The sequence below is a fragment of the Pelecanus crispus genome, chromosome 3, assembly GCF_030463565.1.
Source record: "Pelecanus crispus isolate bPelCri1 chromosome 3, bPelCri1.pri, whole genome shotgun sequence".
In the NCBI taxonomy this organism is placed as follows: domain Eukaryota; kingdom Metazoa; phylum Chordata; class Aves; order Pelecaniformes; family Pelecanidae; genus Pelecanus; species Pelecanus crispus.
In genome coordinates, this window is record NC_134645.1 from 71,366,138 (window position 1) to 71,613,578 (window position 247,441).

The following is a 247,441-nucleotide window of genomic DNA, read 5'->3' on the forward strand; positions in this document are numbered from 1 at the left end:
TTTTTGTAATGTGAAGATATCTCAAGTCATTTTTCCTCCCAAAGTAAATCTTTAATGGACCTGTACCTCTCCCTAAAACTGCAGGATGGGGTTGGGGTTTTTTTTTTTGGTCCCTCCCTTCCTTTCTCTTTCCCCCAAAAAACCAGCCACACACAGAAACCAGATATTTAATGAAATCTGCAGAGGTAGTTGGGTTTGACTTTTTTCTTTTTCTTGGGTTATTTTTTTGTAGAGAGAGTAGAAAACTAGTTCTGTGGTTAACAGCACTTTGGAGATCTGGACACAAGCCATGGCTCTGCCATAGATTTTCCATGTAATCCTGGATAAGTCATAAGGTCTCTGCTTTGGATCTACTTCTGCCAAATGATGCCTCAAACTGAGTATGAAAGATAGAGACTAGCAATACTTAATATTTGCCTAGCTGTTGGAATGGTGAGGGTCAGTCAAGTGCCTGGATATGTGGGGTGTGATGCCATGTACAGAGATATTAATATTCCCATGGAAACACTGAGTTCACGTTCTGTGCTGTTAAATAAAAAGCAGGAACACTAGTAGGGAGTCACCTGTGTGGCCCATTTTGTATAAACACCCATTTTGACAGGTTCCTTTTTGTATTGGAAAGGCCCCAAACTCCCATTGTATTAAACATTTGCATTCTACTTTATCTTCAAAATACTTTATAAACACTTAAGAATCAATCATCTTAATATATTTATAAAGACAGGTAGCACTAATTAATAACTGTCAATAGACGGGGGAATTTTTAGCTTGAGATTTTGAGTCCATATTAGTGCAGAGCTTAGAAATCTCAGATCATGTCCTTCTCTCTGTGGTTGAAAAAACACATTAGTGGAGCTGCCTGCCTATGCAGCACTTGAACCTTCAGGGGTTTGAGCGTCCAATTCATACACAGTGCTAAAACTTTAAATGTATTTATTAAGACCATGATGTTAATCACACTTACCAACAGATGGAGAGAGAGTTCTGGAGATATATTTCCTATAGTTTACTGACATGTGCAAAGCAATTACTCTTTGTTGAAGAAACTTTGGAAAAATGCATGTCAATATTCTTTGCAAGACTGCGACTTAAAATGCCATTATCAGCAAGGTGTTTCTATGGGAAGCCACAACAAACTGAAAGCCATAACTCTTCCTTATTAAGAATCTACTCCAACCTCTATTAAAATCAATGGAAAGACCTTTCTGACTCCAGTAGGTACAGAATTGCTCAATAAAATGTAGAAAATACCCACAGGTTATTATTGTTCAGTCCATAAAAACAGTCAGCCAAAAACTTACTATTTTTCAAAATGTAATGTGCATACATGTGCTTCAGTTCTTTTAAAAACACTGGGGGACCCTGGTTCTTCAATAGCCTGTTCACTAGAGTGAAACATTGGCAAATAACCCTCTGGGCTCAGGAGCTTTTACTAACAGCCTTTTGTTCACACCTGCCAAGGCATTTAAATTTCATATGAAGACCACGTCTAAGATCTCTCTGCTGAGCTGTAAGGAAATGTCAAAGACTCCAAAACGTAGTTCCTGAAAACGTAAAGGAGAGTTCACAATACAATCGCAGGGCATTAAAATGTTCCAAGATCCTAAAGCCAGGAGCCATCGCAATTCATTGAGGTGACCGCCTGCTTTGTGAAGGTGTTAGGATTTTCAACCCAATCATTTTTGCACCAAGTCCAAAAACTTGGAGCAGAGCAAGATAATATCTTTAGAAAAGCAGATTTTATCTTTATCTATGGGCTTCAGCTGATGGTGAAATAGTATAAATTTCTGTAGGTAATCATCCTGGCTCCTTATTTTAAATTTCAGCAGGATCTTGCTATGCCTTTGTCTGCAGGATTAAAAAGTCCTCTACCCAAACTGACTCATCGTAGGGAGAGTATAAGCGGAGGCTGCCTGTGGAAGTAGGAATGTTAAAAAAGCCCACATCTTTCTGGGGTCACTGAAATATGCTGTGCAATGAGCGCTTTATATTTTAAGGTGAAATTGGAAGCAATTGTTGCAGGTGCTGGAGGATGAGTTACATAAATGTTAGGCTAACAAAGCTAGGTTACTTTGGAAGGAATGATTTCAGTGTTTAAGAGATCATCATTTTAGCTTTACTGGGCAATTGATCCCCATCCACCTATACATACAGAAGCAGTAGAAAGAGCCTGTACACAAAGATCCATCTATCATGTTGTACCCCATGTTACAACAACTCATGTTGTTGTTTAAATTACATCTTTAGCCAATTCGGTCCCTGTCTCTCTGGCACAAATCCAGGGGTACCATTGCAGGGGTTGGATTTTCTGCTTATGATGGGGACAGCTTGTTCAAGCTGCTGATACCATCAGTTTACATCACAGGGGCCATTAAAAAGGCATAGTTTTCTGTTGAATGTCAGGTGCTTCTTGAGCAGGTTGTACAAAACCTGAATGATCCTACCAGAGCCGGTGCTGACTGGGAGAGGGAGATCCCAGCTCTGGAAGTCTCTGTAGCCTCTTTTCATGCTGGTTCACCTCTAGAGCAGTTTCAGTATAGCACTGTTCAGCCGATTTGATTGAGCCAGTAGACTCGTATAAATGAAGGGTGGCACTACAGCTGATCACTTATAGGAATAGATGACCTATCTCCCTTTCTTTATCAGAATTGTTCTTGCTGGTGTCCTATAGTCCTGTATTTATTCAAGGCCTAAACATCCTACGTTGTTCCCTTGGGAGATTATTGCACAGCCCAATGCACCAGTGTCAGGGAGGATTTCCTGCAGTTTAGTCTGACTTTATTTTTAATGACAGGTGGAGTTGCCACCTTATGCTGGAAAGAATACGTAAGTGTATTGCACTTCCTGCAGTACCTCAAGTTTGATTCAGAAGATAGCATAACTGTTCAATATAAAGCTCACTCACACCTGCCTCACAGGGCTTGGCTGTTCCCTATTTCCCTAAAGCATCCTCCTCTTTGGAATTACAGTTCTGCCAGCTCAAGTATCAAATACATTTCGTTTGTAAGCTCAATAAATGGGGCATATCTTCCCGTAGATGTAACTCCCGGTTTCATATTTACAGGGTCGTTTTAACGATTCCCTTCAACCAGCTCAACTAATGGCTGCATTTATCTGGAGAAAGGTCTGAGCTTAAAAAAAATAATCACAAACCTTTGCAGGCTCAGAACTGATTTTATTTGGAAAAATTGAAACCCATTATTGGCTTCCTGAAAGCCAATAAGTAAAACGAATGTTCATCAGCATGGTAGAAAAACATTCTTAGAAACAGTTTTCAAAATTCTGTGTTTTACCCATTTGTCCATTCATCTGAATTAGCTAACCACTACTTTTCAAGTATATTCCCCTACAGACAGTTCCTGGGCACCCCCCACGGAGAATGAGCAGGGGCTCTTCCATGTGGGGAGAGGTGGGTCCGTGTTTGTGTGTGCCTTCCAGAGCATCCGGAGCTGCCGACACCGTGGCTGCATGAGAACTCGTGGCTGCTTCGGATCTTACAGATTTCCATGCTTGGCTTGACATTCACCCCGTTGTTGGCAGGAGGGTATGGAGTGGCCAAACCGAATGTTACCTGCAGACTCCCACAGGACATCATAGGTAACATGGAGGTCCTGATAAGCTCTTTGAGAAGAACATAATAAACCAGAAATGGAGGTGTGGTAAGAAGAGGTTTGTGACCTCTGTTCTTTCAGTATGGAAAGAACAGGCTCAGATTGTGCCTCCTCCCAGTACAGTATGCATGCATTTTTTTAGCGGCTTGTCTTAATCTTCAATAGTGAAACTTGGACCAAGCAAAAGGAATTTTTCCAAGTCAAAACCCTCCTGAGGATTTAATCTCCAATAGGATAAAGCCCCAAAGTGTTCCCTTATTACTAGGAGTCCATGATGATGGTGTGATAATCTTCCACTCCAAGGTCAAGGATGGTTTGGAGATGGCAAATTATTTTTCCCTGCACTTGGCATTGCACATCAAAGTGGAAAAAGCTCCTGCAGAGCATTTGGGAGAACAGATCATGTGAGCAGTGGATAGTGTTCCTGATTTGAACAGCAATTTCAGACGAGTGTATATATAGTTCCTTCATCACACCTTAGATGGTTGGTATTATTAGGCTGTGTGATAAAAAGCTGGTCCCTGTGCACACAAAGGAGCGCAGAGGAACACCAGCGGGTGGGGGAACCGCAGAGGTATGCTGACCAGAGTATTTCCAGGCATTTTACAGGAGACCCACCAGCCCATCTCCCCACTGAGGAAGCACAGGGGCACAGCACCAGCAGGGCACCCCAGTAACCCATCAGAGGAATGGGGCCCTGCCCAGAGACCCCCAGGGCATCGCAGGAGGGTGATCAGCCCCACGAGCTTGGGCATGACACCCACCACATGAGTGGAGGGGAGAGGCTCTCTGGAGCACCTTACAGACTGAGGAGGGCTATACTTAGAGGTATGGGACTCACTACAGGGTGCAGGGCAATAACCAAGTACATTTTACTATGGGATGTTTAGTGGGGGGAACCGAAGGTGGGGAAAGGGTGGGATCAAGGTTGTTTTGGGAGGAACAGGCATGGGAAAATACAGGGCTTAAGGGGATAAAAGAGGCTGGTCGCCCACAAGCAGGCTGCTGCACAGTACATTTGTCTGGCCATGCCCTGCACTGTATCAGCGCAGCCTGTCCTGGCTTCTCATTCAGCTCCATTTCTGGTTATTTTCCTATTTTTTTTTATTTTCCTATTTTTTTGTGTGCACACACATGCACGAGAGTGTGTGTGTATATGGGGGTCTAAGTGCCAGCAGCTGGAGCGAGAGACTATGGGTCACAGGGCTGTGTGGGTGCCAGCAGGTCAAGAGGCTCAGAGCCAGAGGGAGGTCTGTGCGTCCATGTGCTTATGTGTATTAGAAGGGTCTGTACCAGCCGTTGGCATGGGGTTCTGCACCTCGAGGGCTGCTCACATGCCCATATGCCAGCAGGATCAGTGGCCGGTTACTGGGTGGACTGTGCCTAAGCCCAGCTACCAGAGGGATGCGCACTGCACTGTACATACATATTTCACATTAACAGACCTTCATCTGGCTCAGCCAGAGAGGAGACCAGGATGAGGCCATTGGTGCTTGTGTGAGTGCTGTGGTTTCTGTCTGGATTGATCTGTGTGGCTGGCAGTGTATTTGCGTGTATAGGTGCTGTATACGTGTGTGCGCCACAGGCCTACTGGGAGCACATGCTGCGGGTCAGCCCTGGGAGCACAGAGCTACAGCTGCCTCCTCCATGCTGTTGGGCTGCTGGATTCAGCAATATAAACCAGGGTTTTTTCTGATTTTCTTGTACAAAATCCATGCCTGTTTGTACATTTACTTTGTTGGATTCAAGTGATTTTGAAACCAGTTATTAATTTTTATGTGCGTTTGCAGTCCATGTTAAATGTTTTTTGTGGTGGTGTTCCTGGCAATCTTATCAAAGTGACGAGCCAAATACAAGTGAATTCAGGAACAGTGGAAATGGCCTTAGGGGCTCTTTATCCATAGACCAAAACAATGTGGACAGGTAAAGCCCAGCTGCTGGCACTGACACAGTACCTGACAACCTTGGGAGCTGGTACATCAAGAAAATTGGCTTTGATTTGCTAGAGTTGTACACATAATTTTTAAACATATAAAGATGTCCCACTGAAATAGCTGAAACTACTCACACATTTCAGTGCTCTGTACCCTGTAAGAACCAGCTTTTTACAATATGGGTCTTTTGATTACTACCAAATGTGTGTGATTTCCCCAGCTCTTTCCCAGATCAATTATATTTGCTTAATTTCAAGTGTGTGTTGTTGGGAGGGGAAAATGAGGGATCTTTTGTGTTAAAACAGTTGATGAGTGGTTGGCTGTGCATGTTCTCTAGTTTGGCTTTTACTAATACCTGTCATTCCTAGACCCAAAGTCCTGTTATTCATTTGCCTGCAGCACCTGCAGCGTTAGCAAATGGCAACAGTGAGCTCTGCACCTGCAGGCTCCCCGCTTATACAACCTATTTCACGCTCTCTGGAGCAATATTTGTTAAGACCAAGTTAACAAAGTCTTCAAACTTGTAGTTGGCTTGGCACCTCAAAGGCCTGGGCACCCACTATAAGCTTTTTGGGTTTTAATATGTGAGGTTTTTAATATGTGAGTAGTATTGTCTCCTGTAAGTTATTACATATAGATGAAATGCAGCTGCTGAGCTTTTTGAAAATAAAGAGTTGGTTATCTCGCTCACCGTTTTGTCACAACGTCATGCTTCCTACTTTCCCTGACACCTCAGGGAGACAGGAGAGAGGTGTAAGGGAACATGAAATCACAGTCACTTCAGTTTTCCTAGTGGTCTGGGTCTGCCTCTTATTTGCTACGTGGTCTTGCTCTTCAGAGGAGTGCTGCTGCAATAACAGCACTTGATCAGGCTCAGAACAGCAGAGCTGGGACCAATGTGGTGGGTTTGCCCTCAATGCAGTCTAATTTTCACATGGTGCTGGGCAGTAGCCTCTTAAAATTCATTCCCAGTTGCAGCATCTCAAATTCAAAGCACCTCAAGTCACTGGTGACATTAAAAAATCTTGGCCATTTTGCATACCAACATTGTGTTTTAATGTCCATTTACATGACAAAGTTGTTTGTATTCTATTTGTATGTCTTAAATCCAGATACAATATTTAAAGCAGCAAAAAGCATCAGAACAAAATGGTTTCATTTCTTTTCTTCAGCGGCTGTTAATGGTTTTGAAGAGAACAAACACCAAAACATTTTGCCGTGCTCCAGGAAAAAAAGAAAAGCCCACCAAAACCACCCAGACATGATTGCCCATTTTAGGCAGGGCTGATATTCAATACCTGCTCTTCACAGGGTCAATAACCATGACCGACGAGATGGAGGTTTGTGGCAAATCCCTATGCCCCGCCCCGAAGCCCAGTACCCACAGAACCCCCCCGCACCTCTCCCAGCCTGGCGTGGACTCTTGGTGGGTGTGGGTACCCCAGCCCGGTATCAGGGCCGTCAGCTCAGCATCCCCCCACCTCACCCCACTCCAGCTGCAGCCGTGGGAGGAAGCAGCCAGGGAGGGGAGGAAGCAGAAGTACCTCCCCGTACCGCTCCTCCCCTCTGCTGCAGAGCCCCACGGCTCTCCCAGGCACAGCATGCACCAGGCTGCAATTGTTGTTGCCTTCAAAGATTTTCACTGGTCTTTACGTGCCAAACCCACATGCTGCCTTGCTGCGGACCATGGCATCTACCCTGGAGAAGTTCATTCATTCTCTGGATCCCAGAGCCCTTCCCAGGGTTCTCCAAATCCAGTCAGGCATCTATTTCGAAGGTGAGCATTGGGTGCTTTCTGGCGAGGCTTTGCAAGGCCATCTTTGACATTGGGTCCACCTTGGGACTGGGATGGGGGTGATGCAGAGGGAGGATGCTGACAGAGTTGTCTCCCAGCAGTTTTCCACCAGCTGCAATTTTCCCTTTGAAGAACCAGTGTAATGATAAGTGGCTTTGGAGATGTCTTTAGTATGGTGTGCATCTGGTCTTCTCACAGGCAGTGATGAAGGACCTGTAGATACTCCTCATCATATCCTGGAAAGAGTACTGGAATGAGTCATGAATTTGCTTTGCATTCACATGGAGCCATCAATCCAGCAATTACAAATCACCTCACTGAGGTTAATTGATTAAACCTAGCCCTGCTCTTCTGGGGTTGGCATGGAAAGGTACTTTCTGTCTCAGAAATAAAGAACCAGAACATCTGGAAAGTGACTGTGAGGGACCATAAAGTTTTCCTGAAGTTCTGCCCTGTATTTGGGGGTACTTCAGATGTGCAACAATATAAAGGGATGGGTATGAGCCAGACAGGAGCATCAGAAGGGCAATGTTTTGCTGGGTTTTCCTGCAACAGATGTTTTTATGGTGGTTTTATTGCTGGGCTCTGCTTGTGCACAAAACAAAGTGGAAAGATAGTAAAGACACTTGCACTGGAGGGAAAAATTCTGCACTTGGTCAGCGTATGGACTTTAATGACAGTGAAAACACCATGTCAGGCCCATGTATTAGTTTAGAAAAAGGAAGTTACTTACCTGCCACTGCAAGGGAAAACGGGGTCACGCTAGGTAAAACTGCAGGGGCTTTATGAGATGAGATGAAGCTTGCTTCAGCTGAATACCTGCTTCAGGGTCCACAATACCTATCTTTACGTTAATCTAAAAATCCCCATGCTGCTCCATAGTAAGATGAGAGAAGAGGTGGCTGCCTTTAGCGACCATGGAAAGCCTGAGCTGTGATCTCGGTGCTGTGGCTGGAGTGTGCGTTTCTTCCCTCTGGAAGAACAGCCTCTTGAGGAGGAAAGAAAATGGGAGAGGGCATACTTAAGCTGTGATGGTGGCGTACTGACCATGTTCTCCTGATTGCCCATTCTAACTGCTCTGGAAACTGCCTAGGACACATGAATAGTTCTCATGCACAAAAAGGCATTCTGGGAAACAAACTTGGCCAAAATTACCAGAAACTTTTGAAAATATGCTTTTTCTGACCTTTGATATATGGCCTGTTCAAGTTTTACATGTTAAAACAGCCCAAGAACTTGAACTGAATTAAGTTCTTGTAAAGGAGGCTACGACCTAAGTGATGAAGAGTGGAATTTAAACTAAAAACGAGAAAATCACCTCCTTAAGTTGGTGTAGCCACCATAGTTGTCTCTTTCCACACAGCTAGGAAGCAGAGGTAATATAAATACAAGTTGTATGTATATTTACATGTATGCACATGTACACTTATATGTGTATATCTATGCATGTGTATGTGTACACAAAATACTGTGAGATATGTATATATATGTATATACAAAATACTACTATAAAATTAGGGTAACCCAGCTGTCAGCAGGTTTCTGAGCTCCTACAGTGTGCATCCTGCTGCTAGTGGATGTTAAAACTCATACCAATACATCTTTGGAGCCAGGGTATTTCAGCTTGTGCTTCCATTTACTGTGTAAACCCCTCCACACGAAGAGAAAAAACAGTGGAGACTTAAGCCACAGACCATCCTGCAGCAATGTCTTCACATGTGAGAGAAAGAAGCTATTAGCTGATGACTATCTATAATAAAAGAGCCTGCACAGCCTTGGGAGGGGGTGATATATGCTATAGACACCCAGGAATGTTTGCACTAAAAGCGAGATCCTTGTGCTGCTGTGATGTTTCTTCAGTCTTCAGCAGCACCACCTCTTCCTGTCCTCTGGTCCCGGCGGCTTCCTCTCAACTGCGTGTGTTCCCCCCAGCAGGCTAGATGCAGCACTAACATACATGCAGGTGTTTCTTGCTTATACAACGAGCAAGGCTGATACAGATGTGCTGCTAGGCTCCTTCCCCTCACAGGTGGCACATCCCCAGACTACTTGCAGGTACCTAGAAACACCGATGTCCACTTGCAGGCTTGCGTTGGTTCCTCTCTCTTCTTCTTCCTTGCTTCAGAGGAAGCTAGAGATGCTCGAGACACTGTGCCTGAGAGGTCTGCAGGATCTAGGGCTATGAAAGCTGAAAGTCTGGCTTCTCGGGCCAGACTCTCCCTTGCTCTCCCTCCTTCCTTCCCTCCCTGAGCTCTCTGTCCACACCAGATCTCTCCTCAACACTTTGCTCCCCTCCGTACCTGGCAGCGGGGGTGAACACACTGTTCTGTGATTGCATTATGATTTATGTTGCATTTTCTGAAGCAAGAGTAGTGCTTCAGAGAAAGTCTGAAGTAACTCCTGTTACATTGCTAAACAGGAGAGTGGACCACTTTGTGCACTTTGAATTTCCATTAGGACAACCATTCTTTAGCCATTCCTCAGACAGATCCTCCCGCCCCCCCAAACAACCCTTTTGATTTCTCTTACCACGTGCAGTACACCAGCAATCACATTGAGGGTAATGGCAGGTCTATTGACAGGGAACATGGGTTTATTGCTATGGGTGCAGGGACCAAATCAGAGCATTTGTGCACTGATTGTAGTAGCTCCCAACCATCTACAAAGTCAGCCTGGTCAGCTGAGTCCTACTCGGATTAGCAGTTTTATGGAGTTGGATTTCATAGGAATCTTTAACCACTCTCAGCACAACACACAAATAGTAAGGGAGAAGATTTATTTTTAAAGCATTACATGGAATTGTTTGATAAATCACAAAGGATGATTCATTTTCTGGTGTAAGAATGTAAAATAGCAAGAATTTGTACTTATGCACAGTCTATGTATAATCCCCTCTCCACAACCCCAGAAAAAAGTGCAAGGTTTCTGAATGTCAGCTTAACAGGTACGTAAAATGGCTACTGGAGTAAATAATGATCTACAGAATCCATTAGAGCTGTCACATCACAGCTGCAGCAGCCAACCAATGAAAGCTACAGCTGTCTAGGCGGTAAGGAGATGATGGAGCTTAATTCATTCACTTGTCTTCTGTGGTGCACTGTGTGCTGCCAGGACAAAACTCTTCTTTTACTCTATCTGCAAGCAACATTTTGCACACACTGCACTTAGGTCTAGATGGTTTTACAAGTAAATATGGGACTTGCAAATTAGCCTCACTGCTCTTGACAGAGTTTCAGTACCTCTTGAAGCATAGGGAAAGCATAATGCTATAAGTCTTTGTAAGGACAGATGGTTTTTTTTTCATGTCGTATTTTTATTAGAAGCTGCGAAGTCAAGCTCCAGGGAGAGAGTGGGAATTTGCTTGCCCTTGGGCAAAGTAAAAGCTCTAAAAGATCCCATTCTGCCTTCATACCCATGTAGCACCAAATGCAATCCAGGTCTGTTTTCGGACCCAAGCCTGCTTGCTGCAGTTCCTGGTGGAGAGTAAGTTGAAAACATATGCTGCGTGCACCCATTCCACCGTTAGTCTCCCTACTAGCCTATAAAAAATTATGTTCCTGATGCTATTAATGGAGTTGTGATGTATTTAACTGTAGCTCTCCAAACTGCAAATGGACAGGACTTTACAGACCCTGTTTCCATTCATAATACTTTCAGCTAGAGAAGCTACGGGCAATTGAACTTTTGCTGTTGGTAGTGAATGCTACGACCTAGACACCTTTCTGAGGAAGCTTTGTTCTTGTTCACCTCTCTGTTCCTGGCCTGAAGCAGAGGGAAGGGTTTCCCTGGCATGATATCAGTGTTTTGCATGCTACACCTGGACTTTGGGGTTGATTGAAGCTTTACCCAGTTTGCCTCAGGCAGGATAGCCAAGGTGTGAGGAGCTTGTTCATACTCCCGTGTTCCCAGTCCCCTTTCCCCTCCAGCAGTGTGCGGCTGCATAGTCAGAGCCCCAACCGTCTATGACTGTCCGACACCACCCAGAGTCAGGAACACGGGGTTTTGGTAAATAGCCCTGAGTTCTTCTAAAGCGCTTTTCAGTCATCATGCTCAAAGGACCATACAGAAGTAGAGAAACTTGTTATCCCTGGTTTGAAAACAGAAACACAGGTGAAAGGAGAGAGTGGTTCTGCAAACCCCAGGGATGCCTCTCAGGGCACTTGTTTTGGACTCTGCAGTCATAATATCATTGCTACAGAAAGTGGACTGTTGAATCTCTGAAGGGAATAGGAAGGCTGATGATTATAAAATGAGACCAAGTTTGCCAGATACAAATATCTTGGTAATCAGCACTGATTAGAAAGGAACTACAGTGCAGACTGAAGTACATGACAATTTAATAGCTCATTAAAATATGTTATTAAAAAATTAAACTACTGAAACTCCATTGGAAATGGATTTGATTGATTGACTATTTTTCTTTGAACATTTTAGTAAATATTGATGCTTAGTGAGCTAAGTACTCTATGACCGCTGATTTTTACAGATAGCATGCAAGTATGGGCTTTCATCTTTATGTTGCAAAAATTATGTCTGTTTTAATAAGGCTATAATTATTTTATGGGTAATTGAATTTAATATTCTTCAGGCTTAATTTAACCAGTGGCAGGACAGTAAAAAGTGTCAAACTTTAATTGCGAAAAATGTAGAACTGCTCAAGGCACCTATTCTGTTAGTGTTTCTTGCCACTAGCCATGTTGCCTATCCACAGCCTTCCCATTTTTGCTCTGCCTAAATAGAAATCCCACATTTAATCCCATCCTTTTTTAAATTCCCCTAAAGTTAAATGTACACATCAGCAATGGGATTAGGACCCCAAGGACTGGGACTTGCCAGATTACAGGGAGAGTTGGTAGCTCCTCTCTGCAGTTCAGCTGTTCGAAAGTAGCACGTGTTGTGTGAATCGTAGCACCAGCGTATCTCCTCTTTATGACGGATCTGTGAAACTCGTTGGGAAAGTTTATGCTGTGTGCTCTTTCTGTAAGCCAGCAGCCTCCACCTCGGCAGGGGAAGCAGCACGCTGTAAGGGTGGTGCTCCGTTTTGCTCCCTCTCCTGGGGCTCCAGAAAGTGTCAGGTCTCTCCACAGAAGATGAAGATGGTGGGAAGAGGCAACAGTGGGGACACACATACATCCCTGGTTAATGCCCTTCCAGACCTAAGGGAGTTAAAGATGCTCAGTATTGCCAGGTGGGAATGCCCTCGCTGGGTGGCTGTTTGGTGCTCTCTGACAGATGCCTGAGGGGTGATGCCAGACAAAGCCCTTTGGGATTTGCCCCTTCTTTGGTGAATGTGAATAGGTCCATTGCTAAACTTTCTTTAGTGAACCATAGAGAACATGAACATGGTTAGGCTCATGGTTCCTCTTGGCTCTCCTTTGCTGGCTGCGTATCCACACCTGCTCGCTGTGTCTGCAGTTTCAATTTCACCCTTTCTGCTTCTGTTACTGGAAAATGGCATCCTTCCAGCCTGCGCTTCTGTGAGCCTTTCAGGGGAGCGATGGGTTCAGCGGGCCAGCCACAGAGCACTGGAACCACTTACGAAAAGTCCTGTTAACCCCCTAACTGCAGCTAGGCAAATTGGATAAAAAAGGAATCCTTGTATATCAAGTCTCAGCTGCTCCAAGTCCTAATTTAGACAAGAAATCGCTCTCAACACTAATAGTTAGAAAACCATCATGTAGGATGGAATAATTTTTTACTGCTTTTAAGCCAACCTAGAGGGAACAAATCCTGCTCCGTTATCAGTGTGAAAAGCCAATGCGTCCATGAAAGCTAGGATATGCGGTCGGTAATATGCATGAATAAAACAAACAAGCTGCCTCTTCAGGATTAACAAAGGCACTTTTTCTTATGAAAAGCAATAAGACAATTTAAACAGAGGCTAAAGCATGGACAGCTTTGAACAGCTTTGATGAAGACAGTTAGGGTGGTATTTCTCAGAGGTGGAAGATCAATAAAAATGACCTGCGCATTTACTGGCTAGAGTCTCATTTGAGTGCATGCCAAAGGGAGCATCGCATGTGAAATTGGTGAAAATTGTAGTGCAGTGTATGCACTTACTAATTTGTCTCATTTTTACAGTGATGGAAGCCAAATCTGCCTGTAAAAATGGAAGAGTTCCCCCCCTTGAACATAGTTGTTTCCCTTCCTCTTGACTGAGCAGTTAGGAGCAAGAGCCCTAGGTACAGCAGGAGTAACAGATAGTTTGGATTCTCTTTTGTGGTCAGCAGACAGAGCATGTTAGCAAATTTTCTCTATTAATATGTACCACTGAAACTCTCCTGTACTTATTCAGGCTGTTTCAAAAACATGTTTTATTCTGAACAAGAAGGAAAGTGCCCTTCAGTGAATGTAATATGAGAAAAAAACCTGACTTTTATGGGTCAGATATTGCTCATTTTATTCATGCAGCTGCCCTCAATGGGATGACTCATCCAGACACAGTGAGAAAAATCTGACCCCGGGTAGCTGGCACTGAGGGCAAAGCTGTTTCGAGGATCTCCTTGTGGGGATTGTCTTTGCATGACATTCAGCTCCAAGCCTCTCTGTGGGTGGCACAGGAGGTGGGCAGAATACCCGAATTGCCTGCCTTGTCTCAACACAGGGGTCAAGCCCCTGCCTTGACTTGCTGAAGCTGCCCTTGACGTGCTGGTTTCCTGCAGTGGAGAGGGCTCCCTGGCTGTTGTGGTGCTTGGGCTTGCAGGGGTGTGAGGAGGAGGTCTGCAGCAGGAGGAGCCTGTTTCCCTACACATGAACCTGCCATCCTATAAAAATACCAAGACAATTTTCACAAACTCAGGCTCCAGAGAGGTCAGGGGACAACTATAGCAAATGAGAAGGGAGGGAAGATCCTGGGATAAAGTTATCATGATACACAAGCCCATGACCATGCTCCGTTGCTGAGTTGCTTTCATGGAGTATTTTGTCTTCCAGTAACTTGTGATCTATGCACGAGGAAACATGGCATTAGTCCAGGTTCGCTGTTTCTAGTTAGCTCCGTTGGACACACGGTAATGGCACAAGGGGCAGCGTGCTGTGATCTCAGTAGGGGAAGATGCTTAAACATGTTTCCAGTTCTGGGCTTTACTGGTGAAGTGCTCAACACTCTGGCCTGATCCCACAACTTAATTTAAGCAGACTTCTTAAACCCAGTCCTGCAAAGCACAGATTTGCTGTTAAACATACACTTCAATGAACATACCTTAAGTCAAAGTCATTAACATGGCAAAGAAAATTAATAAAACTAAATAAATCACGAACAGCTAAACCAGTGATTAATGCTGTTCAAAGGCAGCTTTCGGCATTCTCTTCACTGCTTCAACAGTTCTGACTCGTGTGGGTAAACCCAAACAAAAGGTCAAAGATGTTGCCTCTGGAGCTGTGGTTTCACTTGCTCTTTCCATTATAGTGGGTGCTGCACACACAAAACTCTGCTGCCACATGCAGAGTGTGAGCCTTCCGGATAGATGAGAATTGGAAGAAAGTATTAAAAAAAAAAAAAAAAAAGCCATAAACCTATCAGGAAAGGAATAAATCAGACACTGCAAAAGTAATTTTTTAAAAAATTCCATTATGATTGAAATGGCTTAAAGCACTTGACATTTAAAGTTTAACGTTATATGGTAAAAGATAAATCTTACAGCTTTTGTTTTTTGGTGGTTTTGTGCTGGCAAAAATCAGACCCTCTGCAGCCTAATTAAGTATGATCAAGATAAGATGCCCTCTTTGCACAGAGCCTTTTGATGGGAGTTTACCTCCGTGGCAATTCAGCAGCTGAACTCCTTGGAGGATTTGTGTCCCAGACTGCTTAGGACACATTAAAGAGAGAAGAGCTGTTACAAAGCCCAGTAAGTTGCTCTGCCACTTGATAGAGGATCTTCTACGCAAAGTCACGCTGCCTTCGTGGCCATTGCTACCCCTGGGCCTCTGAGCACTGTGTGGGCACGGGGGGACCTGGGCTCACCCGCTCTCAGTGGCTGCACCTTCTAGGGGTAGGAAGGAAGGGGTGGATAAAAGCCATACAGGTGTTTTATACTATTTGCAGCCACTCTCTCAGCCTGGGGTTGGAGAGAGAAGCTGGGGCATGCTTCCTTCTTCGCCTGCCATTGTGCATAAGATTTTCAGCCTCTTTGTATCTTCCCCACGAGTTGTTAGTTTATTTGTTTAGTGGCGAAAATCCAGCATGCTGATTAGGATCTTCAGTGCTCAGGAGGTATTTGACTGAAAAAAAAAAAAACCAAACCAAAGCCACCTAACTTCTCACCATCAGAAATTGGTTGCTTTTCCCTACTGCTTAATCAGAGTATAACCTGATTAAAGTTGTGAAGCAAAACTCTCCTCCCCACAACTTTAAAATAGATCTCTCTTCTTGCCAAAGAGCATAAACTCTGAACAATTGGCTAACCCCCAAATAATGCCCATAAAGAATGATATTTTTTTATTGACACTAATTATAGATACATTATGCCCTTCATACTACTTTGGGAGCCTGCAGCAGCCTTAATAAACCTGTGATTTCAGCTGAGCTATGTCGTAGGGGAAAGCAGGCTGTTGTAATTCTGGCTGAATGACTGCCCCAGGGGGTCATGCCTTTATGTGAAAGCAGAATCATTTCACCAGCTCCTGAAAGAGTCACCTCTGATCTGGGAAGACAGCACCCATATGGGCAACTGATGACAACATAATAGTGGAGAAAGGTGCTCTGGGAAAAGGACATTGGGATGAAGTTCTACTCTTTCAGGACATACTGGGACATCTTTCACCTCCCTGCAAAGCAGCCAGGTTCCTGGTTCTTTGGATCTTCTTTCAAAGACCTCTCAGCCTGCCAGCTGCAATGAATTCAGTGGGTGCTACTGAGAGATGAAGGGAGAATTTTTTTCCTTCGAGGATTCAAACTCATAGGGCTAGGGAGTCAATGCCTAGTGTTTGGCCTGCAAAGTAATTTGTTTTTGTTAGGAGAAAAGCTTGGTCTTTGTTTTAAAAAAAAAAATAAAAAAGATGGGGGGATAGTTAGAAGTGCTTAGCAGCACCCTGTGGCAGACAGATGGTTAGACTGGGAGTCAGCCAGCCTGGGCTTGAGCTCCAGCCCTGCTGCATGGTCCTCTGTGCCACCTTAGTCAAGCCTTTTGTCTTGTTTGCATTGCTCTCCCTAGCCCGCCTTGCTAAACTGCCCAGGGGGTGTGCGACAAAAGGGACTTACATACGAGTGAGGTATTATTGCTGTTTAGTCATGGACCTGATTTTGAGCCATACTGCCTATCAGCATCAGTGAAGCGTTCACTCCGAGAGCAGTCACTGAATGGGGCTTTAAGTTGCTGGGAAGAAAAAGAGAAATATTACTGAGCTATTTGCTGTTCTACCTTGCATTATGCAGTATTTCTCTCAGTGGTACTGTCATCTGGCCTGACATGAAGAATGTCATTCTCCGTCTCTGGCATACTCTATATTTATATTTTATACTGTTGTTTTTAATACAAAAAGACTCTTCTCGTACCTATAATGAGAAATAAATCAAATAAAGGGCTCATGTTAGGGAGGATGGTGGTGTGGCTGCTTAGCATTTTAGGAAAGATGGAGGAAAAAGATATTGAACCAATTGTTATGGTTGCTTTGATGTGATCACAGCAGTTGCTAATATGGATTGTCAAACTAGAGATGAGCTTATGAAAGGATATAAATGTGTTTTTTATTGAACAAAGTAACAATCCAGAAAAGGTGGATTCAAAGGCAGCAAGCTCTTTAATTACAGCTTTCAAGGGCATTGTTTGATCATTGTAAATAAGCTGCTTTATTCTGGGTTCTGCTAAAATTTTTTTTGCATTTATTGCATACATCTTTCTCAAATCAAAAAGATTCAGTCCTTAAGGTTACTTGATTTACATTTTCATCATCTTACACTTACTTTGTGGCTTGAGTGGGGAAAATGCAGTTACTATTGTGCAACAACAAATACATGTACTAAAAGGTCCATTTTAATTTTATTTTTCAATATATTTTGTGTGTGGGTCCGCATCACACAGCTGAAGTAAAATCTTTCAGGGTTACATTGTCACACAGCGGGTATTTTCACAATGTTTTAAGACTAATTATTGTGGTTTTTAAGGGAAAAAGAATTTTTATTGTCCCTTTTGAAAACCATGCAGTTTCCCTCCCTCCCTTTTATCAGCACAAATATTTGCTGCAAATGCCTAGATGACAAATCACACAGGTAACATTTTTCTTGTTTGAATGTAATCTTCATTGTACTATTCCAGGCAAACCGCCAAGCAAGGGCTAAAACCAGGGCTAAGGCAATCTAGTTGCAGACAAATATGTAATTACAATCAATACTGTATGTGCAATTGGACCCCCAAAAACGAATCTGTTCTTGTATGGCTAGCAGAGTTTCATTTTTTTAAATGATTTTTTTTATCCTGGTATCATTAAAAATGAGGCTTCTGCAATCACAGTCTCGGTCTGTTAGCTATCCTCCTCCCAATCTCTCACCCTCATAATCTTTCAACCTCTTGGTCTCTTTCAAATGAACCTGATAAAGGAGGAAGTAATTAAAGTCCTACAAGTTGCCCATGAAAATGGTCATTTACGTAGGTACTTATCCACATACATACATGCACATCTGTCTGCCTATCCACTCATATATGTAAGTTTTACTACTGATAAGCTGTTGAAGTTTGGTCTCTGACTTCCTTAATTGGATGGAAAATGTGGTGCCGTACCTCCGTCACTCAGTGGTTACATGAGCAATTTATCCAACTTCTCTTCTGGGATGAAAAGTATTGTCCTATGGCCACGAGTCCCAGGGTACTTGGGCACTCTCCACTTCTACTCTGCTAAAAGCTTTCCTCTCTTCTAGAAGACTTAAAGCATCCTTCCTAGCTGCTTAATACCCTTTCCCTCCTTGACGATGCCAAAAAATACATCTTTTTTTCCTTCTTCTTCTTTACTTCAAGAAGGGGTTCACTTTCCTTGGTATTATTACAAAGCATTATCTTTGCCAGATGATTATGTACCCATGTAATAGTTTATTTCTTTAATGGTAGAACAACCAGCACCCTGATTGTCTTTCTTTTTTAATTTTAATTAAAACCATTACTTTGTTTTTAGGTTTTAATTTTCATCTCACTTTTTCCTAGAACTGATGCTTTTAGATGAATGATCCATTTGTTTTCCACAACAACGTTATGTTTTATTCTGATGAAAGACCCTGAGTGTTAAGGTGCTGTGACAGGCCTGTGTGTCTATTCTGCGCACACTCTTTTGTGGCTTGCAGTCAGGCATTTATAATCCATCTTTTTTTCTGAATGCATTATCTTGGCCCTTGATGTTTCGAACAGAGCCTGCAGCTCCATGTAATGCTTTTTGTAGACTCCAGCTTGAACTCCATATGCTTGTCTGCCTCAGGTACTTTCTCTCTTTTACGAGTGCAGATTTTCTTTTCTTGTGTATTTTGCCCTTTTCTTGTAGTGTTTTAGATTGTCTGCCATCTCTACAGACCCAGGCTACTGTTTACCCTGTGTAGTTGTTATCTGCATTTCTCATGTTTTGCAAACTTTGATTGCTTTGTCAAAGGCTAATTTTTGTGTCATCCAATCATCTATTTTTGAGTGTTTAGCAGAGCTAGTCTCTTCTCATGGATATTGCCAGACTGGGTCTTCAGCCTTGGACCCATCACTAACTGATCAGTGTTTTGACTTTTTTGCAAGCTCCGTTTATACTTTTTATTTTGTGATGGAGGGCAGGACTTCTCAAACTCTCTGCCATACAATTTGTAGTTAAGCTATTGTGCCTGAGGAAAAGCAAACCTGATAAAAGTAGTAAGTCCTTCAGAATTAGCCATGATCAGAAACAGGGCCCTCCTCTACTCCCCTCTTTATTTCTTGGTGGCACCGCTCTGCTGCAGATATAGACTGAAGCAGTGGTTCAATCTTCTTCAGTCACACCATTTTTTGGAGAGGTTCAGCCTCTTAACTGCTCCATTCTTCCCCTCAGGGCCGTTGCTTGGTTTGCTCTACTCCAGCTACCACGTTAATTGGCAATCGGCCGCAGCCAGCGAGGCCACCCACCCTGCGTGGCTCGGTGCGGGTGCTCCTGTGGAGCAGCACTGCCTGCATGTGGGTGCACGCCGGGGCCTGGCTGCGTTGAGGGGCACACTTGCAAAGGCTGTCTAGCAGAGATGAAAGCGAATGTGCCTGAAGCCCATAATTAGTCAGTGCAGTTACTTTGATATGTTAAATGGTCTCTAGGGGTCTATTTTCAAGTGAGGTAATCCGGAGAAGCTGGATCTAAATCTGCACTGAAGAAAAAAAGCCTCTACAAGCCATGAGCTCCCATTTTGAGCAGGTTTTTGCAAATATTTGTTCGAGGGTGAGAAGATTGGAATTCTTTGCTCATCTTTCTATGTTTCTATAACGTAGAGCTCATCATGCTGGGTCCTCTGGGATTCCCTGTATCTAATAATATCATGGTTGCTTGTGATCTCTACTGTGTCTGATGTGAGGAGTGAGGTGGTTCAGCACAAAAGGAGTATTACCCTCTTCATGGCTGCTCAATGTTTCTCTCCCTCTCACTGTAATATGAAATAAGTATTGCACATACACTTTTCTGACTGTCATAAAATATCCTATGGAGCTCAGCTAAGGCAATGAGAGCTATGATAATTCCTCATGAGTTTATTAGAGCAGCAGCCAGCCTACTGATGGGAGTTGTAGCAATATCCAGTGGAGACATCTGAGTTAGTCAATGTTGAATTGCTCAGGGACTAAAGGGAGAGCAAACAACAATGCACTATCTTTACAATAAGAAAACCAGATTGTTCTTTTTTTTAGTTAAAGGGCAGCAGCTCTCTTGGTCGTCTGCTTAGTACCAGATTGGTTGAAAGGATGCGTAAACAGCATGTTCTTTCACCTGACTGTGGTTGATATTTGTGTGGTACTATAATCCGTAATGTCTCTGTGCTAATGATCACCCTGCTGTGCAACAGAAAGGCAGCAGCCTGCTGGGGCAGTTTAGAGCCTAAGTGCAAAAGTGCCCTTGATCCTATGTAGGATTCTCAGCAAGGGAAACAGGCAATGTTGTCATATCTAGCCTGCCAAAAGCATCTGCCACATGATTTTTTAATTATTTTTTTAACCTAGATTCTTCTACATAGGGTTAAAAATGTACATCAGCACCTGTCGTCTTCAGGGGAGCAGCTGGGGATTTCCTGGCATCCATCTCAATTGTGAGAGCATTGCACAAGCAACAGACAGGTTTGCCTGGACATGTCTTCACAACAGGGCAAACTTAACCAGTTGCTCAGTGTTGCTTTTATTCATCTTCCTGTCCTGACACAAACCGGTTGTTCTGTGGTGCTCTACTGAGGCTTTGGGCTTAGGCTACAACCAGAGCAACTTTTGCACAGGCTGGTGTCCCAGTGACTTCCAGCGAGGCTGAGGTGGTAACCAAGTGCTTGTCACCTGCAAGCGCTGCAGCAGAGTAGATAAATAGAACTCAGTAGGAGATGCTTATTAGCCCAGGCTATGGTTGTGACCAGAATTGGTCTTGAGTGAGCATTAGGAAAATCGCTCAGCTAACAGTTGCATTTCTGATATGACGCCTGGGGAAAAAAAAAAAAAAAAAAAAAAAAAAAAAGTAGAAAGCTCCCCCGACCCTGCCCCAGCTACAAGGACAGCTGTGGAGTAAAGAATGTTACTTTTTGTGGGAAGTGAGATCTGCAGGCAATGGCAATATTTCAGTGCAGGCCATCTGAATTATAGCCAGAGGTCAGGTTTTAAATACGTTTCATTGCCCGAGACCATTCTGGTTACCTAGGTTAGAAGTTAAAAAAAAAAAAAAAAAAAGACTTTAAACTGAACAAGATGCAAGAAGCGGCTATTAGAGGAATTCTAGGGGGTAAAATCTGTCTTCTCAGAGGAGGTAAAAGGAATTAGTTTCTTCTGGATTTTTTGTCAAAAATGTGACCAGAGAAGGGCAAAATTAACCTTGCAAACCTTTTGGGGAAGGAAGACCTGGAAATCACAAAACATAGTATTTTAAATAGCAGAGCAATGTTAGTAGCAGAGCAAATGAATACACTTACCAGTGCATTGGGAGTGGAAAGGAGAATAAAGTTTCTCACCACGAGGGAAATGAAATTCTGAGATGGGATTCCAGGAAGGGTACTTCCACATCACTTCAGGATGGAGTTTGGTAAGTTCTTGGAAGGAACTGCACAGCATCAGAAGAATGGAAGCTGGCATTAAAGTTAACATTTCTTATGTTCTGTGGTCAATGTAATTCTGTCTACAAATGGAACTGAAAGGTGACTTAATCAACATGTGTTTGCTGCATTGCCTTTATATATAATTAATTAATCCCATGCCTCAAAGCTTCTACTTATCTCCTGCAGGGACCAGGAAGTATTTTCCTTCTTCTGCATAACTTGGCTTTTGTTTTGGCTTTGCTTTTTTCTTCCCTGCTGCCCCTACTTCTGAAACAGCAGAGATTGAACACAGCAAGAATGGAGAAGGGAGGGTGTTTTTGGCAGGGCAAGCTGCAGTTCCAGGTTTTGCTGAGGAAGCTCTGAAATGCTCGGTTGGATTGCCTTGTTCCCACACTCAAACTTCTGAACATAACAGACAAAAGAGGAATTTTTTTCCTGCCAGGTCAGAATCAGTAGGCTCGTTTCAGCATGGGGGAGGGATTACCACTGTTAATTTGCCAGTTTTCCAATTTCTTGTACTTTCTTCAGGTTTTCTGTTACTACAGAAATCTCAAATGCTGTTTGCACTTTGATGTCTCCTGGCCTCTCCCTGGGCACCTTCTAGGGTCTATGGTTTTTTTCTTTCTGCTATAGTCACTTGTTTCCTATGGGATATGCTATGCTCTGTGCCACACAGAGGCATCTTTCCTGCCTGAGCTCCACTACCTGCTGATTTCAGGAGCAGCTCCCGATGACCCAGGTGATCCTATGGTCTGTCTCATTCTGTTTTCATCTAATAACTTAGAAAAGCAAGTTCTTCAAATCTCATTCTCCTTACGTGCATCTAAGAACAGTGTACACATAGAGCTGATCTAGAGATCACTGAAGTCACAAGGTGGATTTTCTCGTGACACCAAGGAAGAAAATGAAAATTAGGCTTAGTTATTGCAGGATAAGTATTATTTCATATAACTTTTTTTCACATATTTCTGCTTTCATTCAAAGAGGTGAAGACACTTGACAAAGTGAGAAAAAGCTGAATAACGCTTTTCTTTCCTTTTGTATTTCTTTTCAGGATCCATCTATGAAATGTTTGGAAATGAATGCTGCCTGTCAACAGGAGAAGTCCTTAAAATTATTGGCTTCAAAATTAATAAGCTCATAGCAAGTATCTGTGAGAATAATGAAGTCAGCCGGTTTTCAGCCAAAGTGGAATTACCACTAAATTTTCCTGGTATAGTATTTCATGAATACACATTTTTGAGGAATTATAACCCTGACTAATCACCTCTGTTCATTTTATTGATTTGCTGTCTTGATTGATATTTGTTTGAGGTTGCAACTCAACTGTCAAGGATACAATTTTATCAGACGGCACAAGACACAATCAACTCATTTTTAGATTTCAACTCTTACAGTTCTTTTTCAAGCTTGGGTAGAAATTATTAATGTTATAATGTTTGGTAGTAATGCCTTCTGTACTTGAGGTCACTGAGTGTAAGAATTATTACAAAAGTCTTCTTTTCAGTTACTTATGACTTTGCCAAATTTTGTCTGAGCTGAAATCTTCCTTGCTGTGCACTCAGACTATAATTTATTTACTATTATTACATTTTTATTTTATTATTTTGGATATAAAGTATTTTGAATACTTTGTTACATTTCGGTTTTATTTTAATGATTTATTTTAATTCCAGCGGCCAAAGTGGCTGCTCCATGCCTGGAAACAGGATTAGAGGAAAACAGATCTGGTTTTCTGCTTAAAAAACACTTTAACTGTTCTACAGAGAAATCCCAAAATAGCCATATTTTGGGGGATGGACTTGAAATTTGTCATGTGGTACTGATTTGTTATTTGAAATGTATCTTCCTCTGTTCATGTGGCCTTGTTAGGGAGAGCTGGTCAAGTACTGTACCCAGGACAGCTAGTTCCTCACATGTCATATTTATGAATTTTTCAATTCTGCTCTCATCTCAATTCCTTTACTATTAGGGCCCAGCTGTGTTAAATAGGGAAGTGATATAGAGTGCATATCAGAAGAAGAAGTGCTGGACTGTGAGTATCCATGTGTGGGAAGTGGAGGAGGCAAACTAGGTTAGGAAACTGATAGAAAAAGATCGGACCTCAGAGCAGGGCAGAAGGGTGATGACTTGATATGCAAAGATTGAGGACTGGAGACAGCACTGGAGGTGGTTACCAGCACCAGAGGAGGACTGCACCTGCACAGAAATATATATGTAGGGCATTTCCTACTCTGGGAGTCTTACAGGCAGCAGAGGTAATGGGAATCCCTCAGGGAGAGGAGATGAGTGGGCTGGAAAACAGCAGCAGAAGGCCAGTGGGTTGTGGGAGGGAGCCTGTGTAGGTCTGGGAGAGAAGTTACAGGATACCTGCAGGTAGGAAGCACAGGAACAGAGCACGCCCAAGGACACAGCAGCCCTCAAGAGCCTGAGATCACGTCCAGGACTCACTTTGCCCAGCAGTCTATTTAATGCACTGAATAAGACTACAGTTTTGTTGGGGGGGGGGGGGGATATATATATAAAAACATTTAATTAACACTGTATTGTACTGCAAGCACATGAGAGGTTAAATTGATGCTGCATGGAGAAACATATTATGGGTGTTTTCTTGTGTCTGAGTGCTTGAATTAGTAACCTCATCGACGTTCTTCTAATGTATCGCTGAGCGTGTGAGAATGTGTGCACATGCATATATATGGTTTAGGTTATGCTAGTGCCCGAACTGGGATGTGCTTTTTCTGCAGAGGGAGGCAAGACACACTTCTTGAAGCAAATAAAATGTAAAAGCACATGGGAATGCAATATTTCATCTGAATGCCACAGGAAAATATCTTCTATCATGCCTTCATTTTCCATCTCCAAAATACAGATTTCTCTCGGAAACAGTCCTATATATAATTTTCTTTCCCCCCGTAGAACATCAACTTACTTTCATGTTGTATGACCACTTATTAAAAGACTTTTTTTGGAATGCCATTTTCAAGCACCGATAGGGCCCAAATGTAGTGATCAAAGACATTTTAATTATCTGTGGCTATCTAGAGATATTGAAGTACTGCTGTACTGTGAACTCTCAAGGTACTTAGTATTTTTGTTGAAATCCAAACTTCTTTGCTATTATTAAAATTTCTTCTATCTCTAAAATATTTATACATATAGGGAGTCATATTCTAAATCTTGATTGGCAGGTGGGTTTGAACATTTGAATCCTAAAATATCCAACACCATTGAGTGATAAATGTAATCCTATATTTATTAATGTTGAATCTCCTGATTTTTAGAACAGAACGACTTGTGATTTCAAATGCTTGAACCTGGTAAATCTGGATTTGTTTGCATTCAAGTAATCAGTTTTACAACCTGGCATTTGGATGTTTTTGCCCTGTAGAGCACGTTTTCGAATTCGATCTAATCACTACAATTTGCATGCATACTTATGAACTCTCCCAACCAGTGTTCTAGAAAACTGGGTTATTTCACTAGAAAAATAAATTCAAAGATAATTTTTCTGAAATGTATCATTATTATTCTCCATATGGTGGGTATTACTGAACAGCAGCACTGAAGAGGGGCATAATGACACTTCTTACTAACCCAACAGGGAGCACCGCTCTCTTGTTTCTCTCTGTATATGTACTCTTAGGCATTCAAAAGCTTTTTGGTAAGATGTAAATTTGTCATTTTTCTAATTTAGTTCTTAGCTGAAGACTGATTCAGCTTTACAAAGTCAGGATGTCCCAGCCTCTGCTTTTTCTTGACCTTATTCCGTTTCACTTTATTACATACACATGCTACGCTCCAAATGAAACATCATATTAGAGTATTGCTGGCTTGCCCCTGTCTCCAGAACAAAGCACAGAACCAAACTGCAGATGATCTTTTTCACACTGCCATTGACTGACTTCAGTAAAAACATCTGCAGGTCTCTAGGAGTCTAGCACTGTATTTAGATTGTACGTACAATGCTCACTTGCCAGTCTTGATGCAAAGAAATCTTTTGCTTTGATGTTATTTTCCATTTCCTCTGTCATGAGTTATCATTTGCATGCAATGAGCTCATGTATCCTTTCTGTGTGCATGCTGGCATAAATAAGCAACCCTTCTATTTAGGTTACTCTGGGGACAGCATCTCTGTGAGTGAAGAACTGGGCTCATTGGCTTTAAACGAGCCTTACTCTTTGTCTTTCTGAATGTATTTGCAGTCTACAGAATTCCTTTTTTCTGCTCTGGCAAATCAGATCCTTGATAAAGGCCTAATCTGCCCTTTGCATTAGAGAAACCGCTGCAACCGCAAGTTCACTATCTGTGTTATTTCGTTTTATCCTCATTCTAATTTGTTCTTTTTCATGCCTCAGAGGGCCAGGCTATTCTTTCTATGCTCATACACTGGGTAAAAAAAGAAGTCTGCTGTTACTCTAGACACTTCAATGGCTACATCTAACAGCATTTTGAACTACAGTTTTCACTACTAACAAGTTAGCAGAGACAGGTAATTTGCACAACACCTGAACTGTGTGCCAGCACAAATGATTTCATTTTGTTCTGTTATATTCCTTCTTCTGCAGAAATATTGCTGGGCTGTCCCTGTTCTCAGGAGGTCCCTGACAGTTGCTGCTGCTAACTCCGGTGTAGTCTGACAGACATGTAGCTGGGCATGACTGTCCCTTTGAGCTCTCAGCCTCTGCGAGCCACAAGACAGCAGACTTGTCTGTGGCCATGCAGGACATGCATGGAAGAACAGGGGTTAGGCACCAGAAGGCTCATCTTGATAAGAGATGATTCAGAGATAGGAGAGATGGCCTTTGGGGCAGGATGGCGAGAAGAGGATGCTGGAGCAGACAGAGCAGAGGAGGTAGCAGAGTGGGTGGTGGAGGTGAGGGAAAAAAGGAATAGCAATCAAGTCAGCGCCAGAGAAGTTAGGAGCTGAGTGTTTCCTAGTCTTCTGCATTACCTTGGTGTCCTGGTTTCAGCTGGGATAGAGTTAATTTTCTTCCTGGTAGCTGGTATAGTGCTGTGTTTTGGATTTAGGATTAGAATAATAATGATAACACACTGACATTTTAGTTGTTGCTAAGCAGTGCTTACACTAGTCAAGGACTTTTCAGCTTCCTATGCTCTGCCAGGTGCACAAGAAGCTGGGAACAGGCACAGCCAGGACAGCTGGCCAAAGGGCTATTCCATACCATCTGACGTCGTGCTCAGTATATATATATAAAAATATAAACTGGGGGGGGGGGGGGTTGGCCAGGGGGCAGCGATCGCTGCTCAGGGACTGGCTGGGCATCAGTCAGTGGGTGGTGAGCAATTGCATTGTGCATCACTTGCTTTGTATATTCTTTTATCATTATTATTACTTTCTCTTCCTCTGCTATCCTATTAAGCGGCCTTTATCTCAACCCACAGGTTTTACTTTTGTTTTTCGATTCTCTCCCTGACCCCACCAGTGGTGGGGGGGCAAGGCTATGTGGTGCTTAGTTGCCAAGTGGGTTTAAACCGCAACACTTGGCGAACAGACTGCTAGTCTGGGACAGGAGGTCTTTCTGCTACTTTTTTCCTTGAAAGCTACTTGCTGCTCTACTAGGTGAGCCTAACTACTGGTTTTCTCAGTTTTCTGTGGGGGAAAGAAGAAAAGAGACAATAAAAAGCATACTCCTTTCCTTCAGGACTCTAATTAAGACTGAAAATGGGAAGTCTGTAAAGCTACAGGGAGGTACACTTTATCACTCTATAACCAGTAAAAGAGACCTGCATCTACTATTCTGTAAAAAGGTGGTAAAAACATCCCTCTGTCAAAACACGCTTTCCCACAGGACTAAATAGGTGATCTCTGGGCTATGTTTTCTCTCCCATACCAGTGAAAATATTTTTTTCAGATTCCCAAACCCTCTGTCTACACCAGTGTGTACATCAGTGCCTAAAACTTTTCTTGAAAATGGTGGGCTGAATAGGTTTGGGGCTTACTAATTATCATATTAAGGCTAGGGTGGCACCTCACGTAGTGAAATGCTGCTAGGTGCAGAGGATTCAGGGACTGTGACAATGGTTATACATTCCTGTAGTTATTATGTATGTATAATTATTCTTGTCCCTATCTGTGATCTTACCCAAAACTATTGGGCATCAGTGCACTTTGGTTGTAGACCAGATGACATTTAGAAAGTAGATCTGTAGGAGCAATAATGCTGGCTCTCAATAAACCAGCTGGACTTTTTTCCAGGTTTGCTATTTCCATCTGTCTTTTGCCCCAATGGTCCACCAAGCTCTCTTAGGAAAGCTTAAGTGAATTTGATTCAGTCATTTTATGATTTATGAAAAAGTACGGAAATATTTATATTTGACCTCAAAATGTCCGAACTTTATCATCTCAAACTTACCATATGTCTCCTACTCTGGAGATTTCATTGCTATCTTAGGTTTGGAAAACATTTGGTTTCGTAATTTGATTCATAGTGATTTTATAAGGTTCTGAATGGTTCTAGATAATCTTGTTTGGTTTTTGTGTTTGGGTTTTTGGTTTTTTTTTTTTTTAATATATATCATAGCAAGGAGAGCATTTAGGAGAAGATACCATGGCAGATTATGGCAGTTAGATAGGAACGACAGTGGCTTTCACCCATCATACCAAAAGAACTTTTTATGTATTCACCTCTTTTCTATAGAAAGAGAAACATATGGAACTTTACATACTCATAAGCATAAACAGGTGGCTATTAGGTGCCTCTACTTCATGGGTCTCATCAATACAGAAGCTAAGTATGCAAGGCCACATGGCTCTTCAATTGCTTATGCAAGCATTCTGTTACCAAAACTAAGATAACCAGCAGCACGGAAGGTGAAGATTTTTCTGCTCCCAACCCTGACAAAAATCAGTCTGCCTGGGCCCGAGGGGATAATCAGTTGTCTAGTTTTGTATGAGATCTGGTAATTATGCCTCCATACGAAACCTGCTTTCCAACCCAGGATGCTAGTTAGCTTGTTGCTGAAATAGTGGGCTTCCAAATAGCTCTGTAGTCCCAGCAAAATTTGTGGAGACTGAGTCTACTGTCAAACTCATAGAGGAGAAAAATGTTTCTCATACCTGTACACTGCCAAATATTTTCAACTGGGAATGGCTTTTTAACGTAGTTTGTGGAGGCTTTTAAATGCAATTCTAGAGGTTTTCTGGGGCCAATGTGCATGCGCCTGTATCATAGATGGGTAAACATAGTTATTGCCTTTGGGATATATCATATGTACTTTGAATACATTTTTTTAATGAAGAATATTCCTATTTGCTTTCTCCCAGCACTGCCAGGACATGACACTCATCTTGTGCTTGGAAAGCATGACACTGGAACACTGTTTGGGGGATGCTGTCTTTTCCACAATTTCAGTTTATCATTGGTGCCTTGTCACTGTGATATTTTCTGAATGCTGATGAACCAGTTTGTCTTGATCTGCACTGACAGCTCCAGCAGTGATTAGGACTGGGGTAGCTACTTGCTTGTTAATAATCATGTTAAAAATGGCTGTAAGAAACAAAAATACTAGAAAAGTGTGTTGAAGTTGTACTTGTGCAGCTACATTCATGGATATGGCTTCCTTGCAACCCAGAAAAAGGCCTGAAGGCTTTCCTGTAGTGCTGCAGTGAGGACATATATGTAGAGGATGTATTTGCACAGGCATCCTAATTTCACATAGGAAAAGCTAACTGTCATACAGACAACTAGGAAGGCACAGAATTGCAGAAAGCAGTTACACAGATGCAACTAGTGACTATCTCTGCAGTAGATCAAATAGGCTGTTACCATTTAGGCTGCTGACAAGCCCTCAGAGCTGTTAGTTGCCACAGATCCTAGTGGTCTCATGGGATACCTAGAACCAAACATGCCCAATCTTCAATTCAGTTAAAAGCTACTCAACAGACAGAATCGTAATAACACCTCCTTTAACAAAAAAAAGTACTAAAGCTATGAAGTGAAAGTAGTGGGGTTTGTTACAGCAAAACAAGAATCACAGCAATTCTGTGGAAAAAAAAAAAAAAGGCTGTTGTGAAGGGAATGTTTTGATATACCCTTTTTAAAGAATACAATCTCAAGGAGCCCCTGCTTCCATGCAAGGCCCCCAGTTGTGTTAATTGTGTTCAGTGGGTGAAACTCGGTAAGGGAAAAGGTGTGGGAGAAAATAAGCAGTTTGGAGGTTATTTTTATCTGAAGCAATCCCTCAATCTAATTTGTTAAACAATCCTACTACCAGAGGAGGCCTAGAGAAGGGAATGAATGTCTTCCCAATCATCCAACAGGAACTGAGAACCTTGCTGAGACCCAGGTATCTGCTGGGGCATCCTGCCCTTTTCTCACACTCTGATTCCCACAAGAAGGGAGTCATAGCCAGTGTGGACTCAGTTCCCACACTAGACAGCTTGGGGCAGGTGGATGGGACACTTAAACCTTTGTAGACATGGCAGAAACCGCTCATGAGGTGTTGAGCTGCCATGAAAGCGTCTCTAGTGGTGCCAAGCAGCAGTCCTTGAGTCCCCATCCCAATGCTCCATAACTGTCAAGGTGGGACTATTCCTTTACCACAAAGATACGGTGCCTTTTGTGTGGTCCAGAGGAGGCAAAAGTGGGGAGCAGTGAGGCACATAGGGTTTCTGCTAGTTGGCTTTGGGGGAAGGAAGGAGAAAAGGCACTGCATCTCCAAGGGAGCTTGGCTGCTTTGTCACTGTAGCTGTAGCTACAAGTTAATTTGTGTGGGTCCCCTGGCTTGCAAACTTGGCTTAGGAATAACCTCTATGTTCAGTTATATTCACTTGGAAGAGAGCCTTCATCGATGCCTGTCCCAGGAAAGTACAATGTAATTCCACAAGGCAGCATTCACACTGCTGTGCCTGGGGAAGAAGACAGCTGAATTACAGAGTTCAGCTAAACCCTACTGTTTAGTCCTCTAAACTGTCCACTTCATCTTCCTCTATAAAAACACTCACGCAAATATAGATATGTAAATATTTTTCTTGCAGTGTGGACTCTTAATGAGACAGCTCCAAGGGGCATGATTAACATGAAATAATAATGTCCCTAGGGGATAGGGAAGCTCAGATGCAGCTTCTGCCTTGCAGTACTTCAGCACTTTAATTGCCTTGTGATGGCCACCACAGTGCTACAAACTTTGAATTACTCCATCTGGTGGTCTGGGCTATCAGATATGCTAAAATCAATTTCCTTTGCTCATTCTTATCTGTAGGTGCTACTTTTTCATTTGTGATGTGTCTTTAAACATACTTGGTCTAGGAATCCCCAGTCTGTGTGTGGAAGAATACATAGTACAATGTTTAGCTAGAAACTTTATCCTGCATTTCACTGATCACATTAGCGTTGCTCTTCCTCATACCATGTCTGCATTTTTTTCTTAAAGTATGGTTTCCTGAGAAGACAGATAAGAATTTAAGATAATTTTTCTTTTTTCTGTAGCAAGGAAAATAACTTTTTTCTTTTTTTACCATGGATGTAAAAATTTTGGATATCAGAAATTACCTGCAGATTATGAAGGGCTAATTCCAGCCACCTATGATTTCTATCATGTAGTTGACATTATCTTTATAGACTCACATTTCTAGCAACCAAACTATCAGCTATGAATTGTTCGATGTGCTTTGCTCCCCATTTTTATTGCATTCACAGTCTAAAATTTGGCATGGCTTCCTCTATATATTTCCCTTTTTATAATGCAAGTTTTCTGTTCTTAGGTCTTTATAAGGTTGTGGCAGATAAAACTCCATACGTCAGCATCGAAGAAATTACAAGAAAAGTCTCTATTGGGCCAAAAAGATTTGGCCATCCATGTTTCTACAGCCCTGAGGATATAAAACTGGCAAACCTCACTATCAAACATGGTGAGCAGATCACCTTCAACTCAGTGGAAGAGGTCAATGGAACGATGGCTGTGAACTGTGGCATGGTCAGAAATAACCAGTCTCATTCCTTTACTTTGCCCCTTTCACAAGAAGGAAAATTCTATGAGTGTGAAGATGACCAGATATATACCCTAAAAGAGATTGCAGAATGGAAAATCCCTAAGTGCAGAAACCGGATTGTCAAACTTTCCAGTCCTTTGCATACATGGGACTCTTCTAATCCACTTCCTGAGAATTTTGATGGCTGCTTGATTCTCACGCCTGTCTATGAAGTGCAGGCAGTAATGAAATGTAAGTAGGAATCAAAGTCAATATTCTGTTTCTCTCAGCATAGCAAAGTACCCTTAAATACATAAAATTTGCTTAAAATAGGCAGGAAGGATTCAGTTTGGTCATGAATTCCTGACCCATATTTGCCACTGATGCAAGTTTCAAAGTGAAGAAAGATAAAAGTAATATTTCCTTTTAATATTCCTTCATCAGCTGTTAACTCAGTAAGTAACTTGCATTTCTTTCTGTTGCCATTTTATGGCAATTAAACTACAATTAAATCATTGTTGGAAAGAAAATATATTGCACAGAGAAAAAGTGAAGCTTAGGAACTCTGTTCAGTTCTCAGATTCTCTTTCTTTGTGTCTCAGACTTTGGCCATGGAAAAGCCACTTGATAATTTATGGCTATGGCTAGGAGGAAGAAAAAGACTATAGACATACATGTTGTAACACACTCAACTACCATTTATTTTTCAGAATGAGGATGATGCAGAAACCAAAGCCATATTATTTTACCCTATTGCAGAAACAAATATCAGTAGAATATAAACAGAGAAGACTCATGGAAAATTTCTGAAACCCCTAGATTTGAGGAAACAGGAAGATATTAGAAAAGCAATATCTCTAAAAGCTGTAATTTGTGTTACAAGTTTTTATTAAAAAAATAAATTATTTTGTCCATGGCACGTTATTACTGTTCTAGTTCCACCAAAACATTGAAACTGCTGCGTTCTGTTCTTACCAATGTCAATATTTATGCCTTACTTTAAACCTTTTAGTGAAATTAGTCACGGGAATAAAATTAGAAGGTGTGCAAGGGTGAATAGCACACAGTGAAATTCTCCTGAGTTATGGTGACTTGAATAGCCGAGCTGCAGTAATGACCCAAGTGTGCATGCATAGCATACCCTCTCAGAACTGAGATACCTACCTAAGCAAAAAACCAGCTTGAGCTAAAATGTTTGACCTTGCTTGAGGACAGCCCAGGCAGTAGGTGGAAACTCATTGCAATTCTACTTGTTGATGCACCCATCCTGTTAAAGTCTGCAGGATAGGAGCTTTTGGGAAGCTAACTTTTGGGAAGGTTTTGCTGCCTGTTGCCTTGACTAGAAACAGACCAGTGAGCTCCATAGAAATGAAATCCTCATAGAAATATGTCGTTCATGAGGACATGAAGCAGGAAATCTTTTCACAGTTGAAATTTCTCTAATGAATGATGTAAGTAAACGGATAAAAGAGAAAGAAATAAAAGTGAGCAGAGATTGTTAGCACGGTATACTATAGTTGTTAAAGGCTTGTCGTGAGATATTCAGCTGTGCTTGCTATGTGATTTAGTATGTGAGTTCGGGAAGTATATCTTCATGAGATAAAATACTTCATTTTCTACAACTCTAGCTAGATTTGGGAATCTAGCCCATCTCCTGAAGCTGGATTCACTTAGGTGTATTCCTATACCCACTTAGATATATATGCAGAATCAATAAGAATTTAATGTTTCTAAAAAGCTTTCAGAAGATTCAGAAATATTTGGTATTCACTTGTCTTCCAATCAGATATTCCAATGAGAGTTGTATTTGTTGGTTTTATTTCATGCCCATTTATGTTTCATAGTGTGCTCAACATTTAAGAAGCATTGACTATGTCCTAAGTAACTATTTAATACAAACTTGAAAAGTAGGCTTCATGGTACGTGATTAACTACTTTCTTGTGGGCCATGCAAAATGGATTTTCACCATTTTTAGAAGAACTATAAATAGACACAAGATAAAGTATGAGAAATACTATCCACAATTCAATAAAAAAGATTCCTGATAAGAGGGATAGCAGATTACATTTTCATAGGCTGTGGGCAGGAATCCTCTATAGTTCTCATTCTTAATAATAAACAAATTATGTGTGGATGTGGTGGGCTGACCCTGGCTGGATGCCAGGTGCCCACCAAAGCTGCTGTATCACTCCCCCTCCTCAACTGGACAGGGGAGAGAAAATATAACAAAAAGCTCGTGGGTTGACATAAGGACAGGGAGAGATCATTCATTAATTACCGTCACGTGCAAAACAGACTCAACTTGGAGAAATTAACTTAATTTATTACCAATCCAATCAGAGTAGGATAATAAGAAATAAAACCGAATCTTAAAAGCACCTTCCCCCACCCCTCCTTTCTTCCCAGGCTTAACTTCACTCCCAAGTTCTCTACCTCCTCCCCCACAGTAGCGCAGGGGGATGGGGAATGGGGGCTGCACACATTGTCTCTGCCGCTCCTTCCTCCTCAGGGGGATGACTCCTCACACTCTTCCCCTGCTCCAGCGTGGGGTCCCTCCCACAGGAGACAGTCCTCCACGAACTTCTCCAACATGGGTCCTTCCCACAGGCTACAGTTCTTCATGAACTGCTCCAGCATGGGTCCTTTCCACGGGGTCCAGTCCTTCAGGAGCAGACTGCTCCAGCGTGGGTCCCCCACGGGGTCACAAGTCCTGCCAGCAAACCTGCTCCAGCCTGGGCTCCTCTCTCTCCATGGGTCCTGCCAGGAGCCTGCTCCAGCACGGGCTTCCCACGGGGTCACAGCCTCCTTCGGGCACATCCACCTGCTCTGGCGTGGGGTTCTCCCCGGGCTATCTGGGGATATCCCGGTCCTCCCCGGGATATCTGCTCCACCATGGACCTCCATGGGCTGCAGGGGCACAGCCTGCCTCACCATGGTCTTCACCACGGGCTGCAGGGGAATCTCTGCTCTGGCACCTGGAGCACCTCCTCCCCTTCTTCTTCACTGACCTTGGTGTCTGCAGGGCTGTTTCTCTCACATATTCTCACTCCTCTCTCTGGTTGCAGTTGTGCAGGTTTTTTCCCCGCCGCCTTAAATATCACAGAGGCACTACCACTGTCACTGATGGGTTTGGCCTTGGCCAGTGGCAGGTCCATCTTGAAGCTGGCTGGCATTGGCTCTGTCGGACATCGGGGAAGCTTCTAGCAGATTCTCACAGAAGCCACCCCTGTGGCCCCCCCACTATCAAAACATTGCCACGCAAGTCAAATACAGTGCAGCTCCCCCAAATGCTCATAGAAAACTTTAATTTTCACTAGTCATTCCTCCTTCATTGACTTTCCCTTGTGGTGCTTAGGATGTTTGTCACCTGAAGGCATCAATGTGACAAAAAGAGAGCTGGAATAAACAGATCCTGAATCACTGTCATAAAACTCTATCATATAAAATACATCTGATACCGACTTTTAGGTATAAAATACTGGCATGTCCTGCTACAAGGAAATGTGAATCCAGGTTATACTATCTTTGTGTGCAGGTTTATGCAGAATAAGTCTTATTGAAAAGAGTCATTAAATATTATTTGCTTGTTAAATTTTACTGCCCTGGTCAGTGATCTGTGATGTCACTGATCTGGAGCCACATTCTTAAACAAGCCTTAATTGCATAGTCAGCTTTGTACTTGGAAGTTTTGCTTCCAAACTTTTGCAAGTTCCTCTGTGATAAAAGAATTGTTGTTCCCTGACAAACTGTTAAATGCAATGGCTTGGTTCTGTGAATAAAACCAGATGCCGCAGAAGAAGATGCAAGAGTTCCACAGAGGACCACTGTAGTAGATATTTCTTCATTCATTAACAATAAACTTAGACTTTGTTGTACAAAGGTTTTGCCTTTTTTTTTTTAAAGTTATATTATTTTCTAATAATTACAGATGTTTTCATTATTATTATAAATACCAAAATATCTTATTTCTCTCAGATTTGCCACAGCAACAGCAAGTGTTAATGGGTTCAAATGCTATTTATTCATTAAAAATGTTCCCCTACCCATTTCTTCAGAGAAACCATAAGTTACTATGAAATAAAAGAATAGAAATACATCTTGTACTCAAGAAAAAGAGTTTGATAAGGTAAATAGCTGATTAAACTTGGAGGTGCTGTGAGAAATATAGTGAACTAGATTTTTTTTTTTTCCCTTTCTTTTTTCCTAAACTCACGTTCACTTGGATACCTTGTTCTCACCTCCTCTTGTTTCTTTCTTCCTTCCTTTGTGAAGTCTTCTGCATATCTGATAGCCATACATCTCAAATTAAAACAGTTAGACTTTGACTGGCCTTGTTAATTTTGCATGTTAACAGATGGAGGTGCACACCTTAGGGAAGGTACTTTTAGTATCTGGCCAACAGGACACGTATATTTTATTCCAATGTCAGTATGAAAACAAAAATCAATGTATTTCTTTTTCTTTTCAGTTCGAAAGGACATAGTTCATATCCTCTCAGATCTAGATGTCGAGGTCAAGGATATAACAGACTGTTATGATATTAGCTCTTTCCTTCAGCCATTGTCTTTGGAAGATGTATTTGAGAGAACAAGCAAGGAATTTCCTATGGTTGCTGAGATAATGGAAGGGCCTTCAGGAAGTCAAAAACCTTATAACTTATTGCCTACAGGGAAAGAGATTATCATCTACAAAAAGTACCAGGCAACAAGAGTCCTAGCCTCTGAGATCAGAAGTGATTCCCCCAAAAGACATTTTTTAATCCCTACGAGCTACAAAGGAAAGTTCAAGAGAAGACCTCGGGAGTTTCCCACTGCCTATGACTTAGAGATAGCAAGAAGTGAAAAGGAACAGCTTCATGTTGTAGCAACTAAAGCCTTTGATTCCCCTCATAAAGAGCTTTTTTCTGTTTCCGTTGGAGACCAGTTTCTAGTTCAGCAATGCCAGACTAGTGAAGTTCTGTATGAGGGAAGAAAGAAAGTCATAGACGTTTTAGCTTGTGAACAAATACTAAGTGATGCTTATAAGAAAGTGCTCCTCCCTATGTACATGGAAGGTGGCTTTGTGGAAGTGATTCATGACAAGAAACAATACCAGCTTGCTGAGATTTGCAAAGAATTTCGTTTGCCTTTTAATGTCAAAGTGTCTGTGAGGGACCTTTCCATTGAGGAAGATGTCTTGGCTGCTGTGCCTGGTCTGCAGTTTGAAGAAGAAATCACAGACTCTTATTTGCTGATCAGCAGCACCAGCAGTCCACTGGAGAGCTGGGAAATTCCTGTATATCGCTTAAACATGTCAGTCCATTTGCTCAGCAAAGATGTCCAGACAACTGTACCTCCTGCGACTAAGACAACAGTGGAAGAGATCAGCGAAGAGCAATACTATATGGTGCGAAGATATGAAAACCAAACCCTTCATCCACCACCCAGGCCTCCCAAAAAGCCAACAACACTTGCACCAAAACCTGGTTTTGCGGTACCTAAGCAAGGTGTGTCTGATGTACTACAGGCTCCAAAGGTAAGGTATCACACCTTGTCTTTGCATCTCTTACAATCATAGGTCACGTTCTGTCAGTATACAGTCTCCATTTCACTGGTGTATCTTTATGGCATGTACACAGATGGCTCCCAGTTCTCTGTAATAGGCAAATTAGCCATTATAGACAGCAATGGCTAAAATCTCCGGTGTGTGTTAATTGATCCATGAAAAACAACAGAACCATGTTGACTCATAGCAGAAAGCTTGGCCATATAATTTTTCATGGATAATCCTTTACTGCACCAATGAAAAAGTGAAGGGAGAGACTTGAAGTGGCTGTATTTAAATCTTTATTAAGGGGAAGCATATGTTTCATGATGTAAAGATAATTTTGCTCAGCTGGAAATGGCAGAATTAAATTTACAGAAAGCAGAAAGTCAAGTTGTATAGATATTTTTGACTGCATGGTTTTGTACTTACCCAAGTGGCAAATAGATTTAGAATAAAAAGGGCAGCTGTTTTAGAATAGCTTTTGATGTTAAAAAAGAAGTACCCCTTCTAGGACAATTTTCTTTGTGGTTAACCTAAGGCAGTGCATTTGTTCATTAATTTTTGTGCTGGGTCTGGCTGAGTTGGTGGAGTTAATTTTCTTCACAGCAGCCTGTAAGATACTGTGGTTTGGGTCTGTGACTAAAACAGCGTTGATAACACACCAGTGTTTTGGCTGTTGCAGAGCAGTGCACCCACAGTGTCAAGGCCTTCTCTTTTTCCCAGGCTGCTCCACCAGCAAGTAGGCTGGGGGTGGGCAAGGAGCTGGGAGGGGACACAGCCAAGACAGCTGACCCCAGCTGACCAAAGGGATATTCTATGACATATAATGCCGTGCTCAGCAATAAAAACTGAGGGGGTGGTTGGTCTGGGAAGGTAGTCATAGCTCAGAGACCGGCAGGACACCAGTCTGCTTGTGGGAGGTAGTGAGTGACTGCCTTTGCATCACTGGTTTTTTTTTCCTCTTTCCTTCACTTATTAAACTGTCTTTATCTCAGCCCATGAGTTTTCTTGCTTTTGCTCTTACTGTTCTCTCTCCTGATGAGATGATCATCATCCTGATATCAGGGGGGAGTGAGCGAGCAGCTGGGTGGGTGTCTAGCTGCTGGCTGGGGTCAACCCACCACAATTTTCTTGCATATATTGAAAGAATCAAAGAAAGGCACCTTGATGGATTTTAACAAGAGAGATTGTCCAAGAGGTATTTAACTTAGGTTGCAGTTGCTCTCATGTGCAAATACAAGTTCCCCACAGGAGAAGAAGGAAAAAACATGGAAATACTTTCAGGCCTCTGCATTGTGATTATGCTGCACTTTAAATGCAATGTAACTCATAGAATTATGTTTTGGGGGTTCAGGGAAAGTTGTTTTTTTGTGTTGCTATCAAATTAAGGTCCAGCTGTAACCACCCTGGAAGGGGAGCCATTGTGAGTACCTCTCCTTGCCTGCTGGAGGTGTTCATCCCCCCCAGTGCCAATTCCAAGACCACAGGCAGGTCCACAGCTCCATATAGGTCCTGGGAGGCGGTTACAACAGACCATAGGAGAAGTGAATGGGTAAGGTGAGTCCCTCAGATAAGGGTAATAGAGCAAAAAGCTGTGTCATTTTCTTCGGTCTTTACCTGTACTATGGAAACTTCTTTTCTGCTAGTTTGTACAGTGACCCTTGCAGCAGCTTAAATAAGCCACCCTGTTAGGCTAAGGAGGGTACATGAGAAACTGGCCCCTGGAGCTAACAGTCAAGCCGTCAGCCTGGTACTGGCCTGGGGGACAGAACTGGGGAAGAATTCCCTAAAGTTGTGTTTCTGGTAGCCCCGTACCCTTGTCAGGAGGACTCAGACCCCCGGGCAGTTACTGACGGCTGTGTGTGGAGAGCAACAGGTAGATGCTGACTCTAGACTAGATTTGTGCAGAAGACAGTATTTTCCTGAAGTGAGGAGAGACCAATAAGTGCAGGAGAGGGATGAGCTGAGGTTCCTTTGCACATTCATGAGTGAAAGCGACCTTAGACTGCAGCTGTCCAGACAAAGAAACGCATTTAAACAGACTGTTCCAGAGGACATTTTTTTGTCACATGCTTGTTATAAATAAATAATAAACTGCAGTCAGAATGCTTAGAGTTATTCAGATTCATAAGTCTCCTTCCCTGGAAAGGTGAATCAAGAAGAGATCCCTTATTCATAAGATTAAACATCCTGAGCTGTAACATAATAGGTTTAAAGTCGCACAGGATGCATTATCTCTTCTATCCCGAGCACCATGAATCCTCTGAGAGGATGTGGATCGTAGCGGATAGGCTCTGCCTCGGCCTCTCTGCCAGCTATGGTGATAGGGGAGGCTGCATTTTCTTCTACACGTATCAGGGATGTCTGAGGGTTCGGAAAGTTGGAGATTGTGCCAAACTGATAAATGGCCCTCTTTGCATATTTTGTGACTATGCATAGACTTATTTGCATAAGTAACAGACGAACATCCTAATGAGCCAAACTTAAGCCTGACAAGGTGGCAGCCTGGAATAAGTTTTATTGCTGCATGAATTGCCATGCTCCTCCTGCAGGCAGCTCCCTGTCTGGTGCTTAGGGAGATCTGGCTGCTTGCTGGAGGGTGGTGAACAGCTTCCTTGCCCCCCAGCTGGGAAGCTGTGCTTGGCTTGGTGCTCCAGGATTAAATGCTGCTGCTGCATGAGTCCACAGAGGACTAAGATCCGGCTGTTTTCTGCCAATGCCTGAGGATGCTCTGCAAGGGTGGGTCACCTCTAGCTACGGCTTGTGCTTTGATCGCCTCTTAGCTCACAGCAAGCCTGTGAGGGCAGAGAGGCTCCAGCTGTCTTTGCCTGCTGTTCCCTGACCTTGGTAAGGGAACACTAGGGCCAGGAGCAGGACTATACAGTGTATGTTTCACCATACTTTCAGTTATGTTAGTCACTGAATTGTATGAGATTAGCAACCAGTATGGACTGGAACCTCGGAGTGCAAGAACTGCCTCTGCCTGCGTGCCAGGTGCAATGCTGCAGAGACATGGATGTTTGCACAGTTCAGCAAAGTCCAGAGACAACAGATGAATTCTCAAATATAATATAGTTGCATTAACCAAGCACTCTGCCCAGTCTCCTCACAGGGCTAATTAAGTTGGCTTGGCTCCTGCTGACACAGCTTTCACTTCCAGAGCCTGGGGATCTCTCCTCTCTCCTCTACAGTACAGTGCAGACTTTTCCTTTCCCTCTCATCTGATGATTTTGTTTGGGTAAGAAACATCCAGACCACATATGTTTGCAATTTTTTATTATTTGCTAATTGAATAAACAAAGACAAACCCCAAGAAAATATATGCAAACTAAACAAATGAAACAAAATAACATGTGTTGAATGATGAAATTAATGTGTTATTTCAGATATCAGATATCTATCTAATATCAATATCAAATAGCACATATCTATCTAAAAACCAAATCACCTCTACCCACAAGCATCCCCAACTGAGGACAGTAATGAGAAAACAACAATTATACCCTTTGTCTAATGGCAAAATGCAGGATACAAGCAGTCATTCACAAGAAATCCACATTTTTCCTAACTGGAGTCATTGGAATAAAGTCCTCAGGGGGCTCTAACTGCCATGTTGAAGTAAATAGTTTAAGCCCTTCAGTTTCTGATTTGTGAGCTTAGCTCGAAAATGAGAATGACCTAATAAAACCCTAGAAGTTAATGCTACTGATCTGAGAATGAAGCACCTCACTCTCACTCCAAGTTATTCCTGGAGAGGAGTTCCCATGGGAGGAACCAGTCAAGACCTCACCTTCTTGAAATTAAAATTCATTTAAAAAGAACAAGCCAGATGTGCCTGTTCTTTCCACAGTTAGAACCACCATGGTGAATACAATGAACCAAGTTTTCACTTAGTAACTTGAGAGTAAGGTTTCAGGTGGGACCCTGAACAAAAGAGGCTTGAAAATGGTTTCCTAAAATTTTCTTAGGCTTTTTACCTGCTATGTCTTTTTTCCTCCCCTTCAAGGGGATTCAAGCAGCTACAGTTTTCTAGCTTCCTTTTTGCCTATCAGTTCAAGCAGTAAACACCCTACAGATTTTAGAAGGTGTTAATATATGTCCCTCAATGGCTTTGTTTTAAATTGAAACAATCAAAGAAGACCCCTTTCCAAATATTGCTAAGTGCATGTTAATACTGGGGGAACAGTAATCAAGGCATGGAAGGCCACAGTTTAGTCCCTATAATCCTAATACCCTGAGGGCACTAAGTGCACTGCTTAAGGAATTAAAAAAGGCAGTATTTGTCTCATGATAAACAGTAAGAGAGGTTAGCTCCATCTGATGCTATTTTCAGTTGTCTTCTCTAGCCTGAACAACAGTAGAATCAGTAAAATACTCACCAGCTTCAAGTTAGGATTGCTGCTAAATACCTTTATGAATGTGGAACTGGAAGAGTCACTCACAGGCAGTAATCTGCTCACCTCTGGCAAGAAAGCTGAGAGAATTCCAGCCAGGGAAACTGGTATTTAATAAAATAGTAAGTATCAGGGCATGATAGTTAATCGTCATTCTGTGTTAAGGTCCATTATCCTTCAAAAAGTCATTACAGTGTTACGATATCAGGAACTTTCTTGCTTTCTTGCTTTTGATTTCAAAATTAAAATGAAAGAAAATGATCACTTCCATCTGGTTTTGCACTTCTACAAACTGAACTATTGAAATCTGCCATTAACATGTTTATCGCATCTGTCTTCACAGCAAAATGAAGACTTATCTGGAATTAAATTGATAAGACATAAGCTGCATTTTTCAGCAAATGAGTTTTCCTGCAGTGCCTCCTTTCCTTCCTCCTAACTATTTCTTTTCTGCTTCCAGAGCATTTTTCATAGTTTTAGGGCCTTTATAGAGTAGATTTAACACAATATTTCTGCTGTGGAGCAAGAAACTAACCTTCCTAAATAAATACATATTAGAAAATGCATGCAGGACAGCCAGCATGGAATAGGTAAGAATGGACTTCAGGAATTAATAATCTTTTGGCACTAGAAATGAAGGAGGAAAGTGTGGTTCCTTAGCAGATGTAAAAATGTGCATATGCAAATGTAAGAGGGTTTCTCTTTGACAGGTACAGCATTGTGGCTGCTGAGGCTGCAGCCATGCTTCCTCTTCCTCTCTTTTTCTCTGCCCCCACTGAAGAAGACATTTCTCTCTCCCTGGAGTCTCACCTGCTACCCTTTCTCTCCCCCTCCTTCTCCACATCCCACGTACTTTGTCTCCCTGTCACTTTCCAACAGTTTTGTAAGTCCCTAATAAATAGCATGGGAAGGCTGGAAGCGCAGACCTTACAGCTTAATGACCACCCCATGTCATTGTGGCCAAGTTCTTGAAGTCTCTCAAAATCCCATCTCTACTGCAGCCTCGCCCCAAATCCCTCCAACTCCTTGCGCTGCAGCTTCTTGCTCCTCCGAGCACCGTGTCCAGACTGTGCCACAGGGTCTGTTTCCTCCTAACACCCATCCTGTGCCTGATTTTGCCCAGACCCACAGGTCTTGGGTCACCCCAGCACCGCACTTGTCATCTGCCCTTCATCTGCCCCCCAACTTATATGACCTTAGTTCCCCAGTCCTCTCTACTGCTTTCAGACAGGCTTGTCTTTTCCTCTTCCTTGTTTCTTCCCAGCACATCTCCCCACTTGCTCTTCTCTCATGCAGTCAGCTGAAGCCAAGGCCACAGGCATTATCAGCTAAGACCTGTAGGGACATCCCAAGTTACACATGGGTTTTCATCTCCTTCCCCAGCAGCACCTGTTCCATACCTCAGCAGAGCATCAGTCTTCAGCTAGGTTTTTAGGAGCAAAACTGGAGCAGGCTGTAGATGCTGACAAGTGTCAAGCCATTTAATTCTCTTATAGGTTGAACAGTCCAACCTGAAGGACTTTGTATTGGTGCTCTGTCGCAGAGGTCCTTATAGCTATGTCCATACCTGGGGGCCCATAACCATTTTCTGGAAACCCTATATGCATCCTGATATCATGCTGGACTGAAGCCTGCATGTGTGCCATCCCACCTCATGTCCTGGGTTTTTCTTCAAAAGAAACCATGCAATGCTGGCTGGAGAAGCAGTCTAATCTGGATGATGGGGGACAAGAACTGCCAGGTGCCCTATGGACTCTGTATGAACCAAAAGGAAGGAGTTAGAGGAGCTGGAAATCCTAAAGCCCCAGCTAATAAATGGAGTTTTCCTGATATTCTCAGTATGGAGAGCTGGCATTAAGACCTCTTTCTCTTTTAAACAATACTAAAAGCTTAAAATTTCCACAGAGAAGCATCAAGTCTGTAGTAGGCACTTCCTCTGAATTGATGTTACTCTCAAAACCAAAATACAATGGGGAAGATAGCAATGTGCCTGCCAAAAGGACAGGCAGTAGATAATTGCCTGAAAAACTAGCAGGGCAGTCTGAGGTATAAGTCTCATTGCAGAAAGCCATTACTGCTACAGGAAATGCTGATATAGTACATGAAATTAAAGAAGGTACAGATGAACATTTGGACATGCTGACTGACAAAAATGCCAACTGGTTAAAAGCAAATTGCTTAATTTAGAGCTAAAAATGAATTACTTGGAGAACAAAGAGAAATCTCAAAATAAAAAGGATGCCCAGAAGAAATAAAAAACTGGACCACATGGAAATATGGAACCCTTGATAAGAAGAAGAAAAATCCTGCACGGGGTGTTTGAGCCAACAGCCATTGATGTCAGTAAAGGGAGAACTGGCTGGCACATTTTTTCTCTCTTGCAGAAAGTACATAACAAAACACGTAACATAACAAAAGCGTGTAATTATGTATAATTATGAAGCAGGACAAAAAAGTCTTAAAAAAATCCAAAATTCTAGTAAGTACTGTAGCAGAATAACTCTCTAAAAATATAATTTGAGTGGGGATCTGAAATGGTTTTTTTTTTGCTGGGGTTCCAAGCAGACTGACTTCCCACAACGCTGTTCTCCAGGCTGCACTCTATCATTTGCTCTTCTCCTCACAACAAGAAGGTTGGAAAATTAAGTTCGTGGATAGCTGGTTTTTGAAGTGCTACCTGTATTTTGGTCTGTTTGGAAGTCACCAAAGAGTTTTCCAGTTTAAACTGGCCAGAGTTAATCTACACCGCAATGAATTTCCACAATTCCTGTACCCCTGCGACGCCCACCTGCAGGACCGGCTGCGACCTGCCTGGAGCTCCAGAGGCTCCCGCAGAGCCAGCTGCTGGGAATCCAGGCAGCTGCCAGGCTCTCGGACTCCCTCCCTGCTTAAACATCTTCAGGGACTTTTCTGGGCTCTGAGGGCCAACTGGCATGAGGTGGCTGATGTCTCTGCTAGTAACCCTTTTAATCTTCATATCTGTGGGGCTGCTTGCAAACTGCTTACTGGGAGGGGGCTTTGGGGTGCTCTAACACCCAGATCACACCCGGGAACTCTTTGGGAAAGCACTAGTTGGCACAGGCTGAAACTGAGCCCAGGGATGTTTACAGGCGCTGTTTAATCGACTAATGTTAATGCAGCCTCTGGCAAAAAAGAAAGAAAAGAAAAGAAGGATGCTAATCAGAGTCACTAAAGTGTTGTATGCGGTCAACGTAAAAGAAAGCACTGACATTTCCCATTTACATTACGCCTTCCTTCATGAAATTCAAGCTTTTGCAGTACTGTCAGAGCTGGGCATCCCAGAACTGGAAGCATCCCAGAAGGTTGGGATTATGCTTTGAAATATACTGCCCCATGAAATGAAATGAGAGGGTTGCTGTCAGTATGACAGCAGGATCAAATCCCAAAGGACTTGTAGGCATGACTCACATTTTCCAGAGAGTCCTTGCAGTGAGGAATTGAGTGATTATCAGGAAATAGAGTGCTGTGGAGAGACTCATCAAATCCATTAAAATTCGTAAAGACAGTCCAAGTACTGGGCTTTCCCCCTCTGCTTTTTGAAAGTGTTAGTGCATAGACATGACATAAAAAGCATGGTGATAATAAAATGAATAGTGAGGTTTATAATTATTATATAAGGGAGCTTTTAAAGACTGAAAAACAATGTATTTAGTGTGTGTACTGAGAAAATTAATTTCCCTTCTTTATGGATAGATGTGTATAATTTACACTGAACAAGGTATTTAACAGCATTATGTTCTTGTTCTACCTCAGGACATGAAATAATATGACTGGTAAATATTTTAAATGGCAATATGTTGTGATGCTGTGGTTCAGATTTTCCTCCCATGGATTTCTTTTCCTCTTTTCTTTTTTTAATAGAAAGTAACCAGGGGTTTGAGGAGGCACAGGGTGTTCTATTCTGTTGTGATTTCCATGGTGCCACTGAAAAATCAGAGCAAGGATCTCAGGCTTGCTATGACTGTAGGCAGTGGCTTGTATCAGTGGTCCACCAGAAGGAGTGTGATGGAGTCCAGTAGAGTATCAGTTGATAGGGGTCACTGGAGGAAAAAAGGAAAAGAAAGAAGCCTTTTTGCTAGTTTGTGGCATGTCATGCACCACTCTGGTGGACAACACGGTGACTAGACTTCTTAGACCCTGCAGTAAATTGGACTCTAGATTAGCTAGAGTCACAATCTGATAAATAAAACAGGATAAATCTATTCCCAATGCCTCACTTTTTTTTTTTTAACTTTAAATTTAGGAGTCTTTGAAAAAGTAAATAATATTTTATGTGTGAAATGAGGAAACTGTATGTGGAAGCTACTTTTACCAATCCATCTGTTTTACATCAGTGGAATATGCAAGTTCTGCAGTATTAATGAGGAAAAGAGTGGCTGAGTTTGCTTGTGAATTGCTCTCATTTGAAGGGAGATGTGCCAAGCAATTGAACAACAGCTCTACAAGAAAATTCTGGCCATGGGAGGAGTTGGGTTTGCAGGAGCTCGGTAGGTCTGGTTTACATTCCCACTTCTGTCACATACTGCTTCGGTGACACCAGAAAAATCACATATATATCATTGCCTCAAGATACATGAAGAAACTGCCATGTGTGAAGAGAGAGTGTGGATTTACAGCTCATTAGTTACTTTATATGGATGCTGAATCTCAGGTAAATGCAAGATACATTGCCTTGCTTTCAGTAAGGGTCAGAGCTACCTCACATTTACTCAGGAGCAATAACCACACAGACAGTTGCCATGGAGTAGTTAATGAGCTGTAAATCCACGCTCATTTACTTGGTGGCAAATTGTTCATGTAGCTGTCTCTTCTGTCTATGAAATGGGACACAATACTTCGTATTCACATCTTGGATATTTATAGAGACAAGCATCATTTTTGTATCTATGCAGCATTTTGTGCATTGGCTACCCCGACAGGAACAACAGTAACAACATAAAAATAACAACAACAATGAAATTCCTGGACACTAGTACATTTTAACTTTGCTTAACAATTTTCAACTGAATGTTAATTTACAGAAGATGTGCAAAGAGCAGGTGACTCTTGTCTGGGATGGCTGGTTTCTGAAGTGTGGATATTTGAAAGAGGAAGTAACAAGAAAGATGAAAGGTGTGAACTTGTCCCATTTAATATTGCAAGGTGTTAACCTTGAGGCTCACTAACACCTTTGTAAGCTTGGCTTTTGTAACCACTTCACAGTTTATTCTTATAGTAGACATTAGCCTTTGTGCTTGCCTTCTGCATCTGCTGTGGTATATCCAGTACCTTAAGCCTTGTCTTCACCTGGCAGCTTACAGAAGGTAGCAGTTAGTTTGAAGACATGAAGGGTTATGGATGGAAACTCAGACACTTCTTAGAATGCCTCCATAAGTTTCTCCAGTTTGTGGGACTTTGACAGATGATAACATTAAACTAAAAGTTGCATGTTAAAAGTTAGTTTGTGCAAGCACGCAAGGTGTCAACAAGGGGAAAAAATGAGAAAAGAAACCGCTACAGTATGGGTTATATATATATTTTTATTGATAGAACATATTTGGATAAAAAGTAGTGGGATGTAACTGATGATGTATAAATGAATGCTGGACTGAAAGGCCATTTTTCGAAGTCAACCCTAGCACACAGCTTTTACAGCCAAATCATTTATACTACTTGCAGTGATGGAGCAGCACCACCATTTGGATGGAAGAGCGGATTAAGGAGGTAGGCTAGGAAAGTGAAATTGAGAACTAGTGAAACAGAAAAATGGGATATCCAGTTATCTTCTATCAAGCTGTGAAATGGGAAGGGAAAGTAGAATTTATGTAGGATGGAGGGAATTGCATTTTCGTTATAAAAAGGCTTTTCCGAGGGGGAGGCTTTTTCTTTGTAAATATGTTCCTTTCCCCTTGTGAATATCCTAATTCATAACTATCCTGCCCTTGTTGTCTCTCCCATAAAAATGAATAGTAGTGTACTGTAAAAGAAGTCTGCTCTGCTTGAACCACACTCAATGATTTTAAAATTCGTACACACACGGTACACACACGGTGGTTAACATGAAATATGTGCTGTTTATTTGCTGCTTTGCACCTCACTGAACAGAGACGGACCGTAGAGGTCCTGGTTTGCCTCCTACTCAAACGATGTGGACACCCAGGCTACAAACCTCCTACACTACTGATATCCCCTCTCTGTTCTCATGGTTCAAGCAATAAGAATGTGGATATGGAAGCTGGGAGGAAAACAAAAACTAGGTCCTTAAACAGCAGGCTTAGATTTTGCATAAGGCTTTTTGTTAGTTTGCATCTTCAGAAAACACAGAGATAAAATCCTCTCATGAAATGTTGAAACCATTTCTGTCCCATATGAACATCTGAATGTAAAATATCTCCCTCTACCCTCCAAAATGGAAAGTAAACCTTCTTATGAATGTTATGAGTTATTGAATAATAATATGCCAGTGGTCTGATGCTGCTATTGTTGAACCTAAATGAAAAACCTTATTAATCATGGATTTGACAGCTCATTCAGTTATAATAATGTTTCCTGTCAATCCAAGCTCTCATTATAATTGGATCTTACTTAGAAAGGAAGATGCTCCATTGACTGCTCTGATGGAGGAAAATACAGGTTTGAAAATGAAAATATCAGTCTGAATTCTGTTTCCAGGGAGCCTGCTTATGCATGTACAAGTTGGATAACACTTTAATCCTTGCTGTGTGTCACATTTGGACGTTGCTATAATAAGATTCTCTCACTGACTAAACACCAGCTCTAGAGTCATGACAGTGAAAGCGAAAGCAGGAAGAGTAAATGAAACTTCTTCTTGTGGATGCTGGTATATCATCACTACCACCTAGTTGCAAAGAATTAACTGAAATAGGTGGCTTGTCTACATAAAGAAGTGTGCTAGGCTGTGAATTTGCAGTTAATTTGGTTTTCTGCATGTCCTCTTTTGTGGTCACTCAGTATGCAGAAAGTATTAGATATTTCATGTGGCATTGAGACAGAATTAAGATGCTTCAAACTACGGAAATTTAGTGTGCTGTAGGAGTGTTTGCAAAGAAAGTAAGTGGCAAGGAACCATAAATTCATACCCTAACTTACTGTGCACTATCTTTATAAACAAGGCCAAAGACAGGACAAGCAGCTGAGAAGGTTATAAAGGCAGACGAATATTCAGGCTGAGACTGAAAGCACTTGGAAAAGCATCTCAAATAAATGACATTTAGAAGAGACTCTGTGGGCAAAATCTAGAAATTGCATACTGGAGTCCTCGATTCCATGGATGTTGCAGAGGGACGTGATGCATTTCCTTGCAGGCCACAGTTCGTTAAGGACAGAAGCCACAGGGTAACTATAACTTAGACTCAACTTAAAAAATAAAGCACTTTTTTAGGGGAGTTGAAAGTATGATTCCCAGAAAGTGCCCTTGTTCACTGATAAACCAATGTGGTTACAATAAATGGGAACTTCAAGTAGCTTTCTAATAAGTAGCATAATGCCAGCGAACATAGAGACACCAAATTGTTTTCACTGCCTTGCAGGACAAGTAGCAAATAATCTGGTAACATCAGGCCTATGTACAGAGCAGCAAATGGTTATGAACCAGGAAAGAAACTTGTAATTTATAGATATGAATTGTAAGCACCCTTTACAAGAAATCATAGGGGGACCTGAAGGGGTAATTTTTGATGCAACTTGTTTTGAGGAAAACAGAAGTTGGAAAAACTTACCAGTCTGCTCTGGCAGAAAATAAAGAGAGGCAAAGTAGCTAATGGGAAGCTGTTGCAGATGGTGTAAAGAGTATGGCAAGGCCTTTTGCAGCTCTCATTTTGGGCATGCATGTGCCTGGTTGATTAACTGATGGGCAAGCAAACTTATGTCAACTTCAAGCAGCCCCAGCCCTCCTTCAAAACACACGGTTTAGGGTCACCAGCATGCTGGGATATCAGAGCCATTTGAGTATTTGTAGTAATGGCAGTGAATGCTTTCTCATTATGTCTTAAGAGCTTTTTATTCATGACATGACCTATAAGTGTAGTGGGGCTAGAAGGCAAGTAGTCCTAACTGCAACAAAGCCAGTTGTCTTCTTGAGAAAGCTGTTGTTGAGAAAGGTCTTCCTAATAAACCAAATGATAAGAAGAAGTAGTATTCTAATGCAGAATTAGGATGAATTTGTGGTAAACTAAATGCGCAATAATGCTGTTAACATCTAGTAGGCTTTGCATGTGAAAAAGAAATCATAAAATTAATTTAATTATTTAATTATCAGTTTTCACCCAAAACGTAGCCAAAATTTAGGAATATCTAGTATTTTGTAAATTAATATGCCATTCTTGGAGCTTCATGTGCAGCAATAGATGAGAGATCTATGTTTCAGAGTACACACGTACTGTATCTTGTGAGGCTTGTGTAAGTTTAGTTTAATGGAATTCTTTGCATGAGTGTAAGGGCTTACTGTTTGTGTGCTTGATCCTACAGCAGATATACACGCTGGAAAGAAGAAAGCAAGCAATCTTTTCTCCCTCAGTTGCTCAACCAGATGAGGCACAGAAGGGACAATAGGCTGCAACCCATACCAGGATTTAGTAGCCGTGCTAAGACAATATGCTTTCTTCTATTATTTGTTTTCAATCATTGCAGCTCAGCACTATCTTTTACTTTGCTTTGTGCCAAGCAGAGACAACTTAGTCTTCACTGAGACTGCAGTGCCTGAGAGAAGTAAGGACAAGGCTAAGAGTGAAAGTGCTGCAAATGTGAACAGGAATAAAATTCCAAGTGAAAGTGGAAAGTGCTTGTTTTGTTTTTGTTGTTGTGAATTCATTTTTGAAGTTTTATGCATGAGTAGCTGACTGAATTAATCTCTGAATGAATAAATAAAAGTCAAGATTAGTTTCAGGTGAAGAGTTAATATCAAAGGGGATTTCTTGTATTGTCATAGACCAGAAGTCATCATATGCCTCTAGAACCACTCACGTACTGTAAATTGTAGAGGTTATGCAATAGTTTGTAAAGTGCCTATTAACATAAAAAAAACCCATAAAATTTACCATGGAACTGTGCAATTCATATGGTGGACTAATATTTCAAACAATACTTTTCACAATATAGATCTTCATCAGCAGCAGTTGAATGCATTAAATTAATATTTATATTCATGGGATATCTGTGAAAAGGTCAAGTAGGAGACATTTTAATCCATGTTTTCAATTTGTGGCTATATGTTTAGAGCAATAAATCATAGCAGCTTTCCTATGGGGTGTAGATTAAACTAATTTGCTTTTCCTGAGCATCTAAACACATTTTCTTTATTTGTTGGTTGTGATCTCTTATGTAATTACAAGAAGAGATTTGACACCTAATAGCATAAAACGTTATGCTAACAATTTCAAATTAATATAAACTTGCAGCTTATTTCAAAAGACACATTGCCAAGCACTGCCATTGTTTTTTTCATAACTTTTTCGAATATAAATACATTTTTAACTGTACAGATGTAATTTGTATTTACAATTTTCAAGTATAAATGCAACTTTTCACCCTGATTGCAGGTACAGTACAGTTGCAATAACATGACAGTCTGCGACACTAATTTGTTGATTTAAAAAATTCTTTACAAACGTTTTACATGCTTATACATCGTATGCACCCCTAACCAAAATGTTGTGCTTGGGTTTCTCTCAACATGTAGTGTCGTTCAGATGTAACCACAAAGAAACCTCTGCTCTGATATGAAAATGCCTGTCAGAGCATTTGGTTTTTCTAGCTGACGCCCTTCATTAGGCAGTGCTAAATGGTTTCCTTTCTGAAACCCGTACTATGAGTGCTCTTTCAACTGCTCTACTGTTTGTCTAGCTGCTCAGCTGTGACTACATTTTGACACCTATGTTCTGCCTTAGGCTGTCTGTGCTCAGTTAGATGGACCTCATGGGACATATGTAGACTTGGTTTAAGGAAATACAGCTCTTTTCACCTGAATCGGATTGAAACTTCTTCCAAGAAGTGTGAATTTGGAAGATTTGTTTTGGGAGAGGAAGATGGCATGTGTGTTTCTTCATGTTGCAGTGACTGATGGGCTGGGGCAGCCCAGCTCCAAAGGTGCATCTGCTTAGGTGGCCACATGTGTACGACGTCTCTAAGCTCCCGTTATGGCCTGTACTGTCAGCGGCGCCTAGAGAGCCAAGCAGACAATTTGCAGTTAGCTGAATCACTTTTTAACTGTATTGATGAGGTTTCCTGGCTGTAGTAAGAACAAGGACATATGGAGCATGTAGATAGGCACATGTAGTTATGTGCATTTTTGTGCCTTGATCTGGAGCTAAACTCCACCCATGGTCTAGTAATTAACCCAAACTGAATGATAGGCATCTCTTTTCCACGACAGAGCTGTGATTAGTGCATTTGAGTAGGGAAAGGATCACAATATTATGGCTGCTTGCATGCATGAGGCCCATCAGAGGTTCAAGTGAAGCCCTGATGCCATGGCTGTGTTGACTTGGACACTGCAGGGCTGTGCAAGTACAAGGTCTGACAGACGAGGTGCAACCCTGGTTCAGAAGGAAGTGCTTTGGCAGGGAAGGATGAGGCTTAGGTGTCCCTGTGTCATCCAGGAACCTACAACACACCCATCTGTAGAGGAAAAAACACATTCTCAGAGGACTGTTTTCATCCCCAGCCTATGAGCTGCTCTAGTGGCTTGCCTTTTTGTCTCTCCCAGGCATCTATCCTAGTCTCTCAGCCTTGGTCAGGAGTCTCATGGGGTCTGGAAGTTTGGCCATAAGCATATCAAGGATGAAGTTCATTCCTGCACAGAAACAGGCATAAACATAATTTAATTTACAAGTAGATCCTCAAAATAAAGGTGACCAGCCGGGTTAGCTCAGTTGGTTAGAGCATGGTGCTAATAATGCCAAGTTCACAGGTTCAATCCCTGCTTACTGCAGGGGGGTTGGGCTCGATGATCTCTCAAGGTCCCTTCCAACCCAAAGCATTCTATGATTCTATGACCAGCCGGGTTTGAGGATCCATGCTTTCCTGCTGTGCACATTTCATTCCTACTGAAGTGCGAAAGCATTCAGTGAAAATGTATAAGTAAGCATTTAATGGAATTACTTAGTAGGGCTGGTAAAATTTTGTGTTTTGCAGATTTGTTTTCCTTAAATAAAACGAAATATTGTCATGTCAATTCTCTCTGGACAAAGAAGTAAAGTAAGAATTCAAATGTAAGCTAGTTCTCCTGTTTCCACAGCTCTTGCAATGCCACTAATTGAAGGGCATACTGGATTGTAGGATGTCTAACAGATCCTTGTTTTCATCCACCACTTTGCTTTTGTAGCATTTTTTAGAGCAGGAACTAGGGGCACAGATGAGAAGATCCATGCATGTTTCAAAGGCATAAGAAACACTGACCACTCAGAAGTGATAGCTGTGGCTTTTTTTCCACAAACTCTTACTTAAAACTGGTTGTGTTTTGCTTAGTGGTCGAATCTTTGTTTGAAGTCTTGAAATTCTTGAAGAGTGTCCTTTGCTCTCTGCAAACATGCACACACACACAATAAGTCAGAAAAGATGAAAAGTGTTTATTTTGACAGTCTAAGCCTAAAGCATGCCCTATGCTTTTCTTACAACAAGAAGAATACTGGGGATTTCTGAAGACTTCATCTTCACTGCTGGTGAAGATGTAAAGTACCAGCTTGAATTAAAGAAAACAATTCCAGTAAGTTTTTAATACCTTTGTTGTGACAAAGAAAATTTTAGTTACATGAATTTCCATTTGAAAATTCCATTTACATTGGAAGAAAAGTGTAAGGTTTGTACTCCTGCCATAAATTTTGATTCCTATATACTGAAACATTGCACATGTCAATGTATCTGTTCAGCTTCCCTTTCAGGTATAAGAAGTACCCATGTGTTGTGGTTTTCCATTCCTCATTGGCACATATACTGTAACAATTTGCTAAAACTCTGCCCCACACATATAGTGTTGTATAATTGAAAAGGTACTTTCCCTGTGCCTGGACCTGTCCCTCTCCCTCTCCCTCTCTCTGTCCCTCTCCCTCTTCTTCCTCACTGGATACTGCCAAATGTAGCATGACAGCAGTACACAATTTTTGAGCTTTCCTTTTCTTTTTGAATATTATCAAGCCATTTCATTCATGTTTATTACACAAGCATCTCACTGTATTGAACTTCTGTCCTAGATAATTTTCAATGGCAGATAAAAGAAATCATCCACAGAACAATTTAGTACCGAAATTCTTTTTTTCTTCAGTGTTTAATAAATGTGTCCCCAGCTACTAATTGCACAGGGTCCATATTTTCATTAATAGGTGCAATAAAGTAAATTTATTTCTCTTTCATGTTACTTTCTGATCTTTATTTCACTAACATTTCTCTTTAATCTGGAAGAGGCATGTGAATAGATTTAATTTATAGAGAATTCTGATTTACAAAACACCACAGCATATTTGGAACCCTCACCTAAGGCCTAATAAGTTGGGTTTTTCTACTACTTTACCTGAAATGATCATAGCTTACAGACTGAGATAACCTTGGACAAGACTTTTTTTCAAATCTGAGGGGATTATCTACTGATATACAACCAATAAGAGCATTTTTGTGCACCTATCATTGCATTACATTTAAAAGTTTGTTCAGTTAAGGAAAGATGCCATCTCTACTGCTTCAAACAACACTTTTGTGAAGAAAGAAACCAAACCCAGAAAAACCACACTTTTTCATGTTAGCATTTGATTCACTTCTGCCTAGTCTAATAATAAATGCAATATTCATCTGTAAAAAAAGGTTTTTAAGCCATTTAGCTTGTGCTCTACACTTTACAGTACATGGAGTGATACAAAATCCCCATTTAATAAATTGATCAGTCTGGGAAAACACCACCGTCATTCAACCTGCAGAACATGACTGATGAGTAAAATGTTCTTAGTCAAGTATATTTGGTAGAAGTTCAGAGGACAAAGCACTTGCTAATGCCTCTGTTCAGAACACTACCTAGTCTTCTACTACCACAAATCTTTTTCTCTTTAAATAATTAAGTGTATATTTCTAACTTCACATACTTCTTGCTTTTTTGATTTGCTTTTTGTGGGCCCATTTGGGTATATTCTTTGAGAAGAGAGAACGCATCAGCAGCATTTTTAAATAAATTGAATTAGTGGTGAGACAACGGGAGCATAGTTGTTGGCTTCCCAACACTCCCAAGGGATATTTCACAGCTAAACTGTCTTGATGCACATCAGCAGGTAAAAGTACTATTACCTAATGTCTCCTGAGAAGTGTGTGTGTGTGTGGGAAGCAATATTGTATCACCTTTGAAGGACCATCAATGTATCGCTGAAATATGAATAGCCCAGTTGTAGTCCTTCTCTTTGAAGGGATCATAACCGGTTGCAATAAAGTACAAATGCTTTGGCTCCAAGGCAATGCTGAATGCAGCCATGTCATTGAGTCCAGTGATCTTGATAGATAGCATCTCAGATTCTCTTCTCTAGGAGTTTAGAGGCACAATTCCTTCTGGCTGTAATTTGTATTACTTTAATTTTTTTTTTGGACAAGGCTTTAAATTCCATTACAGCGAAAGTTAACTTTTTACCACTCTTTTGTGACTGATATGCATTCAGGCAGGAGATTACATCCCATGTGTGGATGCTAACAGCACATACCAGTGGCATAAGGAGCGTGCTCATGCCTACTCTACTGCTTGTTACTTTTTTTTAGAAAGATTTAAGTTCTCCACCAAAGGGACCTGAAATCTCAGAGAATACACTGGATCTGACAATAATTAATCATCAAGGAATTTTTTTTTGCTTTGAATGTGAATATATCTAATTTTTATGACCTTTATGACCTAAAGGCATTTGTGGCCTTAAAGCAAAAATTGCAGGAGTTTCAAGCAAGCAGTCTAGAAATCTTGGTTATAGAACTCCTTTGTTCTACATGGCTTACCTCTGTGTTTCCTCTTCTTGAGAGCTGAAAGGCCTGTTCCTATCGTTTTATGAATCTATATATGGATTCTCCAGATCTACAAAAGTTGTAAAGTCATTGAGTCACTGGAGATGCCCAGAGGATTAATAATTTAAATAAAAACAATCAGCACTGAGTTGGTGTTTTAGAGTCAAAAAATGTTTTTTCCCCATGCTATTTCACCTTCTGGTGCATAACTAATTCCACTAGCATTAGTGGAGCTATGCTAATTTACACCCACAGAGGACTTGGTCTCAAACGTCTAATTTAGATGACAACATTGAAGTGCAAGGACTTGCCATTTTTATTTGTATGTAAAGTACCAGGCACTCAAGTAGTGGTGTGTCATTAAATTATTTCTAGAAAATAAATTGCCATTTGGAAGGCTTGCTCTTGGGTGAAATTATATCTTTTTGTATGACTTAAGACAGATGCAGTGAGTTAATTTGAACAGCTCCTCTTCACTTCTCTAATTTTGTTCTATCTCCTATCCCCCATGCTGCTGAGCATGCCTTGTTCACTACATCTGGCTGAAATAAATATATCTTTGGGCAGTAGCTCATGTACTTCATTGCAATGTTCCCCCTGTTCTGAAGGGTCTTGGTAAAAAATGAGGTAGTAGGGCATAAAAGTGGTCGATATCAGCTGTAGCTCCTGGGGCAGCTAAAGTTGGATGATAAGACGACTGTTTTAAGCCATCACAGCCATTAAGCCAAAACTCTTTCTCAGCTGTAAATTTTTTTTGCCCAGCACAGAATTTCACCCTAGGGTTTTTGACTGAAGAGTGATGGATTTGATAACAGTCTCACCCGCACACTGAACATGTAACCATTAATGGGGCACTTCATTTCAGAGGAACCACGCAATTAAGACAATTGATGTGCTTCTACTTTTCAAGTCTCATGTTAGTAATTTCTTAAAAGCTGTATTCTGTTTTCGGCAGTCAGTTTTCTCCTCAGCATTAATTGCTGCAGTATTTGCCTTAGTGGTACCTGAGGCATGCTTCCTTGTAGCCCTGGTCTGGCTTTGACGCTGCCATGCTTGCACATTAGCCTTTCCTTCTGACAGAATTAATTTGGAGGCAGGACAGCCATATACATACGTAAATGCTGCTAAACATGAGAGAGGGCTGCCTTGTTTGCAAACAAAAAAAAAGAGATGATCCTTGCTGAAAGAGCTTGCCATCTGAAAAAACAAATCTGCAGAAAATACTATATCAAGGTTAAGGCTGGTGTTAAAGTTGAGGTAACAGAAATGGAAAGCTTATGTGGTCTGTAAAGACATTATGGGCAGTGGAGGAAGCTATGAACTGATCCTATGGCTTACTAGTATTTGATTCTGTGCCTGTCATTTAATCTCGATATTCATCAATGCTTACCTGCCTCACAGCCCAGTGGAATACAGTGTACTGCATTCTGCTTTCTATTTTGTGTAAGTCAGGTCCCCGTGGTGTCTCAGATAACACCATGAGCTGGCTGGTAGTTATTGTCATGGTGACCAGAATATACGGTGAACCCTCACAAAAGGCAACTCTGTCTTGAGGAATCAGTTTTACGCTTTCTCAGAGGTTTTAATATATTGGGGTTCAGATAAACACATTTCTGCAAGGACACCATTTTTACATTATAGTATGTACAGAGATGAGAACAGTTTTCTTTATTGCTAGAGTATATTTAAATCAACTCATCTTTGCACCCTTAACCATAACTTAGTGGAATTTTTCTGACCTCAGACCTCTGCTTCATTTAGAAGGTTTTCAGCATTCATATTCCATATGTATATTTTATAAATATATAAATATTTGTGCGTACATGTGTCTATTTTGTCAAGACAAATGAACTAAGGCAAGCTTGATTTTTTTTTTTCTATGCATTTTTCATGTTAGTATTGGCTGTACAAGAGGGCTGTATAAGGGTGATATGAAAAGAGACGAGAACAAAACACTACTGCTAGGTATAAGGATCCTGGGGAGGTATTTAATACTATTGCAGCTGTCTGTAGCTTCAGTTTCTAGGTAGCTGGAGGGCTTCTCACACCTGGGGACTTGCCTTGGCCAATCACTGGAAAATAAGAGGGGGATATTTGGATGAAATGAAATTCCACTAGGAAATGGTGTGATGGTGAAGATCCCTTGCACGGGTATTTACAGTAATTGTATCACCTACAGGCCCATGTGGAGGGAGGGTCTTGGGGTCTCTGAGCCCTGCAGAAACATGCAGTGAGTGGCAGTCCTTGCAGAAATCCTTATGCTCTAAAGAGACAGAGAATGCATGGCAGAGGGAACAGACAGCAGATGACTTGCCTGCAGTCACTCAGCAAGTTAGTGGCTAGGTTTCTTGGCTAGCAGACCTGTTTTGTCCTGAACCAAATCTCTGGACAGAAATTTTTCTCTGCAGTTTTTGGGGAGAAAAGTAGACAGAGATCCCAGATACAAAGATCAGCCTACAAACTGCATTCACAACAGCTGTAGTATTAAGTCAACAGTTTGTCGTTCAGGTTGAATTAATGCTGTCCTTGGAAGAATGCACTTGTCGCAAGGGTGTAATGTGTCCCTATACATCGACATCAAAGCCGAGCAAAAAGCTCTGTGTTAGAAAAGCAGTGGGAAAAACTATTAGGTATTATTTTTGCAAAATGATTCTGAAGTAGTTGGAGATCATCAGCAGACAGCTCTTTCTTGAATGCCGCCCACTTTTGTACCGATAGCAGGAATAAATTTGCCACCTTTCTCTCCTGGAAGCCCCTCCCCTTCCTCTCTTTATGGTGGAAAGATGAAATATAAGCAGGTAAGAAGAAATCCTGGAGCAAGTGACTACTGTACTCAGTTCTCTGGAGTAAAATCCTTAAGAGACCCTTTTTTGACAATGTGTGTTACAACTGTTTCCCTGGCCCAGAACATTAAATTCTGCCATGGCTATGAGAGAGCTGAAGTCAGAGGACTACATGAAACGTAGGATTTTGGTCAGGAATGAAATAAATGTTTTTGAAAGGGTAATTTTAAAAAGAAATATTTGAGATGGGCAAAAAAGTTTATTTTAATAAAGGGTAAAGTCTACTCTCCTGTACTACTGCTTTAAATCTTTAAATGACTTTGCAGGCATTGATAATGAGCAGCAGTGACAAAGCATGTGGCTCCATCCCTGCCTCTATACGTTATCTGTTAAAATCTGATCAGGTGCTGAGGAACAATATTGGGGCTTGACCAGCCTCTTGATTTTATGCGACTGTAATGCTGCCATGTTCAGTAAAGTAACATCTGCCTACATTGAAAATCCACTATGGACCTTCGGTTTTGCTTTGTCTTCCACTTAGGGTTGTGACCTAATAATTACTAAGTGAAAGCAGAAAGATACTGGTTGATTTTATCAAATGCCCATGTGATAAATTTCTAACAAACAATAAATAACTAAATAAACCTTTTTGTCTATAAGAAAAGCATGACTGATCCTGATGCATTTACTTGAACCTGGGTTTGATTTCTGTTTATCACTAGCAAAACAAAGTAGCCATTGGGTGCAAGAGATATGCAAGACTCTGGAAGAAAACAGAGTATATTAATGAAATGTACTCAGCAGAGTATCTGCCCTCTTTCCTGTGACACTGCAGAGCTAAAAGTGATTGATAATAACCTTGTAGTTACCGTACAATTTGCCTACAATTTTATAGTTGCAGTCATGGCATTGATCTACAGTTAAATGAGATAATTCCTGTGTGCTATCTTGCCAGTCTGCCAAGAGCAATGTACCAATTGTACCTGTGAAGTCACAAAAAATGAATACCTGCTTGAATCCAGGGCTTTATATAGAAGTTTTAGATAGCTACATTATGAAATTGTTATAAAGAATATTCTTAAGTTTGTAAGAGAAATGTGATGAGGACTATTTAAACCTAGAAATTTCTATCAGTAACACTGCTTTTATCAGCAGAGTATTTTATAGCCTCTGGTTTCTTCCTCTCACTATATAAATCTTGCAAACCATTTTTTTCTGGAAATAAAAAAGGAGACTTTGTAACTGCAGTCTAACTAAGATTAAGTTCTAAGACATTAGAAAACATTTATGCAACATTTACTAAATGAATCTGCAAAACTGGTAGACTAGTGAAAAGATTGAAATAAACTGGTTTAAAATACAAGATCTTTTCTTTCTGCTTTTTTTAAAATTTCAAACTTATGTAAGATGGATCAAAATTCAAGCTCTTAGAAATTTTACTGGAAAATTCCAGTGAAACCCTATTCTGGGCTAGAAACCTGGCAGTTCAGTGAAGACTTCCTGAAGCTTTCGAAGATATGTGTAAATGTTTCACCCAATGTCTTCTCAAATGCCTTCTTTCACGCAGCCCCCCAGAATTAAAACGAAACTTTTGGGTCACAAAACCACACAGACTACTTCCTGCAAAGGTTTGCTAAAACCAGAGCATGGTGAAACTCACTGGCTTCAAAGAGCTTTACACTGCAGGTGTGGCTTCTTACTCCTCCCTGTGTCTAGCTCTCACTTGCATTGAAGCTTCTTTTTGCTATGCCAGTGTAAAATGGGGCCTTAGAAGGGAGCCAGTTACTGTCACAGAGGGGTATGTTTCCCTGTTGCTAACATGCTGGTTATAGAGGTGGCCAAATGGGCTGGCAGGAGTCAGGAGTTGCTGACCCGATAAATTCTGGCTCGGAAGGAGGCATCGGGGTTGCCTCAGGTTGCCTATGACACAGCTTTTTAATTCACAGCATTTTGTTTCCATGATTTCAGTCAAGAATGCAGAATTTGGGACTGTATGTCTTAGGAAATGAGTAGTGCTGAAGGGAAGGCTTCTGCTGGCAAGCGGGGTTGTGTCATCCACAAACTTGCTACATCACAGATGCTCTCTGATGATCCATGTGAAATTAATGAGAGATTCTAGTCCAACTCCAGACAGATTAGAGAATTTTCTCCCAAGAGCCATTGTCACATGCAGTGTCGCCTGCTGTTGATCTTATTAGTTATCCAAGAAGCTGAAATAAGTGTTGGAGGGTGAGGCTAACCTGAGATCTGCCTTATTTATATAAGCTTTCAAATGTCACCAGGCACACAGAAAACATAGATGGATTTGTTAGTGTCCTGGTTCAAAACAGTTAGTTTTTAAGTTCTCTACACCTTAGTAAATAAAATATTATTAAACCACAGAATTAATGATAACAAGCTGTACATTCTTCTTTTATTCTTGTTAGCCTTCTCATAAATCCACAAAGAAGCAAACAAATAAATTATGCCATTTTCTCTATTTATTATTTGAATTTTGGTAGCACCCACAATATGTTAAAGACCAACCTCATCTGTGGCAAAATATAGTTCCTTCCCTGAATACTTTTTGGTTTAAGACATACAGAATTTGTGTATCTGATAGATTATTCCACCACATTCTATCATTTCCTTAGTGCCAAAAATATGCCTTGCTGTAGAAAACACTGAGTCCAAGGTCCTGATCCTGCCAACTGTTAGGCTTGTACAACACCACAGTGAGATTTTCCATTTGCCAAATGGGATTGCTCACCATAGTAAACTTAAGTATGTGTGAATGTGTTGGCAGGGTCAAAGCCTCTAAGGCTCTGCTCCTGTAAACACTTATGTATGCGCATAGCTGTACTCACACGATGATGAACACTGATTTTAATAGACTAATTTACTCCAGTTGATTAGATATTTTTCTTGCATTAATCTGTTTCTCACTGGGTCAAGAAGACAACAATAGCCAAAGCCAGCCAAATGCTTTACAGAATTTGTGTTGCTTTCATTATATTCAGCAAGCCATTTTTCAACCAGCTTGAAACCAAGCACCAGCCACCTCATCTTTCTGCGACTTGGCCAGGGTCATTTCAGGCTTGCCATTTTGATTCAGCTCAGACCACTTCTGCCAGATGCCTCTTTGTTTGCATGATCTACAGCAGTCCTGATCTGCTCGTGGTAGCTGGCCGAAGGCATGGCTGGGAGACAGCCCAGCCTCTCCGGCACTGGAACATTTTTGCATCTGATCAGTGCTGTGCCCCTCTACAGCACTGTGCTTCCACAGGCTGTGTTTTTGGTGAAAGACACAGAAGAGAACAGCTCTGGAGAGAGAAATATCTTCTCACAGCTCGCTGCAGTGAGTCTTTCTTCCCCAAACCCCATGTTTCTGGATGGCTGTGCCGGACAGTTTCCCGAGATGTCAACAACTAACTCCTGCCACTTCAGCCAAAAGTCCAGCCTCCTCCTCTCCTGCCTGCCACCATTTTGCAAACCAGATGAAGGAAATGAGGGAAGGTTGGAGATCAGCAGTCATCTCAGCTCAGAAAACAAAGTCCTGTTGCTGCCAGCAGTACCAGTTTGATCAGACACGCTTTACTTTTTGCTCCTGGAGCCAAAGCGCAAGAGCTGAGTTGGTAGAACTGGGACACCAGCCTGCGACACTGCTTACAAGCTCCTCTGCGATGTGGCGCATGACAGCTCTACTCATAATCTGATGTGTGACACATACCATTGAGGGAAAGTCTAATCTGCATGTTTGAACTACTTGCTGTTGGTAAGAGTGAGAAAGTTGTCTTTCTTGTGCAAGTAATAGGACTACAAATATTACCTCTCAAGACTGGCACAATACTGATGTCATAATAATCTCTTTTAAAACCTTCTGTGAGGTTGCTGGGCGTCATCTCAATTTCCATCTCCTGAGAAGAAAGCATTCACACCAGAAAAAAAGACCCTGCTGACCATCTGAATGTTGAGTAAGAAGCCTCAGGAGAAGACAGTATTATATTTTTAAAGGCTGGCTGCTGAACTGAAAAGCCAATGAACAATTAAGCGTGGTTCAAAGACTGAATGAGATCAAATTTTAGGCTGCAGAAATACAACCTTTTCTAAATTCCCAAGGTAATTCAGTGGACTGAGGAAACAAAAGCAGTCCTATGTGATCACACTCCTGAGAGATACACAGCTCTTTGTCCTCAGAGCAAACTGAAAAGCGCTTTCTTGTCCATAGTTTGAAGCATTGTCCATATTTGCTCAAAGAATCTTTTATCTGGTGTTTACCTGTGGTCATTGTGGCAAAGCCCTCTGAAGATGTGTGTGGTTGTCCTGACAGCTCAGAATTTAACAGCTGTGTCGGTGCCTAGACACGGGACACATCAAGACTGTTCATGCCAACAGCTGTTTAATGCATTGGTCAGCTGCAACGGTGCTTAAAACCCCACCAACATGGATGTCTTCTTGGGCTTTGTAAACGTAGTATGGGAATGATATATTTCATTATTTTGGTTAGGAAATGCAGATACTTAACACTTAGAATGTCTTCTGCACATAAGGCCTTCCAGAAAAATATTAAACAAATGGTTTAAAAGACCTGGTTTAGTACATTGAGATTATATGCAAAGTTGAGAAAATTTTTCATGAAGTTGGACATATTCTGAACACAAATGAATGTGAACTGGGGAGAAGCAACATCCACTTCCAGGGCTACATAGTCATTAGTGTCATGTCCAGAATGGTGGAACTAACAACCGAGGTTTTGTCATTTTGGCATCAGTTTTTAAGACAAATGCGTACTTAACATGGCTGAAATTTCATGTTCTCCTTTTGAGCTAGTACACTCAATGAACAGATGTGAGAAAAAACCTTCAGTCAGATTAATGAAATCCTGATTCTCCTATTTTTAACCCAAGCAAGCCAACCATTATTATCATAAGTATCATTTTATAATGAAGAAATTGTCCCATATCAGAAAGAGACAAGCAGTGAAAGGAGACCTATTTGTCAAGCATGCTGTCTGACTGAGAATAAAATCTGCCTTAAAGGTCTAAAAATTATCTAAGTATTTAAATACCTTAAAAGATCTCACCACAGACCTTTCTGTCTCCAAAAATAAACCACAGGTGTTGGCTCCTGTAAAAGCATGATTCTCTTAATTATACTTGCAAAGCATCAATATTTACTTAATGGACTGTTCACATCCAATCTACCATAGCTATGGTAAGAACATTGTCACTGGTAGGTGGACTACAAAGAAACTGTTTGCTCAAGACAGGTGACTGGGAACAAGACTGTGCATGTAAAACAGGCAGTGGCAACCAGTTTGTTGAAATCTGTTTCATTTGAACACAGTTTTGTCAGCTTCATCATCAGTGCCAGGGGAGCTCACCAGGAGACAAGGTGGATCCTAATAATGCCATGCACTGAGAACATAAACAAGAGGTTGCCCCCGGGACTGAGAATGAAAGAGATATTTTGGTCCTTCCTGTAAGACTGAAGACTGGTATTCCCCAAGGACTATGTGAGAACATTAACAAGATCATTAACAAATACAGACCTTATATTCACCATGTGATTCACCCAGGCCTTTTGTTTCAACTGGAAGTACTTGCCTGCCCCTTATGATACATCCAAAAGATCAGAGCAATGAAGACAAATTGCTTATACCTTCAAATTTTTCTTAACTTCCTTGGTGGTCTGTAGGAGCTGAGCTGTTTCAGCTGACCAGTCAGGGGTACCCTCTCATGTCTCACCACTGGGCATGCTATCTTGAGCCAGGCAGTCTTGAAAAATCAAGAGATCTAGGCTGAAGACTGGCTACAGCTCAAAACTCCTCAGAGGGTTTGTTGCCTGCTTACAAAGGATTGTGCCAATGCTGATCCCCTCCAAACTGCAGCGGGAATTTGAACTGAGGTTCAGCAGTAGCAGTAGCCATGAAGGTGACATTGTCCAACATTTATGATTGGATGCTTCTACACCCTGGTTTCTGATAGCTCCCCTGAAAGCTTAAACCATAGGTCCCTGATCCTCTTCAAGAACAATAATACAATGGCTTGGAGTAACAGGCTAAAAATGACACCACACCACACCACTTTAGCCAGTCCACCTGAGTGGCTGGCGTGTGTCCTCACAGACCTGCTGAAGAGATCTTGTTCACTCTGAGATTCCATGTTGGCAGCCCCTCACAGTGAATACAGCCTTCACTTTTCACCATGAGCTGGGGCAGGGAGTGTTGTGTATCTAAGACTCCATGTTGTTTCCTTGTTAGGCGTGCTGTTTAGCAATCACACAATACAAATACGTAGTATTTGCAAGGGATGGAGGGAGGAGGAGGAGGAGGTGGTGAACAGTTTGGAAGTCTGTTTTCCACTCCCTTTCTGAAATGTTCAATTCCAAATATGGAATAGTATGTGCGCTTGGTTGACACAAGAGCATTTATGTTCACAAAAATATGTGATATATTTCCCAGTTAAAATAACTTTGAGAAATTGTGTAAAAGAAAAAACTTCTCTTTCCTAGCTGACTTCATCTTTCTTCTCTCCAATATACAGTTTTTCTATTGTTTTGTATGTTTTGTAGTTGTAAAACAATTTTAGATTTAGATTGTACTTAATCCTTTCTCATCTGATTTATCTCCAGTTTCAGTGTGAAAGACAGTATAATTTTAAGAGGCAATACTGGGAGAATTTTAGTTTACCTGTATTTTACTTGAGCTATAACTTAAGCCATAGTTCTGCAGTGCAGATGGTGGGTACATTTTTATGCTCATCTTTTTAATAGTATCTTAAATAAACAGAATATGAGTAACCACTCTCTCCAGAATAGTTCCTTTAGGAGCAACAGAAATGAGTGTCAAGGATACCATCATGGTCACCACAAGGGAAGAAAACACATAATTGCCACATAACCACTGTGAAGAAGGTATAGGAGGCAAAGCACAGTGGTGCTGCGTTAGAAGAAGCCTTTGGTATGGCACATCTATCTGTGCCCTATGAACTGACCCATTATGCATTAATATGAACAGGCCTTGACTTCCACAATACAATGTAAAATGACTGAATATGAACCTTCTTCTGCTATTCGACATTTCTTAGCGTACGAGCGAAGTACCACGATCACTGTTTCCTATGCTGCTTACTAGGATGACTTTTCAGTTGTTTTTCTGCAAGCCAATTTTTAAGACTGATCCAAGAAATAACAGGTTGGGATTTGTACAGATCCTTTCTTCTTTCCTGTCTCTTTTTGAATGGGCTTAAAAGGTCTTATAAATGTGTCCTGGTTTTGTCTGGAATAGAGTTAATTTTCTTCCTAGTAGCAGCCATAATGCTGCGTTTTGGATTTAGTAGGAGAAGAATGTTGATAACACACTGATGTTTTAGTTGTTGCTACGTACTGCTTATGCTAGTCAAGGACTTTTCAGCTTCCCATGCTCTGCCATGTGCATAAGAAACTGGGAGGGGGCACAGCCAGAATAGTTGATCCAAACTGACCAAAGGGCTATTCCATACCATATGATGTCATGCTCAGTATATAAACTGGGGGGGGTTGGCTGGGGAGCAGCGATCGCTGCTCGGGAACTGTCTGGGTATCGGTCGGCGGGTGGTGAGCAATTGCATTGTGCATCACTTGCTTTGTATATTATTATTGTTATATTATTATTGTTTTTTATTATTATTATTATCATCATCATCATCATCATCATCATTACTATTTTACTTTATTTCAATTATTAAACTGTTCTTATCTCAACCCAGGAGTGTTTCTCACTCTTACTCCTCCGATTCTCTCCCCTATCCCATTGGGGTAGGGGGAGTGAGCAAGCGGCTGCGTGGTGCTTAGTTGCTGGCTGGGGTTAAACCACGACAAAATGCCACAGAGGCATAGCTCTGGAGACTGTGCGAGTGCCAAGTCTGTCCTACAATCCCAACTCTCTGGAGAGAACCTAGAAATGGAGTGGATATAACAAAAGCACTGGAAAACAGTTCTGAGCAGATGAGGACATTTAATTCTCATCCTCACAGCTTGGTATTGAGGCAGCTCGAGTTTGAATCTACAGCCTGGCTCTGAAGTGGGCTGGTGACCAGGGCCTGTCACTTGCCATGGAGATGACCCAGGAAGAGCTCTCAGACATCCCGTAGCTCCAGCCAGCTCCAGTGCCCAGGACGGAGGGTGGTTCAGGGAGCAGGGCGGGAGGCAGAGGTGGGCAGATTGTGTTACACTATTTCGTTTTGATACCGGGGACCAAATGCCCTTGCAAGCCTTCCTTGCACTGAATTGAGGAAATTCAAAATCTAAAATGCCAACAGACAGAAAGAGGCAAAAAAACTTCCCTTTTAATAGTTTTTGATAAGTACCTGTAATCAGAAGAGAACCTTTCCTGGGGGGTAGGCACTTCCCAATTTGCCAGAAGTTCCAGGATGCAAACATCCTTTCTGATGAGGAAGAACCCAGCGCCTTCCCAGGATATTTTTCAGTATTGACAGCAACCCAAAACCCCCTGTGACTTGTCCAGGTTTGCTAACCACCAGTGCGAAGTTTAACACAGCTGTGAGTTAAATCAGTGTCAGAGTTTCGAAATTATGTCAGAGAATAAAGAACAAAGAGGGAAGTGAAAAATGGGGCAGAATAGTTTCTTTCTGCCAAAACAGACTAGCTTCTGGTGGGCAAGCTGAAATATTTATATACTCATATGCCTGTGTACATTTATACGTGTATATGTGTGTGAGAAGGCAAAATTCTTGAAGGGATCCAAAGTTGCAGAAATACCTGTTAGAATAGGAATGCATTTTACTAATAAAATAACCCATTTTTCCTTTCAATCCTGCTGTTACATTCCCCACTGTGGCCTGGAAACAAGATGATTTTTAAAACCAAGAAGCCTGATGCTGAATTCAGCCATGACTGAGTAAATCCAGAATAATGCTTCTGAACTGCAGGGAGTGACTCCAGATTTACACCTGGTTTCTGAGATCCGAATCCGGTCGGAAGTATTTAATTCCTGCCAACGCGGTGTCCTGCTGCTTTCCTGAGGCTGCTGTCTGCCACGCACAGCCTTTTCTGTCATGCAGTAAGAGGAAGCACAGTGTGAACTCTGCAGCTGGACTTGCAGACTCATGCTAGGAAGGGCAGCACAGCAGTAAGAACTTGAAAACAATTTATTCTAAAAATCTTGTCCCCTGCTCTCCTCCCCCTCCCCATTCTCTGCAGGGCCACAATTAGAGGAAATGGGGCAGGATACATTCAGACCAAGGGGAGCCAGAACAAGGCTGGAAGTGGATCAGGAGTTCAAGGGGAGACTGGACAAATATTTGGAAGAGAGACCCTTTGAGGGTTACTAATAGACAAACCACGTCAAACTCAGGAAATTCCCTGAGCTGAAAATAGTAAGAGGCTGAGAGTGTATTTGAAGGTAGCAGATCACCTTGCTCTGTCCTTACTCTTCCTTGGTGTCTGCTTAGGGCAATGGCGAAGAAACTGTGAGACATATTTTGCCCTGAACCAGTGTGGCTGTTATTTCATTTTTTAGGGGCAGGGAAGACCTGAGGACTGAGGGAGAGACAGCTGGGGGAACGGTGCACCGAGGTGTGCCTCATCTGAGCTTCTGTGTCAGGAGTTACAGGAAATTTCGTTCTTCTTTTCATTTGGTTTCAGTTCAAATTTTCCCCACACTAAACTGCACTTATGTTCGCATCAGCTTCGGCATTCAGATTTCATTCTGCTGAGTAGATTCCATCTGCAGTTTGGCAAACCTGCAGATAATTAGCTCTCCCTTGTAATTAAATTTCCAGTTAATGTCCCATTAAGATAAATGAGAAGAATTCGCATCTTCTGCTTAAGTGGTGATTTCACAGAATACAACATTTCATAGTCTTTGAACAAACAAGCACTTCCATTTGCCAAGGTGAGATGTATTTGTAATCCAGAAACAGATCTTAATAATTTATGTCTTTAGAACACTTTTTTTCCTCCCAAGAACTTCAGCGCTTAGTAGGTGAGTAGCTCAGGAGAAGAGCAAAGCCTGCCTTGGGGTTAAGGCACTGAACAACAGGGTCCTCTTGTCGCTTCAGTTCACGGTTGCCTTCTCACGCCATGAGTGCCATGGAAACCAGGATTTTCACAGGTGGCTACTAACTGCATTTCATTGCCCAATCTGAGACAGCCCAGGCCTAATTTCTGTAGCTGAGCGCTCACAAGCGTGGCTGCAATTGCTGGGCAGGGCAGGCAGGCAGTGCTGCTGGCAGGGAAGGCAGGGTGAAGAGTCAGGGGGTATGGAAAGGTGACAGCTGGGGGAACCTCACCAGTTCCTACTCACTTCTTGAAGCTATGTGGAAAAGAGCACGTTTCAATTTGCCAGCCTGTAAAATGCAGAAAACAATGCTTACCTTTCACTGCACAGTGTGTTGAATAAAGAAAGTGCTGTTAAAGACTAAGCACTCAGAAAAAAATAGACCTTAAGATAAAGATATATCTGCAAAAATAAATGTAACGCTAACATACACATTACAGTAAAGATGAAAAAACTGTTCTCTGCTCTGAGGCTCTGGGGAGCAAGTGCTCCCCCCTTTACGTATTTAGCACGGAGAGGAGAAGGAAGAGATGGACCTGGGAGGGCATTCTGCACTTCTGTATTTTGCATTTGAACTGTTTCCGAAAAAGATTTTAAAATACCCTTTTTGATTTGTAACACTATTAGCTGAAGGTGTAAGCCTGGTGATTTTCTGCTGGTTAATACAGCATTGTTTTGTCCCAGGCCACTCAAGGGTGCCCAACATAATTTTCTGTTCTCTTTTGCTTGTATACAGACAAAGCAGGAGAAAAATGTCTGGGAAAAGAGGCTGACAGCTCTAGTTACCCATTGACATAAAAGACCCTTTGGTAGCAAAGCTTCATTTTAAGTCTCTTGAGACGTACTCTGTACTATTCCAGGACACATTTTGGAAAAGAAAAAGATCTCATTCAACAATAAATGATTAAATGACTACTGTGAACAGTGAATGAATACATGGAAGTCATTGGATTACGAACAAAAAGCTTGGGGTTCTGAATTTCTGGAGCAAGCAAAGAATTTTAGTAGAATGTAATAGCAGTACACCCTTGCATGGTTTTTATTGATAATATAATGCAACTTATTTTGTCTCAATCAGCTGTAGAATATTTACCTGAACCGTGGGAACTGTCAGTGAAGAGTGGTAATATTTAATTACCTCCTTCAAACCCTCATGAAATTTCCTTGAAAAGCATGTACTGTGCACATATAACAGCCCTTCTTTAAAGGTCATCCTGCTGGCTGGATCCCTTCCACTCCCCCCCCCCCCCGCCCCATTTGCTACTCCCCCAAAATTATTAAACATCATTGTATTGTTTAAGTGTCAGATTTTAACATTTCACCACATACCATGCCCCAAGAAATCATCAGATCTGATCAAGAATATTTTCCTTCTGCCTAGTCCCAGATACAACTGCGACATTTGTTGCGCTTGTGTTTTAAGCTGGTGCGAAAGGGGTGCCCCAGAAGGAGACATCTTTGTTAGATGAGAGTTTGTATGTGAAGTTTTTACCTCTTGTTTGACTGTTGAATTGCAAGTCCTTGCAGCCAAGTTTTCCCTGGGAAGGCTGGCAGAGCTGCGGGGATAAGGCAGGGGACACAGCCATCTAGCGGCGCCTGGCGCGCCTTCCCACCGCCAGCGCCCACCCTGCCGACCAAAAACACCCCAACCAAGACCCCCTAAACAGAACAGCTTGCTCTGTGCTTACAGAACTGTTGTTTCCTTCGCCGTTTATTCTTTTTCAGTCAGTATGTCATCGGAATATTTGTTGAAGCTCACAGACAAACTGCATGTCAGGCAAAAATCAGAATGGTCCACGTGCTGTTGATTTCTCTAAGACCATGCGGTTTGGTACGTTATTTGCTTTTATTTTTGTAGAAATGAGTGTAGCTAGAACATGACTTTCTGCTCTGTTTTTTTTTTTTAAATCCAAATATTCTTATTCAAGCTCTGAACAGGGATTAACTACTTCCATCCCTACTGTTAGGAAAATACCAGTCTTTAAATACATTGTTTGAACCCTAAGAATGTGCTACAGTGGCATCTGCCTACAATCTATCCTGACTTTATTACACAGTCGCCCTCTTTTTAATCCTTGGGAAAACCCAGACTCCTGATAATGAAAGTCACATTAATTGTGATGTTGTAGGCATGTACAGAAAGTACCTTATGAGGGAGAAACCTGTTAAGAGCTTGAACCCTGATCAAAAACTTAATTTGATCAGATGTTTCATGTCCCTTTTAGGCAGAGAAGAACTCATGAACTAATGTAATTTTGTTCCTGTCTTTGAAATGATATAACCTTGACCCCTTCTTTGGCAAAAATAGTTAATCTGTAGTTTATAGTACCTTATGAGTTCTGCAGGCAAATAATAATTCTCCAAAGTGCTCCTGTCCTGTATGTTAATGAGGCTAAATGAGGATCCTTTTTATTGCCCATGGCCTTTCTGAAGCATCTTCTAACTAGCTCTTCTCCTTTTCCACACTCCAATGGACTGTAGAAAATGAAGGCTTGATATCATGTACTGGAATCAGTGCAACGGGGAAGACTGTTAAAATTCTTTTCTACAAAATCACAGACCCTTGTCAGTACCTTTAACTATGGGTACACCGTGCCCTTGCAAAAATTACCTTGATGTGCAAGATAAGTTGGCTTGCCAGTAGATCATGCAAGAAGGCTACCTTGGGATACCAATGAGTAATAATCTAAAGGCAATTGTTTCCTTTCAAGTGGAATAAATCAGTCCTAACTGTCTGCCATAATAATGCAAATTTCCTGAGAGTTGTCAGCAGTTTCCATGTGTATATTCCCATTATTTGAATTTGTGTTTCCCATTTGTTAGGTGGAAGTACCCATTCCTACTTCTAGTCACGCAGTGGGTGAAATTGTATTTTGACTAACATTGGTGTGAATCTGACAGATGTAGTTATGCCAGAATGTAGTTACTCCAGCTTACACTCTTGCAAACTGGAAAATAATTCAGAGCTGTGTTTCAGGATGGTCTAAGGCTCTGATTGTGACAGCACTTACCCTGCTTCTGTATTGGTACAGTATGGAAATCTAAACTTGTGATTCTTCCCTGATTCACTGCAGTTCCAAACTGTCCTTGCAGAAAGTCATGTAGATAAAATGAAGGTTGGAGCAAAATGATATAGGTAGGTTGCCATTCTGTAGGTTGCTCTGAAACTCATGAAGTCTTCTCTATAAATCAGCAACTATGATTACCCTGTCTTTCTTAGACTGATATGTCTCTCTCTCCCTTCTCTCATAATTTCCTTAAAATATTCTCCAAAATATTAAAAACTAAATCTTCGTTCAGCCTGGTTTGGGCTTCCCCATGAATATAGTGCTGCGTGACTCTCTTACAGAATCTTCATTTGTAGCTTGTGGGGATAAATTGCCTTTTTTGTCTGGAAACAGTGAAATGTGTTTGGACTGCAAAATCATTCATCACACTTTTGTTCTATGTATACAGCTTTTTTTTTCTGGTGGAAAAGTGCATGCAGCAATTAAGCATTTTACAGATAAATATACCTGTGCAGTACATGCCAAGGCAAAGATATATATCTTGAACTTTGGCTTGAGTTTCTGAAGGCAGCAAAGAGTGCCACTCCAAGCTGTCTTTAAAGATTGCAGTGAAAGGTTTATGATCTGTATCTACTAGCATGGGTGACTCATAATAAATGTACTCCAAAGGTGTAGTGCCATGTCCAGCACTGATTGCTCGGACAAATGAGTACTCCTCTTCACTAGAATCATTTGTAATCATATAACAGCTTGACTTTCTGTCTGGAAAAGCATAGTTTTGCCGGATTGGTTTATGCCACTACATCTCTCACAGCATTTTCAGAGACTATGACAGCTGTTGGTTTCATATCTACTCCCACATTTTTCTGTACTTTAAACAAATGTTGTTTCTCCTTCTTTACTCTGAATGTTCTAGATGCTGTTGAGGCTTTCTTTCCCTTAAAAAAAAAAAAACACAAAAAAACAAAACCCAAAGAAGAGCAACAAAAACAATAATGTATATTATGAATGTATGTATTATTTTCTTTTTGTGTAAACAGATTTAATAGCCTTTTTTTTTTTTTCTTACTTGCTTTAAGAGCTTCCCTTTCTGCTATTCTGTCTCAGAGGTTACACTAGTTTTGCTGGGTCCTTCCAAAGTTGTGGTTTTTTTTTTTTTTTTTAACTGTAAGAACTCCTGTGCTATTTTCTTGGCTTACTGAATAGTCATGACCAAATACTGCTGTCTGAAGTATGTGTGGTATATGGACTTCCTTCAGTAGTTTTGGACTGTATCTTGCAAAGAAGCACGAATTTCAGGAGCTGGTGCATCGTGGATTACAATTTGACTCCTGTAAGAGGGAAGATTAGACTAGAAACTTTTCTGCCTGAATAAGAGGTGACTCAGGAAAAAGAGTAAATACCTGAATACAGGGAGAAAATGAATAGAGAGGGATTACAACAGCAGCATGAAATTATGAGATAGGACAGTAAAAGAAAAAAAAACAACAACCCAACAGAAACTTCATACAATGCAGAAGTAAACTCTGGAACACATTGCCACATGATTTTGATATCAGAAATGTAAATGAGTTCAAAAAAGCAATTAGACACAGCAATGAAAGAAATATTCACAGAGAGACAACTGTTAATAGCCCAATTTTTTTAAGTCAGTGGAGAATGCACCTTGGAGCTATGAGAAGGGGATGCTAACAGATGTTTAAATTGCAGGGAAAATTGGCATTTTTGGAACAGGTTTTGTGTGACTAGGGCTGTAGATAGGCAAAGCGTTACTATTTGTGCAGTGCCACTGGTAAGAATAAGAACTGCTGTCAGATTTCACTGCTTCTGGCGTCGGCAAGCGGAGGGAAGCCTTGCTTGTCGAAGTGAGCTCACGCACACATGCACACCGATGCGGTGCTTTAAGCTCTTCAGGTAATCAAGGGAAATTAATTCAAACCATTCACTCTGAGTCTGTTTGCTGCAGCAGTGCTTTCAGTTTGTGCATCTTAGATAAACTCTGCACACACAACTTCTGCAGAAGGCTGAAACTTCTGTTTTTACTGAAGTGATGTGTCTCCAGCCCTTTAATTCTCACCTTGGCTCTCACAGTTTTTTGTATCCTGTTTGATATAACACCTCCTATTTCCTGAGAGGGACTGTGCAGCCTTATGCTACCTTACCTTAATGGTTTTGTACTTTGTCTTCTGAGTTATTTCTGGACAATGAGCAAACCTAGAGATGTAATGGGCAATGCTTAGCCTTTGGGGTAAAATTTTTAGTTCACGCACCTGTGAATTTTCCAGATGCTGAGATTTGGGGTTTCCTCTCAAGTAGGCTGTTATAACAAATGACTGTGATTCAGATCATGAGTTTTTAACTGAATTACTGTTTCTTTGGGCAGTAACAGTACTGAAAACCATGGCTGACATCCTCACTTCTTTAACTTAGTGGAACAATAACTTCATGTAGATGGAAACCCTGTGCTGTTGACTTGCTTAGTATATGAAAGACAACTGTAAGACTTCACTATTGTATAGTTTAAAAAAGTGTCTTAATCTCTGTTTGTCTCTAGTATAATTGTTATCTATAGCACTATTAAGAACGTTAAAGCGATATCAGATTTCAGCATATACTGAATTGACAAACTAGTCTGTGTAATCCTGTTTGGTTTTAAATGTTTGAGTTCTGCATAGTTTAACTTGTTTGCAGGGTACGCAGGTAACCATTGTATCAAAGTGTGTGATTTTGCTGGTGACTGATAAATTTAGCACAAACTTCAGTTGCATCCTTCTTATTGAGGATCTTTCTGTTTTGATACCAGGGCTTGTTTTTAGTTAGTTAAGGCAATGCAAAATAAATAATCTGAACATACTCATTAACTATATTGATTGCTAGGATTAATACGTTAAATAAGCAGCTGACTAGAAAATAAAAGAATTCATTATTTAAAAAAAAAAAAAAAATAATGTCAACTATTTAAATTAAGGTTCCTTAGTTACCTGAGAGCTGATCTTTAAGTAAAAGCTTTCTGTGTGCTAAGTATGCCAAATAACTTGAACACAGGAAGAATCTGCCTATGAACAATAATGTTTCCCTGCCCTTCCCAAGACCTTTCATTTGTGATAAACAGGTATGACTGACAATGAGAATAGGACAAGTTTAGAGACAGCTTTGAGAAATTGTTATTTAAGCGAGCAGAAGATGGGCATTTCTCAAGAACTCCCTGCAAATTGTGTGTTCATATTGCCAGGCCAGACTGGCAACAAACAGGTCGTGCATACAGGCATGTTTAAGTGCAGATGATTGAGAAAAGAACTGGAGATCAAAGAAAGGCCACGCTCTGTTGGTGGAAGAAAGACAAAGTTTCTGCAACCTCAGTGAAGTTATTCCACAATACACTAGCCGAGCATCGTCCTAGTTTGAACAGTGTCTTTTCCATTGGGTTATTTTAATTCTCTGCTGTGAGGAATTTCTTCTGACATTTCTGTCACCTTTGCAAAATATTTTTCAGCTGTGTTTCTTTTCGTACAAATCCCTGAGGTTTTTTTTTGAATTACATCACTGCTTAAAGCTTTCCTTGACCTCAGAGGCTCTTCTGCAATCAAGGAGAGCACTAGCCAGCATTGTACAGCCTGTACTGCACAAACTTGCATTGAATACTGTAACTCAGTCAATCCCTGCAGATCAAGCTTGCAGTGTTTATTTTAGAAAATGGAGAAAACTACTGTAAATTCCTCTAACTGAAAAATGAGGGTCATCCACTTACGTCACATCATGACCCACCCACTGAGAAAAATTGTTCATATGTTTTACAGATTTAATCCTCAACAGTTCTTCTTAATATACTCTCTCAAATTTTCTATTTCAATTACCAGTGACTTTCTTGTCACTAGCTGATACCTTTTTTCAAAAGGGGCAGATTGTCATAAAATGTAGGCTCATGTTGTGCTTTCATAGATTGTGGGTTGATTCTGAAAAGATCAGACGCTATTACTGTGTAGCTACTGTCAGTTTTACCAACATTACCTTCTCTCTCTGAATAGGATGGGCTTTTTCATTGTTGAGGAAAATCTACATTTGATTTCGAATGGAAAATCTACACTGATTATTTTTTAAAATACATATTCTCTGGTATAAAGATTGCAGTTGGACTGTACCTACACTGCAGCTACTGTGCAGCTTCACTGAAGATATACTTTTTGATACTTTTAATTGACTCTTATTTATGACATAAATACCTCAGAATGAAAAACAAACAAACCAACCAACCAACCAAAAAACAGAATTATGGAAATGTATGTATCAGGCCTGAATTTCAAGGGGTGCAAGTATTGCAGCCATATAACTTACTTTCTGCAATGTAATAACACTATAATTAATTACTCCATAATTGCCTGTTCCTATCACCTAACTATGCTCACTGTGCTATGAATGTTACTGGATAAATGTAATTGAAATGTCAGGCTTTATATGAATTTGTGATGTAATATGTAACAGAACTCATTAAATGAATGATTGATACAATAAAAATAGTTAATCAGAAAGAAATCTGTATCAACAAAAAGGGATACATAAATCTCCTTCCTTGTGTTAACATGACTCCATATACCGAAAAAAAAGAAAAGAAAGACTGGAGATATGTGTTAAAGGTAATTTCTTCACCTAGGTGCCTCCTGGTCATGCTATTTTGTGATGTTCATGCCTCAAATACAAGCATTATTGTAAATGTGATTGATGACTGACTTTGCCAAACAGATTTGTGGTTAAAATTCACAGAAGTAACCCAAAGAATGTTGCTTTTATGTGTCACATCTCTGAAAGCATCCAGTTTGAGGTAAAAATTTATGTGTAAAGTCAATGTGCTCTTCTATGTAATTTCAGAATTTCTGTGTAGACACCACCAAGAAATTGTGCTCAAATCAAGCTGCCAATATTTCGGAATTACAAGTTAGTTGTCGAAATGATTTGGTGCATCGTGAGAATAAGAAGGACATGACTGGGAAAGCTACATTAGTGGAAACCAGTGTGATTAAAGGTCAGTTAAGCTTTATGGTTTGAGTTATTAATATAACAAAGCTTAACCCCAGCCCTGATAAATAATTTACATACAGGATTATCTTGCGTGATTTCACTTGGAATCTGTGGCTTAGTCAAGAGATGAAAAGTGAACATATCTGTTCTTCCTCCATAAATGCTGTAAGGCAAATTCATCCAAGCTCTCAAGAGCAGCATGGTATTAAACTCTGTTTGACACTGCAGCACGAATACTGAGTAGTTTTTAGGAACAGACATGTGGAAAAGATGTGCTTTCCTTTTGCTTTAGGATGATGCTTACACATCATCTGTTATAAAAAATGCTGATTCCAACAGGTATTAAAGACAAGCAAGCAATTTACATTAAAGATATGAAGATGTCTTCAACTCAAATTTTTGTATTTTGAAGAAAAAAACATTGAGCAAATTACTTGACCAATAATTGCTTTTAGAGTCACCATTTGCTTAGATTTCCCAAGCATCTTTGATAGCTGGTTAGTTTTTCTACTTATCTTTCAAGGTTTTCTTTTTTCAGAAAGGAAATGTATTGAAGTTGTGAAGCTAGATGATAAGAGGACAAATCCAAAAGACTTTGCAGTTAATATAAAAAATTCAATTGGTTTCATTAACCTGTCAGTCACAGGTTATATCTGAAATACGAACACATCACAGTAATTACAACACTAGAACATTTGGAAGACTAAAGCACAAATACTCATCCTCACAGCATTTGTTAACTGATAATTGATATCAATATAAGAACTTCCCATAATTCTCTTTATTGTCTTGTCATTCAGTGTGTGAGACTCCTAAAAAGGACTGCCTATTTGAAACTACACATATTGAAACTTCCAAATGTAACATAAACAACTTTTATAGTGAAGAATCGCTATGGCATGTTGAATATTCACTAATCCTTATTGCTGTGGAAGTTGATTATTTGGGGACTGGTTTTTTGAAAGGTATTTTGACGTCTGTCTGCTTTGAAAGATAATCCCAAATTTGTTATTTTGTGGCTTTGAAAAATCTCCCTGCAGGCTCTATTTTGTCACTGCTTAATGATTTGATTAGATTTTATAGGGGTAAATGGTGAAGTGTCCTACTGGCAACTACAAAGGATGGTATCCTCTTGTTTAAACCCCAGAAAATAATGAATACCAAGATGGGTTACTGTTGTACTCTTTTGTGCCAAGGGAACTACCTGCAAGTCACTGGGGCTTGACTTTGAAAACCACTGTCCATGCTACAGGGATCAGTTGGATCACTTGCATGGATTAGTCTCTGTGGGGTGAGGCAGGCATGGGAAGCAGGGGGGGCGCACCTGAAGAAAACATGACCAAAGCATCCTTACTGAAGTAAGCCAGGCTTAAAATTTATGCTGAGGACTGGCTTATTCACAAGTACAGGAGTCAGTGCTAGTGTAGGTGCTTTACTTGATGGGTTTAGACTCCTCACAGACAGGGAAAGCCACACAGGCTAAAGTCACATAATGGTTTTACAGTCAAGATTTTTCAAAGATTTTTCTCAATGCAGCCGCTCAGTTTGTGCAGTGAGAAGCAGTGTCATACAGTCACTTCCTGTGCCTCTTACAGGAACTCTGCAGTAGTTTCTGAACTGAGATCCCTTGGTGGAGAAAAGAAGTTTGGAGCTACCGTAACTAAGGCTTCAGCTCAATAACAGGACTAGGAGGTGGACAAGTCTTTCCATTTTTTGTATTGGAACCATCTTCCTACTGTGAGAGTATTTGTTAGCAACTGTGTTTCTTTTGTCACTGGGCTCCACTGAGAAGAGTCTGGTTCCATCTTCTTCACATCTTCCCATCAGGCATTTATACCCCATAATAAGATCCTCCCTGAGCCTTCTCTTCACTAGGCTGAACAGTACCAGCCCTCAGCTTCCCCTTCTATTTCAGATTCTCCAGTCCCTTAACCACTTTCATGGCCCTTTGCTGGACTCTCTCCAGAAAGTCCATGTCCCTCTTGTACTGGGGAGCCCAGACCTGGACGCAGAACTCCAGCTGTGCTCTCACCAGTGCTGAGCAGAGGGGTAGGGATCTCTGCTGGCACCGCCTGGCCTAATGCAGCCCAGGAGGTTGTTGGAATTCTTTCCCACAAGGGCGCATTGATGGCTCATGGTCAGCTTGTCTACCAGGAACCCCATGTTTTTCTCTGCAAAGCTGCTTTCCAGGCAGACAGGCCCAGCCTGTACTGGTGCATGGGGTTATTCTTCCCCAGGTGCAGGACCTTGCATTTTCCTTCACTGAACTTCATGAGATTCCTCTCTGTCCAGTCCTCCAGCCTGTCCAGGTCCCTCTGAATAGCAGCACAACCATCTCAGCCACTCCTCTCAGTTTTGTGTCATCTGCAGACTTACTGAGGATACACTCTGTCCCATCATCCACGTCATTAATGAATCACACTATCTGTAGCACACACCCACAACAACATTGCCCATGTTGGTTTGTCTGCTAATCCTGACCCAGAAGCTCCCAGCAGGCTCTTTACATGTCCCTAGGCAGAGGGCTGCCTCTGTTAGCCATGCTACCAGCAAAGTTTCTGCCTTCTCCTTCACGCTGTTCACTCTTCTTGTTAGCTCATGCAGTTTGCAGTTTTGGACACTAGAAAACAGACTTCGATTTTCTGCAAATGTTCTTGATTTGGACCTTCTACTGAGTGTGTTTCAGCACTGCAGTGAAACAAGGCAATGTTGCTGACTGTCTCATCTGCCCTGGTTGGAGTCTGTCTGCCTCCTCTCTCTTCATTCTGGGCCAGTAGCATTAGTCTTTTGTCCATCCCATTGAGCCTTATTTATATGTCCTTGATAAACTTTTTTCAAAATCTCCAAGAGCACTTGATTTTTTTATTTACTATTTTTCACATTCTAGCACAAGTCTCTTTTTTCTTAGCCAGTTTTTCATATGTTTTTCATTCTGAAACACTCTAATTGACAAGAAAGCTTTTCCTAGGGACTTTTTCAAGTTTTAAATTATCTTCTCTTAACTGTTCTTGCTCTATTTCCTTTGGCCTTTGTTCCATTAAAATCCCAACCTTTGTTGTGGTATCCCTTCTGTGAAAGCAGAGTTTTCTTATCCGCTGGTTGTGACCCATGCAGCAATTGTGGGTAGCAATCGTAATGGTAGTTTACTGACTTATTTCTTCCTGCTTCCAGTACGCACATTTCTTTTAAACTTTAGGTATCAATCAGGTTCATTTTTTTCCTACCTGAGTTTATGGTTAGAGACCTGTGCTTTGCAAGTAGCCCTAGGTGTACAGCCAAGAATATTAGAGAAAAAATGGTGTTAGGGCTGCTGAAGGCTTGCTTGCCTCTGGTCCTGCAACGATTCACGGCACTAACTCTTCCCAGCTGACCCAGTTCTTGGCAGTGTTTCTGATTTCAAAGCTCATCGATCATATGTCTCCTGCCTCATTCCTCATGAAAGCTGCAATTAGTTAATTTTAAGTGCATCCTATGTACTGTATTAGCTCAGACTACTCACAGAAGATCAGATAAAGAATTTGTTACTGAGGATTTTCAAACAGATTCTTAGTATCTCTGTTTAGTACACACATAGAAAATCCAGTGGTAGTATCATAATATTTCTTCTTTTGCAAGGCTAGGAAATTGCTTCTTGTTTAGTTGCCTTGGAGTATATCCCTGTACAAACTTTGTCTAAATTTGGGTATAGTGTGAGTTTGAGCTAGGCAGATTTAACCTAGACCAAAGGGCAGTGATGGATTGTACACCAACATACCCAAATCAAAGCTAAAGGTTTTTCTGAAAGATGTGTGTTAGTATAGCCCAGAATTATTTGGCTTAATTCAAAGATAACTGCAGAATTATACAGGAGATTGGATTAGATGATATAGCAGTTCTTCCTGGCCAGCCAAGGAATCCCCATGAGTCCGCTGTTGCGTGCAGCAAGCTTGCCTGTTCCAGAGAGTCTACTCTGCTCTGCTAATTCACAAGATAATGGATTAGAAAATATGTCAAGACTAATAACACAGACACACTCCTGTGGGTTTTGAGTGGGAGGAAATGCACCATTCACTGACTAATCTTTAAACTTCTACTGGTGAATGTTAAGCCACCCTCCAAAGCACCAACCTGTTTCAAATTCCTAATAAGGATGTTGAATCTGTGCTCTCAAAAAACCCAGTTACAGAGACAATTGCTATTTCTTACCAAAGGCCAGATAGTTCCAAAAAGAAAAGCAACATGGTTTTCTTTCAGTTTTAAGGCCTCTGTTGCCTTTCCTTGCAAAGTTCATGTTAATAAAGATAGGATTTATTATCTTTGTTTCTAAGAAATTGAACCTTTTTCCTCTGTTGCAATTAAACCTGAATTGGCCACTAAAGACATTGTCTTATTTTCTTATATTTGACTGAGTTTGAATTCATTACAAATAGTAGCAATATCTGCAGGATAAAAATTCTCATCAGAAATCTGCTGTATCAGTTTTTCTTTCACCTTGAAATTTATTCTAAGTGGAGTTTCTAAAACATTACCTAATCTTCTTGTTCATGGCTTAGGTTTCTGGAATTGTTGCAGTCTGCAATAAAAAAGTGTTTATGCTGATTTTGTTTATTGATGTCAGGACATTTTAGGGAAGATATTTATATACTCTGACTATAGGCACTTGATTTAGGAGGCCGGTAGGCCTGTAGTCCAGAAAAAAAGGAAGAGGCCTTCTGATTGTAGTTTAGGATGCACATGTAACGTCTACTAAATTTGGCAGTGAAGATGGTTTAAGAAATTTCTGCCCCTGTACTGTAGCTTGCTGTCCCATCACTTAGGACAATACATTTGGTTATGGGGCTGTGCTCTAAACCAAATATTAAAATGAATTAAACATAATATCCCCAAAAACTTAAAGCAAAAACTTAAAGCAAATAGAATTCTGAATTATGTTGAAAAAAGCTTTTCTTTGTTTGGTGACACCACAGGGATGTCTTACCAGTGTTCTGAATTAGGTGCGTAGGGATACGGAATATGAATTAGGAATCCTTTACTGTATGCATGTATGACAACTCATTCCAGCTTCCACACTTTAGCTCAGTCTTTGATTAGGGCAAAACTGTTATTAGATCCTTCAGCTCCTATGGTCCTGTAACTATCTTTAAAAAAATAATTGGACTTTTTTCTTGGTTTTTGGGCTGTGAACAAAAAACTTATTCTTGGCTAACACATCTTCTGAGATATGTTTAAAAAAAGGTAAGAAACTTACTTAAAATAAGGAGATCATTTCATAGGATGGTGAGTACACTTTAGTAATTTATATTTAAACATTTTCAGTCACCTTTCTTCTTAACTAAACTCTAACTTGTAAAGCAGCGGAAAGGAAGCGTAGGCTCTGAATCCTTACATATTTCCCACATTTATTAGATATGACTGATTTTAATTGCAGTGATACACAGAGGTTCTGGGCAGGAGCTTGTGGAAGTGGCTGCAAGGAGGAGGTATCACAGTGTTATGTGTAGGGTAACTAAAGGGGACTTCACATGCGTCACCTCTCCTGGTCTCTGGGCAGTGCTGTCTGGCTCTGCTCCACCAGCCCTGTGCAGAGCAGGACCTGGGAGCCTGGGTGTGTGATGGTGCCCTGATCCCTTCTCCATTACCCTCTTGCAGGAAGGTATGATGGGGCCTGAAATATGCCAAGGATTTGTTTCACAAAAAGAGGCAATAATGCAACAGTGGAAATTAATGTCTCTAAGGATTTAGTAAAACCAGCAGGATAGACTAGAAAAGAGGTGACAAAGAAGAAAATTTAAAAATAAAAGGACAATGAAAGAGGTCAACAGATGTCACTTTCAGAAAATTTAAGATTTTTTAAGAAATTAAATTTAAGATTAAAATTTTCCAAACAATGCATTAGCAGATTTCAAAGGGAAATAAACATTACGCATACATGAATTGCAACCCTACAGTGCATGTGAAATATTTTGATTGTGGCACTTAACAGTTTTTAAAGATACGCTACATCATCACATGAAAGAATGGTTGATGGATACCAGCTCACGGAACAGTCCATTAGTTTTATGGGCTCTGATTCTGCTATCACTCAATAGCTTTCAGTAGCACTCCCTAAGGAATTAGTTCTCATTAGCACTGGGGAGCATCAGAACCAGGCCCACAGCACATAAAATGCTACTGTTCATAGATCTGGCTTATGCAAATGCCTTCAGTTCTGTGTATTTTCACTTAAGTGATGTGCAGAAATAAGGATGTGGTTCTACTATGTTTAGTTCACAATATTATTGCATATAATAATTCACAACTATTGTTTTCAAGTTAGGCATAAATAAACACTAAATGTTATTACGTGGTTGAATGCTAATATATGCAGTATAAATCCTGAACTGAGATATTTACCACAGCTATAAAACTGTGCTATGGTCACGGCCAGGGGCATTTAGGTGTGCAGCCTTGTATGTATGTGAGTTGGGGTTTCTAGCACTGGTTGCATTCAAGCAAGGGTCCTGATGGATTGGGTTACTTCTGTTGCCTGCATTTTGAAGAAGGGCAGAATGGAGAGTTATGACAACTGTTTGTGACCTTGAAATTTGTGAGAAAACAGCAAGCATATTCTGAGGGGGAAAAAAAAAATCCTACCCACTTGAGGATACAAGTGGGATAAATGGAAATTTCTAGTCTGCAGAGCACTATCCTTCCACTATAAAGGCAAATGTAATTATAGAGATTGTTCCAGGAAGAGCAGAATTAATGAAATTTAGTTTAATAAGTATTCAGGTCTGTTGTCCCCTACTGCTTCTCTCCCCCTTCCCTGATAATAACCAAAACTCTCCTTATGGCACTCCTATCAAATGAAGAAGAGCAGGTCTGGAGCTATGTGTGTGTTGAGTGCCCAACCAATATCCACACGCTGATTTATCCTGCTGTCTGCTGCCAAACGGAGTGTATAACAGCTGTGTTCTGCATGCTTTTCTTTCAATAGAGGAACTAATCCAACTCCCGCTTTTGTAACCACGTTGAGACTTCTGTCCCCTTTTCAAATCTGACTGAAATTGGCAAAAAAAAACTTTTCAAAGTACTGAAGAGATTGACAGATGGATGGATTGACAGCGTGATGACATAAGCCTTGTTGTCTTAGCAGGCTGAGATGGCGTATCTGATTCAGTAATTCAGTGTTGAGGCTAATAGATTTTTTTTCAAACAGGGAAGTAAATTGCATTGATTTCACTGTTCAGAATTCCCTTGGGATCATTCAGCTCATCCCATTCATTGCTTAATGCTTTATTGAAGTGTAAATATATACATTTCAGAAGGCTTCCTACACAGGTTTGGGACTGGGGACAGCTGTGATTTAGGCTGGCCTGATGACATTAATTTCCTTTCTCCTTGAGCTGTCATGCTTAGAAGCATATCATTTTGTTTGCCTGTGTTTGGGAAAGAAGAAAGTCTAGCTATGCCATCCATGAGCAGTCTGTACTTTATATCCATATTAGCAAGTCTAAGTGCAGAGACAATATTTCCCTTGCTGAATCACAGGGATTAGCTTATTCTTTCAGTGCCTGTTTTATTCATTAGTTTACTTTTACTGATATCAAACAAAGCCAACTTGCGAATGAACTACAAACCTGGAAATGCTTATTAACAAGATAGTGGCCACATGTGTGAGTGAGATCTTAATTAAATTTCTCATCATAGGTTTGGGGTTTAGGGTTATTTTCCTTTTGATGCCTAGATCTGGAGATACTTTGCTAATTTACTCATTCCTAAAAAGCAGCAGGGGGACTTGTGAGTAAATTGGTCTATGATAAACTCTGTGCTGGTGTGGCTGGACAGCTGCTTGATTAACTTAATGGTTATTTCTGGCCTTAAAAAATCTATAAAGGAGAGGATTACAACTTCAGAAAGAAATGCGTCCTGCCCAGTTTTTCAGGGGGAGACACCTTAGCCGTGGAGAGTCTCAGGAGGAACACAAGTGGAGTTTGGAGACCACTGAGAGAATGTTTTCTTGGTGAAGGGGGGGGAACACAGTGGTCACAAGGATAAGCTTGGGAGGGTTCTTGTTTGAGAAGCTCAATACCATCAAGAAGGACCCATTTGACAAGCATGGCCTTACTGGGAGGTCCAATAGGCTGTGAGGCCTTGTGCACATTTGCAGGTTGTTTTAGGTTATGTCATAGCAAATTAATCAAACAGGAACAGCTGTACCAAAAGCAGTGTTTAGCGCTGCTTTGCCATTTCAGGTGAAACTTTTTGCTTTAGAAACACAGTATCCTCTCAGCCCCATTAAATGTGAGGCTTCCTGACAAGCCTTATGGGTGGGCTGCTCCTAACAGGGGAACTCCTGTACTGCTCTTCTGGCTGGTCCTGCTGCTGCCTGACTCTTCCCCAGCCTGGGCTGAGGGTGTGGTGGCTTTAGAGGGGAGATGTGGAGCACTCAGTGGCTGATCCTTGTGGGGTCCTGCTCCATGTGTCCAGTGGTCCCATGTGTCTTGTAGAGCTACCTCTAGCCCCTAGGGAAGCAGTAGGACCACGAGGGTGGGGGGGAGACCCTGGGGCAGCAGCCTGTAGCTCACTGGTGTGAGCTGTAATGTGGATCTGTTGCTGTGCCAAGGTTCAGAGCAAAGCGTGCCCCAGCACTGGTGTTGTAAAGAGGCTTCCCATGAGGGTCTCTTCCCTTGTGGGAAAAGGCCGTTGCTTTTTTGAAGGTTTATCCTCAGTATTGCCCTAGGTGGATGTAAAGAAACGTACTTGAAAACTTTTCATTTTAACCTCAAGTCACTTTCAAGCCTGCATCTGTGTTTGTTATAGTGCTTTCTGAATAAGAAGAAACTGGTAGGTTTGGCTCCAGGAAATCCCAAAGTAACACCACAGTTTTCTAGCTGCAGAGGCTCATCTCTTCAGGCAATGAAACACAAGGGCATGTGAGCACATCTGCAATAGGGATGGTACGTGCTGCACATGACAAGTGGACTGCTCTTCTCTTGATACAGTCAGACAATTTTACCTGCCTGCTTTTATGCTGTCAGTGATCACACTTTTTCACCCTTTTAATTAACCTTAGAGTTATCTGTGGACAGCTAGCAGGGAGTGGACAACAGATTATCCTGTGTGCCCAGAGATTTCGAGGTACATGTGTTATGCAAAAACTGAAATAGGAATTTTTAAGAGTGAAGACTCTCTTATAAAATGCTCAGCTGGGTTTCATTCTTGATCTGTCACAGATATTGTTCAGGAACTTGAGCAGGCCCTTTAAGATGTCCGTGAAAAAGAGAAAAGTGAGGAGAACGTTGCTTTCTTGGTTTTTTTGTTTTCATGGTTGTCTGTATGAATTGTACTTTTTTTTCCAGGGCAAGGGCAGAGTCTTCCATTTCCTTACAGTTATTTTTTGCTAATTGCTCAGGTCTAACAAATAGGGCACTTGGAAAGTGTGAGACAGAAAAGGAAGAGGAAGAAGAGCACAACTATGACTATGTGGATGAAAACATAATTGAAAACATAAGAAAAGTATTTCAAGACACCACCGTTAGAAACAAGCATGCACACTCTGAAGGAAGAAGGTGAGTGTGACTTATGATCACTTATGGATGCAAACAAGGGCGGGCAGAGTGATTTTTCAGACTGGCTGGTAACCTTCGCTCCCCAAAATGAGGGAGGATTTCCCCTGGGAGCTGCCACTGTTCTCCCCAATGTCCTGTGAATAATGCAAGAAGAGCACCTCTGAGCTGCTGCCCTTGACACCCTGTCACTCTTGGCGATGTCACCCTTGTCAAATTGGTACCTATTGTCGTCCTGGTGATAGAAGTGCACAGGCAAGACCAGGTTTACAGATAGAGAGAAAACCTTAATCAGGCTAACAGTTATCCTTACAAAACCACACAGAAACCCAGAGAAAGGCTTTGTATCTGAAAGCCTGCCTAATTTTTCTGATTTGCGTCAGTTTTCTGTAACAAATTATAGTACTCTAAAGCCAATCTTTTTCCTCTTTTTAGAAGTGGACGCCTTGTTGTGCATGACTAAGGTTTGTCTCTTAGCTTTCAGGAATTATCTGTGTTTTCACTAAATCCTTGAGGTTCTGCTCTGGCAATCTGCAGAGACTTAAAGTGCTAGTGAAGAGGGCCTTTGCTTTTGAAAAGCTCCAAGTATCATTTCTAGCTAACACAGATTAGACTTTTTTTCTAGTTCTGAGTGAAACTGTGTCATCCCAGCTCTTTTCACTCACAGCTGAACCTTGTATGAACTTCACTTGATTTGGCTGAATTGCTTCTCTTGTTAAGAGAACCCCCTGAAAATCCCGCAAAACTTGAAATGTTGTGTTTCAGAGATTTAAAGCATGATTTTATTATGAAGTGGTATTTTATTTCAAAATGTACTTTTTATTTATTTAAAATAGCATGCAACTTTTCTATTCTATTTGAGTTAAACAATGTACTGAACCTGAAATAAGCTCTTATTTTTTTCTGAAATGCTCAGACGCCTCAGAAACATGACACTCAGGGCAGTGTGTGGTATCCATGTGGCCACATCTTCTCCTGCTCACAGTGACAGAAACCCCAAAGTTAAAGAAAAGACTGAAAAATGAAAGAAAGTTTCATATTCATTTCACATAACATTACTTCATCAATCCACTGAGGATGGGGACTTGCTCTGTCGTGTAAAGAGGTTGAGAAAGAGAGAATGAAACTGTTTTGACTAAAATAGTCCTTTTGACTATAGGCACAGGGAAAAGCACAATTCCAAGAAGCAATGCCAGCCTAGAGGATTAGACTCTAATTATACTACTTACTGTCATAGCATCAGCTCCTTTAAGTCTTTATCAACCTGCCCTTTAAACTCCTTATCAATAGAGACAAGGTTTCACTTTATTAGTTGTCTTCTTTGAGGGGTCTAGTGAAACATGAAAGAAAGGACCTTTGCCGCCTTGAGGGAGATCACTGTCTGTCTTGGATTATGAAGCAATCCCCTAAATTATCATCCTCAGTGGATGACAGAAGTATCCACCCTCTGAAATCATTAGCTAGCCAAGGAGCACGTAGCTCCTCCAGCCTGCTGGTCTCCCCCTGACCATCAGAAATCCTCCATTATGGCTTTTATCTAGCACTTAAAATGTCTATCAAGCTCCTGCACTTGCACTTGTGAGCCTTTTGAGAAATATGGATTTGATGTGGGCATATGAAATTAAACTTTAATGTTGGGAAAAGCCCTATAAAATATCTATCCAGGTAAATGGTTGATGGAGCTTATAAAATCAGCTTTTGAGCATGTGTGCTACACAGCTGGTTGAAGGGGCTATTAAAAATAACCAAATTAGCTGGTTTAGGTTTACTTACAGGCAAATAATGCAGAAAAATGAGTCATCTCTTGCATCTGTGCCAAATGCCTATCATCCAATCATGTTAGTTCTACTTCAAAAATTCATCAGTCAACCATTTCCCACCCACGGTCCCCCCTTTCCTCAGGACATTTATGCTATTTATGAATATCCACTTTTAATTATTTGGTATATGTGATCTATGAAAATTAAATCTATTGACCCAAATTACTTTTAAATAGAGTCATTAGGTGGGAAAAATTCTTTTAATGAAATACAGAAGGAAACCTCAACAGCCAGGTGTACTTTGAGAAAATTAGTATTTATTATTTGCAGTGTTTCATCAGTGCCCCAAAAAAATCTTTCCACAATCAGAGCCAAAGCATGCCAGGATGATAGTGTTAAGGAGCTAGTCCTCACCTTAAGTAGGAGGGAGAAAGAAAGAACAGAGATTTGCCTCAGGTCATTGCTATGTTAATTTTGGTAGAATAAATGTGCCCAGAGGGTCAATGATGTTAACATGACCTCACCACTCAAGAACAATAAGCAATTAAACAAGGGACTTGACTACAGATGCCTGAGCTTGCTATAGCAACAACCACCATTAACATATTTAACCTTTCATTAAAGATTCAAGAGAAAGTAGGAAAAAACCCTGAAAGCATTTAAAATGTGTGGCTTTCTTTTCAAAAACAGAAGTTTCTTTCCTTTCACTGCCATGAGTTGTTTTTTGGGCGATTTTTTTTTTTAATGAGGAAAGCCCTGAGTTTGACAGTCTTTTAGAAGGCATTAAAGATGTCGATAGTGTTTTTTCTTGGGTGTGAATAAAATGGGAAGGGGGAAGGTTCATTGCAATGAACTGGAATTGCTCTGGTGCTGCTATAATGTCTCATCCCATGTGCCTGCAAAGAAAAATGAGATGGAGGCATGCAGGAGCAGCAGCAACAACAACAACAAACAACAGCAAAACCAGAGAAGGCAGCTTTTGTCTCCAGTGCTGATAGCTGCTTGTAACCTCATGGCTGGAAAAGGACAGAAACAATATGGTCCAGCCACCTGGAGAGCTGAAAAGGAGTACTCGTGTCAGGCTGTTTCAGGATGTTGCTTTCTGGACTTGAACTTCACAGAAGTGCTGGAAAATGAATGGTCTCAGCTGACTAAGCCTGAGTGCTTATTAAGTAGGAGCCAAAAAAAGGAAAGGTAGAAAAGAGAGAGAAATGCAATAGGGAATGAAAAAGCTACACAGCTGTGTTTTCTTCTTGTCATGAACTCAACAGTTGAGGCGGTTTTGTTTGAACAAAGTACTTTTCTGTATTTTCAATTTGTACTGATTTTTTTTTAAGTAATTGTATGAAACAGACTGAGGTAGAACTTTTTTTTTTTTACCTTGGTTGTGCTGAGATGTAGGTTCCTGCATAACAGAAGGCTACAGACAGTGCTGTAAATGAAAACCAACCTTTCTGACCCCACCGCATCTTCATTAATCCTTTTGTACTGTTTTTCTATGACATTACTTTGGAGCTTTCATACTACTGACCCACTAAGCTAGCTGTTTCTTTCATAGCTCCCCTTGCCTTTGGCTGAAAGGCTGAGGAAAATTTGGCAGCCTTGGGGATATTGAAGTGAGGAACCCAAATCTGTGACTGGACTCATATGTTCTCAGCACTTTTGAAAGTCCCTCTCCTCTTGAGTAGTTTTCAATGCAGATTTGGGGGCATCACCTGCTTAGCTAATTTTCATTGTTGGGTAATTTTTCTACTGCCTGGTGTTTTCACTTTTCCCTCATGTACAAACTAAAGCTTTTTTTCCAGGGTGCAATTCAATGGTGATTACAGAAGGAAGGAAGAGTCAAGAAGGAGCAAATAAATAGTGTGCTGCTTTGAGAGCTGCAATTCAGTTCTTAGCTTTGACACAGGCACGACTTCAAGCAGCCTGTCTCAAAGCAGTGGTAGGTTCAGAGACCCTAAGGGCAGGGAAGACTACCAGACTACCATGATGATCTAGATATTCTTCCTCCATGCACAGGTCTTGCCATCCCCCTAGAGGGCAGGTTAAAACATGCATTTTTGTAGTGTGGCAGAGCTGGGAACAGAGCCCACTGGTGAAGTCTTAGCATGCTGGCATAGTGCCGTTAAATATTAACTAAGTTAATTAACTTCCCTCCAGGTCTGCATCTCTGTTACCCCAGCCCCAGGGCACACCCACTGGAAGCCTCTCTCCAAGGTGGGTATCTCTCCTGTGTCTGCCAGACCAGCAAGTTGACACAGGCATCATGGGCGTAGTCACACTGGAGAAACACTGGGGAAACTTTTTGCTGGAGTCACAGCTTATACTGACTAAATGAACTCTTTCGCCCCACACAGGTCAAACATTTCCCTAAACTGCATAAGCTATACCAGTAAAAGAAAAATTTACTGGTATGAAACTCATACTTAGGCAAAGTTGCTGGCATAGCTGTGTCTGAGTCATATATTAGCTTTATTTTTGCTGTAGTCTTGGGATTGCTGGTATAATTGCACTGACAAACCATTTTATGGCACAGATGAGCCCTAACTTGCAGCCATTAATTTGACTCAAGAGCTCATTCACCTGCATTCTCTGTGTAATTTTAAATCTAAATGTAAAGGTTTCCCGTTTCACCCTGTTATTTTGTTTTGTTTGTTTTCAGAGACATCTGAAGCAAAATAATTCTGAAAGTAACTGGAAATAAATAGGAAGCTGTGTCCTTCACACATTAAGATTGACTGCAACTGTAAGAAAAAGCTGCTCATGAAAGTGTCCTTCTTGTCTCATGAAGAGCATACAAGGCTGTAATTTAACTATAATAATCCCCTGAGAAACTAAACTGCTTACTCGTCCTAAATAAGAAGTCAAACCAGCTAATGTCTCATGACCCTTTGAAGGGACGAAGTTCTTCTGTACATATTTATTCATGAATTCAGATAATGATGCCAAGTCCAATCCTTCATTATTATTGCACCTGAAATACCAGGTGATTTTCTGAACCACTGTAGGACATATGCAATAGGAACATCTCTTACTGAAACAGCTGCATGGTTGTTTCCTTTGGTTTTAGGAGGAGGGAAGGGTAGAGAGGGGAATGAAGGGTTGTCTAAGGTGAACATCCATTTCTTTAGCCAGTCACATATGTTTCATGTTAAGGCTCAAAAGTGCAAATGGCTGAATCTGCCACTCTTTCAGACAATGAGCAATGCTTTATTGCACAAGTAGTACTGTTGCACCACAAGTAATTCACCCTGGAAAGCAATGCCACTCCTCTTAGAGGGAAGTGCTATTCAGAAGGACTGGGGGCGCCTAAATTAGATAGCATTGCCATCTCCATAACCCCTTGCACAGCTTAAGTTATCTAGAATCACACTAGAGCTGTAGATGTTGCTATTTCATTCATCAATTTGCTGAAGACACAGCCAGGAAGGAAGGACAGAAGCTGGAGCTAAAAGAATAGTGTTCGTGCCAGCCGTCCCAACTGAGATAAAGGCACATGCTGCCCTCTTTAAGAGGTCTGGGAAAAGCAGCACTGAAGAGCTTCTTCTGCACCTTGTGGTACCTCATATTCCCACACAAGTGTCTAGGGGAAGAGGCAGCCCCAGGTACCTCTCTGCTTCACCTGTGAATGTCCAAGACTGCCACACTGGAGAGAGGGCGCTGGAAGAGCAGCACAATCTCTTCTCCTTTTTTAAACAAAACAAGTGTTTGCTTTGAAGGATTTCCTTTTGCTTTATACTTCTGAAAATGAAAAATAAGAGCCCCCATGGTTACATGGTATCTCAAGGGATACAAGACCTCCTTGGCCCAGAAGGAGGGATCTCCCTTTGTGCCCTGCCCCTACCCTGTGTGTGCCAAGCAGCGGCAGGGAGACCCTCTGCTTGCACAGATGAGCATCTCAGTGGGCTTGGCAGTGAGCACGTAATCAGTGCTGATATTAGAGATGCCATATTAATGCCGGGATCACTGTGTGCAATCACACGAGCTGCACAGGTAGAGTGTGCCTAACATCTTTGGGTTGCATTGGACCTAGTCCTTGTGTTCTGGCAGAGCAAGTCTGATACCCATCATTTATGGCATCATTTATGGCATATAAGAACTGGACAGTGCATGCATAGCCAGTGCTGTGCATCTAGAAGTGTTAGATCTAGCACAAGTGCATATCCCTCTCGCAGTGCTTTGACTCTCAGGGAAAATTATTGAGAACTGATGTGTAAATACACAGTTGGTGTGCCAAGAGTTTCCAGACTCAACAGCAGCTTGATCAGAATGGCATATCCAGAAATCCCAGACAGCAGGGTGGAGAAAGGGAACATGTTTAGAAAGCCTAGACTTGCCATATTTTTAGTCCCACTGAGGAGTTAATAAGCAAACGCTCACAAAAGTGCCTTAATATGCTTTAAAGAAAAAGTCTTTTCAAGCAGACAGTATAGTGTCTTCAGACTTGCCTATTAAAATTCTACTGAATGATTAATTTTCACTAATGAAAATTAATTTAGTCTTTCTCAATATTGTCTCATTAATTTATTCAAGATAAATGTTCACCCTCATTAAAATGTTACAATTTAAGTATTAAGAATATCGCTCAGAGTGCTTTGATCCCATGCATATGTAGCATACAGCATTTTGCATATCACTAGTTAATATGGAGGCTTGCAGGTGTGTACAAAACTTCTAACTGGCTGACACATCACTTGTGAATATTTGAAATACATTTTAAGCATTTTTCACAAAAATCTGTATTTCTCTTTGTAGCAGCTCAAAACAGTCCAGTTTGTTATGCCAGCAAATGCAGTCTGGTATTTGAATAAAAGGAATTTGTTCTGTATTTTACTGTGGTTTTTTTTTTCTTTTTTCTACTGAATGTTATGTTGTCCTCTGCTGGATGTCTGAAAGATACGATATGTTACTACCACAATTTTCCTTCACTAAAGTACCAGAAGCCTGACTTCTGCAGCTAGAAAGGAGGAGAGGAAAGCCAACGGCCTCCTGTGCTGCATTAGAGCAGTGCCAGCAGGTTGAGGGAGGTGACCCTTCCCCTCTGCTCAGCACTGGCGAGGCCACATCTGGATTACTGTGTCCATTTCTGGGCTCCCCAGTACAAGAAGGACGTGGACATACTGGAGAGAGTCCAACAAAGGGTCATGAAGATGACTTGGATCACCTGACATGCAAGGAGAGTCTGAGAGAGTCTAGAAAAACCAAGGCTTTCATTAGTCACCTTAGGTGTTAGGATGGGTGTGAACAGGGTGGGATGCAGTAACTTTCCCAACAAACCTGAGCTTCTTTCTGTCATTCTATAAACACATTTTGGAACTAGTTTGTGAACAGAGCCAAGACTTATCAGCCCTTTTTGCAACTTCTTCCCTTTAAAATGCTTCCAGAGAAGGAATTTCTCTTCTTTGCATAGATCCTGTCACATAAGGAGCCTGGTTCTGCCACCCCTGTCATGTGCAACAATCCTGTCTTGTATATTCAACCTCTTTGAGTTCAATGAGTTTTATTCATCTGAGTAAAGGAGGCAGATTTTATGAACCTTGTAAATATATTAGTAGCAGAGATGTCTCCAGTATCTTTTCCTCAGGCACAGAAGCCAGCATTGTATCCTATCACAGAAATGAGAACTAGCCTGGCAGTTGAGTTTACATGATGCGGAGGGACGGTGGCATTTGCATTCAGTCATTCCTGGCACGGAAGAGAGGCCGTGGTGCTGTGCTGCGAGGAAAGGGCATCCAGTCTTGCTGGGGAAAGTGGAAGGGAGGGAGGAGGCATGTAGTAAGATCCTAGTAGAAGGCTCATGTTTGATGTTTAAGACTTAATAAGTATTGTGATTCCCTTATGCTGTACAGATGCCCACAGTGATTTCATACTGTTTGCTAATACATGTTTGGCAAAGCTATAATGTCACTGTGATCCTTGAGGGACCTGGTTATCATTTGCAGACATTACTGCTCAAGAAGACTGCATTTGAGAGGGGAAAGCCATTTTCAGCTGAACACAGACCACGATCCCTATGCTTGAAGAGAATACAAGTGTATTTAAATAATAAGATATTTGCTTTGCAAAAGATTGGCGTAAGCTTTTGCACAGACCTGTTAGCTTAAAGGCTTATCTCTTTTAATGCTAAGAAGTATTTCCAGTGTGTTCTCACTGAAGGCCTGCTCAGGAGCAGCTGCTTCCGCAGCAATCCATGTGTGCATAAGCCCTTAGTGAGATGGCATTTTCTGTTTGGATGATCAACATGCATGTTTTTTATATATCCAGCCTTTGTGCCTGGGAAGATAAGAAGAATCGCCTCCTTGCATTCTTCTTTAAATGCCAAAAGCTCTTTTGTTTAAATACGTGTCAAACAAACGCCCATCTACCACACTTTTCCCAATAAGAAGCTGCTGTTTATTCTTGCTATCTCTTCACTTAAGGCATTTGATACTTTTCCTACCTCTCCTAAGACTGCCCAAGTGTTTTCCTAACATTTTTTCACTTTGATGTGCCTGTACCATGTTAACTTTCAACTCCTTGACACCATATTAAAACTGATAGTCTCTGAAGAGAGTTTTCTTCCTTATACTTCACGTGTTAGTGGCAGGTTGTTGCTGTATTTTTTTAAATTTTCCTCCATCCTTTTTTTAATGCACCTGTGTGCTGGGAGTGTTCTTGTGCTTTGCAATAATACACCTCTTTGATGAAGTTCCTGTCTCTTCTCTTGGGTTTTTGTGTTTTCTAGGATAGCCTTTCATGACTCTTTCTCTGGGTCTGATAAACCCTGCGGGTCTGGTGTAGATGTCAGCTGCTGGCAGGCTGGGTGAGAGGAGGGATTAGCCTGCCTTTGCCTTGCTGCTGCTACTCTTGCCCCACTCCACCGCTGCCGGCCACCGCCAGAGAGGGGGTACCGGGACGGATAGCTCAGTCCGGCCATTTTTGTGTTCTCAAGTGACTTTAAATTTACCATGTATGTTAGCATTTGGGAGTATGTGGAAACAGTTACATGGTGTCTCGAGGGCCTGATCCCGCCAGGATTTAAGAAATGCCTGTACGTACAAGTGCCTTATCCCCGTGCTTTCTGTGACACTCTCCCTGAGGCTCTGGGCGCAGCAGTGCTGGCAGCCAGCAGCTCAGGCCAGCCTTGGAAAGCAGCAGAGCTTGCTTAGCTCTTCCCAGGGTGGCCTCAGAAGTTACGATCTTTCTTTCTTGCAAATATACTGGCTCCTTCATAATCTCCCTGGTCCTCATGGCACAGAGGAAGGGTCTGAGCAGGGCTCAGGGGCTTGCCCCACGGGGTACTGCAGCTACATTGTCAGCAAAAAAACTCTTCTGCTTTTTCCACCTTATTCCAGATGCCTGTTCTCCTTTGGTTCAGTGATCACATCTGTTAGTAATTTGGGGCCTAACATTGCATGACAGGAGAGGTAGAAACAGCCCTTCTTTCTAAAATGACACTTTTCTCTAGTCCCCAAGGCTGGTTTATACTGCTGCTCTCTGTCCTGCAATACCTGCCGCAGACCTTTCCTGCAAACATATGCACAAACAGTTCATGCAGCTCTCTCCCACAGCTACAAATGGTTTGCAGAAGGAAGTGAGAGACATTAAGGATTTTATTTCATTTCATTTTCTGTCCTGGAGAGTTTGGTTAGGCATGAATCAGTTAAGAAAAATTTTTAAAATATCATGTTTTTTCTAGATAAACAAGTTACATAAATAGAGTCATTTTTTAAGTAGGTATAAATGCCTTGTAACAAATCTTTATGTGATTCTGCCTCCATTCCTTGTCCTCTGAACCCCATTTTGAGTGACTGTCTGTGCTTCCCAGCTGCAGCATCCCTTTCCAGTTGGTGCAGTCTGGCAGATCTGCAGCCCTGGGCTCCCCTAGAGACCCTTACCAGCCCCTGCCTGGGGCAAAGCTGCACTTCATGCCATGCAAGTTGTTCTTAAGATGCCTCATTGCCCATTTTGTCTCATCTGCAGTACAGACGACTAGATCCAAAATGCGTTTAGGTGCAGATCTACAAGCACATTCAAATTCTTAAATCATATCAGAAACATCCTATTGGGTGTTAGGAGCCTAAATGCCTCTGTGGATATAGACTATAAGCACTTCAAACTTAAATAGAACAGAGCCCAGCAAGTGCTCTGATGTCCAACATCACTGCAAAAATGACATGGTGGTGGGAGAGGTGGTATCAAACTGGGATTTTTCTTCGAAAATTAAACTGAAGGAAATATCAGACCTTTCTCAGGTGTCAGCTCTTTGTACTCTGTATATGAAGGCTCAACATGAGATCTGAAAAAGGCAACGTGCTCCTCCTGGAGCCGCCAAGGTTAGGGTGAGGGAAATGTAAAAATAGTGTATCATCTTGAATCTCACTGCCTTCGGTAGAGGGAACTGGAGGTCCACAGCTCAAAACACCCTGCCAGGGGGAGCAGGCAACGTGCCCTGCAGTTTGGTTTTGGGAAATGTGGGGTTTTTTTAATGTTGTGCACCAGCAGTTAAAGTACTTATACTAGGTTCAGTTTTGTTTTGTATCTGGGAGGGTCCAAATCTACATCTTCTGCTTCCCAGCAAAACCTCCTAGCTGCCAGGTTAAAGGCTGCCCTGGGCAAGAACATCTTTGCTCTCCCTCCATACCTGGCAGCTGTAGAGGAGAGTGCTTTATTCCACCAGCAAAAAGCACTTAATTATGCATTAGAGAGCATAGGCTGGAAAGGAAAAGAGCCCAAATAATTCTGCACAGATTAGGGGTCACAGAGTGTAAAGCAGACTCCGGAGAGGAAGACGGTCGTTCTCCATCAGCTCCACAGAGCTGTGGGAGGGCTGCAGGGTTCAGCGCTATTACCCAAGCTTTGAGGATGGCCAGGCTCTTCCCTGGTGGATTTTATTTTCCTAAGTTCTTTCTTTATCATGTATCCATTTCTAACCTTCCCTCCTGAATGTTGTTTGTTTCAATCCCCTTAGAATCATTATTTGCAAGCATGTACACAAGTTTAACTTCCTGGCTTTCCGGAGCTGCAGCCAGTTGTGTTTTTGCTTTCTTCTAACAGCACCTCTGTGAAACAGAAACTGGCCCTTCTTAATGCCAAGCAGTCCTCAGCAAAGAGATTATATGTGTAAAAGGCACGAAAACAGGGCTTCAAACCCCAGACTAATGCTGAGTAAGAAAACCACCTCTGTTCGCAAGTCTTCCTTGCTGGGCAAACCCCTGCTTTGGTAGTTGTCAGCTTTTGTTAGCACTAACTAGCAGACTCCTCCAGTGCTCTCCCATCCTTCTCCAGAGACATCCTACTGTACCCATACTGCCTTCTCTTGATACTTTCCTCTCTGCTTATTTTCTGACACCTGTATGTTTTCTTACTAGGATGCATCTATTCTGTTTCAAGATACCTGGCTCTGCTCTACTTGTAAGAATCCACCATCCCAGGTTTTGTCCAAACTCTTACATGTGCTTTAACCTCCAAGGTGTGATTGCTGGCCAGTTTCTAAAGCTTTTACCTGACTGGTTGGCATGCTGGATTAGGAAAAAGTGTCTGAAATACATAAATGCCCAATGCTGTATTAAAAAAGATTTCTCTTTTTCAAAATACCAAAGTATTTCCTAATGTTGTCATAAAGTCAGGTAAGGAGAGATTTGCTTTTTAAAAATGCGTTTTACAAATATTGCCTCAAGTGCAGCAGTTTCCAATTTGTAAGTTTATTTTCCCTGTTTGTATTAATGACTCTTCCTGTTTTCTCAAAGTGCACTTTAGGTTAAATCTAAGTTAACCACAGAAAAGGCCAATTTTTTTTTTTTCCAAACTTTTTTGGAGCACAATTAACTTAATATTTTAACAGCTGGCAGCTGTGGTAATTACATTTAGATTATACCTAAAGTCTGTTGGAAACTAATTACTCTGATCTGTGAACCAGGTAATTAAGGTAAAAACTCCCACATTTTCTTAGACCTCATTAATGTATTTCCTTTGAAAATTGTTAGCTAATGATGGGACATTAAGAGTTTATCCATAAAATGACAATGAATAATTCAAACCTTTGTCCCAGGACATTAAAGGACAGAATAGTGTTTAACTGCTCAATGTCTTGATAATTATTTCTTAATTTGCAGTGTGAATATTGTGCAAGTCTGGGGAGAAAGGACCAATCAAAGTGGGAAAGTGGCATGGAAAGACACAGTTTTCTTTTTCTTCGTTTACTTGGTATCCATGTGCTGTGGCTGCCCCCACAGTGCATCATGCTCCCGGGCATCGCGCTCCTGCCTCGGCGGGAGGGTGGGCTGTTCAGGGCAGCTTCGGAAGGCTCCTGCTGGAAGGGCCCTTGCTCAGCTGTTACCGAGGCTGCAAAAGCTTCTTTCAGGCACTCTGGTGCTGGGGGAAAAGCTGGGAGTCCAAATCCCACCCCTAACGTCTGTGGAAAACCTTTGACTGTTGGACATGTGTCAGGAAGGCTATTGCTACAATGGCTACAAATGAAATGTGGTACGTGAGTGCAACAGAGTGAAACCGTGTGCTCCAGCAGAAAAGCAAGTGGCACATCCATCTCCTTCCGAGTGGGACAGAGTTACCAACCTCAGCTGATGCTAGGTACAACCGAAACTGTGCGGCAGACCTAAAATGGTGGCAAAGCAAACTGCTTTCCCTTATTTTGACTTATGAGTCTAAGGCTTGTGTTATTCTTAACTACGCTGTAGTGCAAGCTATAATCTGATAGGATACAGCAGGCACCGGCTGTACTGCCATCCTCTGCTCTCCACCATGGAAAGGGAGCTCCCGCCATGCCTACTCTCTGGGGGAAGTTTTCATAAGGATGGAAGATCCAAGTCAGCAGATTTCCTAAGAAACTTCAACCCCTGGCCGCCCGCGGGTGCCTTGTCCCACTTCCCCACAACCTCTGATGCCAAGTTGTTATAATTAATTCCCAATATGTGTTATCACCCGGAAGACTGGGATCAGCACTTGGGTCTGAGTGTGCCAGGCACTGGGAGAACACACAGTGCAAATGCATCTCTTCCTCAGTAACCAAATCTAACATATGACATGCTGCAATAAGAAGTGTTAGACGTGGGGGAATGGAAAAACAACCTGTGGCTATACAGACTACATAATTGCATAACTCAATAGATAGATCAATGTTTTCTTGAGGTAAATGAAATTAATCAAATACCAGAAATCTCTGTTGGTCATGTAAGAGCCACTATTGCATAAGCTCATTTGCTTCAGGACTTCTCAGGACTGGCTCCACAGTACCACAAGGCACGCACTTGTTGCAAAGCACATACTGAGGGGATCCATCTGTACTCAAGTATTTAATCTCATAAGCCTGAAAGCTTCAAATTTGATTGTAGCTGGTCTGCAAAATAATTACTTTGGTGGGAAACAGTCGAGGCATTGGTTTTGGATCAGAGCTTCAAAGAAAAGTTTCAGATGATCATCCGTTAGACCATGAAGGACCTGAGAAATTACATATCTGGTGGGATCCCTGTACACAGGGGAAAAAACCAGTCTGAAACAGAATATAATTTGCCTTTATTTAATTTTGTCTCCAATAATGATTCATTATTTATAAAGTCCAAAAAAGTAATAAAGTAAGATTTTCTGTGAGGATTTTTATTTATAAGGAAATGAGTTAAACAAATGAGCTAATTAGGAAAATTAAGGATAAAAATGTTGATTCACTATGAGAGAGATGCACACATGGCTACTCAGGAAATCCTGCTGTAAGAAATTACCAAGGCCAGATTACCAGACACATATCTGCTAAAAGATTAAATCAATCAATGTTGAAACTGCTTTTTCTCAAGAAACTGGGTGCTGTCAAATCTGCTCCTTTCAAATCATTATATATTCCCACTGGGTCAAACTTCTGGCTCGAAGCAAAGTCTTCAATCAGCTTTCGGCCCATTTTTCTTCCTGCTTCAGTAGACATAGCCTTTTGCCAGAGCTTCAGCAACAATCCTCCTTGGAGAGAAACACAACATGACATTGTCAAATTAACATGGAGCACATGCAGCTTGCGGCACACAAGGGATGAAGTGCATGTCTGGCAACAAACATCCACCACTCTCCTGTGGACAGGGAAATGTAGACAAAGCTGGAGCGTGCCGATGGGGTAATAATTGCCTACAACTGTGTAGGGAGACACAGAGCATTCATTCAGCTCAGGATCCTTTGTATTGATAGACAACTGGGCTTGTTCCCCTGTCAACAGTGTTGCAAATCAAAATGATTGAAGATGCATGTTAAGGTCTTGTTCTGCAATTACACATAGCCTCATGGCTTATGAAGCAGTGCCCTGGTAGTTACAATCATTGAACATCTTTGTTTTTACTCTAAATTGACCAAGACTTTGCACTTCTGCCATCTAAGGCCTCAAGTTAAAGAAGCAGATGATCCTAATACTTTTATCCAGGCAATGAGCAGCGGCTCTTTAGAAAGCATGCCTGACCAGTCCAGCATTAGCACCAGTTTGCAGGATAGTCATTGCCTGCTGCCAGCTCCTCTCGGTGCTGTTCTTTATGGTGAATAAAGGGTCCACAGAGGAAATCTGAGGGTAAAAAAAAGTCTACTAGAAAACCAAGAGGAGTTTATTCTCCTGCAAAACATGCTTTTGTATAAAACTGGCAACAGTGAAGAATTGAATTTGCACTGTATTGTACAAGGGAGATGAGGAGTTAAGAGGAAAACGCAGCAAATGGTCCTCTTGCCTAGGAGGACTGCAGGAGGACCACAGGAAAGGTGTGGACAGCAAGAAAAGTCTCGAATAACAAGGATTCTGCTGTTCTGCCTTTGGATATCAGTTGGGGCAGAGCATAAAAAGTAAAGCTTCTGACTGTCCATAAGTTGAGAAGCTTTAGAGGTAGCACAGCACTCTCTCAGTACAGGTCCCTGCTGGACTGGCAGAGGAAAATAAAGAGTAGTCAAACTGAATCAAGAAATCAGATCTCACTCTGGGTTGGACAGGGTCCCATCCTAAGAAGTACTGAGACCCTCTATCTGCAGCTGAAGTTTGCAGCACCAGAAGAGGACTTCACATCTCACAGGATATATTTAAAATTTTGAGGAATCTGACTCTACAAAAACAGTATGTCACTTTGCCATCTGAGTTTTGTAGCAATAAGATCTAGCGTTTCAGGTCTCCGCTGAGGCTGTGGTTCCAGACCCAAGTCAAATTTAGTTTAAAGCTCCTTTTCTGATCTGCAAAGCAGTCACCAGGTTGAGTGAGCTGGCATTTAACTCTCAGCTGAATGCAAAGTCCATCCCTTCAAAGCAGAGTCAGGGAAATCTCCCACCTGCAAAGCGAAGGATTTCAGCTATGGACTTTGTTATTGCTGCAACTGCATGAAACATCTTCATCCCTCTCTTTCCTTCCCTCTACTGCGTTCAGCACCCATGCCTCTTCTCCTCTCTGCCCCCAGTGCTGCCCTCATCCACTCTGCTGCCCTGGTGCTCTGCTCCCTCCTTGCTGTCCTGCTGGTCACACTTTTCCTTGCTGTGCCCCACTCCCCTCCTGCAGGTAGGTCAAGAATCCCTGAACTGTGCCATAGACTACCAGGAATGGGATAGAGTTGTTAAGATCCTCAGGCAGACTGTGAGGCACCCCTCGTGCTATGTGGAAGGTGTGAAGGAAGCACTCTGTGATGTGAGGATGCTCTTTTGTAACACTGAATAGCTTCATTAAACAGCCTTTTTCAGCTATAAATACAGCTAGTGAGAGAATTTTCACTGAAATGAATAGACAGAAGAAGAAGATCACAAAACAAATGCCATAGCTCTGAATATTAGTTTTTCAGTGTATATTTATACTGTATTTTCATTTAAAGATTCAAAATAACATTCCTTTGCAAAGGACAAACAAAAATACCCAACCTAGCAATACCTACAAATGAACTGAAACCTGAGAAGAGTGTAATTCTGTGTATCACCGCTGGATGGCGATGCACAACTTATTTTAGTGAACATGATGAAGCCAGCGTTGTCTAAGGACACAATTTTGCTGGGACAGATGATATTCTCTGTTAAATCAAAGATTGAGACAAAACCAAACCCCCAAACCAGAACACTTGTGGATGCACAGACTGTTGTTCATGATCATTTGCTCATTTTTTTTGTAATGACCTCAACTGATCTAATAACTTCATTTACCGCTTTAATGGTTTCAGATTTAACTGGTGAAACACAAACTAGTGTCTGTGGTTTTTAAGTTCCTGTGAAAACTGGAGAAAAAACAAGTAGGATCATCTGCTCTGACAAACAATGCATTTGTCTCATGTGAAATCCTCACCATTTCACATTGCTGCGTTTGCTCTCTGGTGTGTTGTATTTTTAGCTGTACTGATTTATTGTTAGTCTCTAGGAAGTGTTTATACTGTTGTATATTAAAAACTAGTGTGTTCATGTGGAGAAATGTGTTGAAACAGAGAACAAGATGTTAAATATGTATGGATTACAGACATTTGTATGTCTGGCTCGTACCTGTTAATTGATTTGCTTTGTGAAGAGCTCTCAGTGAAAGCAGGACTCTATTTTGCTGTGGACTGAAGTCACTAATGGATGGGAGGACATCCCCTTCAGTGAGCATCCTCTGGGGCAGGAAAGCCTGGAAGTTGTTTGTAGTCTGTAAATCTGTAGAAAAGTGTGTGGCTGCAATGAAATCTACAGCATTAGCCCAGTCTTCACCGAAATTTGCTTCTGGATCAGAGAGATATTTTAAGCTGAAAGAGATTAAAATAAAAATGTAACAGATAATCAAAATCCAATGTAGAACACATTAGTCTATCATTTATCCCAACATGTTTTGTTCAGTATAAAATCCTGAGCGGTCTCAGTGCCACAGTGACTTAAAGCGTGTTCAGCACTTTACACATAATTTGTCCTGGCATCGCTGCCTCTGGCCAGACAACACAGCTCCTGACTTGGGCCCTGGCTCCCAGAGAGGAACCAGCACCTCATGTTAAGCCCACAGCTTGCCCACCCATTGTGGCCTGGGCAGCCATGTCTCACTGGTCACCCCATGCTCCGAGAGAGTGGAAGTAAGAGCAGACCCTAAAGAGTAGAGCCTAAAAAGTAGAGGCCTAAAGCAGAAAAGCTCATGTGGACTTTGTTCAGATACCATCCTTCCAAAGAGGCATGCAGGTGGGAAGATGTCCCTCAGCCACCTCTCCTGTCCCCGTACCTGTCCTGGAACTTGGGCAGCGCATAAGCAATGGAGGCGACATGTGCCCTCCACATGAGATGGAGGGCATCATCCAGTTTGAAGGAGGAGAAGATTGCAGGGTTCATGGCTTGATGTTCTGTAGACAACAGATACTGCAGCAGCAGGGAGGAAAAAAGGCAGAGAAACAAGGTGATGGTTTAAACCCGATGAATTTTTCAGCCTTGTGCACATACCTCACAAAATAGTAAGTCTGCAAGCTAAGGGAAATTGCTTTTGAGCAGTTAGAATGTGCTGCTTTGTAAGTAACTATAATGTCTGAAATAGGGACAAAAAGATGACTAATATAAATTTATAAAGTGAATACGTATCCACACAGAAGTTAACTGGAGTTGTCGTTCTTTTACTGCAACAGAGCAAGGGGGTTTACCCACATAATGTAGGTATTCTGTCACAAAAATTAATTGGACTTTTGTATCTGACTGCCATGGAAGCTTCAGTGCTGAAATACTGGATTGCTTGAAAACCTGTTTATACTCTTTTGGCCACAACTTTCTGGAGATTTTCAGAAAATTAGAAAATTATTCCTAATGTTTATCATTATGGCTATTTGATGAGTAAATCTTTTATAATAACTTCTGAAACATACTGCTTAGGAAAAGTAATCTTAAGAAAACAAATCCAGTCTTGCTCCTAAAACCTCCACCTTCACTCACAGTTGCCAAGAGGGACTTATGGTTTAAATGTTCTGATCATTATCAATTATTTGACTACCAACAAAAATGTTGAATATAGAAGTCTATCTATAAAAATACTTATTGTCATCTTTGGGATTAGGGAACAGCTGAATGAGGAGGAAAGAGAATATCTACTTGCATAAATAAGTGTCCTTCTGAATGATGTTTCAGCATTTTCATTTTTTTTAGATATTCAAAGGAATAAATGAACCATATAAAACCAATGCAAGGCCATTTCTCAAGGGTAATGTTCTATCTTGCATGCTTATTTTGCATTGCTAACATAAGCAGTATAGCAAGAATACAAATATAACTGTTAACAAAACAGTTTCTTGGGACAGACTCCAAAATACAGAATTATCTTAAAGGAAGAAAAAAAAATCCATAACCTGTAAAAATCCTGACCTTCTTACCTCTGACTCACTTCATGTCATGCTTTTCATTTCATTGCCAGCAGGAGCAGGGAAGTGATTGTCCCCCTGTACTCAGCACTGGTGAGGCCACAGCTCGTACACTGTGTCCAGTTTTGGGCCCCTCAATACAAGAAAGACATTGAGGTGCTGGAGCATGTCCAGAGAAGGGCAACGAAGCTGGTGAAGGGTCTGGAGCACAGGCCTTATGAGGAGCGGCTGAGGGAACTGGGGTTGTTTAGCCTGGAGAAGAGGAGGCTGAGGGGAGACCTTATCGCTCTCTACAACTACCTGAAAGGAGGTTGTGGTGAGGTGGGTGTTGGGCTCTTCTCCCATGTAGTTAGTGATAGGATGAGAGGAAATGGGCTTAAGCTGCGCCAGGGGAGGTTTAGGCTGGAAATTAGGAAAAATTTCTTTACGGAAAGGGTGGTCAAGCATTGGAACAGGCTGCCCAGAGAGGTGATGGAGTCACCATCCCTGCAGGTGGTCAAAAAACATGTAGACGTGGCACTTTGGGACATGGCTTAGTGGGCATGGTGGTGTTGGGTTGATGGTTGGACTGATGATCTCAGAGGTCCTTTCCAACATTAATGATTCCTAGTTTTACTTTCATTAAAAAATAATCCAGCCACCAAGCCAGGAAACATGAAATTAATTATTACTCTACCCTGAATTGGTTTAGTGGTGGACTTGGTAGTGTTAGGTTAATGGTTGGACTGGATGATCTTAAAGGTCTTTTCTAACCTAAACGATTCTATGATTCTATGATTTTTTATGCTTGCTACTTTTATATCAAGCTGTTATTTAAAGCAAACCAAGCTCTCTGAATCTTACAAATAACAGTACTAGTAGTTTTTAAAAGTAACATTCTGGTATCATTTCCTACAAAATATGAAAAGAAATGTAAAATTATTTACTTCAAAATAGGCCTTCCACTTATCCATGAGCTTGGGAATGTGAGACCGGCAGTCAGCAACACTATAACAGAAATCAGCTCTTCGCTCCTCTGGTGGCAGTATTTCTATCTCGTACTGCAGCTGTCCAAAGAGACCAGCCTCCACTGCCCCCAGAAAGGGTATAATAGCCAGGTAGTAGTTCATACCTGTAACAATAATTAAAAAGGTGGCGTTGTTAAACAAGCAAATGAATAATTCCTGCATAGAATAATGAAAACTCTCCCATACCAAATAAACCTTTTCAAAGTACCACTGACACAATTGTGCTCAGCAGTGGGACATATGTACTGAAATGCGTTAATGATGATATCTGCATTGATTTAGATATGATTTGTAATATTCATTTATATATTGTCCTTTAATAGCCTTGCATGAGCTGACAGTGAGCTATACTTTGCAGAAAAGGACAAACAACTGAAAAAAGTTAGATCTTTAGAGGTTGTCATGGACAGGACATTAAAAGTCTCTCAAATATTAGTTGCAGACTGAGTACAGAAAGACTAAGGGTACTCCATGAATACTGTTTTCATTAAAACAACCCTCTTCTATGCATCCGAGGTGTATAAGAAAGGAAAAGGCAAATACTAGTGATATTTTACTGGAAAATACTAAAGTTGCTTTTAAAACAGATTTTGCTCACTGAAAACTTCTTGGAAATTACCTCAGTTTGGTTTAGATTTATTTTAGGAAGATGACTTCCTTTGGCCTGATACATAAGTTGGAGCAGTCAGACCCACCATGCAGGAAACCCAGGTTCAGTTCTCACCTGTGCCGGGCCAAATCCCCAGTGAGAGTGCCCATAGGGCTATCCAAAAGGAGGATTTTAAATTCTCCTCTTAATGGTGTCCTCTTTGTAGAAATAAAGTTTAATAACTTTCAGTGAAGGAGAGCCTGGAGACCAGCTGTTCTCCCTCTTGGGTGGGTACTCCTGAGCCGTTGCACTGAGAAGTCATTTGCTCCTGCTTGGTCTCAGGGCCATGGAGTGCCTAGGTATTTTGTACACAGTCCCAGCAGTGAGGACCAAAAACATCAAAACCTGACCACCTACCATGTATCCCTGTCCTACTCATGGGAAACCATTGTTCCACCTCCTGTATGTGGACCTGGCTGGGAATTCAGGAGGAAATGTATGGCCAGTCAGAAGAGCAAAGGAAAAGTCCCAAGTGATGAGAAGACAGTGTCGCACTGGGAGTCATTGCTAAGCTGGACCTTGCTTCTTGTTCACTATTTTCATGGGAAGTGTTAAAACCTGGATTTCACATCAGAAAGTACTTACAGTCTTTTAAATGGGCTTGCGTATATTGCATATTTATACCTGCTTGGGAGGCTCAGAGGGCAGAAAACAATGCAGGAAAGGACTGTACTGAATATTATTCTAGGCAAAAAGGGCTGAAATTCTTAAGCAGGGAGTGTCTCATACATCTTGGGGAGCATTAAATGTGAGTCTCTGGTTTAAGCTCATTCCTGGCTTCATATGACTGTTCATGCCAGAGAGGACTGCCCTGAAGGCCAGCCAAAACCACTTAAATACTCAGATGTAAGGGATGTTTCTGTGCAGTCTGGAAGACTTTTTGCATGTTCCTGCTGCAACAGGGTAAATCAAGGCTGAGTTTATACATTTTCTGGAGGCAACAAAATTGGTATCGTGCAAACATGCACTGTTCAGAAGTGAAGAGCAGGAATGCAAACACTGAGAAAGTAAAGGTGGTGGTTTCTGATCCAGGAAGGTCCCCTGCTTGCACAGGGCTATGCAATGACCCTTCTTACTTGTTACTGCATGGGACACCTTCCCGCAGAGCATCTAGTGCTAGTCATCCACAGAGATGGGAAACTGAACTTAGTAGTTGGAGTGAGTATCACAGTGAGCTTTTATTCTACATTTACGTTTTAAATTTACTCTATGCTTACATCTTTGATCACTTGAAGATACACACATTTAACTGGTGGTTTACAGCCAGAAGCTTCATTCCAAGGGCCTCTACAACAAAGTGCTCATGTGGCAGGATAGGGACAGAGCTGGTCGCTGCAGCCTGCCAGCAGGTCTGGTGGAAAGGGGACTTGTGACAGGACAGCAGGGAAGCTGAGGGAGTGAGTGACAGAAGTGGTGGAGGGAAAAGTGCTAGAGGAAAAAGAACATGAGGCTTTCCCTTCCCTAGGAAGGGAAAGAATATGTAAACTGGAGGACTTACAAGGTCTTTTACCTCCTTAAAAAAAAAAAAAAAAATCATCATTTTATTGCCTTTAGGTACAAGTAGTGATTGTAATCTATAGGTCAGGCTTGTCTTCCCACCCCCCATCCTATCTGTCTGTTCTGTTTCTGAAAAAACAGAAGATAAACTTTCCAAAAGAGTCATAGTTCCAGTTTCAGAAAAAAAATGGGAGTCTAAAAATACTGACTTTGACCCAGATCAGATAAAAAGTAAATTTTAGGGTTTTTAAAATAATGTGTTCATTCAGCTTTTGAATAATGGAAACAAAAACATCCTTTGAGGGATTCTATTGGACTGGTTGGCATATGGCACTCACTTTGGGTGTAGGCAAATTAATTAAATGTTTTTTTATTTATTAAATGAGAAAATTTAACCTTTTTTTTTTTTTTTTCATGGGCTCGGAAAAAAAATTGCCTTCTAAGATGAACTCTGTGGGAATCTAGGTATGCATTGTTTTTTGAGGAGTCTATTTCCATATAGACACCGACTATAAAAATACCAGAGGGATATAGGCTACGCATGTTCTTGCACTTGAGACAGTGAGCACTGTAGTACCAGTGCTTTTTCTATTGATGCTACAAGTGTTATTCATTGGGCTGCTCTGTGCAACAATAAATGGATACCCTCAAGTTGCATGTGGCATTCCGGATCACTTCCTTTCCTCTTCTGCAAAGCTCTTAGCTAGAAGTGGATACAACTGTTTTTTTCTTTCTATGTAAAAACCTGGTTATAGTATCCTGTCTCACACACTGTTGTTTCTCCCATGATCCCGGCAGTGGACCTACCCTTATGTCCCACAGGAGGATAAGGTGCTCTGCCGCGTCTGCCAGGAGTGATGCCAACAGCACATATGGCTGAGTTAGCTCACAGCTGGTCCTTCAGCAGAATTTGTCACTTTGCCTTTCCTCTGCACTGCCTAGTGCAAAGGTGGTTCCAAATTTGTTACCACCATCATTGAAATGACACTGCTTCCTGCAATGCGTATTTGCTTAGGTGTAATGGATAGACCCATTCTCCTGTTACACCTATGATATACATTTTTACAAATTAAATTCTTGTGTCTCTCAGGCTAAGAGAAACCATGTATTAACTTGATCCCTCCAGTTCAACAGGGCAACATATGGACGACCTGAATTATCAAAGGTATCCAGGAGTTTTTGATATTTCCATTTTTGGGAAGACTGAATTATTGGGATATGTATTTTTAGAGATATCAAGGAAAACACTGAAAATGTCAGTGGCTTTGACATTGGAAATTCAGATCTTTACACTTCTGTCTTCAGTTTGTTACTACTTATTGGAATAATGACACCCCCCACAACCCACACCCCGCTGTCAATAATTTCAGCCTACTAGAACTCCAAAGCCAATATTAAAGAGAACAGAAATTGTCTGATAGCTCATGTACACCAGGTCAAAGTTTTAACTGAATTTCAGCTGGGTACTTAAAAGCCTGCTGGATAAATGTTGTCAGTGCAATGAAGATAATGAAGTTATTTGGATATCGTGGACACAAAGTCTCCCTTTATTTCATTCTGCTGACCACAGTGAAGTTGTGGAGGTGTAACTGAAGGCAGAAAAGTCCTGTCAGATTTGTATTACTGAGGGCGATGCAAGAACGACAAAGATTCCTGCCTGACATTCACACACTAAGTTTTGGTTTGAAGTATTAGCATCTAAACTGAAGAAATCTGCTCTGGAGTAATTGAAAACTGTAATTTCTACAAATGCCTACCAATATAGATACCCATCATGGTGTTTCCCATATGTTTTTACATGCGTTTTTGCAGTGTAAACATTTTAAAGGCTGCAAATTTGCATTTTTTTCCTTCTTCAAAGAAGTTATCAAGGTTAACTAACTTCCATTTACTCACATTTAGGTGTCTTGCTGCAAGTTTTTAATGGAGAATTGTGTAGCACTGAAATTACTTTGTAATACAGAAGTCTAAGGGGAAGAAAGATTCTAAATTTCTTTCTAGGACACTAATCATGTTTCAGAGAAGAACAATGTAATAGCGTATACTTACAGGACCACCAGCTTCTTACAGATATGCACAGGAGGTCTCCATCTTCATAGCCACAGGAAGTCACACTGGAAGGATCTGCTAATCTGCCTGAATCAAATGACATAATACACCAAATACGTCTCAATCTTTTTCACACAAGAAATCCCACTGAGATGAAAAAAAAAATATATAGGAGTAAAGCATGCAGAATTTTGCTCAGAGAAGCAGAACAATTACTGTTGTTTTGCTTCATAAACTACTGTTCCTTGAGTAGTTGAATTTCTCAGTCAATACTTCATGCAGTGCATAATAATTTGATTGTGTTTTACAGTTCAATTTTTTCCTCACTGTAAATGTTTTCTGAGAATTTGTGGAACTGTCTGAAAGTAGGACATTGCAGTGATATTTTTATGGCGATATAAATATACATGCACATACGGGCAAAAACACATGCATAGCTGATGCATCATTTTCAGTAGATGCAAGGCTGCTAGTGTAGGAGAGCAGCTTAACGAGCAGAATAACACAAATTAAATGTGCTAATAATTGTCTCACCTAATTGGGTTGTGTGATACAGAATCCCTTCCGGTTTAATGATGCATACAAACATGGCCTTACTGTGAAGCTAAGCATTCAAACGTTGTTGTATCTGATTAGCAGGGTTTTCAAGCACCTGTGCTGTAGCAAACATGCAAGACATTTTACAATTATTCATGACAGCACATAGGGCATATTTTACTTTAAGCACGTGATGTGGAGAACTAGCCTAATTCCTGAAAGCATAGTGTACATGTTCATTATGTGGTAATTAGTCATGTAGTGAGTCAGAAGTCTGCTTTAAGTTTATTACGTGAAATTACCATGGTCACGACCAATGATCTGAGCTATTCCCGAAGCTCCCGAGCTCTGCCTTGCAGAGCGCTTACTCTGATGAGTCAGCTGAATGCCAACATTGTCATTTCTGTCAGACTAGAACTAAACCTCATTACATTCTTTAAAAAACAAACCAAATTTTCTGATACTTTTAACTTGAGAAGAAGAGATGATCATGAACCATGTGCATACAGATTAATCTAATTATCCTCTCTAGCTGACTGGACAGAACTTGCACTTTGGGGCATGTTGGCTGCTCAAGCCTGTATCTTTTAGTAGCAGAGCACAGAGAGCATGAACTTGTGGTAGTGAGGAATGCAGTTCAACAGGGTATTTTTTTAAATTAAAAATTATATTTTTTTAATATTTACAGGAAGATTTTTTTTCAAGGTTCCACTTTGACACAGGGTATCAGAAATAGGCAGCAGTAGTTCAGTGGTGTGCAAAGGGGATGAATCAGAAGGATAAAGGAAAAGAAGAAAAAGAAGACAAAATGTTGCAGAAGAATTGCACATGAGATTTACCAAAGATTGTTAGCCTAGGTGTTTTGGGAAAACTAAGAGTGCCGGGCCGTATTGGTGATAATTGTAAGATATGTATAAATTACTTGGAGCTGGAAGCACTAACACTACTTCCAGGTCTACACTCCAGGTATATCCTCTCTGCTCCCTCCTATTCCCTGTGCTTAACCTGATTTAATTCAGTCTTCAGGTCTACCGGAGCTACTTCAGCCTTTGTATTGACAGCGCCTCCCACCTGTATGCTATTAGCAACTATGTGCAACCTCATCAGCAACATTTCTCTGCTAATTTTTGTGGCAAGGTTGTTAATGAAAAAGCTAAGTGCAGTTGTTCTCAAGAATGATAATTGAAGAACTCCGAGCATATCCTCCATTTAGCTGAAAACTTCCCTTAGCAACACTCATCACTAAACTCTCCTTTAGGTGTTCCCTTACTAGATTTGAAATTCCCCTTTTCATTCTTGTTTTGTAAAGTGCCATCATAAACTTCCATTCTATGGAAGTTCTGGAGCCCTCAGCACAAGAAGTACATGGAACTGTTGGAGCTGGTCCAGAGGAGGGGCACAAAAGTGATCCGAGGGCTGGAGCACCTCTCCTATAAGGAACAGCTGAGAGAGTTGGGGTTGTTCAGCCTGGAGAAGAGAAGGCTCTTGGGGAGACCTTACTGCAGCCTTTCAGTATTTAAAGGGGGCTTATAAGAAAGATGGGGACAGACTTTTTAGAAGGGCCTGTTGTGACAGGACAAGGAGGAATGGTTTTAAACTAAAGGAGGGTAGATTTAGACTGGATATAAGGAAGACATTTTTTACAATGAGGGTGTGAAGCACCGGAAGGTGTTGCCCAGCGAGGTAGTGGAGGCCCCATGCCTAGAAACATTGAAGGTCAGGTTGGACGGGGCTCTGAGCAACCTGATCTGGTTAAAGCTGTCCCTGCTCACTGCAGGGGGGGTTGGGCTAGATGACCTCTAAAGCTCCCTTCCAACCCAAAGCATTCTATGATTCTATGCTTTGGTTATACAAAGGGAGGAAATGTATTTCTGGACTTTGGTAAAACATCAATTATACCATAAAAGAAAATAGCCAGTTAGTCTGACATAATCTACCTTCAATTCACATAAGCTGCGCTCTATCCCTTTTTCTGTTTAGGTCCATGTCTTTAAATATTCTTTCCTCTACACTTATTCTAATGTCTCACCTACTGCTGTTGTAAGAAAAATAGATATTTTTGTGTCCTTATCCCATTTTTCCTTCTTCTTAAATATAGGTACAACCTTTCCTACTCTTTGGACATACAATACCACCTGAATCTTTCTTAAAGCTCTTGCTCCTGGATTTGCACTTCTATATGCCAGTTATTCCAAGTGGGGGTAGAGACTATCCAATTTCCTCTGTCTGTGTAGGTAGGAGTCTTAGTTTAGCTCCATCTCCCAAGTGACAATTTTTATTTCCACAATCTCATTCCTATCAGCCATGCTGTCTCAACATCATTGTCTCTACCATAAATTTAGGCAAATTACTGATTTCATTTTATGTGCATAAGTAGATTATTCCAAATCTTTGCACCACTCATTAAATAGTAGCTTCTCTTGCTCTTTATTGTTTATGTAGGACCATATCCATAAAAATATTTTCTCAAGCAATGTAACTTTCATGACCAGACACTATTGTTCATGCAAAAATTTTTGTAGTATTTTCAAGGATCAGCTGTCCTGCACCATGAATTCAAATCCTGATTTTGCTTGCCCAAGCTTATTATGTTGACACACAAATGCTTCAGTCATTCCTCCTAATCTAGCCAAGCTGCCTATCTGCATTAGGTTTAGCCCGTTGCTAACCTCACTACAGTACGCACCAAAATTATGTCTTTCTTTCCCCCTTATCCACTTATCTTTCAACTTCTTATATTTTTTACTGTTAAACTCTTTCCAGCCACATGATATTTCTCCTTCTACTATTTTTTCAACATTCGGATCATGTAATTTCAAAAATATATCTCCTTGCCTAAGGCCCAGTCCTATGACTCTTTGGCAGATGACAGTAGAATCATAGAATCATAGAATAGTTTGGGTTGGAAGGGGCCTTTAAAGGTCATCTAGTCCAACCCCCCTGCAATGAGCAGGGACATCTTCAACTAGAAGATCAGGTTGCTCAGAGCCCCATCCAGCCTCACCTTGAATGTCTCCAGGGATAGGATATCTACCACCTCTCTGGGCAACCTGTTCCAGTGTTTCACCACCTTCGTAAAAAATTTCTTCCTTATATCTAGTGTAAATCTACCCTCTTTTAGTTTAAAACCATTACCCCTTGACCTATCGCAGCAGGCCCTGCTAAAAAGTCTGTCCCCATCTTTCTTATAAGCCCCCTTTAAGTACTCAAAAGCTGCAATAAGGTCTCCCCACAGCCTTTTCTTCTCCAGGCTGAGCAACCCCAACTCTCTCAGCCTGGCCTCATAGGAGAGGTGCTCCAGCCCTCGCATCATTTTTGTGGCCCTCCTCTGGACCCACTCCAACAGGTCCATGTCCTTCTTGTGCTGAGGGCCCCAGAGCTGGACGCAGTACTCCAGGTGGGGTCTCACCAGAGCAGAGTAGAGGGGCAGAATCACCTCCCTCGACCTGCTGGCCACGCTGCTTTTGATGCAGCCCAGGATACAGTTGGCTTTCTGGGCTGCAAGTGCACATTGTTGGCTCATGTCCAGTTTTTCATCCACCAGTACCCTCAAGTCCTTCTCCGCAGGGCTGCTCTCAATCCCTTCATCCCCCAGACTGTATTGATATTGGGGATGATACAGTAGGTGTTTACCTGTCTGTGCAACTGGGTGTAAATCTTCCTCTCACCCACCATGTCCCTCATCTCTATTTGGGAACTGTCACTGCAACCAAGTACATCTTCACTTTGTGCATGAGGCCACCCTACATAATTAGACCATTTCCAGCAGGTCACCACTCAAGCATAGCTTCTGCATCCAGTCATCTTTGCCCCTGCCACACATTGGGTCAACTCTCCTGCTGCACCAGCCATCCTCTTTATTTTCTCTTTCTTTTCCTATACATAAAGAAGGGAAAGAGGAAAAAGCTTGCCTAAACTCCAACCAAATTCTTCTTGCTGCTGTCTGTTTGCCCACTAGTTGCCTGCTTGGATTTTGCTTGCTCTACCTCCTTTTCCTCATTTTGACTTAGCCGTTAATTTTCCATTAGGTGTGACTAAATGCTGGCAGCCTTCCTTCACCACCAGCTGCAGTGCCTCTGCTTCTTCCAAATGTACAGCTTCAGCCAAACCACTACTTCATGAAGCTGCAGATTGCAACCAATAAAAAAAAAACAGGTAGACAGATGCATTTCCTTACCCCTGGTTACCACCAGGCACAAGTTCCTGAAAACATCATTGACTATTATTCCTTTCTTCCCACCTCTCCCAGTTGATAGAACAAGGCAAGTGAACTCCAGCTTTGAATGGAAGGCTTCACTGCAAGCTGCGTGTGAAGCAGCATGTGGGAGAACACGTTCTCTGATAAAGCCCTCAACAAGATACTGCAACCTTAGCCTCAAAGGACCTTTCTGTGTCTGTTTCCCTGGAGTGGCCAACAAGCAAACAAGAATGACCGCCCCAGATAACAACCAGCTTTTGGGGGATGAGCCATTAGAATTTGTACATAATTTAAAAAACAAAACAAAACAAAACAAAAAAAATCCCGACAAACAGAACAAACTTCAAATTTTGTAAAAAAAATATTAATAAAATGATGAGGCTATTCCTAAACTGATCAAAAATGGCAAACAGAAACAAAATCTCAGAGGGAGAGCTGGACTTTTGACTATCTGTATTAGAAATGAAACTCAAACCACTGATGAAAGATCAAAAAAAGCCTGTCAGCTAACAATTTAAGAACAGCACAGCAGAGCACAGGGCCTAAAATCTACCTACTGTAAATCAGAGCAACTGGGAATATCTTTTCAAGGATTTTCAGCTAACTAAAATATTGTCCATCTAAACCACAGATCTTCTGGATTCTGACCAGTCCTGTGTTTAGCAATACCTTTTCCTATTAGGACGTTTAACAGATATTTCTCAACAAGGCAAGGGTGTTCCCTTCACTCAGGATTTCTCTTTCAAATCGGCAGCTTATGTCAAAATTTACACTGTCTGAGGCTATACTGGGCTTGCAAGGCAGAAACCTTGGAGAGGATGACCCCAAGTGGGTCTGGTAAACACTTAGCTGTTCCAGCAGCTTAAGGACATAACTCATACCTGTACGAAATTGCCACCCATGCTGCAACGGTAATCCCCAGAGAATATTGCCAAAATTTTGGGATCCAAAGGCAGTAAAATATTTTGCTGAAGAGTTTAGCAAGTTCTTATATACTCCCAGTCTTTCTTGATAGTTCCAAGCATTGATGACAATTTTGTTGTCCTTTACTAGGAAATCCAGCAGGTTTTCAGGTGCAAGGTCCCACAGAGGGGGATACACATCTTCTCCGGTGGCATATTTTTCTCTCCATGCTGCAGCAGTCACTGGACTCAGGGTAAGAGTTACTATAAGAAGAGCATGTATGCCAAAGTATGGCTGCATTCTGAAGTTTTGTGACCCAGGTGTTTGTGGCTGCAGGGCTTTTATCATGAGAGGTGAGGGCTGGGTCAAAAAGGGTGACTCAGATGCAGAGATCTCTGACTCCCCTCTTTCCAGTGACCCTGACCTGGAGTTGCCAGATTAGCAAGCTGTGAATAATGCTCTGTCCTCCCTGTGGGATCTGGGGAGCAGCAGCAGATGTTTAAGAGGGATCAGTCTGACCAGAAAAAGTCCAAATCTGTGCTGCCCATGACATATACCCACCCCTCTAAAAGGCTGAGGTGATACGGTACTGATTGTACAGTTGCTTTATCAACCTTTTTGTCCCTGTGTTTCTTACTAGCTGTCACCTTCCCTTTCCCTGCCTAATTCCTTCAGGTAAAGAAGGGACAGCAATGCCATAGAGGTCACCCCAAAACAGGCACAGGCAGGGTTAGGTTAGGGCTGAGGTGCTCTGAGAATGGCTCCAGGTGCCGACCAAGGAGCGGCAGTGACATACGGCAGGCGCTGCCGTTGGCACCTTTGTCTTTTGGCCTTGGGATAACTGCCTGCAACCTTCAGATCCTAAAAGCGTTGGAAGTAGCTAAATCAGCCTGGTTACAGGCTGTGCAGCACCTGGCTAACTGTATTTTTCGTGTTTGTCTTGTGTGGAAATGGTCATTATAAAGACCTAAAATCTCCTACTAAACCTCCATGATCTTGCAGACTCCAAAGGGAATACAAAGGCCACCCCTCCACTGATAAAACTGGTGTCTGACTAAGTTACACTCCAACAAAAATGAGACTGCCCAGCTGCCTTCATCTCACCTACTTCTAGGACTTTATAATCTTCATCTGCTTTTTCTCAGATAAGCAATTGTTACAAAAGAGCACTTAGCAAACACACACATCATTTCTTATCTCTGTAGTCTTTTTTCGCATGAGAAAAATTGCAGATGCCATTTTCTTTGAAGTAATTCTGTGAGTTTTGTTTGGGCTTTTTGTGCTCAAAGTACCTTAAACCCTGGATAAGAGCAAGTCAAAATTGGCTGCAAACTTTTAACAGTAAATTTAAAAGAAATGCATCAGTTCAGATAATTTTTTTTCCACTTTCTCTATTTATTAAGCAGACTTTCTAGTAAATAGCATAAGTTTTCAATGGCCACTTTTTATTCTTGATTCTACAACTGAGAAAGAAGCCCAAAGGCTTTTGAAAAACAATTAGTGTTCAACAGAGATTAGCACAGATCTGAGAACACTTTTCCTAATCATGCTGCCTCACAGAGGTTTCAAATAATCAAGCTGTTCTTTCATTAAGTTTCTATGGATGGGATTTATCTAACCTCACTGTGGACATTTAAACATTAACCTAGCTATGTAGATTCCCTTGACACCCAAAGCAGAGAATCAGGTGTGTCCAGAATGTAACTCGTTTAAAATACACCACTGAGCGATGTATTGCTCTTGACTGACTGTAGAGGGAGTTGAAATTACAAGTTTAGCTTTAGACATAGAAAAATACTTTTAGATTAAATAAAATCAATATTGTTTTTACATACTTTTACATAATAATTTCAGAAATGTTTTCAAAGGGACTTGTTTTTTCCTAAAAGAAGACATTCTATAAAATAATCCTGAGCCTAAGTGTCAAGAACTGTGTCATTTTTGTATATATATAGAGAGATATATATTATAAAAAGAGGTTCTAAAAGAGGTAATGGGTAAATAACATAAAACAAGAATATGCCTACTAGACAGACTCTGCTGAATTCCTTCACTTGCTGAAGTGTGAGCCTTTTGCCTTATTGTTGTAACAAAAGGAATTCAACAACCCAGCTAAATCTTTAAAAAGTCAATAATTTTAAAAATTAATATAATAAAAATATTCTTCCTGCAAAATATGATTATTCATTTTATACCTTTTACACCATTTTCCCACTTATCCATGTGGGCAAATAAGGTGCTGAAGTTTTTGTAAGACTTTGAGGACAACAGCTTTCCTTCGAGAAATCTCTGCACTGGTGTTTCCAGCTTGGAATCCAGTCCTGTTGGTCTGCTGCCCTGAGCAGGGCAAGGGGAGGATTCATGTGACGTCAAGTGGACTGGAGTGGTGTTGGTGTCAGGTCTTGAGTCATAGCATCCCTTCAGGGATGTTGGCATTTTAAATAAGTCGAAGATTAAGGAAACTATTAGTAATGTCAGCATCACTATTGTATTCACCACTCTTTTAAGTACTCTACCAGTTATTCAGTATGACTGTGCTCTTACAGACATTGTAACAGAAGCAAGTCCTGGAAAAGATTGTAGATAGTGATAGACGGTAAATTGAGGTGTGATATGTAACTGTTGTCAAGTTTTAAGAGAGAACACTGTAGTTTTCAGCTGGGCTGCAGAGTTTGCTTCAAGATAACTGCAGAAAAGCTGATAAGCATCAGTTAGATTAGTTGGGGTGACTCTAAGAAGAAATGGCAGCCCATGTTTAAGTCCGAAAACTATCAAAACATAAAGTTCCTTAGTCCTGATGGGACGCACTGAGGAAGGAACTGGCAAGCCAGTGAGGAAGAGGCATCAGTACCCTCACTGGAATGAACTCAGAACTGATGCAGAGCTCTGCAGGCGAGAAAACCTTCAGGCAACCTGGGGATGTCACTATCCTTCAGTCACATAAACCAGCACTGAAACAAAGGGTTCACCCACTTTCTTTTAGGTCAAATGTCCTAAGGGGAAGAAGAATGACTTTTCATTCAGATGAGATATTGGTCTTGGATGAGCCTCCCTGTCACTTGGCACCCTTTTTTCATGCCCTTACACTTCCACCTGTGATTGTGAGTGCTGCTTGACTGCGAGCCCTTCCAGGAAAAACAAGACCACACTGTAGTTAAAGGTATTCTTCATGTATTTCACTGGATGAACTTGTAGCAGTGTTTAGCAGTATTTAGGTTGCTTACCAATTTCTGTTGCTCTTGTCTGCAGCTATTGCTTTGAACAGACTTTCTTTTTGTCACAGGCCTTTGATATTTGTCAGGGAGGATCTCTGGCTCCGGTGTCCTCCAGCAAAACCCCATGACAGGGCTATAAAAGGGATTTTAAACTGCTACTTCACTTCTCTTAGATGTGGTTGTGAGTAAAGGTCATCAGCCAAAACCCATGGCCACATGAGTGGACTCTAACACTAATGCAGCAACACACGTTGTGCTAAGAGCATCAGGCACCTGAAGGGAAGTTAGATTGTGTGTGTGGTGGAGCTAGCAGGAGGTGCTGTGTCCTCATATCCTGGTTTCCCCACACATCCTTGGACCTAAAATTTCTCCTTCTTTGGAAAACATAATTTTTGTGTTATCTGTTAGTCCTGTTATTCCCTCCACAAAAGCCTTCCCAGTTATCTGCTGATCTTGCCTCACCAGGAAGAGTAATCTGTGCTGCAGGTCCTGACAACTCAGGCTTTAAATTGTGCTGATAAATCCTGTTGAAGAAGGATGGTCATAATAAAATATTCACTTTGTCTTGGGCATACACAGCGGCACACACACACAAAAAAATTGAAATTTAAAAACATGGATAATGAATAATGTTCCAGTCACTCCTACTTCAGGAAATAATAGATTCATAGCTGTGGTGGGATATTTACCATATGCAGTTTTTACTTCCCAGATGAAGCAGTCATTTTTCCATGAGTCTGGCTGGGTGAAGGACTGGCTGGAAAAATTGCTACAAAGATAAGTGTAAATCCAATGTTTCCAGAGTTCTAATTCTTAATATTAAAAGAAGGTGAACTACCAGCAAGGTACAAATATTGATTTAGGAGCAAGCCTATACACAGGATGTGTAATGGGTACCTCATGCTGTCCTAGATGTACTCTTTCAGATGAGTGTTCCAGAGGAGTACAGGCAATACTCAAACTTCCTGAGCCGGCTTGCTTGCAGGACCAATGTTAAGGTGTATATATAAAAACCCCAACCAAATGAACCCCCCTCCTTCAGACCTGAAACAGGAAAATTTGAATTAACCTGTATTTTTCATTCTCATAATGATATTATGGAAGTGTATTTACCTTACAGGTTAGTTCAGATGATACCATAACCTTCACACCTTTTTGTTATCTTCAGCTCAGAAGGTGAAGGTTAAACTGATCATGGAGCTAGATATCTGTAGTACTTAGCACCTACAGATATACGGTCTTCATCATCACCTCTTCAACAATACTTACCATAAAAGACATCAGCCTTATTTTCATAATGTGATGGAATTCATTCCTTTGAGGCAGACCACACAAAACCCCTGCTTACTGAAATGCATATTTAAAATTTGGTAAAACCAAAATAGATAGATATATTCCTGAGAGTAACAGGGTTGTAAACAATTGTCTAATATAAGAAGATGATAGTAAATTTTTAATATAATATGTCTATTTTGTCTCGAGATAGTTACTCAAATACAGCCCTAAGTCTGCTTATAAATTCAAGGAAATCTTTTGGCTGTTTGTATATCACTAGGGAAAGAGCAAACTGCAGAAAAAAGTACCAGAATCACATTGTGAGTTGGCTTTTTTTCAATCTTTCCTTAATTATGCACCCATTTATAAGACAAATTAACTGAATCTTCACTTATATTTTTAGCATGGCATTTTAATTAGATGAAAATGAGCATAAGTGGGAATAACTAATTAGAAAATATCAGCATAATGGCAAAGATTCATTAAAAGAAAGGCACAAACATCCAAAGCAGTAAATCTGTAGCTAGATGCTAGTGCCCAGATTAACTGATGTGAAGTATGTAAAATGACAGCATCAATTAGAAACTTGGACCAAAACAGCTTTTTTGCCGTTTGGAAGGAGTAAACAATTAATTCAGAAATTTAAATCAGGAGATATTTTCACCTCTTGAAACTCAGAGACTGCAGAGAAAATTTTCAGAGGACTGTGATCCATCTTCTTCCAGCTGCAGCCATTTTCCTTAGACTGAAAAAATAAAAGGGGAGGGGGGGGGAGGGGAGAATCTTCCTTGCAAGAAAGGAAAGGAGAGCTAGCAAATATTTCTCAAAGAAATAAATTAGTCTTTATTGTGTAAACAGGAAAAATAAATTTTGGTACAAGACAACTTGAAAGAAATGTAGTAAAATAAAAGACAGGAGGTATAAATCATCCTTACATTTATTGCCTAATTTTGCTTCTGTCATGGGAAAGAATAACACTCTTGTTGTTCCTAATTGATATTCTGTGTTGGTATACAACACAGTAATTTGGTTCTGCTGTTTCATTCGCAATGACAGAGGAAATAAGGGTGATTTTTAAGAAAAACAGATTTTGGTCTTATTTAGAGAAGTGTGAATAACTCACTAGAAACAAATTCCAAACCTATTTGATTAAATTAAGATGTATATTTAACATATACTTCCTACACCAAATCAGTCATTTCTGAAACATAATCATGGTACTACAGACCTAGGAAACGTATGTAAGGAGCAAACATATACATGGACAGGTATTAAAAAAGAGAAGTAACTGGGTATTGACAGACACTTGCACAACAAAACTAGCATTATTTTGAAATGAGACCTAATGATAGTATAGGAAGAGATGTCACATCACCAAGTTGGGAGATGACAGAAAACACATTTTTTAAAACAGAATATTTTTCTGGAAAACATGAGAAATATTTCTATTGTCCATTTTTTCATGCTTTTTTTTCACTTCACTTTTATTTCTTTTTCGATCACACCCCAAGCTCCAATACCTGGATGCTCCCAAGGACTCTGCTTCTGAGATTTCTCACAATGACATGATTTCAAACACACCAATATGAATTCCATAATACAAGTGTCCAATGTATAAAGAGTCATGTGAAATATATTTCCTGTAGCTGACAGCTATCTGCTGATATTACACAGCAAACATATACATGACTAAGTGCCACAGAGGCTCCCAAGCTTGGGACCATAATGAAAACCCTGTGGTGCACAACCAGGCAACTGTTATGGGACAGGGCTTTCTAGTCCATTGCCCCATGGTGCCAAAAAATTAGGCCTTGGCTTATAAAAGGGATGCAAGAGAAATGGATGGTTTTTTTTTAAATGGGTTTGAAAGGAGTTCATTTTAGTCCCCAGGAATTCCTATCAGATGAGAACCTCTGAGGACTCCCTGATTTCACTGGAAAAAAATGTCCAGCTTCCCAAATACTCCTGGCCTCCTCCAAAGAGCCATTTCCTCAAATGAATGTGGCACTTAACCTTATTCAGCTCAAGGAGCGGGCTGTCCCTGCATGCCGTAAGACCAACCGGTGGGGGAAACGACCGGCCTGGCTGAATAGGGAGCTTTTGCGGGGACTCAGGGAAAAAAGGAGAGTCTACCGCCTTTGCAAGAAGGGGCGGGCAACTCAGGAGGAGTACAGGGATCTTGTTAGGTCCTGCAGGGAGGAAATTAGAAAGGCAAAAGCCCAGCTAGAACTCAATCTGGCCAATGCTGTAAAAGATAATAAAAAATGCTTTTACAAGTACATTAGCAATAAAAGAAGAGCCAAGGAGGATCTCCATCCTTTGCTGGATGTGGGGGGGAACATTGTCACCAAGGACAAGGAAAAGGCTGAGGTACTTAACACCTTCTTTGCCTCTGTGTTTAACAGCCAGACCGGTCATACCCAGGGTACTCAGGCCCTTGAGGTAGAGGATAGGGATAGGGACCAGAATGGAGCTCTCATAGTCCAGGAGGAAGCAGTTAATGACCTGCTATGCCACCTGGACGCTCACAAGTCTATGGGGCCAGATGGGATCCACCCAAGAGTACTGAGGGAGCTGGCAGAGGAGCTTGCCAAGCCACTTTCCATCATCTGTCAGAAGTCCTGGTTAACAGGGGAGGTCCCTGATGACTGGAGGCTTGCCAACGTGACGCCCATCTACAAGAAGGGCCGGAAGGAGGACCCGGGAAACTACAGGCCTGTCAGCCTGACCTCAGTGCCAGGAAAGATTATGGAGAGGTTCATCTTGAGTGAACTCAACAGACAAGTGCAGGTCAACCAGGGGATCAGGACCAGCCAGCATGGGTTCATGAAAGGCAGGTCCTGCTTGACTAATCTGATCTCCTTTTATGACCTGCTGACCTGCCTGGTAGATGATGGAAAGGCTGTGGATGTCGTTTACCTGGACTTTAGCAAAGCTTTTGACACTGTCTCCCATAATATTCTCCTTGGGAAGCTGGCAGCTCATGGCTTGGACGGGCATAGTCTTCACTGGGTAAAAAACGGGTTGGGTGGCTGAGCCCAGAGGGTTGTGGCGAATGGAGTTAAGTCCAGTTGGCAGCCAGTCACGAGTGGTGTTCCCCAGGGCTCTGTTTTGGGGCCAGCCTTGTTTAATATCTTTATCGATGATCTGGATGAGGGGATTGAGTGCACCCTCAGTAAGTTTGCAGATGACACCAAGTTGGGCAGGAGTGTCGATCTGCTGAAGGGTAGGATGGCCCTGCAGAGGGACCTGGACAGACTGGATCGATGGGCCAAGGCCAACTGTATGAGGTTCAACAAGGCCAAGTGCCGGGTCCTGCACTTGGGTCACAACAACCCCATGCAACGCTACAGGCTTGGGGAAGAGTGGCTGGAAAGCTGCCTGGCCGAAAAGGACCTGGGGGTGTTGGTAGACAGCCGGCTGAACATGAGCCAGCAGTGTGCCCAGGTGGCCAAGAAGGCCAACAGCATCCTGGCTTGTATCAGGAATAGTGTGGCCAGCAGGAGCAGGGAGGTGATTGTTCCCCTGTACTCGGCGCTGGTGAGGCCGCACCTGGAATACTGTGTCCAGTTTTGGGCCCCTCAATACAAGAAAGACATTGAGGTGCTGGAGCGTGTTCAGAGAAGGGCAACAAGGCTGGTGAAGGGTCTGGAGCACAGGCCTTATGAGGAGCGGCTGAGGGAACTGGGGTTGTTTAGCCTGGAGAAGAGGAGGCTGAGGGGAGACCTTATCGCTCTCTACAACTACCTGAAAGGAGGTTGTAGTGAGGTGGGTGTTGGTCTCTTCTCCCATGTAGTTAGCGATAGGATGAGAGGAAATGGGCTCAAGCTGCGCCAGCGGTGGTTTAGGCTGGAAATTAGGAAAAATTTCTTTACGGAAAGGGTGGCCAAGCATTGGAACAGGCTGCTGAGAGAGGTGGTGGAGTCACCATCCCTGGAAGTGTTCAAAAAATGGGTAGATGTGGCACTTCGGGACATGGTTTAGTCTAGTCTACCCTTGATTGGCTTAGAGTAGACTTGGTAATGTAGGTTAATGGTTGGACTGGATGATCTTAAAGGTCTTTTCCAACCTAAGCAATTCTATGATTCTATGATTCTATAAGTCATATTTAATTGCCATATTTTATTCTCAACAGATAGATGAGAATAGGCTTTCTTGAAAAAAAAGTACGTCTTCTTCAGCCTCCCAACCAGCTCTCTCTCCTGTTTCCACCTTGATTTCCAATATAACCTGCATTCATCGTCTCCCTGCCTGCACCATCACTTGGGTCATGCTCTGTGGTCTTTATGGGGAGCCACAACATGGTGCTTACTCACAGTGGATGGCAGACCATGGGAAACCATCCAGCAGAGGAGGCTGGGGAGCTATGATCTGAATTTTTTCTGCCCTTTGGGTGGTGAAGGGAGCTGCTGTTCTCCCTAGGAATAAAGTTTGCCTTTTCTGGAGAATGATGAGACCTGTTGGAGATGACTAGGAGTGTCATTGACACAGGTATAAGAAAGTCTTACACTATAGCCTGTGTAATCTGGATAGATTTAAATGAACGACCAGGGCTAATTTTTTTTTTTGCCTTAGCATAGACCTCGCTATAAGCTAATTTGCACATACTAACATAGTATACAGTTAAGCACAACCAATCTTAAAATCTTGAAACCTTGAAATCCTAAGCTTTCAAGAAGCAGGCAGAAGACAAAAATCCTCCAGAACAGTGAATGTAAACAGCTAAGCTTTACAGAAGGCACGTTTCTGAAGTCTGTGACTTCCTCCTGGATTTCTGTTGCATTTTCTTTGAATTAATCTAATTAAAAAAGCTCAGCCTTGGAGCCAGAAGATTTGGATTCCTGTTCCGATTCTCTGCCTTTGAACAAGTAATTAAAAAGTAAAGTACTATAGTTTATTTTGTCAAATCCGAGTGAGTCCATCAAAATGAAAGATAGGCTCTGATCCTGGGCTTTTACCATCCTTACACTAAAATCCCACATCAAAATTCTTTGGCTTAACCATATCTGCAAAAAAACTTACAGTAAGATGTTTGATATTCTTGTTCCACAACTGTGAATGCTAACAGTGTGGGCATTTTATATATATATATATATATATACATATATATATATGTAAAATTTGTTTTCTTAGAGTCCACAGGCTGATAGCTGGAAATAAGGAATTTACCTCACATTTTCCTTTGGAGTCAGCACTGGTGCCAGGTAATCTGAATGACTAAGGATGGTTAAAATGCAGGCTGTAAATTTGTATATGACCACTAGATGATGCTATATAACCTTGCAATCTCTCTATTACTTTCACGTGTTACTGCGGGGGGGTGGGAGGAAGAAACAACAAAAACCACCACAGACGACTGGACTGGAACTTGGTTTTAATACGCTGGCAAATATGCAGATAAATCAAATCTTAGCACTTAAGTAAAAAATCCACATTTCTCTCCCAGTCAGCAGTTGTTGACAGATGTAATGGGAGGGTACATCTGATTTTAGGGCTTCTTGTGCTGCATCAAAAATATTGTGGCAAGGTGCTACAGAATGATTTTAAACAAACCTTTGACAGCAAAGGTGTTTTTAAAAACTAGTAAAAAAGTAACCTTGCCCAGCAGTTTTTATGCTGGATCAGCTATTAGCTCTTTTCCTGAAGTCAGGATAATGCCTTAAGCTGGCAGAAACATCACATGCCATGCTTGAACTAAGTCAGCTTGGGTTTCATCCAGGTGAAACTTGTGCTGCCAGGTAATGTGTTAGTGTACAGAAAAAGGCTGTGGCTCAGAAAAAGGCTTTGCAGTCATTCTGAATTCTATTTTTCCTATAAGAAATAGCTCCTCTGACCTTTATGGCCCTTATATGTGTGATGTCTTCTATATATTTCACATCTTTGTGTCACTGTTCAAACACTAACTGACCAGTGAATCTGAGTCTCAGGATGGATGTAGCTATAGATGCAAACAAGTCCCTGTCCACATATTCATGAGTTTTTCATCATTTTCAGAAATACTGAAGGGGAAAATCCCTAATTTTGTTGTCTGGGAAGCAGACTACCAGTTGGTCTTGCCTCAGGGAGGTATCGATCTATGCAGTTTCCAGAACTCCCTGCTCAGGGGACACTGCCTATGCACTAATGTGCTCACCAGGCAGTCATGGAAATAACTCTGCCATCACAGATGTGCTCATTTCACATCACTGGTGCAGGTCACCATTATGTGAATGGCCTGGATCAGACTAATTGAAAGGGTATTGATGAGGGCACATGGGCTTGAGTCATGCTTTAAACTTGCTTGAAGAATTAGTTTGATTTTTTGCCAAAGCTTTGGTAGCGATTACAAGATGTAGCTTTAAAACGTTCTTTACCAAAAGCTGCAAAACACTTCCTAAAGGTGAGTTGTCTGGCTAAATCTAATTACTTTTCTCCTTTTTGCTCTTTTTTTTTTTTTTAATGGTGTTGCAGTGGTGAAAAGCAGTCTCACACTTTTGTACTCTTCTGGACTTTACAAGCCACTATTTCAAGACAAACTCTATCCACTAGATGGATGCACAGTAAATTCCTAATTTTCAGGAATGTGACTGAGCCAAGTTGTATAAACCACTGATTAAGTATTAGAGGTCTTAGTGGCTAACAGTATCTGTTCCTTCATACATAAATATATTTAGTCAATCTGCTCATTTGCTTAAGGTTGAAATGTACTAATGCACTTGGATTACATTTGTTTTGCTTGGCATAACTTATCCAATACATGTTCTCAAGTGACATCAGATAACATGTCAAGGCTAGTGGCATCCCTACACCCTGCCTGTCACACACTGTTCCTAAAATGGCCTGCTCTGTCCCCATGCTCCTGCTCCCCTTCCTCAAAGGAGAGCCAGGGGGAGTCTCCTTCTGACTGTTCAGTGTTGCCCCTATGTGACAGAGGTGAGAGACAACATCTTTCTAGCATCTGCTGCTTCCCATGATGTTTCTTCCCCAGCCTGGAACAGAGCGAAGTTCAGGAAGAATTCAGATCCTAAGTTCCCCCAAGAACTGAGGGACACACACATGGAACAGTGACAAGCCATGCGTGCTGGGCTTTGCCTCGTCCCTGCAAGGCTTGCATTTCTTCCCCTGGCTCTGGCTCACCATCACTGCTCCGGCCTTGCTTTGTAAGGTTTGCCCATCAAGATAGATGAAGGAATTGGGTGATGGTGCCTAGTTCTTGACTTGGCAAAGAAAAGCAGGATAGTGCTAAATAACAACCATGTGTACTCCATTCCTAGATAACAATGTTATCTGACAGATGTCTTTAGTCTTCTGTTGCAGTATTAAAAAACCCCCACCCATGTAGTAATACTATTAATTACAGCATAATGTTAATAAATATATTCATTAGCGCCACTGATACTTTACAGTGAAATGACAGAAGGTGTTTCCACTGCCCTAGTCATTAAGACATTGAAATATCTATCTGCATTTTTCTGTTGCTTTATATGTGGGAAAACCGTTGCATCTGTCTTTTGGATACGATAGAAGTCTTATGGCATTTCACTAATTTGAGACCTAGTAATCATAGTGTTCACTTAATTCTCATCTAAAATCAAGAAAGAAACAAAATGCAGCAAGTATTTGTAGTGTCTGAGAAAATATATATAATATTGAACACTCCCTGTAATGAATACAGGGGAGAAAAATGTACAGCAATTCCACTTGTATGCAACTTACCCGTCTCTTCTAAGATGTCATTTCTGTCCCTATTTATACCCTGTTCTTCTTGCAGTTCCTTTTCATTTACTGTCTACGTTGAAGAAGAAAAGACATGAAATTGCATATGAAAAACATAAGACATGGGGCTAGGTTTAGTAATCCTCCACTGTTGGATTCTCAAAGTCACGGTTGCTAATATGACAGAATCCGATTCCCATTGTGGGACACACTGTTGGATTCTCAAAGTCACGGTTGCTAATATGACAGAATCCGATTCCCATTGTGGGACACTTTGCCTGGCCCTTGCCTGCAGAGCCTCAGAAGTGTCGTGCTCCTGCCTGTGAAGGTCTGTGGCTCCTCAGTGTCCCAACAGGCACGGAGCAGACTGTGGCAAGATTACTCAGTAGAGCACAGAAAAAAGGAGGTTAAAATTACCCAGCAGGCTTCTGCAAAAATGAGTGGGTTTCAGGGAAATCATTGAGTGGACCCAGCAAACCATCACTGAGAAATCCCGTCCAAGGCAACTACCACTGTAGCAAAGATGTACGTTCTCACATAAGGCACAGCAGAGCAGCTGTGAAGGCTGTTGCTGTTGTAGAAGAGAAGAAAGAGAGATCTGTAGTGGTAAGAGTTTAGCATACTCCAATTTTAACATTATCAGAACTAGAGCACAAGGTTTTATAATGCTCTGCTTGAGCCTGAGAGCAACTCTGGTGCCTGCCAAGTGAGTATGATTACAAGTATGACGATAAGAGCGTAACCGGGCAACGAAGCCGCTACCTCTTTCTTACAAACTAGAGAAGTTCTGACTTACAGTGCTTTCATTCTCAGCAAGACTTTTCTATCTGTTGTCTATTAAGCTCATGTCCTCATCAAGAGTGTTTTAATATACAGCTGAACTTTTGTGCTTACTCCCCGTACGCACCTTCAGCTTCTTGCGATAGGAAAGAAGGCTTCCATGCGCTCGGGCCCATCGTTTTCTGTTTCATCAGTATTACTTCAACAGCAGTATACATCGAACACCTATCTTACAGTTTCCTCCATACGTCTCCAAGCGCTTTATGGAGAGATCAACATCCTCCTTTGTGCATATGGGGTAAGTATTTGATTTTTCCAGTATGCCAAGAAGGATGCTAGCAGGAACATTCCTTACTCTGGGAAGTCATAAAATGAGACTGCTTCACAGCTCCTCAGTTTCTCAGCTTTGCAGGAGCACAACATTTTGGGGGGCTTCAAGTCTCTGTTGCATTATACAGACAGTACCTAATGTGCAATTCAATCAAACTGCTTTATTATAGTTATGAAATTCTCACATACGGCCTAGAAAATGGGGCTGAAAGGCTATAAAAATAAACATAATCAAAGCAGGCTCATACTTCAGTGCTCAGACTCCCAATGGCTCACAAAACATCCTGCAATGACAGAGAACATCACTACAGTAGTCGCTGAAGAAGCTACTTATTCTTGTGAAAGAGGGGTATTCTGGGCTCAAAAAAAGTTTTCACGTGTGTTTTTTTGTGGGCTTTAATGGTAGTGAAGCCTTCAGCACTGGAGTTTTCAGTATTTCAAGCTATTAAAAGTATGGTAAACAAAAAGAAAGCTGGAATTGTGCTTTGACTCAGGCATTTTTTAAATTATTATGTATTAATGGAAAGTGCATGCAAATGAAAAGTGGGTAAAAATGCCTTTTTTTTCCCCTTCAAAAAACTGAACTCAATCCTTCCTGCCTTTTTTTTCCCCTTCAAAAAACTGAACTCAATCCTTCCTTTCTGGCAGAAGGGACTTAACTACCCTGAGTTAATCTGTTTTTCATAGCTTGTTCCAGGATTAGATCTGAAGGGTAGGAGGGGAAGAGGTGGCAGAGAATATTACCGTGACTTTAGGAAACTGTGACCCTGAAAGTCATGCGGTACGTGGCCAGCATCAGACGGGAGATCGGAGTGCACTGCTCTGCTCTGGGCCTGAGCCGCGGTGGTCCCAGCTGAGCACAGAGACCCTTCATTTCCAGTAACTACAGTACTTCCTCTCAAAAAACCCCTTCAGTATAAAACTGGGAACATCTACTTTCCTGCATTAAGCGAGTCATATTTTGCTTATATTTTTTCTGTCATACAAAAATTTGTTACATGCAAAGACAGCAAAGACAATTGCTGTTTTGATTTGGGTTCATGAAAGGCAGGTCCTGCTTGACCAACCTGATCTCCTTTTATGACCTGGTGACCTGCCTGGTAGATGATGGAAAGGCTGTGGATGTCATTTACCTGGACTTTAGCAAAGTTTTTGACACCATCTCCCATAATATCCTCCTTGGGAAGCTGGCAGCTCATGGCTTGGACGGGCATAGTCTTCACTGGGTAAAAAACTGGTTGGGTGGCTGAGCCCAGAGGGTTGTGGCGAATGGAGTTAAGTCCAGTTGGCAGCCAGTCACGAGTGGTGTTCCCCAGGGCTCTGTTTTGGGGCCAGCCTTGTTTAATATCTTTATCGATGATCTGGATGAGGGGATTGAGTGCACCCTCAGTAAGTTTGCAGATGACACCAAGTTGGGTGGGAGTGTCGATCTGCTGGAGGGTAGGATGGCCCTGCAGAGGGACCTGGAAAGGCTGGATCGATGGGCCAAGGCCAACTGTATGAAGTTTAACAAGGCCAAGTGCCGGGTCCTGCACTTGGGTCACAACAACCCCGTGCAACGCTACAGGCTTGGGGAAGAGTGGCTGGAAAGCTGCCTGGCCGAAAAGGACCTGGGGGTGTTGGTAGACAGCTGGCTGAACATGAGCCAGCAGTGTGCCCAGGTGGCCAAGGCGGCCAACAGCATCCTGGCTTGTATCAGGAATAGTGTGGCCAGCAGGAGCAGGGAGGTGATTGTTCCCCTGTACTCGGCGCTGGTGAGGCCACACCTGGAATCCTGTGTCCAGTTTTGGGCCCCTCAATACAAGAAAGACATTGAGGTGCTGGAGCATGTCCAGAGAAGGGCAACAAGGCTGGTGAAGGGTCTGGAGCACAGGCCTTATGAGGAGCGGCTGAGGGAACTGGGGTTGTTTAGCCTGGAGAAGAGGAGGCTGAGGGGAGACCTTATTGCTCTCTACAGCTGCCTGACAGGAGGGTGCAGGGAGGGAGGTGTTGGTCTCCTCTCCCAAGTAGTTAGCGATAGGACGAGAGGAAATGGGCTCAAGTTGTGCATGGGGGGGGTTTAGGTTGGAAATTAGGAAAAATTTCTTTACAGAAAGGGTGGTCAAGAATTGGAACAGGCTGCCGAGAGAGGTGGTGGAGTCACCATCCCTGGAAGTGTTCAAAAAACGGGTAGATGTGGCACTTTGGGACATGGTTTAGCCTAGTCTACCCTTGATTGGTTTAGAGTGGACTTGGTAGTGTAGGTTAATGGTTGGACTGGATGATCTTAAAGGTCTTTTCCAACCTAAACGATTCTATGATTCTATGATTCTATGATAAAGTCCATTCCTAAAATCTATTTGTAATACAATGCACTATTACGATTCACAGAATTTCTCAGGTTATATGAAGTATTTTGAGTGAACAGAACATTGTTTTTTTTCTAATGATGGCAGAAATAATGAGTGATTTGAAAAGATGTTTTTGCTTTATAGCATTTCATTTAGTAAAGCTTCTAAATTAAATCTGTTAGTTCTCAAATCACTGTGAACAATCCTCTGGCAACTCAGAGGAGACATTGTGTAAAACGGCCAAGGAATCCCAACATTCAGGGCTGGCCATTTTAATGACTATGTGAGACTTGCTATTGACCTCGGTGGAACCAAAATTTAGTCCCAGAAGATTTTAAGGGATATCCCTGTAATATGAGGTTTTGTTGCTTCCTGCACATGCCTATTCCACAATTACAAGACAACTTGAAGCATGGGAAAAGAGGCTGAGTTTGGAAAGAGCGGATCACAGCTCTTTTGAGCAATAGCAGGGTGAGTTTATGTGCCTGCCTTGGACTTTCTCCCTCAGCAATAATGAAACCTGTGGGGCATCCTCTTCTGTACATGTATTTCATTTATAACTGATTAGTTAGACCAAATGGAAGTGCTTGGATTTATTTGCTGACTTTGGGACAGATAGCAAGTTAACCCCACAGCTCGGGGTCAGAGGAAAGGGACAGAGAAAGGTTCTCCCAGCAGCACCTTTTCCAACCCAAAAGCATTACCTTAAGCTTAAGGGTACCCTTTAATCACAGTCTCTACCACCTCAGATCAACAAAGAATTATCTCAGATGTGTCCTGCAACGTCCTGATTCTCTGTGGGCAGCAGCATCAGCTGTCCAGGGTTTACATTTTACTATGTCAATGTGAACTGGAGATTCACAGCTGGACTCTGATCTCACCTGCCCTGCCCTTACTCCACCGAGCCTGATTGTTATTTCACTTGTAATAGAATTACACCAGAGTAGATGTGCTGTGCTGAATAACACTGCTCCACTGGGACTCCAAACAAGATCAGGCTATCAGCAGCTTGTCTCTGCTGTGCTTCTGTGAGATGCAAAGCATGCAGGAGGGAATTAGGGTGGAGGATCCCAGCATCCCCCTGGAGCTTGCCCTGCAGGAACACTATCTCCTATTTCCATTCTCCGATCCGCTGAGACTACCATAAAGGCTACAAAGGTAATGCACTCTGATTTCCCAGGATCCTCCTTGGAGACGCTCCTTCCTCGCCCTCACCTCCTCTCCCACCCCCTGCCAGCACAATGGCATTGAAGAGGGGCTGCTTGATGGGGTGACGGGCAGGTGAAGTCACCATAGAAACGGGGACTCTGGCCTCATTCACACACCGAGCTGCTCCCTGGCAGAGAGCACAGAAGCTGTCGTAAGTATAATCACAGCTGATTGACGCTGCCTGTTGTTCAAAACCGTGTAAAGCAATATCAGCGTACACAAGGAATGATATTTGGGGCAAATCATTTTCTCAATTGCTCTTCTCATATGCAGTCCCTGAATCAAAAGCCATGCAACGAACCTGTTATATGTATTTCCTGATACACCTACAGAGCTTTTTCCATGCACATGTACCAGACAAAAAACCTGATATCCTGATTTTACTATTTTGATGTGTGCCAGAAGTCTTTAATTTCTCCAAAAGCCCTAAGGCATTATGTAACAAGTTTGGATACAATCCAGGATGTAGATAACTGCATAACAGGCATGATAGAAAGTGCAACAAATTGGTAAACAAAGGATCTGATTCACTATTGATTTATTAATTTTCAGCTTGCACAAGTACAGTGATTTTTCCCTAGCCCTTGCAAGTGTAAATTAACAAATAAACTGTCAACTCATCATATTCAAAATCCATTAAGACATAGGAATGAAAAAACTTATTTTTAAAATTGCTTATGTTGAGCTTTCACAGGTGTTTAGGAGAATAAAGAACAGAGATGAATTTGCCAAAGTTTTCAAAAGTTCCTAGTCCAAGAGTTTTCTCTGAAAATGGCGTTAAGCTCACAAATGACTTAGAGATGTACAAAAATCTACCGATCCTTAAATACAAGTTATAGTGAATAATTACCAGAGAGACAAAAGACAAAATAAAAAGACTGATTATCAGTAAGAAGATGACAATAAGGCAGAGAGTAATTCAGGAGGCACCACAGGTGCAAAGGCAACCAGTTAGCTAACACCAGCTCTTGGAAAATCTCTGTTAAATTATGCATCTGGAAGCTTACGTGTATGGCAATGTGATGCCACCTGGAAGTCAGAGTAGCAAGATACAGTTCCAGCCTAAACAACTATACACATCCATAAGTTATCAAAACAAGCATCCCAAATTAACAACGGTGAAATAAAAATTAAATTAACATTAAATGAGCAATAAATAAATAAAAAAACCCAAACACTCTCAAGCCTCCCAACTAAAGAAACTCAGTCTGTTTTTTTACCTATTTCCTCACTTCAGCCCCTGCCTTTTCAAGGTAAGGGCCTAAGTCTCCTAGCAATCAAAGGAATTGGGTGCTTTAGTGCCTTTAAAGTTGTGCAGCTTCATTTTACACTTGCCTGACTGATGCAATGGCCAAGTTCTGGGCTGTAATGGATGAACAAAGAAAATTCACCTACTGTGGAGACCTCTAGAAAGGACTTTGCCTCATTAGTGACCAAGTGTATGAGACTGGGATGACCCTGCTTCTCCCAAACTCTCTTTAGGCACAGAGAAAAGAGTCTGTAAACCCACCTGGATGCAGGCACTGCTGTTGTCACTTACTTTAAGCTGTGGTGGGAGCACAATGGGGTAAGAACCTCTGCAACCTGCTTGAGCAAGTCATGATGCGGACTTTAAAGATTAAGATGATCAACAAAACCCTCATATTGACCCTGGACCACCGCTTGGTGCAATGCACAGGTTGTGGCACAGCCTCCCTCATGGGAGGAAGCAGGCAGACCCTGTTCATGAGTAACTTCTTTTAAGATTATTCATTTAGTCCTAGAAAAGAGCTCTGAGGTTTCCTGTAATCATCATCCTTTATATTTGAAATCCCTCCCTGGAAATAGCTGTTTGAACATATTGGTACCGTGTTAGTGCCCAAACAGGAATATTGTTTTTCTTCAGGAGCCAGTGAGCATGTTACGTCAAATGCAGTGAGACAAGGTACAAGACTGATTAATCCAGAGAAAGTCTGTATTTTGGCTTTCATTCCTACAGTCTTAGCTATAAAATCTTCTGTACCATTCCTCTCCCATTAGCCTCATTAAGTAATCAATGAGCTTTAGATACCAATGCAACATACAGACTATGCAGATATATGCCTGCATGATAGGATTTATGCATGTGTCGTGGTTTAGCCCCAGCCAGCAACTAAGCACCACGCAGCTGCTCGCTCACTCCCCCTACCCCGATGGGATGGGGGAGAGGATTGGAGGAGTAAGAGTGAGAAACACTCCTGGGTTGAGATAAGAACAGTTGAATAATTGAAATAAAGTAAAATAGTAATGATAATAATAACACTAATTATAATAATAATAATATACAAAGCAAGTGATGCACAATGCAATTGCTCACCACCCACCGACCGATACCCAGACAGTTCCCGAGCAGCGATCGCTGCTCCCCAGCCAACCCCCCCCCAGTTTATATACTAAGTATGACATCATATGGTATGGAGTAGCCCTTTGGTCAGTTTGGATCAACTATTCTGGCTGTGCCCCCTCCCAGTTTCTTATGCACATGGCAGAGCATGGGAAGCTGAAAAGTCCTTGACTAGCATAAGCAGTACGTAGCAACAACTAAAACATCAGTGTGTTATCAACATTCTTCTCATAAATCCAAAACACAGCACTATGCCTGCTACTAGGAAGAAAATTAACTCTAGCCCAGCCAAAACCAGGACAGCATGTTTGGTATAATCCTATCCTTTGAATATCAAAAAGTAGAGTTGCAGAAAACACAGTGATACAGGTATCTGGGTTTTTTAGTGTAAATAATGTCTTAAGTTCCAAATTAATAATTTTTTTTTTTTAATCATTCTAGTAACAGAAGGTATAGCAAGTCCAGGAGAGACAAGAGACTGGTAGAGGTCATTTATTCATTAGAAATGGTTGAGCAGCACTGGCCTGTTTCAGGGCATGCTCAGTTTTGTCATTATTTCTGAACAATAGGTACAAGTGGTTGCTGTAGGAATAAAAAGCAGGAGTATAAAAGTTCCTGAAGCCTTCAGAAAGGCTGAATAAAATATCAGACAGCAAAAATAGAACCAGGCCTTTATTTTATAACTATAAGGATTGAGTTCTAATAAGCAACAGACCTAATTTCACCTAGTTTTATTCTCCATTGACAGAGCCAAAGATTCCTCTAATTTTCATTACCTTTTTTTTTTTTTTTTTTTTTTGTGCTTTGTCACCCCCTGTGAGGCTAAGAAACCAGCCAGGTGTGGGAACGTAAGGGTTAAACCAGGACGGGTACGACACAGTGCATGACACACAGACTTCCTGAACTGGGATATAGGAGATCCCTTACAATATGAAAGCTGAAGCTGTTTCCCTTACATAGCACAGAAAAGCATCACGACCTACTTCTCCTTTTGGGATGAACTGTCCCAAGGGAGGGTGCAGATGGTATTGCTGTCCCTTTGGTGGGGCATCCTGTCCCCTTGGTGGGGTCTGTGAGTATGAGGACATAGATGAACAGAAGGTGCAGCCTCAATGGGCCATGCTATTGCTGTCTCTGGCTGAGGAGCAGCTGCTAAAGAGGAGGAGGAGGAAAAAGGAGAGAGAGATGACAACCAGGACCACCATGATTTTATATAATGATCTGGTCAAACACATATGCCAAAATATGCCTGTTTTAACAAACTATTTGGTGCTGTTAGCACGTTTCTATTTGTTGAGTTGTACGAACTTAAAGTGTTATTTGTTTCTTAGCTTTGCTTTTTCACTCAAGTGTTATTCCTCTTTCACATAAAGCTTTCTTCTTTTTGAAATAGCATGATTTGGTGCTGTGCAATTCTGTTACACAGTACGTTTGGAAAGTCCTTCCATTTCTAAGTAAATAAGAAAGGAGAACAGTTATAAAGTACTCATTGTTTATTCTCAAATTACTGCTTGGTACGACAGGCACCAGGGCCATTTAGTCGACATATTCGAAATTGGTGAGTTAAAGTCTCAAACTTTCATGTTTCCACGGATAGAGAGAAAAGGCTCTGGTCTGGTGTATGATTAGTCGTGTCTGGCACATCTCCTTGGGCAGGGAGATAAACTGCAGCCTGTGCCAGCTGGGGCGGTGCCAGTACCATGGACTAGCACAGCACGCTCCAGCAGCTCTTCTTTCTGCCCCAGCATAACCCAGCATATTCCCCAGCGGGCAGAAGAGGTGAGCAAGCAAAGTGGTAGAAGTACAGCAAGTGCATGCCACCCAGGCATCCTCCTGGAAAAGCGTCCTCTCCGACCCACTTCTGAAATCTGTTATTAAAGTGTTCTCTACCGAAAGCTAGGAGGTCATGCTTGGGTCATACTTTTAGGGTGTTATGTAAAGGGATTCTCATCTTAGCTTAGGAAAAGAAACCTGTACGACTTAAACTGAAACTCTGCTTGGAGGAGAAATTCTTCTTCTCCTTTGTCTTCCTCTCCTCCTGTCTCAGTCTACTGTCCTTTCATCTCTTGTGCAACTACATACAACTAAATGCAATCGTAGGCTGAATAAAAGAAAAGTCTTTATGTGAGCAAGCAATAATGGGGACTAGAAAACAAGGTACTCGCAGTTCTAATTCGAGTCAAAATACTTTTAACTATTGAAGGCAAAAAAGTACTGAAAAAGTCATAGGTATGCTCTACCAGGGTGCAGCATATTACCAATGCTCTGCATGACAAGAAATCTAAGGAGGAAGAATGAAAAAGAAATGAAGAAAATAAAAGAAGGTGGGAAAGAGAGAGAGGCAAAACTAGAGGGTGCTACTAACAGGATAAGAATTTTCATATGGAGCCAGATCAAAGATCTTTTAGCTTACCGATAGGTATCTGAGTGCGGTCAATAGTGGATGCTAGAAGAGAACACAAAAACACATACTGATGTCTCTCCCAGACACTTTCTGAGATCAAAAAAATTGACAGTGGAGAGTTTTTTTGAGCTACATGTTTTGCCTTTGTGGTCCCCAACTGATTTGTCTTCCACGACTTTATTAAATCACTTTTTAAACCCATGTAGACCCTTACATTCACTACACCCTTTGGCAGGGAGTTGAATAGCTTAACCAACAAGGATTGTTTTCTGGTTTTTTGGAAGCCATCCCCTGCTTGTTTCTTTTATTCACATTTGCATCTTTGCACTACTTGTATGGGAAGAGACTGTAACAGTGAACCTTTTACCCTTGTTTACCTTCCTTACTAAAGGTTGTAGGGACCTGCATCATATTTCTCCTCAGTCACCCCGTTTCCAGCCTGAAGTCTCCAACCATACCTAGTCATTCCTTGTGCAGAGCCACTTCAGACCCTGGCCACCCTCTCTGTACCTCATCCCCTTCCATCACGCCTGGTTTGAATGGGGGACCACAACTGCTCTTGGTAATCAAAATCTGTCTGTACCATCGGATAATACTGGGGCAATAATGATATTTTCTGGTTTGTTCTCAACTTCTCCCTAAATAATTTCTAATATTTGATTTCCATTGTTTTGCCTGCCACTGATGTTTGAGCCAATGTATTTATACAACTGTTCAGCATCATGTCAGTGCTTCATTCCTGAACAGTAACAGTCTGCTGAGAGCCCTTTGTTTCCTATGTGGAGTAAAGATCTTTCTTTCTGTGTATTATTTCAATCCACAGGGCTTTAGAGACTCTACAACAAAATCTGATCATAAATGGAACTTTTACTGTATTAACTTTTCCGTATAGGTCTCTTCACACTGGACTTACTCTAGGGTAGATGTTAATAATTCTATCTATTATATCATGACCTACATGTAAAATATGATGTAAATGTGATGTAAAATACCTACAGAGATCTAGCAGCAAATTTCCTAATGGAAATACTGCTTTTATTAGCTAAAGAGTGCTTTAGCTTGTGTAGATTGTATCCATTCGCCCCAGAAATGATACGAGTAGAAGCATTTTTATGCCCATGTCAATTTTTGTTGTGCTTGCCAGCACTGAAGTTTTAGCCAAAATAGAAATTTTGAGAATCAAGTCAACAATCCCAAATGACACTGAGAGATGGGCAAATTTTTATACCACAAGATTGGTCTCTCCTATCAGACATTTGGCGAGAATATGGGTGAAGATATCCTAATGCCTTAGTTTTCATTTGGACACTACTATGAGAAAATAAGGATCTGTATCTTCCCAAACACACAATAAAACTTGTTGTAGGTGGTATGAGATGTCATCACATCCCATTTTTGTTTTACTGTGGGAAGTCCATCCAGGGATCTCATCCACTGAGGGAGCAGAAAGGATGCTAATTGCTGTCCAGTGCTTAAAGGTAGGGACTGCTATGCTTGTCTCCTTCTGGAGGATAATGTGTAGATGAAATGTTATGGTATTGTGATGACCTCATCACTGCTATTCTGTGTATTCACTGAGCCAAGGAGCCTACGTGTTCTAGCAGAATCTATCCACCACTTCACAGGAAAATTTCTCAGTTCCAGCTCCAGAAATATTTTGTATTTTCATTCCTCATGTTTTCAACCAATCATTCTATTTAGTTGGTACGACTGCAGTCAATGTTTATGAGTGTCAAAGGCCTAACAAATTATTAAATATTATGCATTTAAAAAGTAGCTTTTCCTCATCACAGTGTTTTTCTTCTTCAGCATAAATGTTCCATTTCCTATTTTCTGATTGTCCTCAACTCATCACATCTATATATATATCCAGTTCATGCAGTCCCTGGGCTCAAGGCTAGAGGACATGCATCTGCGTGGGAGGGAGTGCACTTCCACATCCCAGGACACGCCGTTTCAGATGTGTTGGGTCCTGCTTGTCATACCAGAAGAGGTGGACAGGACTTTGGGGCAGGGGCAGCTGGAAAGGGGGCAGCTGGTCTCCCCTGCGCTTGCCCTCCCCCAAGGGCTGCACAAAGACTTCACAGATACATATGTATATGTACATACAATATATAAAACCATGCATATGTATTTGATATGTGTGTTCACGTGTGTATGCACACACATTTACATACATGTGTATGTACAGTGTATTTGCGTATATATATTTCGTATATAGATGCATGTATAGGTGTATGCATGTATGCACATGCCACTATACCTATGGGCACGAAATCCTCAGTTAATCATCCCTCGGGAGAAATTTCAAGCCTGGAAACCCAGTCTCCTCCCAGCTGGGACAAAGTGCTGGGCCGTGCCCTGCCGTGCCTCCCGCCGAGGAAGCACTTTCGGGGACCAGGACCTCATCCGGACCCGCCAGCTGCTGCAGGAGGAATGAGAAGGACCCCAGCCCGAGCGCTGCTTCCCCCGAGCCTGTTCTTGCCGGGTGTTCACGCAGACACACAGACACAGGTGGGTCCAGGACACTCCCATGAACAGGCATCAGATGGAAATACTCCCTCCCCGGAGGGCAGGGGAAGGGAAGGGGAAGAGAAGGGGAGGGGAAGGGGAAGGGGAAGGGGAAGGGGAAGGGGAAGGGGAAGGGGAAGGGGAAGGGAGCCTTTTTTCCTGCTTTTCTTTGTCCCTATTTGGGAAAGACTTCAAGCGCGAAGTCTGAAGAGCCATCTGAGGTGCTTCACAGCAAAGATAAATGCACCTCGTGACAAACAGGTGAAGCAGATGACCACCTCTGGCGTTTGCCCACGATACACAACCCTTTGGTCAATGGCACGTTAGTCCCTGTGTTCACGCGAATAAATAACACCAGGGGAGGCTCTCCAACAGGGCAGAGGGGGTTGCCTTTGTTTCCGCCCTTGCCGGCCGTGGCGGGCTGCTGCCAGCGGGGCGCACCGAGGACCCGGCGCGGCTGGAGGCAGCGAACAAAGGAGAACCGGTCACCGTCCCGCTGCTGCTGCTGCTGCCGCCGCTGCTGCTGCTGCCGCCGCTGCTGCTGCTGCTGCTGCTGCTGCTGCCGCCGCTGCTGCTGCTGCAGGCGCCCGGCATCCCCGCCTGGTCAGAGCAGGCTCCCCTGAAGGGGACACTAAATAATTGATCAGAATCGATTGCCGGGATGCATTGGGAAGGGGAAAGCGGGCGCATCCCTTGCACGCAGCCTGCTCCTTCCCCCATCGGCGCTGTAATCCCGTTCCACCATGTGCCGATAGATAAGGGGACGCAACTCAGCCTTCAGGCCTGGGCGGGGTTCTCGCCGTTTAATCTTTTCTTTTCTCTTCCCTCCGCTGCTTTCCTCCCTCCCCGCCCCCCCCTTTCCGTCTCCCAGGCCCAGTGAGGTCAGCTCATGAATATTACTTCATTTTCCTGAGAGGCTCTGGCAGCGCCGGGTACCTCGTGTGCGGGTGCCCGGCCCTCGGTGCATGCGTTTCGCCAGCCCGGCAGCAGACAAAGTGGTGGTGAGTAATGCGGCTGCTTTAGATCCAAACCTCCCCCCTCCCCCCCCCCCACCCTCCAAAAAGGGAACGTTACTCGGGATTCAGATGCAACAAACCCACCAGCTGTGAAGGGGGACCAGCGAAAATCCTCCCGCGCCTTTAAAACCCGGACAAAAGGCAGAAGCGCTCCCAAGCCTTAAGCCGCGGTTGCGAATTGGGATCTCGGAGAGGGAGAGGCGGGCGCCCGGCGAGGGGAAGGGGGGCCGGGGGGAGCCCTGCCCGAAAGCCCTGGGCAGCGGAGATCCCCACGCCGGCGGGTGGAGCCACCGGACTTTTCCCTTTTGTTGCTGCCGTTTATTTACGCGTTTTTCCGCCTGGGCAGCTGTTCCCGACAGGAAAACCTGCGGAGACGCCACGTCCTGGCGCCACGTGGGTTTGCCTCTGGGGAGGAGGCTGTGTCGCGGAGTTTTGTGAGGACGGAGATTTCGGACTTGGGCTCAAACGGGGCTTTCGTTGTGCCAGTTAAAAGAGGGGGAAAAAACCAAAAAAATCGGCCAACCGAAGCGTAGGCGGTAGCCCGTCCTGGAATTGGGGACATGCACGGTGCGGGCGGTGTTCCCGGCAGATCGCGGCTCAGCCTGATGACTTCGCTGCAGTGAAACTTCCCTAAAAGCTCCAGGTATAGCGTAGGGTTCCCGATTATTATTTTGAATTGAGTTCTGAAGAGTAGGTAAAAGGCAGAGTAATGAATAAGATACAGGATGTAAGCTGACTCCTGTCTTTTTGCAGTTTCTTTAGGTTTGGATTTCAAGAGCGACATTTTGTACCTGTATAGCTCTGAACAACAGTAGTGTGGGAATTCTGTTTGTGATGGGTAACAGAGATGCAAAGGCAATCTTTTATCAAGTGTTGTGATACAAGTATAAGTTTTGATAGGTTTACACTCCCGTGCTCCCTTTTCACTAATTGATGCCTGGGAAGTCTCTGCCGAATTGTGTTCTTTTGAGCGTTAATTTCCAGTATATTGGTTAAAATCAGGGTGGTAATGACAGTGCATTTGAGAGGAAACCCTCTGCTCCTGCCAGCGAGAGCAGAGCAAACACAGTCTCATTGTCTAGTATGTTCCAGGGAGTAAACCAATTGTCAGGGTATGGTATAATGTCTACATTGACTTTGCCCAGTCGTGTTTCTTTATTCGCTGTTCTAGTAGAGAATGGTTAAGCCGTGTTCTAGGAGGGAGTCGTTAGGCCGTGTTAGGAATGCTGTCATTTCTACTTTTGCGCACGTTTTCCCTTTAAAGACAGTTGAATAAAGGGTACGTGAAAACAGTTTGTGGATCATAGACATTATTTTCAGAATATATTAAGGAACATTCGCAGCATGATGCGGCTTTTAACAGCCCTTTTTAATCACCAGTTGTGGCCATGAAAACTCCAGTTTTGTCACTGTGGGGGAAAATTGCCATGTGAGGACCTTTTGGTGAACACCACATCTTGTACTGGGTGAGGGTGTATTCCTTGCTTCCTCTGATTTGAAAACCCGCTGGAGTGATTATGCCCCGGTCCTATGTCAGCATAACCAGTAGCAAACCCGAATCGGTCTTAAGTCCTGACAATGCCTCTGGAAAACAAACTGGGAGAAATCAGGGTTCAAGAAGCTGACTGAAGAGCCCCTTTCCTTTGCGGCCCCCGATTCCCGAGTTGCGGAGGCCTAACCGTGTCCTGGAAGAGCCCCCGTCAGAGCTGAGGGGAAATCTGTTGTTGCTTCCACGTGTTGCAGCCCTTTGTACAGCAGCCTTTCCCCACCCGGCTGCGACAGGCACCTTGGAAGAGGCCTTTGAGGAGACAGAGGGGTGCAGGAGCACCCCAGGAGGGTGCTCGGCTTGGTAGCGAGGACGGGCGAGAGGGAAGGTTGCGTGCGGGTGGGAATTTAACTGCGATGTGGCAGCCGTAGGGGGAAGGGTTCGGCACGGGGGGCGGGGGGAAACGCCCGTAGATGCAAGCGGAGCGGGCACCGATCTCGGCCTCAGCCGTGCAGCGCGGGCTCCCGGCCGAAAGCCGCTCGCTCCGGATCGACGCTGGGCGTCAGCCTCGGCCGGCTTGACCCGGCGGCCGCTCCGCCCGCAGGCGCCCGCGGTTCGCGGGGCAGGGCTCGGGAGCAGGCGCGGCGCCGCGGCGGCAGGCAGCGGGCACGCCGGCCGCCGGCGTTGCCAGAGAGCCCGTCTGCCCGCCGCCGGGGCCGTCCTCCCCGTCCCCACCCCGACCGTCTGCTCCGCTTCTCCTCCCCCAGCTCGCAGGGCGGCGGCGGCGGCGGCGGCGGACGCCGCGGGTGATGGACGCCTCCCCGAGACAGCCGCCGCCATGAGCCAGCCGCCTGCAGGGGGCGCCGCCGCCGCCGAGCCGCGCCTCCACCCCGAGGGCAGCAGCGGCAGGAAGCAGCAGCGAGCCTCCTCCCCGGCCAGGGCCCGCGACAGCCGCCCGCCGCCCGCCGCCGCCGCCGCCGCTTCCCGCGCCCCGGCCTCCGCCGCCAAGGCCGCCCCGGCGCGGCCGCCGCCGGCCCAGGCCCCCAGAGCCGCCCGCGGCCGCGCCGCCGACAGGCCGCCGCGCGGGGCGGGGCCGCCGGGAGCTGTCCAGCCCGGCGCCGGTGCTGAACCGCCGCCCGCCGCCGGCGCGAAAGCCGCCGCCGAGGAGCCGCCGCCGCCGCGCGCCGCCGAGCCCGCCGCGCCGCGGGCCGCCGAGGAGGCGCCCCCTGCCGGAGGCGGCGGCGGCGGGGGGGGAGCGGGAGGGGGCGGTGGCGCCGCAGCCGCCGCCGCCGCCGCCGCCCAAGCACTGGCGGGGGAGAGCGGGGCGGTCTCCGCTGAAGGGCGCGGGGGAGGCGGCCCCGGCGCCTCCATCTTCCTCGGGCGCGGGGAAGGGCCGCGGGGCGGCGGGCGGCGGCGGGTACTGGAAGGAGGGATGCCTGCAAAGTGAGCTCATCCAGTTCCACCTCAGGAAGGGGCTGGCGGCGGCCGCCCAGATGCAAACCAAGGGCAGCAACCACAGCAGCGGCGGCGGCGCGTCCTCCGCCTCCGCCGCCGCCGCCTCCGCCCCGGCCGAGCCGCCCCCAGCCGCCTCCGCCTCTTCGCCCTCCGCCATGGCGGCGGCCGGGGCGGAGGGGCTGCGGCAGGGCGAGGCGGGCGGCGGCGGCGGCAGGAGCGGCGGCCCCGAGGGCGCCCTGAGCCCGCAGCTGCAGGAGGAGATGCAGGAGGAGATGGAGAAGCTGCGGGAGGAGAACGAGAGCCTCAAGGTGAGGGGCCGGGGCGGCGCTGGCAGCGGGGGGGGGGGGGGGCCGGGGCCGGGGCCGGGGCCGGGCGGGGGCGGGGGGGAGCCGGGGCCCGGAGGGGGCCGGGGCCGGGGCCGGGCGGGGGCCGGGCGGCCGTTTCGCCCCCGCGCCGGGATGGGGCTTCCCGGCTCCCTCTCCCCCGGCACCAGCGCTGGAGGCAGAGTTAAGATGGCCCTGTCGCCGGGCGTGCGGGCAGGGGCACTTCCGTGCTTCGCTGCGGTGCTTTTGATGAGCTGGGTTGTATTTAGCTGGTGTCCCTGCGGGGAGGAGCTCCGTGTTGGCTGCCTTCCCCTATACGTGCTGCCATTTGTGCTTTTGACCCACCTGTTGCGTCCCTGTCCCCTTCTCGCCCGGGTGCCAGAACGAGATAGATGAGCTGAGGACGGAGATGGACGAGATGAGGGACAGCTTTTTCGAGGAGGACGCTTGTCAGCTTCAAGAAATGCGCCACGAACTGGAGCGAGCCAACAAGAACTGCCGGATCCTTCAGTACCGGCTGCGCAAGGCCGAGCGAAAGAGGCTCCGCTACGCCCAGACCGGCGAGATCGACGGCGAGCTCTTGCGCAGCATGGAGCAGGACCTCAAGGTACGGCCGTGAGCACGTGTCAAGGGGAGGGCACGTCTCAGACGGCGACACGAGCGTGCTCTCGGTCCTCATGACTCAGGCATTTCCATCCGTTCCGTTGTACGCTCTGCACCCAGTGCAGCTCGTAGGATAGCAATGGCCAAGCTTATCTTGGTAACTGGAACTGGAAACCAGGACAGCCCTTCAGTATGTAGGCAGGCCATTTGCAGCTTTAGTCCAATCATTTTTTGTAAAGTTAATGTGCAAGAAGTGATTCAAATACAAATTAGGATCTAGAAGTTTTGGATCTTTTATGACGAATGCAAAACATACCCTACCACCGCAAAATTAAACCAACCTCACTGAATCATCCCGTTGACTTTGAGACGATTACTGTATGCTTTAGTAAAGGTTTCAGAGGACTGGTAGATTCGATACTTGCAGAGTCACAACACGAAATCCTGACTCCCTTGGTGTCAGTGGAAAAACTGCTGTTACCTTCAGTGATGGCAGGATTTTCCACATCCACCTGAAACCATAGACCCATCAAATTTCAATGTGTAATCAACTGTATTTAATCCATAACATCTGAATGAACCATAGCCCATTGTTGAGGAAAAGTTTCAGTCCTTGTTTAAAGATTGTTGTTGGTAAAATATCCATCATCTCTGTTCTAGATTGGTCCAATTACAGAAAAAAAACCTCATTCTTGCACTAGTTGGAAGTTGTTCAATTTCTGCTTCCATCCACTAGGCTTTGTTAAGGCTCCTACTGAATCAGGACTCTCAAACTTTTTTCAGCTGACTGGTCTCCCTCCATTTCTCATGCAAGTACAGACCTCTGTATAGAAGCATTTGTCCTCTGTATAGGACTAGTTACCTATGGCTTGTTGGATTCAGTGGACTGTAGTTGAAAATGCTCATTTAATACATGATCAGGAACAAGGTCATTCTTAAACTTCTTTCTGACAAGTATAATGGATTGAGAGTCTGTTATTCCCAAGCCTGGTTTGCAGACTTGGATCATCTCTTCTGAAAATTTTCCAGCTTGTCATTGTTCTTATTAAAATGTAGACAGCAGCCCAAGACACGTTCCAGTAATTTTCTCACTCACATTTAAAATGCCAACATCCTTCTCTGTATTTCTATTTGTTTTACTTTCCTGTGCGTATTCAAAACCCACGTTTGCTGTTGTGGCCGTGACAGTTCTGTAAGTACAGCTGTTCATGTGGCTTTTGACAAAATAGTGTCTTCCTGGTCAGAACCAAAATGACACCTTTGTCGGGGTCAGATGGAATTGCTCGTCGAAGCAGGGGACATTTTGTACAGAATGATGCTTAGGTGAATAGTTGAGATGCACCTTTGCAGGCAGAATTTGAACGTGAGCCTTCATGTCCCAAGTGAATGTCATGATTCCAGCTTCAGGAGTTGATTTCTTTGTTGGCTTGACGCTACTTTCTATTAGCAAGTAATACATGCGCCGGACCTGCGAGGGAAATGGACTCTCCGGTGAGGTGCTCACCTGCGGTATAGGAGATCCTAGCTAAGGCCTGAAGTTGAGCTGGACAAAGAGCTCACTTTAATAAGGATTTCTCCCATGTCTTTCCTAATAACCATACAACTGACTATTTGGAAAGGAATAGTGTTTTTGCAAAGTATTCCCACAGATCATGAATGTGTTCTGCTTTGGAGTAGGGATGAATGTCTAATGCCAGAGATACAGTCTTGCATACAGCTGTATTATAATGCATCTTGCATAAGTGAGTCCCATTTCCCATGTGATCTAGAATGCTCTGTAGGATTTCCCTGCATTAATTGCTACTCCGCCAAATTTTATGTCAAAAAATCACTACCAGTAATGATTTTGTTATTTGGTTGTATTTACTGATACAGACTCTGTCTATGGACCAAAGATGGATTCTGATAGGATGCTGTTAAAAATGTTGGACAGCCAGATGAGCAGTATAATACTGAGTGTAGGAAAAGACATCAAGATATAGCCCTGCGGTGTGATTCTCAGCTCATCCTGCAGTCTCTCTGGAGTATGGTTATAATTGAAATTCCCTTCCACTCTCTCTTTCTGTTGGGCATTATGTGTCCTGAGTGTGCATGCAGTGGGGGAGGTTATTGAATGATCTTGTGCTACACTGCAGTGTTGTATCAGTAGTTCACACACACTGGGTTTCTTGTCAGGGGAGGCTGAGTCACTAGCTGCTGCTGTTTTCTGATAGATTGGATTCTTCTAGACTGCTTGCTTGCAATTAGTATTTTTTTCTTTAGAGTTTTAGTATGTCAAAGAGAGTTCTTTGACATACAAACGTAAAGATTGTTCTAGTGAAAGCCTTAAAGGATAGCTCTCTGAGCTCCCCTAGCTAATGCTAAGAAGGATTAATTATACTTTCCAGTGTTCTAAAAAAAGCAGGAAATTAGGCTTTTCAAACTGTGTGTCTAAATCACTATCATAAGAGTCATTACTGTATATTTAAATATTTTTGGTGCATGTTTATATTTTCTGGTGGTTTCACAAAATACAATGCAAGTGGCTTGAATGGGAAAATTCTCATTACTTTACATGAAGAAGAGGAATTAGGTCATGACATGTGCCTTTTAACTTTAGTCCTGTGAAAATGCATTAAAAAAAAACAGAAAAAAGCAAAAACCTTAGTGTTGATTTTAATTTAAAATATTGGACATCATTTGGGTGAACACAAGGTCAGTAAAAATGTTGTTTGTTCATATTTTACTCTTTAAATTAACCAATAGTAGTAAATACCAGATATTTAGATTAACTGTTCATGAAAGAGAGAAACTAGCAGGGTCGAAATAGAGATGTGTCTCTTTGTGGTCCTATACCAGGCACAGGTAGGGTAGGCCTGGAGAAGGTGGGTCCTGCTTTTAGGTGCTTCTGCATGTCGAGTATTTGAAGGGTATACACCTTAGTGCATTAAAAAACATAAGCTAGCGGTGGTTGAGAGAAAATAGATGCTGCACTGTCTCCAAGAATAATGAAGGTCTTGTTTTACTGTTGACATAACAGAACCTAAGAAGGAGTTGTGGTTTAGTCTCTGATGTGGTTTCCAGTGAAGTCCACTGGAATAAAACACCATTTTTTGGAAGGAATTGGCTTGAATTTGGAATAATTTAGAATTCTGTCTGTAGATGTCCTTGTCTACATGATTCCTTTCATACCACTTCCATCAAAACATTCAGAATTAACCTGTACGTGGTTGCTTAGGCACTAAGTGCTGCAGCAGTAATTCTTTTTTTTTAATCTTTCTTTTGAAATATCATTCATTTCATTTAGGTTGCAAAAGATGTATCGGTGAGACTTCACCATGAGTTAGAAAATGTGGAAGAAAAACGTACTGTAACAGAAGACGAAAATGAAAAATTAAGACAGCAACTTATAGAAGTTGAAATTGCCAAACAAGCACTACAGAACGAACTGGAAAAAATGAAAGAGGTTAGTATTGCTATTTACTTCTACACAAAGTATTTTAAGTTCTCAAATTCTTATTGCTGAACTAAGTGGTTTTCTTCCTATAATTTGTTTCGGGTGCACAAAATATGTCAAGTTGAGAAAAATAAAGTTGAAAATTGCCAAGAGTGCTGAAGTATAGCTTGATGATTGGGAAGCTGAGAACAAACTAAAATACTTGGTGTTTCCTAGGTGAAACAGAAACCAAACTGTAGCTTCGCTTTTCCTATACAAGGAGGGAAATGCGGAACTGATGGTAACAGAATTCAGAGGCTTTGAGACATTGTACTTAACATTAAGATACGTACAGAAAGAGTGCTGAAGGGAGTCAGAGACATCTAACTTTGCAGCTGATGTTCTCCACAGGTTTTTACAAAGACCAGTATTTTTCCCTTGCTAAGGACTGCTAGGGACTAGCAGGCACACTGAGACTGGGGATCTAGCCACCTCCCCATCTTGTTGACTCACGCTCTTTTGGGAATATTGGAGCATGAGAGACTCTACCTGGCATTTCAGTCTAAGCATAATTTTATGTTATATCTAATTCATCTTCAGAATAACTCTACTCACTGTTATATAGGTGCAAGATACTGTGCCATTAAGCAGAAAATTGTATTACAGCAGTAATAGCCTGGCCGACAGAGGTAACAAAGCATGCAGTAAAAAGAGAAACTGTTGACTAAGAGTGACTGCTCAAAACAGATTTTAGGAACAGGTCTCCAGTTTAGTGTTTAGAGTGCAATGAATGCCACTGATTTTCACTTTTAGTAATATTTTCTAGCAGGAATGCCAATGTCTACTTTGATCTTGTATGAAGCAGAAGAGATGTATTTCAGTTGTTAAGAAAGGCAGGAAATTTTCAGCTGTATGGTAAGTTATAGTATTTTTAGGAGCTGCAATTGCTTGCTTTAAGTGATGCGGTATTAAAAATATTAATATGTTTTCTTTACAGGAACTGAATTTCTAACATGTTAGTAGAGGATAAACAGGTGTTTGTTTCTACCTTCTACTGCTTTTCCAGATAATGGCAGATTTGAAAAGGGCATGAAATCTGAGCCTTATTCAGCTTCCCTCTCCTCTGCCTGAGACTTCTGTTTTCACTCTGGTTTCCGCCATCAAATACAGCTCAGTTTCTGGGACCATCTTCATGAGAGCATGATCTTTCCGTAATTATCCTTACAACTTGTTGTTAAGCTTGGCTTTACTCCAAGTTTTCCATTATTCTTGCCTGTTCAGACTCTGCTGTTTTGTAGAGTCCCATTTCCGGATCCTTTCCTTCTGCCCTGTGATAGGCTGTACCACAGTAAGCTTCTTTTGCCTTGCTGCTTCTTACGGATCTTCAGATTACAGTGAAGTGTAGTGGCAATTTAATAGCTTACGCTCTTTGGGAGCTATGTACCTGCAGGAAATTAACCCAATAAATAGGCTGCTTCACCTCTGTCATCAGTAGTCACTTTCTCTTTATCCTGATTCTTCCTTCTGGCCCACTATGCTGAACTATGGTTCTGCTGCTCTCGTACTGCTTTCCACTTCTTTCTTTAGCTTAGGTGTTTGCCCCTTTCTGTCTTTGCGGTTGGTATCAATGGAAAGATTCTTGAGACTCTGGAAAGAAGGAAAGTGTCATGTTTAAGCTAGGGGCTCTTCTACAGAACGTCATTTTCATGAAACTGAAACAGATGGATGATTCCCATTGGCACAGAATGGGGGCACTGAGCCAGAATGGAAAAATGCAGTAAGACTTTACACCAGAGCAGAGGTGGAGTGGACAAAGAGTCGGAAATACATCCTTATACTGAACTGGAGAGGAAAACTGCCATGCCTAGTCATTACATGATCATCATAACTAGGCAGGAGTTTTCATTTATATATTTCAAACACGCTACTGAGTCCCTTTCAGTAGGAGAAGGCTGCTTTTCAGGCTAGGACTTTCAGCACAGCATGGGAGAAGTTGGAGGATGGTTGAGGAGGTACAAGTCAGAGAAAAGCAAGTTCGAAGTGAAGCCAAATTATTATGCACTTTGCAAGCATGCCATGACTTGGGGGACCAATGGAAGGATGCTGGTGAAGAATACTAATTCTTACAGATTTGAAATGTAGAATCTGTGAAGAAGCTATGAAAATGTTAATATGAAACAACCATGAAAACCACCCAAAGCAGTCTGAATTGCAGTAGAATTTTTCTGTGACAAATACCTTTTCTTATTCTTTGGCAAGCAGAGGTTTCATGCATCTTAAATGTCATTGTCAGATAGTCATGTTAATTTTGTTTGCTTGGGAGTTATTTCCTCCAGTTTCATGGGTTTACAACCTTTTCTCATTTCAGTACAGCCATTATAACCAATGCAATCTCCTGCTTAAGGACGTTCTACTCAGCATAAAAAGGAATGCAGAGTCAAGACTTTTTGTCTGGATTGTGATCTTCACTTTATTGAGCTTAGAATTAATGGGAGAGTTAATCTCCAGAGACAATGAAGCATTTTTATTTTACAGCATAATAACAGTGCTCAGAGTATGTAATGACTGATTTCTGTACTTTTATGTCATCAAATGTACTGCAAAAACACAAACCTTCCCATTCTTTTAAAATCTATTTATGTATAACTGCCATGGGAAATTTGTTCTCCTTTTATAATGAACAGTGTGAGATAGCAGAGAATCGTCAAAAGACTGAAGAGAAAATGTTGGAGGTAGAAGCATAATTTTTGGTTAGGTAGTCTCTAGAGCACGACCAAAGCCAAAGTTCTCTCTGTGTAGATTCTGTATTGTTTTAAAAAACATGGTAGACTTGACTGGAAACATATATAAAAGATAAATGCTAGCAGATGTGTTTGTGTAGAGACAAATCTAGAGTTCTCCAGTGAACATCTGGGTGAATATAGACTTGTAAATGTATTTGTCCATTAATATAGAGAGATAGTTTCTGTTTCCCTTCTTGGTTTGGAGCTTTTGAAAAAAATAACTATGATAGATTTCATGACAAATGGAAGTTGTTGTTGATGGCAGCAGAAGCTTGCAAGCATCCAGGATTTGGAAGGTGTTCCAGCAAAGCATACGTTTTCTATCAGTTACTTTTACTTTCAGTCCCCCAACCTGCAGCTATTTCATCTAGTGTTATTCCTGCATACGTCCGCATGGAAACACAAGGGTTTTAATCTGCATTGTCAGTTCTTGGAATTTATTTGTAGCAACTGCTACTGATTTCCTCTTTTTTATTTGTTATTATTAATTGTAATGCTTTTTGGGAAGTTGAAAACAAACTAGAGAAATTGTTTCATAGAAGAAAGAGAAGCCAACTGTAGCTAGATGTAATTTTTTCAGATATTAAAAAAATGTTAATGAGTTGTTAATTAATTAACTAATGTTCATTGACTTGATGATAACCATTTGTTAAAGCCTAGCTAACTCTTGTAGAGTTTTTCATGATAGTAGTACGAACTAAGAATTCATTTGTTTGCTATAGCTATGTAGGAAATGCCCAGTTAGGCATGCTTTAGATAGTTTGTTATGAGACAAATGAAGTAGGGGGAAAATATGACAAATGTACTGGACCCTGGGCTTTACAAATCCTCATTGAAATGCAGATACATAATTGCAAGAGGCACAGTGTTTTTCAGAGACTTGGGTCTTTCTGGATAGAAATAGATTGCTCTGCTACTGCTCCAAGCTGGGCAGATGTAAGACAGCTCAGTTCTTACAGGCACATTAGGGTGATGTTGTCAAGCTACCATTTTCTTCTTCTAAGCATAGATTCTTAGCTCAGACACAGAGCTTGCGATAACCATGGCTACACAGCACATGAACTAGAGATGTCTTTTGTCCCGTCAGTTCAGACTGCAGGCAGAAGAGTTTATGCCTCTCTGTATGGGTCTGTGTTTTGCTGGAGTGGTGCCTGTCTTGTCAGTCAGTCTGTTTTGTACGCTGCATGGAAGTGGAAGAAGGCAGCAGGGTCTGGGGAACCGGGAGGAATCTGAGTTCTGTTCATGATTTTGATACTAACCTGCTGTGGGACCACAGGAAAGTAATTACACTTTTCTGCTTACTCTTGCAACCTTTGCCTGCCCTGTTTATGCTCAGATTAGCTCTCCATACATCTCTGAGTGCTCAGGCTGCACAGAAATCAGGAGGGTAGCTGGAAATTTCACATCAAAAGCTGCTGTAAAAAAACCCCAAACAAACACCACTCCACCCAAACCAAACACTGGAGACCTGTGAAAAGACCTGGTAAGGGATGATCCCATCCCAGTCCCCTTGATCACCAGTATCAGCTTGCCCACTATGTCTGATAAAAATCCAGTGTCTCTCCTTTCTCCCAGCCCTTTCTCTAAGCCCCTTCTCCTGCCATTTAACCACAACCACTTATTTCCAGTCTTTCTCCTGTAACTCACAGTGTCTCAGATTCTCCAGGTTCTCTCAGTCTTGATCCTGTGTCCGTTTTTTTGTTTGTTTGTTTTGGTGTGTCTTGTAGTAGTGGCTGTTTTGCTGTCTTCTGGTTCCTAAGTCCCAGTCTTGTCCTTCTCCCTCCCATTCCCTCCTTCTCTGCATCCTTCCAACTTTTCATGAGTGTCCAGTCTCCTCTCTGGATTTCAAGTCTTTTCCAGTTCATTTTCTTCTTATTCTACTCCAAGTATGTTATCCCCATTTCTTAGTTACAGCTTCTCTCTTCTGCAAAATTTGTCCTTTTCCTCTGATTCTTCCACCCCCTCATACAAATCTGTCAGCTTCCTTGGTCTGTTGTGTTCCTTTTCTTGTTTCCAAGCCTTAGCTCTTCACTTTTGTATCTGGACTGAGAGCAGTGGATCACTCACTGTGCTAGGAAACAGCAACTATATCACTGTGAGCACTGGAGAAAAAGTTTCTGGTTCTAATGCCTAGCCTTAGCTTTATCTAGACCCACATGGGGCAACAATTGCAGGACTAGTTAGGCTTTGCCTTCTGGCCTGGAGTTGGAACATAATCTGTCAGCTGGAGAAAATGTGCAGATTGATAGCTGGGGTGAGAGAGGATGTGCTAGTTTATAAATACAGAATTTTCAGCAACTTAAACTGGTAATCTCCAAGAAATAATTACCTGGTAATGTATAGGAATGGAAGATTTCTGAAAGGTTACGGCTTGGCCAGTCATGATTTGGATGAATTAGAAAAGTATGAGGTCTATATTGTATACAGACACAAAAATGTTCCAGAGCACAGGCATACTGGAACTTCTCAAAAGAACAGTTGCTAGAATAATTTAATATGAGCAAACCAGGATATTCTCTTCTTGGAAAGAGCTGAATAGTTTTGCTGAAATTTTCCAAAATATTAACAATGTTGATAACTTATCCTGAGACAGATGCTTGGCGTGGAAAATCTGCAACATCTAAAATGTGGTGAGGTTGTAAGGAACTGGAAACAGTCTCATAATGGGTGGTGGTCTGCAGCATTTCCAATAGGCAAGGCAACCATATCCAGCAGCAGTATTACATTTTTGGATGCCTTCAGAATCAAAACTTTCTTGTCCATTATTTGTCTTGGTCCCTTCTCTCAGGACCTTAAACTTCACCATCTCACAGCTGGGGTTGCCAGCTACCACTGGCTGTCAAACCCCTGAGCAATGCTTCCTTATTTGCAAAAGGTCCATCAAAATGATTCCCACAGCTGACTTGGTTATCACCTGTGACAAAAATTGTCTTCAATCCATTGCAGAAATCATGTGACGACTTCTAGTTCTCTGAAAAATGCTTCATCTATTCCCTCTTATTCATCAGATGGTCTGTAGAAGATAGCTCAAATGATGCCACCCATGCTTCTCTGTCCTCTGATTCTTACCCATAGCTCACAGCTGGCCCATCACCCGTTACAAGGCAATGCTACGTGCAATTGAACTGCTCTTTTGTGTGGCGCACAACCCTTCTTCCTCATCTTTAGAGTTTGTATCAATCCATGGCTGCACTCCAGGCATGTGAGCTATCGCCACATATCTCTGTGATCCCAGCTCTGTAACTGTGCATGGATTTCTAGCTTCTGTTTTGTTTCCCATGCTGCATGCATACAAGTCACTGGAGAAGGATACCGGGTTGTGCTGCTTAGAAAGAGAGAGTTTGAACCTCCTTTATCATACTGTCTTCCTAGCACTTCCTAATTGCACCTCATGCTTTCATTTCTCTTCAGAGTTTGAGCCTCATTTCAAAGAGCTGGTAATGGAGGGAGTAGGGACAAGGCAGAGAGAGACGAGACGCTAGTAAGCCTGCTGATGTAGCTGATCAGCTTCACAGGATCAGTGTAGTAAGCAGTACTCTTCGAAGAGTTACAGTAATTTACTTGCTTCTGGCACCAGATGGCAGCAGGGGAGGATTTAATAAGTCTCTCACAAGCCCTGTTCCTTCCTGGGTCTTTTGGAGGACCCAAATACCAAGTCTATCAGCAACACTTCTACTAAAAGTACCTTTAAGCAGAGGGTTTCTGTGATCTGGAATCTCAGTTTGTTGCCTCATGAAAATTCAGTTTGCTTTGGTGAAAAGCACAAGAGGATAACGAGGAGGGTTTTTTAAAAAGAGATGAGAAACAAGTCTCTGCCTGAGTTGAGGCAGGAAAAAGCAAAAAAGTCCTCTGTCTCCAAGTGCGGCTCAGTGATTCTCTAAGCGCCACTTCCCTGCAGATGCAGAACCTGCAGTTACTTCTGTCAGACTTGCTTATGTGAAGTTCTGTTACCTTTGGTATCCTGCCCAAATATTTTGTTCCTTTAAAAACAGTACTCAGCAGGGATGCTATTCATCATGTGTGAGGGTGTGACTCTGACATCTTTGCTCAGAGCACACTGCGATTTCACAGTGAGCAGGATAAGCAGAGCTTGCTTCAGTTTAGTTCTTTGAATATGAGAAAAGAATCATAATGGAGAAACAAATTAATGTCTGTTAAAAAATCTGTTGTAGTAATTTTCTGAAAATGTCATGCCATAAACAGGAAAAAAATTATGTGCACTTGAGAAGCAGTTTACACTTAAACCTCATAAAATTACATTTTAATTATATGTCAGCCATCAGCAATTCACATGAGCCATTTGCTTCAAGACAGTTTATCAAAACTGAAAATAAACAGCCTAATGGTCAATAATAATATAGCTCCAAAACATATGTAATAAATAGTGAATTATTTCAAAGGAATAAAACTCCATAAATATCTTCTTGTGAAGAGGTTTTGTGAGTAAAGATGCCTCGAGGGGGTTTTTTTTCAGAGAGTCATTGAAGCTGGTGTGCGTTTTTGTGGATTCCTATTCAATTGTCTTAAAATTTGCAAGGATGTATAAAAGGAGTAGCAGGATTCCCTGCTAACTGGGAAGTAATAATGAAAGAGTGGCAACTGTAGTGAAAAAGAGCGTACCTGGAATATGTTTCAAACAGAAAAGAATTTAGCCAGCACAAAATAAAATTAAGTTTCATCAGTTCTTTTGAATCTGTAAACATAATGCTGCTACTCTGGTTTGATAGGAGCATGGGAGTTCCTTCCTTGTGGCAGAATGTTACCTTGTTTTCCTTCCTTTCTGTGATGGGTATCAGCAGCCTTAGATTTGCAAGTTCTCTTGTCAGAGTTGTTATTGATACTACATACAGTCTTCAGGTAAAATCAGAGCCTCTTTACAGTAAGCTCTATTTTAAAGGGGGGGGGGGGGGGGGAAGTAATGACCACCTTAAAAAAACCTAACCAGAACAGAGGCACAGAATGAGAGCTGAGCTTCCAAACACATAGAAACTATGTTTTAGAGAAAGGACATGGCTCCCTACATCCTAGTCTCAAGTCAGCACCTGAGATTCCTTTTTTTGTTTGGATCATTCTTCTCAAAGTTGTTCTTTGCTACTGAATTGCTTACATTGGTCAAAAACTGTATTTGTAAAGTAAATCAGGCTAAGGAAGGGCCCACAAATGACTGCTAGCATGTCCCTTGGATGATTTTGGCCTGGATCAGCTACCACTGCTTCAGTGCTGGGGCATGATTTGGGGTCTAGCCTGGGTCAGAACTTATTCCTGATGGACAGTTTGGATGTGGTCCTGCTTGTTTGGAAGGAAGCTGTAGGGAAGTTTAGATGTATTGTCATTTTAGCTGAAAGGAGACTGAATTGTGGAGTGCCAGTTGGCATCATGTCCTGAGAACTGTCCCTGACCATTCATTTACTAGTGTAAAAACTAGGCAAAGGGTCTCTGACTTGGTAGGGAGCCAGATGAGATGGCAAATGAGGCATGGAACAGCAAGTCCAGTCCATGGCTGCCGTGTGAATTCCTACTGCTGAGAATTACTGACAAGGGGCAATCACCAGCAGTGACAAAGCCAGCACAGCTGGCATGCCCAGTTGTCTGTGGGAGCAATGGGCAGTGCGGTAACTGTGGCTCGGGTGGTGGATGGTAGCTGGTTACCAGAGAAAATGGTTTGTGAGCATGAACTCACAGTGAGGCAGGCTGGAAAAGATGTATCTCTCTTGCTACAGACTTTAGGGTAGGACTTCCTTGAGATCTCAAGCAGAAAGAAGGCCTTTTATATCTCATTACCATGGTAGGCGGTCTTGCTACTGACTTCAATAAGGTCCTCAAAGTACAATCCCACATTAACAAATAGAGGAAAGTTTGGGAAATCCAGTATTGCTTGGTTTATGTTCAGTCATTTCCTAATCATTTGTTGGCACTGTGCTGTTTGTAGGCCTGAGAAGTTTACTTATTTTCTAGGAAAAGACAAAGTTTTTAGGACTCTGCAATGGTCCTCAATCACAGAAGACAAGTTTTTATTTTTGCACTTCCCAGTTTCAGTATTTCTTTACTCAAGTGGACATTCAATTGTCCATATACGTAATTTAGACATAGAGTTACCAATTTGATTGCTCAGATGAAAGTAAAAGTTGCCAGGTAACTCCAAAGTGTAAAAATGAGCCCCCTGGTATAGCTGGCTTTTCATTAGCTGTCATGCTACCTTTCACAGTTGTATCCATAGTTGTATCCATAGACAGTACATAATCCATACTGGTTCTTTTGATGTTGTTTTGCTTAAGTTTTTTTAATAATATATTATGCTTTTTAAATTCCAGCTATCATTTTATTTATGCTCATTTTGTCATTTTTGGCAGGACTGGAATTTTTTTGTAAGACACTGTGTATGATTTGCTTAGTTTCTTAAAGAGATTGCGTGATAGGACAAATTTGACTCCTTTGTACTGCTACAGAAGCATGAATGGGAGTATAGAGGTAGGCCAGGATTCTCTAGATTTAGAGGAAATCCAGATGACTTTGCAAAATTGCTTTCTGTCAGCTGGAAGGCTTTATGGAGGCAGAACAGAGACATTTTCTAAGTCCTGAATCAGAGGCCTAGATACATGTTTTCATATGTAATCAATACACACAAAATGTCATAATCTTCCTGGAAGTCTGACCAAGACTTTTATGAATGATAGTAATACATGATTTCTATCCCTTATACCACTGTGTTCAGTCCACTGCTTAAGTGCACCAGTCCCTTCAAAGAAACACTTGGAAAACCAGAGCATTTGCGATGTGCTGATACACACGGTCAAAGCTGACCTTGTTTCAGATTGAAAGGAAAATTACCATAGCTTTGTTTCTCTTTAGCGTGTGTGCTCACTGCTGGCTTCAGGGCTGTCTTTCTCGTAGACTTTAATTGAGCTCTTCAGCAACCCCACATGCAACAATTTTCTGTGTTTACATTCTCTGGTGCTGCTAGCAAGTCTACAGTTAAAAACCCAGGGCACTCTGTAGCCTGGTAGATACACTAATTATTCTGCACATAGAATTTCCCAGTGCGTCTTTCAGGTGCCTGTGTTCCTGATGGCTCTTTGGCAGAGCCTCACAGCCCTGGGAGGTTTGTCCTGGCCTTAGGAGAGTAAGCAGAAAGTAGCACCATGGAGGTAAGCACTGTCCAGTGTTTTGGCTGAACTCAGCTGCCAGTGTGGGGAAGTGACATGACTTTGTCATGTCATAGTGCAGATGGCTGTTCTGGAGCATGTCATGGGCCCTCAGGGAGTAACCTCAGTGTGGTTTCCAGTGTAAAAACAGGTGAAAGACACTAGCCAGACCTCAAATGGGAAGCTAGACAACACAGCCATATGCAACAAAACTATCACAGAAATTGCTATGTTTACTATTCAATATATTACTCATTACTTTTTCAGAATGATGGTTCTGAGAACTTAGGTGGCTAGCATGAAGCACCCAGTACTTACAGAATCAGAAGAGCCAACTGAAGCAAGTATAGCTTCTTATGTGCTGCTATACATGATTAATAAGTAGTTTAAGTAGTTCCTGAGGGAGAGATCATAGAATCATAGAACCATTTAGGTTGGAAAAGATCCTTAAGATCACCAAGTCCAACCATTAACCTAACACTACTAAGTCCACCACTAAACCATGTCCCTAAGTGCCACATCTACACATCTTTTAAATACCTCCAGGGATGGTGACTCAACCACTTCCCTGGGCAGCCTGTTCCAATGCTTGATAACCCTTTCGGTGGAGAAATTTTTCCTAATATCCAATCTAAACCTCCCCTGGCACAACTTGAGGCCATTTCCTCTCATCCTATTACTTGTTGCTTTGGAAAAGAAACCAACACTGACCTTGCTACAACCTCCTTTCAGATAGTTGTGGAGGGTGATGAGGTCTCCCCTGAGCCTCCTTTTCTCCAGGCTAAACAACCCCAGTTCCTGATGATACTGTTTGATAACTAGCGTCCTAATGGCACATAGTAGGATGCAAAAGATGTATTGTGACACTCTGGGCTTTTGATTGTGCTGTAAATCTTGGTCCTTTTCTTTCAAAGTTGTTGCCTAAGCCATCTTCCCCCCGCCCCCCCAAAAAGAGGCAACCTAACTTAATGCTTTGTTGCAAATGCTTGATAATGTCTCTTGCTTTTGTCTCCAGTGCACTTAAAAATAAAAGATTATGCAGTATAGTGAGGCTATTGGTTGCAGCATTGTGAATTTTTGAATGGTCCACCCCAGTGTGCAGGAAATCAAGTGAAGGTGATCCTAGAAGAATGTAGAGACACTGTCAGAACATACATGGATGGGGTTAGAAAAGCCAAAACCCACCTAGAGCTGAACCTGGTAAGGGATGTTAAAGGACAACAAGAAGGGCTTCTACAGGTATATCAGCATCAAAATGAAGATGAGGGAAAACGTGGTGAACGGTGCAGGGAACCACTTTCATAACATTCTCCTAGACAGGCTGATGAAGTATGGGCTAAATAACTGAACGGTGAGGTTGACTGAAAACTGGCTGATGAACTACCAGGCTCAAACAGTTGTGATTAGCAGCTCAAAGTCTGTCTGGAGGCTGGTGACTAATGGTGTACCTGTCAGGGAACAGCAAGGGCCAGCTGCTCTGAGGGACTGTGAGCCAGGAGCCAAACACAATAATACAGCCCATAGGGCAGGGGCCCCACCAGCCAGGGCCCAGTTCAGCAATGCCTGAGCAAAGTGACCAGAACAAGCCTGGGGACAGCAGTTGGGATCAACCAAGAGTCCAGATCATCCGACAGGTTTGTGGTGACAAGGCAGTCTGAGATTAAGCTGGGAAGTCAATCCACGGGTCTAGTGATCATGAAACTCTTTCCAGTGGTGTCCAGTGACAGGACAAGAACAAGCTTTTTTTGTGAAGGTGGTCAAACACTGAACACGTTGCCTATAGAGGAAGGAGTCTCTGTCCTTGGAGATATTAAAGAACCCCCCAGGGCATGGCCCTGAGAAGCCTGCTTTAGTTGACTCTGCTCTGAGCAGGGGGACTGGACTAGATCTCCAGAGGTCCCTTTCAGCCTCAACTGGTCTGTGATTTTTCTCGACTCTGTGGTCTGTACTTGTTAATAACAAGCAGAATCTAATTTCGCATTTTGCAGCAGAGCATACAGGGGTTAGAAAAAGTCACTTCTGGAATGGGAGAAAAGAAATGGTTTCCAGGTTATTTCTGTTAAACAGGGAGAGTTCAGGATCTGTCCAAGCTGTCTGTCTTCTCAGGCAAAACACAGTGATTGAACAGGAGGTCAGAGGCAGGTACGTGCTATAAAGCCGGGCATTTTTCTGGCTGCACTGATACGCACGGTTTGTGCAGCTAGTTGTGTTCTGTGCAATACAGCTGTACGTGTGTCTGTGTGTCTGTGTGCAGAGTACTAAACCTTCCATCGGGCAGATACCTCACATGTGGTAAGGGGAGTGATGTACAAAGAACAAGGTACAACGAAGAAAGTATTATACATGGTACAGTGGTGGGGAATACTGCCTAACAAATGGCTTCTGTGGTTGGGCTGGACAGGAGTAGAGACTGTATGTGATTGTGCAAGGCAGCTAGCTGGTTCTTTATTGACTACCAGTGTGCTAGTTGTGCTCTACCTCTGAACAGCTCTGTAAGTACTACACTCCAGCGAGCAGAATGGCGTGTTTTGAGCCACCTTCTTCTTTCAGACACTCTCATTTGCACACATTTACAGCCATATTCTATGGCGTATTTCGTATTAAATACAGATGAGTCACTTGACAGGGAGAACACCCAGCTACTGGGTGTGCTGGACTCTGGGATCAACCCAGCTGCTCTTCTGAATCAATACTAGCCAGGAACGAGAACACCAGGCCTTTGATGTTTGTTCATGACAACCCAGAGGTTTATTTTTCACTTACGGCAGTGTTCGCAGTATCAAGAAATACAACTCCCCAGCATTTTAGCAGATTCAGGTTTTGATAACGTTCCATAGTTAAGAGTTCCAAGCACTGCATGTCTTATTTTGAAGTAAAGGGCAGTGGATTAACCTTTTAGATGTGCAGCTGTGCTTTTCTGAAGCATTTGTTTCTGCTGAGATGTTTTGACATACTATGTGACTTTTTTTCCCCATTGCTAGTATTAACAAGAGCATCTGTCAAGATGTGTAGAATGAGACCTGTGGGTATCAATTCTATTTTGCTTTGTCTGATCCTAGTTGTATGATTATGTTAATTGACTTTGACTATCTCAGCAATGAATCCAGGTTAGGATAATAACCAAGCTCTGCTTAGGTCATAGATGAGTACTTGCACTTAGAAGGTATTTGCTATGCATCTGTTTCCATCAGTGTTCTGTGTAATGAGAGGCTTCTACATCCCTGTAAAGCATGACTGATGATGACATCCAACTGGCCTAATTACCAAGAGTGTTTTATATTACAGGCTTGGCTGAATTATTTAATTTTTACAGATGCTAGCAGTTTAGATCTTTGATTAAATGATTAATTAGAAGCACCAGTAACAGTGCCCCAGAAAGAGTTTTGAACTGGAACATTGCCTTGATGTTACACATAGATACACTCAAAGGTTCATTTTCCTTGTGGTGCGCTTCTAGGAATATTGTTGAGTTCCCAAACTTTGGTCAGGTTTCATGCATTCAGAAATTATGAGGCCAGAACTGTGTAATATGGTCAACATTTGTGCCTCCTGAATAACATGGGTCATAAAATACCCCCAGCCATTTTATTTAAACTGATGCCTACTTTTCAGAAGAGGGTGCTGGTCTGTGTTGAAAATTGACAGCTGAGAACAGTCCACCACAACTCTTCCTGAACTGTCCTAGTTAAAAATGGGCACCTCCCTTCTCATCTGGATTTGCTGGAAGCTAGTTACCAGCCAGGAAACGTACGTTCTTACAGCCAATACTAGTTCAGCATCAATGCTTTGGTGGTGTTTTTTTTTTTTTAAATCTGCATGCTTAGGGTTGGTATCATTTAGCCATTTAAAAATTAAGTATTTAACCTAAGTCAGGAATGTGGCGTCCCTCAAAGGAGAAAGATGGGCACTACTTGGAAGTGATTCATTTCGCCTGTCTGAGGGTGATTTGACTCTGTGGAGAGGCACATCCCTTTCTAGTTATTACACAGTGAACCTCAGTTTTGACATCTACAACCTAGGATTAAATCAAGCCTTTTGGTCACAAAATTACACTTGGACATTATTTCAGCTGATTATCCTTTATGACCTGGTAGTCTTTTTCAGAGATGTGTATCTCTTTTCAAGAGATATTCTCTATTCTCTAGGCTGTTTTCATATTGTCTTAGCATAGCTTTCACTCCTTGTTCTTAAACATATATCTTCATATTTAGTCATATTAAAACAGATATTATTTGATTGCACCAAGGTTTGTATCAGTGACCATCCTTTTAAGTATTTAACATTTCTCCAGCTTTTACTCTATCTGCAGTCTTTATCCAATATTATCTTGTGTTTTTTCCAGGCAGCAGCAAAAAATGTTAATTAGTGTAGGACCAAGAATTGATTCTTGTGTAACCCCATTAGGACGGCTGTGGCATTAATTTGCAGGTGATTTGCTGGGTCAGTGACATTTATGATAAATGCTGAAGAGTCGGATGTTTGATAGCTAGTTAAAAATGCATATCAGTGATCAAATATTTGTAACGAGCTGAAGACTGTCAAACTTCATTTCAGAATGAGATTTTCACATTTCTAGCAAAGGGAACCTGTAAATAACAGCCTTCAGTCAACCTCTCCATGAAGGTTTTAAGTCAGCCTAAGAGCCACAGCCCCACCCCTTGCTGGGAATAAGCATTTCCCTTAAGAACCTGAGCAAGTTTCATTTAGGGGTAAGAGCCATTATTTAGGAGGACGAGGCATGGGGATCAGTCACAGGTCTTCTGAGCCTTTTGTAGTCAGTGAAGCCACTGGACACACTGCTCCAGCCAGTGCTGCAATATTCTCCTTCCCCTCATCTCCATCTTTGCATGGTCGAAATACCAGGAAAAGCACTGGGTGTAGGCTTATGGGAGATCAGACTGGTACCAGAGTGAGAAAGGTAGGTGTGGGGATGTCCAAACTGCTAAAATGTCATCCTTCCATTGTAGCTTCTAGCCTCCATGCTGTATTTTTCTAGAGCACCTTCTTTACATGAGCTGCTCAACAAAACTTAGATTAAAACTTAGATTTAATTTGTGACAGGATCACACTGGCATAACTTCAGAGCACTGCAGAGTCTGATCCTCTGTTTTCAATAACCCAAGTTCCCAAACACCTTTGAAACTTCCCCATATGTTGTATTCCGGAAAATATTTTTCAGCCAATTTACAAACAGCTAGCTTTACAATAGAACTTTTCCAAGTAAACACAGACAAAAGAAGAGACAAAGAGTAACAGAAGACCCCTCGTTATAGTCAGAGGACAGAGTGGTGATTGCTGACGTGTGAGAGACATTTCTTTGCCCTGTTAACAGAAAATCTTCTGCTCACTGCTCAGGCTTCTAGACTAGGTGCAGATTTCAGAATTTTTCCTACCTGAATTCATTTTTTCATCCTCTCAAATGAACTCTAAAATCTGATTTTTTGGTGAGATGTCCCTCTAACTGGAGGTGTTGTCTGCTGTGTGCCTACAAACCTACACAGATGTGCATGTTCCTGATGCTATCTTACCCTGTGAATCCAGGTGAGGGACTGTAAGAGCTGTCTGTGCATTTAATACAGGTCTTCAGTATGAAATGAGCTTGAATGCAAATGTACACGTGTGATCAGCCCACAGCTTTGCAGAACTGGCTTCTGTATACATTTCCAGAGAGCAGTGTAGAGGTGCACATTGTGTGCAGAATCGTTCTTATTTTCCTTCTCATTACTTTTCATTTTCAGACTAACCTTTTTTATTGGGATACAGTAACTATGCTTTGTTTTATATATATGCATTTTTGTAACCAAGGCAATGAACCTAATCTGGTTGCTTGCACTTTCCTGTTCTCATGAAAATTTCTTTGGAATCTCTTCTGAGATATTCTTCTAAGAAGACTGAAAAACTCTACATGTGGTAATAGGTGTGAGAAAGAAAACTCTTTTTAGATTTGGCAAAGTCTCATACGTATTTAATTCATAATTGCCATATCCATGTCTGTGACTGTGATTATTGCTAATGCTGTGTTATGGTGTTTTGAACTATATTTACATACTGTCTGTCATCGTGGCAGTCCCAGATAAAGACCAGGACAGTGCATTGTACTAGGCATTGTGCAAACCCTGACAAAAAGACTGATTCTCTTCTCCCAAAAAGACAAATAGCTGAGCTGGCAAATAAACAGCAACTTAGGAAGCCCTAGGAAATAGGTTTAACTAGCATCACTATGCAACAAAATACCTTACTCCTGCACTTTCACTCCAAAATATTCATGGTTCTGAGATTTGCTTTTGCATTTCAGGATTAGGGAGACGAATGTAAGCTGACTGTGATTTCTGCATCCATAATGAGGCCTACTTGGATAGTGATGGGGAACTAAGCATGTCTAGCTCTTCCATCTTTTGAAAGGTTCAAATGGCAGGAGACCTCTTCCTCTTCAGAGAAGTTGCTTCCACTATTTTATGATGTCCTGGTGGATGAAGGAGTATGTAATCACAGAAAGCAAAGTATCAGAGTTTGGCCAGCTATTTGATCAGGCCATATGGAGAGCTTTGAAAAGGCAGCTTTCATCTTCTACTGCTCAGGATTTTTTTCAAATAAGAAAAAGAAGGCAGCAAATGTAATGGAAGCATAAATGTGCTGCTTCATTTTATGCATTGCAAAGAATGCTTTTACCTGGTTGTACCACAGAGTTATCATTTGCTCTAGCAACGTGGTTGTGATTCAAAACGCGAAAGGTTTCTCTAGGTAAAGTGCAAATGTCGTGTATCTAGCAACGTGGTTGTGGTTCAAAACGCGAAAGGTTTCTCTAGGTAAAGTGCAAATGTTGTGTATCTTTTTCTCTCTTTTTTTTTTTTTTCTTGTTTAATTGGCAAATGAATAAATGGTAAAAGATCTGAAAACGATAACTGAAATAACTCCTAAATAAATGCAAATGAGATAATACAAATATTGGAGGGCAGCTCCTCTTTTCTGCAATATGAAGATGTTCAAAAGACTGTGTATAGAACTACTTTTCTCTCCATGGTGAAGTAGTAAAGATTGCTTTAATTTTGTATCGTTCCTCAGCAGTGTTTTCAAATATGCCAGTTTTAATATGAAGAGATCATTGCTAGAGCTAGTAGGGATATGCTTAGCGTTTGCTTCATGGACAGGGGTGGTATGCTTCTTTGCATTTCACTTATCCCCTGCTTTTTCTTTCCTGCCTTAATTTTGCAAGCAAATAGAATACTGAAATACTCAGGACGACTCCTGCCCTTGAAGGGGAGGTGGAAGGAGTAAAGGGTTGTATGATACGATATACTTGTGCCAATGACAAAGGCAGTGTCTTGAGTTTATTGCTGGCAAATTGCACTGATAGGGTTGCAGAATAAGGGAGACATTTTAAAAACAAAGATTTTTTTGAGGGGAATATGCATTTTCAATTTGCCAACATGGATAGTGTCCATTTAGTTCTTACTACAGATTCTAATATGTTGAATTGGAGTCAATGGCAGTAAACTAAAAAATCTGTTGTGTCTGTTTTGATCCAGCTTCATGAGCTAGCTGACTATATTGACTGAAGGGAAAATGCAGAGAGAGTCTTAGGGCAAATTTCCATTTCCCTGGTCATAGTCACTCTGTGCCAGACAGAGGCAAGTTTGTGCACCCCAAAAGTTGTTCAATATTCAGTGACTTTTCAATACTGTAAAGGTGGTGTTAGGTTTGTTCTGATTTTTGAAAGCTCTGCAGACCTGTCACAGCAGCTGGGAGGCAGCTAGCCCTAACCACATACAGTACAGTTGTGTGCAGATGAGAAGGTTCGGTTGCAGCTGTGGAGATTCAAGAAGCTGCACACCCTTGGCCTTAGCCTGCTCTGTGAGGAGGGATAAGGGCTGTTATGGTGGCTCTGTGCACCCATAAATCCCTTTATGTGTCAGGAATTCCTCCTGTGGTTGCCTACATTGATTTTTAGACCATATACCCCCAGATCAGACTTGAAATAATCAAACCTAAGTGTCTTGAAAAATCTTGGTATGTTTTTCTTAGGGCTTCTTTATTAATTGCTGAGAGATTTACTGTAGCTTAGGATCATGTACCAAGAATTTGAGTTCATTTTACAGCTTTCCTACTCAGTGGAGTGTGATGCTATTATTTCTACATTGTGTCACTCTCAGAGTAGATTTCAGGGTCTTTTTACACCTGAGAGGCACTGAGTGTCACAGGTGATGTTAGGACTGCACATTTGGCTTGCAGTTTAGGGCTGGCAAGAGAAGGATTGATTATACCATCTGGTCTTGAGAAGTGCTTAGCATCTCCAGCAAGACGTTGGATAAACTCCAGTGAAGGTCACTGGAGAGTTGATGCTCCTGAACATCGCAACAGAACTGCCCATTGCATGTGTTCTAGTGTGCATACAACACAAACATTATCTGTGGTCTTATCTAGACTGTGGAAACTTCTCAGCATTGCCAGAACACATGTGCAGCCTCACGTGTGCTGGCTACAGTGAATGCTAGAATAAAACCCAGTTTTACCTCCTAGGTCTTTCAGAGGTAATATACAACATAATGATACATGCCCCAGCTGCTGGTCTTATTATCCCCAGTGCTGTTGAAAAATTTTGTTAGTACTTGAGTAGTTCAGCAAACTCCCCATTGTAGCAGCAGTATTATATGCATTTTTTGCTTATTCTTTTCTCTTGCAGATGGGTAACTTGGTTCAAGGTTATTAAAACTGTAATGATGTCTGGTAAACATTACTGATCAGACAGTGCAAACGCAGCCTTACGTTTCTTACTTTACCTTTGTCTTTTTTTAACTCATAATCATTAAATAGTGATCTGAATATGATTTTTAAAATTATATGGAAGAAACATTATCTGAGGCCCCAAAGTATCCTTCACAACAACCTCTCAAAACCAGTTCTAGAGTATGAGGGGCAGATTTTTTTGCTGCAGTTGAGAAAACGGCAGAGGTGGCTTTTAGTGGCACTGCAGTATGCTTTGTGGTACACTTGTGACCTGGGAAAAGGATCAACAAGTGGTGAATTATATTAAAAGGTGATCTAATGCAAAAATTTTTGAACAAACAGATTCTGTACATGAAGGTGGCTGAATCACTCACTTGCCCTGTCTAACATTTGTTAGTATGTCAAAACAAGCAATACGCAGTTTCAGTAGTGTCCAGTTGCAGGGATAATATGAAGATTCACTGGCAGGAGTCTGGGTTGCTATTTTTGGTTTTGCCATATGTTTATTTAAACTTTTTTTTCCTTTTTCCATTTTGCTTTGATGAATTTCTTTTCATTAGCAGCAATAAATTGTTTAATGCTGAAAATTGGATTGGAAGAGTGGGCTAGTACAAGGCTTGAAAGAAATGATAGAGTAGCCACTGTAAATCATGAAATGTGCCTCTGAAAAAACTCTCAAAAATTTATTATTTATAGCAGGATATTCTGCTTGATATGTGGTGTTCTTTATTCATTATGAGTATTGCCTCAGTGACCTAACATGATGATATGGGGCACTGTGATTTTGCAGATGTCATCTGTCAGCTGAGATGTGCAAGCGAGATCTTAACCTCTAGTGATCAGAAATTGTTGCATGGTGTTTTTCACAAGAAAAGAGATCATACCAATTCCAGCTGGGCCTAATCCACTTGCCCAAATCATCCTGCTAATTGAATTGTGCATGTTCTTCATTGCTTTCTGCTATAAATTTTTGTTGCTAAACACCATCATTTCATTGATGAATAATACAAGCTCCATGGATGGTTTGTTGTAATTCAGGTAGAGCAGAATAGAAAGTAGTGCCAAGTCATTACATAGCCACAGCTATTGTTGTAATTAAAATGTTGCTATCCTGACTGCCAAAAGGAACACAAAAGATGTAGAGATTTTTCAGTTTATGTCAAACCTAGAAAAATACTTTTTGCTCTCTGCAGAGTATGGGAAACTTCCTCATATCTCTCATCTTCTGAAAAGTTGTAGGGTACACAAAAAGTTGCAGCTCAGCATTTCATAACCTCATTATATCTGGAGAGACGCTGAGCTCAGCAGGGTGAATAGAAGGCATTTAGGTAATCAAGCAGAAATATAGTTTAACTATCCCTTAGTTATTTTATCAGTGGGTGGTATTGGCAAGAATGTGGAGCAAGGAGAATTTTGCAGTGCTAACTGATTTGAAAAGGTTTTTTTCAAAGTGATAATACATAGTGGTATAATTAATGGTAATACAGAGGAGGAAGCTGCTCCTCTGAAAGTTTAACACTTTATAAGTTTCCCAATTCAAAAAGAAAAACAACAAAAAAAACCTCCACAGGCATATACCATTTCTGCAATAGGATAACTGATGGGTGACCCTGGAGGAGAATCATTTTGTTTGTAGACTAGATCCCAAAGTTGTTGGTTTTATATTTAAAAGGAAAAAAGTGAGTTAATTTAACTATGTTTTGTGTTTTTTCTGGATTCCTTTAGAAACATGTGATTCACAGCTATCTAGCTATCACAGCTAATGATCTTTGATTTGTTTTATTGTCGTGTTTACTGAGAGCATTCAGTGTTTCTGCAAGAGACATAAAAAATTTAATTCTGGTTCTTGATGGACCCATCTGTGAATTTTAGTTCTGATTCTGAATGTGAGGTAATTTTTCTTAATTCTTGCATAACTCTATAGTAAATTTGAGCAAAAAGCCTCATGAGAAATCATCCCTCATGGTTGCTCAGATTTATATGCGAGTCATTGCTATGGCATTGACTTTTCCTTTGGAGTGAGCAGTCCACGAGCTTAGTATTTGTTATGGGGATGATCTGCAGAAGAAAGAGAACAATTGGTACCAGAGGGCGAATAGTGCACAGGATTGTTGTGTACAGCATACTCGCCCACTGTACTCTGTTCCTTGAGGATTATGAACATATTTTAATTCCCACTGTATGGAACTGGATGGCTTTTAGATACAGCTGGATTCTTCCCTGGCTGGTGCGGGGAAACACATGTTTCTCAGCGGCACAAAGGATCCTTCTACCAGAGAATAATCTCAGAGGGAGATGGTGTTGGTTGTATCACTGCCCTGCCTCAGGGCCTGCATTTTACCTGGGGAACATAAAAACTGAGAACAGCTGCAAGTGGGATGTTATGTATTAACATATTCTCTCACTTGCTTTCCTCTCTCCTGCTGTTTTCTTGATGATCTGTATTGAGTGTTGACAGTGGGATGGTTGCAGTTGTTTTCCACTGCTACCGCTTGCCCACTAACGAACTTTCTACTGTTAGCAATTACGAGATTTTTGCTGGATATGTTAGTAGGCTTCGATCCCAGTGTATCCTGCTTTAAAAGCAGGAGTTTCTTTTCTACTCACTTTGGCTACATAGCAGATGAGAAGACACCAAAGAAGCTTGCTCATATGGTGGTGCATACATGTATTTGTGTGGTGCTGTTCTTAAGCTAATATGCTTTGTTTCTCACTAGGACTTTGTAGTCCAAGCAGTTTTAAATTGTATTTACTTGAATATGTTCTGAAAACAGAACAAACCTAGCAACCAGATCTATGTGTGAGTTTGCACAGTTAGTTTACAGCGTACACCTACAGAGGTGTGACCGCAGTACACTGCAAGCTTGAAGCCTGTGGGTGGGACACAGAGAAAGGTGTACTTGTAGATGTACACTCAAGTCAGCTGACAGGATCTCAGTGACACTGTTTTATGTAGCTTGCCTACCACAAAAGCTAAGGCTACATGTCCGGCTAGATGCATCTTTAAGTGTTGTGTTGAATAAAAAAGGTAACAGACTGATCAAACCAATGCTTTACTTGTATAACATTGCTGTGTCATTTTTGGGCACCTGTGTCTCCCCTCTGTATTTGGTATCTCAAGGATTACAAGAAATTAATGCCTTTATAGTTGCATTTGACTTGCTATGTTTTAAGTGACTGAATCATATACCTCTTTAGTGAAATATTCAGTGAATCTCATTTTGTTGTTGTTGCAGCAATCACTGAAAAGAAGAGGGAGCAAAGACCTACCAAAATCAGAAAAAAAGTCACAGCAGACACCAACAGAGGTATGGTATAATAACAGTATCCTGGATTGTCATGAGGAGGCTTCAGGGACACTATGGAAATGACGTACATGATTTGTAGATTTGCACTTTGCTTGCTTGTTTGCTTTGCTCTTTGTTTTCCTGTGTGCTGTGAAACAGAAAGCTCTTACCCCAGATCTGCAGTCAGACAACACTATGTCAAGGACCACCTAAACAAACCGCTGGTGCTGCGACAGAACCCACCAGCTTTCATGTACTCCATATTTTAGGCAAAATAAGTAAATGGGAGCACCAGTGAAACAAGATCGTAGGCCCTTTGTGTGCTGACTTCAGGATTTTTGAACACTGTAGAGTCTGTTACAGTGTTGCAAGCCTAGAAAATACAAGGACTTTTTGCAGGCCCCCACCCCCACAATGTATTTTCTGGGGACTGTGCAAACCTTATTCGCAAATAAAATAGTCTTTTCCCCTCTTTTAAATTTAAGTATTTATTTCCTTCTCTTTAATTTATTGATCAGTGAAAAAATGATTGCAGGAAAATCTCTTAGTATCTAAAGCTATGTACCTGTGATTGTTAATCTTGTAATTTAAGACCATCCACTGGAGGTCTCCTGTTTTACATCAAGTTTCTTCAAATGCTACTTTTTCTTTTTTTGAAGGATGACAATGAAGACCTGAAATGCCAGCTACAGTTTGTCAAAGAAGAAGCAGCCTTGATGAGGAAGAAAATGGCTAAGATTGATAAAGAGAAAGACAGATTTGAACATGAGCTGCAAAAATATAGATCATTTTATGGGGATTTGGACAGTCCCTTGCCAAAAGGTGAAGCAGGTGGGCCACCTACCACAAGAGAAGCTGAACTCAAGCTTCGATTGAGACTTGTGGAGGAGGAAGCTAACATTCTTGGGAGAAAAATAGTGGAACTAGAAGTAGAAAATAGAGGACTGAAAGCAGAGCTTGATGATTTAAGAGGAGATGATTTCTCAGGGACCGCTAACCCGCTCCTGGGAGAGCAGAGTGAATCCCTGTCAGAATTACGACAGCATTTGCAGCTAGTAGAAGATGAAACAGAATTACTGAGGAGAAATTTAGCTGATTTGGAAGAACAAAACAAGCGCATAACAGCTGAGCTGAACAAATACAAGTACAAGTCTGGGGCCCACGAGAGCTCTAGGCACCATGATAATGCCAAGACAGAAGCGTTACAGGAGGAGCTAAAAGCTGCACGAATGCAGATCAATGAGCTGAGTGGCAAAGTCATGCAACTCCAGTATGAGAACAGAGTCTTAATGTCCAACATGCAACGCTATGACTTGGCCTCTCACCTTGGGATCCGTGGCAGTCCCAGAGACAGTGATGCGGAAAGTGATGCAGGAAAAAAAGAGAGTGATGATGATTCCCGCCCACCTCACCGCAAAAGGGAAGGCCCCATTGGTGGGGAAAGTGACTCCGAAGAGGTACGCAACATTCGATGCCTGACACCTACAAGGTCTTTTTATCCGACACCATCTGGGTGGCAGAAGAGCTTCACTGACAGGCAGCAGATGAAGGACATTCGCTCTGAAGCTGAGCGGCTGGGCAAGACAATAGATCGCTTAATTTCTGACACGAGCACCATCATAACAGAGGCGAGAATTTATGTAGCTAATGGGGACCTCTTTGGACTGATGGATGAGGAAGATGATGGCAGCAGAATACGTGAGCATGAGCTTCTTTACCGGATCAACGCACAGATGAAGGCCTTCAGGAAAGAGCTCCAGGCTTTCATCGACAGACTTGAAGTTCCAAAGTCTGCGGATGATCGAAGTGCAGATGAACCTTTGTCAGTGAGTCAGGTAGACTTTTACTTATTACGGCCTACAGGTAAAAAGGCTCTGCCAAGTGAATTAAGCCTCAAATTCGATGTATGGCACATGAAAATTCTTTGTTCTAGACAGTGGACAAAAATTGCTATTTCTTGAATTATTTTAAATCCTCATTTGGCCATATGAAACCTTGTTCTACCAGTGGGGCTACTTGTGAACAGTGAATAAGTCTGGTCTCCTGGAAATTAAAAGAATTATGCTCTAGGAGGTGGAAGATTTTACTCCCTTCTGGCTTTGCAACTGCATTTGCCAGAGTTGTGCCTTCATCGCCAGTAAAGGCAGTGCAGACAGCATTTTTGGCACATAAATGAACATGATTGTTTTCTTAGTGGTTGGGTTCCTGTTAAATGAATAAAAAGAAAATCTTATTGAACAGGAGGAAACATTAAATTTCCAAAATTACAGACAATATGACAAACCATAGAGAAAAATAAACTATGCAAATCTACTTTACAGTCACAGAGCCACACAGTAGTATGAATATTTGAATTGCTGTAACTGATTGTGTCTTGTTGAAGGCCTGTGGGTCACTGCTTACATGCAGCCGTGACTAGCATCTTTTCTGTAGTTCATTTTTATGCAGAATTGTTCCAGAGGGGTTTTTGGGGAGCAAATTCCTTGCTGACTCAAGACCTTTTGCCGTGAAAAATGAAGATTACCTACCCTTTTCTTATCATGCAATCCTATAGTTGGCAAATCTTGTTACTGCTCATGGTATTATCCAGTGTTTCACTAAGTTTCTTGCTGTGTTAATTTACTTTGTGCTGTCTTGCTAGTTTACAGTCAAAGTAGTTGCCAGGTGAAGCTAAAAGCTATTATTTCCTATTCCTATGCTGACTAATTAGTCTTTTGTTTCCTTGTATCAGAAAGTCACAGACGCAGTGAGTTTAAAGCTAATCCATTACTATACATGTATTGCATGAAATCAAACAGAAACGGCATTTAGCATGCTCACTTTCTGATCTAGCAATAGCTCTGAGCTTGTAGAGCTCCCATTAGCTTGAAGGCAGAGCACTGCATGGGCTTACACAAATTAAAGCAAACTAATTAGTATTTTCTCTAAACAAATAACGGCAATAGTTAAATTGGACATTTCAGGGCTTGACCATGCAGAACTCCTACTGAAGTCAATGGGAGATGGGCACTTGGTCCCTCCACAAGCATAGTCTGATTCACTATTTATTTTGTTGAAACTTTGGACTTGCTATTCCATTAATTGACTGTTCTCTTTGTCTTTGTATTTACTTTCCCAGATGTTCCAGCCTATCATTTTACTTATTCTCATCCTTGTATTATTTTCATCCCTTTCATACACAACAATATTTAAACTTGTCTTCCTTTTTACACTGTTTTTTGTACTGTAAGCCATTCGTCATTTACTGTTCATTGTAGTATTATTTTCAGTTTGTTTATTTTGTCCACCCTCCAAGATAAGAAGTGCAAGAGACATAGTTTCTGTAATAGCCACTGCTGTAAAAACACTGAAGACTACTTGTTTGCCAAAACCAAAACAAAACCAAAAAACTGCAAAAAACATACCAAAAGTCACCCAGTTGAATAGGAAACCCACTCACCATGGTGTTCCAGGTAAGCAAACAGAAAATCATATTTTTCACTTCTTCTGGTTTTATCATTTTAGAATACAAATGTCCTGAGTGACTGGAACCAATTTAATATTCATTAATTTGCACGAAATCAGAAGCAAAACAGAAATATGCAGAGTGGATGTGAGGAGTCTGTTCCTTTCCTCTTCCCACTCCCAGAAAAAGAATTTGTATTCTAGCCACATAGGAATAGTAAAACCACATTCAATGTGCATTCTGCAATTGTATGTCACAGCCTGTATATATTTTGCATGATTGTGATGATAATGTTTTTTCAGCACTGTATTATGTGGATTAGACACCACGGAGGGGACAAAATCAGAATGGTTGGTATATAGAGCACTATATCTGGAAATGTGGCAAGGAGCTGGAGCCCCTGAGAATGAGGTGCACAAGGAGGAGGTATCAGAGTAGGTGAGGAGTCTTCTGAGAGATGTAGGCTGGCTGCATTCACTCTGTGATCTAGAAAAATGGCCACACTACAGGCTGACTTGAACTGAAGAAAGCGACGCTAGTCACCTTGTCTGATGTCAAATATCTTTTCCTAACAACCTAGTTTATCACTAACATTTTCCAGTCTGTAGACACCAGGGCTCTGGATTCTCTCTCCAGGTTTCAGAATGAGTTTTGAATGAACATGGTAACTCTTGGCTTGCTGAGTGGTTAGACCCCCGTCTAACCATGCTGGCAGTAGCGAGCGACCATAGGTGAGAGAAGCTTGTGTACACAGGTGTGCATCAGTGGTCACTGAATATTCCTGTCTTGCCTCCAAGCGGCTGCACTGAGAGCACAGGTGACTCATGATCTTTCTGTCACACTGAACATAGTCAGTTCCTACAAACAGGAGATCTCCCACTATGAAAACCTGATCTGAAATGCCCAGTGGAGCTCAGTTTTCTTTTTGGTTTTATTCAACCTGTGTTGAAACCACTGAGTCCCACAAATGTGAATTCTCCAAAGGTGATCATTTACAAATAAGTGTATTAATTAATTTTTTTTTTGTGCAGATGCCATGATAAAAAAATCTAGTAATAAATAGTGGTAATAAATCAAGCAGCTGTTTTTCTAGCTGATAATAAGTATTCCCTTTGATTTATCATGCTAGCACTCTGTTCACTTAACCCATTCCCCAGTAAGAACAGTTCATCTCCGTGCCTGGGTTGTGCTCTGCTATCTGAAATAGTAGAGGTATACCATTTTGAGGGAAACCTCTCAGAGGGGAGCAGAGGTTGGCAATAAAATTTATTTTATAAGAACAAAAAAAAATAGTAAACTCAAAATATTCAGTATTAAACAAAGCTTGTGTTTTTCTCCTTGTTTGTCTAGCTTTCCCTCAGCATACTCTGCAGATGTAGTAACCTTGATCAGTTAAATCACTTAACCTTGATTTAATCCAAATACTTAGTCCTACCAGGGGATGTTGTCATCATTGTTTATTTTGTAGTTAGCAAGATATGTCTAAAGGAAATGATAATCAATATATGTGAGATTAATAGATAGCCTTGCCTGGTGTCCTGAGTAAAGAGAAGGTCAGGCCCAAAGTAATTTTGAGGAGTTTCTAAGGTGCTCTAATTTATGCTCAGTTGACTAAAAGTTAAGTTCCACATATTAGAAACTGTTGTGGCAAGATATGGTCAAGCATATCATCCCTTCACAGTGAATATCTGTAACTGTAAAGATATGTTCTTGGATCACTGGGAAGAGGCCCTTTTGCTGCTTTTCTCTCAGCAACTCTTGTAAGAAATTTTTCAGCAACTGCTTAAGAAATTCTTCCCCCCCCCCCCCCCCCATAGATTTGCAATTAGGACATTAAAAGTGTAATAATTTGAGAGTTACCCTTGTCATATCAAATCTTATCATGAGACCAACTTTTTGAGTTTCTTTCTGGTTTAGGGTCTCCCTTGGGGGAAGAAAAGATCATTTGGGTTTTGTTAAATGTTACTGGCTCAATCCCATGAAAGAGAAAAAAATCATACTTAAATCTGATCTGAAGTTCTGGGCTTTCAGAGCTTCTAACCCACACTTGTTTATACCTTTCTCAGCCTTGTATGTGATAAAGATGAGTAGAGAGGGTTTGATTTACGCTGAGTGTATCAGTAACAGTGCTACCATAAAGTAGTAGGAAAGTTTAATACACTGAATTCATACCTTGAATACATCTTGGAAGTAACTGGGAAAGATTTGCTTCTTTCTCAGAAATCAGAAAGGGTGAGGATGAACCTCTTGAGAAAAGGTGGAGATAACCTCTGCAGAGGACTGGCAATTAGAACCCCATTGATTTCTCACAGTGTTTTTTCTTGCATATAGCTGGAGCTTTCTTCATCCTAATTCTGTCAGGCATCAGCAAAGCAAATCAAAGCTGAGACCTTTTGGGACATTTAGGGAGCTATTGCACAGACTACAATCTGAAATTAAAGCATACAAAATCATTTTAGAAGCTCCCCACAGTTTTTGAATATGTGATGAGCAAGGAGAATGGGTGAGGACCCCTGCAAACCTCAGTGCAGAGAAATCTCAGTGAGAAATGGGATGTGTTTTTCATGTCCTTCTGCATTCAGCTTGAAGAGAGTGATTGGAGCTGCTTATCTGTTTTGCAGCAGATATTGCAGAGAAGTTCACAGCCCTCTTTCACTATTTTAAAAGCTGCTGAGAAAGCTAATAAAATCAGTATGGACATCTGTCCATAGCCAGAAGATAACATCCAACCAAAGAAATAAGTGTTCTCACACAGAAATGCAATGATTATACTTGCCAAGAAAGGGAGCAGATTCTCCCCACTCAGTTACTGGCCTGGTGGGCAAAGTCCACCTCACAGGTGAGTGCGTAAATGCAGCTGAACATGTCCACATCCTCTAGCAGGAGTGCGTGGGAGTCAGGCAGGGCAGAGCCAGACAGAACACTGCTGATTCACTAGATTCTGTCTGCCGCATAGCATCTAATTCTGAAGAGCAATAATAAGAAGAATACAAGAATTTGCTTTTACGTGGCAACAAGCTGGATATGCCAGTTCCCTATCAGTTCAAATCTCACTTAAACCAACAGCAGATTCACTGTTCCCATTTTGGAATATTCTGGCAAAATACTAATGTTCTGGCAAAAATGTCATTGAATTTGAACCCTGAGATTGCCTTAATTTTACATTTCTCTGAAAGATTAAATTGCTTTTTCCTGTGTTCCCAGGGAATTCATTCCATGTTCTTTCAGAAAGAAGAGATCTTGCATTTATAGATCTAATTCTGACATTTTTACACTTGTGTAAATCGGCAGTAACTCCAATGAATTTTTATGTCATTTAGAAAATAGATGCATTTTTTCCTTTACTGCAAACAGATAAATTCAATTAGATTTGTTTCCTATTTAGAGTCAGCTCTGATTGCCCTGACAACATATCTCTACAAGTATTTTCTTTACTGTTATTGAAAAATTCCCGTGATACTAGAATGATCATCTTCTCCAGGAGCAGAGATATTTCTTTCAACCAAAAATATCCATGCCTGAAGCTCCAGTTAGATAGAATAACTGTCTGCTGACACGTCACCAGTGCTTCAGAATCAAAACTAGAAGAGAGCAGGTGCTATAGTGCAGAAATATGCCTGGCAGTTGGAAAATAGAAAATTGCCAAAAACATGGCTGTCTAAGTATGTGTTATAAAAAGAGATGAACTGCACATGAACTTTGGGAGTTGTTTACAAAAACAAGCAGAGCTTTAGGATATTAGATGCCCTTCCCCTTAATCACCCCAGAATTTGATAGGTGAGTAGGAGACTTCTAAAGGCATCAGTATCAGGGACCTAATTCCCATTGGCTTACATTTCTGTCTCTGATTTAATGCCAGGGGAAGTGATATTCAAACCCAACTTTTGCCATTACACATGCAGTTGCCTATGGGGAAAATTACAGTGGCTCTATTTAAAGTAAACATCTAAAGTATCTGCCACCGATTTCCAATGTAACCTTGGAGAAGTGACATGACATAACACTTTGTTGGCTCTATTTCTCGACTAAGTTATATACTATTGCAGAAATGCACAATAGTAAGAGGAGACAGAATTTGTATTCCCTTCTGCACATTTCCTGATTTATATATCCACTCCTGAGATGTATTTGCCAGGATTATCAAGGTGTAAATCATTCAGGAATCTGATGTTGTGGTTGGGTTGATTACAGTGGCAGCAGTGCTGTTCTTCCTTCTTGTTACCAAATTTATGTAGACATAGCAAAATGGGTGTGCCATAACCAAGCTAGTACAGCAGAACTGAAGATGCTCTAAAATGATCTTGTGCACAGACTATTAACCAGAATACACACTGCCCTGAGTATATAGTCAGATTGTAGCCCATGCTGAAACTCATGCTCCTTTGTCTTCAGTCTTGCACGATGAAGAGAAATTTAGCAGCAGGCTTGTTTAAAATGCCCTTGCAGCCTTTTTGTTGCGTGCTGACTTTTAACACAAGCAGAGCTGATACCAGGTATGGACAAAGCACACTTTGCCTGTGGAAGCAGTGTGTCGGATGTAATAAACCTATAATAGCCTTCCTGCTTATTTTGCCTGTGCCAGAGGCCAGAAAGCCACATTTGCTGCTTTGTCTGCTGCTGTTGGGGGAGGGACCGTCTCTGTTGGATAACTTTTTCCCTCAAAAAGCAAAAGTCACTACTGCTACAATGAGCCCAGGTTTTTAGAGCTCGCTTCGTGTTTTCTTTGTCCCCACGTTCCTCTGTCTTTCCCATGTTAGGCTGAGTTTAACATGGGCCTTTGACATATGAGTGGGGTCCAGCTATTGTCTCCTAATGAGCCCCTCAGTCTCACACATTTCTAATTCCTCACACTGACAGAAATGTAGGATTTTGCCTGAGTGAAAACTCAAGCCTGGGATTTAGTCCATTGTTTTCTTCAGGTTTACTGTGTTTTACTTCGAAGAGTTCACGTAACAAGACGAGGGGCATTGAGTTAGCAATACTGAAGACACAAGAATAATAGCCTGTGCTCATGGGTAAGAGTAAAAAAAAAAACGTGTCTTCAGAGTCTGTCTGCATTCGCAGTGGTGCAGCTGTGCTGGCTTTGGGGAGGAGGCAGCGCTGTGGCACCTGGCCTCCAGCTGTGGGCTCAGTTCTGCTCCCAGGCACTCGGGCTTTGCTCCCAGCCGTGTCAGCTGGCGTGCTGGGATGTAACGTCCCAAAAGAAAGTCACACTGTTGCTTTATGAACAGGGAGGTTTTAAATCCTCAGAGTTTAGAGGCTGGGGATTTTCTTCAGGAACATTCAGGCATGTACTTAGACATCTTTGTTCAATTTTTACATCATCTTTGAAATTTTCACAAATAGCCCAAGTCCCGTTATTTATGTTACATGGGCGCAGAATAAGCACCCCAGTAGTGTATTCACTGAGACTTACAGCTAGACCATATAAGGAGAAAAAATGTGTTTTCCCTGAAACCTGCTTTGGTATTTACTATAGAATGCACCCAGAGCTAAAATTTTTATGCTGTGCATGGATTTTATCACAGATAAAACCTTATTGTTCTAATGAGGAGAGTGCTGACTAAGCAAAGGATGTGTGAATCCTCATATCATGTCCTTCGTCTCACTGATCCTCTTGTCATCAGCTGCTCTGCCCACAAAAATATATATCACTCCTGCTTAGTGTATTCAAAGACACCCATCTGACAGCAGAATTTGTCCTGAGTTTTATGCTGCATGAGTCAAGTATTCTGTGGCCCTTCTCCAGGTACACATGGGGACAAATGTTCCCTGAAATGTGAATTTTCTGACTATGGGTGGTCTCAGTCACTGTCCACAGACACATTCAAGCACAAGTACCCGGCAGGGCAGCGGTATGTGCATGAAGTGTCTGCCTAGGGCTCTCTCTCAGTATGCCAAATGAAAGCGATTTAACACATAGTGCAACAGGAGAGTTACTGTGGTGGGCAGAGACGCAAGGAGCGAGCTGAGCTCCTCGTGCCTGTGGCTCAGCAGGGGGAGCAGCTAAATTTCACTATGCTGGCTTCAGGGTCTCCCGTGGACTTTCACTTGCTGCATCATTTTTGTCACATACGCTCCCTTCCCTCACCCCATGCTGATACTTGCTATGCACACTCCCAGGGCTTTACATCCAGGCTGAGGTGGTTTTGGACCTTCCTTGCTAGCCTTATGCCAGGGATGAGTTTCCCTGTGCAAACAAGATACTCAGTCCAATTTCTAGCGCTTTGCTTTGCTGCGACACAAAGTATCTTAACAGACTGGAGAATCTGATCCAGAACCTTATAAAGTAGCAGGAATATTCGGGTATATCCCAAAGAAACCATTATCACCGTTTTCTCAGAATGCAAGACAGTGGGATTACACTGTGCCCAATAATTCTGCACTTCATAAGTGATAGCATATTTAGAATACAGAAAAAGATTTTAGGGAAGAGTGGTTTGCTTTTAGCTCTTTAAGATAGCTGTTAACCAACAAAACTGCTGCTTTAAACAAACTCCCTTTACAAAGCAGTTTATGAGGATCAAGTTGCAAACCTCAAAATGATCATACTAAAAAATATAACCCTGAAAACTGGGTCTGGAAGGCAGCAAAGAATCTTCCTTTACAACATGGACGCTAATAAAAGAAACCGAAAATTGCCTATTGTCATAGCTTTAATATTAACACTGACTGCTTTGGCAAGCTTAAAAGACTGGACTGCACTATAAAACCTAAAAATGTCCTGGACTTGGAGTTGTTTACACAAAATATGAGGAGATATAAAGTTACAGAGCTGGGGGTTGGAAGAGATGGCTTTAAAACCATCCTCCGTGCACTGACGTCACATGGAAGCCAGCTGCTGGGATGATGCTGAACGGAACTGTTTTTCAGTTTGCAGAAGTTACGGAGTTACTCAAAGAGAGTTGCAAATGCTGCCCCAGTTGAAAGGTTGCATCTTGCTTAGCTTTCTTATTTCTTTTAAAGATCAAGATTCGCAGAACTGGATCCTGGCTAGCTATGCATTTCATTGCTTTCACTGCTGTTTAGAAATGGACTGAAAAACTTCTAAAGGATTTCTTATTCCATGAAAGGTATGGTTACGGTTTATTTTAAATCAGTGGCTTTGAACAGTTAAGAATAAAAAAGAAAGCAAATTACTCATGTGGCAAACAGTTATTTAAACATCTCTCTAATGTTATTTATATGTAATGTGGTGCTCATGTACGTTATATATGGTCTTTATTCTTAGAGAAAGACTCTTCACTAGTTCAGTCAGTTTCTTCAGAGCAGGCACAGATATATCAACAGAACAGGGATGACAGGTAGCATTGTGAGCACTCAAGTCCCTTTCCCTCTCATTCTTTCTTTCTCTCACTTCCTTTTTTCTTTCTTTTTATCTTTCACTCTTTCTCTCATTTATCTCTGCCTTCTCTCTCTCTCTCACTCTCTTTCACTCACTCGTAGTTTCTTTTTATGTATAAAATGCACGGTTGTGACACATGGTACACCGTTATAATTAAACAAATACATAAATTTACAATTTCCTTAGTTATCCAAAATACAGCACTGCTGGAAATATAATTTAATCGCTTTTTTTCCTGTAAAATCAAGGGAAGATTTGTGTATCTGAATGGCTGTGCACATCCAATCTAATTAATCTCTGTTGAAAAATAACATCTCAGCTGATGTCACTGCAGATTATTTTCAGAAGTTGATAGAGGTTGGTTGCAAACTATTTTGCATTTTTAATATGTGGATAGAAAGGGCACGGGTAAGACATGGGGGAATAATAATATTAGTATCAAATAGTTGCTTAAAATATTTTTTGCTTGAGAGGAGGGAGGGCTAAAGGAAAAGTTAAGGGAAAATGCAGCTGATGTAGACAAAATTGATTATTTGCTTGAATTTGATTGCTGTAATGAGCTTCTGACCTTGTCTAGGACATGCAGAAAGTGCCAATACTGCAAGAGCACAGATACTATCTGATACACACAGCAAATTATAATTTGGCATTTTACATCCATTTGGGTTGCTTAAGCCGTGTGAAATACCCATGGGGACATCTCAGTGCACTATACAGACAGAGGGTATACTACCAGGACTACAAATAGGATTTTATTGCTAGTAGGGAAAAAAACAAGCAAACACACACCCCCACCCCCATAAAAAAAAACCCCAAACATCAAGGAAAAAAAAGGGGAAAGAGTCACAGAAATAGGAGTTAAAACTCTCTGAGGAATTTATCCACTGTACAATAGCAGCAAAACTATATAGTCATCCAGCTGCTAACATCAATAAACATGAGATTTCATCTTAGAATTTATGTCAAGAGGAAATCAGACAAGCATAAGAAGCAATACAAGGTTTTTGTGGATCTTAGAGCTACAAGTGACTATCTGTAACTTCTGTAACTAACCTCTTCCAAGACTTGATTTCAGTTTGGTGGTCTCCAATCTCTCTTTATAATCAGAGTCCCATATGAAACAACTTGGACATTGTTAAGATGAATGCACACATGGCAATAGTAGTTCCCAGCACTAAGAAACCACCAGGGGCCTTTTCAGTGCTAATATGCATACTTGAAAGGAGTACATATTATATATTTATTTTTATATGTGTAAAAAAAATATGCTAGGTAGAATTGACTTTCTAGTAATATGCTGCTGATTGAAGCACGGTCATTATTACTAATAGTGCACTAGCAAAATCAGCATTTGTGCAAGTTGTAGACAGATTATGACTGCCTGTCTTGTTCATGACTTTACAGCGTTCATACATTTTTCTATTTCTTTCTGACATGTATTTGAAGGATTTTAGTGGATCAGAGAGTTGACTTTTGTTTATTTCTCAGGGATGTCTTGAAAGGTTATAAAGACATAAATGTAGCCAAAAAAAAAAAAAAAAAAAAAGAAAAGAAAAAGAGAAAATGACCGTACTAAAAATTGCAACCTTTGAATTAGCAAAGTGAGAAAGTATTGAAATGGTTTTAAAGCTTATTTTAGCAATAGATGTTTAAATTGCAGCAGGTCCTAAGTGCAGTGGAATTTTTCTGTAAGTTGTTTTTGGTCAACACTAACTGAAGTCTGGCACAAAGCTGAAACAGTCTCTATAGCCTGGCTGCCTTCCCTAAGAAGCCATGAGCAAACCAGTGCCTGACTTCTTTTGTGATGAGAATGCTGTGCTGTCTTTCAGCAGCTCTTAGTTTCAAGGAGTTTTATGTTTTTGTAAAGCTGCCCTGTATGTTTTTAGGCAGGTGGAAGAAGAAGGGTCTGAAATCTGTTTGTAGATAGTTGAGGGACAGATTGCCATTTCAGAGCTCCAAGGCAGGTGTGAGTCAGAGTTTGAAAGCGTAAGCTCCAATACCACAGTACATGGTGACATGGTTACATGGGCTGACAAGAGATGTTTGAAGAATAGTCAGCTTGTTCTCCAAGTCTTCCATCCAAAATTGCCTGGGGTAAACAGTTTTGCAACCCCTGAGTTAGGACTGGGCCCATGATGGGTGTCAGTTGAGAGATCCTGTAGCAGGACTTCCTATGACCCAAAGACCTGAGTAACCTGTTGGGCTTCAGCTGAGCTCTTCTGCTTACTTGTTCATGAAAGAAGCTGACTCCAAGTTTGGCACCAGCTTCCCAGTCAGCTGAAATAACGCAGACACTGGTAAGCAGTGATTACACAGTAGCCACAGCTGAATCAACAAGACCTGTCCAATAAAATATAGGATAGGGAAGAACTTTGCATGAAGCTCAAGAATTAATTTCCGCTATATCAATGAAAATGTGGGCGATAAAATGGGCAGTTCCTGTGAGTTGACAATCACTGACCATCAGTCAGGGAAATGAACAAATTCCAGGAAGGTAAACTGGGCCTACCCCTAGTTAACTCTCTGATAATTCATTTGCCTGCCCATACACTTGGTTTCTGTCAGGAGACCAAATCAGTGCAGAGGTATTTTGTGACTAGAACTAGATTCCATGTTCACCTAAGTAACACAACAGCTGGCTTTGGGAGCCAAAGTTAACAAATTAAAGTATCAATGTGTGTGTACCAGCTGTTATACCATAGGAGCCATCATAACTGAATGAATGTTATGTCGGCCTTGCTGGCATAGTAAATGTGCTGGTGGTAGTGGAGTTTCTATTGTAAAGCCTAAGATAGCAAGAGAAACACCAGGCCCATAAAAATCTGTAACTGTTTTGCTCCAAAGTCAGATGAACAGATCCAAAGTATTTCCCTTAAAATATACATATTTACTGGTTCAATTAATAATTTTTCATTCACAGATACTAAGATACTAAAGACTTCTGAAGGAGAAGGAGAAACTGAAGGACAAATTAGTTAAATAGTCTGAGAAAGGTTTTGGTAGATTTGAGTTAGTGCTGTTGGAGAATAGTTTCTATTTTTCCATATGCTGGTCCTGGAACTAACATTTATACATTTAGATTTGTAAACCCGATATACATGAACTCTTTATAGTGACCTGTAGTTCTTTATATAGTAGAATGATGCTTTCTACTGTATACGTATGTTTGTTAACTGTTATTAGCTTTCCTGTCCTGTTTTCCTTCATGTATGCTAAAGCATTCATATAGCCATGAGAATTTTTTGCATGTATCAAGTTTACCAAAAGAATGTCATAGTCTTTGTCATGCTACATGCATGTGTGAAAGAAGTGCATGAGCAAACATGATACCTTTATACTTGCGGTTGTCTTTTGAACAAACATAAAAATAGCTTTCACCCTCAAGGGCAGACGTTGCAGGATCCCAAGGTCCTGAAGTGCCATTCAATATCATGCAGACTCGAATTTCATTGAAAACAGGTTTATAGTGAAGAGTAATGGCAAAGATGCGAAGTGGCCACGGTACAGAGCCCGCTGTGGCAGACGTTCCTGAATTCTGTGACGCTGGATGCATGTCCCTCCTCCCCTTTCCAGATTGGGCCTCTCTGCCCTTGGGTTTGTGTCCTATAACGCTTAGTTCGTCCATATTCCAGTCACACTCCAGATATGTATCATGCAATCGTGTGATGCTGTCTTCTGCAAGCACATTTCAGTTAATTATTTTTGGGTTTTGCTTGGTTGTTTTTTTCCCTGAAAGCTAGAATCAAACACAAGTAAGACTTATTCTGATAAACTTCCAGGAAACATTCAGGGAAGAAAGAAAAAAAGCAGAGCTGTCTTCTTGCTGTTACACAGACTGTAACCATGGACCTGCGTAAACAACTGGAGAATACTGAGAGGAACTGGAATAAAGAGAAGATGGAATTACTGGAGAGATTTGACAATGAAAGGAAAGAATGGGAATGTCAATGGAAGGTCATGCAGAAGAAAATAGAAGAGGTACTTTTAAACAACACTCTGAACATTAACATTTTCACTTGGGGTGAAGTGACTAGGGGTCGCTTCAATTTTTTTTTTTTTTTCTGAATTATATCCTATTTCTTATCCATCACTGGGAGTTTCTAATAGCCAATGGCAGCATGCAAAGCCTGAGGTTAAGCAATATTTGCAATTGCTTATTATTTAACAGTCATGAATATGAAGCAAGAGTTTAAATGTCACTTTGTGTGAAGTTTGCTATGATATTGTTGGCTGTATATACTGCTGCCAGTTCTGCTGGGCATGAGCCATGCTGCTCATATTATATATGCTTTCTTCAAGTACGTGCTGAACAACTGCATACATGGGGTTTAGGAAAATGCATATTTAGTAACAAAAAATTTAGGTATCATAATTCTCTGGCAAAAAGGAATTAGATGGCACAGGTCTGCTGGGGTAAATGGTAATATTAAAAAGAACATCATACATTAAATGGTGCATGATACAGAGTCATTCTGTCTAGAACCTGCTCCATTTATGGACAGCTTTTAGTAGAGAAAACAGCTACAGTAAATAGCACGAAAGTCCTGACAACACTTGTGTTTACACATACTAAGAAACACTCACTCCCTGCCATTTCTAACGCATCTCCTTCCAGAAACAGTTAGGGTAATTATTTATTATTCTTTTATCCCCATATTGTCCCTGCAGCAGAACCCTCTAGCACTCTGTAATGCATAAATTGAGTCTGCCTTGGCAACATCTAGAAGCAAGTTTTTTCACCACTGAGCTTTCCACATTTTTCATTCTAATATACACAGGGAGTAGTTTTGCTTGCTCTCTGCCAACACCATCCTGTGGCTGAGCAACACAGGAATGTATGGCAGAGATTGCTCACATGAAAGTATGAGAAGGAAAATGATCAGAGCCAAATGAATTGCAGCCATGCACTGCCCTTTAAACCAGCCTGCAGCATAACTCCATAATGTCAGCTCTCTTATATTTTACCTGCAGTTCTTGCAAACTTTGGTACAATAGTCTTTGCCACATTTTGGGTTTTGTGTTAGGACATTTCTGTGCAGTCTTACCTAATTCCACTGCCAAGGTGAGAGTGCTTCAAAAATTAGTAATGTGATCTGTGTGTGTAGCTGAATTCCAGTTTCTTAGGTATATGAGCTGGTTTGGAATGACGGTAATGTGTTGTGAAAAGGCGTTCTGGCTATTAGTAGTCCTGACAATGGCAGCAAAGACCATGTTTTTTCCGTGTTCTTTATTAGCATATGGATTAGGAAAGCTTGACAGAGACAGAAAAAGAGATAAAGAATGGAATGAGGCTGAGGAGAAGAGAATGAAGCAAATCACTGGGTACTGCAGGACCAGACAAAACTGCATCCTAAGGTATCCTAAGGTCCTCTCCTAAGCTATGTCCATAGCTGCCCTTGATTTCAGTTGCCTGACAAAAGCCAAAAGCCACGTGGCTGGAGAAAAGGGGAGATACCTTTTAAGTGCCATCACCTGTGGAGGGATTTCCTCAATAGAACTTGTAGCTACCTTATCAGCTTGTGTTTTTAGTTGGTTTTCTCTAGCCCACCAAAACCTAACTTAATTCCTGGATTCCTCCAGGAAGACTTACATGGTTTTGGAGATTATATTGTTGAGTTATGAGGTGGTATCCTTCTTTCTTACTGCTATGCTGAGTCCATATGAGGCCCTCATTTCTTGGAAATTAAAAAGTTCAGCCCTCAGGTTCCATGAGCAGCTGGGCTTTGGGAGTGAAATCTGAAAACCCAGGATGAGGTCAAGTGTCAAGTCTCTGAATGTGAGAATGCTTATAATCCACAGCAGTACCCGTGAAATGGCCACGTGTTCTTCATGTTGTTATTCTTTTTTACTGTCCTTCCAAAAGCTATTGTGATGGCCTTGTGCACTGTGAGAGAGCAGGCAGATGGCTGTTCAGAGGTGCCTGCTCTGTGCTTTCTTCATAAAACCAAGTTAGGAATGAATGTTTATAAAGAGCCCTGGGATTCTTGGCACTGGAAATGATACTGTAAGCAGAAGAGGTTTTTATGATGTTGCTATTTTTTCTAATTTATAATTTATCATAGTTCCCTAGCTTGAATGTGCTGGGTGACAGGAATTAACACCTTTTCATTTACTAATGAAGCCACTGGATCTCAGCAGATAGCATGAAAGAAGATAAGAGGGTGACAGCGCATTGCCAAATAATACCATTCTGCAGTACTATCACTCCAGTCATAGGGGAGAATTCCACTTGCCTGAGAACCAGAGGAGTCTGCTCTAGTGCAGATGGCACTGTATGTGATGAGAATTCACTTCCCCTCCTTAAACTAATATATTTTAACAGGCTGTAACATAGCCAGAGCCCTCTCCCTCCCTCACATTCCCTCACATTGCACACCCATCAGATGGGGCCTGTGTCCACCACATAGTGCACTGATATTACTTGGAAGACAACTGTACAGCTTCTGGCTCAAGGCAGGCCCATTGACCTCGTGAGATCTCTTCCAGTCCCATCCTGTGGGTGGAAGCCATACATTAAAACGACGGCAATGAGTTTGTGAGTGGTAACAGCCCCTTCCTCATCCTGTGACAATAACGGTCTCTGAACTATCACACTGTGTGACTCAACACTTTTCTACTAACACATGTATAAAATCTTTCTACTTGGTGCTACTCAGTGAAGCATCATTCAAAACAGAAGATGAATATGTTCTTTTACCATAAAGTTCATCACAGTACCATGATTTAATAGAAGGTTCTATGTTTTTTTCAGCTTTACCAGGAGGTAAAACTTAGAAGGGAGAGCAATATGAACGTCCATGATAATAAGGCCATTCAGAGCAAGGTGCTGCAGCTGTCCATGCATTCCCCTACTTCAGAAGAGAGCGGCACAGTGGAGCTGAACTATCAACACAATGTGGCAAATGACATGATGGAAAAAGGGGGTTTGCTCAGTAAAACAGGACATGAATGTAAAGAAACCAGAGCCAAGAGCAGAAACAATACTCCGTTAATGGACAATCTGGCCTTTGAGAACCATGAGGAACCTGAAGACAGCCTCAGCATCAAAACTTCCAAGAAAAATGCCAAGAATTATATTGGTGATCTCAATGTAGTAAGTAAAGTATGAGCATGTTTCAGTTACAAGGGTGAGGAAAGTACTGAGGGCTTTGGCCTGCCAGATTAACCTAAAGAACCGATCTCCTTGATTTTAGCTTTCCAGCAAGGCACTGTCTCTACTTCCTCCTCGGTTTGCTATTGATGAGTGTCTTCTCACTGTTTAAATGTGTTAACAGCATGCTCTTTACCTCTGTTCATAACCTGGGGGCATTTTTGTATCTTTCCTGGTGCTACTTTCCTCTGCTGTGAGTCTTAAATGCAAATCATCACAAGTTTCAAAATAATTCTGGAGATGCCATTTAAAAGGCTTATATTAAAGGACTGTTTTTATATTTATAAAGGCTCTTAAAGAACTTGCTAGAGTCAGTGAAGAATTATGCAGCTATCAAGAGGAAATTCGAAAGAAGTCCAACCACAGAAGGTAAAAACATGTTTGGACTCTTTATATTAGAGGAAGAAAATGAATGATGAGACTGTGCTCCTGTTCACTTTGAAGGGGGGTTTGCTCCTGAATTTATTAGGAATTGGGCAGTTCCTATCCTCCTAGTGTTTCAGACCTCAGCGTAAAACATTCAAATGAAATATACTGAAATATGATACAAGGGCACGTTTTACTAGCAAAATGGAGTTTATCTATAGAACCTACAAAATTAAATTAGTATTTATATGAAACAAAATTGTACTTGTTTCTAATGGCTATATAGAGGATTGGGAAAGTGAACAGATATTTCTGTCTGCCCTGGTCCCATTTCCATGAAGTTCTATACAACACTGTATGGGGTTTTTAGGCTGGGAGGTTTCTTAGATTAAGGCCAGATGTAGCCTTAAGTGTGGGGGATGTGTCAGGGACTGACAATCCAAGAGTGCAAAGAAGATAAGAGAAGGAAGAACAACCATACATTTGTACTACTGGAAAGATGGTAAGCCATACCCTGAAAAGTATGGCAAAAGAACATTCTGCCAGCTGTTAAAAATTCAATGTTCATGGTCTCCTTTAGCAAGCTAAACACCAGTCTTCCTCTCAAGTTGTGCAGGAATTCTCAGAAGGTAAGACTGAACCCATGGTGTAATAGGGTGCACACCATGAGAGATTGAGAAAAACTATGTCTCAGCTATGCTGAGACCCCATGGAAGTCAGCATCATGGCAAGCTCTTCTCAGATGCTCCCAAAGAGCCGAGGGACTTCTTACGCTTCCCCATGCAATCAGTTGGCTGTCTGTCACTAATTTATTCTTGTAGCTGCATTAGTCTTTGTATCTTTAAAGCAAATAGATTCATAGTTGATGCATAGTTTCTAAATCCTGGCTGAGAAAGGTGATTTTTTAACAGATCTCAAAAGACACATTTGTACTGTCCTGTGTAATGTTAGGAAACCTACACAAGGGATGCACTATGTCCTAAACCTTTCTTCATTCAGGTCATAGTCAGGTAGACTTACACTGGAGTCATTAGAACTCACAAGGTCCCACTGTCCTTACTGTAGGATAGGTAAGAAAACAAGCAATCATCTACAAAAACTCAGAAAAAGAATTTTAGTGGCAAGGGAAAGGAATACAAGATTCCCTTTGTTGAGCTTTCTTTGAATTCTTCATGTATGTTTCAAATCCGCTCAGTGTATCAGCTGCAGCAAAACTGCTCCCAAATCTTTTTAAGCAGCCAGTGTTAAAACACCTGCTCATGGGGAGAATACGTCCATGTTGAGGCCCCTTGGGGAATACTCTTATTGCTCATCCTTAAACCACCTGTCCTTTTATTTCCAGAATGAAGTCACTTCCTTTCCTGGGGGAATTTGAGGAAACCCAAAACACAGTTATTCTGCCTGAGATGAACCATGTGTCCAGCAATGAATCACAGACTTCAGTTGCTTTTGAAACAGAGGAACATAATAATAGGAAGAATCTGATGAGCTCCACCAAGGCTTTGAAGGACATGTCTTATGGTGGTCTTACTGGTGACAGAGGAACAGATTTCAGACCTTGGCAAAAGAAAGAAGCTCCACCAGTTCCTCCACGGAGCACTTCTCGGCACCTAACAAACTCACTTTCTGCAGTTGTACAGCTTTCTGAAGCACCAATAAGAGATCCAGGCATCAAAAGCAATTGCAAGACTCAGGACTGTAGGATTGGAAGGAAACTGATAAATCTTTCACCTATAAACCAGAATGAAACTGCAACAGCCTGTGCAAATGAAGGGCAGGCTGTGAAAGGTCCTGTGATGGTAACTGCTGCAATACCTGTAACCAAAAATGAGTGCAATGTACCAACAAGTTTCTGCCACAACACGTGGGCATATGATGTGGGCAAACTTGGAAAAGACAACAAAAGTGAACCTTCCCCACTGTCAGCCCAAAAGAGTTGTTCAGATGGAAATATGGCCCAAAGCAACAAGATGCACCAGAAACAAAATCCCAAGTCTCACAGCAGCCCTTACTACAGTAATGACTTTTATGCCCCTGCTACCCTGCACAATGATCTTTTGGAAGACTCTAGGTATACTTTGGGAAAGACCCAAAGAAACGAAACTTTAGCAGCAAAGATCGATGAGTTTAACCGGACTGTATTTCACACAGATAAACGTAACAATGCTTTGCAAGAAAACCAGGTGCCTCGAACAGCATCAGAAGATCACAAACCCTGCGGCCCACTGTGTGACTCTGCTTCTAGCAGGACAGAAACTGTAAATACGTCTTGTCTTTCAAACCCCAAATTCTCTGCAGCAAAGGAGCAAGAAACTAGCAACCCCAGCAAAGCTGTCAGAATGACAGGTCAACAAAAGCAAATAAACGGACTTCCAAATACTAGTGGTTATAGGCACATGCTTCATGAGCATGACTGGAGACCAAGTAATTTATCCGGTCGCCCGCGTTCAGCTGACTCAAGGTCGAACTATGGTGTTGTTGAAAAGCTTTTGAAAAACTATGAAAAATCAACAGTGACTTCTCCATGTAATGCAAAATGCTGCAAAGATAAGTGGACACAGGCAAGTTCTGAATTCACCGATGGGGGTTGTGAGACATTGAGTCAGTATTTAGAAATGCTCCAGATTGAGCAAGGGAAGCAAGAATTTCCGAGGAATGCAGCCAGGCATATTGGGCAGCAACTCAAGCAAGGAAAAGAGAGACAGAAGTTACCAGAGGTAAGGTTCATAAGAATGGCAAGAATAAAATAATTCAGTTTCAAACCAAGCTTCAGATTCTAAAATGAGGCAGGCTAATATGATATTGTAAACAATTATGTAAAAATAGACACTTTAGTGCAGGATCTGGATGAATCAGGAGTATTTCTTCAGAAGATAATACAGTTGTGGGAGGGCAGAAGCATGTAAGTAAGAATGACCAGTGAAGAGGTGTGCCAGATTCTGATCTCTGCTGCTGTTGTGTAAAGCTAGATTTTAACTGCAGTGCAGCTATTCAAGGATTGAACTAGTGAGAACTGCACTCAAGTTTTAACTCCCTCCCTCCTCCCTTTAGCAGACGAGTTATTTCATAAGCCTTCCCAAAAGGCTTAAGCACATTTGGCTGTGTCAAAATCCTAGAGGGCTTAGATAGGATTCTTCAGCATCCAGGGTGCTCCTTGGTTCAGGATTTCCTTGGAACTGCCTATGAGAAGGGGTATTGTAGCTCCATAAAGTTTCCAGTAATAAAGTGAGCTCCTCTTACTCGTCTCTCTGTTCCAGGCTTCTCCTATATATTCAAGCATAGGCTCACAGAAACAGAAGAGTATGGCATGACTAATTAATTTAGATTTGGCTGAATTTTATTTGCAGAAGTTTAGAAATATTGCCTTTGCCAACATTCTTTCTTAATGAAAAGAGAAACAGAGTGTTTTGAAAAAACACTATAAGTTGCAGGTTCTGTAAAAGGCCACAAAGAAAGAAAATAATTTTTCCTGAAGAGCTCCTTGGCCAATGAACACAAAGAGGTATGTCCCTTAGCGTCTTAGAAAAGAGAAGGCAAATGTGTTTGGAGCTGAGAAACTTAAATGGGTTCAGACTGTCAGCTGGCGTGCTTTAAATGGTCACAAATTCACAGACTTCAGTGGAGCTATGTGGATTTAAACAGCTGAGAATCTGACCATGCAGATTTTCTTCTGCTTGTCTTTCTGACAGCCTTGCAATGATGCAACATCTTGCTTAGCAGACACATCTTTACTACAGCACAGAAAGAAAAAAACATGAAGCTTCTGATTTCTTTTTCATCCAATGAACTTCTAATAGGAAAACAAATTTTCATCAATGAATATGTAGGGAAGAAATAATGACTAGGTAATGACTGAGTTGATGTAATGCCAGAATAACTTTACTAAGCCAGTTGGATTTTTTTTCTCCATAGGCTCACACTTCATGTTGTCATTTCTACCTGTACAAACTAAGTGTAGAATATTGCCTGGTTAGGGGGTACCATTTTAGGTCCAGCAGCATTCACGTCACAAAGATGTAAAGAACTACACATGGCATGAGGCATTTGGTTTATTTTCATTATTTCCAATTTACATCACTGTAGCTGTGATCAAAATCTGTTGGTTTTCCTGTGTATATAAGGCTCTGCACATAGATGTGACACTGCATTAATACATAACCATTCTGAATTGGTTACCCAGTGTAAACAGCTTCATGTTGCACTAATGGAAACAGAGTTCTTAGCAAGATGTGACTGCTGAAATAGGTTCTGTCAAAAAATACCTGAAAAGTATGTAGATCATACTCCAGTAACGTACGATGGTATTCTGACTTCTACGTTTAGAACACTATACAGTGTTCATTGACAAAAAAAACTTCCAAAAATGAAAAGAAATGAGAAGTGAATGTCAGTTTTGGCTTGCATTAACGTTTTATACCTTTCCTTGTGTCTGACACTTGTCTCCATATATTTTAAACCACAACCAATGTAAGAATCCCTATACATAGAAATAGCTGTTCTTTTGCATTCTGCACATTACTGTGCTCCTTTTAATAGCTTCAGCCACCTGTTCTGAGGTCACGCCAGATGTCTTCCTACATTTCCGCTGCATTCCACAAAAGCCGTAACTTGTTAAAGCAAGGAATTTCCTTTGTATCCTAGATATCTGTGCCAGCTAAATGTTCAAGTGGGAAGGGTTTCTCCCGGCCCGCTCGGCCAGCAAATCGACGCTTACCTTCCAGATGGGCATCCAGATCACCATCAGCACCGCCTGCTGTGAGAAGAACGGCATACAACTGCTCTGTCTCCTTTCGGTCAGAGACCTCAGTAGTCTGAACCCAGAGCTGGGTTGGATGGTGTTGTGAAAGCTCTACGCCTCATTATAACTGTGTTGGGTATGTGTTATAGCAACCAGTTCTACACCATTGTATCTTGTCCAAGAGTGACCCCCACCACATGCCGGACAAAGCGTTTTGAATCTTAGGTCATCATCACCATGGTCTTCAGTGTTTTTATTGAGATGAAATAACTATACCCCTGGTTTTCTCTGTTTTTTTGGTAATAGCTCATAAGGAATTTCTTTTGAATGGCATCTTCCTTAATTTGCCAATCAATTTTGAGTTGAAACAATGTATAGTGCTGTATATTCCGACTCTTCTGCAAACAGCAGAACGTAAAGCTGTATGCATGATCATGTGTTCGTAGGTGCATGTGTTGGACTAGGAAGTATACAGGTCTGTATTTAGAAGAGACAAACTGTGCTAGTGTTGACATTGAAATTACAACCTATATGCCTACATATATATATACTTTGTGTTTATTTTAAAAAGTTTGAAATATACAGTCCTGATGACATTTATATTTTGTATATCTTTTACATAGGTTCACAGGTGTAGTATTTAATGTACAAAAACTAAATATGCATTTTTGTGACTGATTGCAGCGATAATGCCTTGCACAATATGTATCTGAAGCAGACTAGCTTGACTGATTTGTCAGTCGTGCTTCATGGCATCCTCGTTCGGTTTCCTAACCCTTATGATGCTAGGTCAAAATACCCAAACATATTTTTTCTGAATTAAAATATTATATGATTTGTAATACATTAGCCTTTTTCAGCACCAGAGACATTCCTGAAATGTTCCAAGCCCTCTAAAAAGCTTAAATGTGCCATTATATATATAGCATACTGTAAACACTTCGGTAGTTCCTACTAGTGTAACATACAATTTATGAAGGGAAGAAAAGGGTTGTATATGCTCAATTCTGTAAAACTTATTTTTCCTTCTAGCGTTATACTTTGAGGTTTGGCAAAGTCAGATAACAATGGACTTGTTTACTTTCACCCAAGGCAGGAGAACAAGGACCGTTGTTCCCAGTGCTGCAGCCACACTCCTTTTTTACTCTTCTCCTAGACTAGAGTGCCTGAGCCACTTGCTAATTTACTGCTCCCGGACTGACTCATGGCAGTCAGTTATGAAGCTTCCTTGCACTCTGGCAACAAGCTGCATCTAGTACGGAAATATTGCATCAAGGTATGATCACAATAGTGCCCGAAATCCTAGACACATGGCGTTGGAAGTATGTTTTTGCCATCACTTGACTCAGTATTGTGGGCCATCTGAATGACGTGCACAGAGCCTGGCTTTTTCCTTCCCACAGCGTGAAAGAAATACGGATGCTACCCAGACTCTTGCTGAACTTTCAGAAAGACAGTGTCCTTCACCCTGGAATTTTTGCACCCTTCTCTAGGCTGTTGCTGGATGCATAGTGCGGTAATGATGATAAATGTTACCTTTAAACAGCATGTCTAGGTTAAAAGGAGTAAAGAGGCACTTCTTCAACATCAGCCTGATCTTGTCTTGCAACTTTTCTTCTTCTCCTGGAGAAACATAGTGTGTTCAAAGGAATTTCAAAAATCATCCCAGGATCCATTAATGTGCACATCTTCTTACATGAATGTAAAAAGGATTTCAGAGAGAGTGTAGGCTTTTGTCCTAGTGAATTGTATATGTGGCAATATAGGGAAAATTAATTGTGCTTAATTTGATAGTGATCTATTGTTCCACTCCAGTCCTGTTGAGAATCCACACCTTTTTCATTCTTTTTAGGGCCTTATTCTTCTTTCCTCTGCACAACTTTGTTTCGCAGAGAGAGAAAACAGGAGGCCATCTGTTCTGAGCAATATAGTCTGTATGGTAGTATCAGTAAGTGTTCAGGCATGCCAGTATTGGAGCAAGCAGGCATTAGAGCCATAAATCCCACCTTATCATGCCATTGTGGCTGCCTGCATGGCAAAAACACGCTCAGAGTAATTTGCCCAATCTAGACTTCTGGTCCTTTCTAGGTGTGAGTGGTGGGAAAATCCCACAATACATGAAGGCTTCAAACAGATCAACAATTCATCAAAATTTACTCATATATTATTGCAAAGTTATTACTGGAAAAGATACAAGGACAGAAAATCTTGAAGAAAATTTATACAGTTTGGATAGAGACAAAAATCTGTGTGCTTGAGTGAAAAATCAGGAGTACTATAAATTTGCCTGTTTGCCCTAATTTAGAGATTGCACTCCATTAACTTCCTTAGAACTAGAAAAATTAGAAATTATTCATGGTGAATTTGGAACATAGCTTAAGATTCTAGCTAACTGTGGAAATCAGCAAACCAAAATGCCTTGCAAATTGACCTTTTAAATGCCTAAGTAGCTGAGCAGCTTTAAATGCCTAAGGCTGAGGAAAGGGTAATATGAGAGAATTGTAAAAAAATACGGTTCTTAATTTCAGTCACTGTTGACTGCAGTAAAACTTCTTTAAATTACCTTCATGGTAAAGTTAAGCCGTTTTGTTCTGAAAAATGGTGGTGCACTTTTGTTTGAAGTATGTAACTATGAAAGTGTTTCCCTTGATGAGTCAGTGGAGGTGTTTCTTTAGTTCCCTTCAGTTTCTTTGATCGCCTTTGACATATATCACATTGTTGAATAACAGAGAAAGGATCAAATATCTAAAACATTCCCTGATGTATGTAAGTTTAATGAACAGAAGGTTTTTGAAATAAACTAATAGGTCAAGGACAAGTCCATTTTGTCAAGATTTTCTGTGTCCGTCTAATTACAGACATTGGTTGTGATGCCCAAAAGTATCAAAACTGGTGATTTTGGTCTGCAGGTGGCTAGTTGGACATACCAATTTTAGAAAATTGCCACTGACACTGTTTAAATACTCTGTTCAACTGCACCCATAACAGGGCCAGTGCACTGTGGTAAATTCTTTCGTTCGCAGAATTGTGATTACTGAACCATAGTAATGGCTTTATTGCACTTATTTGCTATAGGGAGAACAGCTCTTTCAGGTTCCTTCATGTTATCTCTGACAGGAAAACATAGTTACCTTGGAAGCTCTGAAGCAAGAGACTTACACACACACACACACACACGCAAGAACCACAAATGATCTAAGTATAACTTCACCTTTCTATTAATCCTAGTGTCACCTATGGAAGCAGTGATTTTTGTAAGCCTGTTTTTAAAATAGGTTTTTAATATTATTCCTCCATATGCTGTCTGAAGTCTTAATGCAGATGTAGGCTGTTCTTATTTGTCCTCTGAAGAAGTCTAAGACTCTCTTTATTGCTTGTTTATGGGCTTTAGTACTGAAATAAATGCAAAACTCCTTGCACACACAGAGTCAGCTGCCCATTGAAATGGGGATGTCACTAGGCATCAGCTGGCTGGTCCTTAGTTGACAGAACGCATCCCTCATGCTGGGAGATGGAGCCATGATCTTTCCCTGAGACCCTTTTAGGGAGGAGCATGGCAGGGTAGAAGCACATAGAGAAGAGTCAGACCTTATCTATGAATGCCAACATAGCAGGCTAGAAAACTGGCCTGACTCCGAGCCTCTGCTAGAGGCAGAAGGAGCAGAGGAAAAAAATTTCCTTTAAAACCTCTGGATATCATTCCTCAAACTCAGAGTACGTTTCCACTAAATGTTTTGTCTTTCCAGTGTTAGCGATAGACTTCTTACGTACCTTTAAAATGTTGCTGAAGGGATGAGCTTTGCTTGTTCTCCAGCAACGCCACAATTATCTTTCACTATTACACATACTGTAAGGGAGTTAGCTGTTATATATAGCAAAGAATTGGCAATCAGTGTAATATAATTTTCCAGAGAATTCAGAGGACCAATTTATTTCTCCAGTTGTCAATTTAAAAAATTGTTTCTGTAAATAGGGATTTTGTATCCAAATGGCTTCAACAGCATTTTAGCAAAGATCTACAGGAACCCAGCAGGCAGGCCATTTCCCTTAGAGTTTTGTTATTTCTGGACCAAACCTGAATTTCCTAGCATGCAAGAACTTAGGCAATTCTCACAGTGCTGCTACGCAAAGAATTTCTTTGGTTTTGAGATCTGTAATATACAACTCTAGCCATTATACTGCTGATATTCTCTATTGGACTAATCTGTAATGGTGTCTTTGGTTGTATGCATGCTTTTTAAACTGGAAGGCAGAATGCATTTGCTCTAAATGCACTAAATCAAAGCCCCTTGTTGCCTCTCGCCTTTCCACCCCTCCTTGATTCCCAGTGGATGTATATTTTTATGTGGTTTACTGCCATTGGTCTATATGTATATATCACACCACAGGACTTTCTAACTGTACTGGAGTCAAAATATTTTTTGGACAGCCTATTCTAAAAAGTGCTGATATTACTATTGCCATTCACAAATATATTAGATCTTGATCTATTGTTTTGCATCACTGAAAATGCATTTTCTTCATCAACTGTTAGTGGCATACTTTATACAAAACCTGTGCTCTTGTTTTGAAATGACGATTCATCTGCTTTTGAGGTTTGCTTCTACCCCTCCCCCTTGCACCTTTTCTGTTTTGCAAAGTATCTGCATCAGCAGAGATGTGTTTCTGATGTGTATGGTTGATCCAGTTGCTGTGTGGCTATGGGAGCTCATACCTAAGGGTGCCTTGCTAACTATGTTACTCTAAAAAGAATTGTATCAGAATTTCCATGGAGTAAGAGAGATTGAACCCTTAATATGATCGAAGTGAAAGTGTGCAAATAAAAATCAGAAAGCAAATAGAAGAATCAAAGAGGAGGGTGCAACACTTGTAGTAAATGTTGTGGCTAGTTCTTTGCTTCTGATGGAAGCTCCCTCTGTGCTGCCTACTTCACACCACCTAAAACTTCCAGTAATGTACTGTCTTCTTTCAGTCAGCATCTTTGTATGTACGCTTTTCCTGCTCTGTGAGCCCATAATAGCAAGAGGTACTGAAAGGCTGATGTTAGTAATGTCAGATTAGTACCAGTCCTTCCCATATTTGATGGTATGGTGGTTATTGAAGAATGTTTCAGTTGTTAATCCTTTCTGTGGCAGCAGTCAGTTTTACCGGGAGGTGCATGATGGTGCTCACAGCATGAACATTATGGAATGTACAACATATTGTGTCTTCCACTCACGCTGGATTCCCAGCACTGCACAAGGGCACACTCTGTCACACTGCTGATGTGGGAGATTCCTGGAAGATAAATGTGAACCAACCTTGTGCTTGAGTTCAACAAGAGCCAGACTGTACCTCAGCTCCACTGGTTGTGCCAGGCAGCATGACCAGAGTACAAGCAACTTTAGTCCTCAGTACAGGATGCTTTTTACTGCACTGGGACAAAAATACAATCTTACGGTCTTTTCTGGAAGGATGGATGTTTTTTACCACACTGGGACAAAAATACAATCTTATGGTCTTTTCTGGAGGGATGGATGTTTTCTCCACACTGTGACAAAATTACAGCCTTACGCTTTTTTGCAGAGGGATGCCCTTCTCTAGGGACAGCTGGGGAACAAAGGAGAAGTAGAACCTGTCCTAGGATGGGGCATCTCCTGAATTTGGATCAGATCCATTTCATGTAGTGTTAAATCCCACACTACTTTTGAGGGAAAAGAAAAATGAAAGAAAAAAAAAAGGGGAGTGCAATATACCAATTAGTGTTTATTCTTATAAATTTCCACAGTATCTATCCAGGGGCTGTTGGTTTATGCCTTTTCTCTAGCAACCGCAGTCTACAATGTTTTCTGCTTAAGGGTCCAGAGTTTGATTCTTCCTAGTGGTGCATGTTTGTGTGTATATGGCCAAGATTCACTGAAAATGACACTACAGGGGAGAGTCCATACATCTTACACTTTTAAATCAGATTATCTAATGTGTGAGCCCAAAATATACTGCCCTATTGCATGAGGTAATGTTTGCCTTTACTATGGAGTAGATGTGATCCCAAAATGAATTGGGGGGAAGATAGCAGGCGCTGCACAGATATGTCTAAGGCATGTAATACAGGTAAGCAAGCTGTACTGGGTGATATTAATGGGTGAGCTAAAATCCCTTGACTAGTCACCCCAATAAAGCCAGAGGTTCTTTAGTATTCGGTCTCAGTGGTTGCATAGACTTCTACTAACTTGCTAACGTGTCACAGGGATCTTAATGTTAAGGAGTCTGGTTTTGATTGCCCCTCCAACTGGAGGTATGCCACTGCCTGTGGCAGATGTGCCTGCATAGTCTTTTGCCAGTACCCCTCAAATTTCCCTGAAGTAGTTTACTGCAGCTAGAAGAATTTCTGGCATCACCAAATCATATTCACAGTAGAAAAGGACTTTCATTAAAGAAAATTGCACTCATACGTGAACTCTGCCAAGGTGACGCTGCCAGCTGGCATGGTGACACAGAAAATCATACTGAGTTTTACTTCTGCATCACGAGATATCTGCAGCAGGTCAGCTGCTCTGGTACCATATATGATGTAGAGCTGCTTAAGATATTATTGATGGAAGTGCACCACAGACAGATATATGAATCATAGAATCGTTTAGGTTGGAAAAGACCTTTAAGATCATGCAGTCCAACCATTAACCTAACACTACCAAGTCCACCACTAAACCGATTAAGGGTACAGTAATAATTTCATGTTTCCTGGCTTGGTGGCTGGATTATTTTTTTAATGAAAGTAAAAACTAGGAATCATTAAGGTTGGAAAGGATCTCTAAGATCATCAGTCCAACCATCAACCCAACACTACCATGCCCACTAAACCATGTCCCAAAGTGCCACATCTACCCCTTGTACATATGTGTACATATGATCTGCTTTTTTCTTTGCAGAAACTTTCTAGTTTCCACAAAGATACTCTGATTGTTTTGGGAGTTTGGGATTTTTTTTTTTTTCCAAATTCACCTGAAGGCAGTTAAGCTACCCAGGCTATTGCTGGTAAGAAGTTACACAAGAAGTTCTTCTGAAACCAAAACATCTACTCAGAGAAGTAGCTGGCTACCAAAGGAGGTAAGATGTTCACAAGCTGGCTCGTACACTGTCACACCTCCTCTGTGTGTGTGAGTGTATATATATATATATGAATGACACATCTTAGGAACTTTTCCTCCAGGAAGTCCCACAGTGTCCAATGCAGCTGGTTTTGCTGTAAGACACCATTTACAGTGTATATGAGTACCACAGTCAGACACATAGTATGTACAGGAAAATGATATCTAATGTTGTATGTAAACAGACTCCTCCCAAAGAATGGTACTGAAATGCTTTACATTACAAACAGCATGTGACTTAATGGGATCCAGCAGTTTCTGAAAGCCCATTTTCATATAAGTACATGCAATCAAATCTTTTAATGAAAAAAATGTGCTCATGCATGTCACCTTTTCCTTCCAAATATTGTAAGCCTACCTTACAGCTCTGATCCTGATTTTGCCTCTTGTACTACAGAAAAAGAAAAAAACCAAAGTGGAAATAGAGATAGTCAGAAAAATCCTCTAGCTTAGGCACTGCAAAATGACTGGTACTGGCCTCCCTGTGCATGGTTATGAGACTTTGCCAGCTTAAGATTAAACAATGTTGTCCATGCAGAGAAGCTGACCTTCCATTTCTCCTCTCTGTAGTTTTACTCCTTCTACCCCTTCCTTCTCTCTCCTTCCATCTGGAGGTGAAGATTCAGCCACCCAAGGAGAAGAGAAATAGGCCTGGTAAAAACAGCTGCCTGGATGCTTCTCTTCACTTTCCAGCTTCTCTTCCACAGGCCTCCAGACCTGCAAAACACATGACATTTCCACGGAGCAGCTCTGAGAAGCCAGAGAAAGATGCCTTTTGTGGTCTTTCTGCAACAAGCACTAAAGCAGCCAGTTTGGGGCCGAATAGTTTTATGGGGGTTTTTTTGCTATTGTAGTGTGGAGAAAGCTTTTGCCTCTTCTGTGCGGGAGTCTGTCTCCCTCTCAACCACCTCTTGGATGGGTTTCTGCAATTTTAATTCATTTTACAGCAAAATTTCACAGCAGTTTGGACCGAAAGTGAAGAATTCCTCATTCTCTGTTGGAAGTTAGCCAAAAGCTGAACTAGATGTACAAAGGGCCAAGAAGAATTTAAAACTGTTCAAAAATCTCCAGCCAAAGTGATCTGCAGTCAGCCCACCAAGGTTTTTAGAACTGAACTGTCTCTTTAAGCTTGGCTCAGGGAAATAAACCAACTTGTTTCTGTTGTAGTGAGTGGAAAGTGGATGATGAAAGTAATTTGCAACATTCAGAAATGAAGATAGCAGTGGTCTGGTGATTTAAGGAGCACTATGCTGCTTGTACAGCTTCCTATGAGTAGTTACATGTTAGATACTCTGTTTTTCCTAGGATGCCATTCAGTGCCAGCCCATGTCTTTTGGTCTACACTGTTGTGTTTCATTGGAGGTATACATTTAAATATGTCTGGGAGAACCAGGCTGATGTAATGCTGGCAACACCATCTCTGTGACCTGCAACATTTGAGAAAATCAAAGCTCACGAACTCAGAGTGCCTACTTTCCTTTTACGTCTATACACACACAAATATATACATATCATGTGTATATATACACTGATCAATTTTTTTACTGTTTCCTTCTTGCTTTTGTGCTGTCACTCCACTGTATGGAAACAGCAACAGTGGGGCCTGTACACAGTTAAAATCAGTCTTAGCTAAACTGGAACAAACAGTGGCGTTACGCTAGACTCAGGATCCCAAACAAAATCTCAGTGAAAGGAAATGTTGAGACATTTTAGGGTAGGGAGATGAACCAAATCATTTATCATTCATTTCAGCTAAAGCAGTCCTAATCCTTTCTCATGCTATTCTGTTCAAACATTATAGGTTTGCAGCTGTTTTTACAGGGCCAGTTTGAGTATATTCATATTTTTCCCCACCTACATTTTCCTGTGATTTGGAGAAAGACAGGCTGTAGAAAAATGACTTTGAATAAGATTGAAGATTTCCCAAATTCAGGATGATTGGATTTGGTTCATTCACTTGGCACACAATGGTCAAATGTAAACTGTGTCTGACTGGAATTTATCGAAAGTTGGAAAGGAACTGAGTCTTCAAATTCAGACCTTTGGTTTAGTCTAATTGCTCCTTGAACCTCCCTAAAATCCAAAAGCAAATCTCAAATTAATCTGCCAGTCCTGGTACCTCCCACAGAGTTTGAATTTTGAATGACTGCAGAGAGAAACTTCAAATTTTACATGCATGTGTAAGTTATCATCAGCGTCCAGAGACTATAATGAATCTCAAAGCACTTCATGCAGCTCAAAATTTCCTGCTAATATTTCACACTGGTGATCTCCACTCTAGCCTGTAAGACCAACTGTATAAAAGCCATGAACCCCAACACCCACAGGAGAAAGAACAACAATGAAAACACCAAAAAATCCCATAGAAAAAAGTCCAAGCTCCAGCCACACCTGGAGGAACAATGAAGCAGATACCAGCTTTGCTGCACAGGCTTCTGCACTGATGACTTAATGCCATAGATGGATGTGGAAAAGGAGTGGTCTCTTCCTCTTGTACAGAGGATGATTAGAGGGACTTCTCTGTGTTCATAACTGGATTCCCAGGTTTGCACCAACTTCCCTGACAGACAAACAACCGGCAGAGCTGAATTGAAATCAGCTCTGGTGCAATGAGTGGATACTGATGTAATTAGTCATCATCTTTGTTCCAGAACTCCTTGCTGTTACTACTGACCAAGAAAAGCAGGAGGCAAGAAGGGTCTTCTTGCCACCCATAGCAAATTTAGGATTGTGGAAGGGTGAATCTTACAGCGTTTCTTTTCCTAAACACAGTAAAAAACCCAACAGCCTCACTTCTACTCTTTCTGAAATGCTGTGTGTACACACCTAGTCACTGTTGACTAAAACGGTTTCTCATGACAATGATAGTACCCACTGTTGACTGAGTATCATGGAAAAGGCCAGCTGCAGCATGTCAGGAATAAGGAAATGCCATTCTTGAATTTCTTATTTCTTTGGCAGAGACACAGAGGATTTGGTATTCATTACACACACAGCTTTTAGCTTTCAGGTGGATCAAGAGGAGAGGGCATTCGTCCATCTCCATCATTTCAGACAGGTCACACAAGAAGAACTTCCGATCACGAGACTTTGGAGGTAGAACAAATGACTGTGATCCAGCTAAGTCATAAATCTGGGGCTTGGGAAGACCACTCTTCTTGCCACAGGCAGCTTACAGTGTGAGAGCATGCTAGATAAAAGATGTTAAATCCTAAAGCACTGCATGGGTACATATTTATCTTCTAGCTGTGTTTTCTGCAGCCCTTTGGAGCAAGCATTAACATTCCTATTTTTGAAGTGAAGGAAAATGAAGCAGAAAAAGAAATAGCAGGAAACTCTTGACCTGGGGGGCAAGTGGGAGAAAGGACGTGAAGCAGAAGATCAGAGCAGAAATGGCTGTAGCAATGTAAGGTGTGCCATGCTCTTTTTCACTGCCCTTTCAAGAGGGCACCACCTTACAAGCCAAATGCTCAGACTGATGTCAGCTCCCCTACTGCTGGGGAAGGGAGAACCTAGCTGATTAGGCATTGTGGGTGAGTGACTTGTATGATTCATTCCAGCAGCTCTTCCTGGGAAGGCGGGTGCCTCCCATGGAGGGAGGGGAGGCAACTGGTGAGAGGGGGCACCTGCTACTGAGCCAGCACCATTGTGCTTGCTGTGATGGCTCACTGCAGCCTAAGCAGATTTTCCCTGGCCAGAACAGTGCTCCAGTCCAAAGATGTTACTATGCCATTAACATGCCCTTGTTGTGGTACAGCAGACTTTCTGTCACCACGGCCCTAGCAGAGTTGGTCAAATCTGACAATGCATTAGCCTGGCCTGAAACAGTGTATAAGGTGTTCCTGTACACACCCTTCAAAGTCTGGCAATGTGTTGATTTGTTATAGCCAAAGGCAGAACAGGCAACTGGGAATAGAAATCAGACCCTAGTGATCTGTACCAGGCTACCCAAGGGTAAGTGGCAGCTCTCTAGCTGGAGTGCTGAAGGGACAAGAAGGCAGACCTGTTCTCTGAACTTTGTGTCCTGCTTCTCCATGTAGGACCTCAGACTCTTAGACCTCTCTCCCCCCACCACCACCCCCAACATGAAATATCAACCTATTAAGTAGTTCAGAGCTGTATTATATTCACACTAGACCTTACTGAAGACTGAGGAGGTACCATTTATTCTGCTTAGGCTCAGTTCACAGTGAGGAACTTCCTGGTTGGGTACAGTCTTTAGTTACCTTCATAGATTAGCAAGGAAAGAATTTTTTAGAGATTTGGTCACTCCCTCAAGTCATTTGATAACTGTCAAGCTTATTCTAGCCAGTGAACTGTGTAGCAATTGGGTAAGTAATTCTGTAAATCGGTATTCACAATGTTAAGGGTCTTTTTTCAAAATGGATGTATGTTCTACAGATGTTCATCCTTGTACGTACATTTCTGGTCTAACAACTGGATGTTTACTATTTGTTTTCTGTTCTTGTTCATCTGTAGGGGCTTAGTCCAAAGAACAGAAACAGCAGCAAGATGGATCATGGGACTGAGGCTTTGGAGATCTGTGCTGTTTTTTGGATCTACCAGAACAAGCCTTAGCTGATCTTGCTCAAACCACTGGATGAGATTCTCAAACAGGAACCCAGTGTTTGCTTATTTCTACAGGAGTGGAGCTGAGGCACTTGCATAGTTCTGCGGACCTTGGCTTTCATTCCCCTTGTGCAAAATAATGGTTATAATAATACTTTCTTTGGCTGACTGGTCTGTTTAGATTATGTTAGTCACTCTGCAGACATAGCAGAGAGACAACAGGAACTCCCTTTTGGTGCAGAAGGAATAGTAACAAATCCAAAATCCACTTAAACCATTAGAAGTTTTTTCTACCTTGGATCATGCCCTGTGTGTTTAAGATCAATTTTCAGCTAACATTTTCTATCATTGAATTTGTGAAAATGCTAAGGAAAGGAGCCATGAAAGAATGACCTGAACAGATGCAAAGAGAATTCTTTTCTTCGATTAACAAATATCTCCCAATTACACTTCGGCAAAATTTGCTGAGTGTTAGTCCTAGTTCTGGGAAAATGTGGGTATCCCAAAGGCCAGCTGACAGTCTTGCAAACTGTCCTCAAAAGAACTTCTTATTATCAAGGTAGTGGATAAAGTTATTAAAATATTGCTGACTTTACCATATAAGGCATATTGGATTCAAAACTGGACTGGTCTGTGACTGTCAGTATGATTTAACAGATTCCATGCAGCAGGTTCCAAATCTGCAATACTTTATCCTCCTGCCCCTAATTAAGGTCTTGGATATATACAACTCTCACATTTAATTGCACTCTTCTCAGTTAAAAACACGTCTTTAATCAAGTGCTGGGCAGCCACAGTTAGCACAATCAGATGTTCAAATGAAAGAAAGAAGTTGTAGGTATTGCCAGCAGAGCTCACACAAAGCATGCTGAAAAGGCAGGCAAGCTGATGGCTGGAAAAGTTTCTGTCTCTTCTCTTCTCTGTAATCACCCCTCCCCTCTCCTGCTGACATTTTCTAACTCAGTAGAAGCTGCCAAATCGCAGATGGTTGTGGGGCCTGCATGAATCAGAATAAAACAAGGAAGCTAGTATTTGTAGGAGAGATTGGAACAGCAACAAATAAGACTGACCTGATTATTCAAGCATGGTCGGACATAATGCCAAACTGCGTCTTCTGATTATTTGCTGTGTGATTTATATACCAGTATATACTGCAGAATGCAGTCAAAAAGAGCTGCATCCCCTTTTTTCTCCTCCAGTGTGAATCTAGTAGCTTTTTGGTGCTCTGAACCTGCTGACTTCTGAATTTTGCTATACCAAATGCCTCAAACAGTTTACAGGGGGCAGCAATACCAAATCAGGTAGTATTTGCTCACATAGTCATACATATAGATATTTTGTTATCAAGATTTTTAACTGCTAGGCAACCAATAGTCCATTTTGATGCATATGTGATATTGCATGCTGGGACTTGTAGTTTCAGCACTGTATCAGTGTATGGAAGTAAAGGATCAACACACTGCTGACAATGGTTGGTTCCTAGATTAACTCTGAGGTCACTTTTACTACCCTTTCTGATGCTTTGTTATTGAGGGTCCATGCTGGAGAAAAAGTATGGATATAGGTTCAGTCGCTGAAGTTTAAAGAACACAGGAAGAGGGGAGGAATACTGAGTCACAGGCAAGACTCATCAAGCACGGCTTCTGCCCTCCTGGCTCTCTGGCTTTAGAATAACCTCCTTGAGGAGCCAGACTGCTGCTGCAGTACAAGCCCACATAGACCTAGGTAGCAGTCAGTGGTATCGTACTTTGGGGGAAGGAGAGAAAAAAAAATCTAACCAACCAAAAAAAAAAAAAAATCCAAACCCAGGGGTAGGAACATGAGTTAATTTGTTCTGAAGATAATGTTTCTCCTTGGTCACAGGAATATGTGTCTGTGCACATTGATGGATTGGCCCTTTCATATTTTTTGGATGTACTGCAATGCCATTGTTCCCACTTTGTAGCTGGAGAGCAGAGGCACAGGAACACCCATGTTTTAAAGGCATTGAACTGTGTAATTCCAGAGACTTCTCCTGGAAGTCAGGTTTCCAAACCAAGTTTCAGCATCTGGCCAGCTATTGACTTTCCTCCCTCCTTGGCCAAACTGAGATTAGAGGGTAGATAAGGAAATTGAACCCACACCGCTCACATCCATCATTACAGCTACATCCCCACCAACTAAGATTGGGATTTGGGCCCTGCTTACTTGTACTGTTGCAACTCTGGAGCCTGCTTTAAGGTGTAAGCACACGCAACTAGCATTTCTGTCCTAAGAGTGCCTGCTTTAATGACAACATAGGTTAGCTGTGCATATCGTGAAAATGTACATTTTTTAACCTGCTTTTCTTTCATTCCTCCTGCTGCTCTTATGAGAGGGAGAATGAATGCCACTTCCTGATTCACTTTGTCTGAGTCATTCTATGTGCTTTCAGTCTTGTTTCTTTTTATTCAAACTTTTTTATTCAGTCTAAGAAAATGGTCCCAAATTTTTCAAGCATCCTTTAAGGAGAATTTTGCCTTGCCTCTATCTATGCTTTGGAATTGGCTCCAATACCATTCTGTCCTCTCAAAATAGGCAGGAGTAAACAATGTGTTTTGGATAAGAAACTCCCCCTGGATTATCAGATGACACAGAGCATATTTCATACTGTTCTCCATCCCCTTCTTCCTGTATTCTGACATACATCAGCTCTTTTCACCACCGCTGCAAATTGGGCAGAGGTTTTTTTGTGGTTCTCTATGCTGACACCAAGCTAATTCCTAACATGGATTACAGATGCCCTGGGGCACATCCACACAATGAAGAGGAGCTGGGGCATGCACTGACCTGAGAGATGCTAAGCCACCGAATGTCACTTTGTGGATGTCTCTGAGTCACTTCAACACAGCTTAGTCATGGAATTAGCACCTGGGTCCCAGTTAGTGAGCCCTGCAGGTTCTCATGGTGCCTCTGAAAGGTGATTTTCAAGAAGTTCCAGATGTTCACTTGCAGGCAGTGAAATTACCATGTCTATTTGTTACTCATGTGGTTAGAAAACACACATACAAAAGAATAAACTTTCCTTTTAGAAACTTGTCATTTTGTTTTGTATAGCAGTGGGCAGCAAATGCTAATGAGAGGCCAAAAACCATCACACAGACTAAATGACATGTCTCTTTCTGCAGCCAAATTTAGCTTGCATTGAAGTCCATGGAAGTTTTGCCAATGACTAGTAGAAATAGTAGAAGTTCCTCAGGGTCAGACAAAGAGTAAAACTATATAGGCAAAAATCTAGCTGAAAGCTGCACTTGGAATATATATGTAAAAGTTAGTCCTGCTTGTAAGAAGCTCGTTGGCTGGGCTTGCACAGCTGCTCAGGAGCAGCCCCTGGACTAACCATGGGGCTGAGTTCACCCTGCCGACACCACTTGCCAGCGGGAGCTCCTTGGGACGTGGCTCCAGGGAGAGCCAGATGATGCTCCCCAGTGTGAGCCTTGCACTACAGCAGCTTCCCTGGCACACCTCCCTGCTGTGCAAAGCATCCCATGGCCCCGTTGCCTCTGGTAGTGGCAGACCACAAGTGGAACGGAGTTGATCCTGGATCCTGCCTGGGAATAATCTCCTTAGCTCTTCCTAGAAGAGCCACCTGACATGTAGCAAGTGATGGCTGAAAGGAGCCTAAGTTCAAGCCAAACGCAAGGATGCAAGTTCACCCTGCAGAGGTACAAAGTAGGTTAGCCCCTGCTCTGAAACATGCCGTTATGAAATTTTTGTGGTACAGTCTCATTAAAGTTGCTGGTTTTCTTGTTTGGTAAAATATAACCCTCTCTCCCTTTAAAGAAGATGATAATTAAAGTGTGCAAATGCAGTACACAGAATCCTGTTGCTTAGACCTCGATCCTGCTTCGTGCTTCTGATCCCTGGCTTCATTAAAGAAGTGTTTAAGTGGATAATTTTGTTTCAGTAAGTGAACCGTTCTCTTAGTTTACCAGAGAGTGTTTAGTGTTCTGCCAAGCTAGGGTTCAGGAAAAGATGCCCTTTAAAATAGGATAGACACAATAAGGTAGGAGGGTAGTCATATTCTGGGTAATTGTTTAAAAGCATCAGAATACTAAGAGACATGCATTTTAATGTGAGAAACACAAATCTAGTTGAGTACTTTTTGGAGGCACCAGGGGAGATTTGGACTGCATTGTGCCAGACACATGCAAACACACATTGATCAGAACTTGTGGGCATGAACAGGATACAGCATTAAATGGACAAGATGGAGAGACAAAAAAAAAATTGTTTAGCCTTCTGCTGAAAGTTTGTACTGTACACAGATTCAGATAGAAACTATCGCTGGAAATGTTATAACCAAAATAAGTGTAACTACTGCATCTCCAAATACTCTAGTGTAATTTATCACACCAAGAGCCAACCTACACCCTGCGCTTCTCAGAAGTGTGCAGACAAATCTTAAAAGACATTTTACTGCAAAATGAGATAAATCTTCTTCCACATGAACTCATAGGCTCAGCAAGTTCAAGAGATCAGCAATGACTCATTTCTGAATGACTAGATCATAGCAGAGCTACTAACTATTGGCTGGTATTGAAAGTATCAGGTGTGACCAATTCCTAACATTGTGTGTTTATATATTTACCCTGGTGATGCTATTTACACAGCTGTGGTCATTCTGTCCCTATGGGCCTCAGTACTGCCTGTGAAACTGGATAGCGTTGCCAGCAATGGAGGAGGAGGAGGATGTCATCAATTGACCATGACAGTCTAGCATACCTGATGCTTATGTGGCATGTTAGATCCCCAAAGCACTGGGCAAGCAGTGATTTGGTAATGTGAATTCACATTTTATGTCAGAATAACCATTGGACATCCCTGGTAAAAGTGTAACTTGGTACCTGTGCTTGCTTCGGGTACTTGAGTATTACCAAGACTTTACAAAAGGGGGAAAAACAACTTTTGGCAAAATGTACATCCCAATAATGCGCTGTTTCTCTGGAAATCAGGCTCTGAATATTAGCAACTCCCCAGGACACAGTCACAATCCATAATCTCAACAGTCAAGAGGTACGGACTAAGAGCAAGCCAACTTCATCTTTCTCAAAAGCAAAGCTATTTTGGGATCCAGCCTGCCAATAATGTACTAATGGATATTTTCAGGTCCTGGCTTCTGACGTCTGTAACTCACTGACAGCAGTGAGTTTCTTCTCACCAAAGGGTAACTGTGTCCAACAGACAAATGAATCTGTTTGGTTTATCTCTGAGGCTACCTTATATTTTGGTCTTGACTGATACCTATTTCTCTCACTGCCTCTCAATCTCTCTCTCCATGTTTCTCTCCTTGCCTGGCAGTTGAAAAAAGCAGGAAAGCACAAGCAGTGCCTTAAAATTTGCCACTTTAGGGAGACAAAGGGAACTTTTTACTATTAGTTGCTGTAGGCAACCTCCACGTAGATGTGAATGATCTTCTGGAACACCAAATGCATTCTGCCTCCCTGCTTTCCATCGCCCAACAAGTCATCCTCACTGGCTGTCAGAAAGCGTTAAGTGCTCTGGAGAAACAAGGGATGTAAATGCTGCTATGGAAAATAGATATATGAAATTATAATAATTACCATTGTACTTACCATGTTGCAATATATAATTGAAGGGGTTTTTTTTAAAGCATTAGCCAAGCTTTTAAATCTGTTAGGAAAGGAAGATAAAGCATGCACTTTTCTCAGTGTTTCTTATCACTTCATTTCTGAGGGGGGAAAATGGCTGTAAGTCGAAACTTTGTGCTTCTCCCAGGTCCAGTTCTCATTAAGTGTTAGTACACAGTATTTGGATTTTATTTATTCATGTTCTGAGTATTTGAAGCCTGCAGGTTGATCATGTTCTGTGAAGGTTTTTCTCAAGCTCATATAAGGTCTCTGCCATATGACTAAATTGTTGGTTAATTGCCATGTGCCACCTAAGACCTGGGTATCACTAGTAATCCTGTGTGGACCAGCTGCTAGTCTGCCACAGATACAAGGTAATGCAACATAGCTCAGACTGTTGTGAAAATAAAACATGGTACCCAAGGACTGCAGTCATACCTAACAATGCAGGGATTAGGAAACTTGGGGTTTTTTCCCTCTCTCTGCCAATCATCCGCTGTGCAACCTTGGGCAAATCACTTTGACCTGCCATCTTCCTCTCTTCTCTTTTACTTTTCTTCTCTCTCTTGTTCACTTAGCTTAAAAGAACTTGAAGGATCATATGCACTTGGGATGTCTAGACCTCCCCATACAAAGAATTCTTATGTTTGTTGGGGTTTGCATCCAGCTAGGATATGAACCTTTTGGTTCATATGACCTTAGAGAGCGCTCTTGTGAAGACAGCTGTATAAGTAAATAGTGCGAGTTCAATGAGGGGTTTACAAATTAACTGCAGCAAGACCAGTGAATGGTACAGTGCCTGAGTGCAGAAAACAATAGCCATTAGTCTGAAATATTCCTAACTGAATCTGACTCCTAACTAAACCACTGCTGTGAGTCACAGCAGTTCTGCAATGTAAATACTTTTCTCAGAGACAATAAAATATAATTGGAGTCAGCTTGTTGTTATTGATTAGAACATAATGCATTAGAGAGCATCCTTTTCCATACACTCTATTTATAGTGTCTGCATCATGGAACAGTCGTTACAGCTTTTCCATGCTCATTGCACAATCATGAACAAAGCATTAAACAAGCATTCCTGTTAGCACACTAACTTGGGCCTGTCAAAAATGACAGGGAATAAAGTCAGTCGGAGAATTTAGCGTTTAGCATTTCTGTAAGAATCTATCCAAGGAGAGTGAAATCCAGGGAAAAAAGGGGGTGATTTAGCAAGGGATGTTAGCTGTCTTTATATGGGGCATGCTACACGTTGAAGACATGGTATATATGTTTACACTGTCAAAAACATCTACAGGGCAGATGGCACTACATGAGTCTTTTCTCCCTGCAAAAGTGGCTCTGTGCCCAGCTCTGCAGCTTTCCCTCCACTCTCTCCATGAAGCTGCAGTCCCAGGAGAGCCTTTCTTAAAGAGGCTTGCAGTGGAAAGCAAGGCTTGTGTTCTGCCAGACCCAATTCACTTTAAACTGCAGTCAGCTGAATGAGGTACGTATTAACAGGCACAGAAGCAGGAAAGTACCTTTAGGTTAATGCAGTGCAACTGCATGCACAACTAGAGAGAAACTAATGTGCTGACAAAATACTCATCCTACCCCTTGCTTTGAATGCCACGGAGGGTTCAACTTTGAGACCACTGTCTTCAGAGCTGTTGCTGCAGGGTGGTAATAGTGCAGTCATGAAGCCTCTGATTTAGAGTCTGCTTTCTACAGAGGACGTAGAAAGCTGCCATCTCAGGGATGAGGTGCACATAGGCTGAGACTGACGCTATGACAGCATGATGTGTTCCCAGGGGAAATAGCAACTGTACTTGCTCTTGAACAAGCCGATTTGTTCCAATGTTTGGAGTAACCTCACAGAGCCTCAAAGGTGAGGCAGATGCTTACTATCATACAGAGCCCTCCTTTGTGATATGAAGCAGGTAGTTAATAATCAGCTCCCAACTGAGCAAAGCACATAAGCACATGATTAACTGCTTGAAGTTAAACATGTGCCCAAGTAGTTCACTGAACTGGAGCCAAAGGATGGAAAAGGTGATAGCAAAGGGAACATTCAGCTGAAAAAGAAGAAAAGAAGTGGGTTACTGGAAATGCTCGTGACAATTCTTTCAAGTTCCTGTGCTCCAATATAGTCTTTATTTTGCCCCTGCTTGCACCTTAGCACAGCTATGCAGAGCTAAGCTGGAGTGATTCATTCTGGAAGGGTCTCTATTTCAGTGCAAATTACTTTAGGAGTGTAATTTATTCTGATTGTTAGTAGTAATTGTGTACTTTTCTGGCAGAGAAAGTGAGTAGTATTTAAAAGTGAGTAGCAAACAGCAGTGGAAGAAGACCTACAATAAACTCAGTTATTTACTATCCATGAGCAAATACAGCTTGCTCCAGATTGTGCATCCTTCTGCTGCAGCAGACCCCAGACCTCAGAGCACCACAGAGCAATGTGCACCTGCTATAAATATCCACCGAGGGCTGTTTGAGAGTCTTCTGAAGGTACTAAATATTTTTGCAGGACTAGGTCTTTCATTTGTCCTTCATGGTATGACACAACATGAAATTCTATTGCTATGATATATTAACTTGGATATTTTGGGCCTGGCTGTCATTTAGAGCAAAACAGGCAGTAAAAGCACCAATCAAGTTGATACAGAATTTGTGTCTACTTCAAGGTCTTTCACACTTTCTGCACCATGATAGATGTGCCAAAGGCAGCCATCTTCCTCAGTGATGTGCTTGTTGCGCTCTGAGTTCCCTGCAGCCTCAGTGGCGCCTGTGAGCAGGACCATGGAGCAGCGCTCCTGCCTCCTCCCTGCAGGAGCTTTCATCCCATGCCTTCAGTGACCATGGTCCATCATGAGCTTCTAGCTGTTAAGGTGTCCCCAGGGTGAAAGCAAAACATATATCCAGAAAAAAGAATGCATGTCGTTCCCAATGCACAGGGCAAAGTGCAGGAATGGATGCAGGAGTGAATAAAGCTAGCTGGATCATCTCATGTCAGATTCCTGTGGGTCCCAGGAGAACATGTGGGTCCTGCTCCTCACTACATGTGGTCCATGAAGTTATGTTGAGTAGTGTGCAGACCCATGTGAAAGATTAGTATCTGTTGCATCTGCAGGGAATGGTTTGATGCTAGCAGTGTCTTGTGGTTTGCGAAAAGGTAGGCGCTCTCCTTTGGTCAATGTGATGTGGGATATGAGTTTGGTCTTAAGCACTATATCGTGTCAAGAGGTGGCCTACAGCAGCATGAGTGCGCTAGAGAGCACACCCGAATTGCTGCACAGCAAGGGCAGGATCCGCGCAAACACACGAACTTTCACAGGGCCACTAGCCAAAGGACGTATATCATCTCCAAGGGATGACAAGAACTCTCATTGTTTTTTATGGGCTAGAGCTGGGTTGACCGCATGGCTGTTAACTCAGACAAGCCAAAGCTGTCAAACCCAGAAGCTCCTGCTGGCCCACTGCTTGACACAGAGGACATTGTCCAACAAGAGTTGCATTGTTCATAAGCTGCTCCTCATGAACCTCCCTGTAGTGCCTGAACTCATGTGGAAAGGGCAAATACATCCTTGGAGGATTTCTGTACTGCTGCTGCTTCCCTGGCACCTGACAGACTGACGGGCATCAGAGCATGCAGTGGTTGAACGAAAGAGAAGGTCACCACAAAAGGAAGCCAAAAGATCAGGCACTGCTCCAGGCACGGCTGCTGATATATAAAATAGAATCCAATTGGCATGCAAACCCAAGCAAAAAGCATGCAAACCATGCAAAAGCTGCCAGACATATCCCATGAACAGCTCAGGGTGGTCTCCAAGGCTGGACCACTGAAAGGAAAAAATGCACTAATAGCAACAAGATGGGGAAGCCTTGCCAAGTCAGGACAAAAATCATGCATGTACCAGTTTCCATGCCTGTGAAGACAGCTCTGTTATGCCTATGAGAAAGGACCTAAAAATGGACATGCTCACGCATACATATGCACATGCTCAGCTCAGGCACACACAGCCCAAGGTGGCTTGCACTAGCATCGCTCTGTGATGCCATTGGCATCAGGTGGTGCCGCTTACTCAGACTGCAGTGTGCGCTGCTGCCAAAGGAGACTACTTCCAGCTGCACATTCCCAGCGCTAATGCTTGTGCCCCCACCTGGCAGGCAGGATCTGGGGAGAGGTCCAGCTGAAAACCAACCCAGAGGAAAAACAAAGACTCATGTTCAGTCCGACATGCTCCCTGACTCAGTTCGCCATGGGTCCCCACTTCTGCTGGTGACAGTGCAAGGGAGGCTTTGGACATGTGCAGCAGGGCCAGTCTTGTCCCTTCTGATGACAGCGTGAAATCAGATCTGTGTAATTGCACACGAAACCCCAGGCTGGTTCATGCAGGTCAGACTTGGAGGAGCATTCGAGGGTTTGTTTCAAGGAGACTGTTTGTTTATCTGGACTGTCCTTTTAGACTAAAATAGAAATAAGCATTAACCATGAGGAATTTTATCCTGCTAGGTACTTAGATGAATTTAGGTCATTTGAGAGCCCAGTCACTGGCTGATCTGGCTTCTCTTCCTTTTTCTCTCCACCCGCCCCTTCCCAGCTGTGTCCTGTCCCCTTGCTGTAATGGCTCTGGGGCCTGTGGAACACCATGCTGAGCGGTTCAGCGTGTCAAATCCTCAGCACATTAACCCATCAAAGGAAAATCAGTTCTTCCCTAGCAGGCCAGGGTACTGACATGCCTTTTGCACAGCCTCTGACAACCACCAGAAAGGGGTGGAAACATGTGGGTAACAGCAGCAATGGTGGCAGTCTGCAGGTAAACCAGCGTAGGCTCCTGCTTTGGGACAACAGCCCCAGAAGATAACAGTGACCTTTTGATCCGCAACAGTGCATTTTCTGACCTGTTTTGTGAATGGCAAAGATAGTGAAAGGCAACTTGAAGTCTAGCCTTTGATCTTACAATCACAATTTAAAAATGCAGTGGATTTGCTTTCTTGGCTTGCTTTCTCTTGCTGGCCAGCAGGCAGGAGGTGTTGAAGTAAGAGATGTCTTGTCCAGCTGGAGCAGTCATTGATGTTCGGGATCATTTCCATCGGGAAGAATAATCAATTATATGGATCACATGTCCTTTGGTATGAACATATTTAACCTACAAAGAATGAAGTCTTGATCTCCTGAGCACAGTTGGAAGGAGTGGACATTTCCCATGCTCAGCACCCCTTAGCCTGCCACGCCAGCGAACTCTGTGCCCATGAAGCCTGGTTTCTGTTGCCTCCCAGGAAGACCCATGATGCTTTCTCTTTGGTTTCTGCTGTCAACACACATTTGCCTTTAGCTCATATGCTCATCCCAGGCTTGTGACTCAGCAAACTTCAGCACCACAACATGCTGTGCAGCCTTCACTGGTTGCTCCTCTTGTTTTCATGAGGTTTTGCTAATGGCAGCTGGTGGCTGCTCCCGTTGAGTCAGGTGAAGTGCATACCACATCTCGTCTGCAGTCATGTCTCTCATGCAGTCTTGTTTTTGGACAGGCAAAACTGTCAGGACTTGTGCACTCCTGAAGGTAGATCTTCCAGAGGTCGATTTTCTGATGTCTTTTCTCTGCTTAAGTACCCTATAGTGGGAGGGGGAACAGCCCTGTAGAGCCCTCTCTCCCTCTCATATATAAGACTCTAATGCAACAAACCTGTTCACGGTCTACATGAGGCTTAGTGCTGCAAGTATCTCATGTCTGCACTGGGCAACACTGAGGTTAGTACTTGTATTTGTATTTGTGGGGTTTTTTTCTGCTCTTCAGCTTTTATGTTCTCATTCTCTCTTTCATTTGTTCATGCCTGGTCCAATTATTTTCCCTTTATGCTACACTTTATTTCTTCCCATTACGTTTTCGTCTACCAGGAAAGTGCCACTTCCAGTTGCTCCTTTCCCTAATTCCACATGCAGCCCTGCATACCCCCCTCCCCGTACACCCATTCATTTGCTACTGGCTTGACCCAGACTGGTCACTCAGTTTCTGGGAGCTGTTCTGAACTGCAGCGAAATACTCTGTATGGACTTGAAATGTCAGTACATGCAGACTTGAGATTGCCAGTAATGGGCATTCAGAGGCCACAGAACTTCCCTGAAACTCAAACCAACTCTGAGCCAATAGTTTTTGATAAGAAATTACATCAAGAAATAAAATAATATTGGAGATTTAGAAGCAGGTACATTTACTTTTACATTCTACATTTGCTTTCGTTTTTTTCTGCTCTCTTTTAGAAAAATATAAATCTATGAATTAATGATCAGTTCTGGCCTTGCAAAGACTGGGAATTAACATTATGGGGTGTGTTGAGTGCATTATGTAGGAGGAGTACTCTGACTGTGTGTGCACACGTGTCTACGCATGTGACATATATGTGACAGTGTGGTTTCACCAAAGGTGGCAGATGCAAGCCTTGCATTGTAACAGAGCAGATTTTCCCTAAAAAATGGTTCAGTTTTTGAACATAGAAATATCCTAAATTCAGACATTTGCATTTTCAGGTTTTGTCAGTGTTCATGTTTCAAAAAAAAAAAAAACCAAACCAGAAATCCCCAAATCTCAAAACCAAAAATACTGTTATAAAAAATGCATTTTAATTTTTTGAGTGCTCTAGTGACTGCCCAGTGTCCCACTCTCCTGGATTATCAAGCCTCACACCAACCTGCTGGACTACTTTTCTTGTACCAAAATATGTAAGAATGGATGTGGCAAGTGGCACTGGAAATACATACTATGCCTGATCTGAATCCTTGTGCGTGAGAGAATAATGAAAATATTTATCTGCCCTCAGTGTTCTGATAATTCATTAATTAGCATTTGTATTGCACTCTGAAATTCTCTGGCGGAAGGCAGGACTCTGCGGTTACCTTAGCAGTAGTAGCAGGAGTGGTTTTAGCCATGCAAGCGGGACTGGTTTGGTGGCTGAATGCAACATGGTGCCCGCTGCCATCATGCCAAAATCTCAAAAGTTCTAAGATATTTCGTGGGTCGTGTTACTTTGGCCACTTCTCCCCATCTAATATTGAACTTTGATGTGTTTTTTGGAAGAGGCAGCTTCCCCTAATCCAGCAGGACTGTTTTCATTATAAACAAACCTCTCGCAGTAGGGCTGGAGCCTGCGCTGCTTTGTGCCTGTTGGCTCTGACAGTGCTTCCCTGGGGTGGCACGGAGGTGGAAAGCAAGTGCCAATGCCTCCAGCCAGCGGCACTTGCTCCGGCACAGTGGCAGCCCCCTGGTAAGCCATCCGGACCCCACGGCCCTGTGCAAATCCCATGCTACATTGGTGCCAGCCCCGTTGGAGCACGAGCTAATGTGGGATGAGAGTGATGGAGCACTGCTGGATGGGGACCCTGGCTGTGGTGGCAACTGAAGGAGACATGAGAGAGGGCTGGGGGTGGTGGATGGAGGTAATGGGAAGTGGGAGGGGGAGCTCTGCAAGGAAAGCCCCCGGGAAGATAAATTGGGGATAGAGAAGGATGCTGGAGAGCAGCTAAACAGAAGGACAGAAAGTTGGGGGACTGGGTAAGGGCAAGGGGCTAGGAAGGAGAAAAGATGGTGACACGGGAAACCATGGAAAGGAGGACAGAAGAGGGAAAATAAGGAGAGAGGATGATTTTAGACTCCTAGGAAGGAAATCAGATGCTGGGAAATGGAAGGAACTGTCTGGGGGACAGAGGGAGACAGGGAGAAGACCAGCATGGGGACAGCTTGAGGACTGGTGGGAAAGCTGTGGGCAAAAGAGAGATGGGGCAGACAAAAGGTAAGGGGGAGAAGGCGAAGGGAGGCTAGACTTGGGGTAAGAAGAATCAGGAGAAGAAAGAGGGAAAGAAAACATGCAGGAGGTTAATGTAATGGAGAGAAATAAAGAATCAAAGTGAAGAAGCAAGGAAGTGCCCAGGACTTTTAGAAACTTCAGTTCATTCAGACTTGTTCCAGCCCAGTTTTTAGGGGTGATCCTTGGGATGGGCTCAGGAGCCTGTGTTAAACAAACTCTGCTTTTTGGAAATTTCCTTCCAATAGTAATGAAGCAGGATGCTTGAAAACTGGCATGTTTCCTATAACAGAGGAGATGGAAGGAAAGAAAAATAATAGACTTGTCCACAAAGACAGTAATTACAACCACATGCTCTTATAGCAGAACTATTTTTAAAGGATCATTCTAGTATTTTTGTTTATTAACTGCCACTGAGGAGGAAAAGGACCATAGTGTAGTAAGGAATTAACCAACCTGTGTTTGCAGCACTGACTGCTGCTGGATGGACTAATGCTTGGATGCTGTAAGATATATGCCTATGCCATACATCATGTGGTAGCAGAGGGGAGCCGAAGGTGTGGTTTCACCAGTGGTTTTAGCCAGCCTGGTATTGCAGTGCTGCTGGATGGGCTGTGCTCCTGGAGTGGGAGCCGGGGGGAGGAGGATACCCTCTCCTGGTGGGGGAGCGATGCCTCCCCCCTCTCCCTGGAGGAGCCCAGATCCCTGCCGGGCACAGGCTGGCTGGGAAGGGGCTGGTTTCCAGCCAGTTCCTGCTGGCTTGGCTCCTTCTGCCTCAAAGGCTGAACAAAAGCAAAGCAATTCAGCCCCAAAAGCAGCCAACTCCCCGCATCCTCTGGTACTGCCAATTTCTCGGAGCAGAGACTTTAATTGCATGCAAGCATTGCCATGAGAGCAAGGCTGAGACTGGAGGGCAGTCTTTCCATCAGATGTCTTGCTGTCATGAGCTTCATGAGGTGCCTACCTGACAGTGTGATGCTGTTTTTAGTCTTTAGTATGCTCCTCAACCCCAAGTGTTTGAATTTCAGCTATTCAGTTCACAGCTTATCCCATTCCTGGCACGGGGAAGGAAAGGCCACACACAAAAAAAGAGATGCACATGGCACTGCCTGTGGATTTTTGGCTGATTTCTGCAGCTGCTGTCCCTAGAGGCTCTCAGGTGAAGCCCAGAGGGCAGAGGGCTGGCGGCAGGAGGGTGCAGCCACGCCGGGCCGTGCAGAGGCGGCTTGGTGAGCCAGGCGGGCTGCAGGAGCTCTGCTGCTGGTACCAGCCGGTGCCGCGTGTGCTCCCACCCCATACCCTACAACCCATCCTCTCCGTGCCCCCACCCCATCTTCGGGAGTATGTCTACCCTGATATGTCTACCAAGGACAGACGGCGAGTATGGCTGATCACAGGGTGCAAAAACCCTTCCCTGACTGGTACCACCGAGTGTATGGAAAGCCACCCCCCCAGCTGTGCCAGTGCCTTTCTCCTAGTGCCCATGGAGATGCAAACCCCTAACAAAAGCCACTGTGTTTTAGCACCCCAGAGCAGAGGCTGTTGATGAACGGGTTCAACAGATGGCACAGGCTGACACCACGCACTAGAGCTCTCCTCCTGAGGAATTTCTCTGTGCTAAAGTGTGTTGAAAGCTTTAAAAAACATTAGCAGATATAGAGGTTAAGTACTCTCCTGTATTTTAAGTATCTTATTTACCACATGTGACTTTAGAAAGCCACATTTTAATGTCATATTCAAAGAGATATATATTTCAGTGTGCACTGAGGGAACTGTTGTGCTGTAGCCCTGCAAACATGCTAGAGGGCTGATGAGAAGCCAGCCTGCGATGCTGCGTGGGGAGGCATTTGCCAATGGTAGCAACTCTGTTAAAGACAGAAGTAAAGTAAAATTCTGTAAAAATCAGATGTGCCTGAGCAGCAAGCTCGTTTGGAAAACCAGCTGGAAGAAATGGCATTTGTTCCATAAAGATGCAATGAATCATTTAACGTCCTAAGAATCACATAACAACACAAAACCAGAGTATGCATTTGATGAACTCTATTGAACACAAAAAAATAATACGAATACCTGGCACTAAGAGTAAAAATTCTCAGCATATTTGACTCTTCAAAATCTCTGCTTACAGATGTGAAAACAGCTCTGTTTACTTCATAACTGTCAAGGTTATAATGTCTTAAAACAAGCCTCCTGAAATCTTCATCTGGTTTTATAGGTCTTTCCTTACTGATGTAAGTGTTCTAAGGAAATGGTCTGGGCTCTGGCATCTCATTAGAAATAGAACTGTATTGACTGAAACAGACTGTAAATAAACCTGCGTATGAGCAGGCTGTTTCTTGCCATGGTCCATATCCTGATACTGCATTCATGTACCCACTTGTTAGGGCCTTGTTTTTCAGAGATGCTGACACATGCAATTCCTGCTCATGTCAGGAATGTTCCTGGATGTAGCAACCTTTAAAAAAATTAAAAATCAGGTCAAATGTAGTTTTCTGTTTTGCTCGTTCCACTTCAGCATCTCAAGAACACCACGTTGGTATGGTGTGGACAACATGAACCTGCTCCCTGCTTCCCTGCTCTGTGCTCTGTGGTAAGAAGTTGCTACTCGTTACTATCATTTTAATAATTATTTTTAATAGGGTAGTGAATTGCTGTGGAAACTGCCAGTCCATTTCTTCTCCTTCTGCATCCTGGCATTTCCAATTAGCTCAGAAATGTAGTCTGAGCTAGCTGTCTCCCATAGCAGTATCTGTGGTCAACTGTGTGCATAGACTGATTCTTGAGGGGTTCATAGAAGGAAAAGCAAGCTAAGGAAAGTGAGGAAAAAGTTCTCCTCCTCTGGGGAATACCTGGTGCTCTGAAAACAAAGAAAGTTGGAAAGCACTGGTCTAGCTTAGCTTCTCTTCAGCAAGGGCTGCCTGTGAGTTTACATGCTTGTGGCTTTGCCAGAGTGGGCTATAGAGCTGCCATTGTTTCTCCTTTTGTTTTCTTGCTATATTAGCTATATGGCCATATATAGGTGACATGGACATTAGCTATATTTTCTGTAGACTTTTGCTTATTGCCTGATGCAGGACTACCTGCTAATGCAGGAATTCTCAGGGAATTACAGGCATTTCTGGACCTAAGCAAATGACACTAAAACTATTAGCACATGGAATAGCCAGGGAAACTCCCAGATGCCTTGAGGTTTAATAAAAGAAAAATTGTATTTGTATGATGCAAGGCCTGAAACAGAGGACAACTTCACTGGCCAGGCTAGTTTAATCCCAGGAAAAGGTATTTGCTTTCTGGAATATCTCATAAACTGATAGGAAATAGGGATGGAAGCAGCTTCAGGAAGAGTCTTAAATATCAAGACAAGATCAGCCAGACTTGGACTGCCTCAGAGAGCTTCCTTCCCATGCTTTGCTATCCCTGATACTGGGAGAGCTTTCTCCAAAGGCTAAGCAGAACATCTTGCGTTGCACTTCGTCTAAAACCCTTCCTTCTTGTCTGACCCACTATTGCCATGGAGAAGTGGTTTTTCCTTTCTCCTCACAGCATTTGCTTTCATGTCCGCCAGACCTTTGCATCAAAGATCCTTCTCCAGGGCAGTCCTGTCCATGTTAGTTTGCCCTCTGCAGAAACTGATTGCCAGAAGGGTCCCTGCTGCAGAAAGCCTGAACGTGGTCCTGCACAAGCTTTAGACAAGACCTTTGTTCAGACTTGTTTTACTGCATTTAAGCCGTCAGTGCTGTCAGAGCACAAGCAGAGGCAAAGGGACATAAAAAACTGGCTGCTCAGGATAGTCTGTGTGCAAGCACATAGCCCGCGCCCTTCCCCCCCCCCGCAGTTCTTCCACCAAGGCAACCCATATTTTTGCTGGCTTTTGTCTTCTTTGCATAAAAATTGTAAAGTGACTTTCACAGGTTGGGGAAATCAGGAGAGAGCGCATAGAACCAGGTAAAGTGGTGGCTTATTCTCTCGGGTTATCATGAAATGGTGCTCTTTAGTATTTTCACTGTGATAAATGTATCAGGATATCTGAAACAGATGGGAATAACTTAAAATTTAACTCAGTCCCAGCCAGACCAGCTTGCTACACACATATCGTTGCCTATTGTCAAAATGTGATTGGATGCCTTATTTTATTTGTGGGAAAGGGCTGAGTGTGCATCTTGAATAGATTAATTTCACTTCTTAGATAAACCTACAAAACTGCCCACAGAGCTAATCTATATGAAAGTTGTTCTCTTGGTAACAACTTTTTCTCCTAAATTCTATTATTTTTTAATTCTAAAAATCCATCTTTATAATAAATATGAGCTGTGTAATTTCATTTTTCTTTTTAACTACAAATAAGTTTTCAGAACTTATAAAATGGCAGTGTGTATGAACTCTTCTTCTGCAATATTTGACTAACAATATTAGTCCCAGGGCTATGCTGACATTAGGGAAGACGAAATGCTTTTTACACATGGCAATAATAGGCTTCCCAATGCCAGACTTTCCAAAGGGGCAACAGGAGGGAGCTGAGAGTTTGACCTTTCTTCACACAGCCCTCCAGGTGGATGTAAGGGTCATGCAAGGTCGCCAACAAGGCACCGCAGCTTGGCACAGCACCAGCAGCTCCAGGATGCCTGCCTGGCCAGCCTCACCACTAGGACAATTACACACAGCCCAGCCATGAGTCTGGACCGTAAGAGCAGCCCTCACATGCATGCGGTGACCTGGGAGCTAACCAACCAGCAAGTGCAGTGCCCAAGGGTGGGCAAAGACTTTCATGCACTCACTCTCCTCCATGGACAGCACTTGCTTTGACCACTGCTATTGGATTCAATGCACTGATCCTTTTTATTTATTTATTACTTATAAGGGGAGCAACTGCTAAATAAAAGTTCAGATGTTACACCGTCGGTGAAAGCCTTTTCGTCGCCTTCTGCCCTGCATTGCTTTTCTTCGCCCCCATTCTCATCCCCGCACCAGCAAAGCTGGGCAGGGATGTGGGAAAGGGTGCAGCCCACCAGCGGTGAGAGGCAAGGAGAGGCAATGGAGGAGCTGATGTGTTTACACACATAAAGCTGCAGTTTGGTAATACAAGACCTTTAAGACTAGGAAAGTTAGGGTTCCTAGTACTGGATCAAAACCTCTCCAGCCCCCTGAAACCAATCTGACACCACTAAACGCTGTCAGCTCTCACTTGTACAAAGAACATTGGTGAGTTCAGCTTTTTTCATCTAGCTGTATATCACTGTTTTAAATTCACACCACATCAGATACTGCCTGCTCTCCTGCAGCTTGTGTGAAAGCTTCAGGCTGCCAGAAACCACTGCTACGGGCTTGGATTAATTTGGCAGGAACATGATTGTTTGATCTCATTTGTCCTGTTAGGACAGGTAGTGCTCAGGTCTGGTACTAATTATCATGAGACCACAGCCTTGAGAGAAGGCACAGGCAGTGATTGGAGAGTAAGAGAACAAGACAATTAAAAGACAGAATGGGGGAATAAAGAACCCTTCATCCAAAGCACTTTCTAGTCATCGTTGACCTAAAAAGAGGAAGACGAGTGAATACTCCTCCTCTCATTCTACACGTGGGGAGGTGAAGAAGGGCATATGTAGGTGGTGCATTTGTCCAGCTTCTTGCAGGAAACCTTGGCAAACCCCAGGCAGCCCTCTCGAGCCCTAGCAGCAGGCAGTACCCCTCTCCAGGCGGGAGCTGAGGAGCTGTGGCAAGTGGCCTCCGCTTCCCGCAGGAAGGTGTCAGGCTTGCTGGGGTGGCCGCAGTGGGTATGGCTGATAGTGAAGAGTTGGAGGAACCAAAGAATCAGCATGTCCCTCTCCCTCATGAGAACAACTTCTGGCAAGTCTCCCCAGTGAGCTTTCAGTATCTGCTAGCAAAGACAAACTCTGTGTCAAAGGGAAAACAGCCTCACGGGTAAACGAGCAGTGTATTTTTCAAGCCATGATAACCTCATCCAAAATGTGGTCTGACAGTGGGCTTTTGTCTTTCTTCATGTGCTTCTGCTCCTGAGGACCTACTATGGCAGAATCAGAAACAGCAGTGAAAACAAGCTCCTCAATCTCTGATTTAAGTACACCACGGTGTTCTCTTGAAGGACTTGGCTCCACAGTAACAGTAGGCTTAAGTGCACATGAAACTGCTTTTCATTTGAATGCTTCTCTGTCTCAGTGCTTTCTGTCTGTGAATTTTGTAGGCAGGGCTCAGAAGCTGAGATCCCAGCACGGCATGGGCCAAGGGGAAAAAGAACAGCCTAGTGCACCAATAAATAAAAATAGAAATAGTAGCTGTGCCAAGAGGTGCAAGGCTCTGCAACCACGCAGTCCAACTCAGCACTGCCCTCGGATCAGAAAACCGAGAGCAGGAGGGAGGGACTCACTCTTCCTATATGGCTTCACCCACATCCTGCTGCGGACAGATCCCATTTCTTTAACAACATGGATCTGGCTAAGGAGGAGCAGAACAGTAAATATTGATGTGGGCAGAGTTCATAAAGCCCTGCTCATTTTTGTTTTCTTGAAGTATTATGTAGCAGCAATAGTAAGTGGGTCTCTCTTTTAGATGCCTTCAGGGAAATGTGAGGGTTTTCTAATTTTTTTGAACTGGGTGAAGCCAAAAGCTGGAAGGAGGATTTAATAGTCTGAATCCCAACATGCTTGACGCTATTCCAGAGTATTTCTGGGCTGGGATGTTCTCTGAAGAGCACCTCTGGATACCACAAAGTTGTTCATGGCATTAATCTGGGATTTGCCTTTCCCCCTTTAATCTTGACCCCATTGGGGAGATTTTCACAGAACTGCATCATCAGTTCTGATAGAAGTAAACTAATTTCTTTCTGCTTCTTTTATGTAACAGGCAGGACATTTAGCTATTTGACTGCTATTGATTTCCTTGGGAATTAGGCATCTAAGTATTTTGGGGATTTGAGCCAAACCTCTGTGAAGGGATCTCCTTTTTGCACTTAAAACACTTCTGGTCAGTCTATCCACAGCTGAGTGCCATAATCTGCCTTGAGTGCTACTGTTCTCAGCCATACATCCCATATTCTTTTGCCGAGTTTGCAAGGACAAAATCTACACTCACTGTTAGAGCTGTGAGCTGTACAGCTTGGTAAGAAATGGTGCACAGGTAGCAGGGCCTTCCTCCTCCCCTATCCAGGTCATGGAGTGCAGAGCTGCTCCATGTACTGGCAGCTCAGGGAGGATGAAATGGGAATATATGGGAATATTCATCAGAGGATGAAATTTGCTCAGATTTAAGTTAGGTCAAATAGAAGGCTAAAAAAAAAGTAATCCCCAAAGCAAACAAAATGCAGCTGGATGCAATTACTAGCATGAGCTCTGTCCATTCTCTGGCCACTTTGGGTTCTTACACCACAAGTAGTCACTAATGGAGCTTTTCAGCAACAGAAAAAACCCCGCACTTTAGTGCTACCTTGGCTGGCTTTAAAGCATGTGCTCTCTTGCACTGTTTCTGCAGAGTGGATTTTGGAAGATGGTTCAGCTTTGACAGTGTGTCCTTTTTGAAGGGCTCTGCTGACCTTTCCTGAGAGCTAAGAAGACAGAAGTGAGCTGCCTGCATCATTTCCCCCTTGCTCCTTGACAGCACCATATAAATAATAATACTTACAACTGGCAGCTGACATTTACATCGTCTAAAGAAAATGACCTCAAAGGAGAGGGGCCCCCTGACGTGTGAAGTTTGTAAAATGATAGTGAACTTGTGTGTTCTGCAAAGTAAAATATAAAAATAGGTGGGACTCGGGGAAGATGGAATAGCTCAAGTGAAGTTTGACAGTTTTACTATGTATCTGTGCTTCATCACAACCCAAATTGCTCCTTTCTGCCTTTAACGGCTAGATTAGTCTCCTCACTAGCATTTCTATTGCAGCCAGCAGCCAGGAAATCCAAGGCATACAGAAGCAGGCTCTGAATCTGCTCTGTCTCCTGGCTGCTGGGTTTTACTGTCTGCCTCTGAAATCCAACTTCAACCCTGGGCTTTTCCTGCTCATTCATTTCCCACCCTGCTAAAGTCTTCTTTCAAATGCTGATATCATACTCCTGTCAAACCAGACACCTCCAGCATTGCCTAGCTAAAGCAGTGCTAATGCAATATTTGAAGACATTAGCAGTATCAGAGTATGTGATGGCCTGGATTTCTAGATGATGCCAGCTGATGCACTTGCAATCGTGTTGCCTACATGGGGAAACAGTCTGGTCTCTTTCTGCACCTGGGATTTTCCTAGCACTTACATTTCAGCTTTTTTGGGGCCATCATCTCTGTGTGCCCCACTGAGGGACATGATCACCTGCCAGCAGCCGCCCTAGCCTTCTACACAAATTGCTGCAAATAGCTATCACCAAGTATTTACCACTTGCAACTGGGTATGGTGGTTGGAGAAGAGCTCTCCTGAATGCTGAGGAGCTCCCTGATTCCAACAGGCACAAGCATTTCTGGGTGCTCCTAACTCTGCTGTCATTTATATTGTGAAGATAAAAGTCAGCAAGCCCTAACCACTCACTGTGCTCATACTGCCTTGAGCAGTGTGTTTTTACCTATGGTTTTTAGACTACTTCTAAAAGGTCTGTGAGAAGGAAATAAGGAAGGGAAGCCTATTGTCACTAGGTTTAAATTCAGTGGCAGTCTAGATGCTTAAAAAAAAATAAAATTAAGAGTCAGCAAGTCAAAAAAGGTTTCAACACACTGTCCTAGGATATATTATTTTGCATCTGAAATGTGCAAGACAAAAATCAGTATCAAACTATAAGGTCCATTGTCAGTCCTTACGTAGGTATAATGAAGATTTCTATTCTTAACCGTTATTCTTGCTATTGCAAGTCATGAAGGTAATAGGCATGAAGGACCCCAGCAGAAATTTTTAGTAACATACTGGGGATGATATAGTTTATAATCTATATCTGCTTTAATTTTTATCTTTTGTCTTTCTCCACATGTCTCTGCTCCTTGACCATCTAAATGGGAAACCTGTTTAGATTCTACAAAATGTGTTGGGGATCTGCTTTTCACCTGTAACTTTCTTTTACTGAATGAATATGAATGAATAAAATCTATAAGAAACAAATTCTTGTAAAAAGCTGCATGCAGCCTTCTGCCATGCAGCAGGCAATCCCTTGGCCCACTCAGCCCACACTGCCTCCCCAAGCCACTTCATAAGCCACAGTAAGAAAGGCACAACACCAAAAGGATGGCAGATCCCTTAGTTAATCCCTCGCTGGGCACAGAGGAACCAAGGGTCTCTGAACACGTGGCCACAATAGCCCATATCATGGTGTTTCCAGAGCATAATTTTGGGGGCATCAATGCAATATGCACAAAACATAAGTGTTTGTGCTGACTGAATATTTTGTTTGGGACTGGCTTTTTGAATAATTATTGCTAATACTCTTGCTAATGGTGCTAGTTTGTTGCTTAAATGATTAAAGGACCTGTTAGATCAGCAAATCTGGCTTCCTGTAAAACAACAGGCCATTACACTTCATCCAGCTATTCCTGTACTGAGTGGAATAATTAATTTCTGACCCAAAAGGGATGTGTTTATCTAAGGCTTCTGGAAACAAACTAAAGACAACAGCGATGAAGAATCTGTCATAACATCCAGTATGTTCTGATTGCTGAGTGTATATGTGTACACACACACATACACATACACAAAGGCAGGTTATAGGCATATGTCTGATTTCTCACGTTAATTAGTTTGGCTTCATTTTCCAGCCACTGTTCTTGTAACACCATGTCTTTACAATTAGAGATATTTTAAACCCTATGTATTTCCTCATGAAATGTCATCATGTAACCATGTCATCTTTTTTTTTCATGATTGAACTCTTTAGGTAATTTTGTTTGTTTGTTTGTTTGTTTCCTAGGATAGTGCCTTTTAGTCTGCTAGCCTGGCTTGTATCTCTTCTTCCTTGACATGAAACTGCAGGTTCGTCTTGAAGCCATTTGCATCAATAGTTCCAGTTTACCAAGTGATCAAGATCATTATGGTTGACAGTCTTAGCCTGATCTTATCTACTTATTTTATCTTGTCTCAGCCACCAGTTTTAGCATCAGTGATTTTATATTTACTTCTTGGTCCACAGGAGAATGATGACTAATGCTAGACTTGAGCTGAGGTCTGCAGAAGCTCCCCAGATACATCTTCTTTAAACCATGATTCCTCACTAACAATCAGTTTTGAGATATGGGGTCACATATCTCTTTGTACTGGAATGCCAGAGAGTACTTATTTTTAAAACAAGAATGTTGTGTGTTTCAAAGCTGATTGCATTACACAATTGGATGAAGTTTTAGGTTAAGGTCATGTCTCTTATTAGAATATCCAAAATAATGAAAAGTTACATATGTGCAAACTGCTTTTATCAACGAAACTCTTCAGTGGGTGAAATCAGGGCTGTCTTACACTAAACATTTTCCATAAACTATGTGTCTTGACACTGTCCACACATACTACATTCAATGTGATATCAGGGTAGATGACCTGCAATCATTTGAGTCTCCTTTTGTGTTCTGTTTGAATATTTCCAGCTTTGGGATTTTCTCAAGTATACTAAGATTTATCAGAAATAATGACAGAAGGCCATTGATCTTTTTAGCTTATTTTTCTATGACTCCTGGATGAAAGCCACCAAACTCAGGCTGTATTGCATATTCAGATTTCAAAAAATCCTATTTAAATCTTTTTAAGAAAAATGCATTATTTTCTGGAACATTTTGTGCATATGTTGATTGCAAAATTGTGTGGGCTTTTTTAAGGAGAGCTGACTGTAGTTTAAAAAATGTCCTTTTCATCGTCTTAGGTAAATTGAATTCACTTACAGTAACATATTCCAAAGCAGGATCACTGAATCCAAATCCATGACATCAGAGAAATGTATTTGTGGACAAGTACTGCTTATGACTGCAGCTGGTAGCAAGGATTAGATTTACAAGAAAGGTGTGGCCTGAGGAAATTGAGAAAAAAAAAATGCTCCCATTTTTTAATGGCTTTACTATGCAAATGAATGCACTTAACTTACACTTACCATTTAATACAGATAGTGCAGTACCTAAATGCAGCACTGTAGGTGAGACCATGTAATCCTTTGGTTGCACCACCATTAGAAGGTGACAAAACTTGTGAAACATTGCATTTTCATTAGTTATGAGCCTTGCGCTCCTGGGAAGTCACAGCTCCAACTTGTAGTTGGGGCTCCTTTGAATAAACTCTAGGTAGAAGAAAATGTCAGGAATAGTCCCACTTTCCCTAAGATATTATTCTGGTTTTACATTTGCATAAAAGAAGAATGTGAAACCAAGCTTTAACTGTAACTTCCCTTGTCTTCTTTCCTGTTGACACAGTTATTTACTCAGTATGCGTGAATAATTGCTAGCAACCAAATTGCTCTGTGAATTTGATCTTTATTTGTCTGCAGTACAGGTGGGTTTCTTCCAGTTTTGGCTAAATTCACCCATGTGCTGGCATTATTAGAGCTTGCAAACTGGACATGGAAGCCATTCCCCCTAACACTGCTTCTTGCTGCGCTTGCTCAGAAGTGACATGATCGCTTCTGGTGGCTGGCTGGCTGGCTCTAACTCTAGCTCAAAAAACCCACTGGAATCTTGATTTTTTTTTTTTTCCTGGGAGAGCCACTGACATAAACAAGAATGAGGAACTCCAGAAACTATGAAATCATTTCTTTTCCACCCAAACAGGCTGTATGTGGGACATTTTTCCAACAGTAAAGAGGGTTCTCCCATATTTATTGCCTGGGTGCACAGTTTGCATTTAATTTTCCCTCCTCACCATCACGCAGGTTCGCTGCCATGTTTATATGGAATAATCAGCAGAACTGGAGATCCAGATCCCTAATGTGCCTTCTACCACTGAGGAAACTTCTCCTGTTCAAAGGGGACTTAAAGCATCTTTAATCCCTGCACAGAGGCAACACACTTAACCAGAAGACTTTCTTGAATGATAGAGGAAGCAGATCCAGACTGGAAGATGGAGAAGCCAAAATCCCATATAATCCATCTGTTCTGGTTAGTGAGATACTTCCTTGGTTAGATAAGTCAATGTTTTACTAGATAGACACCCTAAGGTTAGTCAGGTTTGTGCCAGAAGCTGGTTTGTCTCCTTGATACTTCAGTGTGATGGATTAGTAATAGAAAGTGCTCTTTGGCAAGCCAGGAGACGACTTTCAAAATAGAGGCTGAGCCTCTGTTCAGAAGAAGAGGCAAGACTCATTCTGCTGATCTTCTAATGGTAGAAACTGGGCTAAAATCATCATTTGGCACGTTCATTTTTTTATTTTAAGGGCACATCAGAGACCCTCTCAACTAGCTTGGAAAGCTATGTCCCACCCAACTTGACTTTCCACACTGTAACTGAGAGTGAAGTCTGTTTTCTGGAATGCTCCTGCAAGAAGATATATTTCTTCATTGAAAATGAACCTTCCAGGACCACAGGAACAGCTGGAGTTCATTGATTTTTAACTTACGACAAACACCCCTCGTTATGTTTTGCAGTATGAACTCAGCTTTCATTACTTCCTGAGGAAAGAAAACGTTATGTCTGCCTTCCTGATCGGGCAGCAACAGTTTATTCATTTCCCAGGAATGCTAATTCAGTGTCTCTTTTCTTTATCTTCTTATAGTCAAACCGCTCAGAGAGAAGTTTGGGAACATTCAAGACTATTTTAAAGCAATTCGTACTCCGTATTTCATTACACTGTCTCACTGAACTGCTCAGCTACCTAAGAGCATCCAAATGATGATGTCATGCAAGCATGTCTTAATTATGTCAATCCATGAGCATAACGATGCTCGTATATATATACATACATTTCTAGCAGTTACAGCTCTTAGGCTGTAAAGCCGATGTGCTAATCTGAAGCAGCAGGTTGTTTTGGCCTCCACTTCTTTTCTGTAAAAACCCAGCACCACATTGTCATATGGATGTGCTCTGGAGCATGGTGTTAGCACAACGTACAACCCTGCTTGCTAAGCAAGCACTGCTGCCTTGAAACAAACCTGAAACGTGTGGCTGGGATTTTCATTTTCCACCAAGGTGCTTAGATGCTGTTACAGTGATGAGAAAAAAACCTTTTAAAAACAAGAATCATACCCAGTGAGCCTACAGGTACTTTGACTAGCCATGCTGCCACGGGGCACCTCTGTCAACATTATCGGGGCTGGTTTCTGCAACATATTATTAAAAACAGATGAAGTACTACCAGCTACAGAGCTGGGCAATCTGTTAAACTGAATGATTATAATCTTTTGTTGAACAGATTAATGAAAACTTAAGCAAAAGCAGTTTGTGTAAGAGCCAAAATATGCCTGCTTTTGAAAGGGATTGATTTTGGATGGGCCAGATAAAGTATGCTTTTCTTTACCAATATGATGCAAAACTTCCATTTGCCCAGTCTGGGTACAAAACCAGAGTTGTTTGAAGAGTTTGACTGAGCTTTCCTTGGGTGTCAGAGATTTGTTTGACTCTATCCTTTCTCCTTTCCTCCCTGCCTCACCCAACAAAGGGTATGTAGAGCAATCTCAGTTTTGACTGAACAAACTAAAGGTTTTAAAGGAATGCTGCCCTGTAAATAATACGATTCTTCCCCCTTGTGGTATTTCTTACAAAAATCACAATTTGTGATGTTTACGGTAAATATTTTGCAAATCCAACAGACTCAAACCCTTGTGTTTCATTTGTGTCTACATGCAGGCAATGCTCCTGCTAATGTGCTTAGGAGATGGTAGCAGGGCTGTGCTCTCCTGTTTGAAGCAGCTTTTGAAGATGACTTCTGTTGCTTCTGATATGAGTTCAGGGTAGAGCAGTGCCACATCTCAAGGTACGGCAGTGACATCGGCTGCCCTGTGGTGCATGGCCTGACAGGACGGGGCTGGGTGCTGCAGAGAGGCTGTTCTGTTTTCAGGGGTCTCGTGCTCTTCCAGTGACACCATTTAACTCCACACTGCCCCAGCAATCACAGGAGTCAGTGAAGGTAGTGTGTGTCCCCGCAGCGAAGAGGCACTCCTTGGCAGTATCTGATTAACATCCTGTCCTTCTTTACCCTGATCCCCACTGTCTTTTTTAAGTAGATGCTCTGGAGCTCACTGAGGACTTCTGGCATCTGATATGCTGTCAAGGCAATGAAGATACTGTGCCTCATAGGAGATTGCTCATTCCTCTGACTCGGAGCAGCAACAGCAGAGGACATGTTTTTCATGTGCCATTACAGAGCACAAGAGGAAGTTTCAGAAGAACAGCAAGTGAATTTCGGGATGTAATACCATGTCATTAATTTGATGAAGTTATCAAAATATAACTTAGGGGAGGGCTTTGCTTGCCACTGCTCTTCCTGTAGTGACTTGATATAATAAATCTGTACAGCAAATAACTCTGCTTCTCCACATTTATCCCCATTGTTTAATGCCAGATCCCTGCATCAATATACACTTGAGCTTTTTTAAGTTCGTGATGAACAAGAAACCAGACTTCCTGGAGAGGAGAGGGAATGCTCTGGGGTCACGTTGCAGAAATTCTTGTTTGAAGCTCTGGTTCTTACTTCAGCCACAGCACACCTTCAAGCCCTGTGAGGAGCATTCAGACTCTCTTGGCAACCGTCTTGTATCAGCGTGCAGCTGCCAGAGTAACTACCAGGGATTGCAAATGAGGCACAGCAGTAATTTAACAGCAGAAATGCTCTCCTCCCATTAAAATCTTTGCAACACCTTTAACTAAGGCAGAGCTCTGCTTCATTGAATAGCATCTGCACATCTAACTTCTTTCACTCTGTACTGCAGGCAAGATAAGGGGCAATTTTTCCTGCTTGGAAAATCAGAGCCTAAGTCTGCTTTTGACATGAAAAATAAAGACCCATGTGCACTTCTCAGTCTGTTTCAACAGCCTAGCCCAGAGACTCCCTGTAAATTCACTCTGCTGCATCAAACCAGCACTTTTACTTTTCATTCTGAGTCTTGAAATAGTAACAACCTCCTATTTAATTTCCCTGGTAACTGTATGGAAGAGAATAGAGTATTCCCTGGCATAGATATGAAGAGCAATAACTGAACTTCATGATGAGTGATTTAAAAACATCATCAGTCTTTGCCAACACAGGATATTTTTCCCTCAGTTCCCCCACAAAACCCTGCCCACAGTCAACTGTTTTTACACTCTTCCATTTGTTCCCACACAGATTCCTGAATATTTGATTACCATGGCGGTCAGACCCATCAGTCTGCTGCAGCTGTTTTGTAGCACCACAGGTACACGGTGAACATAAACCTGAAATGTGCTTTGTAGCTGCTATGCGTTAGTGGAAGTTTCAGGTCATTAACTGAATAGAGCTGTAGACACAGAGGGACTGGGATCTGGTATGAACATGGCAGCTTGGAAAACCTCAGCTTAAAATGATGGATCTATGTGTTCTGCACAAAATGTTAGAAAACTGGCTCTTTGGTCACCCTCTCTGGTCAAATCACTTAGGCACCATGAGGAGCTGGATCACTGAGGAAAAAGCCAAGACTGGGCTGAGGCAGTTTAGTCTTGGGTGGTGGAATCAGCTGCTCAAACCATGGTCAAAACACATTTTGCAAATCCCTAATAAAAGCCAACTCCAGCAGGGTTATACACCACAAGTTTCCCTGTGCTATCGATCAGAGACGGTCACCTTTCCTATAGAGCACCTTGGAAAAGCAGCTTGTGGCCAGCAGGCAGCTGATTCCTTCCCACAACAGGACTGGGAAACAGTCTCCTCCAAGACAGCTGAAAACGCATTTCATGGAGCATGCGTTGGACTATATCACAGTGAGATGGGCACATATCTGCCTCTGTCTGATGAGTATGTCCAGGCCATTTTATAATTATGATGATGTAACTTCTGCTGGCTGCCTGTGAGGGCAGGAGTGGAGCCAGGCCAGCTGGGGGGTGTGATACCGGATTACTGGATTACAGAGAAACAGCTGGCAGTTCCCGCTCTGGCTGCCACAGCTGTACATAGGCTTTGTAGGACAGTCACATTTTGTAGTTTGGGACGCTGTTGACTGAAGTTTAGGTTATGTCATCATACATTCCCTGCCCTAACTGATATTTTTTTTTAAATGCTTGTTTTTATCCCCAGGGAGCATTTGGCCTTCTGTAACCCAGTGTACTCAAGATGGCACTCGGTACTGGACACTGATTTATAAACTCTGAGGCCAGGACAGACTGGGAACCATCTCATCTGACCACCTGAACAAAACAGAGCATTGCATTTCACCCATTTATTCCTACATTAAGCATAGTTGTTTGGGAATTTGATTGGAAGACATTTGAATCAAATGCACATCAAGAGCTAAACCCCCCCACTAGTTCTCATGGTATTTGTTCCCATGGTTGACTCCCCACTCCACCCCTGCACTTAAAAAATGGGTGTCTATTTTCTCACTTGAAAACATGAAAGATTTCTCACCTGGCATTAACTGGTTCACATGGGTTCACATCAGGACTTTGCTGGCATGAAGGTACCTCCTCCTGGTGTGGGCACCTGGCTGACAAAACCAAGACAAGGTGTATGTGAAGCACAAGCCTCAGCATGGCTCCTGTCAGCTTCCCCTGGTGCAGATGAGTGTTGCAGGCATGGGCTGTCTGCCTCGTCTCCTCACCCTCACCTGTACCTGAGGGCCTCCCTGTTAGTGTAATTACTCTGGCATCTCCACCGCAGAAAGTGTGTCCATCCCTCACTGCTAGGTGAAGACAGCAGTAAATGAGGAGCGGCAATGTTTTCCTATCAAGAAGCTGCAATTCCTGATGTCTCCATTCTGAGGTAAGCATCAGGTGCAAGGCTTCATTATTTCCTTCTTGAAGACAAGTCTGTCTTGTGAATACCAGGCCAAACTAAAATGCATATTGACTGTTGTGTTGCCTTCCCTGGAGCTGTATCATTAACATCATCAAAGCGCCAGCTATGATGTCTTATGCTCCTCTGTCCTGCTGTAGACATTGGTTTTCCCCCTTTGTCTAACACTACAGGGGAGCTGAACTGGTTTATTATTGTAGGAAAACTGTATTTCCATTTGGTTTTGTTAAGGTATCGCTCAGTTCCTACAGGAATGCATATAACTACTATTACTGATTAATAACAATTGTTACTGTTTAATCTGGCGGAAATGCTAAGACAACCAGCAGCTTGTCCATTATTTGTTTCAGAGCAAACCACTCCCAGAGGTTGTCCCAGACTCGAAGGTGGCAGCAGGAGCACCACAGCTTGCAGCCTCTGGCTCTGGCCTCAGGGAGCTGCGGGCAGCTGTGCTGAAAGCTCTCCCCAAGTCTGCCATGGGTGCAGCGACTCTCGCCAGGAAAGGAAGGGGCAATTGTATCCCCATGATGGAGCAAATGTAGGCTGGGTCCGAGACCAGGCTGCATGGTGAATGTTGCTGTGAATCACACTGTTTCTATGACCTTCAAGTCCTTGGGACTAAAGGGAGCACCTCACCGCATTTTCCTCTAGAATCTCAGTGCAGCCCCTGAACCTGAGGCTAAAGGATGTGCTTGGACAATACCTCTGTGTCTGCTCTCAGCATCCACCCTTAACTCAAAAGAGAGGTCTCAGACCAGGGTGGTCCTGCTGCTAAAACTATCATTCTTGTTTTATGCCAAGGCAAGGCTATGTAGAGTAGGTACCTCAAGATTATCAAAATACACCACTCTTCCAAAGAGCCTGTTGAGGTCAAACTGGACCAATATCATTTGTATGCACACATACACCTCTGTCTGTCTGTCTGTCTATCTTTCTACCTACCTACCTACCTATCTATAATACAGATTCCTTCCTGGTTTCTTCTCCAGGCAGGTCACCATGAAGTGTTACATGCTAAAGAAATTCATGTTGGTTTTCTCACCCAAGCCTCAGTAAATGGATTAGGACCCATGTCACACAGCCATCCCAGACAGGATGACACCTGGGCATTGATATACGACACAGACAGTGTTTACCTATCAGCATAAGCTCTGCAGCTGCAAAACTTAAAAAGCATAGTGACAGCAAGGGATCCTTCTGCTTCATGTCAAAAGTGCTGACCCACCAATACTGTCTTTGCAAATAGATTTGATTGTCTCCTGTCTTGGTGAGACCAAGTAAGCTCTCTGTGCACAACACCTCACCCATCTTCTTCCCCTCTTCCTTTTTTTGGTAACTCTCCTGACACTTCCCTTTTGTCTTCACTGTATAAACTTGCCATTGTTGTTAATGCCTTGCTCCTTGTTCCTTCCTGCCTTGACTTTATAAGGCAAGAACAGAGGAGCAGACCCCTTGGAAAGAATAAATGTTATTACTACGAGGGGATGAAAACTCCACTGCTCCTGGGCTGCAGGCTCCCACATTGTCATTGTGTTTCTGGGAGAGTCAGAAAAGGCAGCTAAAGTCCTTAAGCTACCCATATCACATGAGCTATCAAACCTGGGAAAGTGTGTGAGGGACCCCTGAATATCTTGGGCAGATGACCATGTTACAACAATAAATTTCTTCTCTGAGCTCATTCTGCTTGCAGGCGACAGGTATGTGTGCAGTCCTATGATTTAGTGCAGGCCTTATGTGTGTAAGTCTGGTGTCAGAGGAAAGCTCTATTTACCAGAACGGTGCTAGTGTCTGGCATATCTGATTGCTTGTAGGAAAAAGTGGAGGTCTCCATGATGTGAACTGCTGTAAGGTACATGTGGCTCCACATATCAGACTGACTGGATCCAGAAGGGGATCTCAGAGCACAGGGCAATGCAGATGAAAAGTCAAAAAGACATTAACATACTGGGGAACAGAGAAAGCAGGAAATGTTATATTTATTCTGTTGAAAAAGCTGTTATGATAGCTCAGATCTATGCTTCAGCTATGTTATGTCATTGTAACAGACACATTACTGCTGAAACTTATTTTACTTTTAAAAAGACAGAAAATCTGCCAAGAAGGGCTAGTGTCTCTATACCTTATTGAAGCAGGAGATAATACTTGGTGCAGGAATGATCAGAAATACTACTTTCTGCTAAAGCAGCCTGGGTTATGGCTCTGTGGGCCTTTATTCTGCAGCAATGCTTGCTGAAGTGGCCCTTTCTTCCTTCTCACCTCAGCATCTTGTTCCTACACTGCACTTCCTTCCTTTGTTGTCCCTGGCACAGCTGCTTGTATAGTCATGCAATGAACTAGATCAGAGGAATTATCTGTCTGAAAGTCAACTTTCATTTCCTTGGCTGTGCTGCTTTTCAGCCAAACCCAAACATCAATTCGATTCATGATCTGGACACACAAACCCTTGTGCCAACGTGATGGAGGAGGTATTGGGTTAGGAGTGATCTCCTAGCGGAAGGTAGGGTACCATATAAACTGCTGCAGCACTGCTACCAAATGTGGGAAAACTCTATTCAATTGCAATGTCTCTAGTCCCTGCAGCCATGGTTAGCGGTCTCTTTAGCCCAGCACGTCATGAACACAAGTCTGTAGTCTAATCCAAAACATAGTGAGAGGTGTTAATGGGCCCCAGTCCTTGGCCTTGCTTCTCTTGCTGCATCATGGTTAGCTCTGAAGTTATTATGCTGTAAACAAGTAATATATTCAAATGCATATATGTTCAGAGGGTGATGTAATCAGGTAATCTGACAATTTGTGTTCACTTGCTGAAGCACTAAGACTAGCAGCAGCTGTCTGGCCAGGTGGGGTCTTACAAAAGCATCTTTATGCTTCAAAATGGAAGCAAAGATAGACAAACCTCCTTTACTGCAGCAGCCAGGAGAAAAACTAATGCCATAATTAAATTAGTTATCAAGAAGAGAAGGGATAGAGGTGGGGCAAAAAGACAGAAAGTACATTTCTACTCCAGGTGATCTGGCTCACTCCAAGGCTTCCCCTTCTTTAGGGGCTGCCAGTGAGGATGTCAGCCCAAAAGAAACCTCTCCCAGTGAAAATCCTTACCTGTAAAATGGGGAAGAAGGTGCTTGGCCAGCAGGATTTCCCTGAACCTACAGCATCTATTAGAAGCAGGCAAACTCTAATGTGCACTTACCCTTACCTACTCAATGACTTTATTTCCAAGGAATTTTGCCAGTTCAAATTTCCAGACATAAGTCAAATAATTATGTGACAATATCCATTTTTAATTTTTTAAAGTTAATTTTTAGTCCTTCTTTAGCAATCTCAGAAATGTGATCCAAATTATCATAATGACTGGGAAGAATCCAGATAAAAAACACAATGTATGGGTGATCATCACATTTATTGCCATGATTTTTAGCCTGAAAATTAGCTTTATGGGATTATGCTGTCTGCACATCAGTCACTCCCCTGACAGTTTCTGAATCCTTTGCTTTATGCCAGCCAAGTCTGACAGAGGTCTCCAGGTCTCAAAGGTGTTCAAATTCCTGAAAGTTTCATGTAAATCACCTTAGTGGACTCAAATCAATTCCTCTTCAAAAGAAAGTTAAGCAAAACAACCACTAGTCCCTCGTTCTGGCAGTGGTCACCCAGTACACTGGCAGCCACCCAGCACACAAGCTGGGGCGTGCTGCCTCTGTGTTGGGGTGCCCCATGGGGAACACTGGATTGTTGCAAAGGAGCTAGATGAGCCACCAGGCAGGCACAAATCCGTAGGAAAGCACATCTCCTTGTTTTTCTCACTCATAGAAAAAACTGCCCAGTCAGTCCCAATACTGAGTCTCCTATGCTTGGAGTGCAGTGGGTAATGAATGCTGGTCTTGCTGTGGTTTGTTGTCTTCTCTCACCCTGCAACCTTAAATATACATTATGATTTAGTAAATCAAGGTGGAATTTCAGTGCTGTTTGAAACGGTATTGGTTCCACTTCAAAAGCAATGTGGCAGAGTAGAGGCACAGTAGCATACAAGGGACCTGTGAAATCCCAGGTTGTTACATGGTAGCAGGGCACAGTAGGCAGAGCAATGAGCTCACACGGCAGCTGATGCAGAGAAAATTTTGGAGAATCTCTTCTAGTGTTTTCTACTTTTTATTTGTGGTGTTTGACAAAAAGAATCCTGAAAAAAAAGGTGTCTCAAAATAAATGGTGGCTTCTGTTCCTACGCCAATAAACCTGCTTTCCATCTTCCAGTATGGAAGAGCTTATTCGCATTAATAATTCTTATTGACAAAGGTTTTACAAGTCATAGCAGGACAGATTTTTAATAATAGTATGGGAAAAAAAATTATCTCTTCTGAGAAACCTTTGTGAGAATCAATGGCTCAGCTCCTGGTTCTGATTGAGTCCGGGCCATAGCAGGAGCCAGGCACCGCTGCAAGGACTCACCAGTCAGCTGCACTGGAGCCCACTGGGAGATGGGATCTTCCAGCTACCACTGCATTTTGGGTGGAACACTTTTTCCACCTTCCTCTCAAAGACCTGTATCACACGCATTTAAGGTAGCACTTTGGCCTCTCTTCTACTTTGTAAGGATGTGTTGTTGTAGCTGTTTGACAAATGGCTGTGGTGCACCATAGAGCAACAGAGGAAGAGACTGAAGTGTCGTGGGAGCGGCATAAATACATAAATACAAGTAGCTCATGCTACTTACAGGGGTCTCTGCCCTTGCTGTGTGACCTGGCACGTGACAGACAGAGCCCTTCTCATGCACTGGATCCTGACAAATTTGCTGGTTCACTCTTTTTCTGGACGTCTTGTCCTCCCTCAATGACATTTAGAGCACAGCAGCTGCTCTGAGGTTCCCAAACTTGCAGGCAGGTTGGGTGCCAGGTCCCAGGCAGGTTTTTAACCACCCAGGGCTTGAGATGAGGCTAATTTCTCACACAGCATCTTTGTGCACAGTCAGTATAAAGATTAATTTCTGGTCTTTTCCTTTGCAGGGTTTTTTTAAAGATGTGATTATGCTCCCTACCCATCTCCTCTTGCTTGGATGAGGAAACAGCAGACAGAATACTGCACAGCACACCGGATTAGAAGCTGCTAAAATATATGTGGCCACAGATGTCTGATCACATTTGATGAATGGTAATACCAATACCGAGTGTTACAAAACACTCTGTAAAGGATGTCTGTCTAGCCATCCATCTATCATTCTGCAGAAGGGGAAGGGGAGGTAAATGGAAAGGCAGAAGGCTCCCCTTGCCAGTGCCTGTTGTCTTCACTGACGGGGAATGTTTGCTCGCTCTCAGCAGAGATGTTAGCTCAACCCCATGGGCAAAGCGTCCCCCGCTGCCAGCCCACGCAGCTCCCCTGCCTCCCTGTGACACTGCACCGAGGTCTGTGCTCTGCACTGCGCCAGCACGCACGCACACGCATCGACCGGCTACCCTCCCAGCTGGGCGACCTGGCCTCCCAGTAACGCCTGGCTAATGAGTGTGCAGGGAAGAACAACACAAATCCTAAACACCTTTGGAAATGATGACATGGTATCTCATCGTCACCTTTATAAGAACAGAAAAATAAATTTGTCTGCATTAAATAAACTATTAATTGTGATTTATTCACTTGATTCAGCAGTTAAAAGCTTGTAAAATTTGTTTTCTTGGTATATTTCTGGGAAGTAGATGTTGTTTAAACACCAGACAGAAAGGCGTTCTGTGAAGATTCAGGCTTTTTGTTAATATTTTAAATCTTATTTTATTCACATGTATCTAAAAGGCAATAAAGAGAGATGATAAAATTGACAGAGTGATCTTTTCATTTCTTTATGCCATTTCTTGTCAGGGTAGGCTGGTCATATTTTCAGATGCACTCCTCAGCTGCATCCTGAAATAAAGCTGTCTGAATGTACAACCAGATTATGCACAACCAACGCAAGCACGAGCAGCCCTGCCTCAGGGACACAGATCATGTAAATTTACGCTCAGGCTGACTCCAGCCTGCCGTCCCCTGGTCACCTTTGATAGTCCAGGGATTTTGCACCCCTGCTACTTTAGGCCAGCTGGCAACATGCACCTATATAGATCTACTTAAGTAAAATAATGTTTGACTGCACTGCTAGTGAAAACATAGTGGGAATGATAAGCTAACTCACAGATATTAATTTTCCAGTGTTATTCATGTTAGGTGTTATTTTAGGCTGAAATTATTTATTTAAAAAAAAAACCCAACTGAGATTTTGTATGTTGTTTGTCCAGTTGTCATCTGTTGACAGGCGGAAATGGGTCAGCACAGGAAGCACCAGTAACACAACAGGCAACTCAAGAGGTTTATTTTGCTTCCAAATCTCTCTGCATTTGGTTTTAGCTTTGAATTAAACCACAAAAGCAGTAAGTTTTGACACTGTAAAAAGTGATGGGTTAGAACATTAGACCTGTACAGGATTATGCTTTCAATGGAGGAAAAGTGCAGGGCCTGGTTAATCTTTAAAGGCTTTAAGAACAGTAGATATTCAAGACTTCTCTCTGTGAAAAACAAAAAAATATATACAAACCCAGCATTTTACAATATTAAAAAAATACTAACATGTAAGTATAAATGAGTTTATTCCTAAATTAACTACTTCAGAGACACGATCGCAGCCATTAACAGTTCTTTAATATTATTAAAATATCTAGATTTAATACAATGAAATCTCTGGTGATAGTCAGAAGTTTCTTTTTATTAGTTACCTCTTTTACCATCAGTATTTTTACATACTTTGTGTTTCTATTTAATGTGGTTTATTACAAGATAAGCTCTAAGCTGGTCAGCTTTCCTGTGAAAGTGGGGTCATAGGATTCAGCAGGCTGCTCTGCCTCGACCCAGCTGAGAACCTCATTATCTGTTTTCTGCAATAATTCAGCTGTGGAAGCGATACACTTATATAACACGTACTTCGGAAAAATAAAACCATCTCCGCTTTTAAAGAGAAATGCTCTGCAGCTCCGGCTGCCACTCAGTTCTCGCAATTTCCTCTTTCTCTGTAAAGTGTGAACTAGAAAAATATTATGAGCAAAAAATAGTGATGACCGGAAAAGAAGGAAGTGAAATGATGAAAAGGCAGATGAAAGCAGCGAATAATGCTACCTTAAAAAAAGGTACCTAAAAAAATTCCAGTTCTTCTCATTTAGCAACCACCCTCACATCGCATCACAGCATTTTCCATCTCACCTGGAACCACTTACTAACTCTTCACATGAAATGGGGAACTAGAACCATGCATTAAACAAAACCAACGTCAATTTAGTGTTTCTGCAACCAGCGACTGTAGGAGCTGGGGCTGGGGAGCTGGCAGGCAGTGTGTCAGCATCCCCCCGGTGCCCATCCCAGCCGCAGGACTCCCCACCCCGGGAACTGCGTGCGCCCACACGCGATGGATGCCTCTCTGGCATGGCGGGTACAGGGGGTTCTCCTCAACGCTCACATTTCAAGAGATCAGTCACGAATCAAGGGGCTTGTCTCTGCATTAGTTGTGGAGATTTGGCTGCTCCGTAGATAAAGATTGCACCATGGATGCGATGACGTGTGTCCACGATGGTGTGCTTAACCGGGCTTCATGGAAATGCTGCAACAGTGAAAGACCGAAATCCTTAGCCAGATCTCTGCGTAGTTTCTCATAGATGGACCTCCTGCATAGGTATCTAGGCGCAAAAGTGCCAACATCTACCATGATTTCATGCTACTGATAACAACTGGAACTGGTCTTCCAAAATCTTTAATACACTGTGAGGCAAGAAGGAATGTGGTTTGGCACGCAGAGCGGACCCGATTCAGCAAAGTGCTTATGTGTCACTGAAATCAATGGGACTATTTAGGGGCTTAATTGCTTTGCTGAATCCAGGCCAAAGACACAAAAAGCAAGATGGTTAAGCTGCAAAGCTTGGCTATATATATCTCTTTAGTCTGGAACGCTTAGATCCTTTATCAATATTATGATTCCCCCTAATAATTCACAGCAGTTTAGAAAAGTTTCAAAGGAAGCACATGCCTTACTTTCTGGCCCTGATTTAGCAAACATTTTGGTGTCTGTGTAACATTATTCATGCAGATAGTGCCATTTGCTTAAGAACAGAAAGACAAGAGTGAAGTGCCACAACAGGCTGTTTTTGCAGGTCAGAGCTGTATTTTAATATCTACAGCATTTAAGCATTCCTACGAAGGTTATACAACTGCTAGAGACATCTGGACCTAATACTGAAATGTTCCCTATTGCAATCTGCGTGCATGTGAATATTCTTGTGCCAGAATATTTATTTTAAACTTTCTTTAAAAGAAAGAACAGTAAGTTCAGGGAGTTATAATTTTTTTCAGTTGTTTTTCTTTAAATAGTAAACACACCTCAGACAAATAAAAATGAACAATTCCAATACCAATGTTGAAATAATACTTTTACTCACTGGCTAGTCAGAACCCATACAGAATGGCTGTATTTGCCCTAATTAATGGCCCATTTTAAGGAGAGGCTTTAATTAACAGCTGACAGTTAAGCAGCACTACAATGTGCTATGCAATTATCACCTGGCCTACTTCTGTGTGATTCAAATGCTCTTGGAGAAAAAGGCATGCTGCCTTTTTTTCCTGAAAGTTTTACAGCACAGAGGGGCGATAGAGAACTGAGGAAGAGCGAGGAAAGACAGCCAGATGTTTAAAGGGATTTAGGGTGGAGTTTTCCAGTGCAATTAGCCTGACCCAGTGACTGCCCCCTCAAAAGAGGGGCACCCACTCATGCATCTCTCAGCTTTGCCCTGGGTTACATATTTCTAACTCACTCCCTGTCCTCAAAATGGCAATGCCCTGAGTGTCACCGGGAGATTCAGGAGTAATAATACAACCCAGCCCATTTGATAGCTCAGTGCTGCTAAAACTCTACAGCCTTCCTCCTACGGTTTCTTCCCTCTTCCTCCCCATTTTGTGTCCCGGAGGCTCACCTGGTAGCAAGCCAGGATGGTTCAGTTCCTTAGCCCTAGAATCAAAACAAAACCCAGTTGTTGTGCTAAAGCAGTTTTCTGCCAGTTCGGTGAGCTCGAACGGCTCGTGGTGTAGTAGCCCTCGGTCCTCACTCCCAGGAAGGAGGAGGAAGAAGTGTGGGACCACCACCCCTCAGCAGAGATGAGCTGGTGTTTTAAGATGTGCTGTAAATTGACCAGTCTTGTGAAATCAGATCTTACCTTGTGTAGGAAGGTGAACCACACACGAGCGCATTTTCATACTGCATACATTTCCTGCCAGAAAATTAATGTCTAATCAAATGACGGTGCTGGTAAGGTGAAAGGTGGGAGCACGCGGCAGAGGCCTGATGGCCTTTTTGCCTGGACTGAGCCCACTCTTCCAGCGGCGAGCCATAACCAGACAGAGGACGTCGCAGAGCCAGAACATGCTTTACCCTACCTGTTCAAACTGCTCTACATTGCATGCAATAACTCAAGTAGCTATTAATGTTTAAATATATCAATATTTGCTGGGTCACTGAGACACCAAGCTGTGGCCATGCCGAACCTCTCTCCTGCTCTCTGGCTTGATGAATATTTTTCATTACGCTACACCAAGTGAAACAGCTTTCATCATGGAGGCCTGGGCGCCCTTCCCTCAGCTTCCCCACAAGACACCCCAGCCTGCTGATGAGAGCACCTTCCCCAGAGAAACGAGCTGGTTTGCTTGGGCAGAAGAGGGCATTGAGCCCGGCTGGGCGACACTTCCCGTGCCGGGCTACAAGAGGCAGGTGTTTCTTTGCCTCTTCCTCCAGCCGTGACTTGGTGGAGCCTCGGGTCTGTGGTGGTGCATTCGTGACAGGGTCAGCTCTGCTGGTTCTCACAGTGCCCATCAGAGGAGACCCTTAAATGACGTGGGCAGAGAACATAAAATCAACACAACGTGATAGGACGGGTATGGAGCTACCTGGAAAGACCTGAGCCCTTTGCGGTCATGTCCAGTGACTGAATCTTGTGTGCAAAATAACCCCAGACTTGTGTGCTGGCAGCTTTGATTCATGAGATGGACAGGCTGGCATATGAGTGCCCGATAAGGTTGCAGTCCTGAGGTATGCACGGTGACTGCCCTGTCCCCAGACAGCCCCTGCCTAGCGAAATCAAACCAAATTTAACTCGGCATGCGGGGCTGCGTTTAGAAAGCTGCGGCAGCTCAGGGGTATTCCAGATATCCGCAGTGGGGACAGGAGAAACAGCTGGGGTGGTAGTCTTGTTAGCTAGCCTGATATAAATTGTCTTCCCGTGAATCACAGCTGCCAGGCACCAACAGGATTTGGGAGCCTCCAGGCTTTGGCAGTGAAGAGAAACTGAATATCAGGATTTTGGGTCCGGAAATTTGAATTTTAGAAAGATTTTAGAAATTCAGAAATAGAATGCAGATATCTATGCCATTTTTGTGGATCTAGTCTTTGGAGTATGCATTAGGCCATCCTTCAGCCTGTTACACTTCCACACATGGTTGATGATATTTGCCTCCTAGAAATTACAGTCAAGGGACCCTTTATGAACTGACTGTGGGGTTATGTGTTAGTATCCAATAATTCCTGAGATCTAAACCTGCATCTGTCATCGGTTTGTTCCATGGCTCTGAAAGGAGTTTGTAAAAACAGCACCAGGGAGCTCTGTATCTATTGGAATTCAATATTTCAGTCTGGCAGCCTTGGATCCGAGAGTGACGTGTTGCTCTTTTAGTCAGTACACTGTTGCCAGCTTCTGGGTCAGTGATGAGGAATGGCAACATACTAAATAACTCAGGTGGTGACCTGACTCTCCTAGGGCAGTACTGCTTTAGCAATGCAAGTAGAAAATGTTATTGAAATCAGTGGAATTATTTGCATGAATAAGAATGAGAAACTTCGCAAGATTGTGCATTTTTTTTCTTTTTTTTTTCTTCTTATTGTACAGTCAAACATGCAGGGACTAGTGTAACCATCCTGCTGGAAGTTACAACCCGTAAGATGTCTTTAGCGTCTGTTTTCAAAGAGGATCCTATTCGTCTGGTTTTTTTCCTACAGCCCTCATTCCGCACGCTTAGTATATCCTATTCTAATCATCACGTCATATATGACACAAGGCAATTAAAAACAAAAGCGAGGCAAACTGTTGTTTATGGAACTGGAGGTCAGGTTTGTGCTACTTTTGCTAAGTGCTGCTAGGTGGCAATATGTTACCTAGAAAACCACGAGCTTCCAACCACCATCACTCTCCTCTGCTTCGGCCTTAGCTGGGATGTGTCCGGGCATTGCTCAGCTCCAAAGGGGAGAAGGCCTTGGAGCAGGACCTGGTGAGAGCTGCTTCACTCATGGAGGTTTCTAACTTGGTACCGAGGTTTTCTAGAAACAAATGCAGGACTGAAGCCTACAGGAAACATCTCTCCTCTGTGAATCCAAGAGGAAAAATAAACAGCAACCATGCCTGTTGCAATATTTCTGTTTATACTGGGAGCAGGAATGAACCCAGTTTATACTGGCTAATAAGGGAAGGAATCCTTCTGTTGTATAAAGACATTGTCACCTGGGACTAGAATATTTCATATTCTCACAGGATTCTCTTAAGAATACAAAATTAAAAATATCTGTTCAGAGTGCAAAGATTTTGTTTTTCCAAATGTATGATTAATTGAAATCCTCTACATGTTCAATCATAATATTTAATCAACTAGACCAACTTCGGGACATTTGTATTGACAGTTGGGTTGAAAAACAGCTTTAATAAAGGCGGGGAAGATGTATTTCCAGATACATCTTTCAGCCATGCTACAAATACTTAAAACTGAGTCATCTTATGTATATGTATTAACAAGAACATAGTAATAAAGGTTGGCTTATATTTGCTTATTGCTTTGAATACAATGATCTGCACCGAAACAAGCATTGCTTTCCCTTGATCTGGCTCCTGGTGTGGCAACACACATTCTTCCAAGGGGGAAAACCAATGGCCAGGGGAAGGGCAGAGCCAGCAGGGCTGTGTGTGACAATGCCATTTTACGCCAGCCCTAAGCTTGCATAAAATTGCAGCTTAAGGATTACTCCCTTTTGATGCAATAGGGATAGTCTGCAACTGGCTTGGCGCTTCGGCCCAGCTGCCAGCGCGTGGGCGCAGGTAAGCGGCACCTGAAGCTGGGGCGGCAGCGGCCAGGAGCACACCTCCTGGAAAGGGCTCAGACTTGCGTTGACAGATAAAACGTATATATGTGAACATGGGGAGCCCGAGTCTCTCCTTGTGGTGGCACGGCTATGGCATTAACGCCTCTCCTCCTGAGAGTGCAGCACCGGGGAGAGCAAGCGGGAGGTCAGTGAGGAGCCGCTTCGCTCCAGGCTGAATCCTCGTGGCGGAGGTGTGTATCCTAACTCGAGTGATCTGAGGCGAGGTGTTGGTCTGGGATGGCGGAGTGATTAGCATCTTTAATTACACTGGCTTGGATAGAAATACTGGGCTTGCTTTTTAGCGATGCAGGCTACCTACCGGTGCAGGAAACAAAAATGATAATGACCTGCTTATGCGACATTTAGCAACCTTGGAGCTAACAAGCATCTTCTGCTTGTTTTAAGCAAAATTGCTTAAATTTAGACAGAGTTGCCAGTGCCATGGGTCACCTGTACATGGATGTGGCAGGGAGCTAAGGCCACCGCCTCCCGGCTGCCGGCCCCCAGCCTGCCTCAGGCTTGCGGGGGCTCAACATGTGCCTTAACCACCTCTGACAGGAGGTTGTGGTGAGGTGGGGGTTGGTCTCTTCTCCCACGTAGTTAGTGGTAGGACGAGAGGAAATGGGCTCAAGCTGCGCCAGGGGAGGTTTAGATTGGATATTTGCAAAAATTTCTTCACGGAAAGAGTGGCCAAGCATTGGAACAGGCTGCCCAGAGAGGTGGTGGAGTCACCATCCCTGGAAGAGTTCAAAAAAACGGGTAGATGTGGCACTTTGGGACACGGTTTAGTGGGCATGGTGGTGCTGGGCTGATGATTGGAATGATGATCTTAGAGGTCCTTTCCAATCTTAACGATTCCTAGTTTTTACTTGCATTAAAAAATAATCCAGCCACCAAGCCAGGAGGCGTGGGGTTGCTACTCTACCCTTAATAGGTTTAGTGGTGGACTTGGTAATGTTAATGGTTGGACTGGATGATCTTAAAGGTCTTTTCCAACCTAAACGATTCTATGACTCTATGCTTCGCCCCGGGGGCTGCCCCGGCACCCGCTGCGCCCCACGGCAGGGCGGCTGCAGGCCCGGCCCAGCGGCCTCGGCCCGGCCACCCCCGGCGCGGAGCCGGGCTCCGCCACCCCGGCACGGCACGGCGCGGCGGCGGTTCCCGGCCGGGCCGCTTTCCCCGCAGCACCGCCCGCCCGCCCCTGCCCGACCAGCGACGGGACGGGAGCGGCCGGGCCCAGGTCAGAGCCCGGCCTCGGGCCTCCGCTTCCCCCCCCCCCCCCCCCCCGGCCAGCCCGGGGCCTGCGGCGCTCGGGGGCTGCCCGTGGCGGCTCGCC

General features: G+C 42.2%; 4 protein-coding genes across 4 annotated transcripts; 3 read left to right on the forward strand and 1 right to left on the reverse strand.

The window, feature by feature from the left end:
* The first annotated feature begins 7,231 nt into the window (after nucleotides 1-7,231).
* On the forward strand, nucleotides 7,232-85,749 carry THEMIS (thymocyte selection associated). Its single transcript, XM_075708121.1, has 6 exons — nucleotides 7,232-7,322; nucleotides 22,595-22,753; nucleotides 31,268-31,726; nucleotides 35,944-36,989; nucleotides 76,066-76,219; nucleotides 85,589-85,749. The coding sequence occupies exons 1-6, from the start codon at nucleotides 7,232-7,234 to the stop codon at nucleotides 85,747-85,749; spliced, it is 2,070 nt and encodes a 689-aa protein (XP_075564236.1).
* Nucleotides 85,750-99,316: 13,567 nt separating this feature from the next.
* On the reverse strand, nucleotides 99,317-114,916 carry C3H6orf58 (chromosome 3 C6orf58 homolog). The gene is given in 7 exon segments (XM_009483791.2): nucleotides 99,317-99,340; nucleotides 99,342-99,445; nucleotides 101,960-102,198; nucleotides 102,660-102,793; nucleotides 104,703-104,887; nucleotides 108,979-109,065; nucleotides 114,595-114,916. Coding segments are annotated over 7 exon segments (1,095 nt in total).
* Nucleotides 114,917-142,067: 27,151 nt separating this feature from the next.
* Nucleotides 142,068-172,190, forward strand: MTCL3 (MTCL family member 3). Its single transcript, XM_075707861.1, is given in 8 exon segments — nucleotides 142,068-142,475; nucleotides 142,477-142,992; nucleotides 143,390-143,614; nucleotides 146,897-147,055; nucleotides 168,911-168,982; nucleotides 169,621-170,796; nucleotides 171,693-171,707; nucleotides 172,080-172,190. Coding segments are annotated over 8 exon segments (2,682 nt in total).
* An 11,068-nt stretch (nucleotides 172,191-183,258) lies between these two features.
* Nucleotides 183,259-192,082, forward strand: KIAA0408 (KIAA0408 ortholog). The gene is made up of 6 exons (XM_009492822.2): nucleotides 183,259-183,345; nucleotides 183,531-183,729; nucleotides 186,503-186,844; nucleotides 187,191-187,270; nucleotides 188,610-189,984; nucleotides 191,909-192,082. Exons 1-6 carry the CDS (start codon nucleotides 183,299-183,301, stop codon nucleotides 192,080-192,082), a joined length of 2,217 nt encoding a protein of 738 aa, XP_009491097.2. The 5' UTR covers nucleotides 183,259-183,298.
* The last annotated feature ends 55,359 nt before the right edge of the window (nucleotides 192,083-247,441 follow it).

What these genes read in the sequence shown, in the direction of transcription:
- KIAA0408 (XM_009492822.2), top strand. Translation starts at nt 183,299, where the DNA reads ATGCATGTCCCTCCTCCCCTTTCCAGATTGGGCCTCTCTGCCCTTGG. An exon ending in TGCAGAAGAAAATAGAAGAG is followed by an intron (nt 183,730 to 186,502) that starts GTACTTTTAAAC and finishes TGTTTTTTTCAG; the next exon opens with CTTTACCAGGAGGTAAAACT. An exon ending in AGAGACAGAAGTTACCAGAG is followed by an intron (nt 189,985 to 191,908) that starts GTAAGGTTCATA and finishes TTTGTATCCTAG; the next exon opens with ATATCTGTGCCAGCTAAATG.
- THEMIS (XM_075708121.1), top strand. Translation starts at nt 7,232, where the DNA reads ATGGCATCTACCCTGGAGAAGTTCATTCATTCTCTGGATCCCAGAGCC. An exon ending in ATTACCACTAAATTTTCCTG is followed by an intron (nt 22,754 to 31,267) that starts GTATAGTATTTC and finishes TTCTGTTCTTAG; the next exon opens with GTCTTTATAAGGTTGTGGCA. An exon ending in AGTGCAGGCAGTAATGAAAT is followed by an intron (nt 31,727 to 35,943) that starts GTAAGTAGGAAT and finishes TTTTCTTTTCAG; the next exon opens with TTCGAAAGGACATAGTTCAT.